Genomic DNA, 288358 nt, shown 5'->3' with positions numbered 1-288358 from the left:
TAGTTCTGAGGATGGAGAGGTCAGATAATTGTAATAATTTGATGTAAGGTTGGAAGAAGGTTTGTCATTTAGTGAGTTTGCAAATAATTAACATCATAATGGTAATTTTTCAGACTTTCCCAGTTTTAGGTTGGCAGAGTGATGTTCAAAAAATTGATGAATTGCGAATAACTGATGTCAGAATATGAAAAAGAAAAAAAAAAGAAGTTTGCATACATTATTTGGTATTCAGGTGTCATGTAACTCACTGTAAATGTGACTGGATATTTGTGATAAATTATAAAAATTGTAACTTTTCTAGGACCAATTTAGTACCAGTTTTTTTTTTTTTTGATGAAATACCTACATAGGAATTTCATAAGTTACTGTCAAAACATTTTGCAATTAATTTTAATTTTTCACATTTGGATGTTTCAGCATAATATATATCTGTATATATTTTGTCTCATTTAGCAAAAAATTTTGATAAAAATGAAGCAGAAAAGATGTTACGTCAGGTAAGTGTTTCTTCACTCTTAAGTGCCTTTTCTTGCAAAGTTCAGCAGGAAAAAATATAAAGCATTTTTTAAGTTTTTTTAGTGCATTTAAAAAGGCACAGAATGCTAAAAATTAATGTTTAGTTTACCTAATATGATCTAACTTAATTGAACATCTAAAGTTCTTTGCTGTTAGTACCAAATTCTTTCACTCTTTTCTGTCTTCTGGTTCAGTCCAGTCCAGGATATTCCTTGAGGTCACTTTCCATCAAGCCTCATTCTGAATGCTTATTTCCTAATTCTATCTTCATCCATTCTTTCCACACATCAAAGCAAGTTCAGTATGCAATCCCTGATTTCATCACTTAGTAGGGGAGATCTGCAAAGTTCACATAGTTTTTGATTATATCTTTTTTGTTTCGAGCAGGATAAAACTGAGTTTTTTATATTGAAAAGAAGAGTGTGTAAGAAAGTTTTAAAATGAATCAAGTTTGAATAGCTTTCAGATGTGAACTATAGACTCAAATACACAGACATTGAAAGAAAAAAAGGAAAAGAATTGAAAACAAGAACCAAACCTTGGACATTTGATGAAATATCCTGAAGAAAATAATAAATTTAGTTTAATCTTTTATCCAAGTGTGAGCAAACAAAGTTTGCGCCTGAAAGTATCTTCAGGACTGGGATAAGGTGGTACAACACCAGGCAACTCATTGCAAAGGTGGAGCAAGCTAACATCACTCCTATCTCAGTATCTCCCGTAATGCAAAACACATCTCCTTGTGGATATGTATAATGTTATGTATTAAGGGAAGGGCCACTACCCAGCTAATTTCGACCTTTATTGAGGTCTCTTCAGTGGGAGCCAGGCCCAAGTGGAGATACCAGGCAGAAGCATTAGCAAGGTCATCTCTACCTGTAGGAGTTGCCAAACGGTGTGCCACCTTTTTATTAAATTACACGGGATTTAGAGAAAGATGTTAAAAGTTTATTTTTCACTTGGTTAGACTATAATTAATTTAGTTTAATCCTTTATCCAAGTGTGAGCAAACAAAGTTTGCGCCTGAAAGTATCTTCAGGTTTGGGTATAGTAAGGTGGTACAACACTGGGCAACTCGTAATGTATAATGTTATTCATTAAGGGAAGGGCCACTACCCAGACCAGTTTCGACCTTTATTGAGGTCTCTTGAATGGGAGCCAGGCCCAAGTGGAGATACCAGGCAGAAGCATTAGCAAGGTCATCTCTACCTACCTGAAGAAAATGTTGACTGATTCAGCCAGAGAGGCATGTGGTGAGGTTGTCTGTATGGTGGGCTTAGGAAGTTAGAGGCAGTCAAGGAAAAGAAGATAGCAAATGGAAAGTTCATAGCACGTAAGTCAGCTTGTGCTCTTAGGGAATACAAAGAAAAATGTAAGAAAGTGATGGCACTGTGAAAACTGGCTAAACAAAAGTCATGGGAAAACTTTGGAGAGAACATAGAAAATAAATATCAGGAAGGCGGCAAAATATTCTGGAGGCTATTGAAAAGGTTTAGAAATGGAGGAAAAGTACTGTAAGGCACCAGAGATGATAAAGATGACATGAACTGTAGTTATAGATATTCAGGATGTCTGGAGTAATTACCTTGAAAGACTGCCAAATGAAACAAGCAGTGTCAGCATGATGGTAGAAAACTCCCAAAAGGAATGCAGTCAGGAATGATGTATATTCATACTTGAAGTAGAAAAAGTCATCGTAAACCTGAAACGTGGAAAGGCAGCTGGAGTAGATGAAATTTGGCCAGAAATGCTCAAATATGGAGGTATAAAAGTTTTACAATGGCTGCATTGCATATTTCAGAAGGCCTGGTCATAGGGTCAAATTCCAGAGGATTGGAGCAAAGCTCTCATAGTACCCATCTATAAAAAGGGAAATAAAACTGAATGTGACACATTATTATTATTACAAGACCCCTTCCTCCCATGGAGTCACTCATCTAGGAAGTCCTTTTGTCATAAACACAGCTCATCACACCTTGCCTTAAACACACTCAAATTCTCTGCAGACACCACACTCTCAAGCAAGGGTATTCCAGTCAGGCCCGTTTCTACATTTTGTGGGGCCCCTGTGCGAAATGGAAAAGCGGGGCCCCTGAAAGATATTCTTCCATTTAAAATCTAGAAATTTTAAATGGAAGAATATTTTGTTAATTAATTAATTAAATCAAATATGAAAAATATTTATGCACATAAACAAGTATGCTCTTTAGCATCAATTTAAGTAAAGGGAAAAATTTGTTAAAAAAATAAATGTATTTGTATGACATGATATATTACTTTATTATGTAAGTACACATTATCATATAAATATGCAAGAACAATGATTTATTTAATAATATAAATAAAAATATGAAAAAAAATGTCTATTTTTACTATAAAGAATGAAATATATGTATAACAACTTATAAGATTTAAAAGAAATCTTAATATATTACATTTTATTTAACCTAATGTGGTTATCAATAAAATCATTTATAACGCTATCAAAATTCAAATTTTTTGCAATTTCATGCTCTATAGATATTAATGCCAAGGAAGACAAACGTTCTTTAGACATAGAAGATTGCAAATAGGTTTTTAGTAATTTTAATTTTGAAAATGACCTTTCTGCTGATGCGATCGTAACTGGACTGGTCAATAATGTTTTAAATGTCGTAGTAATATTTGGATAAATATCCGACAGATTATTTGCAATTATGAATTTAAAAATATTAATGGGTGCATCTTCTGGAACAATATTTCTAAAAATAATTAATTCATTGTAAAATTCAGATTCATCAATATCTGTATTTAATTTTTGATACAGCTGTTTGCAGCAAAATTTTAATTCATTTTCTGTCATTTTTCTTATTAATTTCATATCATAAAGAAATGTAAATGATTTTTCGTGAATTTCATACAATTCAAATCATTTTTGACAGATTGTAGAGCAGTACCTAAAATTATAAAAAAGAAATTTATCCTAAAATTATCTTTATCACCTTTGTGTGATTCATCAGGCGTTTGATAATCAAAAAATACTTTTCTTCGACATACTCGACTTTCTTTTAATTTAATTTCTATTTCTAATAGATTTGATAGTTCTTTAGCAATCTCAAAACAGCTATCAAATCCTGATATTCTCTGCTCTTCAAACTGCACTAACTAACTTTAATATGCTTAGTTGCTATGTCTATGGGAATTTTTGTATTTTGTAATACTTTACTTACTAAATTAACTTTTGACAAAAGCTCATACCAAATTACAAGGCTTAGCATAAACTCAAATGAATCTATTTCTTGATATATTTTGATAGTATTATCTTCTACTTTGATAGTATTATCTGATGCAGTTTTAAATAATTCTTTTAGTGCATTTAAAATTCTAGTATTTGAAAAGGTACAGCTCTAACTGATTCTATTCTACATTCCTATCTTATATCACAACGGTTTTGGAGTTAATTGTTTAACAAATTTCTTTAATATGTCCCAACGTGAAGTTGAGGCAGCAAATAATGCATATATTTTTTGTATAACATTAAAAAAATTTATTGCTATAATTGATGATTTTGCAACAGTCCCTAAAATCAAATTTAAAGTAAGACAGGTGCACAGAGTATAAAATGCCTTTTCGTTTTCATTTAAAATGTAAGCACGGACTCCCTTATATACTCCTTTCATATTCACTCTGTTATCATACCCTTGCCCTCTACAATCTGACAATTTAAGATTTAATTTATTCATAAGTGATTTTATATTTTCATATATACCTTTACCAGTAGTGTTAGTTGTTAAAAATCAAAAAGTGTTCACGAATTTCAATATCTGCTTCAAATATATGTAAAAATCTAAAAATTACTGAAATTTGCTCTGATGACTAACATCAGGAGTACAATTGAGAATTCTTGAATAGTACTTTGCTTGTGGTATCATATTTACAATATTTTGTTGAATTTTGGTTCCCATATCAACAATTAATTCATTTTGCACAATGGGTGATAGATACGAATTTTGTTTCTTACCTATAATTTTTTTTTCCGAACATCTCATTAAATGATCTTTTAAAAGTGGATCAAATTCTGCAATTAATTCTATGATTCCAAAAAAAATTACCATTATGGGCTGTGTACAAAGTATCAAAATTACCTCTAAAAGCTAAATCATGTTCGGATAAATAAAGAATTGCTGCTGCTATTCGTTTTAAAACATTTCTTAACCGTTCTGCTTCAAATTTTATGACATTTTGATTTGCATGATCAGTTGTATTGTGAGTTTTTAAATTACATTCCATTTGTGTCCATGAATGCATGCATTTCATGTGCACTGGATTTCGTTCGTGCGACTTTAATCTTTCACTTACATGTTGCCAGTCAGAAAAGCCATTATTAGATGAAAAATTATCATCAGAAGAAAATAATTTGCAACAAAAACAAAAAAACAGAGTTGGAAGAGTTTGAATATACAAGCCATCTTCTGTTTTGCTTCCCTCCGTTTGCAATTGTCGTAACATAGTGAGCTGTGGAAAAACACCTCTTGTTGTCATCTGTTGGAAAATCATTTTCAGTCGGAGGAGATGGTGGACCACGTTGTACAATTTGTGTTAGTGTTGCGTTGTTCAAAATTTTGAGCCATGTTGCTGAATCATCAATAGTAAATAGTTCACCTTCCTCTGGTGCCTTTATTTTAGGATCTGAACAAATATCTGAGTTCAACTTCATAAATTTAAACAGTGAATTTCTTTGACATTCTCAGCCGCTTCTTTTTCTTGTTTTCGCTTTTGTTTTTCATGCCCACTTGGGTATTTTCTTCCATAATAATCTCTCTCACGACTAGTCATACTCTGGAATTAAATACGATAAATTTAATTATAAAATAAGTTAATAAATTAAAACAAAATTACTTATCTGATAAATAAAATATATCTAAAATAGATAATATTAGAAAATAAATAAATCTAATATAGATTGAAAACTGTTGTTGAAGAAAAATTCTGATGTTGGATAACCTAAAACCAGTTTACAAAATATATTTTTTAAGATGTTTTGCAAGTAATGTCACATAAAAAAAATTCCATAATACGTGTATATACTTACTTGTTCATAAAATCATAAACTAAAATCAAAAAAACTCCTTAAAATTATTAAAATCACCTGTTTTAAAATGCGATTTTCCCTATTTAGCACTGTGTTTTACGATATTGTTATATATCTTAGAGTAGTTTCAAATACTACCGCTCTAGCGCTACGATCTTATTTTGCTTACTATAACAACAATAGTTGGTTGTAAAATTATGTACATATGTTTGGCTAAATAATATTTTTTATATAATAATTACAATATTAATTTATGTAATAATTTAAAAAAATTAATTGATTTTCTTTTTTCAATTTTTTGTGCTTTGCGGGGACCCTGTGCCATTGCACAGTTCGCACACCCATGAATACAGCCTTGATTCCAATCATTCACAACTCTCCATGCAAAAAAATCTGCAATCTGCTTCTCACTCTCCTGCTCACACCCTGCTTATACAGCTTCCAGGGATGACCTACGGTTCTACCCTGATTTTCCACTGTTTTCTGTAAAACCTCTTCAACACTGATAACAACACCTTACTAGCTTATAGGTCTCTATCATATCACTCCCCTCTTCCTCCTATCTGCTAGACTTTGTAAATTGTATCTTCTCAACCTTTCCTCATATTCCAGATTTTTCTGATCTCTGACATTCCAGAGATCAGAAAAATCTGTTGGATTTTTCTGATCTCTGGAAGACAAAAATTGTGGAAGGGAAGCTTGGTGAAGAATAAGCAGGATTCAGGCCAAAGATAGGTTGTTAGGATCAGATTTTCACTTTAAGACAAATAGTTGAGAAATCTTGGGAATATAACAAGGATTTGTATTTAAGTTTTGTGATCTGGAAAAGGCATATGACAAGATGCCAAGAAGAAAGCTTTTTAAAATGTTACAGTTATATGGTGTATATGGAACATTATATCAAGCAATACATAGTCTCTATTTAAGCTGTAAGTCAGCAGTTAGAATTGTAGGAGGCACAGGTGCGACAAGGATGCATATTATCTCCATTTCTATTCATTATCTATATGGACCACATTATGAAGGAAAGTGTATTAAATCTGATATTAAAATTGGAGATGTTAATCTTAGGTTTTTACTTTATGCAGATGTTGTTATACTTTTGAATAAATCCAGTATGCAAGATTCCCTGACTAAATTGAATAACTGTTGTAATAACTTATTATTATTATTTCCCAAGACCTCACAGAGTCAGAGATTCATCTGGGAGGTCCTTTTATCACACACACACACACACATCTCATCATACCGTGTCTTAAACACACTCAAACTCCTTGCAGACACCACACTCTCAGGCAAAGCATTCCAATCATTCACAACCCTGCACGAAAAAAACCTGCCTCTCACTCCCCTACTCACACCCTCTTTACACAGTTTCCAGGGATGACCTCTGGTTCTCCACTGATCTCCCACTATTCTCTGTAGAACTTCTCCGCCATTGATCTTATAACAACCCCTTACCAACTTGTAGGTATCTATCATATGTCCCATCATCCTTCTCTCCACCAGACTCTGCAAATTACATCTTCTCAATCTTTCCTCATACTCAACATTCCAGATGTCAGAAACTACCTTAGTCAGTCGCCTTTGGACCCTTTCCAACATCCTTCATCTTTCTGAAAACCCGGTGACCAAATCTGGGCACAATAGTCCATGTGTGGCCTAATTAAAACCTTATACAATGGAACAAGAATCTCCCTATTTCTACATGTCAGTGTCCTCCGCATCATTCCCAGAAGTCATTGTGTTGTCTTCACAATTTTGGCGATGTGTCCCATAAATTTTAGATCCTTATCCACTATCACCCCCAGATCTCTTATTTCCTCTACCTCCAATAATATATTCTCACCAAGCATAAATTCTGCATCCCATCTTTGTTTTCCAAATTTTAAAACCTTACATTTTGCAACATTGAACTCACATCCCCATTTGCTTGCCCAATCACTAAATTTATTCAAGTCTTCTTGCAAAGTCACAACATCTTCACTACTCTTTATGGTTCCAACTTCGTCCCAACTTTGCATCATCTGCAAACAACTGAATATCTCCATCCAAATCTTTGCCAATATCATTAATATACAAGTTAAATTGTAATGGCCCTAAAACCGATCCCTGAGGCACTCCATAGTGACTTTCCTTTTCCCTGATATCGCACCTCCATACACAACTTGTTGATACCTATCAGATAGCCAGTCTCCAATCCAATGCACTAATCTAATATCTAACCCCATCTGCTCTAGTCTGACTGTCAACTTATCATGAGGTAATCTATCAAAAGCTTTTGCGAAATCCAAGTATATTACTGTGTATCCTTCTCCTCTGTCTAAGGAAGCATTCACTTTATTGTAATAAGTAAGTGGATTACTAAAACATGACCTCCCTTTAGCAAATCCATGCTGTCCATCAAAGATTGTACCGTTGTTGTCAACCCAATTCTGGATCCTAGTTCTCACAAGCTTCTCCAACAACTTAACCACAACACCTGACACAGAGATAGGCCTATTGTTTGATGCTCAAGTTCGATCACCTCCTTTATGAAGTGGCACAATCTTGCCCTCCTTCCACTCTTTAGGAACATGACCAAGTGCAAGACTCGTATTAAAAAAAATATGTCAAGGCAGGTGTCAACTCTGTCACATTTCTTCAGAATACGCAGTGATATATTATCAAGTCCACAAGGCCTTATTTACATCTAGTTTACTCAACTTCCCCAAACATCTCTTGCTCACTTACAGTCAGTCTCTCATCCCCATCATCAACATCTCATCCCCATCATCACATTCACAAGATTGAAAGATCTTTATGAACTGCTCATTAAGTATCTCCACAACACATTCTGCAACAGCTGTCTTTATACCATTTCCTCCAATCAATGTCATCCTTCCATAATCATTCTTTCTTTTGCTGGCTACATATCGAAAGAACTCCCTAGGATTCTTTTTGGCTTCATTAGCTAACTGCTGTTCATACCTCTCTTTAGCTACTCTCACCAACCAAGTCACCCTCCTTGCCTGGTCTTTGTAGACCTCATGAAATTGGTTACTTCCACTTCTCTTATGCTGTCTCCACAATGCCTTTTTTTTCTGTATTGCATGCTTAATCTCTTTATTCATCCATCTCACACCTACCTTATTTAACCTTCTCACCCATGGTATACATTTAGGCATTGCATCTACTAAATAGTTTTTGAAAATCCCCCAAGCTGCATTGATCTCTTTTCCAGCTAACTCCTCATTCCATGCTACACCTGCAAGCTGTTTCCTGAGCCCTTCATAATCACCCCCACTTGTAGTTCCACATATACCCTTTTTTCACAGGAGTCCTTGCACTGCTGGCAACCACCCAGATATTCACCTCATGGTTACTTTCACCAATTGGTGGATGATTTGACACCTCATTTATAATTACATCCACTGATGAAATGACCAAATCCAAGACCCTTAATCCTCGTGTGCTCTCTGTTACATACTGTCTGAGGTAGTTATCCCTCAAAAACTCAAGAAACTCATTTTCTTTACTTCCAGTTGCTATCTCTTCATTCCAGTCTATATTGCCATAATTAAAATCACCCATAATGATCACCCTTTTCTTATTTGCTTGGCTTATTTGACTATACATTTCACTATATCACCACCATCCAGATCACCAGGTCTATAACAACATCCCACCAAGTATTTGATTCTATTCACCTCTATCTCACACCATACTGCCTCAAAACCACTGGCCCTATTTCTCTCTTGCATCTCTACCTTGTATGGACATAACTCTTTCTCTATCATCAATAACACCCCCCCCTCCCTTTTTACCCCTTATATTCTCACGAAACATATCATACTCTTCCATCTCTATTCCTGTCAGGATGTCGTCCTCATCTAACCATGTCTCACTTATTCCAACAATCTTTGGGTGAACAGATGCAATTAGTGCAACCATTTCATCCACCTTGTTTCTTATACTTCTAGCATTGGTATACAAACACGACAGCTCATTTCTGGATCTACAGCTAGTTCCACTGATACCGCTCACTCGATGTGATTTCTCCATGCTGGACTGGGGCCATTTCCTTTTCTGCTTCTTTATTTTAGAACCCTTTTCGATTTCATCTGTTTCCTCTTGATCCCTGGTCATCACTTTTCTTTCCTGCCTACACATGCCCTCACCTCCTCTTGGAGCATCCACCTTTCTCACGCTGTGTACCCCTGTCCACCCTGAGCCTCCCTGTTTCCCTGCTCCTTTTGCACACCCATTCTCTTATTTTCTATATGCATACCACTCACTTCCCCATTCATTTCCACTTCATCAATCTCTCCTGTCTTACTCTCCTGCTCTTCCACATTACTCCACCTCTTGATCTGATTCATTCTCTCTGTTCACTTCTCTGCCTTCCAGCAGCAGTCTCTCCAAGCGACTCACACCATAACCACTCAATTGCAGTCCATCGCTCCCATGCAGCTCACTTTGTCCCTCAAACTCATTCCACACATTAACAAACTGTACTCTCATCTCCTCACACATTTCAGCCAGAATATCATTCATAATCCTTGCTCTCTGCCTCATTTCACCACAATCATACCTAGGCAACACCCTGACTACTCTTCCTGTCACATTATTCTCTTTTATCTTTCCAAGTAGCCTCCTGACATTCATTCTGACCTGCTCTTTGTTCTCTCTCAAATCATTTGTACCAATTAATACAATTAACTCTTTTGCTCGCTCCTGCCTCATATCCAATGCCTCAATCACTCTACTCATGTTGGAGGCTTAATGGATTTTTTACAACACTCAAAAATAATTAAAATAGACTTTAATACTTCCTATATTTCGTCCTAGTCACTAGGACATCTACGGGGATTACAAAAACAATTAATGTACATATACACAAATAAACAAATAACAAACAACACGAAGCCCAACGACGTGGGTGACACTAAAGTCCTATCTAGGTAGAGCGCCCTCTAAGGGCAGTAGTAGGTGGCCTGGAATGTAAGGTGGGAACTCTGGTGATGAGTGTTTCCCAAATCTTCGGAAGCTTAATGCAACCGTATTTATTAAGATTTGGTTGGTTTCTGAGAGCTGCTTCTGCTTCTAAGAAAAGTCTCTCTTTCTTGAATTTGCTGTGGTGGAGCATGGTGGTTTTCTTCCATGATACTCTGTGGGTGGTGTCCAAAACATGGTCAGCCAAGCCTGAATGGCCATAGTTGTGTTTAAAGATGTAAGACTTGTGTTCCTCTAGATGGATGGATGCTGATCTGCCTGTCTGTCCAAAGTACGCCAGCTTACAGGAACAGGGTACTTTGTAAACTCCAGGCAGAGAGAGGAGGGAGCTGATCTTTCGTAGAACGGATAAGAGTAGCAAGTTTGCGGTGGGGCTTATATGCTGTGTGTAGGTTGTACTGTTTCAGTATCTTGGCTATTTTTTCGGATGTGCCACGGATGTAGGGTATGGTGATGGCATTTTTAAAATCTTGTTGACGAGAAGGACGGGGAATGAGGGAGGAATTGATTATTTTTTTGATACTGATCGCTGTAGCCATTGGAGAGGAAAGTGCTGTGTATGTGGTTAAGCTCAGTAGTGAGGGCGGTTCCATTGGAACAAAGATTGTGGGCTCTCTTGGTAAGAGTTTTAATAATGCCATATTGTTGAGAGGGGTGGTGGTGGGAGAGTTTGTGAATGTATCTGCCTGTGTGTGTGGGTTTTCTGTATACGGTGAAGGTAAGTGTATCATTAGGCAGGCGTGTGACTAAGGTGTCTAGGAAGGGTAAACAATTGTTCTTTTCCTTTTCCATAGTGAACTGGATTCTTGGATGTAGGCTATTGAGATGACTGAGGAAGGAGTCTAACATGTCTGGACCATGTGGCCAAATAGAGAACACATCATCTACATATCTTAGCCAGATAGAAGGTTTGAGTGGGGCTGAGTCTATGGCTCGTTTTTTGAAATCTTCCATATAGAAATTGGCAAGGGGGGTGAGAGGGGGAAACCCATGGCAGTTCCCTCTATCTGCTTGTAGATTTTTTTGTTCCAAGAGAAATACCCAGAGTTAATGGCAAAGGAAAAGAGATCTAAGATGTCAGAGGGAAAAACATTTTCTAAGAGAGATAAGGTGTCAATTAAGGGAATATTGGTAAACAAAGAGGAGATATCAAAGCTTACCAATATGTCTGTCTTATTCAAGGTTAAATTTTCTGTGAGGGCTTTAAAGTGGGTAGAGTTTTTTATATAGGAAAGGGACCTTTCAGTGAGGGGGGATCAGAGAGTTGGCCAGCTGTTTTGATAGTCTATAGCAAGGTGCATTGGTGGCATATTCTTTTTGAGTGTTGTAAAAAATCCATTAAGCCTCCAACATGATGTCCTCACAGCACTTAAGCCTCTACACATGGAATCACTCTACTCATTTTACTGCCTGGAAAACATACCTTGTGCATTTTATCCTCTAGCACACCGTTAATAATGGAGTTGCCATACAACGCCACTCGCTCATCTTTCGTTAACTCTTTCATGCCATCATGATTTATTTTAATAGTTTTGACCTGAATTCTCTTAATTTCATTCCGCATCCATTTCATTTCTTGCCTCATCCAATCCAATTCATTTTCTGAATCTCGTGACAGATTCTCTCTATCATTAAATCTTTCTAACTTTCTAACTCTCGACCCCCTCTTCTCACTTTCCCTCTCATTCATCCTTCTTTGTTTCCGTACTTTCGGTCCAACATAGTCCAACTTTCACTATCATTCTTCTCACTTTCACTCTCATTTATCTTTCTTTGTTTCCGTACTTTCGGACTAACATGCATCCAACTTTCGCTATCATTCTTCTCACTTTTACTCTCATTCATATTTCTTTGTTTCAGTACTTTCAGTCCAACATGTGTCCAACTTTCGCCATCATTCATTCTTTTTTAGCTATCATTTATTCTTTCGATTTTTTTCACTTGTGATTTCTGCGTCACGCCATTTCTACTTTCATTCGTTCCCTCAATATCATTTCTTTCCACCACTCTTGCCTCACTTTCATCCCTTTTAACATCCGTTAAGGTTTTCAAATCGCTCTTTCCTTTTTTCCTGATTTTTTAACATTTTTTCACCTCTCTTCTCGCCATCCTTCTCTTTCAAACATGCACTCGCGACACAATCGTTACTAACACTTTCTGTCATCAATTTCATATTTGCATTCATCAGTTCCTCATTCAGGTCACACTTCGCACACACCCTTCTTCCATCTGCGCTAAACATCCACAAATCATTTATGTAATCGAAGGAATACATATAACAGACCTCACACTTAACGAAACGACTGAAATCTAAATTAAAATCATGGAATGACAATGCCGCCACCTTTTTTTCCCCCCCCTGCAGGTTACTAGGTCTAATAATAATGATTTCGTAATTAAGTTTAGGCAAGAAAATCTCCCACACCAATAATACTGGTAGCGCACAACGTTTACAGCTGCTCTTACTCAAACAATTACGCATATATAATTAATTATTCCTAGAATAACTTATCTGAATCAGGAGCTCTTCTTAGGTACTTCCACAGTGCTTGGCTCACTAGCGAACTTTAGTATGAAAATTATCAATAAAAAGACAAAGACAATGAAAATAGGCATAAACATTGAAAACATCAACTGTATCCTGAGTGGGGAACCTATAGAACAATTAAAACATTTCAGCTATTTAGACACAGATTCCTAACAATAATGTACAATAATTATTGTTAGGAATTTACATTATTGTTAGGAATTCAGCTGAATAAATTTCTATGGAATAAGAAAGAAATTAGTCAAAACACTAAATTAGCTATATACAAGACATTGTTCAAACCAATTTTAACTTATGAATCTGAGAGCTGGGTTAGAAATAAAACATTTGATCAAAGACTAGAGACCTCTCATATGAGAATTCTGAGAAAGATTAGTGGACTGAACAGATGGCATAAATGCTAGTACCACTTCAAGAATGAGAATATTAGGAAAGAACTCATCATTGTTAGCATTCAGCAATGTGTTAATAGAGCTAATCTCAGATATGGTCACTTAAAACAGAATTGGAGAAGAAAGATTAAGCAAATCAAGGGTTCTTTACATTCAGGTTGGCAGGAAAAAAGACTCAGAGGAAAGTCAAATAGAGTGTAAAAACAACCTTGAAAGGCAGAAATATAAGATCTGATAATATTGGAGTCTTGACAGGTAACGTTCATTTGTAGGAAAATTATTGATCAGAAGTTGGTAATATTGTAACTTTTTCATGTAGTACTATCATAATTATCCTATACGCCCCCCCCCCCCCTGAGGGTACATATCAGGAATTTGATGATGATGAAGTTCTTTGCTGCTGGTACCATATTCTTTCATGTTTTCACTTTTCTGTCTTCTAGTTCAGTCCAAGAACTTCCTTGAGGTTACTTTCCTTCAAGCTTTATCCTGAATTTTTTCATTCTATCATTAACCATTCTTTCCACATATCAAAGCCAGCTTAGTATGCAATCTCTCATTTCATCACTTAGTAGTGGAGATCTACAAAGTTCATATCGTTTGTGATTGTCTTCTTTTCTATTCACTTTTTATGTTGTATCTTGTGGTTCAAGGACTTTTCTAAGGATTTTATTTTCAAATATCTGGAAGGTTTTTGTATCTTGGTCTATTATGCTCCTGGTTTCTGCTCCATATAAAACAGGTCTAATTATCATTTTGTATTCTAAAATATTTGAAATAAGCGAAGAAAAAAAGTTATAAGAAAGTTATAAAAATAGATGTGGATTGCAGTATCATGAGAAACATGCTAATCAGGAAAATGATGAACATGATCATGGTGGATGTGCATAAGAAGTGCTTCAGATTGAGATAAGTTATTCTTGAAATAATTAATTGTATGTGAGTATTTTTTGAGTAATAGCTGCTATAAATGTTGTGCACTGCTAGTATTATTAGTGTGTGGGATATTTTGCCTAAACTTAATTACGAATCCGTTATTATTAGACCTTAGAGTAGTAACCGGGAGAGGAAACATGGTGGTGACTTTGTCATTCCATGACTTTAACTTAGACTTCAGTCATTTCGTTAAGTATGAGGTGTGCTACATGTATTCTTTCGATTACATAAATTATTTGTGGATGTTTAGGACGGATGGAAGGAGGATGTGTGCAAAGTGTGACCTGAACGAGGAGTTGATGAATGCTAATATGAAATTGATGACAGAAAGTGTTAGTAGTGAGAATGTTAAGAAGAAAATGAGTGCACGTTCAAGAGAGAAGGATGGTGTGAAAGAGAGGCGAAAAAATGTTAAAAAATCAATAAAAAAGAAAATGAGTGATTTAAAAACTGTAATGGATGGTAAAAAAGACAAAAGTGAGACAAGAGTGGCAGAAGGAAACAAGATTGAGAGAACGAATGAAACCGGAAATAGCGTGACACAAGATTCGAAAGTAGAAAAAATCGAAAGAATGAATGATAATGAAAGTTGGATGCATGGACCGAAAGTACAGAAACTCAAAAGGATGAATGAGAGTGAAAGTGAGAAGGGGGGTCGAGAATTAGAAAATTAGAAAAATTGAATGATAGAGAGAATGTGACGTGTGATTCGGAAGTTGAATTGGATTGAATGAGGCAAGAGATGAAATGGATGCGGAATGAAATTAAGAAAATTCGGGTAAAAACGATTAAAACAAATCATGATGGCATGAAAGACGAGCAAGTAGCGTTGTATGCCGACTCCATTATTAAAGGTGTGCTGGATGATAGGATGCACAAGGTATGTTTTCCAGGTGGTAAAATGAGTAGAGTGATTGAGGCATTGGATAGGAGGAGGGAGCGAGCAAAGGAGTTGATGGTTTTAATAGGTACGAATGATTTGACAGAAGACAAAGAGCATGTCAGAATAGATATCAGGAGGCTTCTTAGATGGATAAAAGAAAATAGTGTGACAGGAAGGGTAGTAAGTGTTTTGCCTAGGTATGACTATGATGAGATGAGGCGGAGAGCAAAGATTATGAATGATATGTTGGCTGAAATGTGTGAGGAGAGGGGAGTACAGTTTGTTAATGTGTGGAATGAGTTTGAAGGATGAAGTGAACTGTATGGGAGCGATGGACTGCATTTGAGTGGTTATGGTGTGAGTCATTTGGAGAGACTATTGCTGGAAGGTAGAGAAGTGAGTATAGAGAATGAATCAGATTAAGTGGGAAGTGATGTGAAAGAGCAGAAGAGTACGACAGTAGAGATTGAAGAGGTGGTTAGGAATGGAGAAGTGAGTGGTATGAGTATAGAAAATGAGAGAATGGGTGCAAGAGGAACAGGAAAACGGGGAGGCATAGGGTGTCAGGGTGGAAGGGGTACGCATCGTGAGAAAGGTAGATTCTCCAAGAGGATGTGAGAGCATGTGTACAAAGGAATGCGATGACCTGGGATCAAGAGGAAACAGTTGGAATTGAAGAGGGTTCTAAAATGAATAAGCAGAAAGGGAAATGGCCCCAATCGAGCATGGAGAGCTCACATCGAATGAGTGGTATCAGTGGAACTAGCTGTAGATCCAGAAATGAGCTGCTGTGTTTGTATACAAATGCTAGAATTATAATGAAACAAGATAGACACTAATTGTATCTGTTCACCCAAAGATTGTTGGAATAAGTAAGACATGGTTGGAAGAGGACGACATCCTGACAGGAATAAAGATGGAAGGGTATGATATGTTTCGTGAGGATAGAAGGGTAAAAAGGAAGGGGGAAGTGCTATTAATGATAGAGAAAGTGTTATGTTCATACAAAGTAGAGATGCAAGAGGGAAATAGTGCCACTGGTTTTGAGGCAGTATGGTATGAGATAGAGGTGAATGGAATCAAATACTTGGTTGGATGTTGTTATACAGTAGACCAGGTAATGTCGATAGTGGTGATAATGAAATGTATAATCAAATTAGCCAAGCAAATAAGAAAGAGGTGATCATTATGTCCGATTTTTATTATGGCAATATAGACTGGAATGATGAGATAGTAAGTGGAAGTAAAGAAAATGAGTTTCTCGAGTTTTTGAGGGATACCTACCTCCGACAGTATGTAACAGAGCACAAGAGGATCGAAGGTCTTGGATATGGTCATCTCATCAGAGGATGTAATTATAAATGAGGTGTCAAATCATCCACCTATTGGTGAGAGTGACCATGAGGTGATTACCTGGGTGGTTGCCAGCAATGTGAGGACCTCTGTGAGAGAAGGGTATATGTGGAACTACAAGGGGGGGGGGGGGAGGAGTGATTATGAAGAGATAAGGGAACAGGTTGCAGGTCATGGAATGAGGAGTTAGCTGGAAAAGAGATCAATGCAGCTTGGTGGATTTTCAAAAACTCTTTTGGTAGATGCAATGTCTAGATATATTCCAAGGGTGAGAAGGTTAAATACGGTAGGTGTGAGATGGATGAATAAAGAGATTAAGCATGCGATACAGAGAAAAAGGTCATTATGGAGGCAGCATAAGAGAAATGAAATAACCAATTCCATGAGGTTTACAAAGACCAGGCAAGGAGGGTGACTTGGTTGGTGAGGGTAGCTAAAGTGAGGTATGAACAGCAGGTAGCTAATGAAGCCAAAAAGAATCCTAAGGAGTTCTTTTAATATGTACCCAGCAAAAGAAAGAATGATTATGGAAGGATGATGTTGATTGGAGAAAATGGTATAAAGAAGCTATTACAGAATGTGTGGTGGAAATACTTAATGAGCAGTTCATAAAGGTCTTTAAATCTTGTGAATATGATTTGATGCAGAGATTGAGAGCAGTTGATGATGGGGAGTAGAGACTGACTGTCAGTGAGCAAGTGTATGTGGAGTTGAGCAAACTAGATGTTAATAAGGCTGTGGGACTTAATAATGTATCACCACGTATTCTGAAGGAATATGCCAGAGAGTTGACATCTGCCTTGACATATTTTTTTAATAAGAGTCTTGCACCAAGTCAAGTTCCTAAAAAGTGGAAGGAAGGCAAGATTGTGCTACTTCATAAGTGAGATGATAGAACTCAGGCATCAAACTATAGGCCTATCTGTGTGTCAGGTATTGTAGTTAAGTTGTTGGAGTAGCTTGTGAGAACTAGGATCCAGAATTGGGTTGACAACAATGGTATAATCTTTGATGGACAGCATAGATTTGCTAAAGGGAGGTCATGTTTTAGTAATCTATTGTACTTATTACAATAAAGTGAGTGCTTCCTTGGACAGAGGAAAAGGATACACAGTAATATACTTGGATTTCGTAAAGTCTTTTGATAGATTACCTCATGATAAGTTGATAGTCAAACTAGAGCAGATGGGGTTGGATATTAGGTTAGTGCATTGGATTGGAGACTGGCTATCTGATAAGTATCAACATATTGTGTGTGGGTGAGTGATATCTAGGAAAAGGAAAGTCACTAGTGGAGTGCCTCATGGATCTGTTTTAAGGCCATTACTGTTTAACTTGTATATTAATGTTATTGGTGAAGATTTGGATGGATATATTCAGTTGTTTGCAGATGATGCAAAGTTGGGACAAACCATAAAGAGTAGTGAAGATGTTGTGGCCTTACAAGAAGACTTGAATAAATTGAGTGATTGGACACAGAAATTGGGGATGTCAGTTCAATGTTCCCAAATATATTATTATTATTCAGGCCTCCATTGAGGCAAAAGGCTCATCGAAGGGAGGCCCCCCCCCCCCCCTAAGAAACACAAAGTCCATCATACCACTCCTTAAACTCACTGACCGTTCTTGTTCTCACCACTCCATCAGGTAATGCATTCCACGGTTCAACCACCCTCCACACAAAGAAACAACTCCTCACCCTCTTGCTCACAGTTTTCTTTTGTAGCTTCTAGGTATGGCCTCTTGTCATCACTCCTTCCCACTGTTCAACCAACCGAAAGAACTCCCCAGTGTCAACCACCTCTCAACAGTTTAAAAGTCTCAATCATATCACCTCTTTTTCTTCTATCCACCAAACTCTGCAGTTCACATTCCCTCAGCCAATCCTCATGACTATCCTTGTACAGTCCTGAAACCATCTTTGTCATCCATCTTTGTATCCTTTCCAAAGTTAATTTATCCCCTTCAAATCCTTGGGACCAAATCTGAGAACAATAGTCCAAGTGTGGTCTAATCAGAGACTTATACAAAGAAATTATAACCCTCTTATCTCTGCAGGTCAGTGTCCTTCTCATAATTGCAGCAATCCTCTGTGTTACCTTCACCACCTTTGCAGTATGTCCCCTAAACTTCAGGTTTCTATCAGTCATCAATCCCAGATCTCTTGTCTCCCCTACTTCCTCCAGTATAACTCCTCCCATAGAGTATGCAGCATCCCATCGATGTTTCCCAAACCTCAAGACCTTACATTTTGCTGCATTAAACTGATGCCCCATTCATTTGCCCATTTATCTACCTTATTCAAATCCTCTTGCAGGGCTACCACATTTGCACTATTACTAATAATGCTTCCCAGCTTCGCTTCATCCGCAAACAACTGAATATCCCCTTGCAATCCACTGGCAATGTCATTGATATAAAGGTTAAACAATATAGGTCCTAGTACTGAACCCTGTGGGATCCCACTTGTAATCCTCTGCCTCTTTGAAACTGCTCCACCATATCCAACTCTCTGATACCTATCAGACAGCCAATCCTGAATCCAGTTGACCAATCTGACGTCCAGATCTGTGGTGCAACTTAAATATCAGCTTATCATGTGGCACCCTGTCAAAAGCCTTCGCTAAGTCTAAGAAAATTGCAGTATATGCCTTTGGCTAGCATATTGCTAAAACAAGAGCGCCCTTTCACAAATCCATGTTAACTCTCACAGATAACATTCAGTATACGGTCCCTCACTACTTTCTCCAAGATCTTAACAACTACCAATGACACACAAACTGGTCTATAATTAGACACTTCCAGTCTGCTACCGCCCTTATGCAATGGCACTATCTTACCTTCCTTCCATTCCCTGGGCACCTTTGCTGATGCCAGACTTTCATTGAAAAGCCAGGTTAAAGGCACTGTCAGTTCCCTAGTACATTCTCTCAAAACTCGTGGTGAAATACCATCCAGTCCCAAAGCTTTACTGACAACCAGAGTACTCAATATTTGATAAACACTCTCCTCCTGTACCTCTAATCCTCGAACCTGCCGTATCTCTCTATCATTAAAACTGACATCTCTAGGAGGAAATACTCTAATAAAGTATTCATTGAACAATTCCACTATGTCCTCTGCATCAGTCACTCTATTCCCATTTTTATCCCACAATGTCAATCTTCCACAGTCATTTCTCCTCCTACTGGCCACATAGCTAAAAAATTCCCTAGGATTTTCTTTGGATCTTAGGGCCAATCTCCTCTCATATTCCAGTTTCGCTTTCCTTACCACACTAGTCCCTCTTCTGGCCTGTGTCTTATATTCTTCATGCATCTTCTCTTCACCTTTCTCCTTATCTCTCTTCAATAGCCTCTTTTTCTCATGCAATTCCTGTTTAATATTGTTTGTCATCCACTTTACTCCAAATTTTGTCCTCTTCTTCACTCGTGGTATACAACTTACCATTGCTGCTAACAAATATTCTTTCACAATTTCCCATGCACTAATGGTATCCTGGCCTTCCAATTCCTCCCTCCATGAAACTTCCCGAAGTTGACGTCTAAGACTATTATAATCACCTGCATTATAATTCCACATAAGTTCCCGTCTCTTTGATACTCCTGCATGTCTATTCATTTTTAAAATTTGGAAAACAAAGATGAGATGCAAAATTTATGCTTGGTGAGGATATATTGTTGGAGGTGGAGGAAATAAGAGATCTTGGGGTGATGGTGGATAAGGATCTGAAATTTAGGGGAAGACACGTAGCCAAAATTGTGAAGACAACACAAAGGTTTCTGGGAATGGTGCGGAGGACACTGATGTGTAGAAGTAGGGAGATTCTTCTTCCTTTGGATAAGGCTTTGATTAGGCCACACATGGATTATTGTGCCCAGATTTGGTCATCACCTGGTTTTCAGGAGGATGAAGAGATGTTGAAAAGGATCCAAAGGCGACTGACTAAGGGAGTTTCTAACCTGTGGAATGTCGAATATGAGGAGAGATTGAGAAGATGTAATTTGCAGAGTCTGGACAGCAGGAAGAGGCGAGATATGATAGAGACCTACAAGTTAGTAAGGAGTTGTTATAGGATCAATGCTGGAGAAGCTCTACAGAAAATAGTGGGAGGTCGGGGGAGAACCATTGGTCATCCCTGGAAACTGTATAAAGAGGGTGTGAGTAGGGGAGTGAGAAGCATGTTTTTTCGTGCAGAGGTGTAAATGATTGGAATGCCTTGCCTGAGAGTGTGGTGTCTGTAAGGAGTTAGAGTGTGTTTAAGAAAAGGTATGATGAGCTGTGTGTGTGTGTGATAAAAGGATCTCCCAGATGAGTCTTTGACTACATGAAGTCTTGGGGTAATAATAATAATAGACATCTTTGATGTCATTAAAGCAGTAGGAAGCATTGGGATTTCACTATGTGTTTTGAGAGAATGTGCTAAAGAACTAAACAGTTCTGCTGACTTATCAACGAGAGTCCAGGTATGGGGAAAAGTGCCTAAGGATTAGAACTGAAGGTAAAAGGTACTATTGCACAAATGTTGTGGTAGATTTGAATTGTCAAACTACAGACCATTGTTTTTTTTTCTGTGGTTGTTGAGATTTTGGAGAATTTAGTGACAGATCGTATACAACATAGGGTTGATAAGTATGATGTCTGTGATTGCAAGTATGAATATGTTCAAGAGCGCTCTAGCTAATAATCTGATTGCCTTTTATAATAATATAACGTGAGCAGTTGAAAAAAAAATAAAGCATATACTGCCATTTTTTTTTCTGCAAAACCATTTGAACAGGGTACCACAAATAAGCTGATATTTAAATTATCATATATGGGTTAAGATAGTGAATTAGATTGGGGATAAGCAGTAAGTAACAAGTAAGCAGAGGGTCACAAGTGGAATCTCACAGGGCTCAGTACTTGTAACTGTATTGTTTAACCTCTCTGTTAATGACATCGTCAGTGGAGTTCAGGAGGAAATATTTAGTTGTTTGCTGATTATGTGAACGTTAATTGAGTTATTTGTAATAGTGCAGATTGGCCCAAAAGGGAGTTGCAGTTTAATTCAACTAAATGTAAGGTCTTGAAGTTTGGGATCCATCAATGAGAAGCTACATCTGCTGGTGGAAATGTACTAGAAAAAGTGGAGGAGGAGGAAGCAAGAGATTTTGGAATGATGATTGATTGAAACTTGAAGTTTAGAAGACGTCGTATGGTGGTGAAGGTAACCCAGAGAATTGCTTCAATACCGAAAACGATACTGATTGGCAGAGATCGAAGAGTGCTAATTTCATTGTATAAAGATCTTATCAGAACATATCTGGATTATTGTGTTCAGGTTTGGTCACCAAGATTTGCAGGGATAAATTAATGTTTGAATGGATGCAGAAGGATAACAAGAATGATATCAGGATACAAAGTTATGAGGATAGGCTGAGAGAATGTGGATTACAAAGGTTTAGTAGATAGAAGAAAGAGAGGTGATATGATTGAGACTTAAATTATTTAGGGATAGTCACAAGATCGACACACAGCATTCTTTCATATATCAGAAAAATGGGAAGGAGTGAGGACAAAGTGCAATTCCTGCGGTTTTCAAATAGAAGTGGTGAGTGGAAGGGCAAGGGACTAGCTTTTTTGCCTACAGGGTAGTTGGACCCTGAAATGCATTGGCTGATAGGGTAGTGAGATCAGAAACAGTGAAGGAATTTTTAAGGTGTGGTCTAATATACTTTCTATAGTTTACGATGGTCCTTCCACAGTGAGTCTTATGACTCCATTGAGCATGGAAGTTCTGAATAATAATAATAGCAGTAGTAAGAGAAATGAGAATATGGAAATAGATTATCACTGTGGACTGAAGAAATGTTTGTTGTCAGTAGAAGAGTAAATGAACTTGGTGTTTTCACCATTACTTTCATCATCATCATCACGAACCATGGGCTCACCGCCCGTTGATAACCGATGCCTGCTTCACTATCTTCTTCCACCTTTCTTTGTCGAGTGCACAGTGTTGCAGTTTTTGTACACCCATTCCACACTAGTCTTTTATATCATCTATCCATTCTCTGTATGGTCCACCTCTTCTGTTTAAACCATCCAAAATACCAAACATAAATGTCTTTATCTTCTGGTCCTCACTCATTCTACAGATGTGTCCAAATAATTGCAGCTTCCATTTTATAATCTTCTGCATTAGATTTTGTTTTGGTTGTATCTTCTGATAGAGCTCTTCATTGGTGATTTTCTGTACCCATCCTATTCTTAGAATCTTCCTGTAACAAGTTCTTTCAAATGCCAAAATTCTTTTTCTTGATTCCTTATTTATTACCCATGTTTCAGATCCATACAGTACACCACAGAAGATGCATGTTTCCAGTACTCTTAGTTTTGTTTGCAGGCTGATCACTTTACTTTTCCAGATGTTATCCATGTCCTTCAGAGTTGTTCTTCCCTTTGCAATCCTGATCTTTATTTTTTTTTACAGTCCAAGTCATATGCCAGTTTACTTCCCAAATATGTGAATTATTCTACATTTTCTATATCAGTTCCATCCACTTGTATCTTCCACCATTAATTTGGCTGTAAGTTTTTACTTATGTTTCATTAGTCAGTTCAGAAGCATCAGACTTTGATATTAAATATGACGCACTTGTAGGAAACTTCCATTGCTTGCTTGCATGTTTTCACTTCCCGTCTCACCAAGCATTAGTTCTTAAGATCGAATTATGGCATTATAAGTTGAGTGGTAATAATCAATTTTATGAGGATTACAAATACAGTCAAGGAGGCTGACTCGATTGGTAATGATTGCAAAAGTGCAGTATGAGCAGGAGTTAGCTAGTGAAGCCAGAAAAAAACCCTAAGAAGTTCTTTTCATATATTGTCAGGAAAAAAAAATGATTATGGTAGGATGGCATTGATCGGAGAAAATGGTTTAAGGACATAGTCTTTATACCATTTTCCACAATCAATGGCTGGAGGATATAGTTCAGATATTTGATGAGCAGTTGATAAAATTCTTTCATCCTTGTGCATGTGACATTATGTAAGTTTGAGAGCAGTGGATGATAAGGAGGAGAGATTGACCGTGAGTAAGCAAGAGGTATATAGAGAATTGAGCAAACTTGATGTTAATAAGACTGTGGAACTTGATGATATATCAACATGAATTTTGAAGGAATATGTCAGGGAGTTGACCTGGCACATTCTTTGCCAGGCATAATTTTTTAATGAGTCTTACATTGAATTAAGTTCCAAAGGAGTGGAAGGAAGGGAAGATTGTACCACCTCATAAGAGAAGTGACAGAAGTCAAGCATCAAATTATAGACCATTCTTTGTGTCAGGTGTTGTAGTTAAAGTGTTGGAGAGGTTAGTGAGAACCAGTATCCAAAATTGGGGTGAAAACAGAATTATCAATGATGGACAGCATGGATTTGCTAAAGGGAGGTCATGTTTGGTCACCTGGTTTTCAAAATGATGAAAAGATATTGGAAAGGGTCCAGAGATGATTGACTAAGGTAGTTCTGGTCTCTGGAATGTTGAGTATGAAGAAAGGTTGAGATGATGCTTTTTGCAGATCCTAGTGGATAGTAGGCAGAGAGATGATATGATAGAGGACGTACAAGTTGGTAAAGGGTTGTTATAGGATTAATGTTAAAGAGGTTTTTCATGAAATGGTGGAAGGATGTTTGTATTTTTGCATGGAGAGTTGTGAATGATTGGAATGCATTGCTTGAGAGTGTGTGTCTGCAGAGAATTTTAATGTATTTAATACACAATATGATGAGCAGTGTGTATGATAAAGGGACCTCCCATGATGGGTCTTTGACTCCATAGGTGGATATTGAGATAATAATAATAATTCTGTTTTCTTTAGCTGCTTTTATATGTTACATCTTCATATATATTTTTCTGCATTCTTTTCTGACAGCTGCTGACGTAGTTTCTAGACTCTTGCACCATGCTTTTTCTTGTTCTAGAGCTTCCCCTTCTTCTTGATTCCCATGAAGTTTGGATTTTTTTTTGTCAATGCAAACACCTTTGCCACATGCTTCCTTAGCTGAATCAATGATTGATTTATTCAGAATTTTTTTCTTGAATAATATTTGTATACTTGTCTTTACCAGTAAGTACCAGTCGAGGTACCTGATGCTGGACCATGCCTTACTTCATGTAATATATATCTGTTATATTATCTGTAGGCTGGTCCTCTCCCCTTCTTTCTTCCCTTCTTACTCCTTACCCCAATGCTATTAGAGTATTCGAGGGCTAGGGGTGATTCTTTCCTATCTTGCTATGTCGTTTTGCCTATTGCAGCCACCGAAGGGGGGCATGCTAGCTCCAATAGGTGCTGGTCCCAATCCCAGATAAATGGCGAGGGTTGATGTCAGGAAGGGCATCCCATCGTAAAACTTCACTGCCAGCTCTAGCTATGATCAGATGAGTCTAAAAGAAAGTGATACAAGGGCTAAGGCATACCCCTTAAGCGACACACAGCCATATTGTGCTACAGCTGCAAGAAGTGGACGAGGGCTACCGCATCGAGGGCGGATGCGGTTAAAGCAGCGAGCCCAGCAAGTGGAGAGAATGTTGCGAGTGGGAACATTGAATGCTGGAAGCATGACTGGAAAGGGAAGAGAGGTGGCAGACATGATGAGGAAGAGGAAGTTGGACATTTTATGTGTGCAGGAGACAAGGTGGAAGGGGGAAAAGGCGAAGGAACTAGGAGACAGGTATAAATTGTTCTTCTCTGGAGCGAATAAAGAGGGAAGAAATGGTGTCAGAATTGTGGTGTGTGGCGGAATGAAGGACGACGTACTGATTGTGGGTAGGAGAAACGACAGGATCATGTGAATGAAACTGGGTCTTGGAGAAGAACTACTGATTGTCTTATGCGTATATGGAACATGCTAGTTGAAGAAATGAGGGAACTGGAAGAAAATGAGATGGTGATTGTCGGAGGAGACTTGAACGGACATATAGGGAGACAGAATAGGGACTGTGAAAGGGTGCATGGTGGCCATGGAGTGGAAATGATGAACCAGGAAGGAGAGAGGATTTTGGACTTTGCAGTAGCATTTGATCTGGCAATTGTGAACTCCTTTTTCTGTAAGAGGGAAGAACATTTGATAACATTTAGAAATGGCAACAATAATTCACAGATTGACTACATTTTGACTAGAAGAAAACATCTTAAGACAGTAACAAATTGTAAGGTAATCCCAACAGATCAGGTGGTGCAGCAACACTGGCTGCTTTGCGCAGACTTTAAAATAAAGTCAAAGATAAGAACCTTTGGAAGCCATGGGAGGAAGAAAATTAAGTGGTTGTACTTAAAAGAAGAGGGTGTGAGGAACCATTTTAGGGAGAAGGTATTAGAGAGGATTTCGAATGGACTAGAAAGTGTACAAGACCGGTGGAGACATTACTCAAATGTAATTTTAAGCTGTGCAATTGAGGTGCTTGGTGAAACATCTGGAAAGATTAGAGAGCAGAAGGAGGGTTGGCGGTGGAATGATAATGTACAAGATGCAGTGACAGCTAAGAGGATGGCAAAGCAGAAGTGGGACAAGTCCAGGGTGGTATGGGACAGAGAGAAAAAACGAGAAGCTAAAAGAGTTGTTGCACAGGTGAAAGCCATGGCATATCAAGACCTTTATGATCAATTAGAAACAAAGGAAGGACAGAGAAAGCTTTATTGATTGGCAAAATGTAGAAACAAGGCATCAAAGGATATCATACATGTGAGGCAGATAAAAGACTCTTCAGTTATTAAGGAGGGACATGGATATAAGAAACAGATGTAGAATATACTTTGCAGGGCTTTTGAATGAAGAAAATGCAAGGACTCACAGAGAAGATGGGGAGCCTAATGAGGCGATGGTGCAGAACATTAGTAGAGTGGAAGTGAAGGAAGCCATAAAGAGGATGAAGAATGGAAAATCGGTAGGCCCTGACAGGATTCCAGTGGAGGCATGGAAGGCACTAGGGGAAGTGGGAATTGACCTGTTGTGGGACCTGTTCATAAAAGTTTGTCAACAGGAAAATATACCTGAGGAATGGAGGGAAAGTACTCTTGTCCCCATCTACAAGAGTAAAGGGGATGCTCAAGACTAAGAATTACAGAGGAATAAAGTTGATGTCCCACACAATGAAGATCCTAGAGAGGATTCTTGATGGAAGACTGAGGAAGGAGGTGGAGATTGCAAAGGAGCAATTTGGCTTCATGCCTGGTCGATCGACGACAGATGCTATGTTTGGGTTACGACAGATGATGGAAAAGTTTCGAGAGAAGCAACGGGAGCTACACCTGGTTTTTATTGATCTGGAGAAAGCGTATGATAGAGTGGCAAGGCAAGAAGTCTGGAGGTGTTTGAGGGAGAAGAAGGTACCGGAGAAATATGTGAGGTTTGTGCATGAGATGTACAGAAATGTGATGACAAGAGTTCGAACCTGCCTGGGAGAGACAGAAAGTTTTCCAGTGACAGTTGGCTTGCATCAAGGGTCAGCATCAAGTCTGTTTCTGTTTAATATTGTGATGGAGGTGGTGACAGAGGAGGTGAGAGGACGTGCCTTGGACTATGTTGTATGCAGATGACATTGTGCTGTGTGCAGAATCAAGAGAAGAAGTAGCAGCTAAACTGAAAAGTTGGAGGAAAGTACTGGAAGAGAGAGGTATGAGACTGAGCAGAAGTAAGACAGAGTATATGTGTTGCAATGTGGATGGCAACCAGGAGACAGATCTAGAGTTGGAAGGAGATGTCATCGGGAAGGTTAGTGACTTTAGATACTTAGGTTCAACAATGAAAGAGGATGGTGAGGCTGAGAAGGAAGTGGGATACAGGATACAAGCAAGATGGAAGAACTGGAGAGAGATGGCTGAAGTGCTATGCGATAAGAGGGTGCTAATCAATCTAAAAGGCAAAATCTACAGGACAGTAGTGAGACCAGCTATGACGTATTCCTCAGGGATACGTCATAGCTGGTGTGATATTTCCCTGAGGAAAAATAACATCAGCAGGATGGAGGTAGTGGAGATGAGAATGTTTAGGTGGACGTGCGGTGTGACCAGAAAGGATTGTCTGAGAAATGACTATGTAAGGGGAATGGTGAAAGTTACGAACTTAGGAGCAAAGATACAGGAGGCGAGATTGAGATGGTTTGGTCATGTGATGAGGAGGGAGGAAGAGTATGTGGGAAGAAAGGTCATGCAGATGGATGTGCAGGGGAGGAGGAAACGCAGATAGCCAAAGAAGAGATGGAGGGAGATGGTGGAGGAGGATTTATTATTATTATTATTATTCAGGCCTCCAAGGAGTCAAAAGACTCATCGAGGGAGGTCCTTCCTAAGACATAAAGTCTGTCAAGACTCACTGAGGGGAGGTCCCCCCTTGAGAAACACAAAGTCTATCATACCACTCTTTAAACTCACTGACCGTTCTCGCTCCCACCACTCCATCAGGCAATGCATTCCACGGCTCAACCACCCTCCACACAAAGAAACCACTCCTTACCCTCTTGCTCACAGTTTCCTTTCGTAACTTCCAGGGATGGCCTCTTGTCATCACTCCTTCCCGCTGATCAACCAATCGAAAGAACTCCCCAGTGTCAACCCTGTAACCACCTCTCAACAGTTTAAAAGTCTCAATCATATCACCTCTCCTTCTTCTATCCACCAAACTCTGCAGTCCACATTCTCTCAGCCGATCCTCATAACTATCCTTGTACAGTCCTGAAACCATCTTTGTCATCCGTCTTTGTATCCTTTCCACAGTTAATTTATTCCCTTCAAATCCTGGGGACCAAATCTGAGAACAATAGTCCAAGTGTGGTCTGATCAGAGACTTATACAATTTGAGGTTGAAGAACTTGGATGTGGTTACAGCCCAAGAAAGGAGGTTGTGGAGGAGACTCACCATAAACAGTGACCCTACTTAAGTGGGAAAAGCTGCAGAAGAAGAAGAAGTCCTAGTTAAAAGTAAAATACAGTAGTTATAAATAATAAAATTACAGAGGAATACTTTTAATTATAGTAATAGCACAGAGGAATTATTTTAATTATTACTTAGACTATTGTTCTCACATTTGGTCCCCAGGATTCGAAGGGGATAAATATCTTGATCATATCTCTATCACCAGAGAGGCAGTTGCAGGATAGACATTGGGGAGTTCTTTCACTTGGTGGAGCAGTGGGGAAAGGGCGAAGTGATGATGAGGGAGCCATCGTTGGAAAGTACGAAAGGAAGCTGTGTGCAAGAGGGTGAGGAGTGGTTTCTTTGCATGAAGGATGGTGGAATAGTGGTGAGAGCAAGAATGGTCAGTGAGTTCAAGTAGTGGCATGATACACTTTGTGTTTCCTAGGAAAGGACCTCCCGCGATGAGTCTCTTGACTCCATGGAGGCCTGAATAATAATAATAATAATTATGTCAGATGAAATATCACATGAAAATGAAAAATATGTTAAAATAAAAACAAATATTTTTTAAAGTTATAGGCTTAATGATAAGAACTCTTTATCATATAGGTTGAGTTGCATTGATTAGTTTTGAGTTGCATAAATTGTCAAGTTCTTTGTATGCTGAAACATCTTGTGCAAAATAGCATTAAGAGCAATGTTGCTGTGTCAGGTACTTTACTAATCAAATATATTGAAGATGTGGATTTCTCAAGGGTAGTTCATTTTTAGGAGCATAATATAGATGAGGATGATATCCTTACAGGAATAGAGATGGAAGGGTATGATGTGTTTCTTGAAGATAGGGTAAAAAGGGAGGGAGTGAGAGAAAGAGGTTATGTCCATGGAAAGTAGAGATGCAAGAGGAAAATAGTGCCAGCGGTTTTGAGGCAGTATGGTGTGAGATAGAGGTGAATAGAATGAAATACTTAGTTGGATGTTGTTATAGACCTGGTATTGTGGATGGTAGTGACTATGAAATGTATAACCAAATTAGCCACGAAAAATAATAAAAGGGTGATCATTATGGGTGAATTTTTTATGGCAGTATAGACTGGGGTGATGAGATAGCAACTGGAGGTAAAGAAAATGAGTTTTTGAGGGACAACTACCACAGAAGTACGTAACAGAGGGCATATGATAATAAATTTGATCATATCATCAGAGGATGTAATTATAAATGAGGTGTCAAATCACCCTCCAATTGGCAACAGTAACAATGCAATGATTACCTGGGTGGTTGCCAGCAGTGTGAAGACCTCTGTGAGAAAAGGGTATATGTGGAAATACAAGGCTGGTTGTTGGAATGTCCTACTTAACTGACTGTTCCATTTTTGTTGATTTGCTAATTTTATCCTTCTTTAAATTCTGTTTTTCTTCATTAGTTGCTGATTGAAGCTCATCTGAATATAAAGAAATTTGTATTATACTGCACCACCCTATATTCAGAATAGTCTAATTAATATAGAGGAATCACTCATCAACTATACTTATGTTATCACTTTATCTTCAGGCCGAGGTTATTAATAGCATATAAGGTTTCCGCAAAGTCCGATTAAATTTATGAGCGGTGCAATGAAAGAAAATCAGGCAAACAACTAGTTTACTCAACAAAAGAAAACATTTAATGTGGAATAGCATAACATATACATTCAAGCATAACTATCTGCTAAAGATTATCCAATTGAAAAATTACAAAAATTCACATTCAGGTATTAGTAACCTACTCATTTGGTTTGTTGATAAGGACTAACGTTAATATTTCTCAATTCTTAAAGCATTAGTATTTCTTTTACATAGTTTCTCTATCCAATTGATGAATCAAATCATGAATATATTAACTCAGTCTAAAGTATTCAGAATAATTACAATCCATTAACTATCGAATATTCATTTTTCAGTTCTTTATGGTCAGTTAATCAAGTTGAGAAAAGTTCTCAAAAGTTTAACTTTCTTAATGTCACAATAACTAATCCAATGACAGGCTACACTATATTCTTTCTCATTCAGCAAACACTCATTAGAACAACATAACACTTATCATTTCTAGAGGAAAGTACTTCAGAACATCTAACATCCGACCATTAATTGACATAATACCACAGCTAGGGTCATAATATATCCGACGGAGTTAACTGTTATGGCTTCACAGGTTATAGAAAGGACAGCTCTTACCGGGTTACTGCTATCACACAACAAATTTGTATAGGAACATTTGAAATTCCTGTTGACCCCTCTTTATGGCAACACAATTCAAAAGAAATCTTCCACTATAATAACTGAATTATAGACACAGAAATACAAAAGTCATCATACACTTGGTTTAAGTTATCTACTAATTCTTTATATTCTTCTATGTATTAACTTCAGTTCTGCACTATTCTTTCACTAACCAATTGGAATTTATCATAGCTTCAGAACTCCCAAAGAAGTAATTCAAAATGCCTATTAATTCCCTGACTTTTCCCAGTCGATTTGCGGCACATATCAACTCCCCCTTCTGCTACTTGCTGCTGATCTCTATGCTGTCTCTAAAGCTTCTCTCGTCTACTCCTTTCTGTTTTCCATTCTACGTTCCCTCTTTCCCACCAAAATCTGGTTTTAACCAGTTCAGCTTATATCAACTGGCTTTTCTCTGTATACACAGTAGCTCACGCACGAGCTAACTAAAAATAAACTCCGTTTCTCTGTCAATAGCCAATCAAATCCCATCAGTAGAATTCCATAAAATTACTTACAGAAATAGCATAAAAATTATATCACAGTTCACATAAGGTACATTTAAATTCACACACACACACACACACACACACACACACACACACACACACACACACACACACACACACACACACACACACACACACCTTCTCATAATAAACTTTACCGAATAAAGTAAATAAAATGAATGACATTTTTATATAGAGTCTTTTTATTACTATTATATATTCCCTATGATTATCTGATTAATTAATAACAAACAAACAAAATTTTTATTTCTCTCTGCATTTCCTCTTGGATCCTTGCTGTTTCTAACATAAGAAAACATCTGTTCTCTATTCTTATAGTGAGGTAATGTCTTTTCAGGGTAGAAACTTTGTTTTCTGTCACAAGCACCTTGTCTCAGTTGTCTCACATCTTGGTAATCCGTTCCTTTGGTATTCCTTCTATTCTCACTCATTCCTTCTGTTCTCACTCATTTCCATTGACTTTCCAAATTTCTAACTCTATCATGTAAGGCAGTTACCTTGGTAAAATTAACTTTAACTGTTAGTTGATTTTCAGTGCCAACATCTGATTTAGGTATGGATATTTGTTGCTGTGATGGTTCATTAGTATCAAGTTGTGTCTCAGTCTGATAAAGCACATCAGAATTTACACCACTATCCTTTTCAGTTGATTCACTTACAGATGACTTTCCCTTAGTAGGTGGTTCCAGTTCATTATAATATTTGGTAAGTAAAACTCCTTTTATGATTACTATTTCTTCTGATACTTCTTTTCCTATTCATTAGGGATATTTCCCTTTTAGAAAAATTACAGGAGAATTGATACCGTGCTAAGAAATTTGTTCCTAATATAATGTGGGAGCTTAAGTTGGATGTTGAGGGGATAACAAGCAAATCCTGCCAGACACATAGTCTAAATTCTGATAAGTAAATCCTTGTGCGAACTTTCTCATAAGCTATGAAGTCTGAGTCTGAGAGAGTAGTAATTCTCACAGGTTCTCTCAGTTTGGCAGTGCTCTTCCATAACTTATGTTTCAAGCTTAAGAAATAGTCCATTCTAATGGTCGAGGCATTACATCCTGTATCTAATAAGATGCTACACTTAGAGCCTAGGATATCTCCTCTAATTCTCATCAATTGTTCATTTATATTGGGGGATTTCTGAATTCTACTATACCTTCTGTGAGGTATGTGGCCAAATTTTGAATCCCATCTGTTATTAGAGTAATTTCTTTTGCTGTAGAAGCAATTCCTGGCAAGATGTCCAATTTTATTGCAACTATAACATTTGGGAGGATCTCTATGTTCTCTCTCTATATGAGGTTGAGGGACAATGGGCATTTGCTGTTTAACATTTTCTAGTCTTTGAATCACCTTATCTAGATTAGCTAAAATGGGTTGATTTTATTTTTCCACCTCTTGTTTAATTTAGAAGGGGGACTTGTGGGCGAGCTGTTATCTTTCCCGCCCAACGAAATTTTTCCCCTTTTTTTGTTAGTTCGACGATGGGTTGCATTATTTGGGAGCAATCAGGAATGAACTTTCTATAAAAGTTCACCATTCCCAAGTACCTTTGAACTTGCCTCACAGAAGTAGGGATTCTTGCCTTTAGGATGGCGGTGATATTTTCTTGGGTGGGAATAATGCCTCTATCGCTTACTACATGACCCAGATATTCTATTTCCTTCATGAAGAACTTACACTTTGAGCACTTCAGTGACAGTCCTGATTTGTCTAATCTTTCCAACACACCATTCAAGATTTTCATGTGAGACTTTAGGTCCTTGGTGTAGATCAACAGGTCATCCTGAAAGCATATAACTCGCTTTCCCAACATGTCTGAAAGAACAGTGTTCATCAGACACTGAAAGCTCATGGCTGAGTTTCTTTCCACTTGTGGAAATCGACAGAGTTGATATTTCTGCCAACGAGTTGTGAAGGCGAAAAGCTGTCTATCTTCTTTCCTAAGGGAAATCTGGAAATAGCCAGGGTTCAGGTCTAATTTTGAAAAGAACGTTGCTCCCTCTAGACTTGTAAGCAATTCTTCTACGTTGCAAAGGGGAAAATCAATGGGCTTAGTGACCTTATTAATCTCACACAGGTCCAAGATAAATCTTGGGCTCCCATCAGGTTTCTCTACCAATATGAAGGGACTGTTCCCTGGAGTTTGACTTTTCTATGATCCCCCCCCCCTTTCATATTCATTCAAAAGGTCTTGAAGTCTGTCCAAATATTTTAGGGGGGGGGGGGCTCTTGTACTACTTTATGTATAACGGAGAGTCCGTGGTAATCTGAATGGAGTGCTTGATTTTCTCAGCACAGGTTAATGAGCCAACATCCTCCGTAAAGACTCGAGGAAATTTTAAGAAGATTGATTGAACAAATTCCTCTCTTTTACTCTTTATAGTCTCCGAATCAATTGAGCTGATCGCTTCATTCAATAATTTCTCCTTTTTTTTTTCAAGACTCTCCTCGGGCCTTACTACTTCTATCTCCATCGTATCATGCTCTTTGTCTCAGTTTCTTTTAAAAATTGTGGTTGGTAACTTATGCCATTCAATGCAATGGTTCCTGAGGCAAAATTGCACATGAACTTATTCTTTTCTAGGAAATCCAGACCCAAAATTACTTGACCATTTGTGTCCGCAATCTCAGGAAGAATGACGAGCTCATGTGAGAATGAAATGGGGAAACAAGGAATGTGTAAATTAGCGACTATTTTCCTTATTGCAATCATTTCAACTTTAGCAATACCCATAATCTTTATGGGGTTCTGGATCAAGGAGGCATTATCAGAGATTTGATTATTGAACTTACTTACCAGGGAACTTGAAATAACAGATATTTGGGTGCCAGTATCCAAAAGCATCTCACAAGGAACCTACTTGACCAAACCCTGTACAAGTGACAATGGCAATCTCCTGGTTACTTTGGCTATAGTTACATTTTGCATTTTTAGAGAATTGAAACCGCGGGAATCTGGGATGTCTTTATAGCTGATAAGGTTATCAAATGATTGATCATATCTGCAGGGGCTTAAAGGCTCAGCTTGTCCACATATACCCTTTGAAAAGGGTATGTGTGGAAATACAAGGCTGGTGATTATGAGTAGCTCAGGAGACAGCTTTCAGGTGTAGCATGGAATGAGGAGTTAGCTGGAAAAGAGATCAATGCAATTTGGGGATATTCAAGAACTATGTAGTACAGGCAATGTCTAAAGGTGTTCCAAGGTAAGAAGTCAAATAAAAGTAGGTGTGAAAAGGATGAATGAAGAGGTTAAGCATGAAATACAGAGGAAAAAAAAAGTCATTATGAAAGCAGCATAAGAGAAGAGGTAATAATCAATTCCATGAGAATTACAAACATCAGGCAAGGAGGGTGACCTGATTGGTAAGGATAGCAAAAGTGAAGTATGAGCAGCAGTTAGCTAATGAAGCCAAAATGAATCTTAGGGAGTTATTTGTATATAGCCAAAAAAAAAAAAAAAAAAAAAAAAAAAAGATTATGTAAGGATAATGTTGATTGGATAACAATAAGAACATCTGCTGCAGAAGATGTAGTGGAGATACTTAATGAGCAGTTCATAAAGGTCTTTCATTCCTGTGAAAGTGACATCATGGATAGATTGAGAGTTGATGGGGAAGAGAGACTAAGTGAGCAAGAGGTGTATGGGGAATTGAGCAAACTTGATGTTAATGAGGTTGTGGGACTTGATTATATATCACCACATATTCTTAAGGAATGTGTCAGGGAGTTGGCATCTGTTGGCATATTAATTTTTTTAATATGAGTCTTGCAATGAGTCAAGTTCCAAGAAGGAGGGCAAGATTGTGCCACTTCATAAGGGAGGTGATAGAACTCAGGCATCAAATTATAGGCCTGTCTGTGTGTTAGGTGTTGTGGTTAAGGTTTTGGACAAGCTTGTGAGAACTAGGATCCAGAATTGGGTTTACAACAGTGGTATTATCTTTGATGGACAGCATGGATTTGCTAAAGAGAGGTCATATTTTAGTAATCTACTTATTTATTACAATAAGGTAACAACTTCATTGGACAGTAGAGAGGGATACACAGTAGTACACTTAGATTTTGGAAAGTCTTTTTATAGATTATTGCATGATAAGTTGATAATCAAACTAGAGCAGATGGGGTTGGATATTAGATGCATTGTAATATAATAAACTTTCAACATTAGATGCATTGAATCAGAGACTGGCTATCTGATAGGCATCAGCTAGTTGTATGTGGAGGAGCAATATCCCAGAAGAGGAATGTCAGTAGTGGTGTTCCTCAGGAGTCTGTTTTAAGGATTGCTATTTAATCTCTATGTTAATGATAATAGCACTGATTTGAATGGGGATAATTCAGTTGTTTTCAGATGATGCAAAGTTGGGGTGATCTATGAAGAGTAGAGGAGGTTTGGTGGCCTTTACAAGAAAACTTGAGTAGATCGAGTGAATGTGAATGGGAACGGGAATGGGGATGCAAATTCTATGTTGATAAATATAAGGTTTTAAAATTTGGGAAACAAAGGTGGAATGTAGAACTTGTGCTTGGTGGGGGATATATTGTTGGAGGTGGAGGAAATAAGAGATCTTGGGGTGAGAGTGGATAAGGATCTGAAATTTAGGGGACACATTGCCAAAATTGTGAGGACAACACAAAGAATTCTAAGAATGATGAGGAGGACACTGACTTGTAGAAGTGAGGAGATTCTTGTTCCATTGTATAAGGTTCTTATTAGGCTACACATGGAGACTAATGTGGACAGAATTGGTCACCTGGTTTTCAGAAGGACGAAGAGATGTTTGAAAGTGTCCAGAGGCGACTGACTAAGGTAGTTTCTGATTTCTGGAATTTTGAATTCGAAAAGATTGAGAAGATGCAATTTACAGAGTCTGGTGGATAGGAGGAAGAGGTGATATGATAGAGACCTACAAGTTATGTCACCCTCTAGCACACCCTGGAGTGTGCTGGAGGGTGAAGTTTATCCTTTAGGTGAGTGGATCAGAGTTGCTAGTTTAACATGAGGTTTGAAAGTGGTGCAAAGGCCATGTTTCATCAGTACTTTGGCTATCTTTTCTGATCTACCTCTGACATAGGGAATAGAAATGGTGATCTACCTCTGACATAGGGAATAGAAATGGTAATGTTTTGCTCCTGTGTATTAGGGGGAAGAGTGATGGGGCTATGTAGTATTTTACCTATTTTCTATGAATTGTAGCCGTTGGCCAAGAACTTATGGCGCAGATATTTGAGTTCTGTGGACATAGCTGTATCATTAGAACAAATGGCTCTGGCTCTGTGTGTAAGTGTTTTTAAAATGCCATACTGTTGGACTGGATGATGATGATGTGATTGTTTATGTAAGTATCTTCTTGTGTGTTCTGGCTTTCTGTAAATGGAAAAAGATAGTGATCCATCTGAAAGGCAGGTGATTAATGTGTCAAGAAATGGTAAACAGGTATTAGATTCTTTTTATACTCTGAAGTGGATTTTGGAGTGATGGCTGTTTAGGTAGGTGACAAACACATCTATTTAAAAGTATAGCATAACCACACTAGTGGCTTGTATGTAGCTGTGGTAAGTACTTAGTTTTCAAAGTGTTCCATGTAAAAGCAAACTTTTACATGGAATACTTTGAAACCATTAATCTGTTTGTAGGTTTTTCCTCCCCATGTAAAGTAACCTGTATACATACTAAATTTGAATTATTCAAAAATATCAGGGGGCAATTTAGACTTGATCAAATCAAGAGTGTCTATAAGTGGTACATTGTTAAATAAAGAGGTGACATAAAAAGTAACCATTATGTCTCTGAATTTTTAAGGATATGATTTTTAACTAGTGTTTTGAAATGGACTGAATTTTTTACAAAAGTAGAGGAGTTGCCAGTAAAAGGGGGGGGGGGGGGGCAAGCGACTTGGCTAATTCTTGGGCCAGTTTATATGTGGGACTATATGTTATTAACTATGGGGCATAGGGGGATATTAGGTTTACCAAAAATCCACAAAACTATGATCACTGATGGCATTCCTTAGTATTTTCCACTGGGTAGACCCAATTCCATGAAGAGCGTCTGTTCTGATCAGAAACATACTACCACGGCCGGGGTAGCTGACACGATAAGAGTTGCAGTCCGGGATCTCAATGAGAAATATGCTACAAGAACTCTCAGCATACTTCAGCTTAACATCAGTGGCACTCAGAAAAAGATGGAAGAGCCTAAAAATAGTTTATACAAAAATAACATCCATATTTCATGTTTACAAGAAAAAAACTAAATCAAAATCTGAAGCTTTTGACTCCTTGAAGGTTTGATGATAATAATAATGATCACAGTTCTAGCAAATAAGAGCAAAATGAGAAACATGATAAAAAATATAAGTTGATATCTTATATTTATATTCTATTATAGATTGTGCGAGGGGAGATAAAGCAAAGCCATCCCTCAGAGTTTGAAGTTGTATTAGGAGAGTGGGAGCAGTTGAATGAGGATCAAGTTTTTTGCTTCCAGAGTAGAGTGCTTTACTGGAGAGTTGCTGTTGTCTTGTCCTTTGAAGAGTCTTAGATGTTTCCATGTGCTCCTTGTACTGCTTTGGCTATGTCGATGATTTTGTTTGTATAGAGCTGTTGTTCAGGATTAGGACGTATTTCTTGCAAGGCTGCTGTAATTGCTGGACAGGTAAAGATGTGAGTGGGTGTCAGTTCAGTTTTGACGCAGTTGTTGTGGTTTCTATATGTTCTCGTATCATCTGTATTGATCTTCATTCCTCTATAATGTCCTTTTCATAGTCTTGCTATCGTGGTGAGGTCTTTCTGTCAGCACTGATTTCGGGAATTTGATGTTGTATCACTGATTTCAGTGGAATTAGTTTAGCTTTTGCTAGTGCATTGGCATCAGCAAGAGTTATCATGTGAGTTTCTTGGTTGAGTTCTCTGGCTTCTTTTGCTAATTTATCAGCTGCTTCATTGTAATCTTGACAACTCATATGTGTTGTCATATGATGCTTATTATTATTATTAAAATTATTATTAAAACAAGACCTCATGGAGTCAAAGACTCATCTAGGAGGTCCTTTTATCTTACACACACATCTCATCATACCGTGTCTTAAACACATTCAAACTACTTGCAGACACCACGCTCTCAGGCAGGGCATTCCAATCACTCACAACTCTGCACGAAAAAAACCTGCCTCTCACTCCCTTACTCACACCCTCCTTATACAGTTTCCAGGGATGACCTCTGGTTCTCCCCTGATCTCCCACTATTCTCTGTAGAACTTCTCCACCATTGATCCTATAACAACCCCTTACCAACTTGTAGGTCTCTATCATATCTCCCCTCTTCCTTCTCTCCACGAGACTCTGCAAATTACATCTTTTCAATCTTTCCTCATACTCAACATTCCAGAGGTCAGAAACTACCTTAGTCATTCGCCTTTGGACCCTTTCCAACATCTCTTCATCCTTCTGAAAACCCGGTGACCAAATCTGGGCACAATAGTCCAAGTGCGGCCTAATCAAAGCCTTATACATTGGAACAAGTATCTCCCTACTTCTACATGTCAGTGTCCTCCGCATCATTCCCAGAAGTCTTTGTGTTGTCTTCACAATTTTGGCAATGTGTCCCCTAAATTTTAGATCCTTATCCACTATCACCCCCAGATCTCTTATTTCCTCTACTTCCAACAATATATTCTCACCAAGCATAAATTCTGCATCCCATCTTTGTTTTCCAAATTTTAAAACCTTACATTTTGCAACATTGAACTCACATCCCCATTTGCTTGCCCAATCACTCAATTTATTCAAGTCTTCTTGCAAGGCCACAACATCTTCACTACTCTTTATGGTTCGTCCCAACTTTGCATCATCTGCAAACAACTGAATATCTCCATCCAAATCTTCACCAATATCATTAATATATAAGTTAAATAGTAATGGCCCTAAAACAGACCCCTGAGGCACTCCACTAGTGACTTTCCTTTTCCTGGATATTGCACCCCCATACACAACTTGTTGATACCTATCAGATAGCCAGTCTCCAATCCAATGCACTAATCTAATATCCAACCCCATCTGCTCTAGTTTGACTGTCAACTTATCATGAGGTACTCTATCAAAAGCTTTTGCGAAATCCAAGTATATTACTGTGTATCCTTCTCCTCTGTCCAAGGAAGCAGTCACTTTATTGTAATAAGTAAGTAGATTACTAAAACATGACCTCCCTTTAGCAAATCCATGCTGTCCATCAAAAATTATACCATTGTTGTCAACCCAACTCTGGATCCTAGTTCTCACAAGCTTCTCCAACAACTTAACCACAACACCTGACACACAGATAGGCCTATAGTTTGATGCTTGAGTTCGATCACCTCCTTTATGAAGTGGCACAATCTTGCCCTCCTTCCACTCTTTAGGAACTTGACCAAGTGCAAGACTCGTATTAAAAAAATATGTCAAGGCAGGTGTCAACTCTCTAGCACACTCCTTCAGAATACGTGGTGATATATTATCAAGTCCCACAGCCTTATTTACATCTAGTTTACTCAACTCCCCAAACACCTCTTGCTCACTTACAGTCAGTCTCTCCTCCCCATCATCAACTGCTCTTAATCTCTCCATGAAGTCACATTCACAAGATTGAAAGATCTTTATGAATTGCTCATTAAGTATCTCCACAACACATTCTGCAACAGCTGTCTTTATACCATTTCCTCCAATCAATGTCATCCTTCCATAATCATTCTTTCTTTTGCTGGCTACATATCGAAAGAACTCCCTAGGATTCTTTTTGGCTTCATTAGCTAACTGCTGTTCATACCTCTCTTTAGCTACTCTCACCAACCAAGTCACCCTCCTTGCCTGGTCTTTGTAGACCTCATGAAATTGATTACTTCCACTTCTCTTATGCTGTCTCCACAATGCCTTTTTTTTCTGTATTGCATGCTTAATCTCTTTATTCATCCATCTCACACCTACCTTATTTAACCTTCTCACCCATGGTATACATTTAGACATTGCATCTACTAAATAGTTTTTGAAAATCCCCCAAGCTGCATTGATCTCTTTTCCAGCTAACTCCTCATTCCATGCTACATCTGCAAGCTGTCTCCTGAGCTCTTCATAATCACCCCCCTTGTAGTTCCACATATACCCTTTTTTTACAGGGGTCCTTGCACTGCTGGCAACCACCCAGGTAATCACCTCATGGTCACTTTCACCAATTGGTGGATGATTTGACACCTCATTTATAATTACATCCTCCGATGAGATGACCAAATCCAAGACCCTTAATCCTCGTGTGCCCTCTGTTACATACTGTCTGAGGTAGTTATCCCTCAAAAACTCAAGAAACTCATTTTCTTTACTTCCAGTCGCTATCTCTTCATTCCAGTCTATATTGCCATAATTAAAATCACCCATAATGATCACTCTTTTCTTATTTGCTTGGCTTATTTGACTATACATTTCACTATCACCACCATCCACATTACCAGGTCTATAACAACATCCCACCAAGTATTTGATTTTATTCACCTCTATCTCACACCATACTGCCTCAAAACCACTGGCCCTATTTCCCTCTTGCATCTCTACCTTGTATGGACATAACTCTTTCTCTATCATCAATAGCACTCCCCCTCCCTTTTTATCCCTTCTATCCTCACGAAACACATCATACCTTTCCATCTCTATTCCTGTCAGGATGTCGTCCTCATCTAACCATGTCTCACTTATTCCGACAATCTCTGGGTGCACAGACGCAATTAGTGCAACCATTTCATCCGCCTTGTTTCTTATGCTTCTAGCATTGGTATATAAACACAACAACTCATTTCTGGATCTACAGCTAGTTCCACTGATACCATTCACTCGATGTGCTCTCTCCATGCTGGACTGGGGCCATTTCTCTTTCTGCTTCTTCATTTTAGAACCCTTTGCAACAACATCTGTTTCCTCTTGATCCCTGGTCATCCCATTACTTTCCTGCCTACACATGCTCTCACCTCCTCTTGGAGCATCCACGATTATGATAGATGAATGAAGATACCTCAGCATGTTGAATCTTGCATCTCCTTGATGTCTAAAAATAATGTTATATTATCATTGTGCTCATCTATTTAGCTATTATCTTTCATGCCTTCATAACAAATTCAGAAGAATATCACTTGTCTTTTTAATGCAGTCTCTAACATTCTAATCATCATAAGCTTGCATACTTATTTTGGTACATCTTATTTCTTGTACTTCCTTTTTACAGTTACATTTACCCAGAAAAATCATGTATTGAAACATTTCCATCTGTACAGGTTTCTTTCATTGGCTCTGAATTCAAGTAACTTGATGTCATTTAATTTTTTTTTATGAGGTATTATACAATTTACTGTAGTTTGTGAATCAATAGTATACACAATAAACATATTGGATTTTCACCAGACATTTTCTTTTAGCATTTTAGGTGGAGAAAACAGTATGGTATAGAGACAATTTTGAGTGATTATACACCTCCAGAGGTAAATTTTTCTCTTCAAAAAAGAATTTAAAAATAAAATGTCATCTGTTGTTTTTACACAGTTTTCTTTTGTTTTGAAATTAAAAAAAAAAATGAAATTTTGTTTAATTTTTAATATCTGTTTTTTCTGCATGTGACAGTATGCATTTTTCTACTAAATTTATTTATTGGTTGATTGTTGAAGAGTAGAAGATAAATCCTTCCTAATTTTTAATCTGAATTTGACAGTAATGCTTAGCATTCCTTTCAGAAAAATTACTTATTATTTTAATTGATAAAAGTACTTATTAACTTACTTATTTTGATTAAATTACTTATTTAATTCTTCTTCTTCTTCATGTAGCTTCCTCAGTGAGAGGGTGCAGCACCATGTCCTTCCAGTTCTCTCTATTGGTGGCTTTCCTTTTTGTTTCTGCATAGCCATGTGATCCTGTTCATGATCTTATATCTTCAAGCTATGTCCTTCGTTTTTTGCCTCTTGATCCTTCCCATAATTTTTCCTTCTAAAACTGTTAGTATCCTTTGTCCTGCTGACCCTCTCAGTGCATGTCCTGCCAATCTCATCTTTCTCTGGATCATTTCCTGTAATAAAGATCTCTGTGTTCTCATTCTCTGTAGGACATCTGTATTTGTCACATGTTCTGTCCATGGGATTTTCAGAGCTCTCCTATAGCACCACATTTTAAAGGCTGTTATTTGTTGCCTTACTCTCTTCTTGAATATCCAGGTCTCACTTCCATATGTGAAAATTGACCACATTAATGTTCTTATCATTGTTTTCTTTGTCTCGATATTCACAGAACTTCTGAGCAGATCTTTATTTTTCCAGAATGCATCTTTAGCTATGGCTGTTCTTATTTTTATTTCTTTATTTTGCTTTCCATCTGCAGTAAAGTAGGTGCCTAAATATTTGTATTCTGTTTTATGTTCAGTTTTCATATTGTTTATGAATATTTCTGGCTCGGATTTGCTTTCTTTTGAGATTTTCATAAATTTGGTCTTTTTTGCATTGATATCTAATCCAAAATCGTTACCTTCTTCAATTAGTAGATGCAGTAATTTGATTAATTTATTTCTATTTTCTGCTATTAGAATGGTATCATCAGCATATCTAAGATTAGTATCAGTGGTATTTTATACCATTGATACTAATTCCTATTTTTTGTTTTTCAATCTTTTTCATCATTGTCTCACTATAGATATTAAACATATTTGGTGAAAGGATACAACTTTGTCTAACTCCTCTTTATTTTCACTATAGAAGTCTCATTGTTGCACTGTTTGGTGTAAATCATTTTTATAATCTTAAGTACATGATCTTCTATGTCTAATTTATCTCTTCAAAAAAGAATTTAAATATGTTGAACATTTTATTATGTTTTACCCAGTCAAAAGCCTTCTGAAAGTCTATGAAGTATATGTAAATGTTCCTATTTTTTTCAAGTGATCTTTCTATTAGTATTTTTAGTTCCAGGATAGCATTAATGGTTCCCATTCCTCTTCTGAAGCCTTTCTGTTGTTCACTCAATTCACTGCTTATGGCCCTTTCAATCTGTTTGTTAACAATGGTTAAAATAATTTTAGATGCACGGGATATTAGGCCCATAGTTCTGTAATCCTCACAGTTTTGTGCGTTATGTTTCTTTGGAATTGGTATACAGATAGATATAAAAACTTCTGGTAATTGTATTCTTTTATATATGTCCTGAATGGATTCCACTAAATAGTTATTATTGCCAGTCAAAGCTTTCAACAGCTCAGCCAGAATATTATCACACCCAGGGGATTTATTATTAGGAAGATTCTTGATTGCATGTTCTACCTCCTTTCTTGTGAGTAGAGTGGTATCTGTTGTTACGTTTAACTTAAGGTGTCGCGAATCATCTAACATGTTAACATTATCATCATCATAGAAGTCTGATAAGTACTCCACCCATCTTCCATTTATCTTTTCCTTATCAGTGAGTATGTTTCCATTTTTGTCCTTGATGTTATCAGACTGTGTATGTTTTGCTTTTCCATTAATGCTTCTCTGATTTTGTAATTCTTCTATCTCAGTGCACTGCCTATTTATCCAGTTTTCTTTCAATCTTTTACATAACTGTTTGATTCTTTTATCCACAGTTTTATATCTTAATCTTTCATCTTCATTTGCTCCTCTTTTCTATGTTCTCCTTTCATCAATAAGGTTGATTACCTCTTGAGTTATCCATGGTTTTTTCCTTTCTTTCTTCTTGTTTATTGAGGTGGTTTTTAGCAGATGTTATGATAGCTGCTTGTAGTCTATTCCACTGAGAGGATTCATTTTCGTTTTGCATCTGTGCAGACAGCAGTTCTGAAATATTTTCATTGAATTTTGATTTTATTATTGGATTTTATACCATTTGCAGATCCATTTTAGAGGTTGATTTCTTTTAAATTTTATTGTTTTCAGGCGAATATTCATCTTCATTGAGACCAGTCTGTGATCAGATCCACAGTCAGCACTTGGCATCACCTTTGAGTTCCTTATTCCATTGAAGTAACGTTCACTACAATATAGTCTAATTGATTTTTGTATCTTCCATCCTGACCTTCCCATGTGTAATGTGCTGTTGGTTTTTGCTCAAAAATTTGCTTATTTAATTACTTATTTTAATTGATTAAATAATGTAATTTTATTGGTACACTTGGATTAAATATTTACTTTCAATCATTTGGTATGACATTTATATAAGTGTTAACATTTTATTATTATTATCAGATCTGGTTGGTATTATTATAACCATTAGATCTGCTGATCTGGTTTGAAGTGATTAGATCATCTGCTCTCTAGTCAAACAGGCTATGAGTTTGAATCTCACTGTGCATTTAAATGGCTTGTGAACATCTTAGGTGCAAGTTGAATTTCATTACTAGGTGTGAGAGTATGCACCTGCTTACTGAGGTGGCTTAAAAAAGGGCTATGTTACTTAATACCTCTAGATTTTTTAATAGAGACATATCACATCCATTAGCAAGAAAATTATCAATGCTTCCAAAACAGAATTTTAATGGGCAAAAAGCAGGAAACTTGCAGCCTATCCAAACAGCAGCCATGCCTTTTGGTCTCTTGCCAAAGCAGTTGGTCATAACTTTTGCCCTACACTATTCTCACCCCCTATCATACCCAGATGGCTCAATTGCAACATCACCCACAGAAAAAGCTAATCTCCTGGCTTCATACTTTGCCTCCAATACATGCATAACTGACAGTGGCAAATGCCCCCATTCATTCCAACTGCCCAACATACACTGCCCCCTGTATCCTTATGCCAGAAAGAGATCATAAACTTGTTGTATAAATTAGATACAAAAAAGGCTCCTGGTCCTCACGACATTCCTCCAATTGTCCTGAAGGTCTGTGCAGCAGATTTATATCCTATCCTATGCTGTCTGTCCATACTCACTTACTCCACTGATATATATATCCCAAAGCCTGGAAATTGGCCTATATTCAACCCATTCCTAAAAAGGGTGACAAATCACTGCTATCTAACTACTGCCCTATCTCACTCACCTCAGTCCTATCTAAAGTGATGGAGAAAACCATCAATTCTCAACTCCAACTCTAACTTGAAGGTACCCAGCTATTAAGCAACCACCAGTACAGATTCTGTCAATGCTGATCAACAGGTGATCTGCCCTCATATATCACCTCATCTCTGGACAAATGCCATGGAGAAATTTCACGAATCCCAAGTGGTTGCACTTGATATCTCTAAAGCCTTTGACTGGGTCTGGCACAGGGGCTTACTAAGCAAACTCCCATCATTTGGACTGTCTCAGGATTTCTGCAGATGGATTGCCATCTTTCTGTCTGAATGCACACTATGTGTGATGGCAGGCAGCTCCCTATCCTCTCACCATCCAACTAATGCTGGGGTCCCACATGGTTCAGTTCTCTCACTGACCCTCTTCCTTCTGTATATCAATGATCTACTTCAGTTGACCTCCAACCCAATATACGGTTTTGAAGATGACAGCACATTGCACTCCTCCCTTTCATTTGATAAACCTTACCCTACACAACTCACTTCAACCCACAGAACATCAACCACAACTTCCCTTAATTCTAACCTCCAAGCCATCCTCTAGTGGGGCTCAGATAACCTCGCCAACTTCAATGCTAATGTTGGAGGTTTAATGGATTTTTTACAGCACTCAGAAGTGTTGTCTGAGTGTTGTAAAAAATCCATTAAACCTCCAACATTATGTCTTCACAGCACTTAAGCCTCTATACACGAACTTCAATGCTAGTAAAATCCAGTTCTGTCTTATTTCCCACAAAAAAGAACCATTTTCCCCCAGTATTATTGATAACACTCAAATTCCCAAACAAGATGAGATTTCTCTTCTTGGAATTATCTTGACATCAGGCCTCTCCTGGCATAAACACATCACAACCATTGCATACTCAGCTTCCGAAAAACTAGGTTTTTCCTTTCGCACAAGACATTACTTCATCTCTAAACAGCTGTTGACCTTATACAAATCACAGATTCTCCCAGCTATCGAATACTATTCTCACATTTGGAGTGCAGCTCCTGAAAGCACCCTCAAAATGCCTGACTCAATACACAGGAGAGCAATTAGACTGATAAATGACCCGTCTCTTTCACTTCTTCACTTTCACATAGATGTTTAGTCTCTGCAGCGTGTATATTCTATAAATATTTCCATGGAAAATGTTCATCTGAAACAGGATCAATAATTTCCCCACTCTGTACTAAGCCCATTGGAACACATACAGCTGCTGCCCAACATCCTTTCACAGTACACCTTGAAACCCACAATTCTTTTCCTCCTCCTTCATCCTACTGCTGTACTGTGGAACAGTCTTCCCCCTGACATGTTTCCCAAGGAATACAATATACAGGCCTTTAAATTGAGTGCCAACAAGTTTCTCCTTTCCCAACCCACTACCCATTTACGGTATAGTTCGCCCACCACTTCTAGGTCCCTTCTTGGCTTTGTGCCAAGAATAGTCGATTCATGCTGAAGGGGAGAAAGAAATGAAGGATGTACGAATTGGTCGCCAACATGCGAAATCACGTGCTTTCTTGTCTGTCGCTGTACTAGTACTAACTTGATTTTTGTTGTTCTCTTTTTGCATTATTTTTTTATTATTAATTTGTATGATGGATCCAGTACAGTCAACAAGTTCTATTGTTACACGTTTCAGTAGCTCTTGCAAAAGAATATTGAATAATGTGCTGACATTCTGCGAAAAAGAATCGTCAGAAGGCCGTCTTCTTGTTCCCCTTTCTCAAGTCATAAAACGTGCAAGTGCAATTGCGGGCGTATCGGGGTCGACTGTTAAAAAATTCGTAGGGAATCAAAAGGTGAAGGTAAGCCAAAATTTAAATCTCCTAAAAAAAAAAAAAAAAAAAAGCGCTAGAGTAAAACCATCGAAACCGTAGCTTTGAATGATTTTGATGTAGACGTTATAAGAAGAGCTATTCACGAATTTTACGTATTCGAGAAAAGAGTGCCAACTGTTCCGAAATTGATTCCTGTGCTTAAAGAAAAAATTAATTTTCCTTGGAAAAGAGAAACTTTAAGGAAAATACTTCATGAAATCGGATTTTGTTTTAAAAAGTCCCATGAAAAGGAAACTTATCATGGAGCGAAGTGACATTGTTTTATGTAGAACGCAGTATTTGCACGTATTAACACTCTACGTACATTTTTCCAACTGTTATACAAGCAAAATAGTTACACTTTAAAAACAACAATGTTCGTAAAAGAAAAGCTAAATTTTCCGACCTGTAATAATAAACAAACTCAGTTTGTTTATTATTACCTCCCAGAAGACAGATTGATTACCCTATTATCGGAATCGATTCTCCTTTTTCTGACATGCGCAGTAGTTTCGAGGGACCTCAAATCGGTGGGCTAACTATACTAAAGTACAGCCAACCTCTCATATATGGACCAGCATAAAAAAAAAAAAAAAAAAATCACATCCATAGCCTCCTCAGCCTCCAAAAATTTGCTTTCCCTGATCACTTAGGTCACCCACAGCCATAATGTACTGAAGACTAGTAGCTTCTGATGGGTGTTATTTAGGTTTTAAAAAAAATTCAAAGAGGTCAAAAGACTCATCATCATTATAAGAGGTGTCTTCCAAAAATACTTGGAAGACAACTCTTACATCATTCTAGTACTAACTTATCGATTCCTATGCTCAGTGTTGATTCATATGCTTAATATCATTAAATCACTATCAGATCATGTCATTGAACGATACGTTATTACTCTTGGATCATCTGGAATGTGTTAAGACCTTGTAAGAAAACCTATTTTTATTAACTTTAGACTGAGTGATTCAGTAATGTTTTATTATTATTTCTGCAATTCATTATTGTTGATACTCTTCTTGGTTTAAATGAAAGAAATTTCTTTGACACTTATTTGCATTTTGCTATATATCATTGTCTAGTAGCTCTATAAGGATCATTAAGTTGAACAGCTCATTTCAAAACTATTAACATTCACATAATCCGTTGGTCTGGTTGGCCGAGTGGTTAGCGCAGTGTTTGTCAACCTTTCTAAGCCCAAGGACAAGTAAAATGCCTAAAACAATTCTACCGACCACTAAGTTATGTAATTTGTTTTTAAATTTATGTGGGGATTACCAACATTTACAACATATACATATAACATTTACATATTTACATATTATATATACTTATGTGTATATATATATATACATACAGCATTTTACATATATATATAAACATTTACAAATACTTTTACTTCCAACTTAATTATGTTGGAAGTAAACGATTAAATGTGTATCATCACTGAACAAAGTTTTAATTTTTATTAAACAAATAAAAGTATCAGTTTCTGATTTGCTGTGGGCAAATGAATGGGTATGAGAGTGCCGTCCCATTGATACCCCTATTCATCTGCCCACAGCAACTTTTATATTGTATATGTCATCCCCATTCATCTGCCCACAGCAACTTTTATATTGTATATGTATCCCCATTCATCTGCCCATGCTCATGAAGCTAGCCACACAAAACTTTTATCTTCACGCACTCTCTGATTCGACCTGCAACATGTAAACTGTTCCATTTGCTAAGTGCCTTGTGAGACAAGGGGAAAATGTTGCTCTTATCTTACTCCATTCATCATAATACTGAATACAAACTTGACAGCCATGGATTCCATCATGGATGGCATCCCTTGTCCTGTCCAAACCATCCCCTACATGTACCCAAAAATTTCATTCAGAACATCCCAAAGCTATTAATGACCCACCCCCCAATCCACACACATACACTTCGGGCCTGATATGAATCGTCTTATTTCCCTAAGGAGTTTTCCATGACCAGCAAAAAAAAATTTAAGACATCCTGTTATGTGAAGTCCTTCCCGATATCTATAAACAGTCCAACCCACGATATCAGTCGCAAAGTGCCATCCACATGGTTGGGCATTTTTCTGCCACTGACCGTATGCCGTATATACTGTACGCATGTGATTTGTACTAATCGTGTTATGATGATGGTGGTGGTTTTAATCATATCCCACCCTGTTTTATTCAGAGGCACAACATTGGTCATTGTAAATCTGGCAGATTTATTAATCGTGTGGTGGTTTTGTTTATATCCGTCCTGTGTGCTGCTTGTATTCGTTACATTGTGATGTGTGTTTCTGTACAATCCACTATACAGATGTTGTTGTCTGCATGCGACAGATTCGGTGTGCTTGGCCGCATATTCCTGCGAGCGACTGTAAGAGATACGGAACTTTGCTAAAAGGGATACAGGCAGCTATCCTCCTCACCAGCAGAACTGAGCTGAGCCTCACCGTGATGTCACTTTGCGTAACTTTCGTTTCGTCCCCGATTTTGGAAATGGATTAATTCCAGAATCAGTAACGAGAATAATCGGAAACTGTAGTCCAAATAAATAATATGATATAATTATGTTACTACTTACTTTTAATGAGATGGTTCAGCTTCTTAGCTCTTGCAGAGTTGCTGGATATCTGGCTCAATTTTGGTCAACTTCAGTCGAAGATCAGCACACACACACACACACGCACACACAAAGACGATTTCTGTATTTTGTTTTTATTTGAAGGAGCAATTAAAATCCTTTCTCACAAAGATAGGTTGTAGAAAACTGCATGATGATTTTGAGTGCTTCAAATAATTCGGGAAATTCACTTCTCACTGAAGGCGAGATCCAGAAGCAAGTCAAACCAAGATCACCGAATTGCATTTTAAGCCCATTGTCACTTGAAAACTCAATGAACTGTTCTTTTTTAGATATGAGAGGTTGTTCTCGTGGCTATAAACCTGAAATAGATTTCGAACTCACAGAAATTTCTTATAAAAGTTATTCGGAAAATATATGTAAAAATTCTGTTTCAGGGTTTTGATGTGGTCACAAACCCTTTCCAGAAACTCAGAATCAACAAAAAAATCATTTTCCACTAAAAAGGATTCCAATGTTAGAAAAGGCACAAATTATCTGACTTTTAAATAACTAATGCACAACACCAGTTGTTGTTTTTTCTCAAATGCCTTTATTTTGTCGAAGCTATCAAGAACAGGTAAAGAATTTCCCTGAAGGGAGAGATTTAATTCATTTAATTTTGAAAAAAATGTCTGAAAGGTAGGATAGTGTTGATAACCATGCTTTGTCAACAAGGAGTGATGCAAAATTAGAATTACGTTCATTTAGAAACAATAAAACTTCGTGCCTTAATTAAAATAACCTTGTTAGTAATTTGCCCCTGAAAAGCCAGCGAATTTCAGAATGAAGCAAAGGTTGTGTATATTCACTGTCCATTTCATCGCAGAATACTGAAAATAACCTGTTGTTTAGCAGGCCAGCCTTAATAAAATTAACTAGCATTACAGCGTTGTATAGCACAGTTTTAAATTCTGATGGCATTCCTTTGGAGGCCAACCTTTCCCTATGTATGAAACAATATACGCGATTCATATCCGTAGCCACTTCCTTGACCATAGAAACAACCCTTAACTATGCCTGCTTGTAAGAGCGGGAGCTCCATCTGAACAGAAGCCCATGCATTTTTCCCACTGGATCCCTTTGTATATTATGTAATTATTGAGAGTGTGAATATTTCTTCTCCAGTTGTTCTGGATGACAAAGTTCTACAAAACAGAATATCATCATGAATGTTGCTATCATGCGCATATCTTACATAGCATAATGACTCTTCTTAACTCTTTCGATTAACTGGGATTCTACGTCACCTGCCATATCATTAATTCTGCAACTGACAATGTCATTTGAAAGAGGAATCAAATCAACATCTTTTAGTAACTTGTTGCCAAACTTAGTTTTTACCACATCTTTTATACCTGGAAGTAGCAAATTTTCCCCGATAAAAAGAAGTTTCCCTATTTTTGCTATGTACAAACTTAAGAGATAGATGTTTCCAGTACCTTGCTATTAATCGAACCCATGGCCGAGACTACTATATCTTTCCCATGATTTAATGTCCCTAAGTGTTGCTGAAAAAATTCAGTTGGCTTATTTTTCACGTCACAATGTTTAGTTTCTAAATGTCGTCGGAGTTTTGCAGGTTTTATGCACTCGTTCGACAACACTTCATAACACAAAACACATTGAGGTTTATGTTCACTCTCATCTCCACACCAAGTACATCCGAATTCCAAATATGAACTGTTATATTTCCGACTGTATTTTTTCTTTGAACTGCTTGTTTCTTCTACTTTAATAGTACTGTATTAGATTTACCTCACGTTACAACACGTGTATAACAATTAAGGTTAGCATCAACTGTTTTATTTGCTCTACTTTCAAAGTTCTAGTTCTAACCCACTTTTCCATTATTAAAAAACGTTTCCGAAAAATATATAAATATATAAATACTGGTGGTAACTCACACATACTTTGTCCAAGTATCACTTAGCACTTCTGAAGGTATACTGAGCCTTGGAGAAGGCTCAGTATACCTTCAGAAGTGCTATACCTTTTATTATTGAAGAAGGGAAACCTTCAATAATAAAAATCAATAAACAAAGCATTTGGTTGAAATGTGGATAACACGTGTTCACTTCACATCTAACAAAACAGCAAGAGAAGGCAGAAGCAAATAAAACTATATTATTGTTCACTTCACCCGTCTTTTATTATTCGTCATTCTGCAGCTACAAATTTAGCAGCAGAATGACAAATAATAAAAGAGGAGTGAAGTGAACAACAATATTATTATTATTATTATTATTTCGGCTGACTCCAGGAGTCCTTAGACTCATCGAGGAAGGCCCTAAACATCATGTCCACACAACTATGCGATTACATTCTCACAGTATCTATCATACCTTGCCTTGAACTCGTTCACCGTCATAGCACCCACAACAGACTCTGGCAGCTTATTCCACTCATTTACCACTCTAAAAGTAAAGAACCCAGCTCTAACACCCCTGCTAACCACACTCTTGCCCAGCTTCCATAGGTGTCCCCTAGTTCTCCCACCACCAGTCCTGATCTCAAAAATATCCTCTGAATTAATCCTATAGAATCCCTTTAGCAATTTGAATGTCTCAATCATATCTCCCCTCCTCTGCCTATCAACTAGTTTCTGCAACCCATAAATCTTCAACCTGTTCTCATATGGTTCGTTCCATAGACCTGTTATCATCTTAGTCACTCGCCTCTGGATCCTCTCCACCTCCTCTCCATCAAGAAAGAACCGACGTGACCAAATCTGGGCACAGTACTCGAGATGAGGTCTTATCAAGGTTCAGTACAGAGGTACAATAACTTGCTTGTCTCTGCTCGTCAAGGTATTTTTCAACAACCAAGTGAGTTGATGAGCTGATTTAGCTACTTTTGCAGTGTGCCCCCTAAACTTCATCTCCTTATCCACCAACACTCCCAAGTCCCTGGCCTCATCAATCTCTTGGAGTACAGTTCCACCAATGTGGTATACTGCTGCTAATCTTTTCACCCCAAAATGCATAACCTTACATTTTGTCACATTAAATTGACATCCATTCTCCTTAGCCCAGAACTCCAATCTATCTAAGTCATCCTGCAAGACTTTGACATCTTCTGCATTCACTATTGCCCTACCCAACTTTGCATCATCAGCGAACAAATGAATTGTTCCACTTAGATCCTTCCCTATATCGTTAATGAACAGATTAAACAGCAGTGGTCCAAGAACAGAACCCTGCGGCACACCACTAGTCACAGGCCGTCTTTTGGACTCTACTCCTGAATAAACTACTCTTTGATATCTCTCCATCAACCAACCACATATCCATCTCACCAACCCTATATCCATTCCCATATGTTGTAGTTTAAGGATTAGTATTTCATGTGGTATCCTGTCAAACGCCTTTGCCAGGTCCAGCAGTATCACTTTAAACCCATTTCCCTTATCCAGTTCAGCCGTCACTTTGTTATCAAACTTGAGCAAGTTACTGAAGCATGATCTACCCTTCACAAAGCCATGCTGTCCCCTGTACAGTATCTCGTTTTCATCAATCCATTCCTGTATTTTTCCCTTGACTACTTTCTCTAAGACCTTGACAACGACTCCTGATATGCTGATCGGTCGGTAATTTGCAACCGTAGCCTTGGATCCTCCTTTGTGCAGTGAAACTATTTTCCCCTCTTTCCACACCTTCGGGACTAAGCCAGACCTGAGACTTAGATTAAACAACATGGTCAAGGGCATTGATAATTCTTTAGCCGCTTCACGCAAGACCCGTGCCGGTATACCATCCAATCCCACAGATGTGTTCACATTAAGGTTCTGTAATAAACTAGTCACCTCCACTTCATTCATCACTATTCCTGTATAAACTAATGGTTCCTTCACTTTTTCAATGTCACCACCTGAATGATATGCTTTTGCAAAGTGCATGCTCAGTAACTCCACTATATCGACTGATTTAGTGACCTCCTTACCATCGTCATTCCTTAAAATCATTTTGCCGTGTACAGTTTTTTTCTTGCTTGCAGCATATTGAAAGAACTGTTTTGTATTCTCTTTTGCTTGCAAAGCTCGTTTCCTTTCATAATCTGCTTTTGCTTTTTTTACCACACTCGTTACCTTTCTGGCCTGCACTTTATACCGTTCGTGTGCCTGCAGGTCACCCCTTTCTTTAAATTCCCTCCACGGTTGTTTCTTTTTTTGCAGCTCAAGCTTAACGGTGTTATTCATCCATTTAACCCCTACTTGTTTTACTATTCGGACCCTAGGTATACAATCAGCCATTACCTCCTGTAAATGCTCCTTGACCACATCCCATGCTCTATCGACGTCCAGCCCTTGCAGTTGTACATGCCATGGCACTGATCCAAGCAATCTCCTAAGCTTGTCATACTTGCCAGCATGGTAATTCCACATATACCCTGTCTTAATCGAAAATTCCACACCTTTAGCCACCTCCCAGGTCAAGACCTTATGATCACTCTCACCAATAGGTGGCAACATGGTCATATTCATTACAGTCAAATTCTCAGATGCTATTACCAGGTCAAGCACTCTCACACCCCTAGTATTTTCAATTACATGCTGTCTCAGATAGTTATCCCTTAATAATTGAATAAAATCCTTTTACTTCCTCACATGTGTCCTCTCCTCCTTCCAATCAATGTTACCATAGTTGAAATCCCCCATAATAATTACCCTCCTTCCACTCATTTCATGAATTTCCCTATGCATACTATCTCCACCATCTATTCCATCACCTGGTCTATAGTTTTTAATATAGTTTTATAATATAGTTTTGCTTATAATATAGCTTATAATATAGTTTTATTGCTTCTGCCTTTGAAGATTCCCATGCTATTTGTTGGTTTTTTAAGTCTCCATTTGATTTCAATAATTTATACTTACTTATTCAATTTTAATTTGTTTTGTTTGGATAATTAAATATATATATATATTTATTTAATTAATTTAAGTCTGCCTGAGGACCACCTGTTCCATCGTCGCTGACCATAGGTTGAGAAACACTGGGTTAGCATATCCACTCTTCAGCCAAAAGGCTGCAAGTTCAAATCTTGCCATGAGCACAGATGTGTGTGATTGTCTGTGAAAATACTAGTGGTGATGGTTGGCGGTAGATGGTGTTGATGCGGTTAGTCATGGTTGGCGGATTGAGTGGTGGAGACAGAGAATTGTAGAGTAGGTGCCCTTCCTCGATAGTCTTTGGACTCCCTGGGGGTGTTATAATAATAATAACGAAATAATAATTATTGCTTCTCTTTGCGTTTTTAGGAGCATAATGTACTAGTGCTGTAGCATAATGGATACTCTGCAGCGCTGGCTATAATTGAGTGCATGCAGTTGTAAATGCTATTTGATTCTGTAGCTGATTTCCAGAGGTCACAGATTTTCAAGCTGTTCTTCTTGTTCAGCTTTGATTACTTGGCATATCTATGATAGGATTATTTGAATAATAATATTATTATTACCCTGAGACCCCATGGAGTCAAAGACTTATGTAGGAGGTCCTTTGTCATAAACACAGCTCATCATACCACACCTTAAACCTACAAAACTTCTCTCAGACACCACCCTCTCAAGCAAGGCATTCTAATCATTCACAACTCTGCATGCAATACTTGCTGCATACAGCTTCCAGTGATGACCTCTGGTTTTACCCTGATCTCCCACTGCTATCTGTAAACCTCTTCAGCATTGATCCTATAACAACCACTTATTATCTAGTAGGTCTCTGTCATATCACCCTTCTCCCTCCTATCCACTAGACTGGGGGTATGCAACCTTTATAAGTGTGCGTGACAAAATCGCCTAATCATTGATGCAAGGAGTACTGCTTATGATAAGTGATGACTTATGTCCTCTAAGAGTGGAGACTTTGAAAGGCAGTGACACTAATGATTTTGAAAGCATGTGGTGTGAGGTAGAGATGGCAGGATGGGATATTTAGTGGGGTGTTGCTACAAACCAAGCAACACAGAGGGTTGGGACCAGGAGATGTTTAGACAGTTGAGCTTGGCAAGTGCAAGAAGAATGATTGTTATAGGAGAATTTAACAACATATAATTGGAGAGAGGAAGATGCATGTAGCAATAAGAGAATGGAATTTCTAGAATTCTTGAGGGACAAATATCTTAGGCAACATGTAACAGAGGGGAACAAGAGGTTCAAGAGTTTTGGATTTGGTCATAGCATCAGAAGAGTTGATAATAACTGAGATGACATCTCTCCCATCAGTTGGAGAGAGTGACCATGTGGTTTTGACTTCGAAGATGAATAGACATGCAGCAGTATCAAACAGACGAGAACATATGTGGAATTATAAGGCAGGAGATTATAATAGTCTTAGACATCAACTTGGGGTAGTTTCAGAGAGGGAGGAATTCGAAGGGATATCATTATGCTTGGGAAATTGTGAAGGAATATTTGTTAGCAGCAATAGTAAACTGTATTCCACAAGTGAACAAGAGGACACAATTTGGTGTAAAGTGGATGACAAACAATTAAACAGGAACTGCATGTGAAAAAAGAAGCTATGGAAGAGATATAAGGAGACAGGTGAAGAGCAGATGCATGAAGAATATAAGACACAGGTGAAGAGCAGATGCATGAAGAATATAAGACACAGGCCAGGAGAGTGACTAGTATGGTAAGGAAGACAAAACTGGAATATGAGAAGAGATTGGCCCAGATCCAAAGAAAATCCTAGGAAATTTTTTAGCTATGTGACTAGTAGAAGGAGAAATGACTGTGGAAGATTTACATTGTGGGATAAAAATGGGAGTAGAGTGACTGATGTAAAGGACATAGTGGAGTTGTTCAATGAACACTTTATTAGAGTATTTCATCCTGGAGGAGTAAATTTTAATACTAGAGGGATAGGGCAGGTTCGAGGTTTAGAAGTGTAGTAGGGGAGTGTGTTCCAGATGCTGTAGCTGTGGGACTGGATGGTATTTCACCACGAGTTTTGAGACAATGTGCTAAAGAACTGAGAGCTCCTTTGACCTGTATTTTCAATGAAAGTCTGGCTATGGGAAAGGTGCCCAGAGAATGGAAGGAAGGTAAGATAGTGCCATTGCGTAAGGGTGATAGCAGACTAGAAGTGTCTAATTATAGGCCAGTTTGTGTGTCATCAGTAGTTAAGATCTTGGAGAAATTAGTTAGGAGCCGTATACAACACTGGCCAGATGAGGATAATGTTATCTGTGAGAGTCAACATGGATTTGTGAAGGGATGCTGCTGTTTTAGTAATATAATTGCCTTTTATAATAAAGTGATAAGAGCAGCTGATAAGGGAAAGTCTTATGCCTCAATTTTTTTGGATTTTGCAAAAGGCATTTGACAGGGTGCCACATGATAAGCTGATATTTAAGTTGTAGCACATGGCTACAACTAGATTCAGGAATGGCTCTCTGATAGGTATCAGAGAGTTGTGTATGGTGGGGCAGTTTCAAGGAGCAGAGGGTTACAAGTGGGGTCCCACAGGACTCAGTACCGGGATGTATATTGTTCAACCTTTATATCAGTGACATTGTCAGTGGATTGTAGGAGGATATTTAGTTGTTTTCAGATGATGTGAAGCTGGGAAGGGTTATTAGTAATAGTATAGATGTGGTAGCCCTGCAAGAGGATTTGAATAAGTTAGACAGATGGGCAAATAAATGGGGGTGTCGGTTTAATGCAGCAAAGTGTAAGGTCTTGAGGTTTGTGACACATCGATGGGATGCTGCATACTCTATTGGAGGAGCTATATTGGATGAAGTAGGGGGAGATAAGAGATCTGGGATTGATGATTGACAGAAACCTGAAATTCAGGGGACATATTGCAAAAGTGATGAAGGTAACACAGAGGATTGCTGCAATATGAGAAGGATGCTGACCTGCAGAGATAAAAGAGTTATCATTCCATTGTATAAGACCCTGATCAGACTACACTTGGACTATTGTTCTTAGATTTGGCCCCCAGGATTGGAAGGGGATAAATTAACTGTCGAAAGCGTACAAAGGCATAACAGAGATGGTTTCAGGACTGTACAATGTTAGTTATGAGGATTGACTGAGGGAATGTGGACTACAGATTTTGGTGGATAGAAGGAGAAGCGATATGATTGAGACTTTTAAACTGTTGAGAGGCAGTTACAGGGTTGATGCTGTGGTGTTCTTTTGTTTGGTTGAACAGTGGGGAGGAGTGGTGACAAGGGGCCATTCCTGGAAGTTACGAAAGGAAACTGTGAGCAAGAGGGTGAGGAGTGGTTTCTTTGCATGGAGTGTGGTTGAACTGTGGAATGCATTGCCTGATAGAGTGGTGAGAGCAAGAATAGTCGATGAGTGTAAGAGTGGTATGGTAGACTTTGTTTCCTGATAGGGACCTCCTATGATGAGTCTTCATAGACTTGTGTTTCCTAGGAAGGACCTCCTGCAATGAATCTTTTGACTCCTTGGAGGCCTAAATAATAATAATAAAAATATTCTCATGTGCCAACCAAAATTTTGGGGAACATATTATTATTTGGTGTGTTTTAAGTATTGGTAGACCCTTTTAAAATAATCAAAAATCACAGAATATTGTAAGAGTGATTGTAAGTCATGTAAGATTGAATGAATGTAGAAATTAGCGATGTAATTTTTACTTAAGTTCTATCCTGTTGATAGCGTGGATATTTGTTATTTGCCTTTAAGTGTAATTCTAGTCACACAATTTAAAGATACAATTTTTAACATCAGCAAAAGAGTAAATGATAATTCTGAAATTTCTTGTTTTTGTTTTTTTATAAAGATCAATCAGACATAAGTTTCTTCAAGTTTTTCCAATATATTACAGTGCGCAATCTCATAATTGTTTTACTTGATTAAAGATATTTAAATAAAAGATATTTATCTTTTATTAATTCTTAATCCCTTAAGATTAATAAATAAAAATTACAGATAAAATAAAATGCTATTTTACTTACATAATATATTAAATAGAAGTTAAACTTGACTATTTTTTAGCAGAAAGCATCAAATTAAAACTAGAGAAAGAAAATTAGTGGACGTTTTATTTATTTAGCATCAATGAGACTTCTGCTGCTGCATCACTAATGATAGATATGATAGATAATTTATATCAAGTTTATATTTTACAACCTTTAGAGATATGCATGTGCTACTGGTTTCATCTACATGAATAATCCTTTAACGAAACTAGCATCTGGATACTTAATGAATTTTGCAGTCTCTTCTTCTTCTCTGAACTTAACAAATCTTAGAGAGAACTGGTCAACTGTTCACCCAATGACATTTGAAAATAGCTTTGAGGACATTGGTGGTTCGTTCTGTCATCCTTTTGGAGATCACTGATGTATTTTTTTTATGTTTGGAAAATATCTAAATCTCTCACTGTCTACGTCCCTCTTAAAAACTCTTAGTTTCATTTCAAATGCCTTTATGTCATCAAATATAACCTCAAGAGTCTTACCAGAGTCCTGTAGTTTAAGGTTTTAAACTACAGTTCAAGTCATTTAAATATTCCCAAAAATGTGCAATAAAACATCAGTTTACAAACCCACACAATGTCATACTTTATAAGACATTTTTGATTACTCAAAAAGAGATTTATCTCACCCAGGCATTCAACAAATCATTTCAGAACAAGACCTCGAATAAACCAACGAACATTGTTGTACATTATTAGTCCTTTGTACACTGAATCCACCTCATTCAATAGATTCTGACATTGTCTTTTATTCAAGGTATGTGTAGAAATGTAATTAAAAACTTTGGTTACTGTTTGCATCACTTCGTGAAGTTCCTTTAGGCCAGCTTTTGCACATAAAGTCTCTTCATGTATGATACAATGAAAACTCATCAGTAGATGACCGACATGTTTTGCAAACAGATTTACAAATCTTTCTTCCTAACCAGTCATGCACCATCTGTTGTGACGATACCACTTTTGAAATATCAATTTGCTGAATAGATAATTCTTTCATAGCTGTTTTACATACAGGGTGTTCGGGATAAATTTGACATATTTATAATTAATTATATTTTTCCGTAAGTTACATGTATTAACACACACTTCTCTTCATTTAAAAGTTTGGACCCTTCTTCATTCATATACAAGATGTCAGAAAGGATGGATAGCTGGAACCCACCTGAATCATGGAAGAGAATAACTTGTATCATGATGATTCGTGCCCGCCATCAAAATAAGGATATTACGACTGCTGCCCAATGCTCCCTGAATACAGTAAAAACAATCAGGCATGAACTAGAGACTTGCAATGGTGACTACGAGGATGTAGCAAGAAGAAAGATCCCTAGCAGACGATCTGATTGCGTTCGTACAGCAGAATTCCTCGCAAATCTGCAGGAACAGGTGTTGAAGAACCCTGGCATTGGAATTCGGGCTTTGTTCGTGGAGTTGCTAACTGTAGTCAAGCCCTGGATAACAAGGGTAGCCAATGGTAGGCCGTATGTATGGCAGCAGGATTCGGCCCCTTGCCACACCTCTGGGAAAAGTCAAAAATGGTTGTCTGAAAATTTCTACGACTTCACCAGTCCAAATGTTTGGCCTCCAAACTCCCCAGACCTTAACCCCATGGATTATTTTGTATGGGGCGCAGTTGAAAAAGACACCAATCGCACTTCCAGTAATACAAAAGCCCAGTTAATGGATAAAATTAAAACAGTTTTTGCGGCCCTTCCCAGGGAGACTGTAGCATCAGCTTGTTCGAGGTTCCGAAGCAGAATTGAAGCTGTGATCGATGCTAATGGTGGTTATTTTGAGTAAATCTTGTTGATAGTATTGTAATTAACTCTGCCTGTAATGTTTTTTTGTCAATTCATTAAATTTAATAGATACAAAGAAGATTTTCTTTTTCCTTACGAAACTGTCAAATTTATCCCGAACACCCTGTATTATTTGAATAAACTAGACTTATGGGCAAATAAATGGGGTTGTCAGTTCGATACAGCAAAATGTAAAGTCTTGAGGTTTGGGATCCATCGATGGGAGGATGCGTACTTGATTGGAGGAGCTGTACTGGAGGAGGTAGGGGAGACAAGAGATCTAGGGATGAAGATTGATAGAAAACTGAAATTCAGGGAGCATATTGTAAAGGTGTCGAGGGTAACTCAGAGGATTGCTGCAATACTGAGAAGGACGCTGACCTACAGAGATAAAAGAGTTATCATTCCATTGTATAGGGCCCTGATGAAGGAGATAAATTGACTGTGGAAAGGGTACAGAGGCAGATAACAAAGATGGTTTCAGGACTGTACCATGTTAGTTATGAGGATCGGCTGAAGGAATGTGGACTGCAGAGTTTGGTGGATAGAAGAAGTATAGGTGATATGATCAAGACTTTTAAACAGTTGAGAGGAAGTTACAGGGTAGACACTGGAGAGTTCTTTCACTTGGTGGAATGGCAGTAAGGAGCAATGACAAGGGGAAATCCCGGGAAGTTACGAAAGGAGGCTGTGCTCAAAAGGGTGAGGAGTGGTTTCTTTGTGTGGAGGGTGGTTGAACCTTGGAATGCATTGCCTGAGAGAGAGTGGTTGGAATGGGGACGGTTAATGGGTTCAAGGAGTGATATGATAGACTTTGTATTTCCTAAACACAACCTCCCACGATGAGTCTCTTGACTCCATGGAGGCCTGGATAATAATAATAATAATAATAATAATAATGTTTCAACCCCATTGGTAAGCTCAGGTAATGTTACAAGGTTAATCATTTCTTTGCATACTTCGTCAATCCTACAAATCCACATATATACCCACTTTAGAAAAACTGATAAATTTTTTACAAAACAGGAAAAATATATAAAATGATGATAAAGAAGTCATGTCACGTCTGACTGACTGGCAAACGATGCAACAACTGCATGGGACAAAACTTGTACGTCATTATATCGCGAAAATAGATGACTTGGAAATAGGTTGTTTGTTTCATTTTCTTATTACTAAAACAGGTGGTAGTGTTTGTTTCTTTATTGCATTTTCATTTTGTATCGCTCTACTTAATAAAACTATATTCTATTAAGTTGAAATATACAACTCAGCAAAGATGTTGGACATGCATTTATTTATTTAATTCTTTTTTAAAGTGAGCCATGGGTTGCTTGTTGGAAAAAGTCATTAGCGTACCATGTTTGGCACGTCTGCCAAGAGTTCCACACCCTGCACTAGACTCTGGAATTTGCATCTTTTGAACCTTTCCTCATATTCAACATTCGAGAAATGAAACAACCTTAGTTAGTCATCTTGGGACCTTTTCCAGCATCTTTGTCCTTTTGAAAACCAGGTGACCAAATCTGTGGATACTAGTCCATGTGTGGCCTAATCAGAGCCTTATTCAATGGAACAAGAATCTTCTTACTTCAAGTCAGTGTCGTCTGCATCATTGCCAGAATTCGTTGTGTTGTCCTCCAAATTTTGGCAATATGTTCTCTAAATTTCAGATCCTTATCCACTATCATCCCAAGATCTCTTATTTTGTCCACATTCAACAATATATATCCCCAACAAGAGTAAATTCTACATCCTATCTTTGTTTCCCAAATTTTCAAACCTTACATTTTGCAACATTGAACTGACATCCCCATTTCTGTGCCCATGCACTCAATCTATTCAAGTCTTCTTTTAAGGCCACAACACCTTCTCTGCTCTTTATAGTTCATCCCAACTTTGCATCATCTGCAAACTGAATAACCCCATTCAAATCTGCTGATATCATTAACATACAGGTTAAACAGCAATCGCCCTCTAACAGATCACTGAGATACACTAGTGACTTTCCCTTCCTGGATATTGCTCCCCCATATACAACTTGCTGATACCTATCAGATAGCCAGTCTCCGATCCAGTGCACTGCATGATAGTTTGACTATCAACCTATCATGCAGTAATCTATCAAAAAGCCTTTGCAAAATCTAAGTATACTACTCTTTGTCCCTCTCCTCTGCCCAAGGAAGCCATCATCTTATTGTAATAAGTAAGCAGATTACTAAATCATGACCTCCCTTTAGCAAATCCATGCTTTCCATAAAACAAAAATACCATTGTTGTCAACCTAATTCTAGATTCTGGTTCTCACCAGCCTCTCCAGCACCTTAACTAGAACACCTTACACACAGATAAGCCTGTAATTTGATGCTTGAGTTCTATTACTTCCCTTATGAAGGAGCACAATCTTGCCCTCCTCCCACTCTTTTAGAACTCGGCCTAGTGCAAGACTCATATAAAAAAAAAATATGTTAAGGCAGATGCCAACTCCCTGGCACATTAATTCAGAATGTATGTTGATATATTATCAAGCTGGCCAGCCTTATTAACATCAAGTTTACTCAATTCCCCATGTACCTTTTGCTCACTTTCAGTCAGTCTTTCCTCATCATCATCATCATCATCAACTGCTCTCAAACTTTCCATGATGTCACATTCACAAGAATGAAAGACCTTTATGAACTGCTCATTAAGTATCTCCACGATAACTTTTGCAGCAGTTGTTCTTATACCATTTTCTTTAGTCTTTTTTTTTTTTTTTTTGCAAAAGTTTATTTTTGCAGGCTACATATCAAAAGAATTCCCTAGGATTCTTTTTGGCTTCATTAGCTAACTGCTGCTCTTACTTTACTTTTGCCGTCCTTACCAACCAAGTCACCCTCCATGCCTGTTATTTGTACTCCTCATGGAATTGATTATTTCCACGTACCTTATTCTGCCTCTATAATGCCTTTTTCATATGTATCACATGCTTAATCTCTTCATTCATCCATTTCACACCTACCTTATTTAATCTTCTGACCCTTGCAATACATTTAGACATTGCTTCTACTAGACAGTTCTTGAATATCCCCCAAACTGCATTGATCTCCTTTCCAGCTAACTCCTCATTCCATGCTACACCTGAAAGCTGTCTCCTGAGCTCCTCATAGTCACCAGCCTTGTAGTTCCTTATATAACCTTTCCTCACAGTGATCCTTAAACTGCTGGCAACCACCCAGGTAATCACTTCATTTGGAAGGTGATTTGACACCTCATTTATAATTACATCCTCTGATGATATGATCAAATCTAAGATCCTTAATCCTCATGTGCCCTCTGTTACATACCATCTGAGGTAGTTGTCCCTCAGAAACTCAAGAAACTCATTTTCTTTACTTCCAGTTACTATCTCATCATCCCAGTCTATATTGCATAATTAAAAGTACCCATAACGATCATCCTTTTCTTACTTGCATGGGTAATTTGATTATACTTTTCATGGTCACTACCATGTGCATTACCCAGTCTATAACAACATCCGACTAAATATTTCATTCTATTCACCTCTATTTCATACTATACTGCCTGAAAACCACTGGTCCTATTTCCCTCTTTCGTCAGTAGCACTTCCCTTGTCTTTTTATCCTTTCTATCTTCATGAAATACATCATACACTCATCCAACCACTTCTCACTTATTCCAACAATTCTTGGGTGAGCAGACTCAATTAATACAACCATTTCATTTGCCTTGTTTCTTATGCTTCTAGCATTTGTATACAAACACAGCAGGCTCATTTCTGGATCTATTGCTAGTTCCACTGATACCACTTATTCGATGTGACTTCTCCATGCCTAATTTGAGCCACTTCTTTTTCTCCTTATTCATCTTAGAAACTTCTTCAAATCCACCTGTTATTTCTTGATCCCAAGTCATCCCCTCTCCTTTTTGTTTACACACCATTCACATCCTCTTGGAACATCAGCCTTTCTCAAGCTGTGTTCCCCTGTCCACCCTGAGCCTTACTGTTTCCCTGTGTCTCTTGCAACCTGTTCTCTCATTCTCTATACTCATGCCACTCACATCTTCATTCATAACCATCTCTTCAATCTCTCCTGTCTTATTCTCCCATTCTTCCACATCACTTCCCACTTGATCAGATTCGTTCTCTGCACTCACTTTTCTACCTCCCAGCAGCAGTTTTTCAATATTATGGATGAATGATCGTTGTTGTTGTTGTTAGCTAGTTTGGTTGATCTCATGCATAAAATATATTTCTGACCAGCTAGCTATGCATTCACATCCCATATAATGGGTATATATTCATGTCTTCAGGTTAAAGAGGTTTGAGGATCACTTAGGAGTCAGAGCTAACCTCCACATGACATAAAGAGAAATGGAGTACTGACCATAGCTCTTGATCTAGTGTCTAATCTTCCCCTTCATATGATGTGTCCTATTACGTGTCACTTTGAATACTGAACAGTTAGGCTGGCTTACCGGGACTTAATCAAACAGAATTTTCTGTTGGCTAAAACTCATGATGGTACAACATATGGTATATTTTGAAGGCTGGCTGGAGCATCTTCTGATTATACAAAGCCCCTTTTGTTTTTGTCAGGGAAGCATGATGAACAGCGTAAATTCAGGATTCAGAACCAGAATAAATTCAAAAGATCTGCAAATAGGATGCATCAATATATCCATGAAAAATAAGAGAAGAAAGCAAAGGAATAAGAAATATCCTGTTGACATAGTTGGTGTTACTAAAAGTAAGATGACTAAAATGGGCACTATGGATCAAGGAAAGTGAGATAACTATAGTATTTAAAGTTAACATAAAGGTAACTTTGTGAATGAACTAATTTCATGTGGTGGCAAATTTCAAAATGAAATATTTAACAGTGAGACTGATTTGCACCTATTCCTGCCTATTTTTGTGCCATTTCTTCTTTATCTAGAAAGGAAAAAGAGGAATTTTTCAAATGATTGGAAATGGTAGCTGATATAAAGAAACAGGAAAAGCTGGCTCTTGATTAAGGACTTAAACAGCAGAGTAAGAAATTATGTATTAGTCCTTAGGTGTATAAAAATTTGTGGAATTTGGAGAAAAAATGCTAATAAAAGCAAGAATCAACTAGAATCCTTCTGAAGACATGGACTTCCCATTACTAACACCATGTTCCACAAAAATGGGTATAAATTCACAAGGAATTTATACCCAAAAATGAACATAAAACAAGAAAAACTTTATCAGTTAAATTATTAATAGAGAAGTCAGACAGAAAGCTGAAGTTTAGAGGTCATGATGCATAGGCAGCCAAAACAGTACATCTGATGATGTAATTCTTGTTGATAGGCTTATATGTTGGTAACACATGACTATTAAATTATTTAAGGAATTTACAACATATACTGGAATATTAATTAAAAGAAACTTTAATAAATACCTCCTATCTGATGATGTAGCTGTTGAAAAGCATATTGACAAGCAAAGATAAGGAAGTTATTATTCCCCTTTATAAGGCTTTATATAATGCCACATCTGGAACCACTGTGCATAGATTTGTTCTCCAGGATTCTCTGTGAAAGAAGAGGTAGTGGAGAGGATTCAGAGGTGAATGACCAAGATTGCATCACGTGTAAGGAATGCTTCTTATGAGAAAAAATTAGTTCTGTGAGATTTGACAACTAGCTGATAGGCAAATAGCAATGGACATGACAGAAACAATAAAGAGGTTATAGGACACTGAAGACATACAGTTATAGGTTATAGGATTTTGCAACACATGACAGGAAGGGGAGAGAACAAGAAGTTATCCTAGAAACTGTATATGAGTATGATTAGCAAGGATGTTAAGACTAGATTTTTTGTTTGGATGATGATTGGATGGAATGGGCTGCTGGAGGTGGTTGTGAGTGCATTTTCAGTGAATGAGTTCAACGAGAGATGTGATGGGTATGTGAACAGTGATTAAAGATAGTCTCCCATAATTAGTCTTTGACTCCATGGAGATGCCTGAGAAATAATACTAATGACTGATTTTTCTCTTGTGTTTTGGATAAACTGTTGTAGCCTATTGATATGTTTCTTAAAGAGTTGAAAGTTGTACTTAATGGGAAAAACAGTATGATAATAGGGATAGGTCCAAAGAATAAAGGTGGATGGAATGAAGGAAGATGATGAGAAGTATGTTTGGAGTTGGACAGAGTATGGGTATTGGCGAGTGACTGCTCTAGTTCTTACAGGGTTAGAAGAAAGCGGAGCAATGGCAGTGGCCATTTCATAGGAGCAGTGCCCATGAAAGTACCTATAGAAAAGACACAGTGGAGAAACAGAGCACCTGTGGGGAAGTGACTGAAGAGAGTCTGTGAGGGAAGGGTTATCTATTAAGTGGATTGCCCTTCTCTGAATAGCATCATAAATCTCAACTCCAAGTGTGGAAACTATATTCAAAAGTTGGTTAGATCTAAGATTTATATAGTGTTGAGAGGAAGAGAAGTAATGTTTTGAGTGGAAAAGAACACCAAGCTTTTTAGAGGCTGAGGAGGCTATATATTTAATATGCTTTCATCAGGATAAATTGGATATGACAGTCACCTCAAGAAGAGAAAACTGATCTTGAAAGAAAATTGGAATTTTTCAAAAGTAAGAGGGAGTGAGGTATGATTTTTCCTGCAGGGAATAAGGCAGGTCTGAGTTTTTATGGCATTGAACTGTACTAAGTTATTTCACCTCATTTGAGTATGTTGAGGATATCAATGTTTAAGTCATTGGTTCTGGAAGATTCTGAAGCTTATATCACTTGAGTACTACAGGGTTTCTTTAATGTGTAAGAAAATTGAAGAGCGCTGTCATTGGAAAAGCTGTGAATAGGATTTGAAGTCAGAGAGAGAGAAAATCATTGATGTAAAGAAGGAAGATCATGGGTGCAAGTAAAGAACCCTGGTATATTTAAAATCGTATAATATTTAAAATATTATAAATTCCGCCCCCAACAGTTAAATCAATAAACTTAAAAGTTTATTGATTTAACTGTGGGAACGGAATTTAACTGCTGCTTAGAGGAAGTAAGTGAGGACATTTTAGGCCTATCTAACTTTTTTTGAGACTGAGGGAGCAGTTCTTCCTTCTCCAGAGGCCAGTTAGAGATAGCTGGCCCAAGACTATCACTAACAATATCCGGCATCAGCTGAAGAGCAGCAACTAACAAGTGACACCATCTTGTGGTCCCTAAACCTAACACTATATATTTATTGTCTGAGATAGTGTGGGTTCTACGGTCGATCTTCTATTATTATATTTCAGGCCTCCATGGAGTCAAAAGACTCATCGTGGGAGGTCTTTCCTAAGAAACACAAAGTCTATCAAGACTTTGTGTTTCTTAGGAAAGGGGAGGTCCCCCCCCCCTAAGAAACACAAAGTCTATCATACCACTCTCTATTAGAAGAAACCAAAAGTTTGGTTACATTACATCGATGATATTTTCGTCATTTGGTCGGGAACGGTGGATGAGCTGATTGCTTTCAAAGATTATCTGAACAACTTACATCCCAATATAAAATTCACTCTTGAACTAGAACAGCACAAAAAGTTACTTTTCCTTGATATCCTTGTCGAAGTAAATGAAGAGGGGAAAAGAGATTATCCTTCTCTGTATATACAGAAAACCTACCACAATGGGAAGAATTGTAAATGCTGCTTCATACCACCATCCATTGCAAAAGATAGGCATAATTAAAACTTAACTAGACACAGCTTACAATGTATCAAGCATGCCAGTTAAAAGGAATTAAGAACTGGAACGGTTCTGTTTCACGACCTGGAACAGAACCTAGCACTTTGAACCCAAGACAATCAGAAAAATTCTTAATACATCTCCTGCAACTCCCTTACTTCAACAAGATTTCAAGAATGTGATCACACTGCCTTACATCAAAAATGTCATGGACAAAGTGGCTGCGTTGCTCTGTGAGTACAACATAAAAGTGGCTTTTTTACCTTTACAAACAATATCAAGATTCCTACATCTACCAAAACCTCCACATCACCCTATGAAAAAACCGTCTATGAGAGTCATTGTTCTTGTGGCATTTGTTATTTAGGCCAGACAGGAAGATAAGGAGAGATCCATGTGGCTGAACATGTAAGAGAAGAGAGGGAGAGAGAGAGAGCATAAATCAGGCTTGACATTCCACACAACCATTACTGGCCATCAAGTACCCTGGCAACAAACAAAAATCTCATATAAATCAATTAATAAAACAAACAATATCAAGATTCCTACATCTACCAAAACCTCCACATCACCCTATGAAAAAACCGTCTATGAGAGTCATTGTTCTTGTGGCATTTGTTATTTAGGCCAGACAGGAAGATAAGGAGAGATCCATGTGGCTGAACATGTAAGAGAAGAGAGAGAGAGAGAGAGAGAGAGCATAAATCAGGCTTGACATTCCACACAACCACTACTGGCCATCAAGTACCCTGGCAACAAACAAAAATCTCATATAAATCAATTGAATATTAATCCAGCATTATTTCAAAGCTGAATGTAGAAACTATGAAAGTTTCATATTAAATTTGACCAGAGACTTACATGATATTACTCGCCAGCATTTACTAGTTGCCCTAGTGCAGACTTTATAGAAGACATGATCGCTTTCCCAAGCGTCCATATATTTGTCTTCTACTGGTCCATTTTGATAAAGTTTCACTGGCCTGACAGCTGTTCTGAACTGGTTGGTTCTTCTCAGAGACCAGGCAGAAACCTTAAGAGAGCAAACACTCTCATTCAATACTAAGGAACTCGAAGTGTTGGAGAGGTGTATTTTTCGTGTGTGAACTCTTGGTTGTGCATAAAGTATTTACCGAAATAAAGAGCCAAAAGACTTGTGGGAATAGGCACTTGGGAGAAGGGGGAATACATCCGGTAATGCTGAATTCATTGGGATCTGGAGGAGATAAAAATAGGTATAGAAACAGTGATAGTGCCTTGATTCTTTATACTAATGATAGGAGTATCAGTAAAAAAGGAGATTAATTGGTGGAACTGACAGCATCAGCCTCTCCAAAGGTTATTGGGATCTCTGAGACATGATTGATGGAAGATGATATACTGATAGGAATAGAAGTAGCAGGGCATAGCATTTTTTTAACAGGATAGGAAAGGAAAATGCAGTGATGGAGTACTGCTTATGATAAGTGGTGGATTATGTCCTCTCAAAGTGGAGGATTTAGAGGCAATGTCAGTAATTGTTTTGAAAGCATATGGTGCAAGGTAGAAGTGGGCAGGACAGGATATTTAGTGTGGTGTTGTTACAAGCTAGGAAGCATAGAGGTTGAAAAGCAGGAGATGTTTAGGTAGTTGAGCTTGGCAAGTGCAAAAAAAGAATGATTGTTATGGGAGATTTTAACTACAGCAATATAAATTTGGGAAGAGGAAATTGCTTGTAATAGTAAGGAAATGGACTTTCTGGAATTCTTGAGGACAGATGTCTTAGACAACATGTAGTAGAAGGAAAACAAGGTTTGAGAGTTTTAGATTTGGTCATAGCATCAGAAGATTTGATTATATAATCTCTTCTTGCAATTATATAATTCTTCTTGAGATTATATAATCTCTTCTTGCAATATACAACTTGCTATTGCTGTTAATAAACATTCCTTCACAAGTTTAATAAATTTAGTTTAATCCTTTATCCAAGTGTGAGCAAACAAAGTTTACGCCTGAAAGTATCTTCAGGACTGGGTTAAGGTGGTACAACACCAGAGCAACTCGTTGCAAAGGTGAAGCAAGCTACCAACACTCCTATCTCAGTATCTCCTATAATGCAAAACACATCTCCTAGCGGATATGTCTAATGTTATGCATTAAGGGAAGGGCCACTACCCAGACTAGTTTCGACCTTTATTGAGGTCTCTTCAGTGGGAGCCAGGCCCAAGTGGAGATATCAGGCAGATCAGGCAGAAGCATTAGCAGGTCATCTCTACCTATAGGAATTGCCAATTGGTGTGCCACCCTTTTTTAATAATTTACTCTGGATTTAGAGAAAGATGTTGAAAGTTTATTTTTCACTTGGTTAGAGTATAATAAATTTAGTTTAATCCTTTATCCAAGTGTGAGCAAACAAAGTTTACGCCTGAAAGTATCTTCAGGACTGGGTTAAGGTGGTACAACACCAGAGCAAATGCTTCTGCCTGATATCTCCACTTGGGCCTGACTCCCACTGAAGAGACCTCAATAAAGGTCGAAACTAGTCTGGGTAGTGGCCCTTCCCTTAATGCATAACATTAGACATATCCGCTAGGAGATGTGTTTCGCATTATAGGAGATACTGAGATAGGAGTGTTGGTAGCTTGCTTCACCTTTGCAACGAGTTGCTCTGGTGTTGTACCACCTTAACCCAGTCCTGAAGATACTTTCCGGCGTAAACTTTGTTTGCTCACACTTGGATAAAGGATTAAACTAAATTTATTATACTCTAACCAAGTGAAAAATAAACTTTCACAAGTTTGTCAGCAGTTCTGTGGAGGGAGGAATTGGAAGGGTGAGTTATTATCAGTGCTGGGAAACTTGTGAAGGAATGTTTATTAACAGCAATAGCAAGTTGTATATTGCAAGTGAAGAAGAGAACAAAATTTGGTGTAAAGTGAATGACAAACAGTATCGATTGGGAAACTGCAAGTAAAAAAAGAGGTTACGGAAGAGACATAAGGAGAGGGGTGGAGAGCAGATGCCTGAAGAATATAAGACCTTGTCCAGGAGAGTGACCAGTATGGTAAGGAAGATGAAAAGAATATGGAATATGAGAAGAGATTGGTCCTGAGGTCCAAAGAAAATCCTAAGGAATTTTTTTGCCATATGATCAGTAGAAGGAGAAACGACTGTGGAAGAATGACATTGTAGGATAAAAATGGAAATAGAATGACTGATGCTAAGCACATAGTGGAGTTGTTTAATGATCAGTTTATTGTGGTATTTCATCCTAGAGAAGTAGGTTTTAATAGTAGAGGAATAAGGTTTGAGGTTTAGAAATTCAAGAAGAGAGTGTGTATCAAATACCAAGTATTCTGGATTTCAATAAACCAATGTGAGTAGATAGGATTTCACCATGGGTTTTGAGAGAATGTGCTAAAGAACTGACAGCTTCCTTGACTTGGCTTTTCAATGAACGTCTTGCTATGGAGAAGGTAACCAAGGAATGGAAGGAAGGTAAGATAGTGCCATTGAATACGGGTGGTAGCAGACTGGAAGTGTCAAATTAGAGACCAGTTTGTGTTTTGTCAGTAGTTGTTAAGATCTTGGAGAAATTTGTGAGGGACCACATACAGTGTTGGGCAGATGAGGGTAATGTTATCTCTAAGAGTCAACATGGTTTGTTAAGGGGTGCTCTTGCTTTAGTAATATGGTTGCCTTTTATAATAATGTGACAAGAGTGGTTGATGAGGGAAAGGCATATTCTGCCATTTTTTTTTTTTTTTTTGGATTTTACAAAGACATTTGACTGGGTACCACATGATAAACTGACGTTTAAGTTGCAGCACATAGGTTTAGATGTCAGGTTAGTGAAACTGGATTCGGTATTGGCTATCTGATAGGTATCAGAGAGTTGTGTATGGGAGAGCTGTATCAAGGAGGCAGAAGGTTACAAGTGAGGCCCCACAGGACTCAGTACTGGGACCTGTGTTGTTTAACCTTTATATCAGTGACATTGTCAATGGATTGCAGGAAGATTGCAGTTGTTTACAGATGATGTGAAGCTCGGGAGGGTTATTAGTAATAGTTTAAGTTAGAGGATTTGAATAAACTTGACAAATGGGCAAATGAACAGGAATATCATGTTAAAATAGCTAAATGTAAAGTCTTGGAGTTTGGGACACATTGATGGGAGGCTGCATACTCTGTTGGAGGAACAGTACTGGAGGAAGTGGGGAAGGCAAAGGATCTGGGGGATGATGATTGATAGAAAACTGAAATTCAGGAAACATATTGAAAAGGTGGTGAAGGAACCCAGCTGCAATACTGAGAAGGATGCTGATCTGCAGGGATAAGAGTTGTCATTCCACTGTATGAAGCCCTGACCAGACCACACCTGAGTTTTTGTGTTCAAATTTGGTACCTCAGGATTTGAAGGAGATAAATTAATTGTGGAAACAGCGCAGTGGCAGATAACAAAAATGATATCAGTACTGTACAATGTTAGTTATGAGGATGGCTGAAGGAATGTGGACTGCAGAGTTTGGTAGATAGAAGAAGGAGGGGTGATACGATTGAGACTTTTAAACTACTGAGAGGTAGTTACAGGGTTGACAGTGGGGAGTTCTCTCATTTGGTGGAACAGGGGGAAGGGGTAAGAACAAGGGATCATCCATGGAAGTTATGAAAAGAAGTTGTGAGCAAGAGGGTAAGGAGTGGTTTTCTTGCATGGAGGGTGGTTGAACTGTGGAATGCATTGCCTAATAGAGTGGTGAGAGCATGAATTGTCGGTTGGCTCAAGGAATGATCTGATAGACTTTGTGTTTTCTAGGGTGGGCCACCCATGATGAGTCTTGTGACTCATGGAGGCCTGAATCATAATAGTAATATTAATTTTGTATGGCATCTATCACATAAACTGGACCAAGTGGGAATGAGTACGAAGCTATTTGTCTTTCAGGCATAAGAAAATGCTCGAAAGACAGAAATGACTGGGCGGTACCTAGAACTAAAATGTTTATTCAGAAAAAATCTTTTCTTTTTTGGATATATAAAAACACATAAAATTAATTATTTTTGTTCTAGGTGTTTATCAGAACTTTCCAGACTCCCTCCCCGCCATATGAGCCATGTATAGTTAGTAGCATCAAGAAGGCATGTGACTAGCAGTTTATCACAAGTTTCTGTAACCTGACTGCTGTTGTTTAATTTGTGCATTCATGAAATTATCATTGTCAGACCATCCTGGGAAGTCACATTCACAAATCACTCATCATGCCATGTTTTAAATGAATTGCTCTTTCCACATTCACCACTTTCTCTCTCTTTCAGACAATACATTCCACTCATCCTCCACTCTCTATACAAAAGACCACCTCATGTTCTCTTTATGCAGCTTCCTGGGATGGCCTCTTTTTTCCCCTCCCATTCTGTGAAAGATCTCGTCTTAATCCCTTAAATGCAATTTGCAGAGCCTATTGCATAGGCTCTTTGCAGAGCCTATGCAATAGGCTCTGCAAATTGCATTTTCTCTGCACCTTTTCCAGTATCTCTTCACCCTTTTTGAAAACCAGGTGATGAAATCTGTGCACGGTAATCCATATGCAGTGTGAACAAGTCCTTATGAAGTGGATCATCTCCTTATCTCTAAACATCAGTGTCCTTCACTTTGCTGCCATAATCTGTTGTGCTGTCTTCACAGTTTTAGCAATGTGTCCCCTGAATTTTAGGTCCTTGTATGCCATTGCACCAGTTGCTTGTTGAAGATGCTCAACTGGGAAAGGCAGTAATTGATAAATGTGAATATGTGAATCCTGTGGGATGATGTAAATAGACTAAGAGTGTGGACAAGGAATATTAGTTACTTCATTTTATCAAAGTGTATGGTTATACACTTGGAAATAAAAAAAAAATAGTAGATATGTATTACATTGATGAAAATGTACTGCAAGAAATTGATGAGGTTGTGGATTTGGAGGCAATGTGATTGAGTTGAAGTTCTGGGAATGTATTATAGAAGCAAGCAAAATAACATAGTAGATCACTAGAATGTGGATACTGACAAGTAGGAATAAGCAAGTTATTATTCCTCTTTGCAAGACATAAACAACCACATCTCAACTACTGTGCACAAAGTTCATAGTCTGGATTTCTTGGGGATGAGGAAATAGTCCATCCAAATTTTGATGGATCCATAGAATGCATCCTTTAAGGATAGATTGGATGAGTTATAGGCAGAAAAGAGAGAATATGCAAATTCATAAGTTAGGGGTTTTTATGAGATAAACATAGAATTTTTTCAATGCATGATTACATGGAGAAAGAATCAAAGATCACTTCTGGGAGTAAAATGTACTTAGTAAAGATGTGAAGGACTAGGTTTTTGCTTGTATTTTTTCTTCGTAAACAATTGGAATGGATTACTTGTAGTTGTGCATGTATTGTCAGTGAATGCATTTAAGAGAAGGTGTGATAGGCATCAACATTATTATTGCACAAGCATCTCAGCAGGATCCAAAGACTCACTGTGGGAGGCCTGCATTGTCTTCATATTTACCTTGTCGTGAATATATTCAATGATAATGCACTTGCACTAGACTTTGGCAACTCATTCACGAAGAAAAACATCTAGTCCTGATGCCCTCACTAACCATTGATGACTTAATTTCCAGACCTTCTCCTTCTGTTTTCTGTCCCTCTAGCCAAGTATTGATAAAAAAAATTCCTCTACTTTCCTTAGTCCATGTGAACAAGGGGTTGGCCTTGGAGATGGAATAAGAGTGTGATTGATAAGGTCATCATGACTGGATTTTTTTGATTGGAGAGTGGTTAATGAGTGGAAAGTGTTGCCAGTCTGTTGTGAATGCTTTGTCAGTGAATGTATTCCAAGAAAGATATGATCAGTACTATGAGTCCTCACAAGTCATCAGACTTCATGGATATGGCCAGAGCCGGCGGAAGCAGGCATGCGGGCGCTGCTATGAAGGGGGGGCTGGGGCACGTGTCATAAGTTCATTTTTAAGAAACAAAATTTTTATCATAAAAACAAAAAATTCTTAGAATGATCAATATTAAAATAAATAAGGCCGGATACACTGAATAAGAATTTGAAAAAATTGTATATTGCCGGCTGTTTACAATTTTGCAGCGAGAGCAGGCTAAATGCTTGCCTCCAGAATCTAACGTGAAACGGTGAACGGTTTTTATGCGCAGAAACGAATTTTTGTACAAAAGATTTGTTGCTACGTAACCAGTCATATGGTACTGTAAAAACTCGATTGTAGCTTAAATATTCCAAAGCGCATTACATTCGATTGTTTACTTAGGTTGAGTCCAATGTGAATCTTGTAAAAATAAACTTTGTTTGTCTCTGTATAGTTTGTTTTAGATGTTATTGTAAATAACACTCTGGAAGTTAACTGTATATTCTGCTTGAATAAGAATATGTTAGAGTGTTAAAAACAAAGGCAATGTTTATATTGCCGAAGCTGCATGTAATAGATCTACATGGCAGCATTAGAAAGATAGTTATTAAAATTTGTTTGTATGAGAAAGGCTTGCAGGTTCTAAGTGTAAACATCTGCTAAGTCAGTCAGAAAGGTTCAAACAACTTTCCGATGGCTGGCGACTTACAATTAAAAGAAAGTGGAGGGGAACAAAAGGCATGCTGAACTTGAAACTTGAGATGAAAGAATCATACTGATTCTTTGGGGGTTGCCAAACTTCATGCAAGGTCTCAGAGGAGGTATAATAAAAAGGGACTGAAGCAAACAGAAAGGGCTGCACGGATCCAGAGATTGCTGCAGAAGCAGAGGGGGCCTGGTTCCAGAGACGTCCACAGAGAGACAGGAGAGGCTGCCTGGTTCCAGACGCTGTCAAAGAGGAGGCAGCTTGGTTCCAGACATTGCTAAAGCTGCCTGATCCCAGACGTTGCCGAAGAGAGACAGAGGCTGCTTGGTTCCAGACATTGTCAGAGAGCATCCCAGATCCAGACATTGGTTGAGAGAGGAGCTTTCCGCTTCCAGAAAGGAGCTTCTCGGTTCGAGACGTCGCTAGAGAGAAACGACTTCTAGGCCACAGACAGGGCTTTCAAATTGCTGAAAGGAGAAGTCCCAAACACCGTAGAAGAGAAAAGTTTCCAGTCCAGAGAGATCCTGATTGACAGTTGACAACAGTTTCATTTTTTTTGGAGGCGGCATTTTCTGTTTCTTAGAGGCGGCAATTCAAACTACTTAAGAAGGCAGTCGTCCAGACATTTTCAGCGAGCCCAAGTAGAGGAGAAAAGGCGAGGCAAATTTCCAAGGTACCTTCGCTCGTAAGTTTTTCTTTTCGCTGTGGGAGAATAACATTTTTCCGGAACTGTACGAGTCCCGCTACATTCCCAATTGATATAGCCGAAACCAAAATTCCAGATGAAGATCTGAGATGAAAGAATTGCCATAGAACTTTTAGTCAAAGACTTTTGACTAATTGTGAGATACAAAGCCTTTGTAAATTCAAAACTTTTATATAATTCCTCTTATAGTTGTATTAGAAAGACTTTTAAGATATATGTTTAATAAGGTTAAGAAGTGTCCTTGAGAGAATCAATTGGCATGTTAGAAGTTGATATCAAATTTGTAAAGATAACTTAACAGAGAGATTTAGGTAACCTCTTTGCGAGTAAGCTTGGAGTTTAATAAGTAAAATTTGTAAACTGAGAGTAGATAACGTTTTGTGTTAAAGAAAGTATTTTGAAGTTGAAGAAAAAAGGTTCTAAATATTGCTAAAGAGTTTTTATAGAAGGATAGAAAGCTATCTCCCTAATGTTTAAATTCGTGTACATTTCATAGTAATGTAAATAAATGTTATTTGACTTTCTTGTAAACATAGCACGTAATAATATAAACAAGAGAGATTCTGAGAGAGAGAAGGTGCGCACAGCTACATTAGAATAACGGAGAATAAAGTATAAAGTAAAGAAAAAAGACATCACAAGTAATTAATAGAAATTACAAGTATACAAAGTTAAAATAATAATAAAATTTTACAATGTCACAGTAATGACAGCATAGCAACAGTAGATTTATAACAGTACGCATCCCAATAGGCTGCTGACAGTAGCGCAGTACAGACTATTGTTTCGTCTCGGTGTCGTGTTGTGTAATAATTTCTTGTGGGTATAAAATAGAAATGGAATCAAAAATTAAAAAAAGTTATCTGTGCACAAAATCATAAGCCTCATGCTGCGAAAGAAGCAGATATTAAGAAACAAACTGGAGCTCTTAATATATTTGTTAAAATATTAAAATATTCTGATGCAGATTGTAACCAACTCGATATATCAGAAATCAGAGTTGACGAAACATGCACATCATCCAGTTTGAATGATAGTACTATTACAACTGTTGAACAAGATAACAAGATGCAGGATTTAAGTGGAAAAACAGTTAGGAGAAGATTTAGTTGTAGTTGACTATGAAACCAACACATTGTTAGTCTCTGTAAATTTAGAAGATCCAGGTGAATAGGGAAATATTGATGAAAAATTAAGAGTTGTTTTAATTGAAATGGGGGCCTGTTCAAAAGAAAAATATAATATATCCCAGAGATACATATGGTCGTAAATTTGACGACACGTATTATAATAGAAAAATGGAAAACGGGGAGCTTGTGCCAAGAACATGGCTCATTTATTCCGAAACTTTAAATTCTGTTTTTTGCTTTTGTTGCAAACTTTTCGCACCTACTGAATCAAGTAGTCTTGTAGAAGGTTATAACGATTGGAGAAATGCAAGTACAACTTTGCATAAACATGAGACTAGTTTAACTCACATGAAAAATTTCTTAAAATGGAAGGAACGTGATAAAAATTTAAAAAACAAAACTACTATTGATTGCCAGACTGAAAGCATGTATGAAATGAAAAAGAAACATTGGATGAGTGTTTTAAAATGCTTGATTGAAATTATAAAATTCCTTGGTAGCCAAAATTTAGCTTTTCGTGGATCATCTGATAAATTATATGAAAGGAATAACGGCAATTTTTTAAAATTAGTCGAACTGTTTGCAAAGTTTGATCCCATTATGGAAAATCATGTTGAAAGGGCCCTACAAGGAAACTATAGAGTACACTATTTGAGTAAAGACAGTCAAAATGAAATATTGGAAACTTTAAGTAATGCAATCAGCGATACAATTTTATTATCAATTCGAAAATCTAAATATTATTCCATAATTTTAGACTACACACCTGATGCAAGTAAAACAGAACAAATGACCATTATTATTTGCATTGTTTCCTGTGACAATGGAATTGTCAAGGTCAGGGAAAATGTTTTAGGTTTTGCAGATATAACAGATTTCACAGGACATGGTTTATGTGCAACAATAGTGGAACAACTGGAAAAATGGAATATTCCGATTGAAGACATGTGAGGTCAAGGGTATGACAATGGGGCAAAAATGAAAGGGAAAAAATATCGACTCCAAAATTTGCTTTTGAACAAAAATCCTCGAGCTTTTTACGTGCCATGTGCTGCTCATACTCTAAATTTAATCGGTAACGATGTAGCCACAGTGAATGCAGATACAATTAGTTCTTTGCAATTATTCAAGAAATATATAATTTCTTTTCATTCTCTTACAAACGTTGGGCAATCCTTTTAAAGTTCGTAAAAAATTTAACATTGAAACAGCCATCATAAATGTGATGGGAAAGTAAAAATAATGCAATCCTCCCTCTACGATATCAGTTAGGAGAAATTTACGATGCACTTTTTAAAATTTTAAATAATGAAAATTTTAATAAAGAAACTCAGCATGAAGCACAAACATTGTGCTAAAATGAAGGACTACAAATTTATTTGTTCTCTTATAATTTGGCATGATTTACTTAACGGAATAAAGCCTGTGAGTAAAATGCTTCAAGACAAAAATATGAACATTGTACTTGCTTTAGAATATATCGAAAAATTTAAAATATTCTTACAAGAGTATCGATCAGATACAAATTTTAAAGAAGTTCTAAAAACGGCAAAAGAACTGAGTGAAGAGGTGGATGGAGAACAAGAATTTAAAACTGGTACGGAAGTCCGACGACGAAAGAAGACATGACAATTTGACTACGAGCATCATGATGAAACGCCACAATCGCCAGAAAATAAATTTAGGGTGAATGTGTTTTATACACTTCTAGACGTTGCAATGTGTTCGTTAATAGACCATTTTGAACAACTAAAAACACATTATGATAATTTCAATTTCTTGTATAGATTACTACAAATTAATAACTAAGATTTACGAAAAAATTGTGATGATTTAGAGATTCTCTTGATGGATGGGAACAATAAAGACGTAAATGCAATAGAACTATATGATGAGTTATGTGCTTTCTGGGATATTTTTCGAAAGGATAATTTAAATATTCAAAACCCTTTCGATATTCTTAATTTTATTGTGTCCAATAATTTATCTTTCCCTAACTTTTCTATTGCTTTAAGAATACTATTAACTTTAGTGTAGTGAGTGGTGAACATTCCTTTTCCAAGTTGAAATTGATTAAAACCTACTTAAGAACAAATATGTCACAAAAAAGGCTTGTTAGTTTGGCATAATAGCTATTGAAAATGATGTATGTGTGGAATTAGACTTTAAGACTATTATTTCTAATTTGGTGAATATGAAATCAAGAACCCTAAAATTTTAATAAAAACATTTCAAGTATATTTATGTAATTTAATTTATTTTCTGTTATTCTGTAAAGATTTTATTTTTTGAATACTTATATTAATATTAATAAAATGTTCTAATTATTATTTCTGAATTCTTCTCTTATTTTCTCATCTATCTTGAATTTCTTTTATTTTCCTAAAAGATAGTTCCACTTATAAAAATTATTAAAAAATTTTCACAACTTAATAAGAATTTAGTAAAATTCAAGAATTTTTTAAACATTAGTTCAAATAAATTTTAACTTTAATTAAAATTCATTTTAATTTTGTTAGCGACTTGGGGTCGGTGAGAAGGCTATAATCCCTGTATCATTATATTCAACGATTAAAGTGAAGTGGCTTTATCAAAATTTGCTTTAACTTTTGAAAATTTTTTGAATAATCGGGTTTTTAATGATTATCCTGCCTAGTTGTTGACCCCCAGTTCATTACATTTAGCGAACCAACGTGTGGCTGTTCTGTCAAAATTTATTTAAGAAATTTCAAATAATTTAAATTTTTATTATCGTAAAAGAACCACACGCCTGGATCGTTACAGGGGTGCTTAGATAGACATTGCATGCGGGCAGCAAAAACCCTAGCGCCGGCTCTGGATATGGTTAAGCAATAATGATAACTATGTGAATAGCTGTTAGTGCTGTGATGAGTCTTCAGACTTCAATGAGCTACTCAGATAATATATTATAACTTTATAAAATATAAGAATTTCTTAATGGTGAAATACAAAAAAAAAAATTTCCAAGCTATATCTGTATTAAAATGGAAATTGGCTTTCTATAAAACGATAGAACAAAACACACCATTAAGTAGTTTTGGTTCTCTGCATTAAATATGTAAAAACAAGTAAAACATTAAAAATTCAAATTTTTGTGAACATTTTATTTCATATAAATAACAAGTATCTCATCTAGATATAAATGTGTATGTGTTTTTGAGTGTATATTTGCAATGAATTTATGAAATATTTGAGATGACTTGGGAAATCATTTGCCACCTTCCTGCTGATTCCCTTATCTTCATGTACTTTTCAACTAAGATGTTGAAAGTTTATTTTTCATTTGGTCAGACTATAATAAATTTAGTTTAATCCTTTATCCAAGTGTGTGCAAACAAAGTTTGCGCCTGAAAGTATCTTCAGGACTGGGGTAAAGTGGTACAACACCAGGCGACTCATTGCAAAGGTAGAGCAAGATACCAACACTCCTATCTCAGTATCTCCCATAATGCAAAACACATCTCCTTGCAGATAGGTATAATGTTATGCATTAAGGGAAGGGCCACTACCCAGACTGGTTTCGACCTTTATTGAGGTCTCTTCAGTGAGAGCCAGGTCCAAGTGGAGATACCAAGGCAGAAGCATTAGCAAGGTCATCTCCTATTGGAGCTGCCAAACAGTGTGCCACCTTTTTATTAAATTACTCTAGATTTAGAGAAAGATGTTGAAAGTTTATTTTTCACTTGGTCAGACTATAATAAATTTAGTTTAATCCTTTATCCAAGTGTGTTTGCACACACTTGGATAAATATACTTTCAACATCTTTCTCTAAATCCAGAGTAATTTAATAAAAAGGTGGCACACCATTTGACAGCTCCTATAGGAGGAGATGACCTTGCTAATGCTTCTGCCTGATATCTCCACTTGGGCCTGGCTCTCACTGAAGAGACCTCAGTAAAGGTCGAAACTAGTCTTGATAGTGGCCCTTCCCTTAATGCATAACATTATACATATCCGCAAGGAGATGTGTTTTGCATTATGGGAGATACTGAGATTAGGAGTGTTGGTAGCTTGCTCCACCTTTGCAGTGAGTCGCCTGGTGTTGTATCACTTTACCCCAGTCCTGAAGATACTTTCAGCCGCACACTTTGTTTGCACACACTTGGATAAAGGATTAAACTAAATTTATTATTACTTTTCAACTAAGTTCTTCAGTTATTTTTCAGAGGAAAGGTTTCAATGCCAAACTAAACTAAAGGGGATGGAACAAAGGTTCATCCTTAGAAATTGAGTAGGAGTGTAGTTAGTAAGAGTGGAAGCATTACGTTTTTTGCTAGGACAGTGGTGTTGGAATAGGTTGTGTGGGATATTGGTGAGCAAAGAGGAGACATCAAAACTGACTATTATGTCAGTGTGTTGGAGTTTGAAGTTTTTTATACTGACTTTAAAGTGGACTGAAGTACGGTGATACCCCGAAGTTACCCGTTAAGCACACAAGTCGAATTTGCGTAACTCGGGTTATATTTTTGCATGTAATTTATATATACAAATATACAATTGGGACCAAAGGTTTACAAAAACACCTATATTTTTTAAGAAATATAATCATAATTGTAGTTTTTCGTACATAAAAAAATGTTATTTCGATGTCGATGGTTTCATAAAATCTAATAGATTCATCTGACAGCACAATGTCTTTTTCTTGTCACGCAAAATTACTTCATAGCAAGCCAGTCATTTTTTTTATTTCTTGCCTTGTGGCTACAATTCGTTCCTCGTTAGAATCTATGTCCTCCAAAATCTGTAAACCTTTCTTAATTAAGGTGAGACCTTCTGTTAATTTTGCAATTGTCATGTGCTTTTCTGGTAAAACTGGATCTGAGGTTTCGGTCTCTTCGGTAGTGCTTTGCTTACGCATCTCTATGAGCTCGTCGATTGTAAGCTCCTTGTTATGCGAGTCTAACAGCTCGCTGACATCTTCCCTGTCGACTTCTAAATCTAATTGTATGGCAAGATTGACAACTTCTTCTATTACCTCAGCAACTTGATCAGTTTCTGGCAACATTTCCATTTCACATTTAAAAAAGGATAGACAAAGTTTTTTCCAGATGCCATTCAAGGTTTTTTGGGAAATTTCACCCCAGGAATCTCCAATAATCCTTACAGCATCTAAAACATTAAACCGTTTCCAAAACTCTTTAACAGACAGTTGCTCATTTTGCCTCATAGCTTCATGCAGACTTGCAAACGAACGGCATGTGTAGTATGCTTCGAATGTTTTTCTTTTCTTGCTAACTGTAGAAGAATCAGACTTGCTTCTTTTGGGCGACATTATTATTTTTTATGTGATAAAATGTTTATCAAGAACAACATTAAACAATCGCAAGGTTTGTAGACTATAAAAATTGTGTATGAATGGAGACCGCGCAAAACACGTCAGTGCTTGTTCACAGCATGTGCGACACTGGCGAATGCGGCCAGCATCGGAAAGATACGACTAGTGGTGAGACGTGATGGGAATACGTACATATAAGAAACCGCGTAAGTCCAAGTAGCGTAAGTCTACTGGGTATGACTGTATTTTGTGTGAAGGTGTGTTGCCAGTATATTGGGTGAGCACTTTGGCTAAATGTTTGGCTAATTTGTATGGGGGTGAATCAGTGTCATCACAATGGGACGTAATGCCACATTTTATTAATGGATTTTTGGTATCCATATATATGGGGGGGGGGGTTTCTAGAATTATAAGGTTTCGGTTTGTTGTTTGTGACTTCCACAGGAAAAGAGAGAATCTTTTTGAGGAGCGTAAGCAGTGTTCTGATCTGTGTATACTGGCAACACACCTTCACACATTAAAAAAAAAAAAAAGAAAGGAAGAAAACTACTCTATTATGCTGCATCACAACTGGAAAACTACCAAATCTGTGGCAGAAAGCAAAAATAATTGCCATGCCCAAACGAGGGAAAGATCAAAATTATGACAAAAATCTATGACCTTGCTTTGCTCCACCTTTAAGCTCTTTGAAAGAACTCTCCTTAAAAAATTTCATCACTCATCAAAAGAGCCCCTCTCGATTGAATAAGCTGGCTTCAGGCAGAGAAGAAGTACTCGCAGGGCTCTGTGTTATCCCCTTTACTCTTTAACATCTACGTGTCCAACTTACTACATACCAGCTCAAGCAAATATATGTACACTGATGACCTAGCGATCCTAGGTCCTTTGCCAACCTGGAAGCAACCTTTAACACAGACCGGAACACCCTGGAAGAGTACTTCACCTTCAAGCATTGGTACCTGAAGCCAAATTGGGAAGGCTCTTCATGGTATTCCATCTGCACAATGCAGAGGCAAATCACCACCTCAGTCTCTCTTTCTGTGACGATATGGTAGAACATGATCCTCATCCAAAATACCTCAGGGTGAGCCTGGACAGAAGCCTAACATATAAAAGGCACATCACCAACCTGTCCAACAAAATTAAAAAGAAATATAATTTCAAGGCTTGCTGGAACAACCTGGTGTGGTGGTGCAGAATATATATATATATATATATATATATATATATATATATATATGTTTAGCAGAACTCAACTTCACGAAAAACTATAAAATGAAATCAACAAACAATGACTAAGACTCCATGCTCTTGATGTTACGCATCATTTCAATTTTAATTTAACTGTTGTTACTTCATTCTTTTTTTAGCATTTAACATTAGTGTACCCATTTCGTGTCCTGAAGAAGCCAGACAGACTTAAGCTGGTGAAATTTGTCGACGATTGTTTATATATATATATTTATAAAGAACTATGGTCCACTAATAAATCCAAAAGAAAATTTCTCGTGAAATGACTTCGCGTCATTTCAATTTTAATTTAACTGTTGTTACTTCATTCTTTTTTTAGCATTTAACATTAGTGTACCCATTTCGTGTCCTGAAGAAGCCAGACAGACTTAAGCTGGTGAAATTTGTCGACGATTGTGTATATATATATATATATATATATATATATATATATAATGTATATTTATAAAGAACTATGGTCCACTAATAAATCCAAAAGAAAATTTTTCATACTTAGTGGAAGGGGACCAAATATTAACAGTTACAAAGTCCTAAGGTCGTCTGCATTAGTCATCGCATTCTCTGCATCAGAATACTGTGCCTCATCTGGGAAAGAAGTGCATGCACACTAACATTATAGACCCATCTAAACTCTGCCATGCACACAATTAGTGGGACACTGAAAAGCATTTCTCTCCCCTAGCTGCCTGTCCGATCTAACATTGCTCCACCAAATGGAGAAAACAAGCTTTGATTAAAGAATTTAATAAAGTAATGAGCAACCCACTCCTGCCCCTGCACCAGACTCTCATTAATTCAGCTAGTCTTCACGTAAAATCAAGAAATCCTTCCTGGTCCATGGACGAACTCTCTTCAGCTGCCTTCCTGACATGTGTGTTGACGGGCTACAACAACATGGTGCCTGTTGTTGTAGTTTCGTGTACTGTGACAAGCTGTATTTTTGGCTCTGAAGATACTGGTTATAACACCAGTGAAATATCAGCAATAAGTCCATAAATAATTGTTTGCTTATAATTCTGTGTTCTGATATCTCGTTCTCTTCCGTCTAAGATGGGTTGAATCTTCTCTTGAGCAGGATCTTCCAGTCTTCTCTATTCCTTGCTGTTCGAAAAAGTTTCTTATATGTTCTGCATCCCGAGATGTTCTTTATTAATTTCAGCCAGGTAATTCTTGGTCTTCCGGGTCTTCTTTTTTCAGTTGGAAAAGTATTGATTAGGATGTTAGGAAGTCTGTCTGCATTTATGGATACAGTGTGTCCAAACCATCTCAGTTGTTTTTTCTAATTTTTTCTATTATTGTCTTTTTATACAATAGTTCTTGTCTGACTGTGATGTTTGTTTTCTTTTCTATCCAACTTGTTCTATTTATTTTTCTTAAGCATTTCATTTCAAATGCCAGCAGTTTTTTCTCCTCTCTTTTTTTAACTGTCCATGCTTCTGCTCCATAGATGACTGTTGGTATAATTATTGCTTCATATAATTTGATTTTGGCTTGCTTAGATATCTTGTTTGTTTTCCATATTTTCTGTAATTTTCCCATGGTGATCCATCCTATTGCTATTCTGTGTTTGATTGTTTTGAGTTCATCTATTGTTTCTGTTAGTTTTGATCCAAGATATATGAAGTTGTCTACTTGTTCTATTTGTTCTCCGTTTAGAGTGGCTGAGATGGTAGTTCCATTCCTCCCTATTTCCATCACTTTTGTCTTTTGTATATTTATTGCCATGTCATATGCTTTACAGGTTTCGTTTAGCTTGTTGATCAACTTTTATAGTTCCTTCAGATGGTCTCGTCCTTGCAAGAAGGATGAGATCATCTGCATATTTGATATTATTTATGTTTAAACCACTGACATTGATTCCAGACTCATTGTCTATTGGCTTCTTTACAACTTCTAGATATATGTTGAATAGGCATGGGGATAATGGGCATCCTTGCATTACTCCTTTTTGGATCTCTATGGGTTCTGTTGTGTGTCCTTTTTAATTATTGCATTTGTCATAGAGTAATATTTTATCAGAAACTGTATTATATATTTGTCTATTGCTTTATCTAGTAGAATTTTAAGAAGGATTTCTGTGTTGATGTTGATCGGAAGCTTGTTTAAAGTCCACAAAACAACAATATAGTTCTTTATGGTCTTCCCAGCTGAGTTCTGCTAGTTGGTGCGATGTGAAAATTTGGTCTGTTGTTGAATAGTTTCCTCAGAAACCAGCTTGTTCTATGACTAGCATTTCTTCATGGGTGTTTTTTAATCTATTTTGTATAATTCTTATGAATATTTTATAGGTGTGAGAGAGTACATTGATTGATAAAGTGAATTTCTGCAGTCTCTTTTGTCTCCTTTCTTGTATATTGGGATGATCTTTCCAGTTCTCCAGTCATCTGGGATCTCTCCTGTTTTTAGTATTTTATTGAATAGGGTTGTTAAATATTCTGTTGATATGCTGCCTCCATATGACCACAGTTCAGTAAGGATAGTATTAATGCCTGGTGCTTTGTTTTTCATCTGTTTTATTGCATATCTAACTTCTTCTTATAAAATTTTTGGGTGATCGTTATTTTCTTCTATTATTGGCATTGCAATTTTGTTTCCTTGGTGGAAAATAGTTTTAAAGTGGTTTGAGAAGATTTTTCTTATATTGAATATTCCCAGTTTCAGTCATCTTGTTGTTTATCATTGTTACTACTTTTGCTGAGAATTCCTTTGGAATTTCTCTTACGGTATCATGGAAGACATTTAGGTTGTTTTGTTGGTATGCTTCTTGGCATTTCTTAGCTTTTTCTTCTAACCATTGTTCTTTGGCTTTTTTGCATAGGTTATCAACTTTATTTTTTAGTGCTCTGCAATTTTCTCTATTCTCTTCATTGTTTTGTTGGTTTACAAGTATCTTGGCCTCTCTTTTCTCTTCTATGGTAGCTATGATTTCTTGGTTTATACACTGTTTATTTTGGGTTTGGAACCTAGAGCATCTTTTGCAATTGATAACACTGTTTCTTTTCTTTCTTCCCAGTATTTTCTGCTGTTCTGGAAGATGGAGGGTTTTAATTTCAAGTACATCTGTTCTAAAAATCGACTTCTGCTTCAGCTATCTTTTGGTTTTGATAGGTTGATGTTTTCTTCTGTTCTGATATTGTTTTTCCTGTTGAATTTTATCTTCACTTTGGCAGTTAATATTTTGTGGTCAGTGTCAAAATCAAAACTTCTTAATGTTCGTACATTATTTACTGATCTCTTCCATTGTTTGTTTATGATGATATAGTCTATGCAGTTCTTTATATTACCATCTGGGGATGTCCATGTATATTTATTATTAGGGCATTGACAGAACAATGTGTTTGTAATCATTAGATCGTTTGCTTTACAGAAGTGGAGTAATTGTTCTCCTCTGTTGTTAAGCTCTCTGTATCCAAATTTCCCCATCACATCTTTTTTGTCTACTGTGAACTGTCCTATTTTAGCATTAAAATCTCCCATCACTATCATGAGTTCTCTATTTTTGGGATTATCTATTTCCTGTTGTAGTTCTTCATAGAAAATTTTCTATTTCTTCCTCTGAATGGTTACTGTCTGGTGCATATATTTGGATTATTTTAATTGTTTGACCTTTTTCTTTTGCTTGAAGTTTGGCTGTGATTATTCTAGGAGACACTGGGTTTATTTCAATTACTGAGTGTGATCATTATTTTCTTCCAAATTTCCGTAGCTTATTGAAAAGTTTCTTTTCAATTAATCGTGTAACTCTTTCTCTGTGTATGTTATCTTTTCTTCCCGAGAAGTACAGTCTTCCTTCTGGTAAATCCATGAATCCATCTCCGCACCAATGTGTCTCTGATAAACCTAAAATACTCCATTTCAGTCTTTTTAAATTTTCCTGGACTAATTGCAATTTTCCAGGTCTGTATAGTGATCTTATGTTGAGGGTCGCTATATGTTTCACATCCTTGGCTGACCACATTGCTGATTTCTCACATACTCTATGTGGTCTTCAAGTAGGCCTGATATATACTGTCAAAATTAAACAACATGTACGAAGAACACATAAGCCTTTCTGCACCTGACATGTGGAGAGAACACTGGTAGTTTTGTTGGTATGCTTCCTTGGCTTCCTTGTTGAAGATCCCTGTGCTCTTCAGCCTGGTTTTGCTCTTCCTAGGAAGATTTGGTGATCTATCAACAGGATCAAAACTAACCAGGGTAGATGCGACTACCTACTACATAAATGGAGACTGTCAGACCACCCTTATTGTGATTATTTACCCCATGGCCCAGTTGATTACTCATACTGTGAATGACTGTCTCAGGTGCTAATTTCATGGTGGTAGTCTCCATGACATCCATGGGGGATGGATGACGCTCTGGATTTGGCTTTCTAGACTGGACATTGACCTGTAGCTGCTTTGTATTCCTTTTGCCATATGAATAAATAAAATTACAAAATTATCTTAGTTACTATCTTAACTTCAAAATAGCTATTACCCACTTTTGCTTTAAATATAATGTTAGAGGGATTAAAGTGAATAAAGTTGGAAAATGCTATACAGTGGCCATAAAATATTGCCCATATTTCATCATCCAGTAAAATTTGGTTATGTATTTCTCAAACAGTGAGAGCAATGAAAAGTCATAGGACTTTTAATGACTCATTAATGGACTCATTTGTCTCAAAGATGATTAATAATATTAATTATTATTATTATTACGGGCAACTCCAAGGAGTCCTTAGACTCATCGAGGGAGGCTCTAAACATATCTACAACTATTCAGCTTCCACATAGTATCTATCATATCTTGCCTTGAACCACTCACAGTCATGGCACCCACAACAGACTCTGGCAACTTATTCCACTCATTCACCACTCTCCATGCAAAAAATAACCTAGTTCTAGCACCTTTGCTAATCACACTCTTGCCCAGTTTCCATGGATGGCCCCTAGTCCCCCTACCACCAGACCTGTTCTGAAAAATATCCTCTGAATTAATCGTATAGATACCCTTCAGTAATTTGAATGTCTCAATCATATCACCCCCTCTTCTGCCTATCAACCAATGTCTGCAACCCACAAATCTTCAACCTGTTCTCATAAGGTTCATTCCACAGACCAGCTATCATCTTGGTCACTCACCTCTGAATCCTCTCTATCTCTTCCCCATTAAGAAGAAACCCTGGTGCCCAGATCTGGGCACAGTAGTCAAGATGGGGTCTTATCAAGGCTCGATAACTTGCTTGTCTCTGCTCGTCAAAGTATTCTTCAGTAACCAAGTGATTTGATGAGCTGATTTAGCCACTTTTGCAATGTGTCCTCTAAACTTCAACTCCCTATCCGCCAACATCCCCAAATCCCTCGCTTCGTCAATCTCCTGGAGTACAGTTCCACCAATGTGATATACTGCTGCTAATCTTTTCACCCCAAAATGCATAACCTTACACTTTGCCACATTAAATTGACATCCATTCTCCTTGGCTTAGTCCCACAATCTATCCAAATCATCTTGCAAAATTTTCACATTATGTGCATTCGCTATTGCTCTACCCAACTTTGCATCATCAGCAAACAAATGAATAGTTCCTCTCAGATCCTTTCCGATATCATTAATGAACAGATTAAATAGTAGTGGTCCAAGATCAGAACCCTGTGGCACACCACTAGTCATGCCGTCTTCTGGACTCTACTGCTGAATAAACTACTCTCTGATATCTCTCCATCAACCACCCTCCTATCCATCCCCCATATGCTGCAGTTTGCTGATTAGAATTCCATGTGGTGTCCTGTCAAAGGCCTTAGCAAGGTCCAGCAGTATTACTGTAAACTCATTACCCTTATCCAGCTCAGCCGTCACTGTGTTATAAAATGTGAGCAAGTTAGTGAGGCATGATCTACCCTTCACAAAGCCATACTGTTCCCCATACAGTATCCCGTTATCATCCATCCATTCCCATGTTCTTCTCTTGACTACTTTCTCCAGAACCTTGACAATGACTCCTGATATGCTGATCGGTCGATAATTTGCAACAGCAGTCTTGGAACCTCCCTTATGCATTGGTACTATTTTGCCCTCTTTCTACCCCCTCGGGACTAACCCAGACCCGAGACTCGAACAAAATGGTCAAGGGCACTGACAATTCTTTTGCTGCTTCACGTAAGACCCGAGCTGGTATACCATCTAAACCCACAGCTGTATTCACATTAAGGTTTTGTAATATACTATTCACCTCCATTTCATTCACGTCAATTCCCGTATAACCTGTTGGTTCTTTCATTCCTGACAATTCTTTTGCTGCTTCACATAAGATCCGAGCTGGTATACCATCTAAACCCACAGCTGTATTCACACTAAGGTTTTGTAATATACTATTCACCTCCATTTCATTCACGTCAATTCCCATATAACCTGTTGGTTCTTTCATTCCTGCAATATCACCACCTGAATGATATACTCTTGCATAGTACTCGCTCTGTAATTCCACTATATCAACTAATTCTGGTACCTCCCTACCATTGGCATTCCTTAAAATCATTCTGCCATATACATTTTTTCTTTTACTTGCAGCATATCGAAAAAACTCTTTGGGATTCTCTTTAGCTGGCATGTCTAATTTCCTTTCATAATCAGCTTTTGCTTTCCTTACCACGCTCATAACCTTTCTGGCCTGTGCTTTATACTGTTCGTGTGCCTGCAGGTCACCTTTCTCCATAAATTCCCTCCACAGTTGTTTCTTTTTTTGCAGCTCAAGCTTAACGCTGTTATTCATCCATTTAATCCCTATTTGATTTACTATCTGGACTCTAGGTATACAGTCAGACATTATCTCCTTCGAACACTGCTTTACCACTTCTCATGTATTGTCAACTTCCAGCCCTTGCAGTTTTACATGCCATGGCACTGAACCAAGAACCTCCTGAGCCCGTCATGCTCACCAGCCTAGTACTTTCACATGTACCCTTTCTTAATTGAAAATTCCACACATTTGGCCACCTCTCAGGTCAAAACCTTATGGTCACTCTCACCGATTGGTGGTAAAGTGGTCATATTCATTACAGTCAAATTTTCTGATGGAATTACTGGGTCAAACACTCTCGATCCCCTAGTATATTCCATTACATGCTGTTTCAGGTAGTTATCCTTTAATAACTGCATAAAATCCAATTCCTTCCTTCCATGTGTCCTCTCCTCCTTCCAGTCAATGTTACCATAGTTGAAATCCCCCATAATAATTACCTGCCTTCCACTCATTGCATCTGTTTGTCTATGCATACTATCTCCACCTTCTATTCCATCACCTGGTCTATACCAGCACCTGACTGTATTTTATTCTGCTTCTCTCAATTTCACTCCAACTAGCCTCAAATGTGCTCTCTTCACTATCCTGCAGTTCAACTTCAATTCTCCTTGGCTGCAGTTCATCGGCTATCATCAATAACACCCCTCCCCCTATTTTTTTCTCTCTGGCCCTCCTAAACACACTATACCCTTCACATTCTATCCCACTAGCTATATCATCTTCTGTCAGCCATGTCTCACTAATGCCAATAACCTGTGGCCAGGAAGAGCCAACCAAGGCCATAAATTCTTCCTTATTGTTCCTAATACTCCTGGCATTAGTATACATGAAGTGCAGAAGCCTGGCAGTTCCACCCCTATCTTGATGCCCTATACTAACTATCCCATTCTGATTTGTTGTCCTTCGTACTAGCTCAGGCATATTATTCACATTCGCATTCTTACACTCAACTGTCTGCATATGCACCCCCCCCCCCCACACACACACAACAGTTCTAGTGTCCCTGATTCTGCACATCCACTTCCACTTCATTCAGCAACATTTTTTCACACCAAATCCATTCAGATGCAATCCATCCATCCATCGTATATATAAGTCCTTTCGCCAATCAAACTCCACACCACTCCTCATACATAACCTGCACATAAAGTCATTTGCAATTATGGCCTTTCTTCTGAAATCTTCCCTGTCATACCGTGGCAACAGATTCACTATATTAACTCTCTCACTCTTTTCTTTTGTTACCTCTAGTAATATTCCTTCAAGTCTTCTCTCATAGCAAATTTATCTCCTTTCAAATCATTCGTTCCTGGCACTACTATCACTTCTTTCACCCTCTGCTTTTGCACTCTAATAGCCTCACTTACATCCTAAATTTTTGCTCCCGGCATGTACGATTTTATTGAACTCTCATCTATTACACCTCTTAAAAGTGAATCTCCGTACAACATTCGTTCCTTTATTTTCCTTTCACTACCAGTCATGCTCTCATTTTTCTTATCAGACACTCGCTTCCTTCTGTTAGCTGATGCACTCGGTAAGCAATTTTGTAATTGCTCCAGCTGCCACTTCGCCATATGTATCACTCTACTCAGCCATACGATCTCCCTCATTGCAACTAACTCCTCATTTTTATTATCACTCAAACTATTCTCACACTCTGTACTTTCACTCTCATTCTCAACACCTTTCTCAATACTATCTGGCACTATCTCGCAAATTTCTATCATATCGCTTTGTTCTATCACATTATGGCTTTCATCCACTAAATCGTGACCTGAGACACACTTCAAATCATCACATTCCTGACACTTTCGGCACACTTTCCCACCACTATCATTTTCGAACGAAACTCCCACCACTCTCAGGAAAGCATACATCCCACAGATGTTACATTGAACAAAATCCCTTGGGTTAAATTTATTCAACAAAGAAGGCGATTTGGACGCCATTGTTTTTTTGTTCTTATTGGTTCCATGTGCTACGCTACGTATGTATTTTATCGAAATACTAATTAACGCTAATTTAAAACAAACTTTTTATGCTAAACAGATTAACTCTGCAATATACTATAATTCAAGCACCGTTGTTAATTAATAATGCTATTTTATTTTTTAAACTAAAAAGTACTTATCTTTTGCAGCTCTTCAGACATAGGCCTACCAACCCCAGAAGTATCAGAAATATCAGAAATTAATAATAGTGAAATTTGGTTGACAAAAGATTATCTTTTGTCTACCACATGTCTATGATATGAAAATAGACACTGTATATGATGGAGAGCCAATAGGAAAATGAAATCAGTGTATAATGTGAGTTTGTGGTGAGCTGGATGAGATCCATATTGGGTGTTAAAATGTCTGCAGAACATACAAGATGAGCAGGAATTTCAGGCTGACCTTAGCAAATGAGAAACAGGATATTTCAGTTACGGCAAAATAGCTGGGAAAACCATAACAACAGAAACTAATGAAAATAATTGAATTTCTGAAATTCTTGTGGAGAGATATCTTAGGCAGCATGATAAAGGGAATGTAAGGATTCCAAGTTTTGGATTTGATGAGAGCATCAAAATATACAGCTAATGTCATCCTTGAACTCTGTTGGAGAGAGTGATTTTGATTTGTGGAATAAGCAGAGATATAAGTATAGTAAATTTTATTAATAAAGTAAAATCTTATATTTAAATGTGTGCTGATATTGTCTAAATTGTAGATTAAGTATTACTGTGAGATATTTGAGTCTGAAATGCAGTGTTGGAGGTAACCTTTTTGAGGAGCCTGTGGAGCCTTCACTCACGAGTGCGAATTTTATAAATTCGCGCTCGTGAGTGAAGCACGGTGGATGTGTGTAAAAAGAGCTCTGGATTGAGATAAGTGTTCTTGGAATAATTAAGTATATATATATATATATATATATATATATATATATATATGAGTATTTGTTTGAGTAAGAGCTGCTGTAAAAGTTGTGCTCTAGCAGTATTATTAGTGTGGGGAATTTTCATTTGTCTAAACTTAATTACGAATTAGTTATTATTAGACCTTAGAGCAGTACTGGCAGAAAACATGTCGGCGGCTTTGCCATTCCATGATTTTAATTTAGACTTCAGTCGTATTGTTAAGTGTGAGGTGTGCTATATGTATTCTTTCGATTACATAAATGATTTGTGGATGTTTAGGGCAGATGAAAGGAGTGTGTGTGCGTGCAAAGTGTGACCTGAATGAGGAATTAATGAATGCAAATATGAAATTGATTTTCCCCGTGACATTCTCGCTACTAATGAGTGCACGTTCGAAAGAGAAGGATGGTGTGAAAGAGAGGCGAAAGAATGTTAAGAAATCAGTAAAAAAGAAACAAGTGATATAAAAACCAAGTGATGTTAAAGAGGACGAAAGTAATGCGAGAGTTTCGGAAGGAAACGAAATTGGGAGAACGAATGAAACTGGAAACAGCATGATGAAGGAATCGAAAGTGGAAAAAATCGAATGATAGCGAAAGTTGGACGCATGTTGGACCAAAAGCACGGAAGCACAGACGCATGAATGAGAGTGAATGTGAGAAGAGAATGTGACGTGAGATTCGAAAGTTGAATTGGATTGGATGAGGAAAGAGATGAAATCGATGCACAATGAAATTAAGAAAATTTGGGTAAAAAATATTGAAACAAATCATGATGGCACTAAAGAGTTAACGAAAGATCAGCGAGTGGCATTGTATGGCGTCTCCATTATTAAAGGTGTGCTGGATGATAGGATGCATAAGGTATGTTTTCCAGATGGTAAAATGGGTAGAATGATTGCGGCACTGGATATGAAGAGGGAACGAGCAAAGGAGTTAATGGTTTTAATTGGTGTGAATGATTTGATAGAGAAAGAGAGCATCAAAATGGTTATCAGGAAGCTGCATAGAAGGATAAAAGAGATAGTGTGACAGGAAGGGTGGTCAGCATGCTGCCTAGGTATGACTGTGGTGAGATGAGGTGGAGAGCAAGGATTATGAATGATATGCTGGCTGAAATGTGTGAGGAGATGGGAGTGCAGTTTGTTAATGTGTGGAATGAGTTTGAGGGACGAAGTGAGCTGTATGGGAGCGATGGGCTGCAGTTGAGTGGTTATGGTGTGAGTCGCTTGGAGAGACTGCTGCTGGAAGGTAGAGAAGTGAGTAGGGAAAATGAATCAGATCAAGTGGGAAGTGATGTGGAAGAGCAGGAGAGATTAAAGAGGTGGTTATGAATGAGGAAGTGAGTTGTATGAGTATAGAATATGAGAGAATGGGTGTGCAAGAGGACTAGGGAAATGGGGAGGCTCAGGTTGGACACGGGTACACAGCATGAGAAAGGTGGATCTCCGAGAGGAGGTGAGAGCATGTGTAGAGAGGAAAGGAATGGGATGACCTGGGATCAAGAGAAAACAGTTGGAATTGAAAAGGGTTTTAAAAATGAATAAGTAGAATGGGAAATGGCCCCAGTCGAGCATGGAGAGATCACATCGAGTGGTTGGTATCAGTGGAACTAGCTGTAGATCCAGAAATGAGCTGTTGTGTTTGTATACAAATGCTAGAAGTATAAGAAACAAAGCAGATGAAATGCTTGCATTAATTGCATCTGTTTGCCCAAAGATTGTCGGAATAAGTGAGACATGGTTGGAAGAGGACAACATCCTGACAGGAAGAGATGGAAGGGTATGATGTGTTTTGTGAGGATAGAAGGGGTAAAAAGGGAGGGGGAGTGTTATGATAGAGGAAGAGTTATATGCATACAAAGTAGAGCTGCAAGAGGGAAATAGTGCCAGTTTTTTTGAGGCAGTATAGTGTGATATAGAGGTCAATGGAATCAAATACTTGGTTGGATGTTGTTATAGACCAAGTGGATGGTGGTGATAATGAAATGTATAATCAAATTAGCCAAGCAAATAAGAAAAAGGTGATCATTATGGGAGATTTTAATTATGGCAATATAGATTGGAATGATGAGATGGCAACTGGAAATAAAGAAAATGAGTTTCTTGAGTTTTTGAGGGATAACTACCTCAGACAGTATGTAACAGAGGGCATGCAAGAATTGAGGGTCTGGGATTTGGTCATCTCATCAGGGGATGTAATTATAAATGAGGTGCCAAATCATCCACAAATTGGTGAGAGCGACAGTGAGGTGATTACCTGGGTGGTTGCCAGCAGTGTGAGGACCTCTGTGAGAAAAGGGTATATGCGGAACTACAAGGGGGGTGATTATGAAGAGCTTGCGGGTGTAGCATAGAATGAGGCGTTAGCTGGAAAAGAGATCAGTGCAGCTTGTGGGATTTTCAAAAACTATCTAGTATATGCAATGTCTAAATGTATTCTAATGGTGAGAAGGTTAAATACGTAGGTGTGAGATGGGTGAATAAAGAGATTAAGCATGCGATACAGAGAAAGAGGACTCTGTGGAGGCAGCATAAGAGAAATGGAAATAACCAATTTCATGAGGTCTACAAAGACTAGGCAAGGAGGATGACTTGGTTGGTGAGGGTAGCTAAAGAGAGGTATGAACAGCCGTTAGCTAATGAAGCCAAAAAGAATCCTAAGGCGTTCTTTCGATATGTAGCCAGCAAAAGAAAGAATGACTATGGAAGGATGACATTGATAGGAGAAAATGGTATGAAGACAGCTGTTGCAGAATGTGTTGTGGAGATACTTAATGAACAGTTCACAAAGGTCTTTCAATCTTGTGAATGTGACAACATGGAGAGATTGACAGTAGTAGATAATGAGGAGGAGAGACTGACTGTAAGTGAGCAAGAGATGTATGCGGAGTTGAATAAACTAGATGTTAATAAGGCTGTGGGACTTGATAATTTATCACCACTTATTCTGAAGGAATGTGCCAGGGAGTTGACACCTGCCTTGATATATCTTTTTAATACGAGTCTTGCACTCTGTTGAGTTCCTAAGGAGGGGAAGATTGTGCCACTTCATAAAGGAGGTGATCGAACTCAAACATCAAATTATAGGCCTATTTGTGTGTCAGGTGTTGTGGTTAAGTTGCTGGAGAAGCTTGTGAGAACTAGGATCCAGAGTTGGGTTGAGAACAATGGTATTATCATTGATGGACAGCATGTATTTAGTAATCTACTTATTTATTACAATAAAGTCACTACTTCCTTGGACAGAGGAGAAGGATACACAGTAATATACTTAGATTTCGCAAAGGCTTTTGATAGAGTACCTCATGATAAATTGATAGTCAAACTAGAACAGACGGGGTTGGATATTAGATTAGTGCATTGGATTGGAAACTGGCTATCTGATAGATATCAACAAGTTGTGTATGGGGGGTGCGATATCAGGGAAAAGGAAAGTCACTAGTGGAGTGCCTAATGGGTCTGTTTTAGGGCCATTACTGTTTAACTTGTATATTAACGATATAGGTGAAGATTTGGATGGAGATATTCAGTTGTTTGCAGATGATGCAAAGTTGGGCGAACCATGAAGATTAGTGAAGATGTTGTGGCCTTGCAAGAAGACTTGAATAAGTTGAGTGATTGGGCATGGAAATGGGGGTGTTAGTTCAATGTTGCACAATGTAAGGTTTTAAAATTTGCAAAACAAAGATGGGATGTAGAATTCATGCTTGGTGAGGATATATTGTTGGAGGTGGAAGAAATAAGAGATCTTGGGGTGATAGTGGATAAGGATCTGAAATTTAGGGGAGGACACGTAGCCAAAATTATGAAGACAACACAAAGGTTTCTGGGAATGGTGCGGAGGACACTGACGTGTAGAAGTAGGGAGATTCTTGTTCCTTTGTATAAGGCTTTGATTAGGCCACACATGGATTATTGTGCCCAGATTTGGTCACCTGGTTTTCAAATGGATGAAGAGATGTTGGAAAGGGTCCAAAGGTGATTGACTAAGGTAGTTTCTAATCTCTGGAATGTCGAGTATGAGGAAAGATTGAGAAGTTGTAATTTGCAGAGTCTGGACAGAAGGAAGAGGAGAGATATGATAGAGACCTACAAGTTAGTAAGGGGTTGTTATAGGATCAGTGCTGGAGAAGTTCTACAGAAAATAGGAGGTCTGGGGAGAATCTTAGGTCATCCCTGGAAACTGTATAAAGAGGGTATGAGTAGGGGAGTGAGAAGCGTGTTTTTTTCATGCAGAATTGTAAATGATTGGAATGCCTTGCCTGAGAGTGTGGTGTCTGCAAGGAGTTTGAATGTGTTCAAGGCACAGTATGATGAGCTGTGCGTATGATAAAAGGACCTCCCAGATGAGTCTTGGACTTCATGAAGTCTTGGTGTAATAGTAATAATAATTATTCATTATTTTTGTTAGCACACTGATACAACATGGCAGTGAAAGGCAGATCATTGCATAAGTCTGTGCAGAAGACAGAGTGAACAACATGGATTTCTCAAATGCAATGCCATGAATGTAGCGTGTGTGTGTGTGTGTGTGTGTGTGTGTGTGTGTGTGTGTGTGTGTGTGTGTGTGTGTGTGTGTGTGTGTGTGTTTGAGAGTGAGTGAGTGAGAAAAGATGTCATGAATATTTATGTAGAGGGCTTAATAAGAGAAAGAACAATTATAGGTATGTAGAAAATATGATATTCTGATAGTGTTTTCCTGGAGGTAATAGGAATAGAGTGATTGAGACGTTGAATACGAGGAGTAAGTGAGCAAAGGAATTGGTAGCAGTGGTAGGGACAAATGATTTGTCTGGGAACAAGAGTATGTAAGATTGAATATCAGGAGGTTGTTGAGAAGGATAAAAGGTAATGTGTTAGTAAAGGTAGTCAGTGTGTTGCCCAGATATGATAGCAATCAGATGAGGCAGAGACCAAGAATTATTATTATTACCCGAAGACCTCATGGAGTCAAAGACTTATTTGGGAGGTTCTTTTATCTCGCACACAGCTCATCATATCGTGTCTTAAACACATTCAAACTCCTTGCAGACACCACACTCTCAGGCATTTGTATAAAAACATAACAGAATTATGAATGCTATGTTAGTGGAAATGTGTGAAGAGAAAGGAGTGCAGTTTGTAAATATGAGGAATGAGTTTGAAAAAAAATTTTGAAATATATAAGACTGATGGAATGAATTTGAATGGTGTTTGGTATGAGTTATTTGGAGAGTCTAATGCTGGAAGGAAGAGTAATGAGTGCAGAGAATGAATCTGAGCATGTAAGAAGTGATGTGAAAGAGGAGGAGAATAAAAGGAGAGATTGAAGTGGTGCTTATGAATGAAGTGGGTAGCATGAGTGTAGAGAATGAGAGAACAAGTCTACAAAACAAACAAGGAAACCGGTAGAATCAGGATGTACGGGAACACAGCTTGAGAAAGGTTGATGTTCCAAGAAGAGATGAGTGCATGTGTAGACAAAAAGGGGAAGTGGATGACCTGGGATTTAGGGAAAGCAGTTGGATTTGAAGAAAGGGGTTCTGGGAGGAATAAGGAGAAAAAGAAATGGCTTGAGGAAAGTATTGAGAAGTCACATCTAATAAGTGGTATTAGTGAAACTTGTCATAGATCCAGAAGGGAGCTGTTATGTTGCTATATGAATGCTAGAAGTATCAGAAACAAGGGAAATTAAATGGTTGCATTGTTTGAGTTCATTCACCAAAAAAATGTTGGAATAAGCGAGACGTGGTTGGGTGAGGATGACAACTTGACAGGAATAGAGATGGAAGGTATGATGTATTTTGTGAAGGTAAAAAGGGAGGTGGAGTGCTATTGATGATAGAAAAAGAGTTATGTTCATACAAGGTAGAGAAGCAAGGAGGTCATAGTGATTTTTAGGCAGAATGGCGTGAAATACAGGTGAATAGAATGAAATACTTCGTTGGATGTTGCCGTAGGCCTGGTAATGTGGGAGGTAGTGACCAGGAAATGTATAACCAAATTGGCCAAGCAAATGGGAAAAGGGTGATTTTAATTATGGCAATATAGATTGGGATGACTAGATAGCCCCTGGAAGTAAATGAGTAGTTTTGGGGGGGATAACTACCTCAAGAGCATGTAACAGAAGGCACACAAGGATTGAAAGTCTTGGGTTTAATCATCTCATTAAGGGGATGTTATAAATGAGGTGTCAAATCTCCCTTCGATTCGTGAGAGTGACCATGAAGTGATTACCTTAGAGGTTGTCAACCATGCGTGGACTTCTGTGAGGAAAGGGTATATGTGAAACTACGAGGCTGGTGATTATGGGAAGCTCAGGAGACAGCTTGCAGCTGTAGCATGGAATGAGGACCTGGGTCAAAAGGAGATCAATGCTGCTTGTGTGATATTCAAGAACTATCTAGTAGAAACAATGTCTAAATGTATTCCAAAAGTCAGAAGGTTACATAAGGTTGGATGAAATAGGTAAATAAAGAGATTAAGCATGAATGCGGAGAAAAATGGCATTCTAGAGACAACTTAAGAGGAGTGCTAATAATCAATTCCATGAGGAATACAAAGAATAGGCAAGAAGGGTAACTCAGTTGGTAAGAATAGAAAAAGTTCGGTATGATCAGCAGTTAGGTCTTCTTCTTCTGCAGCTTCTCCCGCTTAAGTGGGGTCACTGTTGATAATGAGTCTCCTCCACACCTTCCTGTCTTGGGCTGTCACCACATCCAAGTTCTTCATCCTCAAGTCCTCTTCTACCAGCTCCCTCCATCTCTTCTTTGGCCACCCACGCGTCCACATTCCTTGCACATCCATCTGCATGATCCTTCTTTCCACATATTCGTCCTCCCTCCTCATTACATGACTAAACCATCTCAACTTTGCCTCCTGTATTTTCGCTCCTAAGTTCGTAACTTTCACTGTTCCCCTGACATAGTCATTTCTCAGACGATTCTTTCTGGTCACACCGCACATCCACCTAAGCATGCTCATCTCTGCTACTTCCATCCTGCTGATGTTATTTTTCCTCAGGGCCACAGTTTCTATAGCATATGTCATAGCGGCCTCACTACTGTCCTATGGATTTTGCCTTTCAGATTGATCGGCATCCTCTTATCGCATAACACTCCAGCCATCTCCCCCCAGTTCCTCCAACTCGCTTGTATCCTGCATCCCACTTCCTTCTCAGCTCCTCCATCTTCTTCCACTGTTGAACCAAAGTATCTAAAGTCTCTCACCTTCCTGATGACATTTCCTTCTAGCTCCAGATCTGTCTCCTGTCCGCCACCCACTGTGCAACACATATACTCTGTCTTACTTCTGCTCAGTCTCATACCTCTCTCTTCCAGTACTTTTCTCCATCTTTCCAGTTTAGTTCCCGCTTCTTCTCTTGAATCTGCACATAGCAAGATGTCATCTGCATACATTGTCCAAGGCGCATCTTCTGTTACCACCTCCATCACAATATTAAACAGAAATGGACTTAATGCTGACCCTTGATGCAAACCAACTGTTACTTGAAAACTTTCTGTCTGTCCCAGACAGGTCCGAATACTTGTCTTCACATTTCTGTACATTTCCCGCAACAACCTGACATATTTCTCTGGCACCTTCTTCTCCCTCAGACACCTCCAGACTTCTTGCCTTGGCACTCTACCGTATGCTTTCTCCAGATCAATAAATGCCAGATGTAGCTCCCTTTGTTTCTCTTGATATGTTTCCATCATCTGCCGAAACCCAAAGATAGCATCTGTTGTTGATCTACCAGGCATTAAGCCAAATTGTTCCTTTGCAATCTCCACCTCCTTCCTCAATCTACCATCAAGAACCCTTTCTAGGATTTTCATTGTGTGGGACATCAACTTTATTCCTCTGTAATTTTTACAGTCTTGTGCATCCCCTTTACCCTTGTAGATGGGGACAAGAGTACTCTCCCTCCATTCCTCGGGTATATTTTCCTGTTTTCAAACTTTCATGAACAGGTCAATTTCCTCTTCCCCCAGTGCCTTCCATGCCTCCACTAGAATTCTGTTGGGGCCCAGCGATTTTCCATTCCTCATCCTCTTCATGGCCTCCGTCACTTCCACTCTACTGATGTTCTGCACAATTCCCTCAGAAGGCTGCCCATCTCCTCTGTGAGTCCTTGCATTTTCCTCATTCAAAAGGCCCTCAAAGTATATTTTCCATCTGTTTCTTATGTCCACATCCCTCCATAATACTCTTCCTTCAGCATCTTTGATCTGCCTCACATGTAAGGCAGATCAAAGACGCTGCTTTATTTCTACATTTCGCTAGTTGGTAAATTTTTCTCTGTCCTTCCTTTGTTTCTAATTGAGCATACAGATCTTGATATGCCATGGCCTTTGCCTGTGCCACAACTCTCTTGGCTTCTTGCTTTCTCTCTCTGTACACCTCTCTGTCCTCTTCCCCTCTTGACTCATTATTATTCCACCACCAACCCTCCTTCTGCTCTCTAATCTTTGCAGATGTCTCACCAAGCACCTCGATTGCACAGTTCAGGATTACTTTTGAATTATGTTTCCACCAGTCTTGTACACTTTCCAGTCCATCCGAAATCCTCTCTAACACCCTCTCCCTAAAATGATTCCTCACACTCTCCTCTTTTAAGCGAAACCACTTAATTGTCTTCATCCCATGGCATCCAGAGGTTCTTATCTTTGATCTGGATGCCATGGGATGTAGCAAGTAGCATAGCAACACCGACGCACAGTAGTCGGTGTTGTTATGCTACTTGATCTGTTGGAATTACTTTACAATTTCTTACAACCTTAAGATGTTTTCTTCTACTCAAAATGTAGTCAATTTGTGAACTGTTGTTACCACTCCTAAATGTTATCATATGTTCTTCCCTCTTGTAGAAAAACGAGTTCACAATTGCCAGATCAAACGCTACCGCAAAGTCCACAACCCTCTCTCTCCTTCCTGGTTCATCATTCCCACTTCGTGGCCACCATGCACCCTTTCACAGTCTCTATTCTGTCTTCCTATGTGTCCGTTCAAGTCTCCTCTGACAATCACCATCTCATTTTCTTCCAATTCCCTCATTTCTTCATCTAACACGTTCCAGAACTGATCTTTTTCCTCTACTGTACAACCATCTTGCAGGGCATATACACATAATACGACCACCTACTCTTCTCCAAGACCCAATTTCATTCGCATGATCCTGTCGTTCCTTCTACCCACTTCCAGTACTTCACCCTTCACTCTGCCACACACCACAATTCCTACACCATTTCTTCCCTTGTTATTCGCTCCAGAGTAGAATAATTTACATCCATCTCCCAGTTCCTTTGCCTTTCCCCCCTTCCACCTTGTCTCCTGCACACATAAAATGTCCAACTTCCTCTTCCTCATCATGTCTGCCACCTCTCTTCCCCTTCCAGTCATGCTTCCAACATTCAGTGTTCCTGCTCGCAACATCCTCTCCACCTGCTGGGCTCGCTTCTTTAACCACACCTGTCCTTGATGCGGTAGCCCTCGTCCACTTCTCGCAGCTGTAGGGTGATGTGGCTGCGCATCGCTTAAGGGGTATGCCCTAGCCCTTATATCATTTTCTCTTTGACTCATATCATAGTTTGAGCTGGCATTGAAGTTTTCTGACCAGATGCCCTTACTGACATCAACCCTCGCATTTATCCGGGCTTGGGACCAGCACCTATTGAGGCTAGCTTGCCTCCTTCGGTGGCTGCATAAGATGAAATGACTTAGCAAGATAGGAAAGACTCACCCCTAGCCCTCGAATACTCTAATAGCATCAGGGGGAAGGAGCAAGGAGAGGAGAAAGAAGCAAAGAAAGAAGAGGAGGGACCAGTCTACAGAATAATATAACAGATATATATTACATGAAGTAAGGCATGGTGTTATATAATAATAATATCAAAACCTTAGGTGGACATGTTTGGGAGTCCCACCAGAACACCTGAGCTTGGGTTTGCCATGCCCGTACTCACTAAAGTGAGCCCTTGAGGTCTATGATCAGCAGTTAGGTAATGAAGCCAAAAAAAAAAAAAAAATCCTACAGAATTCTTTCGAATATGCAGCCATATCAATATGTACCAATATCTCAGAGGAAAGTCACTAGTGGTGTGCCTCAGGGGTATGTTTTAGGGCTATTACGTAAGGCTTCCAAGTCAATCCTATGAACACATTTAGTAACTTATATTTCTGTCATATCCTCTCTTTTCCTCCAGTGAACTAACTTTTATAAATCTACAGACCCTCAGTCTTCTTTTAAAGGGAATATTCAGTGGACCTATCATGATCTTAGTCACTCACCTCTGGATCCTCTCCACCATCTCCTTGTCCCCAAGGAATCCAGGTGAGAATATGGATATGCAGTAATCCAGATGTGGCCTTATCAGGGGGAGTAATAACTTCACTAATTGTAATTAGTGAAGTTATTAGGCAAAGTGGATTTTAGATCCAACATTATTTCAAAACCAAATGTTTAGAAACTATGTTAGTTTTGTAAAATTGACTTGAGGGCTTACAAGAAAACACTTTGCCATCGCAGTTGCCTTAGCTTGCACTTACATGAGTGCTGTCCAAGAGTCCGTATATATTCTCCTTTTGTTGGTGCATTTTTTAAAGGTTTACTGTATTAGTGAAACCTGGATTTAGGCTACACTGTATTCAATAAAGCAACAAACTTGATCTGTTTGTATCTGATGCTCCTGGCATTTGTGTATAGACATAGCATATTACCACCCTAGCGTATTCTTATAATTAGATATGTATTCTATTTGGCCTTGTTGTTCAACTTTCTCTTTTACCTCTCCAGACATACTCAAAAGGTCTGAACCCAAAGCATATTTTTTCTTCCACTTCACCAGATACATAATCATGTTCAAAGCCATTAATATCTTTATCAGGTCTGCATACTATAATGTTTGCTCTCTGTCACATCATTATTTCTTAGCAGCTATATAAAGTCCATTTCCTTTTCTGCCTGTGGCCATTCCTTATTCAAATCGTTCCCCTCCCCATAATAACTACTCACCCTGTACTTGTTTGATGGCTGATGCATGCTATCTGCATTCCCTCTTGAATTCCACCTCATCCCACCCCACTACAGATAACCTCAAATGTACTACCCTCTGCATCTCATCCTTTTTTGAACTTCTGTGCTTTTGGGCTTTAGATTTTCTATTATTATTAGCAAAACCACTTCCCCTTCATCATGTTCTTTCTGTTGTCTCTGCAAATACTGTTGTATTCTATTCTTATATCATCCTCCATCAACTAACTTTGACTAATGCCTGTAACCTTTGGCCAATTTGAACTAGCCATAGCCAGAAACCAGAAACTCATCCTCTTTATTTTGGATGCCAGAAATATACATACATGTGTATATAAACTGCAGTGCCCCTTCCCCCAACTCAGAGCATTTTTCAAAGTATTTCCATTTCATCTCACTCACTGAATTGTCTTCAGGGAGTACAATATAAGACGTAACACAGCCAAAGCAACATGAATCTGAGTGAAACATGTGGATGAAGGCCTGAGTTCTAACTAGATAGGGGCACCCTCTGTGGCACCTGTTGGCAGCCTAGGATGCAAAATGAGATCTTGAAGTATTAATGTTTCCCATATTTTAGGAAGTTTAATGCAACCATATCTATTTAAATTAGGTTGATTTCTGAGAGCAGATGCAGATCCTAAAATAGTCTATATTTAAAGCATGGTCTGCAAGGCTCGATTGATCATAGTCATGACTGCAGATGTTGGCTGATCTTCTTGTTTGTCCATAGTAGGTTAACTTGCAGGAACAGGGCACTTTATATACTCCAGGCACATAGAGAGAGAGAGAGGGAGCTGGAGCTATCTTTAGTAGAACATTTAAGGCTGTCAAGTTTTGAGGTTTGAAAGCAAATAATGTATTTTTTAAGACTTTTTTTTTCCTGAAGGGCCCAGACTTAGAAGATGATAGCATTACTAAAATCCTTTTGAAGAGAAGGTCAAGGATTAGGAGAAGAATTGATTATTTTTTTGATATTGCAGTGATATTGTGTATAATAAGTTCTACTATAAGAGAGGACTCTCTTACAGCAGAACAGATAAGTAAATGATCTGTGAAGTAGATAATAATAAATACGAAAATAGTAAATGAAGTAGATAAGTAAATATAATTATCTCTTTCATTTTCTCTCCCTGCATCCTAACAGCATATCTAACATCATTAATGTTTGCTGCAGGGAAATAGGTTTGTGACTCTCTTCAGGCACTCCTATCATTTTAAAGTCTCTTTCCATATAAAATTCTCCTTTCACTCCCTCCTTTGTTCTTTCCTACTCTGCTTTCTTCTCCCTATTCTTCTTATGCTGCACTGCTATACTGCACACCAGAATGACAAAGTAGTGTAAAAAGAGAGGTGGTGCAAAGTGGAAGAGAGGCATAGCAGTCTTTATTACTATCGCAATCATTTTTCATTATTTTCTACCTCTTCTTTCATGCTGTCACTAATACATTGTTTATCCTCACTCATTTTCACCACCTTACCTACTACACTCACTGGCATTCTAACTCACATTTTCCTTTTATGTCAATTGAACCTTTGCTATGATACTTCTTACTCTCTCTCTCTCCACACATCTGGCATTCACTCTCAGAACACTTCCTACTCACTGTACATACAGCTACCACGTTCAGTTTCTTTCTACAAATCTTTCACCTTTAGTGAATACATTTTGCACAATCTGCATTGAACAAAATCCTGCAAGTTGAATTCACCCATCATTTCTTATATACTTACATGTCGATGCCATGACAAGCAGTGTATAATACAAATAATAGTTTGTTTTTTTTCCTACTAGCTACACGAGCCACATTTAAAAACAAGTAAAAAAATAAATATAAAAACAGTAAGGCACTAAAAATGAATACATATCACTAATTATTTTAAAAATATATCTTGTGTTTCTCCAGTTACAGATACTGCTGCACTCTAGAATGTCCCTACTACACCTTCATTTTGTACTTGATCATCCATATAGATGATCAAGTACAAAATTTGAAAACTTGTTAAAAAGAAGATTTGTTAAAGGTGGTCATGTTTTCTTTCTATGATCTAGTAGCACTTATACTAAAGTAACAGAAATTGTTACATGGTGCTACATGACTGATTGATATTTAAGTTGTAACAAATAGGTGGGTTTACATATCACGCTAGGGAATTGAATTGGCAGTTGACTTTGTGATAGATATTAAAAAGTTATATATAGGAGAATAGGAGGAGACTACTACAAATGGGTTTCCACAGTGTTGGAGTCATTATTATTCAGCCTTTATTCCAGCAGTATTGTAAATGGATTACAGTGGGAAAGATGTTCCAACTGATTCTGACATAGCATTTCTTCAGGAAGATTTGAGTGGACCTAGAAACTGTGGACAAATCAGTGAAGATACCAGTGTAATGTAGCTAAGTGTAAGGTTTGCAACTTTGGGATACACAAATGATAAGTTGTTGGGTATTCTACTCTGGTAAGAGATCATAGAGGTATAATGGATAAGTAGTTGAAGTTCAGTTTTATTATGTATTTTTTCTTGCAAATTCTCTGAATACACAGTGAGTGCATCTTAATAATTCTTTCAGCCCATAAAATTGTTAGTAACAAAGGTTTAGCTCAGAGATGTTTATCTCAAGTATTGATATTGATTATGAAAAGAACCTCTTAATTATTTTGTCACTTAAATAAAATACTGTCAACTTTCTGGTTATTTAATCATTCTATTTAATATATGTTTTATCCATTTTGAATACATGTTGTGAAGGAAATATTTTCATAATTAAGTAATAAATTTTTAAAATAATAATCACTGAAAGTTTTTACACTTGGTTATACTATAAATTAAAGATGCCAAGAAATGATATTCTTGGTTTAATTGTTTATCCAAGTGTAAACTTGGATAAACAATTCACATGCAAACATTTACACAAATGTTTGCATGTGAATTACATGCAAACATTTGTGAAGTACACATTTCATGCACAAACTTTGTTTTGCTTACACTTGTAATTTCTTGGCATCTTTAATTTATAATAATCACTGAAGATATGACACATGGAAAAATACTAGTTTGTGAAAATATTTTACAGCATTTATCCCAATATTGCAGTACTGGCTTTATAGGCTTTGACAAAGAAGGATCTTCTGTTAGAATTACTCTTCTTGGCAATTTAGATTTTAAAGGTAATCGATATTCCTTATTTTCCAGTCTTTGTTTAAATTACTTTCCTTTTTAACTAAGCTGATATTTAAATATGCTAATATATTATATTATTAACATTAGAGGCAGTGTAGTTTCATGGTAATTTGCACGATGTTAGGTCTGCAGATGAAAACAACCTTAGAGGTTTAATTCTTGTATTCACTGAATCAGATGTGGGATATTAATTCTGCAAAATTGCAAAATTCTGCAAAATTTAGCAAAATTGACTAACATATACATATTAAGTTTCAACTTCCTTCCACATTTTCTCAATGCATACATTTCGCATACACTGTACTGAATAATGTTCTTCAAATTCAGATTGCCAGACAACGTAGTCTTTGCCACCATTGTTTTCCACATTGGTGCTATGCTGAAAATATCACAATAAAAATGTTATAAATATACTAATACTCTAAAAACAGGAAAATCTACACTATAATACTCTAATTTTCTGATGAAAAACACAACAGGTAATGTTATGGAAGGATAACTGTGGGGTACAAAGGGTTGTTGAAATGCATGTACACAAAGGCCCAAAGTTTCAAATAAAGGGGAAGAATTTTTGTCATTGGTCAGCTCAACTTGACCAAAAATTATTGGCATCCTCAAGACTTGGTTGGCATCAGCATATCATACTCCTCCTGCAGGGATAGAATTTAATGAATATTGTATTTTCAGAGAAGACAGAGGAAATAGGGTAGGAGGAGTATTTATTAATGATAGTTGAAGAACTTCAACCAACAAAAATAGAAGTTAAGGAAGATTATAGATCTGATGGAAATGATTCATTTGAGAGGTGAGATTAGAGTCTAATGGGACAAAATATAGACCTGGGAATCCAGAAGACTATGTGGACAACATATATCAGCAGATTAGCACAATGAGTGCAGGCTGAGCAGTTATCATAGGAGACTTCAAGTATGGTGATAGAGATTGGAAGTAAGAAAGGCACATGGCAAAATGGAAATGGAATTTATACAGTTATTAAGGGATAATTACCTGATGTGATGAAAGGGACAAGGAGTTTACGAGTGTTGGATCTGGTAATAGCATCAAATGTATCTGCCTGTGTGCATATCACAAACTCTCCCACCACCACCCTGCTCAATAATATGGCATTATTAAAATCTTACCAAGAGAGCCCACAATCTTTGTTCCAGTGAATCGCCCTCACAACTGAGCTTGACCACATACACAACACTTTCCTCTCCAATGGCTACAGCGATCACAGTATTAAAAAAAAATCAGTTCCTCCTCCATTCCCAGGTCTTCTCTTCAGAAAGAGTTTAGAAATGCCATCACCATACCCTACATCTGTAGCACATTGGAAAAAATAGCCAAGATTTTAAAAAAGTACAACCTACACACAGCATTTAAGTCCCGCCGCAAACTTGCTACCCTTATCCGTTCTACAAAAGGTCAGCTCCCTCCTCTCCCAGTGCCTGGAGTTTATAAAGTATCCTGGTCCTGTAAGCTGGCATACTTTGGACAGATAGGCAGATCAGCAACATCCGTCTGGAGGAACACAGGTCATACATTTTTCTTTTTTCCATGAGATCCCGTGGGTTGTATCCAAGACATGGTCATGTCTTGGATACAACCCACAGGATCTCATGGGAAAAAACCACCATGCTCCACTACAGTAAATTAAAAAAAAGAGAGACTATTTTTAGAATCAGCAGCAGCTCTCAGAAATCAACCAAATCTTAATAAATACGGTTGCATTAAGCTTCCTAAGATTTGGGAAACACTTATCATCAGAGTTCCCACCTTACATTTCAGGCCACCTACAACTGCCCTTAGAGGGCGCTCCACCTAGGTAGGACTTTAGAGTCATCCATGTGGTTAGGCTTTGTATTATGTGGTATTTGTGTATAGGTTACATTAGTTTTTGTGTAATCCCTGAAGATGTCTCAGTGACTGAGGCAAAATATAGGAAGTATTAAATTCTGTTTTAATCCTTTCTGAGTGCTGTATACAATCTATTAAGCCTCCAACATGATGTCCTCACAGCACTTAATCCTCTACGCATGTATCAAAAGATCTATCTATAAGTAGAAACTCCACCTCTGATCAAGGAAAGTGAGCATACAGTCTTGTCCTGGAAGTTGTCCAACATGTGGAAATTTCAGTTATGAAAGAGTTTATGCAGAACTGCAAAGCTGTTGATTATGACAAACTTAGGAGGCAACTTGGAGCAATGCCATGGCATATGACACTACATGGAATGAATTTCATTTGTACATGAGAAGTAGTCAATTATTATTTGAGCAAGGTAGTATCAGAGTGCATACCCAGGATCAGGAGGATAAACTGAGTAGGGATTAAATGGATGACTAGCAATATAAAGCAGGAGCTGTAAAAAAAAAAAAAAAAAAAAAAAAAGACAGCACTGTGGAAAGAATATAAAGAACAAGGTGATCAGCATACCCATGAGCAGTGTAAAGCACAAGCAAGAAGTGTAACTAGGGTGGTAAGGAAGGCTAAATCAGATTTCAAGAGAAAATTAGCTAAGCAGACCAAAGTAACAAAACAGTTTTTTGCTATGTAGCAAATAAGAGAAAGAAGAATTATTATGAAAAGATAACTTTATTCAGTACTGAAGGTAGGAAAGTGACAGAAGCAAAAGAAATAGTTCATTTACTAAATGATCACTTTGCAAGGTATATCATCCAGGTGGTGACTTTGCAGTCACTGCATGATAGACTGACATAAGCATTGAGGTGGGTGAACTTCAGGTACTCAGTATATTAAAAAATATGAATATGAATACAACAGTGGGCCTGGATGATATACATAAGCTCGTGTGTCACGAGAATGTGTAAGTGAACTGGCAAAGCCTTTGACGAAGCTGTTTAATCATGTCTCAACTCTAGCAGGGTTCCAAGGGAGTGGAAAGAGGGTAAGATAGTTATATTACATAAAATTGGCCCTAAGACAGAAGAAACAAATTACAGACAAATTTATATCTCTGTAGTGGTGGTTAAAGTATTGGAAGAATTGGTTAAAAGTAAAATTCATTACTTGGTGGATAGGAATGATACTCTACAGGAAGTAGCATGGCTTTGTAAAAGTAAAGTAACATTTTTCTTTGTAACATTTTGCCTTAGTAAAATGTGAATAAATGAATTCACATTTTATAATAACGTGGCAGCAAATTGAATAGAGGAAATCGCTATATGATGATACTGCTGTACTTTACAAAGTATTTGACAGAATAATGCATGCAAAACTATTACATAAGTTGTAAAAAATGGGAATGGATGTGAGGCTGGTGGCATGGATAGGGTAGGTGACTGATAGAACAGACATCAGAGGGTGTATGGTGGAGCAGAATCAAGGCAAATGAGGTGGAGTGTCCAGGGCTCTGTGCTAGGACCACTACTCTTTAATTTGTACATTAATGATATACCAGGGGGTGCTTAAGGGTCAAAGCTGTATAACTGAGAGGAGACCGCCACATAGCCTTTAAAGGAATGCACTGAACCGACCATGGCTTCTGACCTAATGTCCCATCCTCACCTTCTCGTGGTGCACCCTGTTGGGTATCTACTTGGATACTGAACAAACGAGGATGGGCTGGCAATTTGGGATTTAGCCGACCAAATTGTATTCTTATTGGTTAAACCAAAATAAAAAATGATGGTACAACATGACAAAATTTCATGCTGGCTGGGGCATCGACCGGTTAAACAAGGCCCCCATTGTTTTCGCCAGGGAACCAGGGCGAACAGCGAAAAGTCAGCTACTGGAACAAATCTGAAAACACACCCTAACTCAACATCACCAGAGTTAAAGATTGGTACTATCAACATAAGAAGCCTGAATGGCAAAGAAATGGAGCTAGCTGAGGAATTAGATAAGTACCAGATCGACATAATAGGGGTGACTGAAACAAAAAAGACAAAAACTGGTGAGATCTTTCTGAGCAATAAACACAAAATGTTATATTCAGGCAATGACAATTAAAGAAAAGGAGTAGCCATAGTATTCAACATAAAATACCAGGCTAATCTTCTTGAATGGCAGTCAGTCTCAAGTAGAGTAATGTGGGAAAATATGAGAATGGGGAACTGGACAATGAGACTTGTTTGTGCCTATGGTCCCACAGAAGATTCTACTAAGGTAGAAGTGGAACAATTTTTTGAGGCTTTAGAAAAAGCAACTGACACAATGAAAAAGGAAAAGTCAGTCCTTGTTGGGGATCTAAATAGCAGAGTAGGAAATGATTGTGAGATATACAAAACTATTTTGGGAAAATTTGGAGAAAAGAGCAAAGCTAATAGTAATGGCAAATATCTGTTGGATTTCTGCTCAGGACATGGACTGGTTATAACTTATTACTACCATGTTCCAACATAAAAATATGCACAAATTCACATGGAGAGAAGAGGCAAGGAATAAGAAAAGTCTCATTGACTATGTTATTGTTGATAGTGATGTTTTCTCCCTGGTGCAGGACACCAGAATGTACTGAGGATTTGAAATTGGAAGCGATCACTATTTAGTCTTGAGCAGGATAAAATTGAATTTCATATTGAAAAAAATAACATGTAAGAAAGTTATAAAGCTAATAAAAGTTGAGCAGCTCTCAGATGTGAACTGTAGACTAAAATACACAAAGATTATTGAAGAAAAAATGAAAGAGTTTGAGAACAGGAATCAAACCTTGGAGATTCAGTGGCAAGCCTTGAAGAAAGCCCTGATTGATTCAGCTAGAGAGGCATGTGGTGAAGTTGTCTGCAAGGATAGAAAAATTAGAACTCCATGGTGGACACAGGAAGTTAAAGACACAGTGAAGGAAAAAAAGAAAGCATATCAAAAGTTCCTGGCAAATAAGTCAGCTTGTGCTCTTAAAGACTTAGAGAATACAGAGACAAATGCAAGAATGTTAAAACACTGTGTAAAACTAGCTAAACAAAAGTCATGGGAGGACTTTGGTAAGAACATGGAAAATAAATATCAAGAAGGTGGTAAGATATTCTGGAGGTTGTTGAAGAAGCTTAGGAATGGAGGAAAGAATGCTGTAAAAGAAGTTAGAGATGATAAAGGTGACATGAAAATGGGAGAAAAAGATATCCTTGAAGTATGGAGTAATTACTTTGAAAAACTGCTAAATGAAACAGGCAGTGATGACAGTAAAGTGGTAAAAAAACACTGACCAGGCATGCAGTTAGGAATACATATCCATACTTGAAGTAGAAAAAGTCATCAAAGGCTTGAAATGTGGAAAGGCAGCAGGAGTAGATGCTATTCGACCAGAAATGCTGAAATATGGTGGTATAAGAATCTTACAGTGGCTGCACTGCATAGTTCAGAAAGCCTGGAGAGAGGGACGAATTCCTGATGATTGGAGTAGAGCTCTCATAGTACCCATATATAAAAAGGGAAATAAAACTCAATGTCAGAATTACAGAGGTATTTCCCTATTGAGTGTGACTGCAGAGTTTGGTGGATAGAAGAAGGAGAGGTGATATGATTGAGACTTTAAACTATTGAGAGGTGGTTACAGGGTTGACACTAAGGAGTTCTTTCGCTTAGTTGAACAGCAGGAAGGAGTGATGACAAGAGGCCATCCCTGGAAGTTACGAAAGGAAATTGTGAGCAAGAGGGTGAGGAGTGGTTTCTTTGCGTGGAGGGTGGTTGAACTGTGTGAATGCATTGCCTGATGGAGTGGTGAGAACGAGAACGTTCAATGAGTTTAAGGAGTCGTATGATAGACTTTGTGTTTCTTAGGGGGGGACCTCCCCTCGATGAGTCTTGACAGACTTTATGTTCTTAGGAAGGACCTCCCACGATGAGTCTTTTGACTACATGGAGGCCTGAATAATAATAATAATAATCTATGCAAGTATACTTGAGAAACGGTTGAGAAGAATTGTGGTGAAGAACAAGCTGGATTCAGGCCAAATAGACGCTGTCAGGATCAGATCTTCACTTTACGACAAATATTTGAGAAAGCATGGGAATATAACAAAGATCTGTATTTAAGTTTTGTCGATTTGGAAAAGGCATATGACTAGGTGCCAAGAGAGAACTTATTCAATATGCTACAGTTATATGGTGTCAATGGGGCATTATATCAAGCAATACTTAGTCTTTATTTGAGTTGTAAGTCAGCAGTTCGAATTGAAGGAAGTACAAGAAGATGGTTTAATGTTAAGTCTGGTGTGATACAAGGATGTACATTATCCCCTCTGTTATTCATTATCTATATGGATCACATTATGAAGGAAAGTGGTATTAAACATGATATCAAAATTGGAGATGTTAATGTCAGCTCTTTGCTTTATGCAGATGATGTTATACTTCTAAATAAATCTGCTACAAGTCTGCAAGATTCTCTGACTAAATCGAATAACTGTTGTAATAGATATGGTATGAAGGTCAGCAATAAAAAGACAAAGACAATGAAAATAGGCAGAATCATTGAAAATGTCAACTGTGTTGTGAATGGAGAACCTGTAGAACAAGTAAAACATTTCAGCTATGTAGGCACGATTTTTAGTGAAGATGGTAAATTAAATATAGAAAGAGACAACAGAATCAGCAAAGCTGGTATGGTGGGAAGTCAATTGAATATATTCATATGGAATAAGAGAGAAATTTGTCAGAACACTAAATTAGCTGTATACAAACAGTGTTCAAACAAATTTTAACTTATGGATCTGAGAGCTGTGTCAGAAGTAGAACACTTGACCAAAGACTAGAGACTGCAGATACGAGAGTCCTGAGAAAGATTATAGGTGTGAACAGATGGCATCAATGGCAATATCATATTAAAAACGTGGATATTAGAAAAGAACTTGACATTGTCAGCATCCAGGAATGCATTAGCAGAGCTAATCACAGGTGGTATGGTCACTTAAACAGAATGGGCGAAGAAAGATCAGCAAAACAAGTGTTCTCTGCCAGGTTGGCAGCAAAATGACCCAGAGGAAGACCAAGATATAGGTAGATTGATACGGTACAAAGTGCCCTAGATGATAGAAATATAAGATCTGATAATGTTGGAGTCTTGACAAGTAACAGACTGATTTGGAGGAAAATTGTAGGTAGGAAGTTAGTAATGATGTAATTTTTTTCATGTAGTATTATCATATCCTGTACACCCCTTGACGGTACATGGCAGGAATTTGATGATGATATACCAGAAAATTTGAAGAGAGATATCCAGTTGTTTGCCGATGATGTAGAACTGGGGAGGGCAGTAGCTGATAACAGTGATGTTGATAACATGATGATTTATATAAATTGGCAATGTGTACAAATAGCAATGGTTGTTAGTTCATTGTTGTAAAATGTTAGATAATGCACTTTGGGATAAAAAGATTACACAATTCATATCATATTGGTGCTACTAGTTTGAAAATTGATGAGGCTAGGAATCTGGTGGATGATGGTGGATAGAGATTTGAAATTCAGAGAACATATTGCAGAATAGCTCAGAGGATTAATTGAATGCTGAAGGAGACATTGACAAGTGAAGATAAAGTAGTTATTATCCCCCTTTATAAGGATATGTTTAGCTCACATGTTGACTGCTACACACAGATTTGGTCATTTCTTGGGGAGGAGTTGGTGGAGAGGATTCAGAGAAAATTGACCAAGCTGGTGACAGTTATATTTTGTTTCCTATGAGGATAGATTGAGGGTGTGTGGGTTGCAGAGTTCAGCTGACAGGAAGAGTGGAAGTGATATAATAGAAACTTATAAGTCACTAAAGAGATTCTATAAGATTGACACAGATCAGATTTTTCAATACATGGGTAGTAGTTGGGAAAACAATGGGCCGCATTTTGAAAGAGTGTGCAGACTAGGTTCTTTACTTGGAGAGTGGTAAATGAGTGGAATGGATTGCTAAAGGTGATTGTGAGTGCTCCAGCAGTGAATAGGTGGAAGGAGATGTGCGATATGTATTGTGTTAATGGACAGAGTGGTCTCCTGCGATGAGTTGTTTGACTCGGGAGTATCCAAATAAATAATAATAATAACTTTATTCACTTTTACTGATATATTATCAGTCTTATTTTATCAAATGCAAGTGCAGCAGAATTCAAGGTAGGCCATCAGCATGAGAATCATTAATGGAAAAGTGGTAACTAGCATAAGAATTAGAGGTGCACCTTAGCAATATAATTAGCATTAGTGAGATGAAAATGACTAAAACAGGTGAGATGGTGCTAAATGGTATTCAGTTCTATGCACAGAGGTGAACTTCTTGAAAACAGATTCAGTTGGATTGATGTGTGCAAATTTCAGAATGGGGAATTGGACAATTACTTATTTGTACCTGCTGTCCAACAGAATATTATAATAGTAAAGATGTACAGGAATTTTTCAAATCACTGGATAGGAAAGCTCGCATAAAGGCAATGTTGATTCTTGTTGGAGACTTAAATAATAGAATTTTACTATCCTTGAAAGCTGTTTCACCACATGCCTCCCTTGCCAGTCATTGTTTTCTTTAGATTTTGCCACTGGTTCCACAGGTCTCCTTATGACCTATTGTATCCTTGTTTTCAAATATATATACAATATTTATATATTTCATCCTATATTTTAGAATTTTTTTCACTTAGTTATACTATAAATTAAAGATACCAAGCAATCAGGAGAACGTGAAGGGTACGGGGCATTCTCTGAGTCTCCCAGGAAAGTGTTCTGATAAATAGTAGAACTGCGTGATGTGTGACAGGTTGCTCTGTCCTGTTTGAATGCCTGTGCACAAAATGGAATGTTTTTTAAACAGCACATATTATGCATACCCTGGGTTGAAAGGAACCAACACTTTCTCAATGTAGCGTTCACTATTCAAGGTCACAGTTACAAACCCTCTTCATTGAAGTAGAGCCTAATTATGCCATTTGCAGAAACTGTACGGCATGTGGTGACCTCACTGTGAAGAGGTTTCTCTTGAACAAATTCAGGTCTCAAAAAATCCCAAGAAACCTGTAGGTTTGCCTGTTTACATGACTGCTTAGATGAAAATGAGCTTGTCCAAGACATCATACAGTAAGGACAGATCTTATTATTATTTCGGGTGACTCCAGGAGTCCTTAGACTCATCGAGGGAGGCCCTAAACATCATGTCCACACAACTATGCAATTACATTCTCACAGTATCTATCATACCTTGCCTTGAACTCGTTCACCGTCATAGCACCCACAACAGACTCTGGCAGCTTATTCCACTCATTTACCACTCTAAAAGTAAAGAACCCAGCTCTAACACCCCTGCTAACCACACTCTTGCCCAGCTTCCATAGGTGTCCCCTAGTTCTCCCACCACCAGTCCTGATCTCAAAAATATCCTCTGAATTAATCCTATAGAATCCCTTTAGCAATTTGAATGTCTCAATCATATCTCCCCTCCTCCACCTATCAACTAGTTTCTGCAACCCACAAATCTTCAACCTGTTCTCATATGGTTCATTCCATAGACCTGTTATCATCTTAGTCACTCGCCTCTGGATCCTCTCCACCTCCTCCCCATCAAGAAGGAACCGAGGTGACCAACTCTGGGCACAGTAGTCGAGATGAGGTCTTATCAAGGCTCGGTACAGAGGTACAATAACTTGCTTGTCTCTGCTCGTCAAGGTATTTTTCAACAACCAAGTGAGTTGATGAGCTGATTTAGCTACTTTTGCAATGTGCCCCCTAAACTTCATCTCCCTATCCACCAACACTCCCAAGTCCCTGGCCTCATCAATCTCTTGGAGTACAGTTTCACCAATGTGGTATACTGCTGCTAATCTTTTCACCCCAAAATGCATAACCTTACATTTTGTCACATTAAATTGACATCCATTCTCCTTAGCCCAGAACTCCAATCTATCTAAGTCATCCTGCAAGACTTTGACATCTTCTGCATTCACTATTGCCCTACCCAACTTTGCATCATCAGCGAACAAATGAATTGTTCCACTTAGATCCTTCCCTATATCGTTAAGGAACAGATTAAACAACAGTGGTCCGAGAACAGAACCCTGCAGCACACCACTAGTCACAGGCGGTCTTTTGGACTCTACTCCTGAATAAACTACTCTTTGATATCTCTCCATCAACCAACCACATATCCATCTCACCAACCCTATATCCATTCCCATATGTTGTAGTTTAAGGATTAGTATTTCATGTGGTATCCTGTCGAACGCCTTTGCCAGGTCTAGCAGTATCACTGTAAACTCATTTCCCTTATCCAGTTCAGCCGTCACCTTGTTATAAAACTTGAACAAGTTACTGAAGCATGATCTACCCTTCACAAAGCCATGCTGTCCCCTGTACAGTATCTCATTTTCATCAATCCATTCCTGTATTTTTCCCTTGACTACTTTCTCCAAGACCTTGACAATGACTCCTGATATGCTGATCGGTCGGTAATTTGCAACCGTAGTCTTGGATCCTCCTTTATGCAATGAAACTATTTTCCCCTCTTTCCACACCTTCGGGACTAAACCAGACCTGAGACTCAGATTAAACAACATGGTCAAGGGCACTGATAATTCCTTAGCCGCTTCACGCAAGACCCGTGCCTGTATACCATCCAATCCCACAGATGTATTCACATTAAGGTTCTGTAATAGACTAGTCACCTCCACTTCATTCATCGCTATTCCCGTATAAACTAATGGTTCCTTCATTTTTTTCAATGTCACCACCTGGATGATGTGCTTTTGCAAAGTACGCGCTCAGTAACTCCACTATATCGACTGATTCAGTGACCTCCTTACCATCGTCATTCCTTAAAATCATTTTGCCGTGTACAGTTTTTTTCTTGCTTGCAGCATATTGAAAGAACTGTTTGGAATTCTCTTTTGCTTGCAAAGCTAGTTTCCTTTCATGATCCGCTTTTGCTTTTTTTACCACACTCGTTACCTTTCTGGCCTGCACTTTATACCGTTCGTGTGCCTGCAGGTCACCCTTTAAATTCCCTCCACAGTTGTTTCTTTTTTTGCAGCTCAAGCTTAATGGTGTTATTCATCCATTTAACCCCTACTTATTTTACTATTCGGACCCTAGGTATACAATCAGCCATAACCTCCTGTAAATGCTCCTTGACCACTTCCCATGCTCTATCGATGTCCAGCCCTTGCAGTTGTACATGCCATGGCACTGATCCAAGCAATCTCCTAAGCTTGTCATACTTGCCAGCACGGTAATTCCACATATACCCTGTCTTAATCGAAAATTCTACACCTTTAGCCACCTCCCAGGTCAAGACCTTATGATCACTCTCACCAATAGGTGGCAACATGGTCATATTCATTACAGTCAAATTTTCAGATGCTATTACCAGGTCAAGCACTCTCACACCCCTAGTATTTTCAATTACATGCTGTCTCAGATAGTTATCCCTTAATAATTGAATAAAATCCTTTTCCTTCCTCACATGTGTCCTCTCCTCCTTCCAATCAATGTTACCATAGGTGAAATCCCCCATAATAATTACCCTCCTTCCACTCATTTCATCAATTTCCCTATGCATACTATCTCCACCATCTATTCCATCACCTGGTCTATAGCAGCACCCAACTGTATATTTTATTCTGCCAGTCTCAATCTCACACCAAATAGCCTCAAATGAGCTCCTTTCACTATCCTGCGATACAACTTTAGTTCTCCTTGGCTGCAGTTCATCAGCTATCATCAATAATACCCCTCCCCCCATTTTATTCTCTCTGTCCCTCCTAAACACACTATAACCTACACATTCTATCCCACTAACTATATCATCTTCCGTCAGCCATGTTTCACTAATGCCAATAACCTGTGGCCAGGAAGAGCCAATCAAGGCCAAAAATTCTTCCTTCTTGTTCCTAATACTCCTGGCATTAGTATACATGAAATGCAGTGATCCCTTAAATTTTCATTGACATTGGCCAGCATGTATGCACAGCCTTCCTGCAGTGCAGAGTAATCCATGGCTGTTAAACACTGACCCACCTGAATGATGTATGAAAAGGCACCCAGCTCCTTAAGTATTCTCTGTAGTGACTGATTTGGTATCCCAAGTTTTACTGCTGTTGACTGCATTTCAGAGATTGTAACACTTTCTCCAGCACATGACTGTGATTCTCGTTCTGTTAATAGTTTGTGGTCTTTCTGAATGGCCTTTGCATTGTGACAGAACACTGCTGTACGTTGGAACCTCCCGATTAAGGCAATGATGACACTATTGTTTGGGAAACGCTTACAGAAATGTTGAACATACTATTCCCAAACATTGTAGGCTTAGACTATTTGCTCTACCGACTTTATAAGAAAGAAAATAATACTGAACAATGAACATACTTTCTTCAATGTCAACACCATTGCTACAGTTAAATGTAATGGTGTAGACTCTGTGTACTCTTCTATTAATGCAAATGCAGTTTAATGGCAAATTTCATGAGCATGTCAAAATTCAGTTTTCTTTTCTTTTTTTTTTTTTTTTTGCCATACTGTAATAGACAGCTGGTAATTATAACTTTATATTTTGTCACATTAAGCTGACAGCCTTTCTCTATTGACAGTACTGTCTGTTTGTTGTAAGTCATCCTTCAAGATGTTTATATCATCTTTATTGCTCTACACCATTTTGCATCACCAGTAAATAACCAAATATTTCTCCTTGGATCATTCTCTATGTCATTTTCTGAACAGTTCTGTAAGGCCAAGCACTGTTATTTCTAAATGATCTGGTAATTTCATTCACTGTTAAAATGAGATGTCTCTTTGTAAGGAATGAGGACTTGAAGAAACATAATCCTCTTTAAGAGATTTAATTAATGTGATTCCCTTCAATTAACTGTTTCCATTTATATTTATTATTATATGAGTAGATAATATATTTCTTGTTATAATTAAGTGGAAATTTAATATACATAAATACATATTCCATTTTTTCATTACATGTTAGGTACAATGGTCTGTAATATACAGGAATACCTCGATTATTGTTGTTTCGATTGTCACGATTCTCGATTTATCGTGGTTTATAATTCGATACCAAAATTCCAATAGTTGTGCTCCAAATCTGAATTATCGTGGCCGCGAGATATAGCCCACTACATATGCAACCAGTTCAAGTCACCACTCTCCAGGTATCACTCTCTTGTAGCTCTTCGTTTTTATCCGACGGCGCGTGCTCACCACTCACTAGTAACTCTCCGCCTTTGCCTGAAGTACATGTGGATATTTATTTCTCTTCTTATTTACCCCTACAATGAATGCTAAAAGAAACAAGGACGATATCAAGTTTACAGCTATCAAGAAGAAATGTAGAGTGATCAGCTTAGAAGATAAGTTGCATATGATAAATAAGTATGAAGCAGACATAACCAAAGCCAAAATTGTAAGAGAGTATGGTCTAAATGAATCAACTGTTCACCATATTTTAGACCACGCTGCAAACTATAAGCAACTAGGACCAAGTGCATCGACCTCGTCTGGGTCCAAAACTATGAGAAACTGAAGCCATCTTATGATTGAAATGGAAACGCCATTGTCAGTGTGGATAGAAGATTTTAACCAAAAGAGAATTCCTCTTAGTCAAATGACTATAAAAACAAAAGCATTGAATTTTTTTGAAACTTTAAATAGAAAACAATTAGAAAGCGAAAATGTCAGTAGTGGAAGAAACTTTCTCTGCAAGTTCAGGGTGGTTTGATTGGTTCAAAAAATGATCGAGCATTCATAGTGTTCGTGTACAAGGTGAAATTTCAAGTGCCAATGAAAAAGCAGCAGCTAGTTTTCCTGGTGAATTGCAACAGATCACTGAAGAAGGAAATTATACCGATGATCAGATATTTAATGCTGACGAAACAGGCTTATTATGGAAAAAAATGCCCACTAAAACATTTTTAGAAAAAATTGAAAAATCACAGCCTGGCTATAAGGTTTCGAAGGAGCGTGTGACACTTTTACTATGTGGCAATGCTTCTGGAGATTACAAGATGAAGCCTCTCTTTATTTATCGTTCACAAAATCCTCTCCTGCTTAGAAGTTTAGATAAAAATTTTCTCCCTATTCATTGGAGATTCAATAGAAAAGCTTGGATGACAGAAACTATTTTTGAGGATTGGTTTAAAAACTATTTTTGTCCTGAAGCTGAAAGGTACTGCAAGTCATTAAATCTTGATTTTAAAATCTTGTTGATATTAGATAATGTACCAAGTTATCCAACAGCACTGAATGATTTGTGCGAAAATGTAAAAGTTATTTATTTACCACCTAATACCACTTCCATCATCTAGCCAATGGATCAAGGTGTAATCACATCCTTTAAGGCATATTACCTACGAAGAACTTTTTCATGCAATAGAAAAGACTACAGGAGATGAAGCTGACTTTGACAGAATTCTGACAGAAAGATAACTTTGTCAGAATTCTGGAAGGCATTCAATATCAAAAATTGCATTGAGAATGTTAAGGAAGCATGGAGTGAAGTAACGTCTAGCGACCTGAGAGCGGCGTAGCAAAAGATTATTCCTCGTGCAAATGATTTTAAAGGAATGGAAAATGAAGTAACCCATGTTATCACTGACATAACTAAGCTTGGCTTTGATCTAGGACTAAAAGAAATTGAAAAAGGTGATGTTCAGGACCTGCTTCAGTTGCATGATAAGGAGCTGGATGATGAAGACCTAATTAACCTGCGAAGGTTAATTAGGTCTTCATCATCCAGGTTAATTAATATTACCTACGAAGAACTTTTTCATGCAATAGAAAAGACTACAGGAGATGAAGCTGACTTTGACAGAATTCTGACAGAAAGATAACTTTGTCAGAATTCTGGAAGGCATTCAATATCAAAAATTGCATTGAGAATGTTAAGGAAGCATGGAGTGAAGTAACGTCTAGCGACCTGAGAGCGGCGTAGCAAAAGATTATTCCTCGTGCAAATGATTTTAAAGGAATGGAAAATGAAGTAACCCATGTTATCACTGACATAACTAAGCTTGGCTTTGATCTAGGACTAAAAGAAATTGAAAAAGGTGATGTTCAGGACCTGCTTCAGTTGCATGATAAGGAGCTGGATGATGAAGACCTAATTAACCTGAGGGAGAATGTGCTTATGATGCTCAAATCGATGATGATGACGAACAAATTGACGTGGCACTGAAGGAATTTACCCTCAAAGAAATGGATGAAATGTTTAGAATTGCTGAAAATTTTAAAGAAAAAATTCTTGAATGGCAATCCTAATGTTGAGCGATCAATGAAAGTTCGTCAGGAAATTGAAAATTCCATCCAATGCTACCGAGTTTTATACGAAGAAAAAAAAAAAGAAAAAAATTCCACCAGACAACTCTATACCAATTTTTATCCCAATTCTTTCATCCCAAAAAAGAATAATTGTATGTACTCCTTATATATAAATAAAGATTTAAAGAATGATCTTGTTTTTCTAAATGAACTTTCATTTTTTACTTAACACGTTTAACACATTTCTTTTTTACTTCATATATAAAATTTAATTAATAGATTTGAAAAATCCTTGGCAATGATCACCCATTTTACATGCATTATTTATCCCGATTATCGCGAATTCGATTATTGCAGTATTTTTCGTGGCAACAATAACCATGATAATCAAGGTATTCCTGTATATGTTTGAAATGGTTTTTCTTTCCAGGAAACCTGGTTTATCATTCTTCAAAACAGACAAACCATCCAGAAGAACACATTCATTAACAGCCATATATACACAAAACTTTGCCGGTTCATGAATATTTGATTAAAGTTTAAGGCAGAACACTAGAATAAGTTGATAACATTTATTTACTTAGTAACAAGATGTTTCATCCCAGTTGCACAGGATTTCTTCGGATATAAATAAACAAGCTAGTAGACAAAAAATTAGGGACTAACAAAGGTGTTATGCAGTTATACAAAAGAGACTGATGTTATTGTTTTAGAAATTACTTCTAATTGGTCCAAAGGTTCTGCATGTTTACACATTCACGTGAACATTCTTGATTAATGAAGACTAGGATGTATTCAGAGAAGTTAATACTTTGGTTAATATTTAAATGTTTAGAATCTAATGCTATTTCCAAAAATTCCATATTTTTCTTTCTGTTGTGTCATATCAATGGTGTAATAGTTCTAATTTATCCCATAAAACTTGATGTCTTATTTGTGGAAGCGTCTTGTGGGTCTGAAGAGAGCACATGTGATGACAAAGCCGAAGCTTCGTTTCTGTGGTATTCAATATCTCGAATGTGTTCTTTAATGCATTGTTCAATTGATTTTTCTGTCTATCCATAGTAAGATGATTGGCAATCACACCATAGCCGATAAACACCCAGATATTGAAGTGGACTATGTTGAGGTTTTGCGGATCTTAGATAGTGATCTCATCTTAATAAAGGGGATAAATGCTACCTTGATTTTATATTTCTTAAGTATTTTGGCTAGTTTTATGGACAAAGTTAATATGTGGGAGTGTGATGAATCCTCTGTTTTCTTCTTCATTAGAAATTTCTCTGATCTCATGTCGGTTGAGTAGTTCAGAGATGGTGTGTTCACTATAGCGATTTTGAAGGAAAGTGTTTCTTAAATGTTGAAGTTCTTTGGCTAGTTTGTCCATGTCAGTGATGAATTGGCAGGCTCTTGCTCCTAGTGTAGAAATGATACCCAATTTTTGAGATGTGTAATGATGGGATGAGGCATATAGATATGTCACATAGGCTTTCCAAATACAGAGACTTTTAATGTACCAAATTCCTTACCATTAAATTCTAATTTATAGGTGAATTTTATGTTAGGATGTTGATAATTCAGGTACTCACGAAAAAGCAGAAGTGAAGGTAGTCCATGGTGCCAGACTAAGAATATATCATTGATGTACCTTTTCCATAATTTTGGTTTATGATGGTATTCTTCTAGGGCCTTGTTTTCAAATGTTTCCATATAAGGATTTGCTAAAACTAGCAAAAGAGGACTGCTCGTGGCTAGACCAGAGTTCTCTTTGTATATTGTATTTTTATATTTGAAGTATCCAGATGAAATACAGTGCTATAACCTTCTTAGAGAATTTATCGTGAACCACTGCAAGTAGATCATCATTTGGAACATTTGTAAACAAATTAACTACATCAGAGCTTGCTAAAATGTCACTTTCATCAAAGATAATATTGCTGATTCTTGAAACAAAATGCTTGGAGCTTTTAACAAAGGATGGTGATTGTCCTGTTAGGCCCTTTAGTAATTTCTGTAGATGTTTGGCAAAATTCATGTTGGAGAATTTATCCCTTCTTCTGTTGGACATAGAGATGTGTCTAGTTTATGAATTTTGGGTGAGCCATATAGACTTAGAGGAAGAAGATGAAGTGAACAGAGAGCTAGTCTGGTTTCTCTGTTAAATTCATAGGTTGTTTTTAAAAGATTATTGGTGCAATTTTGAAGTTCTGTAGTAGGGTCGTGATCCATAATGGAGAAAGTGTCAGTGCTAAGAAGCTAACCCACTTTATAGTCATAATCATCTGAGTCAAGGATAACTGTAGCATTTCCTTTGTATGCTGGTAAAATCATTGTCAGAATTGTGTCTAAGCTTATTGAAAGCAGTTGTTAAGGTGAAAGATTATCAGCTGGAGTTTTTGCTCCATAAATGCAGCAAAACAGGAGGCAAGTGCTGATTTGAATTGAGCCAGTGACTCCCCTTGTGAAGATAAGATAGATGTAGCCCATTCAAATTTTGCTAATAAAATTTCTTTAGGTAGTTTCCTGGGAGGGGTGGGATGGCAAAGTTAAGGCCCTTGCTGAGAATGATGTGTTCCACCATAGAAAAAGACAAGCTTGGATTTGTTAACAACCATTTTTTCAAAGAAATATTGATCATGAGGTTTTAACTTCCTTTTTTTGTCTGACATTATATATATATATATATATATATATATATATATATATATATATATATATATATATGAGTAAGCCAAAAACTAGAATGTGCCAGGGAGTTGATGCCGGCCTTGACATATTTTTTTAATAAGAGTCTTTCACTGGGTTGCGTTCCTAAGGAGGGCAAGATTGTGCCACTTCATAAAGGAGGTGATAGAACTCAGGCATCAAACTATAGGCTATCTGTGTGTCAGGTGTTGTAGTTATGTTGTTGGAGAAGCTTGTGAGAACTATGATTCAGAATTGGGTTGACAACAATGGTATTATCTTTCATGGACAGCATGGATTTACTAAAGGGAGGTCATGTTTTAGTAATCTACTTACTTATTAAAATAAGGTGACTGCTTCCATGGACAGAGGAGAAGGATACACAGTAATATACTTAGATTTTGCAAAGGCTTTTGAAAGATTACTGCATGATAAGTTGATTGTCAAACTGGAGTGGATGGGGTTGGATAATAGTGCATTGGATTGAAGACTGGCTATGTGATAGGTATCAACAAGTTGTGTATGGGGGAGCGATATCCAGGAAAAGGAAAGTTACTGGTGGTGTGCCTCAGGGGTCTCTTTTAGGGCTATTGCTGTTTAACTTGTATATTAATGATATAGGTGAAGATTTGGATGGAGATATTCAGTTGTTTGCAGATGATGCAAAGTTGAGACGAACCATGAAGAGTAGTGAAGATGTTGTCACCTTACAAGAAGATGTGAATAAATTGAATGATTGGGAATGGGGATGTAAGTTCAATGTTGCAAAATGTAAGGTTTTAAAATTTGTAAAATGGGATGCAGAATTTATGCTTGGTGAGGATATATTGTCAGAAGTGGAGGAAATAAGAAATCTGGGGTGATAGTGAATAAGGATCTGAAATTTAGGGGACACAGCCAAAATTGTGAAGACAACACAAAGGATTCTGCGAGGCAAAATTGGTTCCAGACTAAGAATGATGCAGAGGACACTGACTTGTAGAAGTAGGGAGATTCTTGTTCCATTGTATAAGGCTTTGATTAGGTCACACATGGACTATTGTGCTCAGATTTGGTCACCTGGTTTTCAGAAGGATGAAGAGATGTTGGAAAGGGTGCAGAGGCAACTGACGAAGGTAGTTTCTAACCTCTGAAATGTCGAGTATTAGGAAAGATTGAGAAGATGCATCTTGCAGAGTCTGGTGGACAGGAGGAAGAGGGGAGATATGGTAGAGACCTACAAGTTGGTAAGGGGTTGTTATAAGATCAGTGCTGGAGAGGTTCTACAGAAAATAGTGGGAGATCAGGGTAGAACCCGAGGTCATCCCTGGAAACTGTATAAAGAGGGTGTGAGTACGGGAGTGAGAAGCAGGTTTTTTTCATGCAGAGTTGTGAATGATTGGAGTGCTTTGCCTGAAACTGTGGTGTCTGCAGAGAATTTGAGTGTGTTTAAAGCATGGTATGATGAGCTGTGTATTTGATAAAAGGACCTCCTAGATGAGTCTTTGACTCCATGGGATCTCCGGTGATAATAACAATAATAAGTTGGTAACAATTATTTTAATTAACAACATGACTATATAGCCAACATATAGTCATAGAAGTTATTTGTTGAAATATGGTGATCAATTCCATGAGGATTACAAAGAACATGCAAGGAGGGTGACTTGTTTGGTAAGGGTACAAGAGTGAAGTATGAGCAGCAGTTAGCTAATGAAGCCAAAAAAAAAAATCCTTGGGAGTTCTTTCAATATGTAGCCAGCAAAAAAATAATGATTATGGCTGGATGACATTGATTGGAGAAAATGCTATAAGAGAAACTGCATTAGAGAATATAGTTGAGATATTTAATGAGCAGTTCATGAAGGTCTTTCATTCTTGTGAATGTGACATCATGAAGAGTTTGAGAGCAGTTGATGACGAGGAGGAAAGACTGACTGAAAGTGGGCAAAAGGTATGTGTGGAATTGAGCAAACTTTATGTTAATATGTGGGATGTGATAATATATCACTGTCACCATGTATTTTGAAGGAATGTACCAATAAGTTGGCATCTACCTTGACATATTTGTTTAATTTGAGTCTTGCACCGAGTCAAGTTCCAAAGGAGTGGAAGGAGGAGGGCAGGATTGTGTCACTTCATAAGGGAGATGACAGAACTTAACTATCAAATTACAGGTCTATCTATGGATCAGTTGTTGTTGTGGTTAAAGCATTGTAGGGAGTAGTAAGAGCCAGGATTCAGAATTGGGTTTACTACAATGGTATTATCTTTGATGGACAGCATGGATTTGCTAAAGGGAAGCCATGTTTTAGTAATCTACTTATTTGTTATGATGGCTTCATTTGACAAAGGAGATGGATACACAGTAGCATACTTAGATTTTGCAAAAGCATTGGATAGATTTTGATAAATTAATTGTCAAACTACAGCAGATAGAGTTGGATATTAAACTAGCACATTGGATTGGAGATTGACTATCTGATAGCTATCAGCAAGTTGGGTATGGGGAGCAATATTCTGGAAGAGGAAAATTACTAGTGGTGTGCCTCAGGAGTCTGTTTTAGGGCCATTACTATTTAACCTGCATGTTAATGATATTGGAGAATATTTGAATGGGAATATTCAGTTGTATGCAGATGATGGGAATTGGGAAAAACTATGGGGGAGTAGAGCAGATGTTGTGGCCTTACAAGAAGATCTCTTTCTTTTAAGGTTACATGGTGGTCAGCATTCATAGTGGAGAATTAATGGAGACACAAAATGTGTTAGAATAATTACTTTACTTAACATGAAGCAAGTAACAGTAGATGTTTTGACCTCTGTATTAAGGTCATAATCATGAATATACATATGTACAATATACAAGCTACTTCCACTGCACTATACAAAAGTAAAATGAATCTAAATGTTGGTTAATCATTTATCCTAGCCTATCTTTGATGAGAAAAAAGATAGAACTATATTAAACGACCATATTGTTGTTATTATTATTATTATCATTATTATTATTATTCAGGCCTCCATGGAGTCAAAAGACTCATTGCAGAAAGTCCTTCCTAGGAAACACAAAGTCTATCATCCCACTCATTAAACTCATTGACCATTCTCGCTCTCATCACTATCAGACAATGCATTCCATGGTTTAACCACCCTCCATGCAAAGAAACTACTCCTCACCCTCTTGCTCACAGTTTCCTTTCGTAACTTCCAGAGATGCCCCCCCCCCTTGTTATCACTCCTTCACGCTGTCCAACCAAGCAAAAGAACTCCCCCAGTTGTCAACCCTGTAACCACCTCTCAACAGCTTAAAAGTCTCAATCATATCACCTCTCCTTCTATCTACCAAGCTCTGCAGTCCACATTCCCTCTGTCAATCCTCATAACTAATATTGTAAAGTCCTGAAACCATCTTTTGTTATCTACCTTTGTACCCTTTCCACAGTTAATTTATCTCCTTCAAATCCTGGGGACCAGATCTGTGAACAGTAGTCTAAGTGTGGTCTGATCAGGGTCTTATACAATGGAATGATAACTCTTCTATCTCTGCAGGTCAGCATCCTTCTTGTTACTGCAGCAATCCTCTGTGTTACCTTTACCACCTTTGCAATATGTCCACTGAATTTCAGGTTTCTAACAATCATCAACCCCAGATCTCTTGTCTCCCCTACTTTCTCCAGCATAGCTCCTCCAATAGAGCATGCAACGTCCCATCGATGTGTCCCAAACCTGAAGACCTTACATTTTGCTGCATTAAATCATCACCCCCATTCATTTGTCCATCTGTTCAAGGACTTATTCAAATCCTCTTGCAGGGCTACCACATCTGCACTATTACTAATAACCCTTTTCAGCTTCACATCATCCGCAAACAACTGACTATCCCCTTGCAATCCACTGATAATGTCATTGATATAAAGATTAAACAGTATAGGTCCCAGTACTGAGCCCTGTGGGACCCCACTTGTAATCCTCTGCCTCCTTGAAACTGCCCCACTATACACAACTTTCTGATACCTATCGGACAGCCAATCCTAAATCCCGTTGACCAATCTGACAACCAGACTCATGTACTGCAACTTAAATATCAGCTTATCATGTGGCACCCTGTCAAATGCTTTCGTTAAATCCAAGAAAATAGCAGTATATGCCAGATGAGGGTAATGTTATCATTGAGAGTCAACATGGATTTGTGAAGGGATGCTCTTCTTTTAGTAATCTACTGCTCTTGTAACTTTATTATAAAAGACTAGCATATTACTAAAACAAGAGCATCCCTTCACAAATCCATGTTGACTCTCGATGATAACATTATCCTCATCTGCCCAATGCTGTATACGGTCCCTTACTAATTTCTCCAAGATCATAACAACTACTGATGACACACAAACTGGCCTATAATTATACACTTCCAGTCTGCTACTGCCCTTATGCAATGACACTATCTTACCTTCCTTCCATTCCCTGGACACCTTTCCCATAGCCAAACTTTCATTGAAAAGCCAGGTCAAAGGAGCTCTCAGTTCTTTAGCACATTGTCTCAAAACTCGTGGTGAAATACCATCCAGTCCCACAGCTACAGCATCTGGAACATACTCTCCTCCTGCACTTCTAAACCTCGAACCTGCCCTATCCCTCTAGTATTAAAATTTACTCCTCCAGGATGAAATACTCCAATAAAGTGTTCATTGAACAACTCCACTATGTCCTCTGCATCAGTTACTCTATTCCCATTTTTATCCCACAATGTCAATCTTCCACAGTCATTTCTTCTCCTACTGGCCACATAGCTAAAAAATTCCCTAGGATTTTCTTTTGATCTTAGTGCCAATCTCTTCTCATATTCCAGTTTTGTCTTCCTTACCATACTAGTCACTCTCCTGGCCTGTGTCTTATATTCTTCATGCATTTGCTCTTAACCTGCCTCCGTTTATCTCTTCCATAGCCTCTTTTTCACATGCAGTTCCTGTTTAATTGTTTGTCATCCACTTTACACCAAATTGTGTCCTCTTGTTCACTTGTGGAATACAGTTTACTATTGCTGCTAACAAATATTCCTTCACAATTTCCCAAGCACTAATGATATCCCGGCCTCCCAATTCCTCCCTCCATGAAACTTCCCCAAGTTGACATCTAGGACTATTATAATCACCTGCCTCATAATTCCCCATATATTCCCATCTCTTTGATACTCCTGCATGTCTATTCATCTTCCAAGTCAAAACCACATGGTCACTCTCTCTCCAACTGGTGGGAGAGATGTTATCTCAGTTATTATCAACTCTTCTGATGCTATGACCAAATCCAAAACTCTTGAGCCTCTTGTTCTTCTATTACATGTTGCCTGAGATGTCCCTCAAGAATTCTAGAAATACCATTCTCTTATTGCTACATGCATCTTCCTCTCTCCAATTTATATTACTGTAGTTAAAATCTCCCATAACAATCATTCTTCTTGCACTTGCCAAGCTCAACTGTCTAAACATCTCCTATTCCCCATCCTCTGTGCTCCTTGGTCTGCAGCAACACCCTACTAAATATCTTGTTCTGACCATCTACTTCACACCATATGCTTTTAAAATCTTTAGTGTCACTGCCTTCCAAAGCCTCCACTCTTAGAGGACATAAGTCATCACTTATCATAAGCAGTACTCCACTACCACACTTTCCCTACCTATCTTGCTGAAAATTGATGTACCCTGCTACTTCTATTCCTCTTATTATTTATGAATTTAGGATTTTCAGAAAATTCAAAGATAAGTATACGTCTGTTTTGTGTCCCCAAATTCATAAATATGAATGCTCATCATTGTGTAACCTTAAAAGAAAGAATTATATTAAACAATTTCTATAGTCCTTTCATATTGAGCTTTTCTTCTGTCTGGAGTTGTTTTGGTTGCTATACAGGTTAAGAAGACTTGAATAGATTAAGTGAATGGGATTGGGATGCCGGTTCCATGTTGCAAAATGTAAGATTTTAAAATTGGGCAATAAAGATGGGATGTAGAATTTACGATTGGTGGGGATAAATTGTTGTAGGTGGAGGAAATAAATTCCAATCCTTTGACTGCTTCTGCTGTTTAAGTCCCTGAGTACAAAAAGCTTTAGATTAACTGTATATTTCTCTCACTATCAATTCATCCAACTCTTCAAAATATTTATCTTTCACCTGTATTGTTGCATATATTCCCATGATAACCTTTCCTCTCCATAATCATTAACTTTCTCCCTTCTTTTAATTTTCCATTTCTTTTTTTATCTGCAGAGACACCAGCTCTCACTCTGAGTTATCCATGCTACACCAGATATGTATGTAGCCACTCTTGCATCTAGTACTTTCTTCTTTTTATTTCTGTCAAAACCACTAAATCTAAATTTTTCTTACTAATCTCTTTTAATACTTCTAATTTTCTAGTTAAACTCTGTATGCCCCATGTTTCAAATCTCAAATTCCACATTCATAGCCAATTTTGTTTCCTAAATTTCTTTCCAGTTCCATTTTATTCCTTAGGATATGTAGCCATAAGTTTTTTTTTACAAGAAAGGGATGCCAGCATTTTGCTCAGTTCCCAACCTTGAGGACCAGAGTTTTATTCATAGAAGATGATTTCTTTATATTTTTATAGGCTTAATTCTGTCTACAGAGAAACATAAATTAATCAAGTATATAGCATACCTTCTTGAATATGATCGCCATATGACCAAAGAAAACCTTTTAAAGGTAATATATGTGTGTGTGTATATTATTATTATATATATATATATATATATATATATATATATATATATATATACTTTGTTTTCTTTTAATTTGTATCTCGTTTTTGTTAATTTATTTGCCCTTTCATAGTATCACCTATTAAAGTATTTATATTTATATCATCTTATATCGATATCTCATCACTTATTTATTTTATGTGAATCTCACTTATGAACGGCTGTTAGTCTATAGCAGTGTTTCTCAACCTGTGGTCCATCGATGGGACAGGTTGTCCATATGCAGAATTAAATTAATTAAATAAAGATATATATTTTAATTATCCAAACAAAACAAATTAAAATTGAATAAGTAAGTAAGTCAAAATTATCAAAATACTTATAAAATGGTTACTTAAAAATCAACAAATAGCAGAATGTTCATTCCATGAACATTCTGCCACTACAATAAATTAATAAAAGAGGGCCAAAATGAACAACAATATGATTTTATTGCTTCTGCCTTCCCTTGCTGTTTTGTTAGATTTGAAGTAAATGTGTGTTATCCACATTTCAACCAATTGCTTGTTTATTGATTTTTATTATGGAAGGTTTTCCTTCTTTAACAAAGGCTCAGTATATCTTCAGAAGTGATAAGTGATATTTGGACAAAGTGTGTCATGAGTTAACCCCAGTATTTATATATTTTTTGGAAACATTTTTTAATAATGGAAAAGTGGTTAGAACTAGGACTTTGAAAAGCAAAGCAAATGAAACAGGTGATGCTAAGCCTAATTGTGATACATGTGTTGTAATTTCGAGTAAATCTGATACTATTAAAGTAGAAGAAACAAGCAGTACAAAGAAAAAATACACTAGAAATATAGCAGTTCATATTTGGAATTCAGGTTTACTTGGTGTGGAGATGAAAGTGAACAGAAACCTCAATGTGTTTTGTGTTATGAAGTGTTGTCGAACGAGTGCATGAAACTCCAACATTTAGAAACTAAACATTGTGATGTGAAAAATAAGGCAATCGAATTTTTTAAGCGACGCTTAGTGACATTAAATCATGGGAAAGGTATAGTTTCGGCCATGGGTTCGATTAATAGCAAGACACTGGAAAAATCCTATCTCTTAAGTTCGCACATAGCGAAAACAGGGAAACCTCATTCTATTTGGGAAAATTTACTACTTCCAGCTATAAAAGAGGTGGTAAAAACTATGTTTGGCAAGAAGTTACTAAAAGATGTTGATTTGATTCCTCTTTCAAATGACACTGTTGGTTGCAGAATTAATGATATGGAAGGTGACATAGAATCTCAGTTAATCGAAAGAGTTAAGAAGAGACCTTATTATGCATTACAAATAGACGAGACTACTGATGTTAAAAATGATGCGCAGTTAATATGCTATGTAAGATATATACATGATAACAACATTCATGACGATATTCTGTTTTGTAGAATTTTGTCATCCTGAACAACTGGTGAAGAAATATTTCATACTCTCAATAATTACATAATTGAGAGTGTGAAGGGATCTAGTGGGAAATAAATGTATAGGCTTCTGTTTGGATGGAGCTTATGCCCTTACAGGCAGGCATAGTGGGATTGTTTCCAAGGTCAAGGTAGTAGCTTCGGTTATGAATTCGGTACAGTGTTTCATACATAGGGAAGTGTCCCTATGTATGAAAAGCCTCCAAAGGAATAGCCTCCAAAGGAATGTCACCAGAATTTAAAACTGTGCTATACAACGCTCTAAAGCTAGTTAATTTTATTAAGACACGACTGTTAAATAAAGGTTATTTTCAGTTCTCTGCAATGAAATGAGCAGTAAATATATACAGTAAACTTTTACTTCATTCTGAAATTCGCTGGCTTTCCAGGGGCAAAGTACTAACAAAATTATTTCGATTAAGGCACGATGTTTTATTGTTTGTAATTCTGAACGTAATTCTGATTTTGCATTACTCCTTGTTGGTGAAGCATGGTTATCCACACTATCCTACTATCTTTCAGACATTTTTTCGAAATTAAATGAACTAAATCTCTTCCTTCAGGGAAATTCTTCAACTGTTCTTGATGCTTACAAAAAAATAAAAGCATTAGAGGAAAAAACTGGTCTCATGGATTAGTTATCTAAAAGATTGACAATTTGCACCTTTTCCAACATTTGAAACCTTCTTAGTGGAAAATGATATTTTTGTTGATTCTGAGTTTATGAAAAGGGTTTGTGACCACCTCAAAACTCTGACACAGAATTTTGAAACATATTTTCCGAATAACTTTTATAAGAAATTTCTGTGGGTTCGTGATCCATTTCAGGCTTACAGTCACGAGAACGACCTTTTCATTATTGAAAAAAGAACAGTTAATTGAGTTTTCAAGTGACAGTGGGCTTAAAATGCAATTCTGTGATCTTGGTTCGGTTCGATTCTGGATCTCGCCTTCAGTGAGAAGTGAATTTCCTGAATTATCTAAGAAGCATTGAAAATGGTCATGCAATTTTCTACAACCTGTCTTTGTGAGAAAGGATTTTCATCGCTCCTTCAAATAAAAACAAAATACAGAAATTGTCTTTGTGTGTGTGTGTGCGTGTGCCGATCTTCGACTGAAGTTGACCAATATTGAGCAAGATAACTAGAAACTGTGCAAGGGCTGAGAAGCTCAACCATCTCATTAAAAGTAAGTAGTAACACAATTATATCATATTATTTATTTGTTTATTAAAAATTAAAACTTTGTTCAATGTTTATACACTTTTAATCATTTACTTCCAATTTAATTAATTATGTTTCCATATGTATTCAAAACATCTTTTAGATATATTATGTTATAAATGGCACAGTTTTTCCCAAATGTTGGTAATTCCCACATAGGTATTTAAAAAAATTACTTAACTTAGTGGTCCGCAGAATTATTTTAGACATTTTACTGGTCCTTGGGCTTAGAAAGATTGAGAAACGCTGGTCTGTAGCACACTACTATTACTACTGTTAGTGTGCTAAGGATTAGATATTCATAAATCCTACTTTAGAGACCAAACAACACAAAATGTTCTCATTTTAGAAATTATGGACTTTACAACCATGTTATTGATAACTCTTAATTTCCCGACGTTTTGATCTTCATATTAAGATCATCATCTGGAGTATATACAAATATATAAGGACAAGCTGAGTTACATTACATATAGTAAGCTAAAGAAACAATGATAGATCACCGGTTATTCTACTGGCATGACCTCTAGTGAAAAAAGAAACTAGAGGTTTTCACTTGGGGTCATGCCAGTAGAATAACTGCTGATCAAATCATTGTTTCTTTAGCTTACTGTGTAATGTAACTCAGCTTGTCCTTGTATAATTGTATATACTCCAGATGATGAGCTTAATATGAAGATTGAAACGTCAAGAAATTAAAAGAGCTATCTATAACACGGTTGTAAAGTCCATAATTTCTAAAATGAATGCTAATCACCATGCAACACTAAAAGAAAGGACAAAACTTTCGCAAGTCAGTTCAAATCTCTAGTAAGCAAGGTTGTAGCTTACATTGGACAATGAAATTCATCTGCTGTTTAAGAATGAATGAAATGAAACATTATAGTCATTTGATAGATAAAAATGTGTCTAAATGTATTCCAAGGGTCAGAAGGTTAAATAAGGTAGGTGTGAAATGGATGAATGAAGAGATTAAGCATGCGATACAGAGAAAAAGGGCATTATGGAGGCTGCATAAGAAAAGTGCTAATAACCAATTCCATGAGGATTACAAAGACCAGGCAAGGCGGGTGACTTGGTTGGTAAGGGTAGCAAAAGTGCAGTATGAGCAGCAGTTAGCTAATGAAACTAATGAAGTTAACTAGGATAGGAGGAAGAGGGGAGATATGATAGAGATCCCTACAAGCTAGTAAGGGGTTGTTATAGGATCAATGTTGGAGAGGTTCTACAGAAAACAGTGGGAGATCAGTGGAGAACCAGAGGTCTTCCGTGGAAACTATATACAGAGGGTGTGAGTCCGGGAGTGAGAAGCAGTTTTTTTGCATGCAGAGTTGTGAATGATTGGAATGACCTGCCTGAGAGTGTGGTTTCTGCATTATTAATAATAATAATAATAATAACAATAATAAAAACTTGATTGTAGCCATTGATCTCTGTTTCCTCAGTCTATTATAGCAGTAATTTTTTTTGCTTAAACTTATATTTTGTTTATTATCTGTATCTATGGCAAAATTTTTGCAAGGGAACATGGAAATTTACTGGATTTTTGAAATAAAGCCCAGTTTGTTGATCTGTCACCAGTAGCAGACATATACATCACATGGTGTAGAAGGTCAATGGGAAATTGTAATTCTAAAAGTTTATCTTGACAGCAATTTTAGTCATTTGTATAAAATGGGTTGTTGGCTGGTTAACTGGATGGGGATAGATTAGCAGTCTTAAGAAGATTAACAGTCTTCCCTATCCTACAGCCTAAATTATTATTATACAGGCTTCTTCATGGAATACATAGACTCATTTGTAAGAAATCTAATAAATATTACGCCACTAACCTTTTGTAGTACTTCATATTTTGCATTGAATTCATTCATGGACGAAGCATTCACAACTGATTATCAATCCATTCAGATCATTCACTCTTCAAGCTAAAATCTAGTCCTCATGCTCTTTGCTATCTGTACTCTTAGTAATATTCCAGGGATGAAACTCTGGTTCTCTTTTCACTAATCATGTATACTGAAAAAAATTCCTCTCTGTCCATCTTCTAAAGCCATTAAAAGAAACTTATGTGTGTCTATCATGTCCTGCTCCATTTCCACCTGTATCAAATTTTGTAACCTGCAAACTTCAATTTATCCTCATGAGGACATTTCATAGACCTGCTATCATCTTAATTACTTGCTTATGGTTCCTTCTCACCTCTTTCTTCTCATATTTATGGTTCTGATTATATGCCGACCTGTTTGGCCAAGTGGTTAGTGTATCCACTCTCCAACTAAAAGGCTGCGGGTTTGAATCCTGCCGTTGGTATGGATGTTTGTGATTGTGAAAATACTAGTGGTGGTGGCAGTAGTTGGTGGATTTGAATGGTGGAGACAGAGTAGAGTAGATGCCCTCTCTCGATGTGTACTTGGACTCCCCTGGAGGTCTCACGAAATAATAATAATAATAATAATAGAAGTTATGGTTTCATTATATGAGGCCTTGATCAGATGTCATGGGAAATACGAGGGTTGTTTGAAAAGTTTGGTAAAAAAATAAGTTAAACACATTTTTTTGGAAAAAATCACCTGTATTTCTCAACATAGTCTCCATCGAGGTCTACAGATTTGGTCCAGCAAGTTTCCAATTTTTCCAGCAAGTTTTCAATTTAGATAAAATGCTAAATGCTCACCCAGAAATCCCCTACTCTATCACAGAAGGCTACAACAAAACTGTCACCATCCCATACATTAAAGGCACATCTGAAAAGATACCTAGACTGCTTAACAAAAACCAACTGTGCACTGTATTTAAACCATATGTGAAATTGGCAACTCTCATCTGTTCACCAAAGGACAGAATCTCTCTTTTATCACATCCAGGAGTTTATGAAGTGCTCTGTTCATGTCATCAAGCCTACTAGGGACAGACAGGGAGAACTGTGGACATCTGCCTCATTGAACATAAAGAATATATCCAGCACTATCCACACACACACACAGAATATATCTAGCAGACCATGGCTTAGATACTCCTACACACAGGATCGATTGGGAAAAAAAAAAAAGTGCTGCACAAAAGCTTTTACAAGTCAAAGAGGTTGTTCCTGGAATCAACAGAAGTTTTGAAATATACTCCAAACCTCAACAATATGGCTGTATAATTTGCCAAAGATTTGGGAGATAGTCATCTCAAGATCAAACTAATACCTGCTTCTCTCTCATTTTTTTCCCCACAACATAGGTGGCACCTAATTAGGACTTTAGTCTTTGTGTTGCATGTTACAATTGTTCAAACTAGGTCCCATTGTTATACCAGATTGTGGTTGTCTCACATACTGTGACAAACAGTTTTTGTGCTCTGAAGATGCTGTATAGAATACCAGCAAAATATCAGCAATAAGTTAATAAATAGTTATTTTCTTATCAGTCTGTTTTCTCATCTGTACCATTAAAATTAATCAACATGTATGACGAACACATAAGTCTTCCCACACGTTAGTGAGACCTTGTTGTTTTCAGTGATGCTCCATTTTGCATGAAATTCCATGTCATACCATCATTTTGTTTTCGTTTAAGCTAATAAGTATACAGTTTGGTTGGCTAAATCTCAAATTGTTGGCCCATCCTCATTTTTTCAGTATTTGGGTAGATACCTACTAATAGGGTACACCATGAGAAGGTGTGTGTGGGGGGGAGATTGAATATTAAATCAAGAAGCTCTGGTCTGCTCTACACATTCCTTAAAAGACTAAATGGAGATCTCCTTCCAGTTATTTAACTTTTAACCAAGCAACCTTTTCATATGCTCTTTTATCCTGCTCATATCTATTGATTCCTGAATTTGCTAATAATCAAATTTGCTAATACCAGGACTTCTCCTGAGATGCTGATCAATCAATAATTTGCTACTTCAGTCTTTCAGCACTTATACAAAGGGATCTGTTTTTATCTCTTTCCACTTCCATGGGACCCTAGCTGCCAGATAAAATTCATCTACAGTAGTGAACAAATTAATCCAAACACTCATATTTTAAAGCAAAAGTTTAATTTTGCAAGAAAATAACCACAAAAATTAAACTCCAACTTTACCTGATAATTTATGTGCTCCTCTGTTCCTAATAAGTTCATTAATTTGCTTAGGCATAGAATCTACCAATGCTGAACACATTTTTTCTTATTTCTGCATCTCAAAACTATACTTTTATAATGAATTGTATTAAGTTATCCTTAGTATCACAATTTAATTTTCCAAGTCTCTTTTTCACTATTCACCTCAAGTTTCTATTGGGTTAATGTCAGGAGAGTTACCTGGCCACTGAAGCAATTGGATGTTGTGATTTTTGAGGAATTCTTTCACTTTTTTTGAAGTGTGGCATGGAGCAAGATTTTGTTGGAAGAGAAGTTCTTTGTCTTTCTGGATCTATGCGACCACTCTTTTCTACAATATTTTTATGTATTGGTCACTTTTCATCATACCATCAACATGCACAAGTGATCCTGGACCATCATGTGTAAAACAACCCCAGAACATCTTTTTAGCTGAGTGTTTAGACACTTGTTGAAAGTGGATGGAGAAGTCTTCTCAGCCACTGATTTGCAAACATAGGGTACTCTCTCTCTCTCCCTCCTTGAAGAAAGAAATGGCTCAGTGGAAGAATATGACCCTCTTCCACTTCTCAGCAGTCCATTCTTTGTACACTTTTGCCCACTGGAGCTTTTTTTTCTGCATAGCTTTCATCAACAGTTGTTTCTTTTTTGGTCTATGGGCAGTCTTCCCTACTTCCAACAATCTTTGATGGACTGTCACATCACAAACATTAATCCCACTAGCTTCGAAGGCTGTATTTAAGGCTATAGCAGACAATCTTGGATTCATTTTGCTTTTCCTAACTAGCAGCAATCTTGAGTAAATGTAGTTTTTCTTTTTTTTTGCCCACATTTTCCTTTTCTGTCAGGAGAAAAAGATACATGTATCCCTAACCTCTTTAAAATCTCATTAACAGTACCCAAACCACACTCATTGGAAATCTGTCTTTGAGTCATCAATGTGTGTTGAAGAGTACATATCTTTGAATGCGTTTTTGGAGACGCATCCATTTTATAGCCATACAAAATGAATAGAACACTACAAATGTCAACTTGTTTTTTGCTATTAAAAATGCACAACGCTATTAATAAACATCATACAGACAGTAAAGAAATGCATCACTCAACCAAAAATAGTGAACTAAAACCAAAAACTTGAAAATTCAGCTAATTTGGATTCATTTGTTCACTACTGTACTTCTGTTTCCATATTGTCCCATGTCACTTCTGTTACTGCAGTACCTTGGCTTGTGTGTCTTATTCGTTTGCAAAGTAATTTGCCCAGTATCCCTGTTTAAAGCTTGAATCCCACTGATCCAAGTGGTGCGAGACTTTGTAGGAATATATTGTGCATCATGTGGAAGCGATATCTGAGGGAAAAAAGTAGTTCCAAAATTCATCACCAGGTGGTGATGTATGATGTACCAAATGTAGACATAGTAATTTTTCTGTGTGTGTGTGTGTGTATAAGAAGGAGAAAAGTGGCGCAAGCATAAATAAATAAATCATATTTATTCATGGGCTGTGGTTCTATAAAAACAATACCAAAGCAAGATGTACTAATTATCGAAGAAGATTGGAATGCCAAATTTGGAATAGATAATGATAGTTGGGAAAGTGTCATGGGAAAATATGGTTTTTTGAAAAAGAAATGAATGAGGTGAAAAAATGTTAGAATTTGCTGTGGACCATGAGATGATGATCTGTAACACAAGATTCCAGCAAAAGGAGTGTAGAAAATGGATGTGGCGTTCAAATGATGACAAAACCATGAACATGGTTGATATGATTAAAAGAAGATGGATACCATTAGTACAGCAGTGTCGAACGGATACCATAAGTACAGTAGGGTCGAACCTTTCAAGGAGCAGATATAGGCTCGGATCATAGTTTAGTGATTGCAAACATCAAGTTGAAATTAAAAAGAAAATATAAACCCCATCATCAGAAACGAAGAGAGAGAGAGCAAAAATTAGTGAAGCAGAAATAGGAAGAAGGTAGAGAACAGTGTTAGAAGAGAAACTTAAAAGTATGGACAAAGAAGAAAAATCAAATCTAAGAATGAAAGGAGTAATGAAGGCGTTAGAAGATGCAGTTGAAGAAACAGTACCAGAAGAAGAGAAGATCAAGAAGAAATGATTAGAGAAGAAACATTGAAGTTAGTATAGCAGAAAGAATATGTTGAAGATCAGAAGGGATACATTGGAACAAATAGAGGAGCAGTATAGAAGAAAGTGTAATGAGGTAAAAAAAGCAGTTAGAATGGATAAGATGAAATGGTTAGAATGCCATTGCAATAATATAGAACAACACTATGGAGATAATAAAACCAGGGAGGTGTACAAAATGATTAGAATCATTAATAGCAGTTGGCCACCAAAAACAGACCACAATTAAAGATGAAAAAGGCAAAATATTGATGAATACAAGATAAAATTGTACAGTGGTGGACAAGATACTTAGTGAGTTATATGAAGAAAAACTAGATTTAGATAGCATTGGGAACTGACTGAAGAATTGAAGCTGATATCACCACCAGGTAATGAGTATGATTTAGACATTTTAAGAGGAGAAGTAGAAAAAACAATAGGATGGCTAAAATACAACAAGAGCCCTGGTATTGATAACGTCACTGGAGAAATGATTAAATATGGTGGTGAAAGTATGGTTACAGAAATGCACCAACTATGTAATATGGTATGGAAAGAAGGGAAAATGCCAGAGGAGTGGGTGAAATCAATATTAGCGACATTACACAAGAAAGGAAATAAGCTAGAATGTAAAAATTATAGCACAATTGCTTTGACGAGTCACCTTGGTAAGGTGGTGGTGATGATGATATTGACAGAAAGATTGAGAACACAATTGGAAGCATACCTTTCAGATGAGCAAGCAGGATTTAGGAAAGATAGAAGCACAATTTTTACAGATTTTTACAATGCAGTTAATAGCAGAGAAAGATGGGAGAAAAAACAAAAACATATATACCTGCTTTGTTGATTTTCAGAAGGCATTTGACAGTATTGACCAGAAAGTGACATTAGCAATGCTAGTATCCTATGGAATTGATAGAAAACTAATAGCTATATTCAGGCCCTGCTGGTGGCGTGTGCCCAGGTGGCGCAGAAGAAAAGATGTCAAAAATATGAAATAAGAGTTTAAACGAACAACGAATGGCACAGAATGGTACATATAATTATGAATGTATGTCGTCTTCTGTTCGGGCCCCTTCAGATCTTCCCGGAAACGAACAAATAAATTCTGAATTTGTATTCTGGACTCAATTATATCACTGTAATTTTTGATTAAAATTTATGAAAATATACCTAAAATAGTTCTTCTTTATTTTTTGATGTATCATAAATCAACTTGTGATTAATTGTTGATTTCTGTGTAAAAAAAATTTGTATAAGCAGGACTAATCCGTAGATAACCTTATGTAAAGCGGTTTTCATTTGTTTTTCATTTCCTGTTCATTTTATTCACACTTTATTCAAAAAAAACTTTTTTGGAAAGCTGCTGAACATTAATCGCGCACACAAGAAAAATATTAGGTGCCAGTGCTGGCTATATTAAGAGATGTTTACAAGACTGCAGTTGCAGCAGTTAGAATAGGTGATTATTTGGGAAAATGGTTTAGAATAAGCAGAGGTACTGGACAGGGGAACCCAATATCACCAAGCATTTTCCTCGCACATTTAGAAAGATCAATGGATAAAATGAAGGAAGGTGCAAAAGGAATATTGGTGCATAGGATAAGAATTAACAATCCGAGATTTGCAGATGACATTGTTATTATGGAAGAAGAAGAAGAAAGAAAACTACAAAAAACATTGACACTGTTAAATGAGGAAGGAAAGAGATTTGGACTTGTTATGAACTTGGAAAAAACAAAGACAATGGTATTTGGTTAGAAGAATATGAAACAAAAGATACAAGTGGATGGAATTGATATAGAAAATGTAGAACAGATCACATATTTGGGAAGTTAAATGACATGTGATTTGGACTGTAAAACAGAAACAAAGATCAGAATTGCAAAGGGAAGAACAAATCTGAAGCCCATGAATAACATCTGGAAAACTAAGAATGCTGGAAACATGCATCTTTAGTAGTGTACTGTATGGATCTGAAACGTGGGTAATAAATAAGGAATCAAGAAAAAGAAAGAAGGAGCCTGTGTAGCTCAGTGGATGTGGTGTTTGCACACCATGGCGCTTGACCGCACGAAGGAAGACTTGATTCTGAGTGTAGTCAGCGACTAGAGGAAATTTTTCTAAACCTTTTTTCAACTGGTTCCCAAATTAGTCGATCTCTGGCATGGGCAAGCAGGTTTTTTCTCCCAGAAACTCTGGTTTTTAATCCCATAAACTCGAGAAAATCGACCGTAGAACGCACACTATTTCAGACATTAAATATATTGTGTCAGGGTTAGGGACCACGAGTTGGTGACGCTTGTTAAGCCATTCTCTTCACTCATTAATTAGTGATAGCCTTGGGCCAGCTAACTCTGATTGCTACCAGTTAAGAATGAACTGCCCACTCTGTCTCCAAAAGTTAGATTTGGCTAAAACGACCTCGCCTACTCTCTATAAAATGGCCTTAGCTGATTAGCTGATCAAGAAAACAAATTTTGGAATTTGAAAAAACTTGTTACAGGAAGATTCTAAGAATAGGATGGATACAGAAGATCACAAATGAAGAGCTCTATCGGAAGATACAACCAAAGGAGAATTTAATGCAGAAGATTATACAGGGATACACAGCGTGAGAAAGGTGGATGCTCCAAGAGGAGGTGAGAGCATGTGTAGGCAGGAAAGTAATGGGATGACCAGGGATCAAGAGGAAACAGATGCTGTTGCAAAGGGTTCTAAAATGAAGAAGCAGAGAGAGAAATGGCCCCAGTCCAGCATGGAGAGAGCACATCGAGTGAATGGTATCAGTGGAACAAGCTGTAGATCCAGAAATGAGTTGTTGTGTTTGTATACCAATGCTAGAAGCATAAGAAACAAGGCGGATGAAATAGTTGCACTAATTGCGTCTGTGCACCCAGAGATTGTTGGAATAAGTGAGACATGGTTAGATGAGGACAACATCCTGACAGGAATAGAGATGGAAAGGTATGATGTGTTTCGTGAGGATAGAAGGGATAAAAAGGGAGGGGGAGTGCTATTGATGATAGAGAAAGAGTTATGTCCATACAAGGTAGAGATGCAAGAGGGAAATAGGGCCAGTGGTTTTGAGGCAGTATGGTGTGAGATAGAGGTGAATAGAATCAAATACTTGGTGGGATGTTGTTATAGACCTGGTAATGTGGATGGTGGTGATAGTGAAATGTATAGTCAAATAAGCCAAGCAAATAAGAAAAGGGTGATCATTATGGGTGATTTTAATTATGGCAATATAGACTGGATTGAAGAGATAGCGACTGGAAGTAAAGAAAATGAGTTTCTTGAGTTTTTGAGGGATAACTACCTCAGGCAGTATGTAACAGAGGGCACACGAGGATTAAGGGTCTTGGATTTGGTCATCTCATCGGAGGATGTAATTATAAATGAGGTGTCAAATCATACACCAATTGGTGAAAGTGACCATGAGGTGATTACCTGGGTGGTTGCCAGCAGTGCAAGGACCCCTGTGAAAAAAGGGTATATGTGGAACTACAAGGGGAGTGATTATGAAGAGCTCAGGAGACAGCTTGCAGATGTAGCATGGAATGAGGAGTTAGCTGGAAAAGAGATCAATGCAGCTTGGGGGATTTTCAAAAACTATTTAGTAGATGCAATGTCTAAATGTATACCATGGGTGAGAAGGTTAAATAAGGTAGGTGTGAGATGGATGAATAAAGAGATTAAGCATGCAATACAGAAAAAAAAGGCATTGTGGAGACAGCATAAGAGAAGTGGAAGTAACCAATTTCATGAGGTCTACAAAGACCAGGCAAGGAGGGTGACTTGGTTGGTGAGAGTAGCTAAAGAGAGGTATGAACAGCAGTTAGCTAATGAAGCCAAAAAGAATCCTAGGGAGTTCTTTCGATATGTAGCCAGCAAAAGAAAGAATGATTATGGAAGGATGACATTGATTGGAGGAAATGGTATAAAGACAGCTGTTGCAGAATGTGTTGTGGAGATACTTAATGAGCAATTCATAAAGATCTTTCAATCTTGTGAATGTGACTTCATGGAGAGATTAAGAGCAGTTGATGATGGGGAGGAGAGACTGACTGTAAGTGAGCAAGAGGTGTTTGGGGAGTTGAGTAAACTAGATGTAAATAAGGCTGTGGGACTTGATAATATATCACCACGTATTCTGAAGGAGTGTGCCAGAGCGTTGACACCTGCCTTGACATATTTTTTTAATACGAGTCTTGCACTTGGTCAAGTTCCTAAAGAGTGGAAGGAGGGCAAGATTGTGCCACTTCATAAAGGAGGTGATCGAACTCAAGCATCAAACTATAGGCCTATCTGTGTGTCAGGTGTTGTGGTTAAGTTGTTGGAGAAGCTTGTGAGAACTAGGATCCAGAGTTGGGTTGACAACAATGGTATAATCTTTGATGGACAGCATGGATTTGCTAAAGGGAGGTCATGTTTTAGTAATCTACTTACTTAGTACAATAAAGTGACTGCTTCCTTGGACAGAGGAGAAGGATACACAGTAATATACTTGGATTTCGCAAAGGCTTTTGATAGAGTACCTCATGATAAGTTGACAGTCAAACTAGAGCAGATGGGGTTGGATATTAGATTAGTACATTGGATTGGAGACTGGCTATCTGATAGGTATCAACAAGTTGTGTATGGGGGTGCAATATCCAGGAAAAGGAAAGTCACTAGTGGAGTGCCTCAGGGGTCTGTTTTAGGGCTATTACTATTTAACTTATATATTAATGATATTGGTGAAGATTTGGATGGAGATATTCAGTTGTTTGCAGATGATGCAAAGTTGGGACGAACCATAAAGAGTAGTGAAGATGTTGTGGCCTTGCAAGAAGACTTGAATAAATTGAGTGATTGGGCAAGCAAATGGGGATGTGAGTTCAATGTTGCAAAATGTAAAGTTTTAAAATTTGGAAAACAAAGATGGGATGCAGAATTTATGCTTGGTGAGAATATATTGTTGGAAGTAGAGGAAATAAAAGATCTGGGGGTGATAGTGGATAAGGATCTAAAATTTAGGGGACACATCGCCAAAATTGTGAAGACAACACAAAGACTTCTGGGAATGATGCGGAGGACACTGACATGTAGAAGTAGGGAGATACTTGTTCCAATGTATAAGGCTTTGATTAGGCCACACTTGGACTATTGTGCCCAGATTTGGTCACCGGGTTTTCAGAAGGATGAAGAGATGTTGGAAAGGGTCCAAAGGCGACTGACTAAGGTAGTTTCTGACCTCTGGAATGTTGAGTATGAGGAAAGATTGAAAAGATGTAATTTGCAGAGTCTCGTGGAGAGAAGGAAGAGGGAGATATGATAGAGACCTACAAGTTGGTAAGGGGTTGTTATAGGATCAATGGTGGAGAAGTTCTTCAGAGAATAGTGGGAGATCACGGGAGAACCAGAGGTCATCCCTGGAAACTGTATAAGGAGGGTGTGAGTAAGGGAGTGAGAGGCAGGTTTTTTTCGTGCAGAGTTGTGAGTGATTGGAATGCCTTGCCTGAGACCGTGGTGTCTGCAAGTAGTTTGAATGTGTTTAAGACACGGTATGATGAGATGTGTGTGTAAGATAAAAGGACCTCCTAGATGAGTCTTTGACTCCATGAGGTCTTGTTTAATAATAATAATAATAAAAATAATAATTATAAAACGGAAGCTGCAATTATTAGCAGAATGAGTGAGGACTGGAAGATAAAGACATTCATGTTTGCTATTATAGATGGTGTAAATTCTCTGTACGGTCTACCTCAGGGAAGAGGTAGACCGTACAGAGAATGGATAGACAACATAAAATACTGGTGTTGAATGGATGTACAGAAACTACGATGACTGTGCACTGGACAAAGAAAGGTGGAAGAAGATAGTGAAGGAGGCACCAATGGGCAGTGAGCCCATGGTTTGTGATGATGGTTGGTGATGATGATGTAATTCAATATGCTGACCTTCCTAGTATGCCACAAATTGTATCCTTTGCATAGTGTGTTCAGTGGTACAGCTGGTCAGAACTGATATTGTGCACATGCTGCATTATGCTGTCTTTCAGCACTGGCAAATCATCAGAATGATCCTGATAAACCCTGTCTTTGAGAAATCCCCAGAGCCAGAAGTCACAAGGGTCAGATCAGGTGAATGAGGTGGCCTTGCAGTGGGAAATACTCGCTGATTATTCTAGCTCCTGTGTAATGTTTTCAAAGATACTCCTGCATGTATCGACCAATGTGTGGAGTGGCTCCATCCTGCATGAAAATGACTGAATCCATGCATAGGCACTGCTGTAAGCTGTGGCAATAACAAAATTGTTTATCATATCATGATACCTCTTGGCAGTAACTGAGCAAGTCACGGGATATGATGGTGGATGTCCTCAAAGAAGAATGGTCCAAGATAAATGAAGCTGTAAATAAACACACACCAGACAGTGATTTGGGGTGCAAAGGAATTTGTTGGATTGTATGTGGATTTTCTGTAGTCCATACCAACCAATTCTGGGTATTCACATCATGTTGGAGGCTTAATGGATTGTATACAGCACTCATCAAGGATTAAAACAGAATTTAATACTTCCTATATTTCGTCTCAGTCACTGAGACATCTTCAGGGATTACGAAAAAGCTAATGTAACATATATACAAATAACACACAATACTAAGCCCAACCACGTGGGTGACACTAAAGTCCTATCTAGATGGAGCGCCGTCTAAGGGCAGTTGTAGGTAGCCTGGAATATAAAGTGGGACCTCTGGTGATAAGCGTTTCCCAAATCTTAGGAAGCTTAATGCAACCATAGTTGTTAAGATTTAGTTGATTCCTGAGAGCTGCTGCTGATTCTAAGAATAGTCTCTCTTTTTTGAATTTGCTGTGGTGGAGCATGGTGGTTTTTTCCCATGAGATCCTGTGGGTTGTATCCAAGACATGATCAGCTAGGCCTGACTGACCATAGTCGTGGTTGCAGATGTATGACTTATGTTCCTCCAGGCGGATAGCTGATCTGCCTGTCTGTCTAAAGTATGCCAGTTTACAGGAACAGGGTACTTTATAAACTCCAGGCACTGAGAGAGAGGAGGGAGCTGACCTTTTTGTAGAGCGGATAAGGGTGGCAAGTTTGCGATGGGGCTTAAATGCTGTGTGTAGGTTGTACTTTTTTAAAATCTTGGCTATTTTTTTGGATGTGCCATGGATGTAGGGTTGTGAGGGCAGTTCCACTGGAACAAAGATAGTGGGCTATCTTGGTAAGAGTTTTAATAATGCCATATTGTTGAGCAGGGTGGGGGTAGGAGAGTTTGTGAATGTATCTGCCTGTGTCCGTGGTTTTCTATATACAGTGAAGGAAAGTGTACCGTTGGGAAGGCGTGTAACTAGGGTGTCTAGGAAGGGTAAACAATTGTTCTTTTCCTTTTCTATCATATACTGGATTCTCGGATGTAGGCTGTTGAGGTGACGGAGGAAGGAGCCTAATGTGTGTGTGTGGGCCGTGAAGCCAAATAGAGAACACATCATCTACATATCTTAGCCAGATAGAAAATTTGAGACGGGCTGAGTCTATGGCTCGTTTTTCAAAATCTTCCATATAAAAATTGGCAAGAGGGGTGAGAGGGAGAACTCATGGCGGTTCCCTCTATCTGCTTGTAGATTTTGTTCTTCCAAGAAAAATAACCAGAATTGATGGCAAAGGAAAAGAGCTCTAAGATGTCATAAGGAAAAACGTTTTTTTAAGAGTGTTAAGGTATCAATTAAGGGAATTTGACATCTCCTCATTGTAAACAATGAGGAGATGTCAAAATGTCAAAGCTTACCAATATGTCTGTGTTATTTATTAAGATTAAATTTTCTATGAGGGTTTTAAAATGGGTAGAGTTTTTTATATAGGATGTGGAAAGTCCAGTGAGGGGGGGGGTCAGAGAGTTGGCCAGCTGTTTTGACAGTTTGTAGCAAGGTGCGTTAGTGGCATCTACTATAGGTCATAGTGGGGAATTGGGTTTGTGGATTTTTGGTAAATCGTATATTCGGAGGGGACAGTAACAGAAAGTAATAATAAATTTAGTTTAATCCTTTATCCAAGTGTAAGCAAACAAAGTTTGCACCTGAAAATATCTTCAGGACTGAGGTAAGATGGTGCAACTCCGAGCAAAGGTGGACCAACCTCTCATCACTCCTTGTCTCAGTATTTCCCATAATGCAAAGCACATCTCCTTGTGGACATGTATACTGCTATGCATTAAGGGAAAGGCTACTATCCAGGCTGGTTTTGACCTTTATTGAGGTCTTGTCAGTGGAAGGCAGACCCAAACGTGGAGATACTAAGGCAGAAGCAATAGGAGAGGTCACATTTACCAATACAAGTTGCCAACAGGTGTACCACCTTATTATTGAATTACTCTGGATTCAGAGATGCATAGTAGTATACATCTGCAAGGAGATGTGCTTTGCATTATGGGAGATACTGAGACAAGGTGTGATGAGAGCTTGGTCCACCTTTGCTCGAAGTTGTCTGGTGTTGCGCCACCTTACCTAAGTCCTGAAGATATTTTCAGGCACAAACTTTGTTTGCTTACACTTGGATAAAAGATTAAACTAAATTTATTATAGTTTAACCAAGTGCAAAATAAACTGGGAACAGAAAAGTTTGAGTTTTTTCGTGATTTCCGGTGGCCAGGAAGACACATTTTTAAGTAAGTTTTTTAATTTTTTTAACTTGTGTTTTTGTGGGGTCGTGTTCTAGCGGGGGTGTAGGTAGAGTGATCTTGGAGGATAATCTCCATTTTTCAATTGTATTCTGTGGCATTAAGAACGACTGTGGCATTACCCTTATCCACTCTGGTGATGACGGTAGTTTTTTCTTTTCGTAGGTGGATATTCACAGCTCCATTCAGGTGAAAGTGTGCCTCATTTCCACACAAAATCATCCGCAGCTGTGCAGCATCCAACTCCACTTGAGGAAGGAATGTTAAACCGAATGTCAATTACCTTCAAAGTCCTGCAGGTGCAACTCCTGTGTCAGGGTTATCTTGAATGGGTAAAAACGCAGAATCTTCCATAGAATTTTCCAGACAGTTGTGTAAGGCACATCCGTGTGTCTTGATACAGCATACACTGCAAGAACAAATGCTGTTATTCATGGCCTGCTCAACAACAGCAGTAGCAACTTCATTCACTTGTTTTGTACTGATTGGTTTGGGACCTCTGAGCACTCTCAATACAAAATTATCTCCTGTGGAACATTCTTTTCTTATCTCTTGCACTTCTTTCTTTTTCTTCTTTGCAGTACCAATCACCAGATATTGCTTGTGTCTCAATCTCGTACTTCATCCTGTGAGGTAATTCTTATACAGAAGCTTATACATTGGTTAGACATACTTCTAATTTTTTAGGAAAAGACAATGTAAACTAAACTATTAATTCTAAAAACTTGAATAACTATCTATATTTTGGCAATGTTACATTGCCATCTTCAGGGATCACAAAACAATGCTATGTGCATGCAAGCACTCACACTAAGCAATTGAGGCTGAAGAATGGCAATTGAAGCCAGTCCTAAAAGGTGTTCCCTAGCAGGCTAAATTGGGTTGTCTTGGTTGGTGGGCTGAGCCAACAAATGTACAGGTAATGAGTCTCAGAACAGAACAAATTTTGCAGGAATGGAAAGAATGTGTGGTAATTCCATTGCATAAGGGTGGTGCAAAGGCCAATATATCCAACTATCGACCAATTAGTATCTCAGGATTGGTGGTGAAGATTTTTGAAAAAAATTGGTCAGGGCTCACATTCAGAATGGATTGACAGTGAATTTCGACTTTGCAATGAACAATATGGATTTACCAAGGGAAGGTCATGCTTTAGCAACTTGCTCGCATTATAACAATGTTACCATTGAACTAGACAAGGGGAATGGATATTCCATGATACTTCTGATTTTTTTGCTACAGCTTTTGACAGAATACAACATCATAGACTGTTGCATAAATTGGAGAATATGGGTTTGGATTATAGAATATTTACCTGGATAAGAGGATGGCTGATAGACAGATATCAAACGTGGCATATTGGGGATGTGAGTCTGCAAGATTTAGGATATCTGCAAGATATCTGGTGTCTCCCCAGCATGATTGGATAAGGGATGGCAGCAGACTCCTCCCTAGTTCGAGTATATTGAAATTATCAGGACAAGGATCAATGCCCTGCCCACTCAAGCCTGCACAGCTCGATGGGGCAGTGACGACTCAAACTATAGGGCTGGCTGCCACTACAGTGAGACATTGTCTCATATAGCCCAGTGTTGCTTCCGCAGTCATGGAATCCGTGTGCGGAATCATGATGCTGTGGTCTCCATCCTGAACAACCGCTTTAAGAACAAAGGTTGGGAGACCGTGGTGGAACCACATTATAGGACCTCCGTGGGTTTGCGTAAGCCAGACATAGTGATTAAAAGAGATGGTGACGTTTGGGTAGTTGATGCCCAGGTGGTGGTGGTAACAGGGCACCCACTAGCCTATAGCCATAATAATAAAGTAAACTATTATAAAAATAACCAAGAGCTAGTAGTTAGTAAGATACAGGATGAGCGTAGGGCAACTCCGAGGTTTACCAGTGTCACCATCTCTTTACATAGCGTATGGAGCGCAGATAGTTAAAAGGACTTAAAACAGCTTGGGCTTACGCAGAAGGATATAAAAGTTCTTTCCTTGAGTGCCCTACAGGGCACACTTGTGGCATGGCGTCACCACCACAGAATGACTACAATAATTGGTACAAATGATTTGAGAGAGAACAAAGAGCATGTCAAAATAAATGTCAGGAGACTGCTTGGAAAGATAAAGGAGAATAGTGTGACAAGAAGGGTAGTCAGTGTGTTGCCTAGGTATGATTGTTGTGAAATGAGGCGGAGAGCAAAGATTATGAATGATATTCTGGCTGAAATGTGTGAGGAGATGGGAGTACAGTTTGTTAATGTGTGGAATGAGTTTGAGGGACCAAGTGAGCTGTATGGGAGCGATGGACTGCATTTGAGTGGTTATGGTGTGAGTCGCTTGGAGAGACTGCTGCTGGAAAGTGGAGAAGTGAATAGAGAGAATGAACCAGATCGAGAGGGGAGTGATGTGGAAGAGCAGGAGAGTAAGACAGGAGAGATTGAAGAAGTGGAAATGAATGGGGAAGTGAATGGAATGAGTATAGAAAATGAGAGAATGGGTGTGCAAGAGGAGCAGGGAAACGGGGAGGCTCAGGGTGGACAGGGATACACAGTGTGAGAAAGGTGGATGCTCCAAGAGGAGGTGAGAGCATGTGTAGGCAGGAAAGTAATGGGATGATCAGGGATCAAAAGGAAACAGATGGAATTGCAAAGGGTTCTAAAATGAAGAAGCAGAAAGGGAAATGGCCCCAGTCCAGCATGCAGAGATCACATCGAGTGAGTGGTATCAGTGGAACTAGCTGTAGATCCAGAAATGAGTTGTTGTGTTTGTATACCAATGCTAGAAGTATAAGAAACAAGGCGGATGAAATGGTTGCACTAATTGCGTCTGTGCACCCAGAGATTGTCGGAATAAGTGAGACATGGTTAGATGGGGATGACATCCTGACAGGAATAGAGATGGAAAGGTATGATGTGTTTCGTGAGGATAGAAGGGGTAAAAAGGGAGGGGGATTGCTACTGATGATAGAGAAAGAGTTATGTCCATACAAGGTAGAGATGCAAGAGGGAAATGGGGCCAGTGGTTTTGAGGCAGTCTGGTGTGAGATAGAGGTGAATAGAATCAAATACTTGGTGGGATGTTGTTATAGACCTGGTAATGTGGATGGTGGTGATAGTGAAATGTATAGTCAAATAAGACAAGCAAATAAGAAAAGGGTGATCATTATGGGTGATTTTAATTATGGCAATATAGACTGGAATGAAGAGATAGCAACTGGAAGTAAAGAAAATGAGTTTCTTGAGTTTTTGAGGGATAACTACCTCAGACAGTATGTAACAGAGGGCACAAGAGGATTAAGGGTCTTGGATTTGGGCATCTTATCGGAGGATGTAATTATCAATGAGGTATCAAATCATCCACCAATTGGTGAAAGTGACCATGAGGTGATTACTTGGGTGGTTGCCAGCAGTGCAAGGACCCCTGTGAAAAAAGGGTATGTGTGGAACTACAAGGGGGGTGATTATGAAGAGCTCAGGAGACAGCTTGCAGGTGTAGCATGGAATGAGGAGTTAGCTGGAAAAGAGATCAATGCAGCTTGGGGGATTTTCAAAAAATATTTAGTAGATGCAGTGTCTAAATGTATATGTGTCTAAATATACCATGGGTGAGAAGGTTAAATAAGGTAGGTGTGAGATGGATGAATAAAGAGATTAAGCATGCAATACAGAGAAAAAGGGCATTGTGGAGGCAGCATAAGAAAAGTGGAAGTAACCAATTTCATGAGGTCTACAAAGACCAGGCAAGGAGGGTGACTTGGTTGGTGAGAGTAGCTAAAGAGAGGTATGAACAGCAGTTAGCTAATGAAGCTAAAAAGAATCCTAGGGAGTTCTTTCGATATGTAGCCAGCAAAAGAAAGAATGATTATGGAAGGATGACATTGATTGGAGGAAATGGTATAAAGACAGCTGTTGCAGAATGTGTGGTGGAGATACTTAATGAGCAGTTCATAAAGATCTTTCAATCTTGTGAATGTGACTTCATGGAGAGATTAAGAGCAGTTGTTGATGGGGAGGAGAGACTGACTGTAAGTGAGCAAGAGATGTTTGGGGAGTTGAGTAAACTAGATGTAAATAAGGCTGTGGGACTTGATAATATATCACTGCGTATTCTGAAGGAATGTGCCAGAGAGTTGACACCTGCCTTGACATATTTTTTTAATATGAGTCTTGCACTTGGTCAAGTCCCTAAAGAGTGGAAGGAGGGCAAGACTGTGCCACTTCATAAAGGAGGTGATCGAACTCATGCATCAAACTATAGGCCTATCTGTGTGTCAGATGTTGTGGTTAAGTTGTTGGAGAAGCTTGTGAGAACTAGGATCCAGAGTTAGGTTGACAACAATGGTATAATCTTTGATGGACAGCATGGATTTGCTAAAGGGAGGTTGTGTTTTTGTAAGCTACTTACTTATTACAATAAAGTGACTGCTTCGTTGAACAGAGGAGAAGGATACACAGTCATATACTTGGATTTCGCAAAAGCTTTTGATAGAGTACCTCATGATAAGTTGACAGTCAAACTAGAGCAGATGGGGTGGGACATTAGATTAGTGCATTGGATTGGAGACTGGCTATCTGATAGGTATCAACAAGTTGTGTATGGGGGTGCAATATCCAGGAAAAGGAAAGTCACTAGTGGAGTGCCTCAGGGATCTGTTTTAGGGCCATTACTATTTAACTTGTATATTAATGATATTGGTGAAGATTTGGATGGAGATATTCAGTTGTTTGCAGATGATGCAAAGTTGGGACAAACCATAAAGAGTAGTGAAGATGTTGTGGCCTTGCAAGATGACTTGAATAAATTGAGTGATTGGGGATGTGAGTTCAATGTTGCAAAATGTAAGGTTTTAAAATTTGGAAAACAAAGATGGGATGCAGAATTTATGTTTGGTGAGAATATATTGTTGGAAGTAGAGGAAATAAGAGATCTGGGGGTGATAGTGGATAAGGATCTAAAATTTAGGGGACACATCGCCAAAATTGTGAAGACAACACAAAGACTTCTGGGAATGATGCGGAGGACACTGACGTGTAGAAGCAGGGAGGTTCTTGTTCCATTGTATAAGGCTTTGATTAGGCCACACATGGACTATTGTGCCCAGATTTGGTCACCTGGTTTTTAGAAGGATGAAGAGATGTTGGAAAGAGTCCAAAGGCGACTGACTAAGGTAGTTTCTGACCTCTGGAATGTCGAGTATGAGGAAAGATTGAAAAGATGTAATTTGCAGAGTCTAGTGGAGAGAAGGAAGAGGGGAGATATGATAGAGACCTACAAGTTGGTAAGGGGTTGTTATAGGATCAATGGTGGAGAAGTTCTACAGAGAATAGTGGGAGATCAGGGGAGAACCAGAGGTCATCCCTGGAAACTGTATAAAGAGGGTGTGAGTAGGGGAGTGAGAGGCAGGTTTTTTTCGTGCAGAGTTGTGAGTGATTGGAATGCCTTGCCTGAGAGTGGTGTCTGCTAGGAGTTTGAATGTGTTTAAGACGCGGTATGATGAGATGTGTGTGAGATAAAAGGACCTCCTAGATGAGTCTTTGACTCCATGAGGCCTTGTTTAATAATAATAATAATAACTAGAACAGGCATTAGGTAAAACACTTGTGAAGGCTTAGGCCTATATCATCTGGACGAGATGTTGTGACATGATGTAAGGTAGTAATGCCCATGCACCCAGTGGTGTACCACAAGGATCAGTGCTTGGTCCACTGTTATTCAATCTATACATTAATGATTTTGGGAAGGATTTGATAAGTGACATACAGCTATTTGCTGATGATGCAAAGGTAGGTAGGATAATCAGGAATGCTGCTGATATGCAGTACTTGCAGAATGATTTGAATAGACTGGAATTGTGGACATGGAAAAATGGATGTCAGTTCAGTGTCAGTAAATGTAAAGTCATGCACTTTGGCATGATTAGATATCCAATGTTGTATTTTTTTGGTGGGATTATGCTTGAAGAAACTGAGGAGGCTAGGGATCTTGGAGTGTTAATAGATAGAAAGTTGAAGGTCAGGAGCCATGTAGCAAAGATTGCAAAAACAATTGTAATGCTGAAATGAATGAAAAATGCTGAAACTTATCTTTACATGTGAAGATAAGGACGTCGTTTTGCCTCTTTACAAGGTGTTGATAAGGGCTAACTTGAACTACTGTGCACAGGTCTGGTCTCCTGGTTTCTGTGGTGATTCTGATATATTGGAGAGAATGCAAAGAAGAGTGTTAAAAATGATATCAGGATTGTGGAATACTGATTTTGAAGAAAGATTGAGAATTTATAGACCGCAGACACTAGCAAACATGAGAAAGAAGAGTAGTATGATTGGATGGTATACCAGCTCGTGTCGTACGTGAAGAGGCTAAAGAATTGTCAGTACCCTTGACCATTTTGTTTAATTTGAGTCTCGGGTCTGGGTTAGACCCGAGGGCGTGGAAAGAGGGGAAAATAGTTCCACTGCATAAAGGAGGTTCCAAGACTGCTGTTGTAAATTACCGACCGATTAGCATATCAGGAATCGTTGTCAAGGTCTTGGAGAAATTAGTCAAGAAAAGAATACAGGACTGGATAGATGAAAATAAGATATTGTGTGGGTGACAACATGGTTTTTTGAAGGGTAGATCATGCCTCAGTAACTTGCTCATGTTTTATAACACAGTGACGGCTGAACTGGATAAGGGTAATGGGTTTGCAGTGATTCTACTGGACCTTGCAAAGGCCTTTGACAGGATACCACATGGAACTCTAATCAGTAAACTCGGGCAGATGGGGAGGGATATAGGGTTGGTGAGATGGATATGAGGGTGGTTGATGGAGAGATACCAGAGAGTGGTTTATTCAGGAGTTGAGTCCAGAAGATGGTTTGTGACTAGTGGTGTGCCGCAGGGCTCTGTTCTTGGACCACTACTTTTCAATTTGTTCATCAATGATATAGGAAAGGATCTGAGAGGAAGTGTTCACTTGTTTCCTGATGATGCAAAGTTGGGTAGAGCAATTGTGAGGGCACAGGATGTCAAAATTTTACAGGATGATTTGGATAGTTTGGAGGACTGGGCTAGGGAAAATGGATGTCAATTTAATGTGGCAAAGTGTAAGGTTATGCATTTTGGGGTGAAAAGAATAGCAGCAGTATATCACATTGGTGGAACCATACTCCAGGAGATTGATGAGGCCAGGGATTTGGGAGTGTTGGTGGACAGGGAATTGAAGTTTACGGGGCATTGCAAAAGTAGCTAAATCAACTCATCAAATCACATGGCTTCTGAAAAATACTTTAACAAGCAGAGACAAACAAATTATTGTTCCTCTATATCGAGCTTTGATAAGACCCCATCTAGACTACTGTGCCCAGATATGGGTGCCAGGGTTTCTTCTTGATGGGGAGGAGGTGGAGAGGATCCAGAGACAAGTGACCAAGATGATAGCAGGTCTGTGGAATGAATGTTATGAAGACCAGGTTGAAGATTTGTGGGTTGCAAAAATTGGTCGATAGGCGGAAAAGGGATGATATGATTGAGACATGCAAATTACTGAAGTGTTTCTATAAGATTAATTCAGAAGATATTTTTGAGAATAGGACTGGTGGTGGGAGGACTAGGGGCCATACATGGAAGCTGGGCAAGAATGTGGTTAGCAGGGGTGTTAGAGCTAGGTTTTTTACTTGGAGAGTGGTGAATGAGTGGAATAAGCTGCCAGAGTCTGTTGTGTGTGCTATGACCGTGAATGAGTTCAAGGCGAGTTATGATAGATACTGTGTGAATGTCGAATAATTGTTCTTGACATGATGTTAGGGCCTCCCTCGATGAGTCTGTAGACTCCCTGGAGTTGCCCGGAATAATAATAATAATAAAAAACTTACAGGATTTCATTTGATGGAATTTTTCAATTTGTTGAGGGTGTTGTAAGGACAAGAGGGCATACTTGGAAGCTAAGAATGAATGCCACTATGAAGGAGATGAGGGCTAGATTTTTTTCCCATAGGTTGGTGCATAATTGGAATGGATTGCCATTGGATGTTGTGAGTGCAAGCAGTGTGAATGAATTCAAGAATAAGTATTATAGCTGGTGCTTATAGTATATGGCCTTCTTTGATGAGTCCCTGACTCCCTGGAGGTTTTGGTTAATAATAATAAATTTCAACTCTCTATCTACTACTTCCCCCTCCCAAATCCCTGGCTTCATCAATTTCCTGGAGTGCAGCTCCCTCATTATATATTAGTTCCCCTCATCATAACATTACATTTCTATGTTAAACTGACACCCATTATCTTTTGCTCATACTGACAGCCTGTTTAAATCGTCCTGCAAGCTCTCTGCTCTCCACATCACTTTTATTAACTTACTCTACTTAATTTTGCATCATCAGTAAATGGCTGAATATTTCCTTTTAGGTTATATCATTTATGTACAAATTAAACAGTAGTGGTACAAGCACAGAGCCTTACAGCACACTGCTACTCACCTTCCCTCTAATGGATTCTGCTCCTCCATATACTACTTTTTGTTATCTGTCCATCCTCTTATCCACTTAACTAGTTTCACATTCATCCCCATTGGTTCTAATTTGCATAACTGAATTTCATGTATATCCTGTCAGATGCCTTTGCAAAATCTAGTAATATCATTGTGTATCCATTTCCTTTATCCAACTCAGTTGTCACTGTATTATAAAAAGTTAGTAAATTACTAAGGCATGACTGATCCTTCAAAGCCATGTTGCCCCTCACAGAGTATCATATTCTTATGTACCCATTCTTGAATTCTCTTTTTGAACAATGTTTCCGGTATTTTTCCCATCACTATTGAGATACTAATTGGTCTGTAATTTGCTGCTGTAGTCTTAGAGCCTCCCTTATGCAAAGGAATTATTTTGCCCTCTTTCCACTCCATTGGAACTCTACCACAGCTGACACTTAAAGAGCCTAGTCAGTGGCATTGCCAGTTCACTTGCACATTCTTGCAAAACCCTAGCTGATATCTTACAGCTCTATTTACATTGAGATTCTACAATATTTTAAGAACCTCCATTTCATCCACCTCTGTTCCCACATTAGTGTCTGTCACATAGATTAAAGCAGTAACCTCACTAGGATAATGTACCCTTTATTATATACCTTTGCACTGGTCACTCAGTAACTCAACTATTTTATCTGCTTCTGTCTCCTTCTCATGACCATTATTACTCATTCAGGTTAATCTTTCATAGTCATTCTTCCTCCTACTTGCAACATAATGAAAGAACTCTTTGGGATTTCCTTTGGCCTACTTGGCTAGGTTCTTCTCATAACCTGATTTCCCTTCCTTGTAATGTTGGTCACCTTTCCTGCCTGAGCCTTGTACTGTTTATGAGTTTGCTGATCACCTTTCTCTTTATATACTTCCATAGCATTTTCCTCTTCTGTAGCTCCTGCTTAATGATATTACTTATCCATCTAACTCCTACCTGACTAACCCTCTTTACCCTAGGTATACAATTTAATCCTGCTTCCTCTAGATGACCCTTAACTATATCCCATGCACTACTAATATCCTTACTCTGCAGTGTTTTATGCCATGTAAGATTTAAGCTTCTTCCTAAGCTACTTCCTATCACCTTCCCTGTAGTTCATTATATACCCCTTCTCGACAGAATATTCCTCATGTTATGTTTCATAATCTCTCAAGTCAAGACCGCATGGTCATGTTCACCAATCAGAGGCAATGTGGTCACCTTGGTTATGGATAGCTCTTCTGATCCTATTGACCAGGTCCAATAAACCCTTAGTCTCCTCCATCACATGCTGCCTTAAGTAATTATCTTTTAGTAGATGTATAAATTCTGTTTCCTTTCTGATATGTGATCTTTCTTCCTTCCAGTCCATATCTCCATAGTTGAAGTCCTCCATAATAATCAATTGACCTGTATTAATTGTGTTAATTTGGCAATGCATGCCTTCCAGATCATCTAAGGTGATCTGGTTTATCCCTGGCTTATAGTAACAAACAACTGTATATTTTGTCTTACTGGCCGTAATCTCACACCAGATTGCTTCAAATTAAGAGCTACCCCTCCCATCTGTTTCCTTTTCTTTTTGACTGCAATTCATCTGCTATTATCAGCAGTACTCCTCCCACATCCTATTTTCCCTATTTTTGCTGAAAATACCAAGCCCTTCACATTCAAACCCTGTAACTACATCCTCTGCTGTTATCCAAGTCTCACTAATGCCTGTAACTTTTGGTGAGGTTCCATAAACCAATGCCAAAAACTTCTCCCTCTTGTTTCTGCTACTTCTGGCATTAGTATATAGAAACTGCATCATCCCTTTAGTCTTCCATACACCTTTACTTACTTCCTGAATTGACTACCCTATTCAGTATTTTTGCCTGAAACACTAGATTCATTATTTAAGAGGGAGATGTTAAATCCCGTTTTATTTTATAGCCGGGTACGAAACTCGGGTCGAAATCCATCGACATCCATAGAGTTTCAATGTCGAAAAAACTATTGGCGGAACCAAGTGTAAATTATTACTTGGATAGTACAACACCAATTCAGCAATTCCATAGTGGAGGTATGTAAGTTTCTGTTCACTTAAAACCTTAATGTTCTTAGGTCTACCTACTCACTGATGAGACCTCAAAAAAGGTTGAAACCGGTCTGGGTAGTGACCTCTTCTCATAATGTAAAACAATATTTATACATCTCTTAGGAGTTGGGTTTTACATTATGAAAGAATATTAAAGTTAGTGAGGGAGCTTGCTCCACCTTTGCATGGAGTTGCCCTGGTGTTGTACTATCCAAGTGATCATTTACACTTGGTTCCGCTGATAGTTTTTTCGGCATTGAAACTCTATGGATGTCGATGGATTTCGACTCAAGTTTCGTACCTGGCTATAAATAAAATGGGATTTAACATCTCCCTCTTAAATAACAAATTCGCCGGTAAAATAGCCTTTCGACTTATTAACTAGATTCATTACTTGGTCATTCACACAAACTCGCTTGTTTCAACTCTAATTGTTTAAATTTTCCTGAATTTGCACTTCAGCATGCTTGGTGAACTCAGCTCTCTCTCTCTCTCCAGACACCAAAACCATTTAGATGCAATCCATCAGCATTGTACAAAGCCTTCTTTCCATCAAACACAGACCACAGATCAACAAATCCTACGTCATTCCTTCCAAACTGAGGAGGAGGGCGCTGGGTAGCTAATGAGTCACTGGTAGCATATACATAGATTCATTAGCTACCCAGTGCCCTCCTCCTCAGTTCACCTCTCTCATAGCATGGTAGGAGACTTACAAACTTCACCTTCTTACTTTGCCTCTTCTAACAACTCCTTTATACCCTGCACTGAATAAAATCCTGCAAATTCAAATCACTAGACAGTGTGGTCTTTTCCACCATTGTTCATCAATTGGTGCCATGCTGAGAATATCACAATAATGTCACAATAAATATCACAATAAAAATGTTATAAATACACTAAACACTCTAAAAACACAAAAATCTACACTATAATACAAATTTTCTAATGAAAACAGAATAAAACAGACAAAAATCACCAAGTTTACATGAGAGTTAAATTACACAACCACTCACAATATAACCTCATATCCCTTTTGTGTTGGGACCCATTTTTAATCTTTATGTGAGTGACATCGACTTTGGATATTCAGATGTTTGCAGGTGATATGAAGTTGGGAAGTTATTAGTAATAGTGACAATATGGTAGGCCTTCAGGAGGATTTGAATATGCTGGACAGATGGACAAATGAATAGGAGTTCAGTTTATTTCAGCTAAATGTAAAATCTTGAAGTTTGGGATATATTGATGAGAGACTGCAGAGCTAGTGAACCATGCTAGAGGAAGTGGAGGAGGCAAATGACCTTGGTGTTTAGGGGACATATTGCAAATGTTGTGATGGTAACAGTGGTGTGTTGGGACTGGCTCACATTGGCTTGTGCGAGCCGGTTGTTAATGTTTTTAAGTCGGGCGAGCCGGTTATTAAAATTCTTTATGAAAGGATAGATGATGAATGGTGGTATATACTTTTTCTCGTAAATATTTTGAAATTGTATAATAAACACTTACATATATTATTATTATCAAAAATAAATGCATAAAGGAGAATTCACAAAACACAAACTCAGTTTACGAACGGGAATTTGGAAACTATTTTATTTACTAAACAATGTCTGTATTCATTAAAACACAAACACGTTAGCAAAACTCCCGAACTGGGTATTTGAATAAACAATAATGCCTTATTTTTCGGTGAATTTCCAAGAACTTGCAACATTAAGTTCTTGGAAATGCAACATTGTTGCACTATCGATAAATACAAAAATTCGTCGCGACGGCTACAGTCTCTGGTCATTTGATCAACTGAGAGTGTGGTACTATTAGTGTTACATTTTTTTTTGTTCAGGATTTCATTTGATAATAGGTAAATTGTAGGTAATATAGGAACATTTTCTTTAATATATGTTTTTATTTCAGTTTTTTCTTTTTTTTTTTTAATAATTAAAATAATTTTAATCAGGGTTAGAGTTTTGCGATTGAAAAAGCGGATAGCCGTTAGTTGAAAAAATGAAATAGAACGAAACTTCTTAAACATTAAAAGGACAAAATTTGAAGAAGCAGAAACAAAGACATCTGAAGATACAATAGAACTTTGTGAAGAATCAAATTTTTCATAAAGCGAGCCGGTTGTTAAAAATTTACCAACACACCACTGGATGGTAGCCTAGGAAATTGCTGCAATAGTGAAAAGGATGCTGACCACCAGAGATATAATAGTTGTAGTTACATTGTATAAAGGTCCTAATCAGACCACACATGGATTATTGTTCCCAGATTTGGTTGTCAGGGTTTGAAGGGGATAAATTAATCTTGGAAAGGTGCAGAGATAGATAACAAAAATGATACAATGTTAGTTATGTGGATTGGCTGAGGCCATATGGACTGGAAAGTGTGGTAGATAAAATAAAAAGAGGTGTATGATTGACTGGAGCATTCTTTTGTATGGTAGAATAAAGGGAAGTGAAGGAGTGAGGACAAGAGCCATCCTTAGAGGTTTTCTAATGAAGTTGTTTTTTTTTCAAAATTCATCTGTTTTATTGAACTGTGGAATGGCCATTGGGGAAGAGCAGAGAAGAACTTACAATGAAGATAACAAAAATGATGAAGCTGAATCAAAGCCTTCTGGAAGTTCAACTTCTGATAGAGTTAATATCACAAGATGCCCTACTTTACTGATTTACATAAAATAGGAACATGGAATGTAAGAAGTATGTATCAAGGAAAACTGGAGCTGGTGAAGAAAGAAATGAGAAGAATTCGAGTTAAGGTGCTAGGAATCGGTGAACTGAGATGGACTGGAATGGGTCACCTCGATACTGATAATTTCATGACATATTATTTTGCACATGAAAACCTTTGAAGAAATGTAATAGTATTCATTTAGAAGGGATGCCATTGGATGTTGTGAGTGCAAGCAGTGTGAATGAATTCAAGAATAAGTATCATAGCTGGTGCTTATAGTATGTGGCCTCCCTCGATGAGCCCTGACTCCCTGAAGGTCTTGGTTAATAATAATAATAAATTTCAACAGGTGCATACACCTGTATGCACCCACTACAGATTCAAGTGAAGATGAGGTAGAATTTTACAGCAGCTTGCAACAAGTAGTATACAGTATTATTATATGACACCTCCAGGGAGTTCAAAGACTCATCGAAAGATTGAACCCTTTCCAACTACTAACCGCACTCAAACTTGCTTAACTTTTTGCGAGCCATTAGTAGCAAAAGCTCTACCAATCGACCAAGGACAGAGGAATGAAACAGAAGAAAGGATGTTGGAGTTTTGTGTTGAGAACAGTTGCTTTATTGCAAACACTTGCTTTTAACAACATAAAAGAAGATTGTATACACGGAATTCACCTAATGGAGAATACAGAAATCAGATAGATTATATTGTTGCCAGCATAAGGTGGAGGAGTGCTATCCAAGCAGCAAAAAACTACCTGGTGCAGATTATGGAACAGATTATGAATTATTGACAGCTGAAGACACAAAAGGATGGTATCAGATTTGATTTAAATCCTATAAATGAAGCATGTTTATTATTTTAACGGTATAATAGAACACAGAAACTAAGTAAATAATTAATTTATTAACTTGATGCTGATATTTCGCTGGTATTATAACCAGCATCTTCAGAGCACAAAAACACTGTTTGTCACAATACGCGAGACTAAAACAACATGGTGTACTTAAACAAAATTGTAGCAGCAACACAAAGACTAAAGTCCTGATTTTGGCGCCCTCTATCTGAAAAAAAAAAAAAAAAAAAAAAAACTATCATATATTACTAGAGTCCTAGAAAACTACATTCAGACCATGTAGCAAATTAGCCACCCTCATCCGCTCACCCAAGGACAACATTCCTCCTTTATCACATCCAGGAGTCTACCAAGTACCCTGCTCATGCAATCAAGCCTACTACGGTCAAACAGGAAGAACTGTGAATATCCGCATCAGCGAACATAAACGATACGTCCGGAATTATCATTATGGGAAGTCGGGCCTAGCAGACCACGCTCTGGATACCCCTGCACACAGGATCAACTGGAAAAACACAAAAGTACTACACAGAAACCCGTATAAATCAAAGAGATTGTTCTTAGAGGCGACAGAAGCCCTAAAACACACTCTAAATCTCAACAAATATGGCTGTATTAACTTGCCGAAGATCTGGGAGACAGTCATATTAAGAAAAAACTAGCACTTTTCTAGGACTCTAGTAATATATGATAGTTTTTTTTTCAGATAGATAGAGGGTGCCAAAATCAGGACTTTAGTCTTTGTGTTGCTGCTACAATTTTGTTTAAGTACACCATGTTGTTTTAGTCTCGTGTATTATGACAAACAGTGTTTTTGTGCTCTGAAGATGCTGGTTATAATACCAGCGAAATATCAGCATCAAGTTAATAAATTAATTATTTACTTAGTTTCTGTGTTCTGTTATACCGTTAAAGTAATAAACAACATGTTCGACGAACACATAAGTCTGTCCACACCTATAAATGAAGCATTTAAAGTAAACGTCAGAAAGAAATTAAAAATTTAAAAAAGGAAATGACAGGAAAAGAATTAGAAGAACTGTGGGAAGAAACAAAATGTATAGTCATAGAAGCAACAAAGAAGACTTTTAATAAATCAACAAGAAAGAAAGAAAGATTGTAAATGGTTGTCAGAAGCTATTCAAATAGCACAATATTATTATTATTATTACGGGTATCTCCATGGAGTTAGTAGACTCATCGCGGGAGACCCAAACTAGCAAAACAATATCTGTCATATCTCTTCTTGAATTCATTTACAGACGAAGAGCTCACAACTAAGTCAGGCAATGAATTCCACTCATTCACCACCCTCCAGGCAAAAAACCTTGTTCTGACACCTTTGTTAACCACACTCTTCTTTAATTTCCAGAGATGACCTCTTGTTCTTCCATCAGTATCACACAGCTGAAACATTTCCCCTGCATCAATCCTATAAAAACCTTTTAGTAATTTGAATGTTTCTATCATATCCCCTCTTCTTCGCCTATCAACCAATCTCTGCAATCCACAAGCTCTCAATCTATCAATGTAGGGAGCATTTTTTATATCACTCACCAACTTGGTCACTCTTCTCTGAACCCTCTCCACAGCCTCCTCATCTCCAAGGAATCCAGGTGACCAGACCTGAGCACAGTAATCCAAATGTGGAAGTATCCATGCTTTATAAAGGGGAATAATAACCTCTTTATCTCTGGATGTCAGTGTGTTCCTCAACAACCAAGTAATCCTATGTGCAATCTTGGACACCTTAGCAATGTGTCCTCTGAACTTCATCTCCCTATCTACCAATACCCCTAAGTCCCTAGCCTCATCAATATCTTGGAGTTCCTTTCCATCGATGTAGTACACAGCTGGTAATCTTTTAATCCCAAAATGCATGACTTTACACTTTTCCACATTGAACTGACATCCATTTTCTTTTGCCCATTTTACCAGCTTATTTAAATCCTCCTGCAAACTTTCAACATCAGCTTGATTTTTTATTGCACTACACAACTTTGCATCATCAACAAACAACTGAATATCTCCCTTTAAGCCGTTTCCTATATCATTTATATACAAATTAAACAACATTGGCCCAAGCACAGAGCCCTGAGGCACACCACTGGTCACCTGCCTCATTCTGGACTCGGCTCCTCCATACACCACCTTATGGTATCTCTCCCTGAGCCATTCTCCTATCCATATCACCAATTTAATATCCATTCCCATCTGCTCCAGTTTGCGTAACAGTGTTCTATGGGGTATCCTGTCAAAAGCCTTAGCAAAATCCAGAAGTACCACTGTGTAACCAGTTCCTTTGTCCAACTCAGATGTTATTCTATTATGAATAGTTAATAGATTGCTAAGGCAGGATCTACCTTTAACAAAACCATGTTGGCCTCTATAGAGTATCATATCCTGATCCACCCATTCTTGAATTTTGTCTTTAACCAACTTTTCCAATACTTTTACCACTACTCCTGAGATGGTGATTGGTCTGTAATTCAATACTGCAGTTTTAGAGCCACCCTTATGCAAAGGAACCACTTTGCCTAACTTCCACTCCCTAGGGACCATACCAGAGTTCAAACTTAAGTTAAATATCCAGGTGAGAGGGGTTGACAATTCATTTGCACATTCACGCAACACCCGAGCTGATATTCCATCTAAGCCTACCGCAGTGTTTGCATTTAAGTTTTGCAATATATTTAATACCTCTGATTCTTTAGCTTCAATTCTCACATTAGGTATTGCTGTAGGTATAGAGATATCCTCACTTGGGTGATAGACTTTTGAAAAGTGATCACTCAGTAACTCGACTATTACATCTGATTTTGTCACCTCAATACCATCAGCACCCACTAAGGTTATCCTTCCGAAGTCATTCTTCCTCTTACTTGCCACATAGCGGAAGAACTCTTTGGGATTACCCTTGATCTCTTTGGCTAAGGTCTTCTCATAATCTGATTTAGCTTTTCTTACTATGCTGGTAACCTTCCTAGCTTGAGCCTTGTACTGCTCATGGGTGTCCTGATCGCCTTTCTCCTTGTAAATTCTCCATAACATTTTCTTTTTTTGCAGTTCAAGCTTGATACTACTGCTCATCCATCTAATGCCTGCCTTGTTTGACCTCCTAACCATGGGGACACAATCTGATATTGCTTTCCTCAGATACCCGCTGATTTTATCCCAAGCACTGCTAACATCTTTCCCTTGCAATATGTTCTGCCATGGGATGGCTGCAAGCTCACTCCGAAGCTTGTTATAATTGCCTAACCTGTAGTTCCATACATACCCCTTCTTAATAGAAAAATCCACAGATTTTGCAACCTCCCAAGTCAATACCACATGATCGCTTTCACCAACTGGAGGTAACGAGGACACCTTACTTATGCATATAACCTCTGAACCAATAACCAGGTCCAACACTCACACACCACGTGTCCCTTCAGTTACGTGCTGTTTCAAGTAATTATCTCGTAGAAGATGTATGAATTCCATTTCCTTTTTGCTACGTGATATTTCCTCCTTCCAATTGATATCACCGTAATTAAAATCCCCCATAATAATCACCAAGCCTTCACTCATTGCACTAAGTTGCTGATGCATGAATTCAATATCTCTCCCCGTACTCCCTGGCCTATAGCAGCATCCAACTGTATATTTGGTTGCGTTGGTCACTATTTCGCACCAGACTGCCTCAAATGAACTCTCATTCACATGTCTGTCATCATGATATACTACTTTCTTTGGCTGCAACACATCAGCTATCATCAACAGTACTCCTCCTCCTGTTCTATCTTCTCTATCCTCCCTGAAAATACTGTACCCATCACATTCAATTCCAGTGACCACATCTACAGCCAAGATTCACTAATGCCTACAACTTTTGGTGAGATTTCACTGACTAATGCCAAAAATTCTCTCTTATTTCGAATGCTTCTAGCATTGGTATACAAAAATTGCAGATTCCCTCTAGATCTTGTACCGGCTTTAGAACTGATATATAAGTCACTACCGTAGTCCTATGCCGATTTTTATCCCCTCTCTTCTGCAATTTATTCAGCCTATAAGGATCAATAAATACACAATCAGTGCTAAAGTTTCTCTCTCTTACACTCAACCTTTTCAATATTAGTTTCCCTGCCCAATAACTTCAACTGTTCAGAAAACAATAACTTCTTCAATCGTTTATGTCCTTCCATGTTAAGATGCAGTCCATCTCTAGCATACAACTGCCTTTTTCCTTCAAACACACTCCAAACATCAACAAACTCCAGACCTCTTTTTCTGCACATTCTTGCAATCATATCATTCATTATCATTGCTCGTCTACTTAACTCGTAATTGTCAAAACGAGGCAGCACACACACTATTCTCCCATTGACACTTTTCCTCTTCACAATATCTAATAATGTTCTTAAATCTTTTCCTACCCGATTTATACTACCTCTCAGGTCATTCGTACCCACCATAACTATCATCTTGTCTGCTTCATGCCCTCTCTTTATTGCTAAAGCCACTCTTTCTATTGTCCCATCAGCCAAGCACTCCTCATGCATACCACTCTCCATACCCTTAATCATAGAATCACCATATATTTTACCACTCTTAACTTCATTCAAGTCCACACTCATGGACTCATTCTCTACACTATTCAGCATGACTCTCCCAATACAGAAGAAAAATGAAACTTCAGAGAAACAAAGAAAAGGTTAGACAATTGAGTGCAAATTTCCAAAGACAGGTTAGGAAAAATAAGGAAAAACATCTAAACAAAAGATGCAAGGAAATCAAAGAAAGCAATATTATGGGTAGAACAAGAGATCTGTTTAAAAAAATAAATTGTTACTTTTTACAACTCCTAATCTAGGGAAGTTTATCCATAAATTAAGAATTGTAAAAAGTAATTTGGGTAAATGCCTGATGGAAGAAGCAGCAGTGAAAAAAAATATGGAAAAGGTATGTAGAGGATTGGTACAAGGAAAATAATAATATTGAAGAAGAATTTGAAAAGAGAGAATTTGTTGAGGAACTGATGATAATGAAAAGTGAAGTGATAGCAGCATATTAACAGCTGAAAAGGAAATGCTCCTAGAACTGTGTCAGTGGAATTATTCACAGCAGCTGGAGATGAAGTAATAAATATATTGACTGAAATTTGGCAACAGATTTGGAAGAAAATATACTTTCCTAGATCCTTTCTTTTAAGCTTACGTGGTGATCCGAATGCATTGTTGAAAATTATGGAGACAACTACCGTATTTGAATAAAAACTTCAGTTTAATATAACTAAAATCTACATTCGACGTTTCAACCTTTATGTCAAGGTCATCTTCTGGAGCATACAACTATACATAGAAAACAAGCTACACTACAATGAAACTGGTTTGTTAAAGACACTGACCAACCGCTACAACAATTGTTGGCCTGACCTCTGGTGAAAAATAAATAAATAAAAAATAAAATAAAATAAAAATAAAATAAAAAAATTATACATCAACGCTATAGTCCTATTATTGGTGTTATCTGTTGGTTGTAGAAATACATTGGGCACAACAAGTATCTATCTGTATACATATATTAACATCATGTACATTCCAGCCAGTTGGTATGGATGGGTTTCTAACACTAGCTGAAGAATGGCTAGAGTCCTGACTTATGCTGGATCTTATATATTAGGTAGGCTGAATGTGTGCCATCCAGATCCTTGGAATTTTCATGCCCTCTTTGTTATTGATATTTGGGTGGTTTATCAGGATTTTGCAGGCTTCCTTAAATTTTCTTTCGTTTTTGTACCAGGTTTTTGTGCAGTGTAAAGAGCAGGTGCTTTTCCAGTTGATTCTGTTGTTTTTTTCCGATAACCCTTTAATGTATGGGATGACTATGGTTTTACTGTAATCTAGATTCGTTTTTGTTGTCCCACCATAGCCATCCCATGCATTAAAGGGTTATCGGAAAAAATCAACAGAATCCTACAACATTATAACCTCAATGCCACCTTTAAACCACCCACTAAACTTAAAACCATATTCAACTCTTCTAAGGATCCTCTCCTCCCATTAGCACATCCTGGAGTCTGTTGCATCCATTGCACCTGTAACTTACTGCACATTGGTGAAACAGGACGGACAATGCCTATACGCAAGAAAGAACACATTAAATATAACCATTATGGTGAAGCAGGCTTCTCAGACCATGCACTCAACACGTTACACCAAATCAACTGGAAAAGCACCTGCTCTTTACACTGCACAAAAACCTGGTACGAAAGGAAATTTAGGAAGCCTGTGAAATCCTGATAAACCACCCAAATATCAACAACAAAGAGGGCATGAAAATTCCAAGGATCTGGATGGCACACATTCAGCCTACCTAATATATAAGATACAGCATAAGTCAGGACTCCAGCTAATCTTCAGCTAGTATTAGAAACCATTCCATACCAACTGGCTGGAATGTACATGATGTTAATATATGTATATAGATAGATACTTGTTGTTGTGCCCAATGTATTTCTACAACCAACAGATAACACCAATAATAGGACTCTAGCGTTGATATATATATATATATTTTTTTTTTATTGTATTTTATTTATTTTTATTTATTTTTTTTTATGTATTTTTTTTTCACTAGAGGTCAGGCCAACAATTGTTGTAGCGGTTGGTCAGTATCTTTAACAAACCAGTTTGATTGTAGTGTAACTTGTTTTCTATGTATAGTTGTATGCTCAGAAGATGACCTTGATCAAAATGTTGAATGCAGATTTTAGTTATATTAAACCAAAGTTTTTGTTCGAACACGGTAATTGTCTCCATAATTTTCAAAAATGCATACTTTCCTAGAGATTAGAAAACATCTGTATTCATCCCAATTCAAAAAAAAAAATTAAATCCCAGAAATTATGAGAATTATAAAACCATCACTTTAATTTCAAATGCAAATAAAGTTATGCTGAAAGTGATCCAACAAAGGTTGGAGCCATATGTGAATAGAAAAATTTCACAAGAACAGGCTGGCTTTAGGAGAGGTAGAGGAACTAGAGACCAAACATAAGATGGATTATGAAAAGAACAAGAGAATTTCAGAAGGAAGTATTCATCTGCTTTATTGATTATAAGAAAGCTTTTGAATGTGTGAATCACAACAGATTGTGGATTGTAATGAGATCAATGGGAATACCTGAATATCTTCATAACATATTAAGATAAGATAATTCTCTTCATAAGAGAGCTGTATGACAACCAGGAAGCTTCAATCAAAACAGTCTTTGGAGAAACAAGCAGTGTTTGAATGGAAAAAGAGGTGTGGCAGGGTTTATACTTTTACCCTACATTTTTAATATTTATAGTGAATATGTTATAAAAAATGGCTGATTTAGACATAGATCCAGCTGGAATTAAGGTTTGTGGCAGAAAAATAAATAATTCAAGATATGCAGATGATACAACTCTCATAGCAAAACTAAAGAAAAGATCTGGAGCAGTTGATTCTTTGTTAAGACAGAAAGTAATAAAGCCAGGCTTAATTTAAACATCAGCAAAACAAAAGTGGTGGCTTCTGGCAATTTAAATGAATTTATAATAGAGGGAGATAAAAATAGAAATTGTTGAAAGTTAGGATTTACTGGGGTCCAGAATCAGAAATGATGGTAAATGTGAAGATGAAATTAAAAGAATGATAGTCATGGGAAATAAAGCAATGTTAAACCTGACAAAAATTATGAAAGATAAAGGTATGAGTAAGATCACGGAAGTTAGAATTGTCAAAGCAGTGGTATAAGGGTATTTCCAGTAATGATGTGTAGATGTGAAAGCTGATTATTAAGAAGAAAGATAGAAGGTGAATTGGGTCATTTGAATTATGGGTGTGGAGGAAACTATTAAAAATCTCATGGACTGCAAGAATGACTAATAAGAAGGTTTTAAGGAACATAAAAACAAATGCTCCTTGGAGGCAATGATCGCTAAACAGAAGTTGATGTATGCTGGTCATATTATGCAAGCTGATAAATCATTGGAAAAGACAGTTATGTTGGGGAAGATTGAGGGAATGAGAAGAAGAGGAAGATCACAAAAGAGTTGGATGAAACATAAACGAACTTACTACCTTGAACTTACACTTACTGAAAGGACAAGAGGCTGAGTGGGATGGAGAGCCTTTGTTCACAGGATAATCAAGAGTCAAAAACAACTGGATGACACATAACAACAACAAGTGATAGACTCTGTGTTGTTTAAGATGAGCTACCACAGTGAATGAGTCTTATGACTATGTGAAGGTCCTGAATAACAATAATATTAATAATAATAATAACAATTTTGTATTCAAACATGTTCATTATTAACACATTATTATGGCTCATATAGTGATTTTCAACTTGCAACATTTTTGTATCTTAGGATGGGGTCATCAGAACAGAATTCTGTTGTAAGTTGAGGACTGACTGTAATATTTTTAGCATGTGTGTGTGCATAATCTCTCAATTAATATTTGCAGGCGTAAACTTCTGTTGCTAATTGGTTCAAAAGACATATTTCGGTGATTACACCACATTTTTTTATTATTCAGTTCAATAAAACACTGAAATAATAGTTCCCGACAAGTTTCGTAAATCGTAGATTTACATCTTCAGGGGTAAATAGTATAACTTAAAGTTTAAACAAGAGAATTAATAAATACAAATCATAACCGTCTGGCTATTCATAAAACTCAAATAACAGAATGCAGATATATAACATTATTCACGTTGAACAATACTGGACGATGTCACGTGTGCTTGTTCTCGTTCATACAGTCCGAGCTCAGATTGAGGTAGATTTTTTATTAGAGCTGACCACACTTGATGGAGAATTAAACCTTGATTTTTATTGCATTGGGTTGGGTTTTTTAGCATATTAGCAGCTTCTTTAAATTTTTTTATATGATTGTTGTTTTCTATGTATGACATCGTTGTTTTTTGCCAGAGTACATCGTGTCCAGTGGAAGTGGTATGGAAAGCAAGACCCGTTTTTTGTTCTCTTTTGTATTGTATGGCTTTTTGGTGTTCAGCCATGCGTATTTCTCCAGATCTTCCTGTTTGTTCTACGTAGCAAATCCCGCAAGAGCAATGGATTTTGTAGACTCCTGGTTTTTTAAGAGGATGATGAGGTGGTTTTGGTGGATGTAGGAATCTTGAGATTTTCTCCATAGGAAGGAAGGCTACTTTTATGTTGTGTTTGTTCATTAATTTGGCTAGCTTGTCTGTAACATTTTTGATATAAGGAAGCGAGATTGCGTTTTTGTAATCCTGTTTTATTGTGTTGTTAGCTGGAAGCATTTTAAGGATTCTCTTGATGGTTTTTTGTTTCATATCCATTCTGCTGGAGGATTTGTGTTAAGTATTTTAGTTCTTCATTACGTCTTTCTTGTGTGCTGGAGATATTGTATGCTCTGTCTCAAAGAGTTTTAATTAAGCTTATTTTTTGTGAAGGATGGTGGTGTGAGGTTGCATTTAGAAATCTTCCAGTGTTTGTAGGCTTCCTATATACTGAGAAGGAGAGTTTACTTTCTTCATTAACTTCTAATAGAATATCCAGAAAAGGAAGTTTTTTATTTTTTTCTTGTTCTAAAGTTAATTTAGAACAAATTTTATGGTGTTGTGCAAATTGTCGAGATAATCTTTGAAATTGATAAGTTCATCTGTTGTTCCACTGAATATGATGAAAATATCGTCCACATAGCGTAGCCATATTTTTGGTTTTTTATGGTAATTCTTAAGAGCATTGTTTTCAAATTTTTCCATAAATAGGTTTGCTAATACCGGTGATAATGATGAACCCATGGCCAGCCCTTCTTTTTGTTCCCAGATTCTATCTTTATAGGTGAAAAAAGTATTGTTTATACAATGTTTAAAAAGATTCAAGATGTCCGAAGGGAAGAGGTCTTTTAGGAGATTCAAAATTTCTTGTCTCGGGACGTTTGTAAACAAGCTGATAATGTTGAGACTTGCTAAGATGTCTGTTGGACCAATATGTATATCTTTCACTTTTTCTATGAAATGTTTACTATTTTTTATGAAGGAAGATGTTTTTCCTATATGTTGTGAGATCATGTTGGTAAGGTATTTCACCAAGTTGGAAGTCGGTGAATCTCTTCCATCTACTATTGGTCTTAAAGGTATTACTATTATTACGGGCAACTCCAGGGAGTCATTAGACTCATCGAAGGAAGCCCAAAATCATATTCATCCCAACTATTCGACATTCATACAGTATCTATCATACCTCGCCTTAAACTCATTCACTGTCACAGCATCCACCCAGGTATATCTGTCTTATGGATCTTTGGAACACCATATATTCTTGGTATTAAAGGATGTTTGGATTGTAAGCATTTTTTAAGTTCTTCCATCCAGAGAGGTACATTTTTATTAGATCGTTTGTTTTTTTGTGTGTAGGCCAAGTCGGGTCTCTGTCTATGGGTTTGTAGGTGCTGGTATCTTCCAGGAGACTTTTCATTTTGTTATCATATTCTGTAGCATTTAAAACGACAGTTGCGTTGCCTTTATCCGCTTTTATTATGACAATATTTTTGTCATCCTTTAACTTTTTAAGGAAAGCGTATTCATTGTATGGTAGGTTCTTACGAGGTAATCTGCTTTTTAATAGTAAAGCTGTGCTTTCTATGTGGATAAGATCTGCCGTGTTGTCCGATAGATTTCTAATTCCTTTTTCTATTTGTGCTATGATATCAATTTTTGGAAGGAAACGTGGGGTTAAGGCGAAGTTAAAACCCTTGAGTAAAAGATTATTCTCCTCTTTTGTTAGGACTCTCGAAGAAAGATGAATAACTACTTTTGAATGATCTAGTTGTTTTTTATGTATTTCTTTTTTCTGAAGGAGTACGTTGAACTTATTAATCAATGTATATTTCTTCTGTTCTGAGATCACTATTGCTTTGTTAAATGTAATGCTATCTATGTTGTTCCATAGGTAGGATGGAAGAGATGTGGCCAGTTCATTATGAAGAGAAAAAGTGTTATTATTAATTAATGCTAATTCAGCTCTAGTGACTGTAATTCTTTCTCTTAGAAAAGCTAGTTCCATTTTATGATAAATTCTGGAGGCCTTGTTTGTGTGGAATATGCATTTGATTTTGATGAATTTCGTGATGACTTCGTTATCTCTGCATCGGATGAGGAAAATTAGACGATTAATGAAGTTGAGATGTTTAATGCGTAGTTTCTCTAGTTGTATAACTTTATGCCAAAAGGACTCACCGTAAGTTTGTAATTGCAGGCGTAAACTTTTGTGGCTAATTGGTTCAAAAGACATGTTTCGGTGATTACACCACATTTTTTTATTATTCAGTTCTATAAAACACTGAAATAATATTTCCCGACTAGTTTCGTAAATCTTAGGATTTACATCTTCAGGGGTAAATAGTATAACTTAAAGTTTAAACAAGAGAATTAATAAATACAAATCATAACTGTCTGGCTATTCATAAAACTCAAATAACAGAATGCAGATATATAACGTTATTCACGTTGAACAATACTGGACGATGTCACGTGTGCTTGTTCTCGTTCATACAGTCCGAGCTCAGATTGAGGTAGATTTTTTATTAGAGCTGACCACACTTGATGGAGAATTAAACCTTGATTTTTATTGCATTGGGTTGGGTTTTTTAGCATATTAGCAGCTTCTTTAAATTTTCTTATATAACTGTTGTTTTCTATGTATGACATCGTCGTTTTTTTGCCAGAGTACATCGTGTCCAGTGGAAGTGTATGGAAAGCAAGACCTGTTTTTTGTTCTCTTTTGTATTGTGCGTCTTTTTGGCGTTCAGCCATGCATATTTCTCCAGATCTTCCTGTCTGTCCTACGTAGCAAATCCACGAGAACAAGCACACGTGACATCGTCCAGTATTGTTCAACGTGAATAACGTTATATATCTGCATTCTGTTATTTGAGTTTTATGAATAGCCAGATGGTTATGATTTGTATTTATTAATTCTCTTGTTTAAACTTTAAGTTATACTATTTACCCCCTGAAGATGTAAATCCTACGATTTACGAAACTTGTCGGGAACTATTATTTAAGTGTTTTATAGAACTGAATAATAAAAAAATGTGGTGTAATCACCGAAATATGTCTTTTGAATTAATAATATTTCAAATAATCTAACTCTTAGTTGCCATTCCTTGAATTGGTTAGCAAGTCATATGAATCTTGATACATCATTTTGCATTCATATATTCAGTTAACTGTCCCCTCAGCTATCTAACCTGCAATCAATTTTCCAGTGCAGTTGTATAATTGAGAGATTATTGTGTATGCGTGAGTGCACGCATGCGGGTACACATACACACATCTTGAGTGCAAAAAGATAACAATGCAATGTTGGGGATAATTATCTCTTAATCTCTCTGGAGTGCATGCATAGTGTGCTTTGAGAAGTAGATGAGATTCAAGATCTGAAGTTTAGAGGACATATTGCAAGTGTAGCAGAGTACACATCAGATTGCTAGTATGGTATGGAGAACATTGACAAGTAAGTATAATAAGAAAGAGGTGGTTATGCTACTGTATAAAGTGTTTCAGACCAAATATGAATTGTTTGTGCTCATATTTGGTCACTCTGTTTTGATGTGAAACATTGGAAAAAAAGGATCTAGAGATGAGTTTTCATTTTCAGGACACTAGAATGCTGGTTATTGGGATAAGTTGAGGGGAATGTAAATTGCAAAGTTTGATGGATAGGATTATTAATATGCAGGGAATTATAAAATTAGTTGAAAGTAAGAGGAGAAGAATGAGAGGCCATACCTGGAAGTTGTAGATTTTTTATATGAGGGGAACATATTACCAGAATGTGTTGTGAATGTTGATAATGTTAAAACGTTTAAGGTTCAATATTATTAAATGTGTTGCTAGTTAATTGGAACTCCTATGATGAATCTACTGACTCCAAGGAGGTTGCTGTAACAATTTTTATTTTTTTATATTATTCTCAAACAAGAGGCAAAATGGCCTACAGCAAATAATCCTTGCCCATATGTGGGCAAGGATCAGAAGCAGAGTAATCTGTTGATATTCTTCAACAACTGCTGTAGGTTGTAGTCCTTTGGAAATGCTTCATGGAAGGAGACTGTGCCACAAAACTCAGGTGGATAGTATGAAGGATGAATGGGAGTAGCAAGTTCAGTGATTATGCAGTTTGGCTATAAAGGAATGTTGAGTAGCTATTGCTTAAGTTTCTGTAGACCTAGCAGAAATGGGAGGCTAGTTCTGTCGAATGTTGACCTTGGAAATATCTATAAGAAGAGGCACAGTGCAGAAACTGATAGTCTATGAGAAGTGGCTGAAGAGAATCTGTAAGAGATGTCATTTATCAACCAAACTGTTCTTTTCTGAACAGCATCAAGGATTTTTAGGAAAGTCTTAGGCACACCACACTAAACATTAGAGTGGAATGCCAAGATTGGCTGGATTTAGGATTTATAGAGTAACTAACTTGTCAGAAAAGAAGTACCATTTTGAGTGGAAAAGGATGCCAAGCTTCCTTGGCAGTTGATGATTCTGTAGAAGTGGTATGATTATTCCAGGAAAGATATGGAGTAAGAGTTAGTCCAAGAAGAGAAAGAAAGAGATTTGGTCTTGATTTGAGCTGAGCATTATTAAAAGTAAGTGGAGAAGATCTGAGGTCTCTTTTTTGTGAGAAAGAAAAAACAAACAAACAAGAACAATTGCAATAATTTTTTTAAATCTGACTCTTCAATAAGAGGGTCTCTTAGGAATTATAGTCCACAGTAATTTAGCTATAATTACAGGTAAAAAGTAATTTCTCTTAAATTGGATATTTGTTGTTCAAATTTTAATTTTTGATATATTAGTAATCTTCCATGTAAAGTCATAACAGTGACCAGAAACAGATTTTAGCTTGTGTTCACTATAAAAAGAATTCACCATAAAAACAAAAAAAAAGTGCCATTTTTATTTTTTAATAAGAGAAATTAACTGTATTTTAGTTCAACAATAATGTGATATAATATTACCATATATTGCTGGTCTTCTTCTGCAGTGTATGAATCATTTCTCTCAATAACTAGCTAACTAGCAAATTAGTTTCCCAGTGTAATTAGATAATTTAAGTGATTATCAATTCATTATTTGTATGGATGATCTAGAGTTGTATTATAAATTAATGATAAACATAAATAGACTTCTAGCTATTATCCAAAATATGTTTATTATATTTTCAGAAAAAAAAACAAATGAAAGGATGTGTTTATATTTTCGATTTGGAAAATTTTAATCTTAAAAAGACAATTATTAAATCAAGTGAGTTTCATTCATTCTTTGTTAAATTTAAGTTAGCTTATCATTATAAATCTAAAATGGTTTGTTGCCACACTATTGTACACAGGTGACCATATCTGTATACAAAAGTGTTGAAATATTGAGAATATTTGAAAAGAACCCAGAGGCAGGTAACTAAGGTAATGAGTGACCTCTGGAACTGTGCATACAGAGAGAGAGAGAGATCAAGTTGACTGCTTGAAAAGTAGTCAACGGACATCCCCATGGTGATGGTGCATTGTGCCGTGTAATGAGTCACATATTTGTATATCTGAAGATTATTCCCCACAATTAGTCCTTAAATGCTCCCATGTAAGGTGGTGATGTTAGTGAATTGACCTAAGTATTAGACAATTCTCTGGTACAGATAGCAATCTCTTACGCTGAAAAGAGCTTCTTCTTCTTCTCTTCTGTCTAAGACGGGTTGAGTCTTCTCTTGAGCAGGATCTTCCAGTCTTCTCTATTCCTTGCTGTTCAAAAAAGTTTCTTATATGCTCTGCATCCCGAGATGTTCTTTATTAATTTCAGCCAGGTAATTCTTGGCCTTCTGGCCTTCTTTTTTCAGTTGGAAAAGTATTGATTAGGACGTTAGGAAGTCTGTCTGCGTCCATGCGTACAGTGTGTCCAAACCATCTCAGTTGTTTTTTCTAATGTTTCCTATTCTTGTCTTTTTATACAATAGTTCTTGTCTGACTGTGATGTTTGTTTTCTTTTCTATCCAACTTGTTCTATTTATTTTTCTTAAGCATTTCATTTCAAATGCCAGCAGTTTTTTATTCTCTTTTCTTAACTATCCACGCTTTTGCTCCATAGATGACTGTTGGTATAATTATTGCTTCATATAATTTGATTTTGGCTTGCTTAGTTATCTTGTTTGTTTTCCAGATTTTCTATAATTTTCCTGTGATGGTCCATCCTATCGCTATTCTGTGTTTGATTGTTTTGAGTTCATCTATTGTTTCTGTTAGTTTTGATCCAAGGTATATGAAGTTGTCTACTTGTTCTATTTGTTCTCCATTTAGGATGGCTGAGATGGTAGTTCTGTTCCTCCCTATTTTCATCACTTTTGTCTTTTGTATATTTATTGTCATGTCATGTCATATGTTTTACAGGTTTCGTTTAGCTTGTTGATCAACTTTTGTAGTTCATTTGGGGGTTCTTGCAAGAAGGACGAGATCATCTGCATATTTGATATTATTTATGTTTAAACCATTGACATCGATTCCAGACTCATTGTCTATTGCCTTCTTTACAACTTCTTCTAGATATATATTGAATAGGCATGGGGATAATGGGCATCCTTGCATTACTCCTTTTTGGATCTCTATGGGTTCTGTTGTGAGTGTGTCCTTTTTAATTATTGCATTTGTCTTAGAGTAATATTTTATCAGAAACTGTATTATATATTTGTCTATTGCTTTTTTTCTAGTAGAATTTTAAGAAGGATTTCTGTGTTGATGTTATCGAAAGCTTTTTTGAAGTCCACAAAACAACAATATAGTTCTTTATGGTATTCCCAGCTGAGTTCTGCTAGTTGGTGCAATGTAAAAATTTGGTCTATTGTTGAATAGTTTCCTCAGAAACCAGCTTGTTCTATGACTAGCATTTCTTCATGGGTGTTTTTTAATCTATTTTGTATAATTCTTATGAATATTTTATAGGTGTGAGAGAGTACACTGATTGATAAAGTGAATTTCTGCAGTCTCTTTTGTCTCCTCTCTTGTATATTGGGATGATCTTTCCAGTTCTCCAGTCATCTGGAATCTCTCCTGTTTTTAGTATTTTATTGAATAGAATTGTTAAATATTCTAATGATATGCTGCCTCCATATAACCACAGTTCAGTAGGGATAGTATCAATGCCTGGTGCTTTATTGTTTTTCATCTGTTTTATTGCGTATCTAACTTCTTGTAAAATATTTGGGTGATCATTATTTTCTTCTATTGTTGGCATTGTAGTTTTGTTTCCGTGGTGGAAGATAGTCTTAAAATGGTTTGACCAGATTTTTCTTATATATTCAGTATTCCCGGTTTCAATCATCTTGTTGTTTATCATTGTTACTGCTTTTGCTGAGAATTCCTTTGTAATTTCTCTTACAGTATCATGGAAGACTTTTATCTACAGTATCATGGAAGGTTGTTTTGTTGATATGCTTCTTGGCATTTCTTAGTTTTTTCTTCTAACCATTTTTCTTTGGCTTTTTTTCATAGGTTATCTACTTTATTTTTTAGTGCTCTGTATTTTTCTCTATTCTCTTCATTGTTTTGTTGATTTACAAGTATCTTGGCCTCTCTTTTTTCTTCTATGGTAGCTATGATTTCTTGTGTTATCCACTGTTTGTTTATTTTGGGTTTGGAACCTAGAGTGTCTTTTGCAATTGATAACACTGTTTCTTTTCCTTCTTCCCAGTATTTTCTTCTGTTCTGGAAGATGAAGGGTTTTACTTTCAAGCACATCTGTTCTAAAAATCGACGTCTGCTTGAGCTATCTTTTAGTTTTGATAGGTTGATGTTTTCTTCTTTTATGATATTGTTTTTCATGTTGAATTTTATCTTCACTTTGGCAGTTAATATTTCGTGGTCAGTGTCAAAATCAAAACTTCTTAATGTTCGTACATTATTTACTGATCTCTTCCATTGTTTGTTTATGATGATATAGTCTATGCAGTTCTTTATATTACCATCTGGGGATGTCCATGTATATTTATTATTAGGGCATTGACAGAACAATGTGTTTGTAATCATTAGATCGTTTGCTTTACAGAAGTGGAGTAATTGTTCTCCTCTGTTGTTAAGCTCTCTGTATCCAAATTTCCCCATCACATCTTTTTTGTCTACTGTGAACTGTCCTATTTTAGCATTAAAATCTCCCATCACTATCATGAGTTCTCTATTTTTGGGATTATCTATTTCCTGTTGTAGTTCTTCATAGAAAATTTTCTATTTCTTCCTCTGAATGGTTACTGTCTGGTGCATATATTTGGATTATTTTAATTGTTTGACCTTTTTCTTTTGCTTGAAGTTTGGCTGTGATTATTCTAGGAGACACTGGGTTTATTTCAATTACTGAGTGTGTAAGTTTCTTTTCAATTAATAATGCAACTCCTTCTCTGTGTATGTTATCTTTTCTTCTTGAGAAGTATAGTCTTTCTTCTGGTAAATCCATGAATCCATCTCTGCACCAATGTGTCTCTGATAAACCTAAAATACTCCATTTCAGTCTTTTTAAATTTTCCTGGACTAATTGCAATATTCCAGGTTGGTATACTGTTCTTATGTTGAGGATGGCTACATGTTTGACGTCCTTGGCTGACCGCATTGCTGATTTCTCACCTACTCTATGTGGTCTTCGAGTAGGCGCGTCGGTTGTCCCGTATGCAGTAGCACTATCTCGGTTTGTAGACTTTCTCCTGCTCATGAAAGTTGCTGGCATAATAATGTAACCAGGTTATGCCTCTGCTACATCCTTTGGTCCACAGCTCTTTATTCTTTATTCAGAGCAACCCATTTGGGTTTCCCCTATCTGCCACCCGGGGGATGTGCCTGGTAGGAGTGTGGTCTCCCCCCCAAGAAAAGAACTTAGGAAACTTTATTTGATTTGTAACTGTGCCACCTAAGTTCCTAATTAATAAGCATGGGAGATGAGCTAAAACATCTATAGGATAATTCCATCAATGGTCTAAGGCGTAATTTACAGTCGTGACTATTCCTTGGTTTCCCCTTGCTTACAGGTTCGAATATTTTTTTTTAACAGTGCATTGAATAAAGATCAGGCGAGACTCTCCTTTTAACAAACAAAACAAGTTTAATGCAATTTGAAGCAAATTTTACACTAATGCATACATTTTATATAGTCTCACTCTTAATATTAATGTAATCTTAACTTGTGTAACTTTAAGCAAAGAAAAATCATTCATTTACACAGAGATTTTTCATGTCCTACAACATATCTGTTGTAGGACATGAAAAAAACTCGTAATACAACATAGATGGCGAACCAATGGCACGCCCGAGAATTTTGCTGGCACGTTAACAATATCCTTTTATACGCTTATAAATTATTCAACTTTTTTTTTTTTAATTGTTACAATACATACAAGTTAAATTTTGTTTTACATCAGAGAGCAGCTATGAAGATGTGCATATGATTGGTGCGGTATTAACAAAAGGTCACACGACCCAAAAACAAAGGCAACCTACTATTGTTGAGTTGAAATGCTAATTCTCTTCAACTGAATTCCATAACATGTGAAACTGTCGTAAAAACATTCACTATATATTTCTTAGTTTTAACACATTCACGACAGGGTGTAGTTTATCGTTCTGAGGGAACTTTTCTTTCTCAGTGGGCGCAACTCACACAAAGTTTCAACCTTGGGTTGAATTTTATTGCCGCTTGTTTGCGTTTGAGCTGGCACAGGAACTCACACATGCATTATATGGCATATTTCAATTTGTGGTAGAATTTTATTTGAAGTTAGCCTTTGTGATCTGTCATAATGACATTGAGAATTTCAAATGCAATAAAACAAACACTTATTTCATGTAATAAGTGTTTGTTTTATTGCAATAAGTTGAAAATTTGGACAAGATACTGTGTTTCCAGTGCAACATATGGTTTTGCTTGTGGCTATGCAGGGTAGTTTCTGTGAGGGGACATGTGATTCATTAGTTAGCACCATTTTTATTCCAGTTGTCTCTAATTGCACTATTTGTTGAGAAATATATTACACAGACTGCAAAAGCCTCCACACCTTAATCAGGGATACAATAAAACTACTGTACTTGTCTTTCTTTCGTCTGCAGTATATAATGGCTCTTGGGGAGGGGGGGTTGTTAACCGCAGGGAGGGGTTTACTATCGCCTAGACGTGAATATGTTTAAATGTTTTTCGTGTGAGAGACATATGCAACACTTTTTAATGTATTTTTTCATAAAGTAAAATCAGGGGTGCCAGTTATATGCGAGGGCAAGTTATTTTCGAGTAAATATGATAAGCATTTTGCCAACAAGTTGACATCCTTCTGCTGCTTCCCTTGCTCAGCTAACTTCAATGGTGAGTTACAATACATAAATATTTTTCTCACTACTGTTTTTTTTTTTTTCAAACCAACATAATGAAAATCAATTTAATAATACAATAATCAATTTTACACTGAATAACATTATAAATTTATATATAAATAAATATTATAATAAAATAAAATATTTATAAAATATTATAAATAAATACAGTGGAACCGTTGTTGAACTTAATTCGTTCCCAAAGGTTGTTCGGAAACCGAATTGTTCGAAAACTGAAACCATTTTCCCATAAGAATTAATATGAAATGGATTAATCTGTTCCCGAACCCCCAGATGATTGCTTATTTAAACATTTACAACAGTACTTCATGCATAAGATCATATACAAACATAATGAAAATGTAAAAAATCTTACATAAAAAAAATAAACACAATAAATAGATAAAATAAAAACGAAAATTTAACTTCACTTTAACTATACATACGGAGATGAGTTGATGGCATAAGTGGAAGGAGGTGAGTAAGGGGAGTCCCCTTCCATAAAAACATGAGGCTACTGTCCTGGTTTTTTTTCTCTTTCTCTTTTCTGTCTCTTGGCACCACTCGACTCTGCTTGAGACTCACTGGGCCTCTGTCTCACTAAAAACCTGTCCAATGGCATTTGTTTATGCCTGCTTTTAAAATGTTTCTGAAGTGAGACATGGCACTGTCATTGAAATGGTTTATGATGCAGTTTGCTACAGCTTTGTGAGGGTGATATCTTGCCACAAAACTTTGCACCTCACCCCATTTCACACACATTTCTTTGATTAAAGAACTAGGAACATCCTCAATCCATTCTTCTGTGTCTGAAGACATCTCCTCCACCTCCATCTTTTTCTGCTCCTTCTGAAGGTGTTCCAGTTCTTCCGTGGTGAGCTCATTCCTGCAATCCTCCAGTAACTCCTCCACATCAGCATTGTCAACTTCCAAGCCCATGCTTTTGCCCAGAGATACAATATCATAGACAAGAGCAACATGCTCAGCCTCAATGTCTCTGTCTGCTACACAGTCTGGCCACAATTTCCTCCAGGCCAAGTTCATCGTCCTGCAAGTCACTTGCACCCAGGCTTTGTCAAGGATACTTAAGCAGTGGAGGATGTTGAAGTGATTTTAAAAGAATTCTCTGAGTATTAATTCTGCATCAGAGGTCACTTCAAAACACCTTTGAAACAGTGCTTTGGTGTAGAGTTCCTTAAAGTTCAAAATAGCCTGCTGGTCCATGGGCCGAATTAGAGAAATTGTGTTGGGGGGGGGGACTTCACTATGATAAAATCACCTCCACTAACTCGTACTCCAAGCATGGAGGGTGAGCAGGCGCATTGTCCATCACAAGAAGGCATCTAATTGGCAAATTTTTTTCTTGAAGATATTTTCTCACACTTGGTCATGGATCCACTCAATAAACAATTGCTTTGTTACCGAAGCCCTAGTATTAGCCCTCCACATAACAGGCAATTTACTTTTCATCACGTTATTTTTCTTAAACACCCTCAGATTCTCAGAGTGGTACACAAGCAATGGCTTGAAGTCCCCGCTTGCATTTCCACATAGCAAAAGAGTCAGCCTGTCCTTCATTGGCTTTTGTCCTGGCAATGCTTTTTCCTCCTGAGTGATGTAGGTCCTCTTTGGCAATTTTTTCCAAAATAGGCTGGTTTCCTCACAGTTGAACACTTGTTGGGTAAGAAAACCCTCAGCCTTTACATTGTCACTAAATTCTTGCACATATTTCTCGGTTCGAACTCGCAGTCTCACCATGCCTAACCACACTATGTATGCCACTTCTCTTAAATTAACTGTTTCTCGTTTATCCAAATCGACAACAATTTTTTCTCTTCTTCAATCGTCTGCGATCTTTGTTTAGTAAGAACTTTCACTCTTGCAACATCAGCTCTCTTGATCGCCTCTTTATTTTTGAGTATCGTACATATTGTTGATTTCGCCATACCGAACTGTATAGCAAGATTCAAGACACAAACGCCATTTTCATGTTTGGATATGATTTCGCTTTTTATCTCTTTGTGGTTCTAACGACTTTTCTTTTCACTTTGCTGCTATCACTATTCTTCTGAGGCCTCATGGTTGCTTAATTAATAATAATTTATGAAAAAAAAACAACAAAACACAAAGAAAATCAAGAAAACTCACTGCAAACTCCGAGCAGGTGTCTGCACTGAATAAAGGCTGCCATGTAACTGATTCTTTCCCACCTTACAGCTCAGCACTCAGAGCACGTGGTTGCCGTTTGCCTGTTCGGGAACTGAAATTCTGTTCTGAAACCAGGACGTTTTTTGTTTGGAAAATATGTCCGGGAACCAAATTGTTCGAGAACAGAGGCGATCGACACCCGAGGTTCCACTGTATATAAATTATATAAATAATATAAATTTATAAATAAATAAATTAACTTAGATTAATTTTCTATGAATTTTTCCCCTATTAAAAACTGCCTGGCACATCAGCAAATTGATTTTTGGCATGTGCTGGCACGTCAGCAACTCGATTTGTAAATTTTTGGCATGCACACATAAAAGGGTTCGCCACCACTGTCCTACAATATATCTCTTGCTATATCATCTCCCCAAAATTATCTCATATGTACGCTACAGTCCTAAATTTTTTCTATCTGCTACGACACTAAAGTTCTAGGCATGTTACAGTCAGTAGACCACAATTTTTCTTTCGTACATTACTGATAATACTGGAAAATGTACTCGCAAGTCCTTTGCGACATGTACTTTCCTTCAAGTCTTTGCAATCCTAATCTGTTTCTGCATGCTGTCTGACTTGTTCTTCTGTGCAGGCCTTCTTTTACGTTGCTTGATAGTCGTCTCCACGTGGTTCATTTGCAAGAGGAGTGATTCCCATTTGTCAGTGGTACTGGATCGAGTTGAAGGCGCCCTACTTGCACTGAGTGAACTACACTGCAATTCATCACAGAAGCTCCTGCTGCTCCTTTGTTGCTCCCTATAACCACGGGTGCTTCTGACGAACTCTAGTCGGGTCTGTGAACTGTCCCAAGAAGAATGCAAGAGCGAGAGAGCCTTCCTCTCAAGGCCCACTATATACTCTTATTTTCAAGTCCCTGTTTTAGGGTCGGAGACCCCCAAATGTCCCACGTGTACGATGATATCAGTCGTTGTGACCTTCATTGCAGGGTGGCAAGAGTTCCTTGTTTCAGGGTCAGAGACCCCCCCCCGAATATCCTGTGAACGTTCTGATGTCAGCGGCCGTGGCCATCAAACCATTGTTCATTTTCACAGACTTAATCCTCTGTAAATCCTTTCGCTTAGGGTATAAACACTTCAAAAATAGGTTATCTCTACAATTTTACTATGAGAATTAAAATGCTAAGAACTGTTTTATTTTACAATTTACAAGCATCTTTTCGTTGTTGCATTTTCCCTATACCCACATGGTTTACAAAATTTTCAGTAATGAGTAGTCTAGAGTTATTTACAATATGAATGACCTCTGTAAAAATTGATGCTAAATTAAAGGAACTTCTACTGCATCGAATTATACAAAGGCCCACCCCCTTCAGAAAAAAAAACGACACAGATGTGGAGGATTTCCCTTCCCCTGGGATATTTCTGGATATCTCTAGCTTGACATCGTCTAGGTTATTGCATATTCTCCACACTCGATGACTTCTAGGTGTCATCATAGGAGTAAACTTTCTTTTGTGAAACTGATGATGAGGATATCTATTGTAGTTCCTGTGATCCCTTTCAATTATGTGCACCTCGATGGTGTGACCTCTGTTTTCTTCCTCAGGCTCCTTCCTTTCCTCCTGACTGTCCGCCTTAACACTAGAAATAAGGTAGGCTTCGTTGAGAACCTCCTGATGATGATCCCCTTCTATTGAAGAATCTGCCAAGGTCTCAGTGTTGTTTTTGCGACATACAGCTTCATCTTGTTTATTCCGAACACTATCTTCATCCTTGTACTTGTTCCCCTAATCCCTTCCATTTTTGATTTCTAATGTTTGCATCCTGTGATTTCTTCTCCTTCTACTTGATAGTCTAATTCCCATTAAGGAAACATCTTCAGTGCCGAAATCATATGAGGACTTATATTTCTTCAGGAAATCAGTTCCTAAAATCACCTGAACGTTTGGAGGAAGTCTCAGGTAGAATCAGTAGCTCTTGTAAGGCGCTCATATCAAAATCAGGCAACCACTTATTGATCCACATCTTTCTCTGAGCATATATCATGGGACTTGAAATTCCTGTCAATTTTAACAGGTCTCCTTAGCATATTCAGAATCGTACCAACCTGGTGCGACCATAAAGGATGTAACTGAGTCTATTAGAGAGCAAAAGGAAAGGGTGAAAGAAATGATTGTTGTGGCAGGTACGAATGATTTGAAAGGAGATAAAATGGAAATTATAGAAGACCTGAATGAATTGTTTGAGGTAGCAAAAGAAAAGAGTGAGAGAGTTAGAATGATTAGTCTTTTGCCACGGTATGACAGTGAAATGTTTAAAAGGAGGGCCATAATTGCAAATGACTTTATGCGTGGGTTATGTATGACGAGTGGTGTGGAATTTGTGGACGTGTGGAGCGAGTTTGATGGGCGAAAGGATCTATATAAGATGGATGGCTTGCATTTGAATGGTTACGGTGTAAGAAGACTTGATAAAGTGTTGCTGAATGTAGTGGATGTGCAAATTCAGGGAAACTAGATTTGTTAAGGGGGTGGAGTAGATATACAGTCCTTAGGGAGGCAGTTGAATGTAAGAATGAATATAATATGCTAGAGCAAATAAGGACAACAAACCAGATTGGGATAGTTAATATAAGGCATCAAGGTAGGGTTGGGGCTAATGGGGGTCTTAAATTCATATACACTAATACTAGGAGTATTAGGAACAAGAAGGAAGAGTTTTTGGCCATGGTTGGCACTTCCAGATCACAGGTTATTGGTATTAGTGAAACATGGCTGACTGTAGATGATATAGCTAGTGGGATTCAATGTGAGGGGGTATGGTGTGTTCAGGAGTGATAGGGAGAATAAAAGGGGGGGAAGGAGTGTTATTGATGATAGCTGATGAGCTACAGCCAAGGAGAATAGAAGTTGAATTGCAGGATAGAGAAAAGAGCACATTTGAGGCCATTTGATGTGAGATTGTGTCTAGCAGAACTAAATATACAATTGGGTGCTACTATAGACCAGGTGATGGAAAAGATGGTGGTGACAGTATGCACAAGCAAATAGAAGAAATGAGTGGAAGGAGGGTGATTATTATGGGAGCTTTCAATTATGGTCGCATTGATTGGAGTGAGGAGAGGACACAAGGGAGGAAGGAAATGGATTTTATGCGATTATTAAGGGATAACTATCTGCGACATCATGTAATGGAAAATACTAGGGGTCAGAGAGTGCTTGACCTAGTAATTACATCTGAGGATTTGGCTGTAACAAATATGACCACATTGCCACCAATCGGTGATAGTGATCATAGGGTCTTGACTTGGGAGGTGGCTAAAGGTGTAGAATTTTCAATTAAGACAGGGTACATGTGCAATTATCGGGCTGGAAAGTTTGACAAGCTTAGGAGTTTGATTGGCTCAGTGCCATGGCATGTACAACTGCAAGGACTAGAAGTTGATAGTGCATGGGAGGTAGTTAAGAAGTGCTTGCATGAAGCAATGGCTGACTGTATACCTAGAGTCCGAATAATAAATCAAGTGGGGGTTAAATGGATGAATAACACCATTAAGCTTGAGCTGCAAAAAAAGAACAACTATGGAGGGAATTTAAGGAGAAAGGTGACCGGCAGGCACAAGAACGGTATAAAGCGCAGGCCAGAAGGGTGACGAGTGTGGTAAGAAAAGCAAAAAAGGATTATGAAAGAACATTGGCCATGCAGGCTAAAGAGAATCCTAAACAGTTTTTTAGATATGTAGCAAGTAAAAGGAAAAATGTACATGGCAGAATGATTCTAAAGAATGCCGATGGTAGGGAGGTAACTGAATCAGTTGATATAGTTGAGTTACTGAGTGAGCACTTTGCAAGAATATATCATCCAGGTGGTGACATTGCAGAAATGAATAAACCAGTAGATTATACGGGAATTGTGGTGAATGAAGTAGAGGTGAGTAGTCTATTGCATAACCTCAATGTCATATACATCTGTGGGATTGGATGGTATACCACCTTGTGTTGTACGAGAAGCAGCTAAAGAATTGTCAGTACCCTTCACCATTTTGTTTAATTTGAGTCTTGGGTCTGGGTTAGTCCCGAGAGGGTGGAAAGAGGGGAAAATAGTTCCACTGCATAAAGGTGGTTCCAAGACTGCTGTTGTAAATTACCGACCGATTAGCATATCAGGAATCATTGTCAAGGTCTTAGAGAAATTAGTCAAGAAAAGAATACAGGATTGGATAGATGAAAATGGGATATTGTATGGTGGACAACATGGTTTTGTGAAGGGTAGATCATGCCTCAGTAACTTGCTCACGTTTTATAACACAGTGACGGCTGAACTGGATAGGGGTAGTGGGTTTACAGTGATACTACTGGACCTTGCCAAGGCCTTTGATAGGATACCACATGGAACCCTAATCAGTAAACGGGAGCAGATGGGGATGGATATAGGTTTGGTGAGATGGATAGGAGGGTGGTTGAAGGAGAGATGGATAGGAGGGTGGTTGAAGGAGAGATACCAGAGAGTGGTTTATTCAGGAGTGGAGTCAAAAAGACGTCTTGTGGCTAGTGGAGTGCCGCAGGGCTCTGTTCTTGGACCACTGCTTTTCAATTTGTTCATCAATGATATTGGAAAGGATTTGAGAGGAAGTGTTCACTTGTTTGCTGATGATGCAAAGTTGGGTAGAGCAATTGTGAGTGCACAGGATGTCAAAATTTTACAGGATGATTTGGATAGTTTGGAGGACTGGGCTAGGAAAAATGGATGTCAGTTTAATGTGGCAAAGTAAGGTTATGTACTTTGGGGTAAAAAGAATAGCAGCAATATATCGCATTGGTGGAACCGTACTCCAGGAGATTGATGAGGCCAGGGATTTGGGAGTGCTGGTGGATAGGGAGTTGAAGTTATCACTTGGCTTCTGAAAAATACTTTAACATGCAGAGACAAACAAGTTGTTGTTCCTCTGTATCGAGCCTTGATAAGACGCCGTCTGGACTTCTGTGCCAGTTATGGGCACCAGGGTTTCTTCGTGATTGGGAGGAAGTGGAGAGGGTCCAGAGACAAGTGACCAAGATGATAGCAGGTCTGTGGAATGAACCTTATGAGAATAGGTTGAAGATTTGTGGGTTGCAGAAATTGGACGATAGGCGAAGGAGGGGTGATATGATTGAGACATTCAAATTACTGAAGGGTTTTTATAAGATTGATCCAGAAGATATTTTTGAAAATATGACTGGTGGTGGGAGGACTAGGGGCCATGCATGGAAGCTGGTCAAGAGCGTGGTTGGCAAGGGTGTTAGAGCTAGGTTTTTTACTTGGAGAGTGGTGAATGAGTGGAATAAGCTTCCAGAGTCTGTTGTGGGTGCTATGACCGTGAATGAGTTCAAGGCAAGATATGATAGATACTGTGCGAATGTTGAATAGTTGTTCCAGACATGACTCGATGAGTCTGTCGACTCCTTGGAGTTTCCCGGAACAATAATAATAATAATAATAATAGTTACACCGTCTGGATTGCAGGAGCTTATTCTTTTGAAAAGTACCCCGGTAATTACGGAAACTTGGGAACCGTTATCCATTAGAACATTGCACGGTATCCCTTTTATTTCACCCTGAATTACCATCATGGAATTCTTATTCTACTCTCTGACTCCTTTCTCCATGTTCCTTGGCTGTTAGTAGGGTGGCGGTGAGTGAACAAAGAATTGGACACATACTGCATGTCTCTAGTGGGGTTTCTCTTATTTCTGAAACAGTTCCAGGCAATATGTCCGAGCCTGTTACAATTGTAACATTGGATTGGTTCTCTCCTGCTCTTCCCTTCATTGTCTTCCCTCTCTTGACGTGAGGTGTTCTTGAAGGATTTCTCCCCAAGTTCCTCCAACTGCTTGATCAATGAATTAATCGGTTCTATCATGAGTTGTTGCATTTTTTCCACCTCCTGCTTTATCAGTGACCATAATTTCCCCATGTCGGAGAAGTCTATGCATTCTTTAGTAATTAATTTCCCATTGTCTACTTCATTTATTACAATTGTATTGGTTTTGTCTTCCTTTTTCTCTTTTTGGTGTTAGTTTAACTTTCCCTTTTGGGCATCTGGGTCCTCTTTGCACTTCACGTCACTTTTGAAATAATTTTCTTTCTTTATAGCACGTACTTGGTTGGCGCTCGAATCTGGATGGAGGTCACCTAATCTCTCTTCCTTCTTCACTGCAAGGAAACACGCGTCTAAATTTTTGATCTTCTCATAGGCAGTATCCTTGAAGTCCTCCCTTATTCCCAGCCTAATCAAGGTGATCTTTGGCCTCCTTGTAGATGCTTAGACTATTCGCGAAGTTTAATAGTCTGTTATAAAAGTCAATGACAGTCTCCTTTCTCTCTTGAGCACATTTTTGCAATTTCCATAGGTTTGGATCCACGCTTCTTACCTTGGAGAACTGGGAAATCAGGGCCTTGAATTTCTTGTATTCCAGAGTGTCTCGGAGAACCAGAGACGAATGCAAGAAATTCTTGGCCCTTCCGACCAGTTTATTCCGCAGTAGGATTAGCAGCTGAAAGTCCAACAAGTTTCCTAATCTTCTAAGTTCTTCTATAAAGTTAAAGAAGGACAAAACATTGTGGTCTTCCCCAGAGAATTGCGGGATTATAAGGTAAAGGTTGATTGTTCTCAAGAACTCCCTGCCACCCATCATGATATTACTAGTAGAGTCAAAACTTGCACTATACACATTCATGTTTTACAGCAAATATGGTAATTTATAATTATTGCATACTTCTATCACCCTGATCTTTTTTTGAAAACTGTCTCGGTCCACAATTTGGCAAGTTATCTATTGTGGATTAAATCCTGTCGACTGCGCCATTGTAAACACGCTTTGATCGCACCATTGTAATAATTTTACTTTTTGCTACTTCTTGTAATCTTACTTCTGTTATCTATATTCTCTTAATTGAACTCTTATGCTTTCTTAAGGTTATCCTATCCCCTATGATATCTCTTGTCTTATTCTCCCACAATAAGTCCTTAATGCTCCTATGTAAGGTGATGCTGTTGGTGAATTGACCTAAGTACTAGACAATTCTCAGGTACAGATTGCAATCTCTCACGCTGAAAAGAACTTTGGAAACTTTATTTGACTTGTGACCGCACCACCTAAGTTCCTAATTAATTAGCATCGGAGATGAGCTAAAACATCTATAGGATAATTGTATCCATGGTCTAAGGCTTAATTTATAGTCATGACTATTCCTTAGTTCCCATTGCTTGCAGGTTCGAATATTTTTTTTGGTAGTGCATTGAATAAAGATCAGGCGAGAGTCTCCTTTTAACAAACAATTTTAATGCAATTTGAAACAAATTTTACACAAATGCATACACTTTATACAGTCTCACTTTTAATCTTAATGTAATCTTAACTCGTAACTTTCAGCAAAGAAAAATTACTCATTTACACAGAGAGGAAAAAACTCATGTCCTACAATATCCATCTTGCTATATCATCTCCCCCAAAATTATCTCATATGTACTCTACAGTCCTAAATGTTTTTCTATATCGCTACAACACTAAAGTTCTAGGAATGTTACAATCAGAAGACCACAATTTTCCTTTCGTACATTACTGATAATACTGGAAAATGTACTCACGAGTCCTTTGCAATATGTACTCTCCTTCAAGTCTTTGCAGGAGATCTGTTTTTGCAAGCCTTCTTTGTATGTTGCTCGATAGTTGTCTCCGCGTGGTTCGCTTGCAGGAAGAGTGATTCCCATTTGCCGACGGTACTGGATCGCGTCAAAGGCACCCTACTTGCACTGAGTGAACTCATACGCTGCAATTCATCGCAGAAGTTCCTGCTGCTCCTCCATTGCTCCCTGTAACCACAGGTGCGTTCTGACAACTCTAGTCGGGTCTGCTAACTGTCCCAATAAGAATGTGAACGTGCGAGAGAGAGCCTTCCTTCCAAAGCCCCCTGTATACTCTTGGTTTCAGATCCCTGTTTTAGGGTCAGAACCCCGGAATGTCCTATGTGCACACTGACGTTAGTGATACCATACTTTAGATGGAAGCAAAGAGAGTCAGCTGCAAGTGCTAGCTGGAGTGAATGACCCACCACACTCACGGAACATGACCATAGGGTGCTGCGAAGGATGATACAAAAACATAGTCATTTGTCCATGGTAGTATCTCAGTATTCAAGCCCCACGTTATCCAAACCAACATGCAGCATCGTCTTCAGTATAGTGCATGGTACAGTGGGACATGGAAGCTTGGAAAGCTGTGATATGGAGAGACAAATCATTCTACACCCTCTGCCTGTGACAGGTGCCCAGTGAATGTTTCTTACCAGAGTGCATAATCCCAACTATGAAATTTGGAGGTGGTGGTGTGATGGTAAGGTCATGGTTTTCCTGGATTTGCCCTGGATCTTTATTGTGGTGCCACGAACATTGAACTTCAAGAGATATCTGAATGTTCTGGACGATGCAATGCTTTCTACTTTGTGGTGTTTCTACAGAACTAACCATTGTCTCTTTCACCAAGAAATGCACAGGATCATAAGGTGTTGTTGTAATTGCGTGGTTTGTTGACCTGAACATCATCACACTTCTCAGGCCTCCACAGAATCCTGATCTTCTCCCTCTTCAACGAGTGTGTCAGGTGAAGTCAAGGAACGTTTGCCCCATAACAGTCCATGACCTCATTACATACGTACAGGAAGAATTGTCCAAATTTCCATTGATTGCATCATACACTTGTGGAAAGTATGCATCGTAGAATTGCTGCCATCATTGCAGTGAAAACAGGTCCTACATCTTATTAAGGTGGGTGCCATTGCTCTTTGTTCCTCACATTATGGTGTCCATTGACTTCTTTCCAAGTAGTGTATGTAGAAGAGGAGGAAGTATTGTTCTTTCAAAATATAGACTTGTCTGTCAGCCAAGTTCTTACCAACTTCTCTAAAATCGTTGCCACTTCAGAGATATTCAGTAGTTGATAGTTTTTGCATCTCCTTTGTACAAACGAACTATTATATTTTCTTTCCATTCCTGAGGAATATTTCCTGAGCTGAGATTCAAATTACATCAACATGTCAAAGGCTTAACCAGTTCACCTGAACATTCCTTTAGAATATATGCTGATATCCTCTCTCTCTCTTTTGCAACATTCTTATCTGGATTATGCAAAATACCAAAATGAAAAAATAATTGGATCTTAGACTGAAACAAGCTAAATTACTGCAAAAATCAAGTGACGCCACTAGTAGCCACCATGGAGATCAGTATGCAGGCACTGCACATGAAATGTGCAAGACACTTTCAGTCAAATATATGCCCCACAGAACACTGCATGTTCACTTCAATAACATCAATGGCCTCAATTCCAACCTTAATAGTTCATTCTACCAAATCCGACCTACTCTTTTTGGCAGAAACTGAAATCTTACTTCCCTCCCAGTACTATTTATCCCATCCTTCCAAACTACACACACACACACACTACCTCCTTTCAACCCAAGTGTGACATCTGCACATACATCCGCTCTGACATACCCTGCCAGAGAGCACTCAACTTAGAATCGCCCAACTTTGACCTTCTTTGGTTGAAAATATCCCTTCCCTACTCAATCAAATTCATTTACTGTCTTCTTAATGCCACCATCCACTCTGAGCTCTTTAATTTCCTTTCTATAAAAATTGATTTTCTCCACTCCTGCTTTCCCAACAGCCAAATCCTCCTCCTAGGAGATTTTAATGTCCACAACACCAACTGGCTTTTCTCCTCTAGTTGTACAGATCTTGCAGTCACAGATGCTGAAACATATGCCATCACCAATGACCTTACACAACTTGTTCGTATGCTAGCCAGAATACCAGATAACTTGAACCACTCCTCAAACACCCTAGATCTCTTCCTCACCAATGACCCTTCCCAATATACAGTGAATATAGTGGGCACCCCAGGTAATTCTGATCACAGTCTAGTGCTCATCTGCTCCCCTCATACACAATGCTTACACAGCCACATACAAGAGTAGGTTTGGCATTATAACAGTGCCAAACGGGACAACCTCTGTGCTTCATTCCCTTGATTGGAATATTGTTTCTGGCTTTCCAACCCTAAACATATTTCAAAAGTAATCCTCACTAGCATTGAAACATACATTCCCCACACTACTCTAAGCTGTCATTCCATAACTAAACCCTGATTCTCCAAAAGATGTGCCAAGCCTACACAAAAGAGAAATCTAGCATATAACTTGCTCACATCAAGAACTCCATTCTCCTTTAGTGCCTATATTCAAGTCCAAAATAGATGCAAGAAACTATCAATGCTTCCAAAACAGAGTTTGAAAGAGCAAAAAGCAAGAAACTAGCAGCCTGTCCAAATGGCAGCCAAGCCTTTTGGCCTCTTGTCAGAGCACTTGGTCGTAACTTCTGCCCAGCACTATTTCCACCCCTATCACACCCAGGTGGCTCTATTGCATCATCACCCACAGAAAAACCAATCTCCTGACTTCACACTTTGCTTTCAATGCAAGCATAACTGACAACGGTAAATTGTCCCCACCATTCCAGATGCCAAACATACAATGCTCTCTATATCCTGTTGCTAGAAAGAGACCAGAAAAATACTGTCCAAATTAGACACAAGAAATGTCTTTTGGTCCTGATGGAATTCCTTCATTTGTCCTGAAGGTTTGTGTATCAGAACCGACTCCTATTCTATGTCGCCTGTATACACTTTCTTACTCCACTGGTATCTATCCCACAGCCTGGAAATTAGGCTGCATTCATCCCATCCACAAGAAAGGTGACAAATCACTGCCATCTAACCACCCTATCTCACTCACTTGAGTCCTGCATAAAGTAATGGAGAAAATCATTAATTCCCAACTCCTACTACCTTGAAAGCACCCATCTGATAAATGACCACCAGTATGGATTCCGTCGCTGCCAATCAACAGGAGATCTGTGCACATGTCATCCATCTCTGGATGAATGCCATGGAGCAGTTTGGTGAATCTCAAGTGGTTGCACTTGATAAATATCCAAAGCTTTTGATTAGGTCTGGCACTAAGCAAAATTCCATTGTTTGGTCTGTCTCAGGATTTCTTTAGTTAGATTGCTAGCTTTCTGTTTGGATTCATACTATGTGTGATGGTGGTTGATTCCTTATACTCTCACCATTCAACTAATGCTGAGATTCCACATGGTTCTGTTTTGTTCACCAACCCTCTTCCCACTATATACCAATGACCTACTTCAGTTGACCTCCAACCCAATACACAGTTTTGCAGATGACAGCACATTGCATTCCTTCCTTTCATTTGATAAACCTTAGTCCACAGAACTCACTTCAACCTACAGAATATTAACCTCCACTGCTCTCATTTCTGATCTCCAAGCCATCCTCCAATGGGGTTGAGATAACCTTGTCAATTTCAATGTTAATAAAATCCAATTCTGTGTTATTTCTCACAAAACAAACCATTTTCTCCCAGTATTATTTTTGACAACACCCAAATGTCCAGACAAGATGAGATCTCTCTTCTTGGAATTGCCCTGTCATCAAGCCTTGGATTTCTCGTTTATTCAAGACGTTACTTCACCTCTGAACAGCTGTTAGCCTTCTATGAATCAAATCTGCCCAACTATGGAATACTGCTCTCACATTTGGAGTGGGGATCCTTAAGAGCTTCCTCAAAATGCTTGACTCAATACAGAGGAAAGCAATTAGACTTATTAATGACCATCTGTTACCAACTCACTCCTCCCACTTTTGCATAGATGTTCGGTTTCTATAAACATTTCCATGGCAAATGTTCATCTGAAATAGCATCAATAATTCCCTTACTTAGTACTAAGCCCGGTGGAACACATGCAGCTGCTGTTCAACATCCCTTCACCGTAATAAATTTAGTTTAATCCTTTATCCAAGTGTGAGCAAACAAAGTTAGCACCTGAAAATATCTTCGGGACTGAGGCAAGGTGATGCATCTGTTGGTAACTCATAGCAAAGGTGGACCAAGCTCTCATCACTCCTTGTCTCAGTATCTCCCACCATGCAAAGCACATCCTTTGCAGAGATGTATAATGCTATGCATTAAGGGAAGGGCCACTACCCAGACTGGTTTCGACCTTTTTTGAGGTCTCGTCAGTGGGAGGCAGACCCAGAAGTGGTGATATTAAGGCAGAAGCAATGGAGAGGACATATTTACCTATACAATCCCTTCACAGTGCACCTTGCAACCCACAGAACAAGTTTCTTTTCTTCCTCCATTCCTGCTGCTGCTGTATTGTGGAACAGTCTTCCCCTGATGTGTTGTGATTGTATCCCAAGGACTACAATATACATCAAATGTCTTTTAAATCAAATGTAAACAAGTTCCTCCTTTCCCAATCCACAACCCATATATGGTACTAATATACTATTGGTTGACCAACCAACCAACCAGTGTCGTGTATGGGCTCAACATTTAAAAAAAAAAAAAAAAAAAAAAATCTCTAGAATCCCCTCTCATGTGCCTGTGTCTTGTTATCAAATGTAGTGATGGTAACCCTGTGTGTCATGTTATATACACCAGACTGATAATTTTCCTGTGGGAGCTTCTCTGAACTGAGACTCAAATTATATAAACACACCAAGGGCTTAACCAATTTGGCTATTACTTTAGCATATATTATTATATTAACACCATACCTACATGGATTCAAAAAGACTCATTGCCAGAGGCACACTGTGATAGACAAAACAGTGCCCATCAAACTGTACTTTAAATTCATTCAATGTATCTGCATTCACTACACTGTCAGGCAATGCATTCCACTCACCAACCATCCTCCATGCGAACGTACACTCCTTATGCCTTGCTCATGCCCTCCTTGAATAGCTTCCAGGTAAGTCCCCTAGTTCTATCTCTTCTCCCATTCTATGAAAACATTAACCATAGCACATTAATCTTATACAATAACCGAGTAACAACCCTTTACCAACTTAAATGTCTTAATCATATCCTCTCTCTTCCTCCTATTCACAAGGCTTTGCAAACTGCATTCTCTCAATCTGTCCTCAAATCCCAAATCCTAATTTAATATAATCCTTTCCAATATATCCTTATCACCATGAAAATTTTAAGAACAAATCTGTGCACAATAATCCGTATGAGGCCTGATCAAGGCCTTATACACTGAAACTAGAATAGCTTTATTATTGCAAGTTAAAGTCCTCTGTATCATTGTCATAATGTGATGTCTTCATTACTTGTGTAATGCAACCTCTGAATTTTGGTCGCTTGTGCACCACCACTCCAAGGTCTCTTGTCTCCTTAACTTCCTCTAAAATTTCCCCACTAAGTGTATAATTTGCATACCATTGTTGCCTACCAAATTTCAGAAACTTACATTATCAAAAATTATGGAGACAACTACCAATGTTAGAGCAAAGCACTTTAGTTTAATATAAACCAAGATGAACACTCAATGTTTTGACCTTCATATCAAGGTCATCATCTGGAGCATACACATATATACAAAGAAACAAGCTGCACTACAATCTACATGGTTTGCTAAAGTTACTGATCAATCGTTACAACAATTATTGGCCTGACCGCTGGTGACGAAAAAAAAAAACCTTTACTACATCAAAGCTAGAGTCCTATTATTATTATCTATTAGGTTACAAAATTAAATTGGGCTGGAGAGCAACATGTTTATATATATATATATGTGTGTGTGTGTTCAGGAATATTGACTTGGTTGTTTTGATACATTTTAATAAAGAGATTTAATGACTAAAACCGAGAATAATTGTAAGGCTTTAATGAAATAAAACACTACTAGTTTCGGCTTTTGACAGCCTTCTTCAGGTGTCTTCTGAAAATAGGAAACAGCAATAAAAACACTGAAGTTTAAAACTGAGAAGCACAGGAAAATCGCAGTACATAATTGACATGAAAAAACTTTGTATTTACATTTAAGTTGTTCTTTCAAACATGGCATTGTTTGTTGAGTGCATGCTTGACTCTTGTGAACGCCAGTACTGAACAACAGCAGAGTGGCTATCAGGGATGTTGTAGCTCAAATTGTTATTTAAATGTTCACGATTAAGGATGATTTCTCTGGACTCCACAAGTTTTCTTTCAAACTCATCATGGCAAAGAAAGATGTTTTTGGATCTATCCCAGCAGACTGAATGATCATGGTGTTCATCATCAGGATTGTTCGAGAAAAGAAAATGACTAGACAAGGCACTGGCATGTGTTCTTTTGTAAGAGATGTCTCTCTTGTGTTCCTCCATGCGTAATTCAATAGATTTATTTGTTTGACCAAAATAAGGGATATTACAATCACACCATATCTTATATACACCAGGATATTTCAGATTATGATGATGAGGCTTTGGATGGCTTACTAGTGAGCGGATTTTTGGAAGTGTAGTGAATAAGGTCCTAATGTTGTACTTCTTAAGAACTTTAGTTAATTTTTTGGAAACTGAACTGATATATGGGATGGACATGTTACCCTTAAAGTTGGTTATTTCTTCAGTGCGGCGGCTAGGATGATTTAGAAGAAATTTTTTAATGGTTTTATCAGAATATCCATTTTGTCTAAAGACATGTGAGAGGTAATTAATTTCTTTTTGAAATTCATCTGGGTCATTCAGAAGAGAGCATGCTCTATGTCTCAAGGTAGAAATAGTTCCAAGTTTTTGTGGAGGAAATGATGGGACTGACTGTGAAGATATCTATTAGTTTGTGTAGGTTTTCTATACATTGAGATTCTAAATTTTCCATAGCAGCATGAAAGTTTTATATCCAGGAATTGTAGGGAATTGTCATATTCAAGTTTGACTGTGAATTTTATATTAGGATGCTGATTATTGAGATGATTAATAAAATCCATGAGAGAGTTGTGGCCGTGACTCCAAATAATAAAAATGTCATCTACATAGCGTTTCCAAAGTTTTGGTTGAAACGAGAAGGATGATATAGCTTTTGTTTCAAAATCCTCCAAATAAATGTTCGCAAGAATAGGAGATGAAGGATTGCCCATCGCTAGACCCTGGTTCTGTTTGTAGATGGTGTCTTAATATCGGAAGTAACCAGACAATGCTATGGGTCAGTAAATCAAACATTTTTTTGGATAATTTGTTCTTTAGTAATATTAGCACTTCTTCTGTAGGAACATTTGTATATAAGGAAACTATGTCAAAACTTGCTATTATATCATTCTCATTGATAGTTATATCTTTAATTTGTGATATAAAGTCCATGATATTGTTGACGAAGGATAAAACTATGTGATTATATATATATATATATATATATAGATTTAAATCAATTTGTATGGAATAGTTTCCAATAAAAGCTGAAAATTGCTTAAAGTCCTAAAGTATGCTGAGAATTAAGTAGGCTGAATATGTGCCATCCAAATTCTTGCAATTTTTATTTCACCATTATTGTTGAGACTAGGGTGGTTAATCAGAATTTCACAGGCTTCTTTAAATTTTCTTTCATACCAGGTTTTTGCATGATGTAATGAGCAGGTACTTTTCCAATGAATTTGATGTATGGTGTTGAGAGTGCGATCTGAGAGGCCTGCTTCACCAAAATTGTTATATTTAATGTGTCTTTTGTGTTCTTTTTTATGTATAGAAATTGTATGTCCAGTTTCACCAATATAAGGTAAGTTACAGGTGCAGAAGATGCAATAAACTCCAGATGTGCCAATGCGAGAGGAGGATCCTTAGATGAGTTGAATGTTTTTTAATTTTATAGGTGGTTTAAAAGTGACATTAAGATTATAATGGTATAGGATTCTATTGATTTTTTCTGATAACCATTTAATGTATGGGATGGTTATGGTTTTACTGTAATCTGTATTCTTTTCTGAAGAAGTTTTATGAAGAACTATATTGATGCCAGCCTGGCTGGCTGAGTGGTTAGCGTAGCTGTTCTCCAGCCATTAGTGCTTGGGAAATTGTGAAGAAATATTTGTTAGCAGCAATAGTAAGCTGTATTCCACGAGTGAAGAAGACACAATTTGGAGTAAAGTGGATGACAAACAATATTAAAAGGGAACTGCATGTGAAAAAGAGGAAGAGCAGATGCATGAAGAATATAAGACACAGGCCAGGAGAGTGATTAGTATGGTAAGGAAGGCAAAACTGGCATATGAGAAGAGATTGGCCCTAAGATCCAAAGAAAATCCTAGGGAATGTTTTAGCTATGTGGCCAGTAGGAGGAGAAATGATTGTAGAAGAATGACATTGTATACTCAGGATTAAAAATGGGAATAGAGTGACTGATGCAGAGGACATAGTGGAGTTGTTCAATGAGCACTTTATTGGAGTATTTCACTCTGGAGAAAAAGGTTTTAATACTAGAGGGGTAGGACAAGTTTCAGGTTTAGAGGTGCAAGAGGAGAATGTGTTCCAAATACTGAGTATTCTGGATGTCAATAAAGCAGTGGGACTAGACGATATTTCACCATGGATTTAGAGAGAATGAGCTAAAGAACTGACAGCTCTGCTGACCTGGCTTTTCAATGAAAGTCTGGCTGTGGGAAAGGTGCCCAAGGAATGGAAGGAAGATAAGATAGTACCTTTGTATAAGGATGGTAGCAGACTGGAAATGTCTAATTATAGACCAGTTTGTGTTTCATCAGTAGTTGTTAAGATCTTGAAGAAATTAGTGAGGGACTGTATACAGCGTTGGGCAGATGAGGGTAATGTTATCTGTGTGAGTAAACATGGATTTGTTAAGGGGCACTCTTGCTTTAATAATATGATTGCCTTTTATAATAAAGTAATAATAGCAGCCGATGAGGGAAAGGCATATCTTCCATTTTTTTGGATTTTGCAAAGGCATTTGACAAGATGCCACATGATAAGCTGATATTTAAATTGCAGCACATGGATTTAGATTTCGAGTTAGTCAACTGGATTCAGGATTGGCTGTCTGATAGGTATCAGAGAGGGAGTTGTTTATGATGAGGCAATATCAAGGAAGCAGAAGGTTACAAGTGGGTTTCCACAGAGCTCAGGACTGTGACCTGTATTGTTTAACCTTTATATCAATGACATTCAATGGATTGCAAGGAGATACTCAATTGTTTGCAAATGAAATGAAGAGACTGGGGAGAGTTATTAATAATAGTACAGATGTGGTGGCCCTCCAAGAGGATTTGAATAAACTAGACAGATGGGCAAATGAATGGGGGTATTGGTTTTATGCAGCAAAATGTAAAGTCTTGAAGTTTGGGATACATCGATGGGAGGCTGCATACTTGATTGGAGGAGCTGTACTTGGAGGAAGTAGGGGAGACAAGAAATCTGGGGGTGATGATTGATAGAAAAACTGAAATTCAGGAAGCATATTGCAAAGATGGTGAAGTTAAACCAGAGAATTGCTGCAATACTGAGAAGGATGCTGACCTGCAGAGATAGAAGAGTTATCATTTCATTGTATAAGACCCTGATCAGACCACACTTAGACTGTTGTTTTCACATTTGGTCTGCAGGATTTGAAGGGGATAAATTAACTGTGGAGTGTGCAGAGATGGGTAACAAAGATGGTTTTAGGACTGTGCAATGTTAGTTATGAGGATCAGCTGAGGGAATATGGACTGCAGAATTTGGTGGATAGAAGAAGGAGAGGTGATATGATTGAGACTTTTAAACTTTTGAGAGGTAGTTACAGGTTGGATACTCGGAAGTTATTTCACTTGGTGGAGCAGCAGGAAGAAATGATAACAAGGGGCCATCCCTGGAAGTTATTAAAGGAAACTGTGTGAGCAAGAGGGTGGTTTCTTTCCATTCAGGGTGGTGGAAACCTGGAATGCATTGCCTGATAGTGGTGAGAGCAAGTTTATCATACCACTCCTTAAACTCATTGATCATTCGAGGTGTGGTATGATAGACTTTGTGTTTCCTAGGAAGGACTTCCCACAATGAGTTTCTTAACTCCATGGAAGCTTGAATAATAATAATGATAATTATTATTATTATTATCATGATATTAATAATAATAGTCAGAAATATATAAGTTATAGAAAGATTTTTATAAAATTGATGCAGAAAAAAAATTTTGAATGCATGAATAGGAGGAAGGGGATATGCTAACACCCATGAAATTGTGTTGGATTGTGTGGTTAATAAAGACATAAGGATTACTAGATTTTTTTGTTTGGAGAGTGGTGTATTAGTGCAATCTATTACTGAGAGACGGTTTAATGCTTTGTCAACAGATGAGTTAAAATAGAAGTATTCAAGTTTTCAGACTCCATTGAGATATCCATATAATGATAATCATTGATAACCACTTTTTATGGTTTTCTTATAGCCCAGAAAGTACTGAATAACATGTTGAAGATTTATGAAGCTAATTATCCTGAGCACTTGAAAGTAGGCTATATCATAAATGGTAAGATATCATACTGTTGCAAATTTAAAAAAAAAATTTCAATTAAAAAAAAACATATCTGGATGTCATAACTTTTAATTATAGTATTAAAAATATTTTAAAGCTTATTTTGATACTCCTTCCAAGTCCAAAAAAAAATTCCACATTAAATTGTTTAATGATCATAAGCTACTTTGGTGATCCTAAAGCATCAATTTATTACTATTACTATTATTACTATTATTACGGGCAACTCCAGGGAGTCATTAGACTCATCGAGGGAGGCCCCAAATCATATTCATCACAACTATTTGACATTCATACAGTATCTATCATACCTCGACTTAAACTCATTCACTGTCACAGCATCCACCACAGACTCAGGGAGCGCATTCCACTCATTCACTACTCTAAAAGTAAAGAACCCAGCTCTAACACCTTTACTAACCACACTTTTGCCCAGTTTCCATGGATGTCCCCTAGTCCTCCCACAACCAGCCCTGTTCTCAAAAATATCTTCCGAATTAATTTTATAGAAACCCTTCAGTAATTTGAATGTCTCAATCATATCTCCCCTCCTCCGTCTATCAACCAATTTTTGCAACCCACAAATCCTCAACCTGTTCTCATACGGTTCATTCCACAGACCTGCTATCATCTTGGTCACTCGCCTCTGGATCCTCTCCACCTCCTCCCCATCAAGAAGAAACCTAGGTGACCAAATCTGAGCACAGTAGTCTAGATGGGGTCTTATCAAGGCTCGATACAGAGGAACAATAACCTGCTTGTCTCTGCTTGTCAACGTATTCTTCAGCAACCAAGTGATTTGATGAGCTGTTTTGGTCACTTTTGCAATGTGTCCCCTAAATTTCAATTCCTTATCTACCAACACTCCTAAATCTCGTGCCTCATCAATTTCCTGGAGCAGAGTTCCACCAATGCAGTAAACTGCCGCCAATCTTTTCACCCCAAAATGCTTAACCTTACATTTTGCCACATTAAACTGACATCCATTCTCCTTAGCCCAGACCTCCAATCTATCCAAATCATCCTGCAAAATTTTGACGTCATCTGCATTCACTATTGCCCTACCCAACTTCGCATCATCCGCAAACAAATGAACTGTTCCTCTCAGATCATTTCCTATATCATTTATGAACAAATTAAACAGCAGTGGTCCAAGAACAGATCCTTGTGGCACACCACTAGTCACAGGCCGTCTTGTGGACTCTACTCCCGAGTAAACCACTCTCTGATATCTCTCCGTCAACCACCCTCCTATCCATCTCACCAACCCTATGTTCATTCCCATATGCTGCAATTTACTGATTAGAATTCCATGTGGAATCCTGTCAAAGGCCTTTGCAAGGTCCAGTAGAATCACTGCAAACCCATTACCCTTATCCAGTTCAGCCGTCACTGTGTTATAAAACATGAGCAAGTTACTGAGGCATGATCTACCCTTCAAAAAACCATGTTGTCCCCCACACAATATCCTATTTTCATCTATCCAATCCTGTATTCTTTTCTTGACTAATTTCTCCAAGACCTTGACAATGATTCCTGATATGCTAATCGGTCGGTAATTTACAACAGCAGTCTTGGAACCACCTTTATGCAGTGGAACTATTTTCCCCTCTTTCCACCCGCTCGGGACTAACCCAGACCCGAGACTCAAATTAAACAAAATGGTTAAGGGTACTGACAATTCTTTAGCTGTTTCTCGTACAACAAGAGCTGGTATACCATCCAATCCCACAGATGTATTGACATTGAGGTTATGCAATAGACTACTCACCTCCTCTTCATTCACCACAATTCCCTTATAATCTACTGGTTTATTCGTTTCTGCAATGTCACCACCTGGATGATATACTTTTGCAAAGTGCTCACTCAGTAACTCAACTATCTCAACTGATTCAGTTACCTCCCTACCATCGGCATTCTTTAAAATCAATCTGCCATGTACATTTTTCCTTTTACTTGCTACATATCTAAAAAACTGTTTAGGATTCTCTTTAGCCTGCATGGCCAATGTCCTTTCGTAATCCTTTTTTGCTTTTCTTACCACACTCGTCACCCTTCTGGCCTGCGCTTTATACCGTTCATGTGCCTGCCGGTCACCCTTCTCCTTAAATTCCCTCCATAGTTGTTTCTTTTTTTGCAACTCAAGCTTAATGGTGTTATTCATCCATTTAACCCCTACTTGATTTATTGTTCGGACTCTAGGTATACAGTCAGCCATTGCTTCATGCAAGTACTTCTTAACTACCTCCCATGCACTATCAACTTCTAGTCCTTGCAGTTGTACATGCCATGGCACTGAACCAATCAAACTCCTAAGTTTGTCATACTTTCCAGCCCGATAATTGCACATGTACCCTGTCTTAATTGAAAATTCTACACCTTTAGCCACCTCCCAAGTTAAGACCCTATGATCACTCTCACCGATTGGTGGCAATGTGGTCATATTTGTTACAGCCAAATCCTCAGATGTAATTACTAGGTCAAGCACTCTCTCACCCCTAGTATTTTCCATTACATGCTGTCGCAGATAGTTATCCCTTAATAATCGTATAAAATCCAGTTCCTTCCTCCCGTGTGTCCTCTCCTCACTCCAATCAATGCGACCATAGTTGAAATCTCCCATAATAATCACCCTCCTTCCACCCATTTCTTCTATTTGCTTGTGCATACTGTCACCACCATCTTTTCCATCACCTGGTCTATAGCAGCACCCAATTGTGTATTTAGTTCTGCTAGCCACAATCTCACACCAAATGGCCTCAAATGTGCTCTTTTCTCTATCCTGCAATTCAACTTCTATTCTCCTTGGCTGGAGCTCATCAGCTATCATCAACAATACTCCTCCCCCCCATTTTATTCTCTCTGTCATTCCTGAACACACTATACCCATCACATTCAATCCCACTAGTTATATCATCTACAGTCAGCCATGTTTCACTAATACCTATAACCTGTGGTCTGGAAGTGCCAACCATGGCCAAAAACTCTTCCTTCTTGTTCCTAATACTCCTAGTATTAGTGTACATGAATTTAAGACCCCCATTAGCCCCAACCCTACCTTGATGCCTTATATTAACTATCCCACTCAGATTTGTTGTCCTTATTTGCTCTGGCATATTATATTCATTCTTACATTCAACTGCCTCCATAAGGACTGTATCTCTACTCCCCCCCCCCCTAACAAATCTAGTTTCCCTGAATTTGCACATCCACTACATTCAGCAACAATTTCTCAAGTCTTCTTACACCGTAACCATTCAAATGCAAGCCATCCATCTTATATAGATCCTTTCGCCCATCAAACTCACTCCACACATCCACAAATTCCACACCACTCGTCATACATAACCCACGCATAAAGTCATTTGCAATTATAGCCCTCCTTTTAAACATTTCACTGTCATACCATGGCAAAAGACTAATCATTCTAACTCTCTCACTCTTTTCGTTTGCTACCTCAAACAATTCATTCAGGTCTTCTATCATTTCCATTTTATCTCCTTTCAAATCATTCGCACCTGCCACAACAATCATTTCTTTCACCCTTTCCTTTTGCTCTCTAATAGATGCAGTTACGTCCTTTATGGGCGCACCAGGTTGGTACGATTTTGTCAAATCCTCTACTAACACACCTCGTACTAACGAGTCTCCATACAGCACTCTATCCTTCATTTTGTTCATGTTCACATTCATACGTCTATTTTTCCTGTCATACCTTTTATTATTGGTTGGTTCATTCAGTCTACTTTTGTTCATGCACTCTAGCTGCTGTTTTGCTCTTCCTTTCGCACTATTCAACAACGCAATCTCACTCAATGCATCTATCTCATCTTTTTTGTTCTCTGAGAAACCATTTATACTATCATTCACACTTTCTACATTCACACTCTCACAATTTTCATGTACAACCTCGCCGTTTCTTGTCATATCCCTATTTCTTTCATTCTGAAGGTTGACAAAAATATCACACTCACGATCCGAAATACACTTCAATTCCGCATTCTCCCTACATTTTCTACACACATTCAATCCTTTATTATCATCTAACCACACTCCGACCGCACTCCGCAAAGCGTACATTTCACAGCTAGTACACTGACTCATTTCTTTTATGCTACCGTTCTTTGATAACGATGGCGAACTTTCATTACTGGCCGCCATTTTCCTTCGCACAGGTGCCATACTTATCTGTAACGTGTTTTGTCAAATTATACGTTATAACACACCAAAAATAGATGCACTAAAATACGCAAGGCAAACAAAACAAAACTACACAATATTAAGTAATTTGTATCGATAACTGAAAATGATACTTATCTTATCTGGAGCTTGCACTAACACTACACATTACGAATTCATCTAGCGGCGACTTCCCGACATAGATTATGTTATAAAACACTTTAGTACACTAACCACGCTAATAAAGCTCCAATAATATACCAAAATTAAACACTTAAGTCCATTAAATTGAATCCAAAACACCAATAAATCAACAAAAAACACAAATCTCTCAGGAGCTCTCCGATAGCACGTCCGTTCTATGTGAATTTAGGTGCATTTAAAGTCTATAAACATCTTTAGGAGTTTGTTGTGACCTTCCTTTCTTTCTGCAAGCATTCTAGTACTCTGGTTAGATGGATTTTACTTAAATTTCATTAAAATCATTACAGACACTGTACTCTGGTTGTATGGCATTTAATAAAATTTAGGATTTCTATTCAGTTTTGAATCCTTTCAATTTTGGTTTCAGCTAGATCATTTATTGTGGCAAAATCTCCTGAGCACTTGAAAGTTGGATGGGAAGATATGAACAGTGTGTGTGTATATGTGTGTGGGAAGTGTTTAAAAAAAAATGCTTAAATGATGCAATATCAGATCATGTCCCTAGAGTTCAAAGAATAAATAGGGTAGGAGTGATGTGTAATCTAATTAATTAAAACATTTTTAAGAAAAATAGTATGTGTGAGGAATACCATGTGCATAAGGACGATATCAGTTATGATAATTATAAATAGCATGCCAGAAGAGTTGCAAATGTTGTATGGAAAGCTAAGGGAATATGAAAAGAAACTGGTTCTGCAAGTTAAAGACAATCCAAAAGAATTCTAATGTTATCTGCAAGAATTTGAAAGAATAACTCTACTGAATGGAGATGGTATGTGGGGGGGGGGGGACTGATGCAGAAGAGATTGTTTAACTAATGATTAGCCATTTGGCTAAAAGTTATCAATCTGGCATATGCAACATTGAACTCGCCAATACTACTTCACTATATGAAGAAACTCATGTATATGAGGAAGTACAAGAGCTGTTGCACAAACTAAATAAGAATTATGAAATAGGAACTGATGGGATATCAGCACAAATGCAAAAAAAGTGTTCAGCTGAACTGGCTATATAATTTGAGTGTTAGAACAGGAAAGAATGTATGGTAATATCATTACACAAGAGTGATACAAAGATTTATGTATCCAACTATTGACCAATCTTGTAGGAAGTTTTTTCACTTATACTATAAATTAAAGATACCAAGAAATTATATACTTGGTTTAATCCTTTATCCAAGTGTAAGCAAACAAAGTTTGTGCTTAAAGTATTTTCAGAACTTTAGGTGCAAACTTTGCTTACACTTGGATAAAGGATTAAACCATGTATATAATTTCTTGGTATCTTTAATTTATTGATCAATCAGTATCTCAGGAATGATAGTGAAGATTTTGGAAAAGTTGGTTAGGGCTTACATTCAGAAGTGGGTTGACAGAGAACCTCTACTTTGCAACAAACAGCATGGGTTTACTAAGGGAATGTCATGTTTTAGCAACTTGCTCACATTCTATGATAATGTTACTACTGAGTTGGACAAGGAGAATGGATACACCATGATACTTTTGGATTTTGCTAAGGCTTTTGACAGAATACAGCATGGACCATTAAATAAATTGGCAAATATGGAATTGGATTATAAATTATAGATAAGAGGATGGCTGACTAACAGATAACAAAAAAGTCATATATGGGGAATGTGTATCCGCAAGGTCTGGGTAACTAGTGGTGTGCCTTGAGGATCAGTCCTTATTGTATCCTATTCCTTCAGACATACGGCTGGTGGGGGGGGGGGTAGCTATATGCTACCATACTAGGGAAATCATTGTGAGCAAGGTGGTTTCCCATTGCTTTCCTTGCCATAGTATATTTTATGACTGTAGCTGCGTGTGTTCACGGGACCGGTTTGTCTGTTTTGAGGGATGAAAAACCCGAGTTAACGGGAGAAAAAACCCTCCACCTCTTTATGAGACCATTTAGCTCACCTTTCGTCGAAAGAGACCAGATAAAGGTTCCTCACCTCACTGACAGGAATCGAACCCTGTCTTTCTGACCAAAGGGCTTCACCTGTACTGACTGAGCTATGGAGGCTCGATCAGTCCTTAGTCCATTGTTATTCAATCTGTACATTAATGACATTGGGAAGGAGTTGACAAGTGACATACAGCTGTTTGCTGATGATGCAAAGATAGGTAGGGTAATCAGGAGTGCTGCTGATATGCAATATACTTGCAGAATGATTTGAATAGACCAGAATTATGGGCATGTGAAAACGGTTGTAATTTCAATGATAATAAATGTAAGGTCCAGTGTTGTATTATATTGGTAGGATTATGCTAGGGGTTTTCATAGACAGGAAGTTGAAGTTCAAGGGTCATATAACAAAGATTGTAAATACAAGTCAGAGAATAATTGCAGTTCTGAAACAAACCTTGACATGTAAAGATAAGGAAGTCATTTTGCATCTTTACAAGGCCTTAATAAGACCTTGTGTGCAGGTCTGGTCCCGATGGTGATTCTGATACAGTGGAGAGAGTGCAAATGAGTGTGAAAATGATATCAGGATTATGGAATACTGATTATGATGACAGATTGAGAATTTGTAGGCTGCAGACACTAGCAAACAGGAGAAAGAGGATGATATGATTAAGACAAATTTCTGAAAGGATTATACAGAATTTTGCTAGATGGAATTTTTAATTTTATGGAGGGATGGGGAAAGAATGAGAGGGCATTCTTGGAAATTGAGAATTAACTGTCAAGAAAAGGGTGAGGGCTAAATTTTCTCTTAGAGAGTGGTGCATGTTTGGAATGGATTGAAATCAGATATTTTGTATGTAAGTAGCGTGAATGAATTCAAGAACAGGTATGACAACTGGTGTGAATATTATTGCCACCCTCAATGAGTTTCTGACACCCTGGAGGTCTCTTAATAATAATAATTAATAAATGATTATTATGATCTGATCTCCATAGAGTCTGAAGAATCATTACTGGAGGCAATCACTAACCATTCATACATCCTTATAATACCTCTTCTTAAACTCATTCACTGACACAGTATACATTCAGGCAACCATTTCTGCTAAGACTCCAATCATTTGACACTCTCCAAGCAAACATTCTAGTCCTTACATCCTTGCTTAACATACACTTATTCAACTTCTGAGGTAGTGATGTCCCCTTATTTTCTCCATCTGTTGTGTATTGAAAAATATTTTCTGCTTCCATTCTGTAAAACTCCTCTAGTGACTTATATATTTTTATCATATCTCTTTTCTTTTATCAACCAAATTTTCCACTTCTATTTTGTATCTCTATAAGGAGAAATAGAGCACCACCTTCTCTGGATCTTTCTCCAGTAGAGTTTAATAAAATTGGAGACTTATGATGCACATAAGAATATGTCCATGTAATAAAATTTTGGTTTTCAGTTTGTTCATTTTTATTGAAACATTTGAAGAATGATTGAAATAGATATCTGTTAGCACTTTCTCATGGTGTGTCTCATTATTAGGTTTCTGCATGGATACTGGACAAGTGAGAATATGCTGGCAGTTTGAAACTTAGCCAGCAAGTTGCATAGAGCATCTGAGCTAGAGATATCCAAAAATACACACATATCTCAGCATTTATAGGGTTTATTAAAATAATTTTTTCATTATTTATACAGAGTAACTCACCAAGTTTTTATGAAGTTTAGTAAAGTTCAATGTCGGCACCTTTTGTAGCCCAACAGATGTCAAACTGATACTTGAGATCTTGCAAAGTGTTTTCCATTATCTGAGTCATTATTAGAATAACTACTGCAATGATACATTGTTTCAAATTGTCCAAATCTCAAACTGTTCTCTAGTACACAGAGTCTTTAATAAAGCCCCATGCAGAAAAGTCATGATGCCCTATTCAGAGAACTAGGTGTCCAGGCAGTTGGGCCTCCTCTTCCAATCCAGCATCCAGAAAATATAGTAACATCTCGATGGAAGTGTGGTGTAGCACCATCTTGCTGAAATATGAAACCTGGGAGAATCTCTGGAACAGCAAAGATCTACAGCATGTCAAGGTAAGCGAGTCCTGTCACTGTGGGCTCTATGAAAAAAATAGACTAATGATGCCATTTTTTGTGCACTCCTAACTAGACATTGATGTGTCCCTTTCATTTTTGATCACTTGGTAAGGATTCTCAGTATTCCCAAATGCAGCAATTGTGTCTCTTAATTTTCCTGCAAATGTGAAAGGTTGATTCATCACTGAATAACAACAGATCAAAATAATTGGGATTATCATCAACATGGCTGATCATCTTAGTAGTGAAATCAGCATTCAACAGTGATCATCTGGCTGAAGATGTTGAAGAAGTTGGTTTGTATTCACACACACACACATAGAAATGCTTGTGAAGAATGTCATGAACGGTTGAACGAGGAATCTGCAGTTCATTCTTAGCCTATCTAATTGACTTATGTAGACCCTTGAGAGAATGATGCACACATTGAATCCATAGTCGCACTCTTTTTTGAGTGTTTCCCAATTTGTGAAACCATACTTCCTGCCTCTTTTAGTCTTATCTTACCGAATAATAGATTTTGATCTAGGAGAATCCACATTCCATTCCAGTCGTGCGAGTTGCCTAACACACACAACTGATTTAAATTCAGCTAACCAAAGCACTGCACCTTCTGCTGTGGCATCCACATCTTGACTGGGGCAGTGCCATTCTTATGTTGTTTTTGCATATCGGTGACTACACATGGGCCCTAGTGATCTTGAAAGTGTCACAAAACAAATCTTAGAGATATTTCTTATTGAGTGAGCTTTAGTTTGAGAAAACAAAATGAATGGTTCTAGCGTTATTCTTCTAACGCTAGAACCACTTACACTTTGGATAACTATTTTTGGATATCTCTAGTTCATACACTCTGTATTTTATAAAAGTTAAAATTACAATAATCATGATGGTAGAGTGATGAAATGTCATGATTGCCAGTAAACAGTAATCGTGATGAAATGTCATGATTGCCAGTAAACAGTAATCATGATGAAATGTTATGATTTCCCTCCCACTGCCATATTTCCTCCATTTTTGTCAGGAAACTATATTAACACTCAAAATTCAGTTACTAGAACAAACCCAGATCAACAGAATTGAAGATAGACCCCGTTATGATAAAAAGATTATTTTTAAACACTATAACTATTGGAGAGATTGGCTTCTATTTGGGTTTATATAGGTCAAATTTATTTTAAACTAAGTTAGAAAATACCGACAAGTTTCGCCAGCTTTAGCTGTTTGGATTCATCAGGGTAAAAAATAGATGTATGACAACTTAAATGCTAAAACTATTACACAAAACTATAAATGAAGGAAGAACCGAATACAATTGCATTTTTACAAAAAGCAGAAGAACACATACATTACACACATGGCGCGTGTATGATCTCACTTATTGTTATGTAGGAACGTTCTGTAATTGGCAGCAAGATTTAATTCTGGCATGTTTAAAGATCTTATGAGGGTCTTCCAAATCTCAGACAGAATTAATCCTTGGTTTCTATTTAGGTTTTGTTTTGAACAAATAACTGTTATGGCTTCTTTTATACTTTGGGAGGGGAAATCCTCCTCTAAGTAGGGCATGGAGCTTTTGTCCCATTCTGTGGTATGGTTTGTCTTGGAGAAATGAAAGGCCAACCCCGATTTGTCTTCTTTATTATTATTATTAATGTCTCCTATGTGTTCCTTTTTTCTGATTTCAAAACTTCTAGAAGTCTGACCAATATTGTTTAAGCCGCACGAGCAGGGGATGTTGTAGACACCGGCATATTTGAAAAAAGGATGACTGTCTTTTGGAGATCTTAAGAATTGGCAGATGGTCTATGAAGGTTTGAAAGCCACTCGTATTCCATGTGGCTTGAGGAGTCTAGCAATCTTATTGGAAACTGTCCCCGTATATGGAATCACGATAGTGGAATTATAATGTATATCTTCAGGCTGTCTGTGTGGGGTGTCACAGAAAAGTATCTTGTGGATCAATTTTCTAGGATAACCATTGTTTATAAGGTTATTTGATATCAGGAATAGTTCATCTTTGAGGTCTTCATCTGTAGTGATGAGAGAGGTTCTATTTTTTAGCATGTGTACAATACTAAGTTTCTGGGAAATATGGTGTGAAGTAGTGCAAGTAACAATCTGTATTGGTTGGTTTGCGATGGACTGTAAGGTTGATGCGTCCATCTATTTGTTTCTTAATTAAAGTGTCCAGAAATGGTAATTGTTTTTCTTTCTCAAGTTCGAAAGTGAATTTCATTTTGTGATGAAATGAGTTAATCTTGCTGAGAAAATCAAACAGATCCTTTTCTGTGTTTTTCCAAACAATAAAAATGCCGTCCACATATCTCCACCGTACTGTTGGTTTAGAGTTTAGTTGAGATAAAATTTTACTTTCAAGTTTCTCCACGAAGAGATCCACACAAGCTGGTGATAGAGGGCTGCCCACTGCAAGGCCTGTTAATTGTTGATAAATAGTTTTATTCCATAGGAAAAAATTAGACTTTAAGCAATGATGGAACAGAGAAGTAAGAAAGGCACATGTCTGGATTTCTGATACCTACATACGAAATTCACAACATTTCGTGGAGAAATTAAGCAACATTTCGATCTCCAATACAGATCTTCTGGCTAGCCTGGATGTAACATCTTTATTCACCAATATTCCAGTAGAGGAAGTAATCGACATTTAAGGAACCTCTTTCCTCAAGACATTACTTCTCTGTTCCATCATTGCTTAAAATCTAATTTTTTCCTATGGAATAAAACTATTTATCAGCAATTAACAAGCCTTGCAATAGGCAGCCCTCTATCACCAACTTGTGCGGATCTCTTCATGGAGAAACTTGAAAGTAAAATTTTATCTCAACTAAACCCTAAACCAACAGTACGGTGGAGATATGTGAACAACATTTTTATTGTTTGGAAAAACACAGAAAAGGATCTGTTCGATTTTCTCAGCAAGATTAACTCATTTCATCACAAAATGAAATTCACTTTAGAACTTGAGAAAGAAAAACAATTACCATTTCTGGACACTTTAATTAAGAAATAAATAGATGGACGCATCAACCTTACAGTCCATCGCAAACCAACCAATACAGATTGTTACTTGCACTTCACTACTTCACACCACATTTCTCAGAAACTTAGCATTGTACACATGCTAAAAAATAGAACCTCTCTGATCACTACAGATGATAAAGACCTCAAAGATGAACTATCCCTGATATCAAATAACCTTATAAACAATGGTTATCCTAGAAAATTGATCCACAAGATACTTTTCTGTGATGCCCAACATAGCCAGCCTGAAGATATACATTATAATTCCACTATCGTGATTCCATATATAAGGGGACAGTTTCCAATAAAATTGCTAGACGCCTCAAGCCACATGGAATATGAGTGGCTTTCAAACCTTCATAGACCATCTGCCAATTCTTAAGATCTCCAAAAGACAGTCATCCTTTTTTCAAATATGCCGGAGTTTACAACATCCTTTGCTCGTATGGCTTAAACTATATTGGTCAGACTTCTAGAAGTTTTGAAATCAGAAAAAAGGAACAAATAGGAGACATTAATAATAATAATAAAGAAGACAAATTGGGGTTTTCCTTTCATTTCTCCAGGACAAACCCTACCATAGAATGGGACAAAAGCTCCATGCCCTACTTAGAGGAAGATTTCCCTCCCGAAGTATAAAAGAAGCCATAATAGTTTTTCGTTCAAAACAAAACCTAAATGGAAACCAAGGATTAATTCTGTCTGAAATTTGGAAGACCCTCATAAGATCTTTAAACATTCCAGAATTAAATCTTGCATTTTGGCTGCAATTCATCCGCTATCATTAGCAATACCCCCCCCTCCTATCTTCTCTGAAAGTACTAAGCCCTTCACATTCTATCCCTATAACTACATCATCTGCCGTTAGCGAAGTCTCACTAATGCCAATAACTTTTGGTAAGGATCCATTAACCAATGCCCAAAACTCCTCCCTCTTGTTTCTGATACTTCTGGCATTAGTATATAGAAACTGCATCATCCCTGTAGTCTCTCATCCACCTTTACTTACTTCCTGAATTGACATTCCTATTCAATATTTTTGCCTGAAAAAACTAGATTCGATACTTGGTTATTCTCACACTCACTTGCCTCATGGGTGCCTTCACACAAACTCACTTGCTTCTACCCTAATTGCTTAAGTTTTCCTGAATTTGCACTTCAGCATGCTTGGTGAATACAGCTGTCTCTCTCTAAACACCTAACACTAAAACCATTTAGATGCCATTTACAAAAACCATTTACATCAGTATTATACAAATCCTTCTTTCCATCAAACACAGACCGCAAATGCACAAATTCTACATCATTCTTTCTGCAAAGTTGCCGATGTTGCTGAACAATAAATATATTCTGGTGATAGTGAGCAATGAAAGGAAGGGAGTAGCTACAGCAGTCAACACTAAATGTGAAGACAAACTTCATGAACAGCAGCCAGTTTCAAGTATTGGCCAAATTTCAGAAAAGAGAATTGGACTACGAGACGTATTTATATTTTAAGGTTCTTCTAAGGAACAGGTAGAGGAGTTTGTCAAATCAGTGGGCAGCTAACATAAAACAAAAAGCTAGTTCTTCTTAGAAGTCTAAGTAGCATGGTTGAAAATTTTGAAGAAAAAGGACATTGCTAATGATAATGGTAAGCACCTGCTGGATTTAGTAATAGCATTATTTTCTAACCTCCATGGATAGAGTCAGAACTCATTGTAGGCCAGACACTCACAGACCACAATACCTCTCATAACCTTATCTTGAAAACATTCAGCAATGGAGCATTCATCAACCTTTCTGACAACCCATTTCATTCATTCACCACTCACAGGTCTGACTCTCACTGATGAGATCTCAACAAAGGTCGAAACTGGTCTGGGTAGTGATCCCCCATAATGTATAACATCATACATGTCTGCTAGGGAGATGTTTTACATTATGGGAAATACTAAGGATAGTGATCAGATCTTACTCCACCTTTACTACGAGTTGCCCTTGTCATGAAAGGTTTGCTTACGCTTGGGTCTGCCGAAACTTTTATAGTCTCTATATATATATATATATATATATATATATATATATATATATATATATATATATATATATATATTCGGCCCAAAACTCTTGTAGTTTCTCTGTTCGGCTTTGAAATAATGTTGGATTCAATATCTACTTAATTTGAATAATTTTGCATCACCGAAGTGAAACCTTTTGGCTCTTTTTTTCAGTAAAAAAATCTCCTTTTCACTTACTTATTCACATGACCTTTATATTCAAGGATTACTTCTCATTCTCTCACAGTGTGTTATCCTGTGCCACCTCTCACCAACTTATATGTCGTAGTCATATCATCTCTTCCCCTTCTGTCTATCAAGCTCTGCAGACTATATTCCCTTAATTCCTCCTTGTACTCAAAGTTCCAGAGGCCTGACGGAGTCTTAGTTGCTCACCTCTGCACTCTCTAATATAATCTTATTACACAGATATCCAGTGAGAAGATCTATACACAGAAATCTAGATCTGACCAGATTAGTAATAACTTATACAGTGAAAGTATTGCTTTCTTATATTTACTTGTCACTGTTCTCATTGTGGTAGAAGTTTGCTGGGTAACCCTTACAGCTTGTAACTTTTCCTCATGACCTTCAGCTCTCTATCCACCAAGACTCCAAAATCCCTTGCCTTATCCATGGGAGGAAGACAAGGGATTTTTCTCCTTCCCTGTAGAAAAGTTCCTCTAATACAATATAATGCAATGCAATACATCTCATTCCATCTGTTCTGGCCAAAGTGCATGACTTTATACTTAACTACATTGAACTGGTATCACAATGCATATGCCCAAAAGTACTATACCTGTTTCCTCTTGTAACAACATTGAAACATCTTAGAAATGGACAAAAATAAATTTAAAAAGAATTGGAAATGACAATTCTTTCATAAAAACTGAAGATAAAGATATTTTGGATATCTAGAGTAATTACTTTGAAAATTTGTTAAATGTGAGTGACAGAACAATGACAGAAAACATACAAGACTTGCAATCAGAAGTATCTATCTGTATTTGAAGTGTGGGCAAGTAATCAGAAAAACTGCAGTGTGGATGGAGTACATGATATTTGACCAGAGATGCTCAGATATAGAGCAGTAGAATTTTATAGATTTTAAAGATAAGAGGCTAAGAAAAATTGTGGAAAAGAAACTTGGGGATTATTATGATTATATTTTTACTATAAAATAAATAGTTGAGAAATCATGATAATATACAAGGACTTGTGTTTCAGTGTTGAATATCTGATAAGGCATATAATAAGTGGCTAAGAGAAATGCTGTGCAGAATCATACTATATCGTGGTGTAAATGGAATTACACAATGCTACATGTAGCCTATACCTAAGTTATAAAGTGGCTTTAGAGTTGATGGAGGTACACAAATCTGTAAAATCAGCTGTATGACAAGGATGCATGATATTCCACTATTATTCATCAACTCTGTGAAATACACTACAAAGAAAAGCCAAATGAAATCTAATATCAAAATTGGAAATATTCATCTTAGTCTCTTATTTTATGCAAATAATGTTATGCACCTAAATAAATTGTTTTTACATGACACCTCCATGGTCTTCCAAGACTCTTGTTGGAAGCCACTCTATGCTGCACAGACAGTAAATGATTGCCTACACTCACCCACATCACTTGAATATGTTTTATGGTTGTTTTACCTGTTTTGTGAGATGAAAAAAACCTACATTTCTGAGAGAAAACTGTATGAAACCATTTAACTTTGTTTTTACTACCTGACCCATTCACAAAAGATCACAAGATCTATAGTAGATCAGTGTGATGTGTGGACAAGAGAATAAGAAGAATGGAAGAATCTGTATATACATATATGTATGTTTTTTTTTTTTTTTTTTTTTTTTTTTTTTTTTTTTTAACAACTGAAGATTGTATTCTTTAAAGAAGGCAAAGTGAGGGAGGCTGTTCTAATGGTTTTGGAGGAATAATAGTGGCCAATTTAGCAGAGCACTGTCCATGAGAAATCTACAGAAGAGGCACAAGAGATAAACTTAATGTCTTTAGAGGGATTGAAGTGGACTTGTGAGAATGGGATCATTAATCAGATTTCTCTCTTCTGGATAGAAGATCCCAATTATCGAAGCAGTATTCTATGGTTTGGTGGATTTGGGATTCATATAGTGAAGGTGTGAAGTAGTATCTTATGCCAAAATGTATGAAGTTTTTTGGTAGTTGCAAAAGCTGTGGTTGAAACATATTTGTGCTAGGAATGGCTGGAGGTATAGGTCAGTGCAAGAAGTGAAACCTGATTGTGTTTTGATATCTGGTATTATTGAAAGTAAGGGAGAGGATGTCAGCTATTTTTGTTTACGTGGCATTGAAGTCTACAAGCTTGTTCTTGTGCCATTGAGATATATCTAGAAGATAGGAGTTCAGGACAACATCGATAGTGGATCTTGAGGATTCTAATACTTGAGTGCTACAAGGTTTGCCAAATGAAAACGAGGAGTAGAGTGTACTATCATTAGCAAAGCTAAAGATAGGATTGGAAGTCTATGAGAGCAGGTTATTTATAACTACACCATGACACGTAGTGACCAACCAGTGAGAAAGTTGGCAATCCAGTTGCAGAGCATGGAAGACACCATAGGATGGCAGTTTGTTAAGTAGACCTTTTATTAAACATGATCAAAAGCTTTTGAAATATTCGAAACAACTATGTGAGGTTCTTAAATTTTTCTGTGGCTTGAGTCTAGAGGTGGGCAGTGAAAGCTAGGAGACCCAGCTGTAGGTGGCGAGCGGCAGAATTTGTATTGCTGATCAATGATTAATTGGAAGGTCTCTAGGTGGTTCAGGAGTTGGTTGTTTAAAAAGCCTATAAAGATTTCTGATATCATGACAAGAATTGAATAGGGATGTTTTCCATTCAGAGGGTGCATATTCCATCATTCTTCCAACTCCCCTGCAGAGATGAGACTTCATGACTCTTCAGTTAAATTGAATAACTGGTATAACAAGTTGGGTATGAAGATCAGTAATAAAAAACAAACTCTCAAAAAAAAAAAAAACAGAAAACATCACTGCATTTTTACATTTTGAAAAATTATGGAGACAACTACCATGTTTGAGTAAACTTTAGTTTAATATAAACCAAAATCTACACTTGACATTTCAACCTTCATATCAAGGTCATCTTCTGGAGCATATGTACTATATACAGAGAAACAAGCTGCAATACAATCTACATGATTTGCTAAAGTTACTTACCAACTGTTACAACACTTATTGGCCTGACTTCTGGTGGGGGGAAAAAACCTTTACATCAATGCTAGAGTCCTATTATTATTATTATCTATTGGTTGCAAAATTACATTGGGCTGGAGAGCAACATGTTTATATATATCTATATATATATATTAAAAAACATGATTATACATATAAATTTCAACCAGCTGGTATGGAATAGTTTCCAATGCTAGCTGAAGGTTGTTTAAAGTCTTAAAGTATGCTGGATATTAAGTATTAAGTCGGCTAAATATGTGCCATCCAGATTCTTGGAATTTTCATGCCACCATTATTGTTGATATTAGGGTGGTTAATCAGAATTTCACAGGCTTCTTTAAATTTTCTTTCATACCAAGTTTTTGTATGGTGTAAAGAGATGGTACTTTTCCAATCAATTTGGTGTGAGGTGTTGAGCATGTGATCTGAGAGGCCTGCTTCACCAAAATGATTATACTTAACGTGTCTTTTGTGTTTTTTTTTACGTATAGGGATTATACATCCAGTTTCACCAATATATGGTAAGTTACAGGTGCAGTAGATGCAATAAACTCCAGGATGTGCTAATCAGAGGAGAGGATCCTTAGAGGAGTTGAATATGTTTTTTAATTTTGTAGGTGGTTTAAAGGTGGCATTGAGGTTATACTGGTGTAGGATTCTGTTGATTTTTTCTGATAACCCTTTAATGTATGGGATGGCTATGGTTTTACTGTAATCTAAATTATTTTTTGATGAAGTTTTATGAAGAACTTTATTAATAGTATTTTTGTTATAGCCATTATTTATAAATGTGTGGGTAATAATTTTTAATTCTTGTTTAAGAGCTTGCTGGTTAGAGCAAATTGTTATAGCTCTGTTTTCAAGGGTGTTAATGACTCCATATTTTTGTGATGGGTGGTGGTATGATTTAGCATGTACGTATTGGCCAGTATGTGTCGGTTTGCGGTAGACCGTGAAGGATAGATTGCCTGAAGGAAGACGTGTGACCAGTGTATCCAGGAGCGGGAGCAAGTTCTTATTTTCAATTTCGATAGTAAATTGTATGCATTCATGTTGTTTGTTTAAGTGGCTAAGGAATGTATTTAATATTTGTTGCCTATGTAGCCAGATGACGAAAACATCGTCAACGTATCTAAGCCACACTGTAGGTTTTGGAGTGAAGGAATCAAGAGCACTTTGCTCAAAAGCTTCCATATAAAAGTTAGCAATTGGGGAGGGGGAGGGGGATAGTGGTGAGCCCATGACCGTACCTTCTTTTTGTAGGTAAAATTTATTTTGCCACACGAAGTAACCAGAACATAGTATGTGGACAAAGAGGGCCGTAACATCGGGCAGAAATTTGTTCTGTAGTAGAAGAATTCTGTCATTGATTGGGACATATGTGAAAAGGGCAGAAACGTCGAAACTGACTAATAAATCATCTTTGCCGAGTGTTATGTTTTTAATTTTGTTTATAAAGTGTTGTGGTATGAAAGAAAATTTAAAGTAGCCTGCGAAATTCTGATTAACCACCCTAATATCAACAATAATGGTGGCATGAAAATTCCAAGAATCTGGATGGCACATATTCAGCCTACTTAATTCTTGGTATCCAGCATACTTTAGGACTTTAAAGCATTGGAATCTATTCCATACCAGCTGGTTGAAATTTATATGTATAATCACGTTTTTTAATATATATATATATATAAACATGTTGCTCTCTGGCCCAATTTAACCTAATAGATAATAATAATAGGACTCTAGCTTTGATGTAGTAAAGGTTTTTTTTCCCCTCACCAGAGGTCAGGTCAATAATTGTTGTAATGGTTGGTCAGTAACTTTAGCAAACTATGTAGATTGTAGTGCAGCTTGTTTCTCTGTATATAGTGTATATGCTCCAGAAGATGACCTTGATATGAAGGTCAAAATGTCGAGTGTAGATTTTGGTTTATATTAAACTAAAGTTTTACTCAAACACGACAGTTGTCTCCATAATTTTCCAAAATGTATTCTGATCACCGTGTAAGCCTAAAAGAAAAGAAAACATGAATAAATCGCAATTTATTCGTGTTTTATTTTTTTATATCTTCACACTAAAAACAGTGCTACATACTATGGTCCTGCATGTAGGACCAGAAGAGGCCTAATTCCTGAACTATTGAACTCTAGACCTAGGGATTTATGAAGTCATTCTCTGAAACCCCTCAATGCCACCAGTGTGCCTTGCAAGATATGCAAAAAGAGTATCTTGAAGTCAGACTCTAAAGCTAACACCATATACCTTTAAAATATGCAGTTGCAGAAGTAAATTTTGGTAATGAAGTGGTCTTCCTGAAATAGCTGCACCAAGTCTTGATTTGTGCCATAGTGGACAGTTTTCTCAATGGAAGATAATGAGTGAGTGATTGCCTAGCACCCACAACTTGTATGTCGATAATGATTATCTGATCATCTCTTTACTACAAGATCAGGCTTCCTCAGCTCAAGGGTAGTCCAATAGTGAGGTTATACTGCTGTTATCCAACATTTGTTCTTCAGCCTATTCCCTATAAACCTCACTACTGCATTGTGTCTTCTGACATGCATTCCATGTGTGCTAACAATGATTAGCAACATGAGCCAAAGTTTCTATACTCGATATCCTGTTCTGTATGTCTTATCATCACTTCTTTCCCAAGTTAGCAGAACATTGATTCCTGTCCTAATGAAATCTACATGTTTAAATCCAGGCTTGAAGTGAACCTGATCCTTGATCCCTTGATGCTGAAAGGGAACTTATTTAGTTTCTTGTAATGCAGTTCTGTCAGCTGAATGGTGCAACATTAAGCCTATCTCCCTTGTTCGCTGAGGCCGTTGTAATCGGTGTCCTTCCATCAGGCACCCATCCAGACTATGTCAATAATCATCCTGAAGTGGAGAGCAAAACTTTCTGTAAATTTATAGACAGTCTTGGCACTAACCATCACAGTGAGGAAATCTTAAGACCTCCATGGTTTACATTGGCATGGAAAATGCTAATGGCACATCATGAGGAAGATGTAAGCATGAATGGTCTGCTGAGTGAACTGCTACATCCATCCAGGACAGTACTAAGAGAGAGAGAGAGACTTAGGACTGATCTGTGGTGGAGTCTGGTGGGTTGGGTGAGGAAGACAAGAGAAGGCATACTCAATGTTATCACACAGATGGTTTGCCCTCGAAATTAAAAGAAGTCTACTGCTTAGTTGAGAAGTTCCTGCAAGCCTTCTATAATAGATGCCATGATTATAAGGTCATCAGTGAATGCCATAGCATTAACAGTGGATGTGTCATGAGAAAGCAGCAACATGGATTGAAAAAGAATGAAAAACTTGTCAGTGAGACAAATGAAGAAAATAGGTGTGTATGAGAGAGAGGTCGTCTTGGTGTACACCTATAAGCTGAGATGGACGTTGATCTGGATCCTATGGTGATAGTATGGGAATTTGCAGAGTAAATCTCTCATACATGGATGAGGTCATCCTGTAATAGACAGTATTCGAAGTATAGCTTGAAGGAAGATATTGTTAGAGGCCTTCTGGAGGTTCACGGATGCCATAAAGAGAGGCTAAAGTTGGTGTTAGGATTCAGGGAGAAGAAAGGAAAGAATGAAGATATTCTCAGTTCAGCCATCTGCAGGGATGAAGGCTCTCTGCCTCAAATCATGTTGGATGTGACTGAAGACATTTAGCTGACACTTTATGAAAGAGACATAAGAGAACAGGAAAAACTGTAATTGGACAATAGAGTGTACAAGTGCATCTTTCTTCTTTGGAATGAGCACTGTTCCTGACCGATGAAGCTACAATGGTATGTATTTGGTAAAAAAAAAAAGTAGATCAATTAAATCTTGCAAGATAGGCAGAGGGACTTGCTGAAGCTCTGTAGCAGAAAAGTCTGGTCTCACAGCTGATGAAGTTGCTGATTGCAAAGATTGGAAGTATAGAATAAGTAAAGTACTTCAGCTGTTTAGACACTACTTTTAGTGAAGATAACAAATTTAATTTGAAGGTAAATAATAGAATAAACATGCTAGTATGGTGGAGAGTCAGTTGAATTGAATAATTTTATACAATAAGAAAGAAATTAGCCAAAACACTAAACTAACTAGTTTAACAAGGCTTAAATTATGGATCTGAGTTAAACAATTGATCAAAGACTAGAAACCATGCACATGTGAGTTTTCTGAGAAACATTAGGAGAGGGAACAACAATAGTAGAATTATATTCAAAATTTGAAGATATTAAAAAAAGAATTTCACATTAGTGGCATTTAAGAACATGTGTGTAATGCTGATCTAAAATGGTATGAATTTTGAACAGAATAAGATGAGGAGAGGCTAGCAAAAACAGGTATTTAATTCTGGGATAGCAGATGGAACTACCCACAGAAACGCACTCTAGGTGAACTGATTAATATTTTTAATTGGTCATAAATATCTCTAGTAAAAGAGCCTACCAGTTTGGGCACTAAATCTTGTGACTCTTTCTGGGTAAATATATAAAAATAAATGTAAAGTCAATAAACATAAACTAAAACATTACTAAACAAGGCTATGTAGGAACTATTAGAATTATTATCATTATTTTCCTGACTTCCATGAAGTCACAGGACTCATCATGAGTGTTCAACACTGGTCAAGACAAATTCTATCATACCATCTCTTAAAATCATCCACAGTCTGCATGTTCATAACCCCTCTCAGGCAATCATTCCATGCTTCTACCACTCTCCATGCAAAAAACTTACTTCTTACCCTTTTATTTACCACCTTCTTTAGCAACTTCCAGGCCTCTTGTTCTTGCTCCTTTCTCTCCTTCTACTTTCTCTTTCTACCATATGAAAAATCTCCTCAGTGTTAATTTGATAATAACCCTTCAACAGCTTAAATGTCTCGATCAGTCTCGCTTCGGCCAAGATGCCCAGGGAATGGAAGGAAGGTAAGATAGTGCCATTACATAAGGGTGGTAGCAGACTGGAAGTGTCTAATTATAGACCAGTTTGTGTGTCATCACTAGTTGTTAAGATCTTGGAGAAAGTAGTGAGGGACTGTATACAGCATTGGGCAGATGAGGGTAATGTTATCTGTGAGAGTCAACATGGATTTGTGAAAGGGCACTGTTGTTTTAGCAAGATGCTAGCCTTTTATAATAAAGTTACAAGAACATTAGATGAGGGAAAGGCATATACTGCAATTTTCTTAGACTTAGCGAAGGCATTTGACAGGGTGCCACATGATAAGCTGATATTTAAGTTCCAGCACATGGGTCTGGATGTCAGATTGGTCAACTTGACTCAGGATTGCCTATCTGATAGGTATCAGAGAGTTCTGTATGATGGAGCAGTTTCAAGGAGGCAGAGGGTTACAAGTGGGATCCCACAAGGCTCGGTACTAGGACCTATATTGTTTAACCTTTATATCAATGACATTGCCAGTGGATTGCAAGGGGATATTCAGTTGTTTGCAGATGATGCGAAGCTGGGAAGGATTATTAGTAATAGTGCAGATGTGGTAGCCCTGCAAGAGGATTTGAATAAGCTAGATAGATGGGTAAATGAATGGGGATGTCAGTTTAATGCAGCAAAATGTAAGGTCTTCAGGTCTGGGACACGTCGATGGGACGTTGCATGCTCTATTGGAGTAGCTATGCTGGAGAAGTAGGGGAGACAAGAGATCTGGGGTTGATGATTGTTAGAAATCTGAAATTCAGTGGACATATTGCAGAGGTGGTAAAGGTAACACAGAGGATTGCTGCAATTATGAGAAGGACACTGACCTGCAGAGATAAGAGGGTTATCATTCCGTTGTATAAGTCTCTGATCAGACCACACTTGGACTATTGTTCTCAGATTTGATCTCCAGGATTTGAAGGGGATAAATTAACTGTGGAAAGGATACCAAGATGGATGACAAAGATGGTTTCAGGACTGTACAAGGATAGTTATGAGGATCGGCTGAGGGAATGTGGACTGCAGAGTTTGGTGGATAGAAGAAGGAGAGGTGATATGATTGAGACTTTTAAACTGTTGAGAGGTGGTTACAGAGTTGACACTGGGGAGTTCTTTCACTTAGTTGAACAGCGGGAAGGAGTGATGACAAGAGGCCATCCCTGGAAGTTAGGAAAGGAAACTGTGAGCAAGAGGGTGAGGACTGGTTTCTCTGCGTGGAGGGTGGTTGAACCATGGAATGCATTGCCTGATGGAGTGGTGAGAGCGAGAACCGTCAATGAGTTTAAGGAGTGGTATGATAGACTGTGTTTCTTAGGGGGGACCTCCCCTCGATGAGTCTTGACAGACTTTATGTTCTTAGGAAGGACCTCCCACGATAAGTCTTTTGACTCCATGGAGGCCTGAATAATAATAATAATAATAATAATATCTCTGCTTTACTTTCTGTTCACTAAATGATGCAGTCTACATGTCCTCAGTCTCCCCCTTGTAATCAACATTGTATGGTCCTGATATTGTTTTTGTTATCCATCTCTGCACTTTCTCCAAGGTTACTTCATACCCTTCAAATTGATTTGAGCATATCTGAGTACAGAAATCCAGATGTGGTCTGATCAAAGCTTTATACAGTTGGACCTGCACACGTTTCGTTTATCTGTCGTTGCCAATGTTCTCCTCCACATTGCTGCAGTTCTCTGAGATATCTTGACACCCTTTGCAGTATGTCCTCAGAACTTCAGATTTATATCCGCAGTCACCCCAAGATCCCTTACTTTCTCTACTTTCAGTATAACTCCACCAAGTGAGTATGAAACATCTCATCTGCGGATACCAAATTTTAAATCCTTGCATTAAATTAAACTGACATCCCCATTCATTTGCCCACATTCAGCTTTGAATAAGTTTCAAGAGGATTCGAATAATCCTCTTGGAAAGCCAGAACTTCAGTACTATTACTAATAACCCCCCAAGCCTCACATCATCTGCAAACAACTAAAGATCTCCCTGTAATCCATTGACAATAATATTGGCATAAGGATCGGACAGCAATAGTCCCAGAGCTGAATCCAGTGAAACTCCACTTGTAACCTTCCTACTACTGTTCTCCATATACAATTCTTTGATATCTATCAGAGCCAATCACCAATCCAATCTATTAAATTGTTATACAAACCCATATGATATTACTCAAAAATCAACTTGTCATGTGGCACCCTTCAGATGCGTTGGAAAAATCCAAAAAAAAAAAAAAAAATGACAATGTATGCCTTATTCTCATCAACTGCTCTTGTTAATCCAACCTTTATATATCTGAACCTTCAAGTAACCGACCTATAAATTGGTTAGTATCTCGGCTGACTTCTAGTATAGCACTATGTAATGGTATTGTAAATTTACCAGCACTTCATTATCCAACAGTCAAATTGATTTCTCTCTGTGGTTAGATAATTGAGAGATTACTGTATTTAGTTTATTTTGTTCTTTTTTGGCTTTGCAAGTTAATACCATATTTGCTAACTTCTTTCGTCAGCAACATATCCATATTGCCAGCCTGGTTGGCCAAGCAGTTAACGTATCCGCTCTCCAGCCAAAAGGCTGCGGGTTTGAATCCCGCCTTGGGCATGGATGTTTGTGAGTCTGTGGAAGTACTAGTGGTGGTGATGGGGTGGTTGATGGCATTAATGTAGTTGCGGTTAGTTTTAGTTGGTGGATTGAGTGGTGGAGACAGAGAGATGTACAGTAGGTGTCCTCCCTCGATGAGTCCTTGAACTCCCTGGAGGTGTCACGTAATAATAATAATAACCAGATTACTAAAACAAGAGTGTCCTTTAACAAATCTCTGCTAGCCTTTATAAATAATATTCCTTCATTTGTCCAATTCTGTATACGAGTTTTTACCAAATGTGTCCTTTCTATCTGAAGTAATTAGAGTGGAGACAATGTTTGAGTGGCTGAGAGGTAGCAGGAGGCAACAGATCCTCAATAAGCTCTAGGACATCATCTGCAAGGACTAGTGAACAAGGAAAAGATACACTATGTAGGATGCTCGTGGCATGATGGAAATTTCAAATAGTTTCAGGACAGTGAGTGCAGAGGTGTTGAATATGGTTCTTTAATAGATTTGAAAGGTGCTTGGATAAAAAATATGTAGGTAAGCTAATTCTGTTCACTATTGGTGGAAAAGGAGTACTGGCCTTGTGTACTTTTCAGTACTCTGTAAAGGCACGGGATTAATGGATGCATGGATTTCAACCTTTTTTTTCTTTAAATCTGTAGGCCAGATGAGAATCTTGCATAAAAGATCATTGGTTTCTTCATGATTGGCCAAAGCGTGGTATGGATTATGATGCATAAGTGGCCGAGTCTAAAAACAGTAGCGAAATCTTTGACATGATAACCATTGCATCACCTTTGTCTGCTTTAATGATAATGATTTCCTTGCTCTTTCTTAAATTAAACAGGGCTCGTTCTTCTGAGCTAGTGATGTTGCTTTTACAATCAGAATGCAACGCTGAACATCTTTAAACTGTATTATTTTATTTACTTATTTTTTTATGTGAATGAAATATTGCAGAATCTTTTATTCTTTAAGCAGTCAGGTTCAAGACTAATTGATGAAAGATAACATTTTTCTCATCATGGCTGTTTCATACTAATGAAATGGTTCAAAACAAAAATAATAATTCTTCCTACCTTGATGAAATTCAGTGAAATTGGCATTTAATAACAAGAGTTATAATGTGTTGACTTATTTCATTTGAATTCATTTTTATTTGAAAATTGGGAGAAATGAGATTTGAAATTTGGGATCCACAGATGGGATACTTCATACTCACTTGATGGAGTTATAGTGGAAGAAGTGGAGGAAGCAAGGGATCTTTGGGCGATTGTTTATGGAAATTGGCAAACAAGGAAAAGATATGAATATTGATGAGAAAAAGCAGAGAAAAAGCTGTGCATTGCACATGTTCTACAGATGTCTTTTATTTTAGTGAATATTAGTAATCTTAGTAATTATTTTTTGTTATATCTTACATAGTTTGGACTGTAAAGTTGAGTGTGTCTGTTGTTCGTGAAATTTAATACAGGATATTGTTTTAGAAACATTTTAATACATGTGTACCGATGTGTACAAGGAAAATGGCAGCCGAGTTTAGCATGAGAGATCTTGTACAATGTAGTGTATGTGCTATGTATGCATTGCCAAGACTGAATAGGTTGTGGTACAAAAGTGTGAATGGAAAGAGTATTTGTCTTAAATGTTTCATGTGCCAGTTCAAGAAATGTGTGTGTCATGTAGAAAGCAGGAAAATGAATTGATGAATGTTGATGATGTAAAGAAAAATACTGAAAGTAGTCTTCACAAATGTGGAAGTAGTGAATGATAGTGCTCAGAATGAGAGTATTAAAGAAGTGGCTGATGAAGTGATGGTAAGAATTAAAATAGCATGTTTGCATTGCATCCTTCAAAGGACAAAACAGGAACTACAACGAATTATTATTATATCACATCTCCAGGGAGTCCAAAGACTCATCGAGGGAGGGCATCTACTCTACAACCCTTCGTCTCACTACTGCACCAACCTTCATCCTCTAACACTAACGCCATCTACTGCTGACTACCACCACTAGTACTGTCACAGACAATCACGAACATCCATGCCCACGGTGGAATTCGAACCCGCAGCCTTTTGGCTGGAGAGCGGATACACTAACCACTTGGCCAACCAGGCCGGCAACAAATGGATAAACAAATCATCATGCGGTAAAGAAAGTGGGAGAATGAAAGGAAATGCGAATTCAGAAAGTATGAAAGTGCAAGAAACTGCAAATAAGGATACAGTATTGTGTAGAGATTCGTTGATAAGTGGTATGAGTATACTTAATGAGCAAGTGATAAAAGCATGTTTCCCAGGTGCAAAAATCATGATGTTAGTGACTGTTAATTTCAGAAGGGAGAAGTGAAAAAGATGATTGTTATGGCAGGAACAAGTGATTTGAAAGGAGAGATATGAAAAAGTTGTTGCAAAAAGCAAAAATGAAGAGTAAGAAGTAAAAATTGTGACTGCTGCCTCAGTATGATAGGACAGGTTTGATTATTGATGTATGGAGTGAATTGATGGACAAAAAAGACTTGCATATGCCTAATGGACTACATTTAAATGCTTTTGGAGTTAGATGTTTGGAGAAAGTGTTGTTTAATGAGATTTTCGAAGTGCAAAACCAGGGAAACCAGAGATATTATGGAGGATGCAATCAAGCATATGTCTGGCCACCCCTGTGATAACTGATTGTGTGCAGAAATGATTATGCAGTGCTGAAAGCGATTTTACAAGTTTCCGATTCAAATGGGTTGATAATTACACAAGGATAATTGTGGTTACAAGGGGAGATTAAAATGCATGTACACAAATGCAAGAAGTATCTGGAATAAGGGAGAGGAATTTTTGGCATTGGTCAGCTCGATTTGGTCAAAAATTATAGGCACCAGTGAGACCTGGTTGATAGAAAATGATATCGTTACAGGGATGGAATGCAAAGGATATTATATTTTCAGGGAGGATAGAGGAATCAGAATAGGAGGTGGAATATTGCTGATGATAGCTGAAGAATTACAACCAACAAAATTAAAAGTTAAAGAGGATTTTCAAATGAACCATTTCTACAAGAAATGGTTCATTTGAGACTGTTTGGTGTGAGATAGAGGCCAATGGATTAGAATATATTGTTGGATACTGCTATAGACTAGGAGATCCACAAGAAGATGTAGATGCCATGTATTGGCATATTAGCAATGAGTGCAGGTCGAACAATTATTATGGGAGACTAACTTTTGGACATAGATTAAAGGGAGGAAAGGGGGGGCATAGCAAGATGGAAGTGGAATTTATATAGTTGCTAAAGGATAATTACATGAAACAACATGTTATAGAGGGGGACAAGGGATTTGAGAATGTTGAATCTGATAATAGCATCAAAAGATATATCCATAACCAAAGTAGACACTCTGCCTCCAACTGAGGGGGGGGGGGGGTGACCATGCAGTCTTGTTCTGGGAAGTTGCCAGAACAAGACTGCATGGTCATTCTCTGTGAACAAAGGATTTATGTTGAACTATAAAGCTGGTAATTATGGCAGACTTAGGATTCATCTTGGAGCAGTGACACGGCTTGAGAAGGTACAAAGAAAGAATGTCAGTAGTGCATGGAAAGTTGTCAGAGATTGTTTGCGAGAAGCAGTATCAGACTATGCATACCCAAGGTCAGAAGGACAAACCAAGTGGGAATTAAGGGGATGAGTAGAGATATAAAGCAAAAGCTGCAAAAAAAAAAACCACTGTGGAAGGAATATAAAGAAAAAGGAGATCAGCATACTAATAAGTAGTACAAAGTGCAAGCAAGAAGGGTGACTAGTTTGGTAAGAAGGACCAAATCAGATTATGAGAGAAAATTAGCTAAGCAGGCCAAAGTAAACCTAAGAGTTTTTTTTTTTTTGTTATGTAGCAAACGTAAGAGGCAAAATGACTATTTTAGGATGACTTAAAACAATGCTCTTGGTAGAAAGGTGACAGAGGCAAAAGAAATAGTTGAGCTGCTTAGTGATCATTTTGCAAAGATGGAGATTTTGGATCCAGGTGGAGATTTTGCAGTTGCTGATGTAACAAAGATGCATATCAAAATTGACGTAAATGAAGAGGAGGTGTTCAACATATTGAAAAATATGAATGTAAACACAGCAGTGAAACTGGATGGCATATCGGGCTGTGCACTGTGTGAATGTTCAAGAGAATTGGCATTGCCTCTGATGAAGTTATTCATTCAAAGTCTCAGCTCTACCAGGGTTCCAGGGGAGTAGAAAGAGGGTAAGATAGTTCCATTGCATAAAAGCAACTCTAAGACAGAGGTAGCAAACTACAGACCAATTAATATATCAGGAGTGGTTGTTAAAGTATTAGAAAAGTTGGTTAATGGTAAAATCTAATATTGGGCAGATAGGGATGCATTACTCTATAGTGGGCAGCACAGACAGATTTGTAAAGGGTAGGTTTGTATAAAGCAGATCTGGATAAAGGAAATGATGTAGCCATTTCCTTTACCTATTATATTGCTAGACTTTGCAAAGGTATTTGACAAAATACCACATTGAAAACTATTACAAAAGTTGGAGCAAATGGGAATGGATATGAAGATAGTACCATGACAGATAGACACCAGAAAGTAGTATATGGTGGAGTGGAATCTATCAGAATGAAGGTGACTAGTGGAGTACCTCAGGGTTCTGTACTAGGGCCATTACTCTTTGATTGGTATATCAGTGATATAGAGAATGATTTAAGAGGGGATATTCAGTTGTTTGCTGATAATGTAAAACTGGGGAGAGCAGTAGTTGATAATGGTGATGTGAGATATCCTGCAGGATAATTTAAATAAATTGCCATTGTGGACAGAGGATAATGGTTGTCAATTTAATGTTGCAAAATGTAAGGCTATGCACTTCAGATTGAAAAGGTTGCATACTATGTATCATATTGATCATACTGAATTGTAGGATTGGGGATGTATGGGGAGTCGAGGAGAGATAGTACCTCTCCACTTGGACGGTCGCACATAATTGTGGTTCAGCTGGATTGGTTCTCACAGGATACCCAACTCTCACTTATGGCTCCAGAAGCTACTCCGGTAAACTGTGTCGATCCACAGGCTCAACTAAGTGAGGGTAGCCAGATATGGTGATCTCAAGCAGTGACTGTATTCAGTGAATCGGCTGCAAACAGCTTCTGTACTCCATGTTAGGAGTGGCTGAATTTAGGTCAAGGAGTGGTGATTGACACTTGACAAAACTTAACCATTGAAACTGAATGAACTCTAACCAATCTAAAGATGCATTCCAGCTCGACTGTAGCTTGGCCATACAAGGGTCACACCCACTAAGTGATTGGACTCTGCGAAACCAGATGGACTGGAAAAGGAGAATTTCACCATGGACAGTACAAACTTTTAACATCAGACAGGGAAGACAATAAACACCAAGAGGGAGTAGCACTCATATTAAAATCAAAGGCTCAAAACTCTCTATTGTCTTAAAATCCTATCTCACCTAGGATAATTAAAGCAAGATTTAAAACATCAATTGGATCACAATTGATGTGACTATTATTCAAGTATACTCACCAACCTCAACATTATCAGAAGAAGACATTGAGGGGTTCTATACAGATCTGCAAAAAGTAGTACAGCAGACATCAAATCAAGATCTCCTAATTGTAATAGGGGACTTAAGTGCAAAAGTGGGCAAAGAACTTGGGATACCTGGCCAAGAGTAATTGGACAGTTTGGGTGTGGAGAAAGCAATGAATGTGGCAAAAGACTGCGAAACTTCTGCTCAAATAATAGACTAACAATAACCAACACTCTCTTTAAACAACAATAACCCCAAAGAAAATGGACATGGATATCACCAGATGGACACACTAAGAATATGATCGACTATATTATTGTAAACCAACTATGTAAATCAATTATCCTAAATTCCAGATCCTTTGCTGCAGACTGTGTATCAGACCATAAACTAGCGCTAGCAAACTTCTGAAAGGACTTTTAGAATCAAAAGGAGACTGAATGTAAATAAACTGCAAGACAATAATATTCCAAGAAAATATCAACTAGAACTGGATAAAAACCTGAAGGAACTACCAAAACAGAATATAAGCATCGAAAAACATTGGTGCAAATTAAAGGAAAAATATTAAAATCAGCAGAAAATACAATAGGTTACACAGAAAGAGAAAGTAAAAAGGATTGGATCTCGAATGAGGTAAAAACGTTAAGTGACCAAAGGAAAAGCATGAAATTAAAACAGAACTATAACAGAAACGAATATAATAGATTTACCAAAGAAATTAGAAAAGTAAGTAAAAGAGGCAAGAATAACTGGCTAGAAGAAAAATGCAAAATGGCAGAGAAGCTATCAAAAGCAAACAACCTCCATGGACTATATAAACAAATAGATCAAATTAGTAAGACACGGACAACAAAAATGATAATTATCAAAAACAAAGAGGGACAACTAATTGAAAGTAAAACAAAAAGAATGGTCAGATGGGAAGAATACTTTAGAGACTTATATAATAAAAACAGCTCTCAGGATGTTATTATTTCAGTCACTGAAATGGAAGAAGAAGAAACAAATATCTTTACTAAAGAAATAATAGCACACAGCATAGATAAAATTAAAACTAGGAAAGCACCAGGTATTGATCAGATACATGCAAAATTCTTAAAAGAAGGAAAGAAACAACTTCTGGAACCATTAAAAACATTATTTGAAAGGATCTACAAAAATGAAGCAATACCTACTGATTGGACCAAATGAGTTATAATTCCTATATACAAAAAAGGAGATAAAACAGAATGCAATAATTACAGAGGCATTAGCCTCTTCAGTATTCCAAGTAAGGTTTTTATGAAAGTACTCCAAAAACAAATTAAGCCATTTACATAGAACTAGCATTAGGAGAAGAATAAGCAGGTTTCAGACCAGGACAAAGCACAATTGATCAATTATTCACCTTAAGACAGCTAATAGAAAAGACACCAGAGTACAACCAAAGTTGCTATATAAATTTCATAGACTTTCGTCAGGCATTTGATTCAATCTCTAGAAGAGAACTATGGGAAACTATGAAAGAATTTGGAATTCCCAACAGAACTATAAGAATAATAAAGAATCAATATGAGAAATCTGAAAGTGCAGTACAAGTGGATGACACCTTAACCAACTGGTTCCACACAGAGAGTCGAGTAAGACAGGGATGCAATCTGTCACCAGACCTGTTTAATCTTACACTGGAAGAAGCAACCAGTAAGATCTTAAATGAAGAAGATCCCGGAATCAAAATATATGGGAAAAATATAACAAACTTAAAATTTGCAGAAGACATTGCATTACTTACAAGCACGGAAGAAGATCTACAACGAATTTCTGATAGAGGAAGAATGTATGAAATTTGGATTAAACCTAAATATAGACACAAAAATTATGCCCAATCTGAAAATTGAAATTGATAGTAACAATCTAGAGCAGGTAGAAAACTTCACCTACCTCGGAGGAGTAATTGAGTACAATGGTGAAATTACAAAAGATATAAACAGACAAATTAGCCAATCATCCCAAACTTTTGGATGACTTAATAAAATATGGAAGTAAAGAGACACCAAACAAGTAGCAAAAGTAAGAATCTATGAGACAATGATCCTCCCAGTATTTCTCTGTGGAAGTGAATGCTGGAATCTCAAAAAAGCTGAAGAGAAAAAATTATTAACTATTGAAATGGGTTGGCTAAGAAGATTACTTAGAGTATCTTACTTACTTAGAGTGCCAGCTGGTTAATCGAGTGGTTAATGTATCTGCTCTCAAGCCAAAAGGCTGCAGGTTCAAATCCTGCCGTGGGCATGGATATTTGTGATTGTCTGTGAAAATAATAGTGGTGATGGTGGACAGTAGATGGCATTGGTGTAGATGAGGTGGTTTGTGGATGAGGTTGAGTGGTGGAGATGGAGAGTTGTAGAGTAGGTGCCCTCCCTCGATGAGGCTTGGGATTCCTTGGAGGTGTCAAATAATAATAATAATAATAATCTCTGCTAGATAGACTATGAAATGAAGACATTAGGAAACAACTAAAACAAGAAATAACAATAATAGACAAAATCCAAGAAAGAAGACTGCAGTGGTTTGACCATGTGACCAGAATGGGAACAGAAAGATTACCAACTAAAGCCCTGTATACAACGATGGAAGGTAAAAGATCCAAAGGGTGGCCCAGAATTAGATGAATAGACAAAATAAAAGAGGCCTGAAAACCAAATCAGCAAGTGATACCAAACTGGACACAATTGTTTGGACTTTCCAGGGACAAGCAGAAGTGGAAAGAGTTCATTCAGCCTCATCATCCACATGGGTGATTGAAGAGAGAAGAAGAACTGCAGGAAATTGATGAGGTTAGGGACTTGGGGGATAATGATAAACAGAAAATTGAAATTCAGAGGGCATATTGCAAAAGTTGATAAAAATGATTCAAAGAGTTACTTGGATGTTGAAAAACATGCTAACAAGTAAAGATAGAGAAGTTATTATCCCTCTTTATAAGGCTATGATTTGGCCACATTTTGACAGCTGCTGAGCATAGATTTGGTCATCTGGGTTTCTTAGGGATGAGGAGATGGTAGAGAAGATTCAGAGATGAGGAATGCTCCCTGTGAGGATAGGTTGAAGGTTTGGGTTATAAAGTTTAGTTGATAAGTAGAAAAGAGGAGACATGATAAAAACTTTTAACATATTAAAGGGGATTTATAAAATTGATGCCAAGGAAATTTTTCAATCTGTGACAAGTATTCAGAGAACTACAGTTCATCCATGAAAGTTATGTAAGATTGTGGTTAGTAAATATTTGGGTCTCCCACGATGAGTCTCAGGACTCCATGGAGATACTGTATAATAATAATAATAAATTTGAGTTTCATAAGACAGATTGCAAAGGTTTTGAAGACGCCTCAGAGAACTGCTGCAATATTGAGGAGGACATTGACTACAAGAGATAAAAGGGTGATGATCTCTTTGTATAGAGCTTCGATCAGACCACATCTGGATTTCTGCGCTCAGATCTGGTCATCAGGATTGAAGGAGATGAAGTAGTAGCCTTGGACAGGGGTGCAGAGACAGATAACATAAATGATACCAGGACTTGCATGTATAATCTTGATTATGAGGATAGACTGAGGGCATGCAGACTGCAGAGTTTAGTAGATATAGATACAAGACAAAAGGAGGGATATGATTGAGACATTTAAGCTGCTGAAGGGTTTATTGTATTAACAACACTTTGGAGATTTTTCATATTGTAGAATAAAGGGAAAGGATCAAGGAGAAGGGGCCATCCCTGTTAGTTTCAAAAGGAAGTAGCAAGTAAAAGGGAAAGAAGTAACTTTTTTTTTGCATGGAGATTGGTAGGAGTATAGAATATATTTTCTGAGAGGGTGGTGAAAGTGTGGTGAGTTTATGGAGTAGTAGGATAGACTTTGTATTGACTAGTGTTGACGTTCTACTATAAGTCTTGTTACTCCATGGAGGTCAAGAAAATACTAATAATAATGAATGCTATTATGATTGTCTGCAGTTCATTTTTTATTTTTTTCCATGCTCTTATATGCATGTATAATTACATGTGTAATTATACATGCATATAATGTGTAATAAACATACATACATACACATGTTTGCATACAAACATGTGTATGTATGTTTACATATTTATTTCTTTTTCAGTTCCTCCTGTTTTTGCAGGCTTATATGCTACTCTGAAGCAATTTCTTTCAGATGATACCATCAAGAAATTGAATATTTATGGAAAAGGTGGGATTTAAAATTATATTTTATATCTAATTGAATAATATATAAATAGTTTAATTCTTTTAATTTTGAATAGTTATTACATTTTATATCTAATTGAATAATATATAAATAATATAATTCTTTTAATTTTGGATAGTTATTACAGAAAACTTTAATTTTTATGTTTGTAGAAAAATATGCCTATATTATAACAGGGTTTCTCAAACTTTTTCGACAACGGAACACTTCACAAATCCTGAAATTTTCACTGAACACCTTGGTTATTTTGTAATGTATGTATTAATAATTAATTAAACAGCAATTAAACCATCATTAAATTAATTTGTGCTGATTTTCATTGACATATCCTATTCTGATCACCAAAAATTTATATTATAAGTACTTAGGAGTGAATGCAGACTTTTTCTCCTGTGTACTGGTAGTTTCCCCTTCCTTTTGTACATCCTGGAGATCGCTTTGTAGGCTGGCAGTGGATGACTCGCTATCTGTTGCATCATAAACACCTTCAATAAGAGATTTCTTAATAAAAAAAATTAAACAAAGTCCCTTGTCTCTTATTCATATTAAAATTTAAATCTGCAGGTCTATTACTTTTAAAAGATCATGGTACTACGGTTTCAAAACTTTCACCCTACAATACGAACTTGCGAAAAAAGTGTTCATATTACTAGATTTGAGAACTGGATGCAGACTACCTTGATCTTCAATTTCAGTGGAAAAATTTTCTTTATACTTCCTTGCTGATTGGTCACTGACATTTGCAACACAGATGTTATTTCGTTCAGTTTTGCGAACATGCCGCCCATTGTTGTAATCGGCTTGCAGACAATTTTTATGATCAGTCATAAACAGCGGTATTCTCTTTACCGATTGTTGAAAGATTTCAATCTGTGAAAATTAACGATAATTCATGAATATTTCCATGTTTAAAAATATGCCGCTTGGTCACTGGCATTTGCTACACAGATGTCATTTCCTTCAGTTTTGAGAACAGAAGATATGCCACCCATTGTTATAATCCGCTTGCAGGCAATTTTTATGACCCATCATAAACAGTAGTGTTCCCTTTCCCAAATGTTGAAAAGTTTCGATGTGTGAAAATTAACGATACACAGATGTTATTAGGTGTTCTGGGTCTGAGCTTTTCGACATATTCACGAATATTATTCTCCTCAGAATATTTCTACTATAAAATATTTATTCATGAAAAATTCTTGGAAAACTAAAATGACAAATTCCAGAACTTCTCGCAGAACACCTATTCACCTTCCATGGAACACATTTTGAGAAACCCTGTATTATAATAACAAACTTATTTAAAAAATAAAGTGTGCTATTTTTGACATCCTGCACATCTATTTTTGTGCATAGAATTTTAACTGGTTACTCCTGTGCAGATCTTCTGTACATATTCAGTATTTCTGGCAAGTCCAAGAGCAGATTAGCTTTTTGCATTTTAGCCCTTGTTTTTCAGGTTTGTTTTTTATATTCTTCATTTATTGTTTTGAATATATGTAAAGAGTGAATATCACTTATGTTTTATTGAACAACATCGATACATTTCAGATAACTGGAAAGCAGCATTTCAAGCAAGTATAGCTTCATCAGTATTGCCAGTATTTTGGGGAGGAAATCGTCATGATGCAGATATGAATCCTCGGTGTCCTTCTTTGGTACATTCATTTGTTAAATAATTTTTCTGATATGTATTTGTTTTGCTATATAAAAGTTTGGTATTTTAATTCAATGGATTATATTTTGAAATTTTATATAGAAAGGAATCTTTTCCTGAATATTAAGTCATAATAACTAGTAATTACATCATAGTTGAATTGTTTTTAAGTTTGTGAATTCTTTGCAGATTATTTTGATCTACTTTAATGATGTTGCATTTAAATATAAGCAAGGATCGTTTAAGAAAGGGCACTAATAATAATCATAATGACCATTCAGATAATGTTTTCCAGTCATGTGTCAACCAGCAGAAAACTGGTATCATCATCATCAAATTCCTGCCATGTACCCTCAAGTGGTGTACAGGATATGATAGTACTACATGAAAAATTTACATCATTACTAACTTCCTATCTACAATTTTCCTCCAAATCAGTCTTTTACTTGTCAAGACTCCAACATTATCAAATCTTATATTTCTATCGTCTAAGGCACTTTGTACCGTATCAATCCACATATATCTTGGTCTTCCTCTGGGTCGTTTTCCTGCCAACCTGGCAGAGAACACTTGTTTTGCTAATCTTTCCTCGCCCATTCTGTTTAAGTGACCATACCACCTGAGATTAGCTCTGCTAACGCATTCCTGGATGCTGACAGTGTCAAGTTCTTCCCTAATATTCTCGTTTTTAATATGATATTGCCATTGATGCTAGCTATTCACGCCTCTAAACTTTCTCAGGACTCTCATATCTGCGGTCTCTAGTCTTTGGTCAAGTGTTTTACTTCTGACCCAGCTCTCAGATCCATAAGATAAAACTGGTTTGAACGCTGTCTTGTATACAGTTAATTTAGTGTTCCGACTAATTTCTCTCTTATTCCATATGAATTTATTCAATTGACTTCCTACTGTACCAGCTTTGTTGATTCTGTTGTCTATTTCCATATTTAATTTACTATCTTCACTAAAAATCGTGCCTACACAGCTGAAATGTTTTATTTGTTCCACAGGTTCTCTGTTCACAAAGCAGTTGACATTATCAACGATTCTGCCTATTTTCATTGTCTTTTTATTGCTGACCTTCATACCATATTTATTACAACAGTTATTTGATTTAGTCAGGGAATCTTGCAGACTTCTAGCAGATTTATTTAGAAGTATAACTTCATCTGCATAAAGCAAAGAGCTGACATTAACATCTCCAATTTTGATATCATGTTTAATACCACTTTCCTTCATAATGTGATTCATATAGATAATGAATAACACAGGGGATAATGTACATCCTAGTCTCACACCAGATTTCACATTAAACCATCTTCCTATACTTCCTTCAATTCTAACTGCTGACTTACAACTCAGATACAGACTAAGTATTGCTTGATATAATGCTCCATACACCATATAACTGTAGCGTATTGAATAGCTTCTCTCTCTTGGCACCTTGTCATATGCCTTTTCCAGATCAACAAAACTTAAATACAGATCTTTCTTATATTCCCTTGATTTCTCAACTATTTGTCATAAAGTGAAGATCTGAACCTCTGACAACCTCTATTTGGCCTGAATCCAGCTTGTTCTTCGCCGAGCTTGATTTCTGAACCGTTTCTCAAGTATACTTGCATAAATCTTACCAGGAACACTCAGCCAGGAAATACCTCTGTAATTCTGACATTGGGTTTTATTTTCCTTTTTATATATGAGTACTATGAGAGCTCTACTCCAATCATCGGGAACTCGTCCCTCTGTCCAGGCATTCTGAACTATGCAGTGCAGCCACTGTAAGACTTTTATACCACCATATTTCAGCATTTCTGGTCAGATATCATCTACTCCTACAGAAAACTGGTAAATAGGTTAAAATTTTTTTACCTTGGTTCTATTATGCATTAAAAATATCAAGAAATTATATACTTTGTTTTAATCCTTTATCCAAGGAAACAAAACAGTGTTTTGCATGTGAAATATATTCACGTCTCAGTTACTTGTATATAGAGGCTAATGGCTTCGCATCACTTGCCTTTGTATGTATCCCTTAATGAAAAGCACAAGGGTGTGTGCTTTATTTCATGTGCAAAACATTGTTTTGCTTCCTTGGGTAAAGAATTAAAACCAAGTATATAATTTCTCGGTATCTTTAATGTATAATAGAACCAAGGTAAACAACTTTCAACATTTTTCTCTCATCCAGAGATTTTTATTAATATGGTCTAGCACCTTATTAATTGGCTACTTGTATATGAGATATATATGATTTCTGCATTACCGTAACCTTGATATCTCTCCCAGGTCTAGCTCCCACTAATGAGACCTCAATAAAGGTCAAAACCAGTCTGGACAGTGACCCTTCCCATTATGCATAGCAGTTTACGTGTCTGAAAGGATGTGTGCCTTGCATAATGGGATACACACTAAGGTAAGTGATATAAAGTCGTTAGCCTCTATATACAAGTAGCTCAGACATGAATACATTTCACACTTAAAACATTGTTTTGCTTCCTTGGGTAAAAGATTGAAATCAAGTGTATAATTTCTTGGTATCTTTAATGTACTGGCAAATAAGTTTTGTGCAAAATAGTTGATAAAATTAAAGTTATAAAATATATCTGGTTGGCCAAGTGGTTATTGTAACCTCTCTCTCCAACCAACAGGCCTCAGTTCATATTCCACTGTGGGAATGGATGTTTTGTGAATAGCTTTAGATGTTAGATGAATTCACTTTGGTGTGTGACTACCACCCAAAGTAGTAGCTTGAAAAAGTTTCATGTTTGGCCTGTGAAGCAGGATTTCTGGATTATCTACCCCTCAGTTACTAGCCTGACATATACAAGCTATACAAGCTAAGAGCCTTTCATGAGTGGGATTCATATTATTATTATTTTTTTTTAAAAATAAAGTGCTTCAGAGAGGTAGAGAAACAGAAGATATCAATCTTTTTCTGGAAGAGTAAATGGCTATGCCTGCCTGATATCATGTATCATGTACAACCTTCTATACTTTTCAAAACTTTTGGCATTCATAAGTTAAGGGGATAAAAATCCCTTATTGTTTTTCAGCCAGTAAGCGAAACTAAGATCAAAAATCTACGATCTGAACGTTTCATGCCGATGAACTATCGGCATATCCAAGCGTAAATGACCACTTGGTAGTGCCACACCACGGCAACTCGTTGCAAAGGTGGAGCAAGCCCGCTCACTATTCTTGATATTTTCTCATAATGTAAAAACACACCGCTCTTAGAAGATGTAGTACTGTTTTACATTATGAGGAGAGGTCACTACCCAGACCGGTTTCAACCTTTTTTTGAGGTCTCATCAGTGAGTAGCTAGACCTAGAATATCAGAGTTTAAGTGAAAAGAACTTACATACTTTTGCTGTACGATTGCCAGAAAGTGTGTCACTATATTATATTATAACATATTATAACTAGGATGAAAAGCCAAATGGCTATTTTTTTTTCTGGCGAGGTTGATAAGTTAAGGGGATAAAAATCCCTTATTGTTTTTCAGCCAGTACGTACTACATCTCCTAAGAGCAGTGTGTTTTTACATTATGAGAAAATATCAAGAATAGTGAGGGATCTTGCTCCACCTTTGCAACGAGTTGCCGTGGTGTGGCACTACCAAGTGGTCATTTACGCTTGGATCCACCGACAGTTCGTCGGCATGAAACGTTCAGATCGTAGTTTTCGATCATAGTTTCGCTTACTGGCTGAAAAACAATAAGGGATTTTTATCCCTTTAACTTATCAACCTTGCCAGAAAAAAATAGCCGTTTGGCTTTTCATCCTTTTGGCATTCATTTTAGTAGTTTTGTCATAAGGTAACAAAACCATTCTGCAGGTACCATTCTATTAAAAATCGCACTTCTCAGTTGCAGAATTGTGAAACAGGTTACATAATTGCATTGCCTTTTTTAAATTGTTCAATGGGATTAAGATAAGTTGACTGAAGTGATTCGTAAATCAGAAAGAGAGTGAGAGGTCTCTTTGTCACGATCATGGAACTTTGCCTGAACAAACTGGGCCGAGTGCATGGTGCATTATTATCATTATCATGACACCAACTTCCATGGAGTTCATCAAACTCTATGAAAGTTAAGAGGCTCACTCAGTCAACAACATAATTATCATTTTGAATTTTAAAATCTTCACTATTCCCTGCATTCACAGTGACTTCTGGTAATGTGCTCCATTCACCCACAGTTATTATTATTATTACGGGCAACTCCAGGGAGTCCTTAGACTCATTGAGTGAGGCCCCAAATCGTGTTCATCACAACTATTCAACATTCACACAGTATTTATCATACCTCGCCTTAAACTCATTCACTGTCACAGCACCCACCACAGACTCTGGCAGCCCATTCCACTCATTCACCACTCTAAAAGTAAAGAACCCAGCTCTAACACCCTTACTAACCACACTCTTGCCCAGCTTCCATGGATGTCCCCTAGACCTCCTCCTCCCACAACCAGCCCTGTTCTCAAAAATATCTTCTGAATTGATTTTATAGAAACCCTTCAGTAATTTGAATGTCTCAATCATATCTCCCCTCCTCTGCCTATCAACCAATTTCTGCAACCCACAAATCTTCAACCTGTTCTCATAAGGTTCATTCCACAGACCTGCAATCATCTTGGTCACCCGTCTCTGGTTCCTCTCAACCTCCTCCCCATCAAGAAGAAACATAGGTGACCAAATCTGGGCACAGTAGTCGAGATGGGGTCTTATCAAGGCTCGATACAGAGGAAAAATAACATGCTTGTCTCTGCTTGTCAACGTATTCTTCAGCAACCAAGTGATTTGATGAGCTGATTTGCCCACTTTTGCAATGTGCCCCCTAAACTTCAACTCCTTATCCACCAACACTCCTAAATCTCTTGCCTCATCAATTTCCTGGAGTACAGTTCCATCAATGTAGTAAACTGCTGTTAATCTTTTCACCCCAAAATGTATAACCTTACATTTTGCCACATTAAATTGACATCCGTTCTCCTTAGCCCAGACCTCCAATCTATCCAAATCATCCTGCAAAATTTTGACATCATCTGCATTCACTATTGCCCTACCCAACTTTGCATCATCCGCGAACAAATGAGCTGTTCCTCTCAGATCCTTTCCTATATCATTAATGAACAAATTAAACAGCAGTAGTCCTAGAACAGATCCTTGTGGCACACCACTAGTCACAGGCCGTCTTTTGGACTCTACTTCTGAATAAACCACTCTCTGATATCTCTCCGTCAACCACCCTCCTATCCATCTCACCAACCCTATATCCATCGCCATATGCTGCATTTTACTGATTAGAATTCCATGTGGTATCCTGTCAAAGGCCTTAGCAAGTTCCAGTAGAATCACTGTAAACCCATTACTCTTATCCAGTTCAGCCGTCACTGTGTTATAATACATGAGCAAGTTACTGAGGCATGACCTACCCTTCACAAAACAATGCTGTTCCCGATCCAGTATCCCATTTTCATCTATCCAATCTTGTATTTTCCTCTTGACTATTTTCTCCAAGAACTTGATAACGATTCCTGTTATGCTGATTGGCTGGTAATTTTCAACAGCAGCCTTGAAACCACCTTTATGCAGCAGAACTATTTTTCCCTCTTTCCACCCCCTTGGGACTGAACCAGACCCGAGGCTCAAATTAAACAAAGTGGTCAAGGGCACTGACAATTCTTTAGATGCTTCACGTACGACACGAGCTGGTATACCATCCAATCCCACAGATGTATTGACATTGAGGTTCTGTAATAGACTATTTACCTCTACTTCATTCATCACAATTCCAGTATAAACTGTTGGTTCTTCCATTCCTGCAATGTCATCACCTGGATGAAATATTCTTGTAAAGTGCTTGCTCAGTAATTCCACTAAAGAGAGGTATGAACAGCAGTTAGCTAATGAAGCTAAAAAGAATCCTAGGGAGTTCTTTCGATATGTAGCCAGCAAAAGAAAGAATGATTATGGAAGGATGACATTGATTGGAGGAAATGGTATAAAGACAGCTGTTGCAGAATGTGTGGTGGAGATACTTAATGAGCAGTTCATAAAGATCTTTCAATCTTGTGAATGTGACTTCATGGAGAGATTAAGAGCAGTTGATGATGGGGAGGAGAGACTGACTGTAAGTGAGCAAGAGGTGTTTGGGGAGTTGAGTAAACTAGATGTAAATAAGGCTGTGGGACTTGATAATATATCACCGCGTATTCTGAAGGAATGTGCCAGAGAGTTGACACCTGCCTTGACATATTTTTTTAATACGAGTCTTGCACTTGGTCAAGTCCCTAAAGAGTGGAAGGAGGGCAAGATTGTGCCACTTCATAAAGGAGGTGATCGAACTCAAGCATCAAACTATAGGCCTATCTGTGTGTCGGGTGTTGTGGTTAAGTTGTTGGAGAAGCTTGTGAGAGCTAGAATCCAGAGTTGGGTTGACAACAATGGTATAATCTTTGATGGACAGCATGGATTTGCTAAAGGGAGGTCGTGTTTTAGTAATCTACTTACTTATTACAATAAAGTGACTGCTTCCTTGGACAGAGGAGAAGGATACACAGTAATATACTTGGATTTCGCAAAAGCTTTTGATAGAGTGCCTCATGATAAGTTGACAGTCAAACTAGAGCAGATGGGGTTGGATATTAGATTAGTGCATTGGATTGGAGACTGGCTATCTGATAGGTATCAACAAGTTGTGTATGGGGGTGCAATATCCAGGAAAAGGAAAGTCACTAGTGGAGTGCCTCAGGGATCTGTTTTAGGGCCATTACTATTTAACTTGTATATTAATGATATTGGCGAAGATTTGGATGGAGATATTCAGTTGTTTGCAGATGATGCAAAGTTGGGAAGAACCATAAAGAGTAGTGAAGATGTTGTGGCCTTGCAAGAAGACTTGAATAAATTGAGTGATTGGGCAAGCAAATGGGGGTGTGAGTTCAATGTTGCAAAATGTAAGGTTTTAAAATTTGGAAAACAAAGATGGGATGCAGAATTTATGCTTGGTAAGAATATATTGTTGGAAGTAGAGGAAATAAGAGATCTGGGAGTGATAGTGGATAAGGATCTAAAATTTAGGGGTCACATCGCCAAAATTGTGAAGACAACACAAAGACTTCTGGGAATGATGAGGAGGACACTGACGTGTAGAAGTAGGGAGATTCTTGTTCCATTGTATAAGGCTTTGATTAGGCCACACATGGACTATTGTGCCCAGATTTGGTCACCTGGTTTTCAGAAGGATGAGGAGATGTTGGAAAGGGTCCAAAGGCGACTGACTAAGGTAGTTTCTGACCTCTGGAATGTCGAGTATGAGGAAAGATTGAAAAGATGTAATTTGCAGAGACTAGTGGAGAGAAGGAAGAGGGGAGATATGATAGAGACCTACAAGTTGGTAAGGGGTTGCTATAGGATCAATGGTGGAGAAGTTCTACAGCGAATAGTGGGAGATCAGGGGAGAACCAGAGGTCATCCCTGGAAACTGTATAAAGAGGGTGTGAGTAGGGGAGTGAGAGGCAGGTTTTTTTCGTGCAGAGTTGTGAATGATTGGAATGCCTTGCCTGAGAGTGTGGTGTCTGCAAGGAGTTTGAATGTGTTTAAGACCCGGTATGATGAGATGTGTTTGAGATAAAAGGACCTCCTAGATGAGTCTTTGACTCCATGAGGTCTTGTTTAATAATAATAATAATAATAATATTGACTGATTCAGTTACCTCCCTACCCTCAGCATTTTTTAAAATCATTCTGCCATGAAAATTTTTCCTTTTACTTGCAACATATCGAAAAAACTGTTTGGGATTCTCTTTAGCTTACATGGCTAATTTCCTTTCATAAACCTTTTGCTTTTTTTACCACACTCGTTACTTTTCTGGCCTGAGTTTTATACTGTTCCTGCACCTGCTGGTCACCTTTCTTCTTAAATTCCCTCCACAATTGTTTCTTTTTTTGCAGCTCAAGCTTAATAGTGTTATTCATCCATTTAACCCTACTTGATTTATTATTCGGACTCTTGGCATACAGTCAACCATTGCCTCCTGCAAACACTTCTTAACCACCTCCCATGCACTATCAACATCCAGCCCTTCCAGTTTTACATGCTATGGCACTGAGCCAAGCACACTCCTAAGCTTGTCATACTTACCAGCCCGGTAATTCCACATGTACCCTGTCTTAATTGTAAATTCCACTCCATTAGCCACCTCCCAAGTCATGACCTTATGATCACTCTCACCAATTGGTGGCAACATGGTCATGTACATTACAGCCACATTCTCAGATTTGATTACTAGGTCAAGCACTCTCTGCCCCCCTAGTATTCTCCATTACATGCTGTCGCAGATAGTTGTCCCTAAATAACCGCATAAAATCCAATTCCTTCCTCCCATGTGCCCTCTCCTCCTTCCAGTAAATGTTACCATAATTGAAATCACCCATAATAATTACCCTTCTTCCGCTCATTTCTTCTGTTTGCCTATGCATACTATCCCCACCATCTATTCTATCACCTGGTCTATAGCAGCACCCAACTGAAATTGAAAAATTCTTGGCCTTGACTATAGATGGCAACACTATCGGCAAGATTTTTTTTTTTCTAAATTGGTACATCTGTCATAAGCATCCATGTGAAATGGCAAGTCATTCTATCAAGTAGTTTGTTTTATACAGCTGTCTGAAGCAAATGTGGTGTCTGTATCCCTTGAAATGGATAAAATTGAGTATTGTACGGTTATAAAATTCTTTGTAAAAGAAGGTTTAACAGCAAAAGAAATTCATTCGAAGTTCATAAAAGTTTATGGGCACTCTTCTCCTTCGTTTTTGACAATTAAGAAATGTGCTGTCCAGTTTAAATGTGGCTGTACCAGCCTTGAAGATAATCTACATGAAGGACGTCTAAAAAGTGTAACAACACCAGAAATCATTAATCAAGTGCCTGCTATGGTATTGGATGACTGGCAAGTCAAATTGTGTGAAATTGCTGAGAATATAGGCATTTCAAAAGAATGTGTAGGATATATTTTGCATGAAGAATTGCAAATGAAAAAGCTTTGCACAAGATTGTTGCCATGCTTGCTCACAGCAGATGAAAAACACACTCACATTAAAATCTCATAACAGTGCTTGGAGCGTTTTAACAAGAATAAAATTGATTTTGTGCATGCTTTGATTTATTACTATGGATGAGACTTGGATTCACCATTACACACCAGAATCCAAACAGCATTCAAAACAGTGGACAGAAGCTGGTTGTTCAGCACCAAAGAAGACAAAGTCTGGTCCATCAGGGAAAGGTCATGGCATCATTGTTTTGGGATGCTAAAGGCATTTTGTTTATTAATTATCTTGAAAAGGGGGTAAAACAATAATCAGGGAATATTATTCCGATCTTTTAACCAGACTACACAAAAAAATTTGTGAGAAAAGACCTGGTTTGCATAATAAAAAATCATCTTTCATCAGGACACCTGCAAAGGACACAAAAGTGTTTTGGCAATGGGAAAATTAAGGGATCTGCATTATGAATTGTTGGAAAATCCACCCTATTCCCCAGATTTGGCTCCCTCTGACTTCTGTCTCTTCCCAAAACTAAAACTTTCCTCACTGGTCAGCGTTTTTCTTTGAATCAAGAGGTGATTACAGCTGTAGAGGGATGTTTTGCAGATCTTACTGAGAACCACTACAGGGATTTTAATAATGGTGCTGGAGCATCGCTGGAATAAATGTATTAGTCTTAGCTGAGATTATGTTGAAAAATAAAAATAATTTTGAAATTATAAATTAGTTTTTTCATTGTTAGGCCATGAACTTTTCAGACCATCCTCGTAGACTGAAGTTTAGAGGGCATATTGCTCAGTGGCACACTCAGGATTTAATCTTGGTGGGGGGGAAAGCCGAGTTTAGTAGACGATTTGAGAACACACACTACGCATTGCATACAAGCTATGACTGAGCATCTGCAGTGATCACGAATACATGATAACAGTGATCTCCTCTTGCCCGACCCGGCAAACGAAGTAGCGCTCGGTCCTCCCAAGCACTGCTTTGTTTGCCTTGCATTCACAGTGGCAGTGATTCCCGAGGGCTATAGGGTATTCCCACCTTATGTGACCGCTAATTCATAAGTAGAAATAGAAGTCATGACACAACATAAATAAAAAAAATGAATTTTAGTTAAGAAAAAAGATTTTTAAAAAATTTTCTAGTGTTTTCTTTTCTTTTTCTTTTGGAAGGGGCCAGGGCCTCTCAGCCCCCTCCCTGGGTGCACCACTGATCTTGCTAGTGTTGCAAAGGTTGCACATTGTAGTGCTGCTATGATAAGAAGTACTCTAACATGCAAGGATAAGGAAGTGGTTGTGTCACTGTATAAGGCACTGGTCAGACCACACTTGTATTATTGTGCTCAGATATGGTCACTTGGTTTTTAATGCGATGTGGAGACATTGGAGAGGATCCAGAAAAACAAGCGATTAAAACAATATCAGGAGTTTGGAATGCTGGCTATGGAGAGAGGTTGAAGAGATGTAGATTGCAGAGTTTGGTGGATAGGTGGAATGATATGATAGAGACATTTACGTTTCTAAAATGTTAAGTTTTTAAAATTTCCAAGATCTTAAATTTTAATAAATTTAGTTTAATCCTTTATCCAAGTGTGAGCAAACAAAGTTTGCACCTGAAAGTATCTTCAGGACTGGGGTAAGGTAGTACAACACCAGGTAACTCATTGCAAAGGTGGAGCAAGCTAACATCGCTGTTATCTCAGTATCTCCCATAATGCAAAACACATCTCCTTGCAGATATGTATGATGTTATGCATTAAGGGAAGGACCACTACCCAGACTAGTTTCGACCTTTATTGAGGTCTCTTCAGTGGGAGCCAGGTCCAAGTAGAGATACCAGGCAAAAGCATTATCAAGGTCATCTCTACCTATAGGAGTTGCCAAATTTTAATGTTATTTAATAAGGTGTTGTACTACATTACTTCAGTCCTGAAGATACTTTCAGACGCAAACTTTGTTTGCTCACACTTGGATAAAGGATTAAACTAAATTTATTATAGTCTAACCAAGTGAAAAATAAACTTTCAACGTCTTCTTAAATTTCATCAGCTTTGTCCAAGCTAACAGTAGTTCCCTTAAATTTCAAGTAACTGTTGACTGCCACCTATTTCCTGCAATACACAACTCCTGGAGCTGAGATTCATCAGTATAGTATGTGGTATGATTTCTGCACTCTGAAATGGAAAACTCAGTGGTAATAAAACATAACTTCTAATAGCATGTCTAAGCAGCTTATTTACAGTCTTCCTACAGTACCACTCTCACTTAGCCTAGTTGCTCTATGTTACACTCCTTGCACTTTATGTGAACAAAGAAAGCAGGAAATCATTCTCAGTTCCCTCTCCTTTTTTGCACTTGTGCTCAATATGTATGTGTGGAATAGGTTTTCATAGAGATATAGGTGGTTGTAAATGCTTTATCACTAGATGAGTTCAAGAAGTATGTAAGTGTTATGTGAATAATTTTTGTATAGAGGCTTAAGTGCTGTGAGGACATTATGTTGGAGGTTTAATGGATTTTTTACAACACTCAAAAAGAATTAAAATAGAATTTAATACTTCCTATATTTCGTCCTAGTCACTAGGACATCTACGGGGATTACAAAAACAATTAATGTAACATGCACACAAAAACTTACAATACTAAGCTCAACCACGTGGGTGACACTAAAGTCCTATCTAGGTGGAGCGCCCTCTAAGGGCGGTAGTAGGTGGCCTGGAATGTAAGGTGGGACCTCTGGTGATGAGTGTTTCTCAAATCTTTGGAAGCTTAATGCAACCGTATTTATTAAGATTTGGTTGGTTTTTGAGAGCTGCTGCTGCTTATAAGAAAAGTCTCTCTTTCTTGAATTGCTGTGGTGGAGCATGGTGGTTTTCTTCCATGATACTCTGTGGGTGGTGTCCAAAACATGGTCAAAAGATCAGCTCCCTCCTCTCTCTCTGCCTGGAGTTTACAAAGTACCCTGTTCCTGTAAGCTTGCGTACTTTGGACAGACAGGCAGATCAGCATCCATCCGCCTGGAGGAACACAAGTCGTACATCGTTAAACACAACTATGGCCATTCAGGCTTGGCTGACCATGTTTTGGACACCACCCACAGAGTATCATGGAAGAAAACCACCATGCTCCACCACAGCAAATTCAAGAAAGAGAGACTTTTCCTAGAAGCAGCAGCAGCTCTCAAAAACCAACCAAATCTTAATAAATACGGCTGCATTAAGCTTCCGAAGATTTGGGAAACACTCATCACCAGAGGTCCCACCTTACATTCCAGGCCACCTACTACCGCCCTTAGAGGGCGCTCCACCTAGATAGGACTTTAGTGTCATCCACATGGTTGGGCTTAGTATTGTAAGTTTTTGTGTGCATGTTACATTAATTGTTTTTGTAATCCCCAAAGATGTCCTAGTGACTAGGACGAAATATAGGAAGTATTAAATTCTATTTTAATTCTTTTTGAGTGTTGTAAAAAATCCATTAAACCTCCAACATAATGTTATGTGAATAATGGATAGTGTAGGCTTCATGTGGAGTCTTTTGGACTCCCTTAGATACCCACATAATAAAAATGATAACATTTTTGCATCTTTTCAAGTAAGGATCAGCTAATTTCTGATAAAGTAGCAGAGTTGTAAAAGAAAATGCTATGAAGCAGGAGGAGGTACAAGAGAATTGGTTGCAATTTGATCAATGAAGAGTATAAAATGCAGTATGAGAGTAGATTGGTTGGTCAGGCCAGAGTTAATTTGAGGGAATTCTTCCACTATGTGGCAAGCAAGAGAAAGAATAATTATGGCAGGTTGACACTAGTGGATAGTCATGGTAGCTGAGTGACCATTGCAAAGGATATAGTAAAAGTATTGAATAAGTACTTTATCAGCATATACCATACTTATTCAGTATATTGAAGGAAGGCAAGTATTTGGAGAATTGTCAGTGAATGGAATGCATTACCAGAATATGTTGTTAATGTAGAGAGTGTTAAGGTTTTTAAGATTCACTATGATAGATATGTTGTCAGTTGAATGAACCTCCCACAACGAGTCTGATAACTCCATGGAAGGTGTAATAATAGGTAAGCTAGCTGGAAAATACATTCAATAGGCAGAGAGAATGAGCTGGCTTCATGACTTTGTATTAATTCTATATAATCAGCTATTTATAAAATTGACATATAAAATCTAAAATCTAAAGTATGCTTTAATCAAGGTTTTGATATTTATCGCGCTTTGCCTCATTCAAAACTAGGCAATAAACTACTCATAACATATTTCATTAAATGCATTTTATCTTTTCAATAGGTGAAACCTGGAGGAGAAATCCCCTCTACCTACTATCTTAATACCAAAGATCATGATCTGGAAAATGATCCAAAATCAGTTAAAACAGTAATAGAAACGAAATCAGTTTTACCAGTTGAAATTCAAGTTAATAAGATTGGATCTGTAATTGAGTGGGAATTCCAGATTGAATCGTATGACATAAGTGTTGGTCTCTTTTACAAAGATGCATTGCTTAATACACTAGAAGAAGTAGTTACCATGGAAAAGATCAAGAGTACTGATACCCCAGATATGGATTTTTTTGTATGTGACAGATCAGGAAAATGTAAGAAATAATCAGTTGTTGATATTTTTTAAAAAATGTTACATAATTTATTTTGTAATGATCATATTAGAAATATTTGATATTTGATGCAACATTATTTGCATTTCTAAAATGAATTTCTGAAGTTTCTTAAGTAATATTAGAAAAGGTGATCTTTTCATAAGTGCGTAATAGTCAGAGACAGATAACTGCAAGAAGACTTCCTCATAGCCTTTAAGGAATATGGAGAACTGACTGAGGCTTCTGACCTAATATCCATTTCTCATCTTTACATGGCACATCCTGTTAGTAGGTATTCACTGAATAGACAATGAATGAGAATGCAGTGGAAATTTTGGATTTTTTTATTAGTTTATTATTGATACTATTATTCAGGCCTCCATGGAGTCAAGAGACTCATCACAGGAGGTCTTTCCTAGGAAACACAGTCTATCAAGACTCGTCATGGGAGGTCCCTCCTAGGAAACAAAATGTCTATCACACCACTCCTTAAACTCATTGACCGTTCATGTTCTCACCACTCCATAAGGCAATGCATTCCATGGTTCAACCACCCTCCATGCAAAGAAACCACTCCTCACCCTCTTGCTCACAGTTTCCTTTCATAACTTCCAGGGATGGCCCCTTGTCATCACTCCTTCCCACTATTCAACTAAGCAAAAGAACTTCCCACCGTGAACCCTGCAACCACTTCTCAACAGTTTAAAAGTCTCAATCATATCACCTCTCCTTCTTATATCTACCAAACTCTGCAGTTCACAATCCTCATGACTAATATTGTACAGTCCTGAAACCATCTTTGTCATCTGCCTCTGAACCCTTTCCACAGTTAATTTATCTCCTTCAAATCCTGGGGACCAAATCTGAGAACAATAGTCTAATTGTGATCTGATCAGGGTCTTATACGACGGAATGATAACTCTTCTATCTCTGCAGGTCAGCGTCCTTCTCGTTACTGCAGCAATCCTCTGTGTTACCTTTACCACCTTTGCAATATGTCCACTGAATTTCAGGTTTCTAACAATCATCAACTCCAGATCTCTTGTCTCCCCTACTTCTCCAGCATAACTCCTCCAATAGAGCATGCAACGTCCCATCGATGTGTCCCAGACCTGAAGACCTTACATTTTGCTGCATTAAATCTTCACCCCCCATTCATTTGTCCATCTGTCTAACTTATTCAAATCCTCTTGTAGGGCTACCACATCTACAATAACCCTTCCCAGCTTGACATCATCTGAAAACAACTGAATATCCCACTACAATCCACTGACAATGTCATTGATATAAAGGTTAAACAATATAGGTTCCAGTACTGAGCCCTGTGGGACCCCACTTGTAACCCTCAGCCTCCTTGAAAATGCCCTACCATACACAACTCTGATACCTATTGGACAACCAATCCTGAATCTTGTTGCCCAACCTGACATCCAAACCCATGTGCTGCAACTTAAATATCAGCATATCATGTGGCACCCTGTCAAATGACTTTGCTAAATCCAAGAAAATGGCAGTATATGCCTTGCTCTCATCTACTGATCTTGTAACTTTATTATAGAAGGCTAGCATATTACTAAAACAAGAGTGCCCCTTCACAAATACATGTTGACTCTCACAGATAACGTTACCCTCATCTGCCCAACTAATTTCTCCAAGATCTTAACAACTACTGATGTCACACAAACTGGCCTATAATTAGGCACTTCCAGTCTTCTACCACCCTTATGCAATGGCACTATCTTACCTTACTTCCATTCCCTGGGCACCTTTCTTGTAGCCCTACTTTCATTGAAAAGCCAGGTCAAAAGAGCTGTCAGTTCTTCAGCATTTTCTCAAAACTCATGGTGAAATACTATCCAGTCCCACAGCTTTACTGGCATCTAGGGTACTCAGTATTTGGAACACGCTCTCCTCCTGCACCACTAAACCTCAAACCTGCCCTATCCCTCTAGTATTAAAACTTACTTCTCCAGGATGAAATACTCTGATAAAGTGTTCATTGAACAACTCCACTATGTCCTCTGCATCAGTCACTCTATTCCCATTTTTACCCCACAATGTCATTCTTCCACAATTATTTCTCCTCCTACTGCCGCATAGCTAAAAAATTCCATGGGAATTTCTTTGGATCTTAGGTGCAATCTCTTCTCATATTCCAGTTTTGTCTTCCTTACCATACTAGTCACTCTCCTGGCCTGTGTCTTATATTCTTCATGCATCTGCTCTTCACCTGTCTCCTTATATCTCTTCCATAGCTTCTTTTTCAAATGTAGTTCCTGTTTAATATTGTTTGTCATTCACTTTACACCAAATTGTGTCCTCTTCTTCACTTGTGGAATACAGTTTACTATTGCTGCTAACAAATATTCTTTCACAATTTCCCAAGCACTAATGATATCCCTTCCAATTCCTCCCTCCATGAAACTTCCCCAAGTCAATGTCTAAGACTATTATAATAATCTGCCTTATAATTCCATATACGTTCCTGTCTCTTTGATACTCCTGCATGTCTATTCATCTTCCAAGTGAAAACCACATGGTCACTCTCTCCAACTGGTGAGAGATGTCATCTCAGTTATTATCAACTCTTCTGATGCTATGACCAAATCCAAAACTCTTGAACCTCATTCCCTCTATTACATGTTGTTTAAGATATTTATCCCTCAAGAATTCTAGAAATTCCATTCCCTTATTGCTACATGCATTTTCCTCTCCCCAATTTATACTGCTATAATTAAAATCCCCCATAACAATCATTCTTCTTGCACTTGCCAAGCTCAACTGTCTTAATATCTCCTGGTCCCCACTCTCTGTGCTCCCTGGTTTTTAGCAACACCCCACTAAATATTCTGTCTTGCCCACCTCTACCTCACACTATATGCTTTCAAAGTCATTAGTGTCACTGCCTTCCAAAGCCTCCACTCTTAGAGGACATAAGTCATCACTTATCATAAGCAGTACTCCACCACCACGCTTTCCCTTCGTATCCTGCTGAAAAATGCTGTACCCTGCTACTTCTATTCCTGTTATTATAGAAGTTAATATATTGTTAATATAAGAAGTTAATATTCTGTCAACCACATCTCAACCACATTGATCCCAATATTCATATACCAGACTGATGCTATCAGTGCCACCAATTCCTCTCCTGTATTCCAGATACTCCTGGCATTTGTATAAAGCATAAAAATGCCACTGTTTCTATACTCAGCATTATCCCCTCTAGACTCCACTGGGCTCAGCGTTACTTATGTTCTTCTCCCAAGTACCCATTCCCACAAGAGGCCACCCCTGCTGCCATCCACCTTTGGCATTCTAGTTTACCTGCATTGATACACTGACTCGTTCAGAACAGCAATCTCTCCAGATGCCTGCGTCCTTCCTCATTCAAAAGCAAGCGGTCTCTCGCATACAATTCCTCTCTGCCCTCAAATGCCCTCCAAGCATCCACACATTCCAATCCTCTCTTCTGACACATTCTAGCTATTATGTTATTCAATATTACCACTCTTCTGCTCTGCTCGTCACTATCATACCTAGGCAACACGCATAATATCTTTCCTCTCTGTATCTTCTTTCGTACAACCTCAAGCAAGAATCTTATATCTCTCGCCACCCAATTTACATCACCTCTCAAGTCATTTGTTCTCACCATCACAATCATCTCATCCACCCTTTCACCCCTCTTAATTGCCATAGTCACAATTTCTATCATTCCTACAGGCAAACACTCCTCATGCATCCTATCTTGCACGCCATGGATCATTGAGTCCCCATACATTACACCTCTTACCACCCTGTTCCTCGGTTGCTCACATGCATCCCTCACTCTCTCTCTCTCTCCTCTGACACTTTCTCTCACTGTTTTCCCTACTTACCTGCCTTCCTGACATCACTCTATCCTTGGATCCAGTGCTCCCTCGCATACTTCTCATTAGCTCTCTCTTACTGTTTCTATTCTGTCTTCTTCTATCATTCTCATGTATCTCTCTCATTCTCTCTCTCTTCCACTTATCTTATTCTCTCCTCTTCTATCATTCACATAACTCTCTCTCTCATTCCCTCTCTTCTACTGTTCCTATTCTCTCCTGTTTTATCATTCCCATAACTCTCTCTCTGATTCCCTCTCTTTTACTGTTCTTATTCTCTCCTCTTCTATCATTCCCATAACACTCTCTCATTCCCTCTCTTCTACTGTTCCTATTCTCTCCTCTTCTATCATTCCCATAACGCTCTCTCACTCATACTCGGATTCGCCTTGCATTTGTCTCTTCCATTTGCCTAATCTCATCTTTCACACTTCTCATCTCATTCCCTAGACATTCCACCTGCTCTTTCAGCTCATATCTCTCTCTCTCTCTGCGAGTCAGCCACTCTTATTTGCCATTCATCCTCCCAATTTAGGCCATCTCCGAAAACTTCACAATCATTCAACCTTTCCATTTTCCCCACTTTTGTTATTTTATTCATATTCCTCTCGCTTTTCTCGCCCTCTATCATACCACTCGTCTCTCTCTACATAGAGAATCTCCCTCCTCTGATGATTATAACTGACCTCAATAAGGTCAGTTATAATCATCTCTAACTCACCAAGTTCCTCCCATTGCTTGCATTTTTGTACATATACATATTTCTTCTTCTCTCACCTGCCACATATACAATTCCGGGACGCATACATTCCTTAAGTCCTGCATGCTACAAAATCCCATATTATAGCATGAAAAATAGTCCTTAAATGGGGGGGGGGGCACTTGGTGATATGCCATTCTCAATTTTAGCTGCTGCTGTCTCCATTATTCAAAATAGTGTCAAGGAACTATTACAACAAAACGCTAAGTATAAGGGAGTATAACTATAGGTATAACTATATAAGTAAAAGTACAAACAAAACATTTAAATATACTAAATTTAAATGAATAAAATAAATGAATAAAATTAAAAGTACAAACAAAACATTTAAATGAATAAAATAAATCTAAATAATGAAAACTTATGCTATCTTCGTCTTCTCTTCCACCATTATGCATCCGATTCCAACCCCGTCTTCTCAGTAACAAAATACACAATATAGTGACAACAACTAACTCTGAAAACAACCACTGAAGGACACTTGTATTACAGAAAAACAATTTAGCAACTTAGAAAAACAACTCCAGCATTATGCATCTGATTCCGACCCCGTCTTCTCAGTAACCAGAATACACAATATAGCGACAACAAGTTACTCCAAAAACAACCACCAAAGGACACTTGTATTACAGAAAAACAACTTAGCACAAATCTCAACAGAAGTCACACTATTCACCGATTAAAAAAGCACTTTTTTCAGCACAGCTCAAATTCCCCGCCACGTTCTCCAGCGACTCTAGCACCCTCGCCTAATCAAATTGTATTTTGTATTCACTTAAAACAGAAGATATAGCAGCACAGCAAAATATGCTGGCCCGGGCATCCCAGATAAATAAGGTTCTCACTGGTTTCATTAGGGCAGGGCAAACAGCAAAATCAACCGAAAAAATTAATTTTCACCAGAAGTATCAACAGAAATTGAACTGGCAGGAAAACTAGAAAATCCACGTGGACACAGTTGGTGTTTTGACACTAAAACAGGTGAAATCCTTCTAAATAATAAAAATAGGATGTTATATTCAGGCAGTAGTAATCATAAAAATGAATAATCGTAATAGCATTCAACACTAAATATGAAGATAAATTTCCTGACATATACCCTCAAGTAGTGTAAGGTTAATGTGAGGTAATGTGCTGTCACATGATTTAAACTTTAAAATCATGTGACAGCACATGATTTTAAAGTTTAAATTATTAGCATGACTACTAAATTAGTTAAGGAATTTACATCGTTTACTGGAATATTAATTAAAAGTAATTTTAATAAATACTTCCTATTTTTCGGTAATGTCACATTGCCATCTTCATGGGAACATACAAATAGGGCATGTGCATGCAGGCACTACAAAAAGCAAACGAGGCAGAAGATAAGAATCTACTTTTGTTCTTAAAGTCCTAATGGTGCCCCTAGCGGGTTATATTGGGTTGTCTTGGCCATTGGGCTGATGTTCTCATAATGTAAGTCTCCCAAATTTGGGGCAGCCTCATCCATCCAAATTTGTTGAGGTTTGGAATGTTTTTTAGAGCTGAGGCTGATTCTATGAATAATCTTTCGTACTTGAACTTGCTGCAGTGTACTAATTTGGCTTTCTTCCAATGTATTCTGTGGCGAGTATCTAGAGCATGGCCTGCATGACCAGAGTGGCTATACTGGTGAAACCGAATGTAGTCCTTGTGTTCTGAAATCCTGATATTCGCTGTCCTGCCTGTTTGGCCAAAGTAGGACAATTTACAGCTGCAAGGGACCTGGTATACCCCAGGTAGGTCTAGGGGAGGTGGTTGGTCTTTGGTTGAGTGGATAAGGGATGCCAACTTTTTATATGGTCTGTAACAAGAAGTCAGGTCATATTTTTTAAGTATTTTTGTTATTTTTTCCGAGGTGTCCTAGATGTAGGGAATGGTGATCGATTATTAGCAATCTCCTATCAACAATTTTCCTCCAAATTAGTCTATAACTTGTGAGCACTCCAATCTTTTGTATCTATTATTTCATTCTTCTAAGGCACTTCTGACTGAATCAATCCACCTAAAACTTGGTCTTACTCTGTCTTTTTCCTGTCATCTTAGCATCAAACACCTATTTTGCTAACCTTTCTTCTCCCACTCTGTTTTTAAATTACCATACCACCTTAGGTTAGCCCTGCTCACACATTCTTGAATGCAAACAATGTTAAATTCCTTCCTAATGTCTTCATTTTTAATATGATTGTCAATGGAGAACCTATACACATAAACGTTTTCAGATTTTTAGACACTGTTTTTAGTGAATCTGGAAATTGATAATAGAATAAGCAAAGCTGATATGGTGGGGAGCCAGCTGAATAAATTTATATGTGATAAGAGATATTAACCAAAATGAAATCAGGAGCACAGGCATTGTTCAAACCAGTTTTAAGTTATGGATCTGAGATTTGGGTTAGAAATAAAACACTTGATCAAAGATTCAACACCACAGATATGTTAATTCTAGGAAAAATTAAGGGCCTGATCATATTGGCATCAATGGCAGAATCATATTAATAATGAATCATATTAGAGAATTCTGGAGACTTGCACTGGATATGTTTAGGAGTTCAGCATCATCTGCACAAAGCAAAGAGCTAAGTTTGACATCTTCAGGTATAATGCCACTTTCTTTAACAATACAGTCCATATAGATGATAAATAAGAGTGGAGATAACATGCATCCCTGTCTTACGCTGATTGTACATCAAACCATCTTCCTATATTTCTTTCAATTCTAACTGCTGACTTACAGCTCACGTATAGTCTATGTATTGCTCTGTGGCTACGTAGCTCAGTCAGTATAGATGAAACCCTTTGGTTTGAAAGATCTGGGTTCGATTCTTGTCCATGATGTGAGGAACCTTTATCTGGTCTCTTTCTACTAAAGGTGAATTATCCAGTCTTATATAGAGGGTTTTTTCACCCCGAAACTCGGATTTTTCATCCTCAGAACAGGCAAATTGGCCCTGTGAACACACACTTCTACAGACATAAGACAATCCTGGAATAAGCCAACCTATTCCGTAGGATTTCGGTTGTGAATGCCTACACAGTAAAGTGTGGATCTACATGTGTGCATAAATCATGATGGATTGCTCTTTAAATGCGTCATTTATCTCATAACTCTAATGTTTTGAAAAGCTTTTCCCTGAGCACCTCGTTGTATGTCTCTTCCAGATGTACAAAATTTAGGTACAGATCCTTGTCATATTCCCATGATTTCTCAACTATTTGATGTAAAGTGAAAATCTGATCCTGACAAACTCTATTTGGCCTGAACCATCTTGTTCTTCTCCTAGTTTCTCTTCCACAATTTTCTCAGCCTCTTTTCAAGTATGCATAAATCTTACCTGAACATTTACTAGAGAGATTCTTCTGTAATTCTCATATTCAGCAGTATTCCCTTTTTTATATAGATGGGAACTGTGAGATCCCTACTTCAATTACATGGTATTTGACCTTCTGACCATGCCCTCTGAATTATGCAGTTTAGCCATTGCAAAATTTTATACCTTTATATTTGAACATTTCTAATCAAATATCATCTACTCCAGGTGCCATTCCATATTTCAAGTTTTCGATGGCTATTTCGATGGCTTTATATTCAAGTATTGATATGCACTCCTGTTTGCATTCCTCTTGAAAATAATCAACTACTGCTTATTTAGTTTAACATAATTTCTCCAGACATACAGGATATCCATATCTTCAGTTTTCATGTCACCTTGATCATCTTTGATTCCATTTCAAGTACTCTTTCCTTTATTTCAAATCTTTTTCAACAGCCTCCAGAACATTTTGTCCTTACTGATATTATCTTCTAAATTCTTGCCAAAGTTGTATTATAATTTTTGTTTAGCTACTTTTACACATTGCTTAGCTCCCTTAAATTTTTGTCTGTATTCTTTTAGGCAATCTGCTGGTTATTTAAGGGTCAAAGCCAAATAAATGGAAGATAGCCTTGACATAACCTTTAAGGAATGCAGAGAACCAACTGGAGCTTCTGATCTAATGTCCAATCAGGTGGTGTGCTAGTAGGTATCCACTGGATACTGAAGGAATGAGGATTGACTGACAATTTGGAACTTAACCAATCAAACTGTACTCCCTTTTGGCTTAAACCATAAGTCCACATGATGGTACAGCATGATGAGATTTCAAGTTGAGTTATGTGGGTAAATATCAAGGAGAAATTGGAACATGAAACTTATTTGTACCTATGGTCCTACATAAGGTCATACTAAGGAAGAAGTGAATCACACCCTGGTCTAGTGGTTGTATTAAGGATGTTGTATTAGGTGGCAGAAAACAAAATTTCACATTTGGGTGCTCTAAAACAGGATGGCCAGGAGCATTGTCTATAATCAACAAAACTTTAAAGTCCAAATTTTTTTCCATCAAATAGCGTTTAACTTTTGGAACAAAATATTGATGGAACCATTCATTAAAAATTTCTTTTGTAACCCAACCTTTTTTTTTTTGTTTGCCTTCCAGTGCACTGGTAACATGTTAAAATCCACAACATTCATTGTCCGCAGTCTTAGGGATCGATTAATGAGTAATGATTTTAATTGCCAAACTTGTGAGGACAACACAAAGCTGTCTGAGAATGATGCGAAGGACACTGAATCATAGAAGTAGGGAGATTCTTGTTCCATTGTATAAGGCTTTGATTATGCCACACATGGACTACTGTGCACAGATTTGGTCACCTGGTTTTCAAAAGGATGAAGAGATGTTGGAAAGGGTCCAGAGGTGACTAAGGTAGTTTCTGACCTCTGGAATGTCGAATATGAGGAAAGGTTGAGAAGATGCAATTTACATGGATAGGAGGAAGAGAGGAGATATGATAGAGGCCTACAAGTTAGTAAGGGATTGCTATAGGATCAGTGTTGAAAAGGTTTTTACAAAAAACAGTAGGAGATCAGGGGAAAACCAGAGGTCATTCGTGGAAGCTGTATAAGAAGGGTGTGAGCGGGGGAGTGAGAAGGAGGTTTTTGCATGCAGAATAGTGAATGATTGGAATGCCTTGCCTGAGAGTGTGGTGTCTGCAGAGAATTTGAGTGTGTTGAAGGTGTGGTACAAGCTGTGTATGATAAAAGGGCCTCCTAGATGTGTCTTTGACTACATGGGGGGTCTTGGGGTAATAATAATAATAATGTACAATCTCCTGAAGCATTGCTGCAAAATAATAGTCACACTATCCTTAGCTACTTTAAGGCTAAGGATCATGTGACTATATAGAGAAATCACACAAAAAAAGCGTCATTTTGCTTTTTTTCTGTGATTTCTCTATATAAGTTCTACTTGGCATTTTTTGTCTACATAATTGTCCACATTCTATAGTTTAGAGTAAACCCTGATATTTAAAACATTCAGGGGGGTCCCCAAAATTCACATTTAAGTGCATACGAGGTGGTCTGAAGAGTTCTTGGCCTTGACCATAGATGGCAGCACTATCGGCAAGAGGTTTTTTTCCCTAAGTATTGCAGGTCAGTCTATCAAGTAGCCTGTTTGATGCAGCTGTCTGAAGCAAAAGTGTCTGTATCCCTTGAAATGGATAAAATTGAGTATCATGCGGTTATAAAATTCTTTGTAAAAGAAGGTTTAATGGCAAAAGAAATTCATTCTAAGTTCATAAAAGTTTATGGGCACTCTTCTCCTTCATTTTTGACAATTAAGAAATGGGCTGCCAAGTGTAAACGTAGCCGTACCACCAGCCTTGAAGATGATCCACATGATGGACGTCCAAAAAGTGTAACAACCCCAGAAATCATTGATCACGTGCATGACATGGCATTGGATGACTGGTGAGTCAAAGCACATGAAATGGCTGAGATTATAGACATTTCAAAAGAATGTTTAGGATATATTTTGCATGAAGAATTGCAAATGAAAAAGCTTTGTACAAGATGGGTGCTGCACTTGCTCACAGCAGATCAAAAATGCATGAAAATCTGTGAACAGTGCTTGGAGCATTTTAACAAGAATAAAACTGATTTTGTGCATCGATTTATTACTATGGAGAAGAATTGGATTCTCCATTACACACCAGAATCCAAACGGCAGTCAAAACAGTGGAGAGAAGCCAGTTATTCAGTGCCATAGAAGATAAAGTCGATTCCATCAGCAGGAAAAGTCATGGCATCGGTGTTTTGGGATGCTAAAGGCATTTTGTTTATTAATTATCTTGAAAATGATAAAACAATAACCAGGGAATATTATTCCGATCTTTTAACCAGACTAGACAAAAAAAATCATGAGAACAGATCCAGTTTGCAGAAGGAAAAAAATCATCTTTCATCAGGACAATGCACCTGCCCACAAAGGTGTTTTGGCAGTGGGAAAATTAAGGGATCTGCATAAATATTGGAACATCCACCCTATTCCCAAGATTTGGGTCCCTCTGATTTCTATCTCTTCCCAGAACTAAAACTCTTCCTCGCTGGTCAGCGTTTTTCTTTGAATCAGTAGCTGATTGCAGCTGTAGAGGGCTATTTTGCAGATCTTACTGAGAACCACTACAGGGATGGGATAATGGTGCTGGAGCATTGCTGGAATAAATGTATTAGTCTTAAGGGAGATTATGTTGAAAAATAAAAATAATTTTGAAATTATAAATTCGTTTTTTAATTGTTAGGTTGAGAACTTTTCAGACCACACTAGTACAGGTGCCTCCATGGAGTCCAAAGATTCATCTGGGTGACCAAATCTATCAATACAATCTATCATACCTCTTCCTGTATCCATTAACAGACAAAGCACTCACATCTGACTCTGGAAGGCAACCCATTCCACTCATTCATAACCCTCCAAGCAAAAAATTTAGTCTTCGCAACTGTTTCAACCAAGTTAGTTACCTCATTACCATCAGCATTCCTTAAAATCATCCTGCTGTATGCATTCTTTCTTTTACTTGCAGCATATCGAAAGCTATTGGGATTCCCTTTAGTCTGTATTGTTAACTTCCATTCATAATCTGCTTTTGCCTTTCTTACCACACTAGTTACCTTTCTGCCCTGTGTCTTGTATTGTTCATATGCCTACAGGTCACCTTCCTCCTTACATTCACTCCACAATTTTGGTTTTTTTTTTTTGCAACTCCAGCTTGATGGTGTCATTCATCCATTTAACTCCCACTTGATTTACTCTTCTAACTCTAGGTATGTAGTCTGCCATTAACTCCCTCAAACATTCCTTTACCACTTCCCATGCACTATCAACATCCAGCCCTTGCAGTTTTACATGCCATGGCACCGATCCAAGCAATCTCCCGAGCTTTTCATACTTACCAGCCCGATAATTCCACATATACCCCGTCTCAACTGAAACTTCCACATATTTGTTATAAAAATGTGTAGAAGTTTCAGTTAAGTACAGAGAGACTGCAACATACATTGTGTACATTCCTTTATTTATCCCACTATTAACTGGAACTCTAATAGCCCTATTAAGTCCAGATCTGAACCCATATTCATTAGGGTTCAGATCTTATGTGTAAAAGGTTATGGAATTTAGGGTTATTTAATTGTTTTTTTTATTAAGAATTCAATACCCTTTGAGACTGTAGATAATATTAATATGGGTTTGTAATTTCTAATTTCATTTCTGTTACCTCCTTTAAATAACAGAAGAACTGAAACAACCTTTAAGTGTTGTATAAATGTGGACACTGCGTGAAAAGTGTAGATGATGGTTTCAAGAGTAGATATATGAGTGTTCAAGACAGTCAAGGATGTGGCGGTTGACATTTAGATCTTGGGAGGGATGTAATGTCAACGATGATAGGCAGGAATGGACAGGGGAGAGTGTAGAGGAGTCATGTCTGAGAAGTGGGGTTAGTGGGACTTGTTATGGAAACAGTAATGAGCTAGTGTATATATATATATATACACAAATGCTAGGAGTATTCAAAACAAGGGGAATGAAATTGTAGCATTGAGAAAGTTCATTCGTCCCAAAATTGTTTATAAGTGAGACATGATGGAACGAGGATGATATTCTGACAGGAATAGAGATGGGGGGGGGGATATGTAGTCTTTTCAAAGACAGACAAAGCAAAAAGGGAGGCGGAGTGTTATTGATGATGGCAGAAGAGTTGTGCCCATTTAGGGTGGAGATGCAAGTAGCAAATACTGATAGTCATTTTGAAGCAGTATGGTGTGAAGTGGAGGTGGACAGGATGAAATGTTTAGTAGGATATCGCTATAGATCTGGTAATGTGGAAGGCAGTGAGAAGGAAATGTTTAGAGAAATTGGTCTGACTAATAAAAGGATGATCACTATTAACGATTTCAAATATGGTGATATAGACTGTAATGAAGATATCGCATCAGTACCAAAGAGAATGAATTTCCTTGAGTTTTTTAAGGGATTACTACCTTAAGTAGTACATAACAGATGCCACACAGGGATCAAAGGTCTTGGATTTGATTATCTCATCAGAAGATATTGTGGTAAATGAAGCGTCTTCCTCCCGTTGGTGAAGGTGACTCTGAAATGATCACTTGGGTGGTGGCCAGCCATATCAGGACTTTTGTGAGAAAGAGTCATATGTAGAACAATAAAGCAGGTGATTATAGCAAACTCAGGAGGCAGTTTGAAGTGATACCATGGAATGAGGAATTGCATACAAAGGAAATCAGTAATACTACTTGGTCTCTACTCAGGAATTATCTGGCAGAGGCATTGATTGAATGTATTCCAAAAGTCAGATGATTAAATAAGATAGGTGTAAAATAGATGACTGAAGAAGTGAAGCATGTTATCTGGAACAAAAAGGCATTGTGGAGGCAGCACATGATGAGTGGAGATAATCAGTTATGTGAAGAGCACAAAGAGAAAGTAAGGAAGGTGACTCACCCAGTAAGTGTAGCAAAAGTGCAGTATGAGCAGCACTTAGGAAATGATGCTAAAAAAAATCCTGGAAAGTTATTTTGATATGTGGCCAGTAGAAGGAAGAATGGTTATGAGAGGATGGTATTGGTCAGTGATAATGGGAGAATGATAAACACTGAGGAGGATATAATAGAGGTGTTAAATGATCAGTTCATTAAAATATTCCATCCTTTTTATTATGATTACAGCTATATTGCCTGCTTCAGTTTAGGAGTACCCCTGTTTAAATGTCATTGGCTATTTACTCATGGATTTTTAGGGCATTATGAGTGTAGATGTACTAAAAAGTATATGTAGCCTAAGGAATATAAAATTGCACATACCTTTTTCTGGGTGTTGTGGCTTTTCCTCAGTCTGCGATGTCGAAACTGCAGAGTGTGTGTGTGGGGGGGGGGGTAAGCAGTTTGGTAGAATAAGTTAAAAAAAACCCGGGTTTTTCTAACTTATTCTACCAAACTGCCTACCCCCCCACACACACACTCTGCAGTTTCGACATCGCAGACTGAGGAAAAGCCACAACACCCAGAAAAAGGTATGTGCAATTTTATATTCCTTAGGCTACATATACTTTTTAGTACATCTACACTCATAATGCCCTAAGAATCCATGAGTAAATAGCCAATGACATTTAAACAGGGGTACTCCTAAACTGAAGCAGGCAAAATAGCTGTAATCATAATAGTTTATAAAGAGGAGTAACATGGGAGTTTTCCCAGAAATAATATACATAATATTCCATCCTTGTTGATTGTAACATAATGCAGAACTTGAGAACAGTGGGAACTGAGGAGGAACCACTGATAGTGAGTGAGCTAGCAGGAGGTATATAAGGAATGAGTAAACTTGATATAAACAAGATTATATCAAGTTTATGGGACTTGGTGGCCATGGGACTTGATGGCATATCACTGCGTATCATGAAGGAATGTTTCGGGGAGTTAACAACAACTTTAATGTACATTTTCAACATTAGTTTTAGATTAGTCCAGTCCCCAAAGAATGGAAAGATGGCAAAATTGTTTGCTTCATAAAGGAGGTGATAAGACTAAGGTTTCGAATTATAGGCCAATCTGCTTGTCTGGAGTTGTGGTCAAGGTGTTGGAGAAGCTAGTGGGGATAAGAATTCAGAACTGTGTGGACAGCAGTAGAATTCTCTTTAATGGACAGCGTAGGTTTGCTAAAGGAAGATTGTGTTTTAGCAATCTGCTTATTTATTATAATAAGGTGATGAATGGACAAGGGAGGGGGATGCATATACAGTAGTATATTTAGATTTTGCAAAGGCTTTCAAAAAGTGCCACATGACAAAGTAGCATTTAAATTGGAATAGTAGATGGGCCTGGATAGTAGATTATCTAACTAGTAGGAATGATAGGTATCAACAGGTTGTGTATGGGGAGTGATATCCCAAAATAATAAAGTCGGTACAGACTACTACTAGTGTTTTGGGGCCATTGTTGTTTAATTTGTATGTAAATGACATTGGAAAGGGCTAAAATGGTGATGTGCAGTTGTTTGCAGATGATGCAAAGTTGGGAAGAGTTATGAGGATGTTTTAGCTTTGAAAGAAGACCTAAATAGACTGTCAGAATTGGGTGAGTGTGTGGGGATGTTAATTTAATGTTGCAAAGTGTAAGGTTTTAAAATTTGGGAAGCAAAGACGATTTCAGGGATGCTTAAAGGTCAAAGCTGTATAACATAAAGGAGATCTCCACATAGCCTTTAAAGGAATGTGGAGAACCAACCAAGGCATCTGACGTAATGTTCAATCCTCACTTGTGGTGCACCCTGTTAGGTATCTACCTGGATACTGAACAAACGAGGAGGGACTGACAATTGGGGACTTGCCAACCAAATTATATTCTTATTGACTTAAACCAAAATGTAAAATGATGGTAAGAAATGACAGAATTTCATGCTAGCTGGGGCATTGCTTGATTAAACAAGGCCAGGGAACTAGAGCAAATAGTGAAAAGTCGGCTAGGGGAACAAATCCTGAAACACATCCCAACTGAACATCACCAGAGTCAAAATCGGCACTATTAACATAAGAAGCCTGAATGGAAAAAGAAATGGAACTAGAAGAATTGGATAAGTTCCAGATCAGCATAATAGGGGATGACTGAAACAACAAAGACAATATCAAGTAGAGTGATGCGTGCAAATATCAGAATGGGGAACTGGACAGTGAGACTTATTTGTGCCTATGGTCCCAGAAGGTTCTGCTAAGGTAGAAGTGGAGGAATATTTTGAGGCTTTAGTGAAAAGCAACTGAACTATAAAAAAAGGAAAAGTTGGCCTTGTTGGAGATCTAAATAGCAGAGTAGGAAATGACTGTCAGACATACAGAAATATTTTGGAAAAATTTGGAGAAAAGAACAAAGTTAATAATAATGGCAAATACCTGTTAGATTTCTGCTCGGGACATGGACTGGTTATTACTAACAATGTTCCAACATAAAAATGGGTTTCATGAAAATTCATTGAAAAAACAGTTAATCGAAAGACAAATCATCGAAAAAACATTTCAAAGAAAATTTTAACTGAAATTTCATTAAATTGATCCAGCCAAAGGAGAATTGTTAATATCATTTCGAAACTTTTTTTCGAAAATGTTATGATAAAAGTGATCCATTTAGAACAAAAAACTGAACCGTGCAGACAGCTTCTTGTACCGACAACTTCTACTTATTCTGCTAAGTCAGAGAGTTATTGTAATACATAATTTGGACACGTTATTTCTTAGTTGCCCCAAATATAGCTGAACTGAAAAGTGTAATGGTTCGACATTTCTTGTAAACCTTTCAAATAGCGATTCTGATTCAGATTCGCTATTTGAAACTTTTATTCATCCCATAATAATTGCTGTTATCATAATTATAGTAACATAATATATTAAGTAATATATAATTGTAGTAATATGCGGAAGTTGCATATTACTACTAGTAGTAATAATAATAATGGAACCTGCGTAGGCTGGGCTTTTCCTCCCAGAAACAAGCAAATCAGTTCCATGAACAGACATGAAACAGTTATCGGACAAGAAAGACAATAATTATTATTATTACTTAACACCTCCAGGGAGTCCAAAGACTCATCGAGGGAGGGCATCACTCTACAACCCTCCGTCTCCACGAACCGCAACTACCTTCATCATCTGCACCAATGCCACTGACCATCACCACTAGTATTTTAACAGACAATCACAAACATCCATGCCCATGGCAGGATTCAAACCCTCAGCCTTTTGGTTGGAGAGCGGATATGCTAGCCACTTGGACAACCTGGCTGGCCATCAACAAATGCAACGTGGCGTCGCAGCAGTTTGCAAAGTTTCAACTGCATCGCAGTCAGAGTGCTCCATCTCACGGAGCACCATGGTAGTCGAGGAACTCAGGCAGATCGCTGGTTGGCATCGTTTATGGTTAGAACTAGGGCGGTATCTGATCGCCTTCTAACCTCTAACTTTCGTTCTTGATTAATGAAAACTTTCTTGGCAAATGCTTTTGCAGTAGTTTGTCTTGCGACGGTCCGAGAATTTCACCTCTAGCATCGCAATACGAATGTCCCCATCTTTCCCTCTTAATCATTACCTCATGTTCCGAAAACCAACAAAATAGAACTGAGGTCCTATTCCATTATTCTATGCGCCATTATTCTGGCATTATGCCTGCTTTAAGCACTCTAATTTCTAAGGGCATCACAGACCTGTTATTGCTCTGTCTTGTGTGGCTAAACGCCACTTGTCCCTCTAAGAAGACGGGCAGACTTCAGTGATCAGTTCCCTATTTAGTATGCTAGAGTCTCGTTCATTATCGGAATTAACCAGACAAATTGCTCCACAAACTAAGAACAGCCATGCACCACCACCACCCACTGAATCAAGAAAGAGCTTTTAATCTGTCAATCCTTTCAGTATCCGGGCTGGATAAGTTTTCCCATGTTGTATAAGAAACCATATTGTTCTATAATTATTCCCTATTAAAGCAGCATTGCTTCCTCACTCTGCATGGTTCAGTATTTATTGTAAATGGATAACTTTTATCATAACATTTTCAAAAGGTTAAAATTTTCAGTGAATTGTTTTATCAATGAATTGAATTTTTGACAAATTATTATTCAATGAATTGCCTTTTGTATGAACTCTCCACATGCCATAAATGTGCACAAATTCACATGGAGAGAAGAGGCAAGGAATAAGAAAAGTTTCATTGACTATGTTATTGTTGATAGTGATGTTTTCCTCACTGGAGCAGGACACTAGAGTGTACAGAAGATTTGAAATTGGAAGTGATCACTATTTAGTCAAGCAGGATAAAATTGAATTTCATATTAAAAAGAAGAACTATTAGAAAGATTTAAAGTGAATAAAAGTTGAGCAGCTCTAAGATGTGAACTGTAGATTAAATACACAAACATTATTCAAGAAAAAATAAGAGTTTGAGAACAGGAACCAAACCTTGGAGATTCAGTGGCAAGCCCTGAAGAAAACATTGATGATTCATCCCGAGAGAGGCATGTGGTGAAGTTGTCTGGGATAATACAGAAGTCATATTTCCATATACGAGTAGCCAAAAGGTGTCACACGTTAATACTTCAACCTTAGTATCACTTCTTGGTCTGATTCCCACTGATGAGACCTCATTAAAGGTCGAAACCAGTCTGGGTAGTGACCCTTCTCGTAGTGCATAGCATTGTACATGTCTGTAAGGATATGTGCTTTGCATTATGGGATACTAAGGCAAGTGATGTGAAGTTCAAAAGCTATAAAATAAACATAAGTTAAAGATACCAAGAAATTATATTCTTGGTTTAATCTTTTATTATTATTATTAAACAAGACCTCATGGAGTCAAAGACTCATCTAGGAGGTACTTTTATCTCATCATACCGTGTCTTAAACACATTCAAACTCCTCGCAGACACCACACTCTCAGGCAAGGCATTACAATCACTCACAACTCTGCACGAAAAAAAAATGCCTCTCACTCCCTAATCACACCCTCTTTATACAGTTTCCAGGGATGACCTCTGATTCTCTCCTGATCTCCACTATTCTCTGTAGAACTTCTCCACCATTGATCATATAACAACCCCTTACCAACTTGTAAGTCTCTATCACATCTCCCCTCTTCCTTCTCTCCACTAGACTCTGCAAATTACATCTTTTCAATCTTTCCTCATACTCGACATTCCAGAGGTCAGAAACTACCTTAGTCAGTCGCCTTTGGACCCTTTCCAACATCTCTTCATCCTTCTGAAAACCAGGTGACCAAATCTGAGCACAATAGTCCATGTGTGGCTTAATCAAAGCCTTATGCAATGGAACAAGAATCTCCCTACTTCTACACGTCAGTGTCCTCCGCATCATTCCCAGAGGTCTTTGTGTTGTCTTCACAATTTTGGCGATGTGTCCCCTAAATTTTAGATCCTTATCCACTATCACCCTCAGATTTTTTATTTCCTCTACTTCCAACAATATATTCTCACCAAGCATAAATTCTGCATCCCATCTTTGTTTTCCAAATTTTAAAACCTTACACTTTGCAACATTGAACTCACATCCCCATTTGCTTGCCCAATCACTCAATTTATTCAAGTCTTCTTGCAAGGCCACAATATCTTCACTACTCTTTATGGTTCGTTCCAACTTTGCATCATATGCAAACAACTGAATATCTCCATCCAAATCTTCGCCAATATCATTAATATACAAGTTAAATAGTAATGGCCCTAAAACAGACCCCTGAGGCACTCCACTAGTGACTTTCCTTTTCCTGGATATTGCACCCCCATACACAACTTGTTGATATCTATCAGATAGCCAGTCTCCAATCCAATGCATTAATCTAATATCCAACCCCATCTGCTCTAGTTTGACTGTCAACTTATCATGAGGTACTCTATCAAAAGCTTTTGTGAAATCCAAGTATATTACTGTGTATCCTTCTCCTCTGTTCAACGAAGCAGTCACTTTATTGTAATAAGTAAGTAGCTTACTAAAACATGACCTCCCTTTAACAAATCCATGCTGTCCATCAAAGATTATACCATTGTTGTCAACCCAATTCTGGATCCTAGTTCTCACAAGCTTCTCCAACAACTTAACCCCAACATCTGACACACAGATAGGCCTATAATTTGATGCTTTAGTTCAATTACCTCCTTTATGAAGTGGCACAATCTTGCCCTCCTTCCACTCTTTAGGAACTTGACCAAGTGCAAGACTCGTATTAAAAAATATGTCAAGGCAGGTGTCAACTCTCTGGCACATTCCTTCAGAATACGCAGTGATATATTATCAAGTCCCACAGCCTTATTTACATCTAGTTTACTCAACTCCCCAAACACCTCTTGCTCACTTACAGTCAGTCTCTCCTCCCCATCATCAACTGCTCTTAATATCTCCATGAAGTCACATTCACAAGATTGAAAGATCTTTATCAACTGCTCATTAAGTATCTCAACCACACATTCTACAACAGCTGTCTTTATACCATTTCCTCCAATCAGTGTCATCCTTCCATAATCATTCTTTCTTTTGCTGGCTACATATCGAAAGAACTCCCTAGGATTCTTTTTGGCTTCATTAGCTAACAGCTGTTCATACCTCTCTTTAGCTACTCTCACCAACCAAGTCACCCTCCTTGCCTGGTCTTTGTAGACCTCATGAAATTGGTTACTTCCACTTCTCTTATGCTGCCTCCACAATGCCCTTTTTCTTTGTATTGCATGCTTAATCTCTTTATTCATCCATCTCACACCTACCTTATTTAACCTTCTCACCCATGGTATATATTTAGACATTGCATCTACTAAATAGTTTTTGAAAATCCCCCAAGCTGCATTGATCTCTTTTCCAGCTAACTCCTCATTCCATGCTACACCTGCAAGCTGTCTCCTGAGCTCTTCATAATCACCTCCCTTATAGTTCCACATATACCCTTTTTTCACAGGGGTCCTTGCACTGCTGGCAACCACCCAGGTAATCACCTCATGGTCACTCTCACTAATTGGTGGATGATTTCACACCTCATTGATAATTACATCCTCCGCTGAGATGACCAAATCCAAGACCCTAAATCCTCGTGTGCCCTGTTACATACTGTCTGAGGTAGTTATCCCTCAAAAACTCAAGAAAGTCATTTTCTTTACTTCTAGTTGCTATCTCTTCATTCCAGTCTATATTGCCATAATTAAAATCACCCATAATGATCACCCTTTTCTTATTTGCTTGGCTTATTTGACTATACATTTCACTATCAGCACCATCCACATTACCAGGTCTATAACAACATCCCACCAAGTATTTGATTCTATTCACCTCTATCTCACACCATACTGCCTCAAAACCAATGGCCGTATTTCCCTCTTGCATCTCTGCCTTGTATGGACATAACTCTTTCTATATCATCAATAGCACACCCCCTCCCTTTTTACCCCTTCTTTTCCTCACGAAACACATCATACCTTTCCATCTCTATTCCTGTCAGGATGTCGTCCTCATCTAACAATGTCTCGCTTATTCCGACAATCTTTGGGTGCACAGACGCAATTAGTGCAACCATTTCATTCGCCTTATTTCTTATACTTCTAGCATTGGTATACAAACACAACAGCTCATTTCTGGATCTACAGCTAGTTCCACTGATACCATTCACTCGAAGTGATCTCTCCATGCCGGACTGGGGCCATTTCCCTTTCTGCTTCTTCATTTTAGAACCCTTTGCAATTCCATCTGTTTCCTCTTGATCCCTGGTCATCCCATTTCTTTCCTGCCTACACATGCTCTCACCTCCTCTTGGAGCATCCACCTTTCTCACGCTGTGTATACCTGTCCACCCTGAGCCTCCCCATTTCCCTGCTCCTCTTGCACACCCATTCTCTCATTTTCTATACTCATACCACTCACTTCCCAATCATTCCACTTCTTCAATCTCTCCTGTCTTACTCTCCTGCTCTTCCACATCACTCCCCTTTCGATCTGATTCATTCTCTCTATTCACTTCTCTACTTTCCAGCAGCAGTCTCTCCAAGCGACTCACACCATAACCACTCAAATGCAGTCCATCGCTCCCATACAGCTCACTTCGTCCCTCAAACTCATTCCACACATTAACAAAGTGTACTCCCATCTCCTCACACATTTCAGCCAGAATATCATTCATAATCCTTGCTCTTCGCCTCATTTCACCACAATCATACCTAGGCAACACACTGACTACCCTTCCTATCACACTATTCTCTTTTATCTTTCCAAGCAGTCTCCTGACATTCATTTTGACATGCTCTTTCTTCTCTCTCAAATCATTTGTACCAATTAATACAATTAACTCTTTTGCTCACTCCCACCTCATATTCAATGCCTCAATCACTCTACTCATTTTACCGCCTGGAAAACATACCTTGTGCATTTTATCCCCTAGCACACCTTTAATAATGGAGTCGCCATCTTTCGTTAACTCTTTCATGCCATCATGATTTATTTTAATAGTTTTGACCTGAATTTTCTTAATTTCATTCCGCATCCAATTTATTTCTTGCTTCATCCAATCCAATTCGCATTCTGAACCTTGCGGCACATTCTCTCTATCATTAAATCTTTCTAACTTTCTAACTCTCGACCCCCTCTTCTCACTTTCCCTCTCATTCATCTTTCTTTGTTTCCGTACTTTCGGTCCAACATACGTCCAACTTTAACTATCATTCTTCTCACTTTTGCTCTCATTTATCTTTCTTTGTTTCCATACTTTCGGACTAACATGCATCCAACTTTCGCTATTATTCCTCTCACTTTTATTGTCATTCATCTTTCTTTGGTTCAGTACTTTCATTCCAACATGCGTCCAACTTTCACAAGCATTTATTCTTTTTTCGCTATCATTTATTCTCTCGATTTTTTTTACTTGCGATTTCTGCATCACGCCATTTCTACTTTCATTCGTTCTCTCAATTTCGTTTCTTTCCGCCTCATTTTTGTCCCTTTTAACATCCGTTACAGTTGTTAAATCGCTCTTTTTCTTTTTTCCTGATTTTTTAACATTTTTTCGCCTCTCTTTCTCACCATCCTTCTCTTTCAAACGTGCCCTCGTGACACAATCAGTACTAGCACTTTCTATCTTCAATTTCATATTCGCATTCATCAGTTCCTCGTTCAGGTCACTCTTCGCACACACCCTTCTTCCATCCGCACTAAACATCCACAAATCATTTATGTAATCGAAGGAATACATATAACAGACCTCACACTTAACGAAACGACTGAAATCTAAATTAAAATCATGGAATGACAATGCCACCGCCATTTTTTTTTCTCTGCAGGTTACTAGTCTAATAATAACGATTTCGTAATTTAGTTTAGGCAAGAAAAAACCCCCACACTAATAATATCGGTAGCGTACAACGTTTACAGCCGCTCTTATTTAAACAATTATGCATATATACTTAATTATTCCTAGTAAAACTTATCTGAATCAGGAGCTCTTCAAATCGCGTCTGCAGCACTTGGCCCACTAGTGCCCTTGAAGAGGGCGCTAGTGGGCCAAGCTTACACTTTATTCAAGTGTAAGCAAACAAAGTTTGCACCTGAAGTATCTTCAGGACTGGGCAATTCATATATAGAAGCTATTGACTTCACATCACTTGCCTTAGTATCCCATAATGCAAAGCACATATCCTTACGGACATGTACAATGCTATGCATTATGGGAAGAGCCACTACCCAGACTGGTTTTGATCATCTACATTGAGGTCTCATCGGTGGGAGCCAGACCAGAGGTCTAGAGTATAGTGTGATGATCTGTTATATTGCTAAGACAAAATGCAGTGGATACCTCACAGAACATTTTATTTCTTATAAATATGTGATTAAAATTACAACTTCCTGAATTGTTTGCTTCTCTCATATTGCCATGTATGTGTGTAAGAAACATAGATGGCAATATTCGATACCCTCGGGAGGAAGTACAGGATCATATGATAGTACTACATGTAAAGTTACATTATTACTAACTTCCTGTCAACAATTTTCCTCCAGATTAATCTGTTATCTGTCAGCATTCAAGTATTATCAGGTCATATATTTCTGTCTTCTAAGCCATTTTTTACTATATCAATCCACCTACATCTTGGTCTTCCTCTAGGGATTTTTCCTGCCATCCTGGCAAAGAACACTTGTTTGACTAATCTTTCTTCTCCCATTCTGTTTAAGTGGCTGTACCACCCGAGATTAGCTCTACTAACACATTCCTGAATGCTCAGCTGAGTAAGTACTTTTTAAGGATGTATCATCTAGGTGGAGACATTGCATTTACTGATATGACACAGGCTGATGTTGTGAGAATTAAGGTAGATAAATTGGAGGTGCTTAGCATATTGAAAAATACCAGTCCAAATACAACAATGTGGCTGGATAGTATATTGGCCTGTTTTCTACAAAAATGTGCAAGAAAACTGCAAGTGCCTCTGATGAAGTTATTTAAAAAGTTGCAGCTCTGACAAAGTTTCAAGGGAGTGGAAAGATTAGTAAGGTAGTTCCATTACATAAAGGTGACTTGAAGACAGAAGTAGTAAATTGTAGGCCAATTAATATATCAGGGATGGTGGTTTAAGTATTGGAAATGTGGGTTAAACATAAAATTCAGGAATGGTTGGATAAGAATATGATGCACTATATAATGTGAATCATGGTTTTGTAAAAGGTAGGGCCTCCCTTAGTAATTTATTCACATTTTATAATAAAGTGACAGTAGAAGTGGATAAAGGAAATGGTTATACCATGATACAGCTGGACTTTGGAAAGGCATTTAACAGCATACCATATGGAAAGCTGTTACATAAGTTAGCGCAAATGGGAATGGATATGAGGCTGGTGGCATGGATAGGAGGTGGCTGACAGACATCAGAGAATGGTGTTTGGTGGAGCCAGTGGCGTAGCTAGAGCTTTTGCTACCTGGGGCGGTCCCTGAGAGTGCCTCCCCTCTCAATACACACCAAAAATAGTACAAAAAGTCAAAACGACGTAGAGAAAGAAATTAAAACACTATTTTTATTTTAGTTGTAAGTAAAGTTGTTGAAAACTAATTATTAATTAAGTAATAAAATTACTAAGTTAACATAAATATAGAAGAATCGTCGAAAAATAAAATTGTGTCTCACTTGAAAAATGCCGCCCGGGGTGGACCCCCCCCCAGCTATGCCAAAGGGTGGAGCAGAATCAAGGCAAACAAGGGTAACTACTGGAGCAGGGCTCCATTCTAGGACGATTACTCTTTAATTTGTATATTAAAGATATTAAAGAAGACTCATTCAGCTGTTTGTTGATGATGCAAACTTGGGATGACAATAGTTGGTAAAGGTGATATAAATATCCTACAGGTTGATTTAAATAAATTGACAGTGTGGACAAAGATTTTCAGTTGAATGTTACAAAATGTAAGGTTACATATAGATTTATATGTCAAAATAGTTTAAAGGATTCTTGAATGTTGAAGCACACATTAATAAGTAAAGACAGGGAGGTTATTATTCCTCTTTATAAGGCTATGATTCAGCTACATTTTGACTATTGTGCATAGATTTGGTCACCTGGGTTTCTTGGGGAATGAGGTGGTGGTGGAAAGGATTCAGAAGTGAATGACCAAGCTGGTAACAAATCTATGAAATGCTTCCTCTGAGAATAGATTGAAAGTGTGCAGATTGTAGAGTTCAGTTGACAGGTGAAGTGAAGATGAGATGACACAATGGGTCACTCCTAGAAGAGTGATTAGTAAAGGTGTGCAGACTAGTTTTTTTGCTTGGAGAATGGTGAGAATGGAATAGATTGTTAGAAGCAGTTGTCCTCATGGTAATGAGTTTAAATAAACATGTTATAGGTATTGTGTATATAATGGTTAGTGAGGGTCTCCTGCAGCGAGTCTTTTGACTCCATGGAAATAATCTATATTATAATAATAATAACAATCTATATTTTCCTGCATTTTATTATAGAACATGACATCCATGCCTTATCTCCAGATATTACCAACTAACATCAATCCCACTATCTTCTTAAGTATTCTGCAATTGAGCAAGTTCTTCTCTTAGTAGCAAAAACTTTCCTTCCACTCTCTTCTGTTCTGAGCCTTCTCTTTCAAGGTCGTGTACCTGTCTCCATTCAGCATGTCATCTAGCATTGCTTTCCTTACTCTTCACATTTTTGGAAAATTATGGAGACAACTACCGTGTTTGAGTTAAAACTTTAGTTTAATATAAACCAAAATCAACACTCAATGTTTCGACCTTTATATCAAGGTCATCTTCTGGAGCATATACACTATATACAGAAAAAGAGAAACAAGCTGCACTACAATCTACATGGTTTGCTAAAGTTACTGACCAACCGTTACAGCAATTATTGGCATGACCTCTGGTGAAAAAAAAAAAAAAACTTTACTACATCAACGCTAGAGTCCTGTTATTATTATCTATTGGTTGTAAAATTGCATTGGGCTGAGGAGCAACAAGTCTATATATATATATATATATATATATATATATATATTAAGAACATGTTTATACATATAAATTTCAACCACTTGGTATGGAATTGTTTCCAATACTGGCTGAAGGTTGCCTAGAGTCCTGGAGTGTTCACCAGAGGTCAGTCCAATAATTGTTGTAATGTTGAAAATTTATTTATCACTAGGTTAGACTATAATAGATTTAGTTTAATCCTTTATCCCAGTGAGAGCAAACAAAGTTTGTGCCTGAAAATATCTTCAGGACTAAATATAGTGTTGTACTATCTTATCCAGTAAGTAGTGCAACACCAAGGCAACTCGTGGCAAAGGTGGAGCAAGCTACCAGGCACTTCTAACCCAGTATCTCCCATAATGCAAAACACATTTCCTATGTGGATATGTATACTGTTATGCATTAAAGGGATTGGCCATCTACTGGGTTAGAAGTGCCTGGTAGCTTGCTCCACCTTTGCCACGAGTTGCCTTGGTGTTGCACTACTTACTGGATAAGATAGTACAACACTATATTTAGTCCTGAAGATATTTTCAGGTGCAAACTTTGTTTGCTCTCACTGGGATAAAGGATTAAACTAAATCTATTATAATTGTTGTAATGGTTGTCAGTAACTTTAGCAAACCATGTAGATTGTATGCAGCTTGTTTCTCTGTATATAGTGTATATGCTCCAGAAGATGACCTTGATATAAAGGTCGAAACGTCGAGTGTTGATTTTGGTTTATATTAAAGCAAAGTTTTACTCAAACACGGTAGTTGTCTCCATAATTTTCCAAAAATGTATTCTGATCATCGTGTAAGCCTCAAAGAAAGTATTTTCCTTACTCTTCCTCTGGGTCTTTTTCCATCTATTTTTCCTTCGATGGCATCCTTGATGATTCTATTTCCTCTCAGAATATGTCCGATCCAGTTTCCCCTTTCTTCTTTTTATCCTCTTTAACAGATTTCTTTCTTCTTCTACCCTTTTTAAGACCTCTTCAATAGTTATTTTATCTGTCCATTTGATTTTTTCCATCCTTCTCCAAATCCACATCTCAAAACTTTCCATAATCTTAATTTCTTCTTTCTTCAATGTCCAAGTTTCAGCTGCATAGAGGACAAAACTCCACACACAACATTTTATTAGTCTTTTCTTTAGGTTTCTGTCCATTTTACTTCTGAATAAATTCCATTTTCTATTAAAGGCATCTTTTCCCATCGCTATTCTTGCTTTTATATCACTTTTACATCTTCGATTACTGCTAATCACACTTCCTAGATATTTAAATGTCTTTATTTGATTCAATTTTTCCCCATTTATTCTGATATCCATATTTACTTCTTTCCTTGCTATTTTCACTACCTTTGTTTTTCTTGTTAATTTTCACTCCATAATTGATACAGGATTCCAGTAATCTGTTCAACAGATGTTGTAGTCTTGTTTCAGTATTTGATAATAATGCCTTGTCATCTGCTTACTTATTGCAAATATCTGTCAACCTCCAATCTTTATTCCTTCTTCCGAATGTTCAAGTGCTTCTTTTAACATTGCTTCGGAATACATGTTAAACAAAATTGGTGACAGAGAACAGCCTTGTCTTACTCCTCGTCCAACAATACCTGGTTCTGTTGTACCATATATGTCTCTTGCCATGACTGTTTGTCCCATATATAGTGAAATAATTAGCCTTCTCTCTTTCCAATCTATACTACCATCTTATCCCATTTTACAAAGTCAAAAACTTTTTCAAAATCTATGTAGCAGATATTAATCTCTTTATTCACCTCCAGACTTCTTTCGCTTATTATTCTTAACAGTCCAATCACATCTCTTGTTCCCCTATCTTTCTGAAACCAAACTGATCTTCTCCAAGAAAATCTCATTATAGCTTTATACACTATAATGCCTTAATCAAGCACAGTGCACAGTTTTGGTACCTGTTTTCAAAAGAACGAAGTGCAGATATATTGGAAAGGAGTCCAGAGACAAATGACTAAGATTGTTTTTGATCTCTGGAATGTTGAATATGAAGAAAGATTGAGAAAATGCAATTTGCAAAGCATAGTAGATAGTAGGAGGATATAATTGAGACATATAACATATTATTATTATTATTATTATTCAGGCCTCCAAGGAGTCAAAAGACTCATCGAGGGAGGTCCTTCCTAAGACATAAAGTCTGTCAAGACTCATCGAGGGGAGGTCCCCCCCTGAGAAACACAAAGTTTATCATACCACTCTTTAAAGTCACTGACCGTTCTCGCTCCTACCACTCCATCAGGCAATGCATTCCACGGCTCAACCACCCTCCACACAAAGAAACCACTCCTTACCCTCTTGCTCACAGTTTCCTTTCGTAACTTCCAGGGATGTCCTCTTGTCATCACTCCTTCCCGCTGATCAACCAAGCGAAAGAACTCCCCAGTGTCAACCCTGTAACCACCTCTCAACAGTTTAAAAGTCTCAATCATATCACCTCTCCTTCTTCTATCCGCCAAACTCTGCAGTCCACATTCTCTCAGCCGATCCTCATAACTATCATTGTACAGTCCTGAAACCATCTTTGTCATCCGTCTTTGTATCCTTTCCACAGTTAATTTATCCCCTTCAAATCCTGGGGACCAAATCTGAGAACAATAGTCCAAGTGTGGTCTGATCAGAGACTTATACAACGGAATGATAACCCTCTTATCTCTGCAGGTCAGTGTCCTTCTCATAATAGCAGCAATCCTCTGTGTTACCTTCACCACCTTTGCAATATGTCCCCTAAACTTCAGGTTTCTATCAATCATCAACCCCAGATCTCTTGTCTCCCCTACTTCCTCCAGTATAACTCCTCCCATAGAGTATGCAGCATCCCATCGATGTTTCCCAAACCTCAAGACCTTACATTTTGCTGCATTAAACTGACACCCCCATTCATTTGCCCATCTATCTAGCTTATTTAAATCCTCTTGCAGGGCTACCACATCTGCGCTATTACTAATAATCCTTCCCAGCTTCGCATCATCCGCAAACAACTGAATATCCCCCTGCAATCCACTGGCTATGTCATTGATATAAAGGTTAAACAATATAGGTCCTAGTACTGAGCCCTGTGGGACCCCACTTGTAAGCCTCTGCCTCCTGGAAACTGCTCCACCATACACAACTCTCTGATACCTATCAGACAGCCAATCCTGAATCCAGTTGACCAATCTGACATCCAGACCCATGTGCTGCAACTTAAATATCAGCTTATCATGTGGCACCCTGTCAAATGCCTTCGCCAAGTCTAAGAAAATTGCAGTATATGCCTTTCCCTCATCTAATGCTCTTGTAACTTTATTATAAAAGGCTAGTATATTGCTAAAACAAGAGCGTCCTTTCACAAATCCATGTTGATCTCACAGATAACATTACCCTCATCTGCCCAATGCTGTACACGGTCCCTCACTACTTTCTCCAAGATCTTAACAACTACTGATGACACACAGACTGGCCTATAATTAGACACTTCCAGTCTGTTACCACCCTTATGCAATGGCACTATCTTACCTTCCTTCCATTCCCTGGGCACCTTTGCCAAAGCCATATAAGGGGTTATAATTTGGAAGAGGTTCTTTTCATAGAATTAGGGAGATGACAAAAAGAAAGGGCCTTCTCTGGAAGTTGTAGAAGGAGGTTCTGAGCAGGGGGATGGGTAAGTAGGGTTTTTTTTTTTTTTGCATGGAGATTAGTGATTGGAATGCATTACTTTAGAGTGTGGGTAGTGCATACACAGTTAATGCATTGTTCAATGAGTAATGTGTGAATGGAACCTCCCACAATGAAGGCATGACTCTGTGGCAGTCTGATAATAATAATAAAAGAGAATTCTTTTAATTTTGAGTTTACCTTGGATGGTGTCAACCTGGTTATTTAAAAAAAAATAGTTATCTTTAGATGAACATCATATTTTGCAGTTGTTTACAATTGTGCTTTATGAATGCTGAATATTTTGTCTTATCTAGAAGGTTCTTACTCGGTTGTGTTTTATTTTGCTTCTTTCTTTAGATATCTTAAAGTTTGATAATATGCATAGCTGGCTTCACCAGAAAAGGCTAATATACCGTATTGAAATTCTAAGCCCAAAAAGTGTTGGAGTAGAAGATTTATTACAATCTTCAGAGAAGAAATCATAATATATCCTGAGTCTCATACAAGAAGAATATTATGGACTGCTTTAGAGTTCTTCATTATTAATACATTCTTATGTCATTGGCAAACTTTCATTCATATTCTTGAAGAGTTCATACACATGAACTGCAGGTATTTAAGTTTCTTCAAAGAGTTAAGTACTTAGGTAATGTCAAGTATATAATCCAGAACTAAAACAGAAAAAAATACTTGAAGCACATTGAATACCAGTATTTGGTATTTGAAGTTCTGCATATTTCTGCTTAGCTTAACAGAAAAAAAGGGCACTTAAAGATTTTCAAAAACACTTTAAGTAGATTTTTAAAATGGTTTTCCCCACTGTGGTACAAACATTAGTTCAAAAAATAAAATAAAATAATAATAAATAAATGTTCCTACGACCATTCGCATTGTTTTTTCTAATTTCTTCCTGTGCCCATAGAAATAGATTATATTTCATTTAATATTATTTTGAAAAAAATCTTTTATCCTACTCAAACTTGTCTAATCTATGCATTTTTTTTTATATGAGAAATTCAAAAACTTTTCACACACAATCTACACTCCTAAGCAAGATAATACAGTTAGAGGTGTCAGAAAGTTTTATTTTGTTAAGAAATAAGGCAGGCTAAAATAAGCCCTAATTTAAGCATAACAATATTAAAGTTTTATATGTCATAGTTAGAATATTTGTTAGTTAAATGTAATGCTGTAAAATTCTTAACTTTGGTCCTTGTATGTTGTTTGAAGGTTTAAAGTGTTTTGGATATGTTACAACTTCAGATATTCTTGCAGGCTTTGTGAGTTAAAATTAGATTTAATCATGGAGAAATTAGATTACTGCCTTAATATTAGCAAATTAAGACATTATTAAATATTTCATTTATATAGTAGGCAATAGCAGCAAGCTAGTATAATTTTCAAGGATGATTTTCTTTATTTTTAACATTCTTAATTGATTACTCATATTTCTTGAACTATAGCCAGCAAATTTAATTTGAGAATTATATGCTATATTTTTGCATTTTGAAAAATAATAAAATAGAATTGTTGTATTTTCATATTGTTTTTTGTATTTGATCCTCTTGTGTGTTCCAATGTGCAAGGTATATATAGAGAGTTTGGTATTAAACATTCTAAACTTCTGTATTATTAAAAACTTCTAAAATTCTATATTATTAAACAACAGTTTCGTTGTTCATATTATTAAACTAAGAAGTTTGCAAAACTGGTGAAAGGGAAAATAAGGCTTTTGTACAAGAGAAATTAAATTTGACTATTCTTGCTAACCTTGTAAGTAGAACAGCATTCTATATGTCAGAATGCTATATTCATATGTCAGAATCCTATATTATTATGTAGCACTTCAATGGAAGCCTATATGATTATATAGCACTTTCATACTGAGAGGCCAGATGATATCTGGCCACTCAGTATGCTTCAGTACAAATTTTGAGCAAGGAAGAGGAACTAGAATTGAGTAAGCAGAAGGTATACAAGGTATTAAGTAAACTCAGTATTAATAAGAATGGAAGGAAGCTTGCTGATATGTCACTGTTATGTCATCAAAAGCATATTTCAGAAAGTTAATTATGACTTTAACTATCCTGATTATTGAGAGCTTAATAATAGGAAAATTCCCAGGTAGATAAAATAGTATTATAGAAGGCTTGTCAAAACTTCAAAATTTTGATATTTGGGGTAGTTAGTGTTGGAGATGTTGCTAGGGGAAGTTGAAACCAGTGCTGACCAATAGCAGCTCGATTATTTATGGGAAATTATTCTTATTAACATCTGACCTCCATGGAGTCAAAGGACTCATCATGGGAGGTCTATACTCTCTTTTGCAAAGAGACCATTGAACTGTGCCTTACATTTTCACAGTTCATTCACATTTTCTGCACTCACTACATTTTCCAATCACTTTCCATGCAAAGAATTTTCTTCTCACTTCCTTGCTCACACCCTCTTTATGCACCTTCCAGGGATGGTCTCTAGTTCTACCCCTGCCTCCCCTCTATTCTATGAAAAATCTCCTCCACATTAGTATGGTAAGAATCCTTTCACCAACTTATATGTCTTAATCATATTCAATCTTATATTCACAAGCATTGTGAATATAAGAAGAAGAGGGAATGCATGTCAATGTCCTCTTCATTATTGCCATAATCCATTGGATGTTCTTACAGTTTCAGCAGTGTAACCCCTAAACTTCAAGTCTTTGTCCACCTTCACTCCTAGATCTCTTATATCTTCTGTCTCCTTCAAAGTTTCTCTATTAATTGTATACCCTGAATCCCAACCTTGCCTACCAGATTCGAGATCTTTCACTTCACAAAATTAAACTTAATATCTCCATTCATTTTCCCACTCACATAGTCTATTCAAATCCTCTTGAAAGGCCACAATGTCTGCTCTACTTCTCATAGCTCTTCCCAACTTTGCATCTTTGGCAAAACAGCTGCAATTTCCAGTTTAGCTGGTCCCTATGTTATCAACATACAAGTTAAACAATAATGGTTTCAAAACAGATCCTGCAGCACTCTACTAGTGACTTTCCTCTTTTGGGATACTGCTCCTTCATACACAACCTGTTGATACCTATCTGACAGCCAATCAGATATCCAATTCACTAGTCTGTTATCTGTCAGAAGTTAGTATGGTTCATTAAGAGGACATCATGTTTTAGCAGTTTACTTATGTAATGCATGTGAGTGATCAGTCTAGATTTTGCAAAGACATTTAGATTTCTAATATAATACGCTGGCATTTAAACTGGATTGATAATATAGTGAGTTGGGTCAGAAATTGAATGCCTGATAATAATCACAAGTTGTCTATAATGAAGCACTAACTAGAAGAGGAAGGTGCTGCTGCACCACAGTTTTAGGTGCTGCTGGTTAACTTGTGTTAGAATCATGTAACAAGAGGGCTGGAATTCATGAGTCATTATAATGCACACTGACAGTAGTTAAGATGGGGCTGCTCTGAAGGATATTGATGAGGCTGTGGATCTGGGAGTGATGCTGACAGAGAATTGAGGTTTTATGGTTCATATTGCAGAAACAGAATAAACGGCACATAGAATTACTTAGATATTGAAAAATACACTGACAAGTAGGGATAAGGAAGTTATTCTTCATCTTTTATAAGGATTTCTAAATTGCTGCATATAGATTTGTTCATCCGGATATCTTGGAGGGATGACTAAGCGATGAAGAGGATTCATAAATGGATAACATGATAACAGGGTTGTGGAATTTTGCTGTGAGGAAAGATTAAGTTAGTGGGTTGCAGACTTGATGAGTAGAAAAAAGAGAGAGAGAGAGAGAAAGATGACAAAACAAATTACTTACGAGATATTATAGGCTAGAAATAGAAGAAATTTTTCAGTATACATGTTTAAATGGAAATAACAGGCAAAATATCCATGGAAATTGAGTAAGGGTTAATGGAAATTGTGATAAGCATTAATATAAGAATAGATTTTTTGCTTGGGTAATGGTACAGTGGTAAACAAACAAATGTATTATTGAAGAAGATGTGAGAGCATTATCTGTGAATAAGTTTCCTGTATTCTCAAAATGATCCAAAAATCCCTTGAGATGACAGCACACATTCTCTCTTTTGGTCGACATTCAAAGATTTGGGAACCCACTTCGATGAGAGCTTCTGCATGTTTATATGTTGGTGGATAATGACCCAACTCATTCCCTGGATATCCCCAGAGTCTTTGCAATGTTTTTAGCTGGTATTTTTCTGTCATAAAGGATCATGGCATGTACTGTTTTCAGATGTGATCATAATGGAAGATTTTCCTGGGAGAATTTGCCCAGTTTTAAATTTGGACACTCATCTGGCAACTGGGGAATATGCTGGGACACAGTCCCTAAAGTCTCGTACAAAGTTTGTGAATCTCAGTTGCGGACGTTTCTTGCAGCATAAAAAAGTTGATTATTATCCTAAAAGAAAAAGAACAAATTATTACACTTCGATGAAATATGGGGGTTAAAGAGTTCTACGATATGCTCTTTCTTGTGTTTATATCAGTTGCTTTAATATCATTTTGGTTCTAGGTGTTTATCAGAAATTTTCAGACCTCATAGTTCAAATATTAATCAGAAACACCTGTTCACAAATAAGACTGAGGGAATACACTTTGGGATTAAATGCATCCCTTCTTTCCTCAGAACTTACAGGAACAATACCTCTAGCCAACAGCTTTC

The 288358-nt window shown here is 37.6% G+C and overlaps 1 protein-coding gene across 1 annotated transcript; it reads left to right on the top strand.

The window, feature by feature from the left end:
* The first annotated feature begins 108088 nt into the window (after positions 1-108088).
* LOC150104507 (SEC14-like protein 2) lies at positions 108089-253957 on the top strand. The gene is made up of 7 exons (XM_090395570.1): positions 108089-108224; positions 132726-132820; positions 178779-178857; positions 204434-204514; positions 238516-238602; positions 240169-240275; positions 253640-253957. The coding sequence occupies exons 1-7, from the start codon at positions 108089-108091 to the stop codon at positions 253955-253957; spliced, it is 903 nt and encodes a 300-aa protein (XP_090251696.1).
* The last annotated feature ends 34401 nt before the right edge of the window (positions 253958-288358 follow it).

The sequence above is a fragment of the Typopeltis vanoorti genome, chromosome 7, assembly GCF_054136105.1.
Source record: "Typopeltis vanoorti isolate ZY-2024b chromosome 7, IOZ_Tvanoo_1.0, whole genome shotgun sequence".
Taxonomy (NCBI): Eukaryota; Metazoa; Arthropoda; class Arachnida; order Uropygi; family Thelyphonidae; genus Typopeltis; species Typopeltis vanoorti.
This window is presented reverse-complemented; position numbering and strand designations above follow the sequence as displayed.

Bases quoted from the DNA above. Each gene is read 5' to 3' on its own strand.
- LOC150104507 (XM_090395570.1), top strand. From the start codon at position 108,089: ATGACACATGGAAAAATACTAGTTTGTGAAAATATTTTACAGCATTTA. The intron at 108,225-132,725 runs GTAATCGATATT...ATATTTTTATAG, and splicing joins TGGCAATTTAGATTTTAAAG to GCTTAATTCTGTCTACAGAG. The intron at 238,603-240,168 runs GTGGGATTTAAA...GATACATTTCAG, and splicing joins ATTGAATATTTATGGAAAAG to ATAACTGGAAAGCAGCATTT.